Genomic DNA, 288,358 nt, shown 5'->3' on the forward strand with positions numbered 1-288,358 from the left:
ATTCTGTACACGACATCTCCTAAAAAAGCAAATTGAGAGAAATGAAAGACAGTAGCCATTGCAATTAAATTATGTCACAAAGAAATAGAAAAAACGTCTATGACGAAAGTAGGTTTCCTCCTGGAATCTTTTTTTTTCCAGAATGAGCAGTCACTGTCTTGATCAGATTTTTATCCCTTAGAACTACGGGCGTACAGATGTGAGCGTGGGCCTTGGTGCCATGGCCCCGAAAGCTTTCACGACCAAGACAACAAAATAGAGAGAGAGGGGAGGGGGAGAGAGAAGATGGAAAAGGCAAGGGAAAATTGTGAAATTTGATATAATTTTCGGAATAGAATTTTTTTTAATTAAAAGGTGTATTTTTTTCTCGCTATCTTCGCACGCATGCACGTTCGTAGCTTTTCATTTCTGTTTGTCCAGTACGCCATCCCGGACGCCATCTGGCCCCTAAAGAGGTTTTGGCTCATTACGCCCCTGCTGCGAACTGTCCTGGTCCTATACATTAACTCCTTCACATTTAGAGTTGAAGAGTGTCAGAATGAGTGGTTTGAGGTCTCAATCATGGTCTTCATTTCAGAAGGAGCTGTCCAAGGGCAATCATCTCCTTTGCAGGTTCCCCTTGGTGTTATTTGTTCACGGCTTCTTTCTAAACAATGCCGTGGAAAATAACCTTTTAACTCGCGACCTTTGCCTAATATTCACTGATTCCTCATCTTCCATTTTACAGCAATGGAAAGGCATCCTCTTCTGCATCACCCTAAGGAAACTTGACGTTACCGCTTCAAAGAGCAATGGTCAAAACACTAGAAGAGGGAGGAAGTTATGAAGTGCCTTCCCATCAAAACGTGAAATTCCCAAGTGGCGCCTGATAGAATTTCACCCGTTTTCTTTCCACAGAATGTCCAATACTTTGTTTTCGCCTCCACTCGATAAACCAACGTGCGTCAAAGAATGAAAATGGAAATCTTGCATTAAGTGAGAGAAAATAATGATTTTACTCTTTTTATGAAATTATGACATAAAATATTGTTCGTCGATGCAAAGGGCGGATCCACAATTTTCCAAAGGGGGGGGGATTTTTCGGCCACAAATTAAGGATATTTCGTACCCGAAAAAAATCGACAAGCAAAAAAAAAGAGAAAGGTCTCCAATTTCAAAAGATGGGGCACACCTCTGTTTTAATGTCATTTTTACATTACAACTTTTTATTTTGCTTCTCAAATGGGGGGGGGGGGCACGTGCCCTCCTCTGGATCCGCGCTTGGTCGATGCTCTTTACGTCAGTGTCCCTTCCATTTTCTCGTTTGATATACTTATCAAACACGAAATATGAAGGCAATTGGACGACACATTGCTCTCAATTCGATCAATTAGAATGTCAAGAGTGTGACATTTTGTGAAAAATGTTGCGTGATTATTATTTGCTTGTAATTTTTTAGACTCGTTTTACAAGATTGTTAAAGAACAAGTCCATCCCAACAAAGAAATATTGGAATAAAAAGAGAAAAATCCAACAAGCATAACACTGAAAATTTCATCAAAATCGGATGTAAAATAAAAAAGTTATGAAATTTTAAAGTTTCGCTTAATTTCACAAAATAGTTAAATGCACATCCTGGTCAGTATGCAAATGAGGAGATTGGTGATGTCATCCACTCGCTTTTTCTTTTGTATTTTATTATGTGAAACGTGAAATATACTAATTTTCTCCTCATTGTCAAGTGAAAACAGTGATTAATTCCTCCCTTGGTCAAATCTGTAAAAAATGAAATAATTCATAATTCAAACAATAAAAACAAAATAAATAGTGAGTGATGGACATCATCGACTGACTCATTTGCATGTCACTGAGATGTGCATATCACTTTTTTGTGAAAAAAGCGAAACTTTGAAATGCCTAACTTTCTTATTTTACATCCGATTTTAATGAAATTTTCAATGTTGTGGTAATTTGATCTTTCTCTATTTATTCAAATCAACATTTAGCTGGGGTGGACTTGGCCTTTAAAATCTGACTGTGGGTATATCAAAAACTACGGGACCGATGTATTTCTGACCTTTAGGCTCAAGGTACCTTACACCGCCTCCAAATATAAATTCGCTTCAAAATATAGAGCAGGATTATTTCAAACTTAATTCATTTGCATATTCCACGAATTACATCTCATACAAATTATTTACCAGCAAATGAATGATAGATTTATGGCATGAAAAACCGCATGACTAAAACATTAATAAAAACATTAGTGATTCAGAAAGACTTTGAAGTAGTTTAGGTGACATATGAAGGAACCCGGTAAAAAAAAAACGAAAAACGAAAAACAAGACTTGTTCTGTCATCAGATTTGCAATGTTGTAGCATTGAGTCCGCAGGTTCCTATTACTGAGTTTTCTATTACATTAATCTAATTGAATTAACACTAATTATTCAAACCTATGAAGGTCTACCATTCTCAACCAATAGAAACGCAATTGTATCAGACCGCCTTGAGAGGAAGGTGACATGCACCGAGACAATTAGGATAGGAGCACATTAAAGGTGGAGTTACTTGAGCACATATAAATCAGAAAACTCATGTATATATCTTTCCCTTGCAAGTCTGTATTCACATAAACAGGTCAACATCCTATCCTCCACGACGGACAACAAATCATCCATAACGGTGATGTGCTCTGAGAGGCAATTCGATGAATCAAATTTCATTTAGGATGTCTCCAGAATTATCCGTGCATCCACTTATCAACCAGGGCCATCAATCCTTCCTTATATGAATGTTATGGAAAGGAGCTGAGCTATAGGATCCCAATTTCTCCCAGTGGCTTCTCCCCCTTAACACCCGTGATTCTTTGATCTTTACCGATCTTCTCACTTCAAGACGAAAATCCAATAAGATCTTGTCCTCTATATATGTGTATTTAACATCCTGGGGTGAGTTTCGTAGTTTATATTAATGTTTATATCATCGCATTGTGAACTGACGAAGGGTGGATGATTTACTAGACCCAAGGATTGTATTCCCTCGGAGTAAAGGTTGATGATATCAGGCCTATATATACCTTTACGGTTGTTTAATGTATACAGCTGCATCAATATTTTCTTTCACGCGGTTATAGTAAGTAGCCTCTGTTCTGAGCTCAGGTTTAATTCAAATTGTGGTCTAAAGCTGGGGTTTAACTGTAAGGATAGCTAATTGAAACACAAATTTAAAAACAACACATTCCAATGGATTTTTAGATATTTTTTTGTGAACTGAAAGAGATATAAGTATTTCAAAATATATATTTCAAAAGTGTAGGGTGTTTTCTCAACAATGAAATTTCACCGTCTATTATTTATTTATTTATTCATTTATTTATTTATTTATTAATCTATTCATTCATTCATTCATTTATTCTCTTATTTATTTATCTATTCATTTATATATTTCATACTGCAGAGTTGGCCTGTTCAGTTTGAAAAAAAAGCTTTACAAAGGAGCCCTGCAGTTAATCAAACATCTTTCAACATGAAAATACATCATAATATCATAAACTACAAACAAAATAATATAACATCAAGCAAAAAACCCAAACATTTCGATATTTGATATCTACATTGCAAAGATAATCCATAGAAATCACTATATTCTAAGACATTAATCTTGCATGGTCGTGGTCAGAGTTCTTATCAAATCAATAATTATATCCATCACAACCCGTCAAAATAACCACATCAATCATTCAAAGTAATCTGTTGGTGCCACTATACGATTCGATTGTAATACTTGTTACAGCTCCCCGTGATTTTAACGCAAATTCATTATTGGCTTAAAAGTTGATAGCCTTTCTCAGCACACACCTTTCGATTCGGACAATGCGTTAAAACGATTATTTTCACGGTTCGTTCATGGAGGAAGTGATTATCCTGATCATAAGCGGTCATCTCTATCATTGATTTCATGGTAACATCTTTCAGCTATAGGGTGGATCATTCCAAGGTTGACCACGCCTCCTGGAGACCGACAGTCACGTTTTTTGTCACAGTAGCGAGTTTTCGATCCCCGAGGTGAGGAAGATTCAAGAACACAGTGAATATATTGAAAATGACAAAGAACAGCTGGGAGGTCATTATCGAAAACTGGTGAACCGGAACAGCTGTTTCGTCCTTAGTGTTCGAGCCGACGAAACATTGCAAATATGTCGTTTTTCCATGCACAGTCTAGGGACGAAACTGCCGTTTTGATTCACCAATTTTCGACAAAGACTTCTTGGTTTATTCATTGTCATGAATGGTACTTGGCAATTCATTTTATGTGTTCTTGAATCCGTCGGCCGTCGCGGTGCGTTTAGACTCCCTAGTCGCACCAACAAGATCCACTCCAGGTCGATCAAAATAATTTCGTTCTTTTCTAACGTCATACAACTGATCGATTTGGTTCAGTATAAAAGGGTGTTGCTCTATATAGATGGAGAGAATGGTATACGTTCAGGGGGCACTTGTAAAAAAAATGAAGAGAAACTGTACCCCAATAATTCATGATGATCTATTTTTTCTTCTTTTTAATGATGACTTAAAATCTGATCCGCCACTGATATCACAACTCCCAAAGGGGTTAATGATGCTAATTTTTGCTAGAAATTCATTCACATTTTAACTTTAATGTTTAATTGGAGATATAATTTAATCTACTCGTAGAGAGCATTTCCCCATGCCCTCGTGTGCACTTTCTCCTTGCTCATGGGAATAACATCTCAGCTACCGACATCGTCGTGAAACTCGTCGGCAGATGTTCGCAAAGACATTTCCGTCCTCAACAGAATGGCGTTGAAAGTTATCTGAGGCAGTCGTATTTCCATGGTCACAAAGTAATCTTAAAAGATATGATGTCGTCATTACGTAACCTTTGTACTTTCAAAGACGCCACGTCGTCTAGACTACCGATAGTCTTGTTGAAAGAAGCTAAAAAAAGCACTGCGTACTAAATTCTTACAAGTTGTTAAATTTGTTTCGGATAATTTTTGGGTATGACGGGCATGTCGTTTGGTGTGGGGGAATAATAACCCAAGTTATTTTTTTATTGATACAGATTTAAAAACTCAGTCCTATGGTAATATTTAGCAAAATTTAAGCTGTCTGTTTGTTGAAACACCAAAAATGAATTAATATAAAGTAACTGCCAAATACTCTGATGTTTACGATAATGATAACATTAAAATTTTAATCTTAAATATCAGAATAAGTCTCTTTGATATTGATCAGGTAAAATATCATCTGGAAGTGTAAAGTTTCTTGCCCGTTAAGATTGAAAGTACTTGGGATAATGGGATCGATAATGAGCTATTAAAGTTTTACTCTTTGACAGGATCAATGCAAAATTTCTCTCCAATTTGTTTTGAGTTTACCATTCTGTCCCATTAGTTTGAACTGCCGGCATTATTATCAGTTCATTATTTGCGTGCAGAGCAATAACGAATGTCTTCATCTTCGACTTCTCTCATCCTCTCTGACACATTTTCTCAATCAGATTCCCTTTCCTCAATTTTTATTCTTCCCGCCTCGCTCTTTTTCTGACGTCATCAACAGTACTGTTTGGTCTGACCCTGGTTCATCACGCTTCCAAGCCGAGCCGGCGCGGATCTGGGTGAGCATTTCGTGAAGACTATACCTCCAAGCCAGGGGTGAAATAATACGATAAAAAGATGAAGAAGAGCACGGAAGATACAAGGTCAAAATCCACTTATGCGAGGATCCGCCCAAACATAAGTGATCGATATGAGCATGGGCAATCGATGTCGAAATGTGCTAGTATCGCGGGGCCGAGGATGGGGGCATTTCTTTGACATAAATCAATATCACGTCTGCTCTAGCGTTACATTATGACTGTGTGTGACGATGTCTGCTTGAATGTATACTATGCACCTTGGCCCGTATTCTGAAGCCGGGTTTAACTTAAACTCAGGTTTAAGTATGGAAAGCCATATGGTAATAGTGTAAAACAAAATATGGAGTTGTATGTTTCTTATGTTAACTGTGCTCTTTCTTGATTCATCTGAATGTGAATACAATCATATATTTATCATATATATATTTGAGAGCCAAATGAGCTGAAGTATGATATCTCTACTGTTAGTGATTTATACAACAATTGGCTATCCATACTTAAACCACAACTTTAAACCTGATTTTAAGTTAAACCTGCTATCAGAATACGGGCCCTTGGGTTTAAAGTTCGGTGATGGTTGTTGTAGGTCTAAACATATTCGTGATTAATAATTAATGAAGTTTTCGGCGATTTTCAACATGATGCATTTAAAAAGACAACTCTGAAACATAATACTGTCGACTGAAAATATCGCTCTTCTCCTCATAGTTGTACATAAAAAACAAAGTGCACTTTAAATTCAGTTTGAAACTCATGTAAATATTTCGATGAAGTTCACTGTGTAAATTACATTGGAGTATATCTAGCATTCCGATCGATGCGTACAAAATTGTAATGACCGTTACCCCCCCCCCCCCCCGATTCCTCCATCCCCAATTGCCCCATTGATGCTTTGAAATTTGAAGGGGAAACAATGGGAATCCACTGCCCCAGCCCCCTAATTCTAGACGTTGGTGCCCTTAATAGAGATCGGATGATGCAGACTGACCGCGTTTGAACTTGGGATTCGAATATTCTAAATCATTTCCATCACGCACTTGAAATCTAAAGTAGATGTAGATGTATTATTCTCCATTATCAATTTGTCATCAAAGTGGAAAGTTACAATCAGATTGGCGTGTAAGTGGTGATTACTTATATAGATCCTTTTAATAACCTATATATGTATGCATATTGGTTTGAGGAAGTGGTGGATGATGGGTAATCTTGGGTCATCAGTTAAGAGTATCGGTTTTCTATTTTCGGAGTAATACTTCAGATGAGGTGTTGGCTGGAATATTGATCTATGTATATTTTATACGAAGATTTATGAGATATTGTTAATGTATTGATTTTGTTCACTCATTCACAGCAAAAACTGTGGTGTTGACCGATGTAAATAGAGGACCACATCAGTTATTTTACAACGGTGTTAAATTGGTGGTGTTAGTTTTACACCTATAGGTGTTATTACAACACCTATGGTTGTTACATTTACGCTCTTTGGTGTAATGCTCAATATCTAGTGTGTTATTTTAAAACCTCAGGTATGGTCATCTATTAACACCGATTGGTGTCAGTTTTAACACCACAGTTTTTACAATGTAGGGTCAAGAGTATACCGTCCAAATTCACAATATGACAGTCCACCCCCCCATAATCGTACGTGGTTAAAAGATCACTCAATCTTCTCTTGTAGAAAAATTAAATTGCTGCCATTGTTACATGTTACGAGTGGTGTTTAGTTACCTTGTTTTTAGACTTAGTGTTTTCCTCGTTTTTCAAATAATAGTCCAAGGAGAAGATGTTTTGTTCCTTTGCTTTCAAATTCAATCTTCTGTTCTAGATCTGAACTCATGTCCCTCTTTCCCGAATTGCTGATGACGTCGGCAAGCACACACGCCCTTTATGGAAGAGTGCACGCATAATAGGGGAGATCCCAAGACTCCTCGATTAGATTAGCCAGCCAATCTTCGGGTTTTGGGACGGATTGGAACAAGACCTAGTTGAAAGAAGAGACAGGTAAGCTTACAGAGTAATGCTATCCTGTCAATAAATTAGAATGGAGTAAATGAGATTAAACAGTGAATGAAAGTGCGTCATGTTATTCAACCTGTGTGCTTATATACCGCCCTCATATTTACGTTGCCCAAAGCCACCAAACAAGTGTTTTGTCTCAACTTTTTTTCCATTATCCTCTTTGATTTGATATAACTAACTTAAATATCGGATAATTTTGTTGACAGAGATATTGATGATGAGAATGATGACGATAACGAGTTTGTTGTTTGATTTTATTATTATCATTTTTTTAGTAAAATGCATATAAGATTCGTATAGTACACTTATCCACCTTGCCAGGTTCTCAAAGTTCTCAAATATTACCCCAGCTAAGCTAGTCCACCGACTCCAGAGTGTACGGCTTTTTGAGGAAGTACTTCCTGTCGTTACCCATTTACCTCACCTGGGTTGAGTGCAGCATGTGGGTAAATTTCTTGGTGAATGAAAACATGACATGGCTTGGAATCGAACCCACGTCGTACGTATGACTCTCAAAATCAAGGTACTTCTGACAGGTGTAGAACTGTGGAATATTATGGTTGAGGAAATCGTTACATTTATCCCACTGACCTGTCGATTGTAATTTGTCTGAGTTGATTTTGCTTAAGTCATCGTTTTACGTCACTGTTGAATCCGAATAAGATGCATTACTACTATCTTTGACATTCGACTTTCTCATCCATTCCTCACCTTTTTTTTATATCATACAAGAATATCATTACCAACAAGACATGAAAACATATCTCAACAAAACCTTCTTCAGCTTGGCAAATTCGTCAGTCCATCCGTTTGCACTGTCTTGGTCTTCTATCATGTCTATAATAGAAGATTTAATCATCACCTAACACCATCATGGCTTAACCCACTTGGCCTACTATCACTTTGGTCTAATTCCCGGTTGGTCCAACCATCACTTGGACTAACACTCTCTTGGTCTAAGTGCTATTTAGGCCTAGTCTAATACCCATATAGGCTCGTATTCTGAACTCGGGTTTAAATTAAACCCTGGTTTAATGTTGCGGTTTAACTATATGGAGAGCCAATTGGGGCACAAATCCCTAACGATACACATCCAATTTATTAAACCATATGACACCCAAATTGTTCATAATTGTCTGGGAAGGATGAATCGAGTATTTTGAAGTATTTTTTTTCTTTATTATGAAAGCAAAATATTAATCATAAGAAATATACAATAGAAACATATTTTATGAATTTGTGGCTCCCATAACTTTAGCACAGAGATAGACCATGGTCTAAATCAAACCTGACTTCAGAATACGGCCCATATGGCCTAATTTCTACTTCGTCTATGTATCATGTTTATATTTTGACACCGACGAATAAAAACTTGGTTTATATGCAGTTCTTCTGTTAATGACTAAGAGCATGCCAAGTAGTGTTAAACCAAAGTGGATTTATATAGACAAAATTCATTGCCTAATTGGAAATGAATTAGACAAAATGGTAATTGGGTTATACATGGCAATAAGACCAAAATAATCATGACTAGTACAGGCGACATCGTTGTAGATGAACTGTATGATAAGACTATGCGGGGTGCGAACGAACACATTTGAAAATAGACAAAGCGGGTGAAAACCAAATGGCAATGTGTCTCGTGGCTTAAACGGAATTTACTTAAATCTATCTCAGGGAGGAGCTTCTTCTTACGAAAAAAAATATTCAGAGTTTATTCACCCTCTCAGAAACATGACGTACAAGGAAATGTGTCCTAATCCGTCCCTTGAGCCTGAATTATCAAACCATTTTCTTAAACCATCTTTCTGATTTTCTTACTTACATAATTATTCTATGTCTCTGACCTTCACGGGAGATAGTTTAAGATCAGTTTTCTTGTGCGAGATAGATTAAGGGGACTTATGACTATGTCGTCACAGTTTAATTTTGGAGTAAGAACAGAAAGTGTAGGTGTCACCGTCGTTCTATCTCTAATCCAAGGGGAGGGGGCATAGAAAAGCGCGATCGATTTTTTAAAATTTTGTAACAGATAGATAAGGTAGATGGATAGATACCGTCATATATAGATAGTGTCTGCCCCCCCCCCCCGCCAGACCAAATTTCAGGAAATCACCGAGGTGCCTACGAATAAAATGATAGCATTTTTTTAAAGATAAATCTTGACACTCCACCGTTATACAGTATATTAGAGTCACTCAGAAGAATGCATTGATTCTATGGCAAACTACGAACCGAATGATAGAACAAAAACTGTTCAAACAATAACACAGATAATTACAAAATAAATACAGTAATACAGATAAAGTATGTCATTGATATTGTGTTGTGGAATTTTTGAATGGAATATGATATGGAAAGTGAATACCGTGTGTCTGGGAAATGACTAGTGGGTGTGCCATTGTAGTATTCAACTAGTATCATAATAAAAACGGAAATATTCAAAAGTTTAACGGAAAAATTAAACAATTTGGCAAACGGTATTTTTAAATGACGAAAACATAAAAAATACAAAATATATGAAATGTATATGATTTTTGCCTGTGATCAACTAACTATACTTAAATCTATACAGTAGGCTACTGATATACTTTACTAAGCTATGACAAGAAATGGCTAGGGGCAAATTGACTTGAGAATAACTGCCCCATTATTTTCTTCCGCGAAACTGTTGACGACAGCACGGATTCACCTTTATCTCAAATGATCTGTTGCGCGTCATTAAAAGGGGGAAACCTGAATTAATGGGGAAAATGACTTCAAAAAAGATCGAGTTAAAGTCACGAATCTGATCATCATCCAAAACTCTTCGGTTACAAATTCTTACGGGTACAAATCCAAATCACCCGACTAACAGTCACACACGAATACCAGATCACACCCCTGGAGAAGCTAGCAAAACAGTGAAGAGGGAAATAAAACAAAAGTTGTGACGAAGAAGGAAAATGACTGTCAAAAAGCAGCAGAAAAATAATAGTTGCAAATGAGTCTTCAATTACGAGTGTACTTAATACATGGGTTCCTTTTTCTGCTCGAAAATCCCATTCACATCTAGTTCAAATGCATCTTACCAACCCTCCCGTTAAAAAAAAATTCCCAACGAAAATGCGAAACAAAAGAGGGCACAACGATACAAACAAATGGTCAAATATCACTATCAGGGGGTTCAAAAGTTTAGAAATGATAATAAAGGCACCAATGAAGTATAAGGACCGGGTATTGGGCCGCGGAAAAGGTCTCGATACCAGTAAAAGGGGGATTGTGAATAAAAGATGAAGATAGAAATTAATATGATAAGTCGCCACCGTGCATGAGGTATCGTTTTAAAGTGCTTTTAGTAGTTTTCTTGAATGTTGGCAGAGTGCTTCTAGATTACTGTTAAAAGGTGTGGAGCGTTCGAAATGGGGTTCTCCGTGATCTTCTACGGTTGGTAATACTGCATTATAAGATTTGTACAAGGGTTCCAATTTCAGTGTTTCTTGGAAGAGGAGATTGGAAATGGAGAAAGAGAGAAGGGAGGATAGAAAAGGAAACAGTGAGAGACGAGGTTTCTATCATGGTGAAAACGGGATGAAACCGTAGGAGAGGATGGGAGAAAGAGAGTGTAAAACAGAGGGAAGGAGAGAAGGTGAATAACAAAAGGAGAGAAAGAATTTCATTTCTTCGTTCATTTGTTTATTCATGCATCCATCCATTTATGAGTTCATGTATTCATTGACTTGAGCTCAGTTTGGGGGACTCGGTAACAACACGATTGCCAACAGTTTATTCTTACCCCTCTGCCTTGCCCCCCCCCCCTCTCGACCCCCATTAGCATTAAGGTGGTTGTTCCTTGAGGAAAAGGACGACCTGCCTGGAAGGAAAGGATGGCCAACTCTCCCGTGATCATTTCCAGCATCCATCCTAAACGACGCCTTGCTCCTCAAGTCTGCATATCAAATTTGCATTAGCTAAATTTCTTGTTGTTGCTAATGGGGTTTACCTGATGAAAACATCGTTCATTACGTCACGAATCATATTTACAATAATCCACAGTAAAGAGTGTGCCGCCCGTCCACAGGGACTTGAACACGAGTATCAAATTGATTAGGCTACTTAACCCGTTAATGCGTTCCTGTGGATATGCAACGTGAAGGCCCGAGAAAGGCCGAGGAAGCACGTGGAAAGATTGGGCGAATCGAAGGGCGGATAGTAAAAGAAAATAAGGAGTTTTTGATTCCGAATAGGTCAAGAAAATAATAAAATCACGAAAAAGCATGCAGCTCGACTAGAGCTCTTAAAATTAGATTTTAAAAAATGCTCTCAGTTCGGGAGAATCGTGAAATCACAATTTTATCATCTTTCCAAACCTTCGCCCTTTAGTCCAAACTGACGTCAAATAATTATTTTGCATCCGTTTTTTTTTTTCAATAACTCGCTCTTCCTTTTTTTACCGACTGTCTTTCGTATTTTTTTTTTCATCCTACTCCGCACCTATCTTCTCTTATAACTGTTTCTTTGTTTTCATTGCCATTTTTGCTTTAGTACTTTTCGGTTCATTTTTGTTTGTTTCTTTCTCTCTCACCTCCATCTTTTTCATATCGTTTATTCCATTCTTTCCTATCAACCTCCGTTCGTTTATTTTGCTTTCATTCGCTTGTCGAACCTTGTTATCATTGAATCCAGCTCGTTTGATATAATTTTTTTATTGATTTTGATCTTTAAATCTATTCAAGGGATTTTCGAACCAGCTTTTCACTGAAAAGAGAATCAGTAATGGATGCATCAATAAATTCTGTATATGATAAATTTACATATACATTCTCAGCATCATAACCCCGATCATCGAGATAAACAAAAGATACTAGCTGAATCAATTTTCTAAAATGAGATTAGAGTTTGAATGGCATGGCAATCATCAACCTATTCTCCATCAACTATGGTCAGACACAACATGGACACGTAATACTACATAGATTATAAATCAATTACGTGCACAGTGAGAGTATTTAATGTGTACATGAAAAAAAATTTGATATTTTCTTTCATGTCTCAAATAAGGGTTTATTTGACCTTTCAAGTTTGATTCACATTCCAAACATAGGACACATGAAGAATGACACATAACCATCTCTTTAAGCCCTAGTTTATAAATATTTGTAAATAATTTAACAAAGAAATTGAGACACTGCACTGAAAGCCTCATTTAATGGGTGACTTCAAGTGTGGTGTTGAAATCTAGTGTTGGTGTTATCACAACACCAATACCCATACTACTACACTGTACTTAAAATGATGCTGGTGTTGGGATTGACCTCGGAAAATATGACGTATATCCGGCAGTTTGTGTTGTGCACTGGTGTTGAATGTGGTCTGCTGAACAGAGCATCACACCTGGGGAGCGTTTCATGAAAGGACTTGTGGGACATTTTATCCAACAAGTCCCATTTTATCCGACAGTTACTATAGTAACAGTGCCTCTCAGCCAATCAGAATCAAGAAAAGATGTCAGATCTGACAACTTGTCAGACAAAAATGTTGATGAAACGCCCCCCTGGTGTTGGAAAAATTTGATTTTCATCCAATAAGGAGCACACATGTTTGGGTTGCACTTGATTTTCAAAGTTATATCTGCACCTTTCATCTGATCAATTAATAACCAGAATGAAATAATTAGCTGCAACACTATGGTTATGAATACAAAATGTTAGACCATGACCAACTTAATTCAGTGTGATGGCAAAGCTTAAACAAAATTGAAGTTGTTCAGCCCGCAAGCCTTTGGTGAAACTTTTTTTTCAGAGAATATGTTAGAACTCAAGATCAGAATAACTCAGTATCCCCAGTGACCAGGAAAAATACTGGTAAGTACATGAAATAAAGAAGAAAATTATAGGAAAAGAAAAAAAAACATACACAGGTAAATCAGTAAGCACTAAAATGATTGAATATTTTGATATTTTGGGCTTTCCCTTCTGTATTTAAACTTTGTTAGTAAGAGGCCCTGGTAAAAAAAATACCATTCACCCTTGGCTGATCAATCAGTGAAGAATTACTTGAATAATAGCATCTTGCCCATAATTTGAACAGAAATACTTTCATCCAAACCCACTTTAACTTTACACGATGTGAGAGTTAAATTCTGTACCTCCATAGATCTACGCTCTGAAGAAAACATTAACACTAATAAAGTAGTCAGTAGATTTGAAATTCAAAAAATGGAAGATAAACTTGAAAGCAACCAATATCAGATTGATAAAAAGGCAAGAAAAATACTATCATTATTATTTTAAACAGCTTGACTAAGGAGCTTGCTTTGATAAACCTCTTTATTTTCCGGATTTAGTGATATTAACTGATTGCTAGCTTCAGCCAATTCTGCTATGGAAACTCTACCCCTCTGCCGGATGAACTTAGCGACTGCTTCAAGTTCCTCTTCAGAGATGTAAATAAACTTTCCCCTGTCATCGATGACTCCTGTAAGACGACCCTCAGCTTGGAGCTCCTGCACTCTGTTGATTGCCTCCTGTGTATGAGAGAAGAAATGGAAGACATGGTCAGCATATGAAAACAAAAATCAATAACAAATTCTGTCTTTTTATAAACTGCACCAATAATTTCATGTGATAACAATTTTAAGTTCTAATAACACATTGGAACACTATCTCGAGACCCTGTCATTGCATTCTTGCTTGTCTGCACACAATGCACGCACTTTCTCCACACTCTGGGGAGATATACTGAAAGAATTTTGAAACTCAATTCTTACCATTTATCACAGGCTATTTGACATAGATATCATTTCATCTGAAAACTTGATATGCTTTGAAAATAAGCCTTATCCCGTAATGCTAAATTTCAAAGCAATAGGCCAACTATCAACTCATCAATGCTTCTCCATAAGAAAAAGACTGCCACTATTCATAGTGAACAAAGGTGGAGAATACATTCCCCATAAAACAATCTTGAAACAAAAATATGCGACAAAATGTCTTACTAGAGCATGGATAACAAACTATACCAATTTGGAGAGGGAGGTGAGAATGCATTGGACGCCTGTGGTCATCTCAAAAAGTCATCTAATTCACAAAATACCAACAATCGCTGCATCCAATAATCATCTGAGGGGGTGCATTTCACCAAGTATGTCACCAGTGATTTTCATTTCATCTCAGCCAATCAGACGCAAGGATAACACTTAGAAGAAGAAGTGTCAATAGAGGTGGAACATAAATTTATGATGGTTTAGGATGGTAAGATGAGAAAGTGAGATATTGAATGTAATGAACTTTTGAGCACAAGAAGACGAAAACACTCGACAAAAACACAAAATAAAACCAACATCTTCTGCTGCAACACGCATTATTCACATGCACTTAAAAATTAATCACGTATTCCTGACTCTATACAAGGAAAAGCCTGTTTAAAATATATTTCTGCTGTTTGTTTTAGACCAAAATCTCTCTTTCCTTTTTCTCTCCCCCAAACTCCCACTCCATCACACAGCACCATACTCCCAAACCACCTGTATTCCCTTTTGTCTTAAGTACATGCAACACATCTTTTAAGTTCATTCATTCAGAACTTATTCTTTAATACGTTTCTCCCACTAAATATCATCCCCTTAAACTTTCCATTTCATTTCTAATATCCCAGCCCCATCTGCCTTCCGGCCAGTTCTCTTTTATTTGTACTGGACGCCCGGCGATCTCTGAGTCCCCGACATCCATCCTTCATTTCCAAATCAAAATTTCATTACATTGTTATTATCATTTGATTTCTGGCCAAAGAAGTGATGAGGCGGAGGGCTTTTTTTCTCCCTGGCATCTTAGTAATAATCACAGAGATATCTCATAGATAAAGATTGGATGGTTTGGGGCAAGGGAGGAAAAGAATTTAATAACTCTCATAAGTAGGTATATATAGTATGTATGGTATCCTTGACTAACCTCAACATACTGGGCATATTAAAACAAGGCCTATATATCTAGTATTTATTTTGATGCTTATTAAAATAAGGTGTGCACTGGGCAATAAATAATCCAGAGGAAAATATTATAAAGAAAGTGAAAGGACTTAAAAGGCCAATGTTTTAAATCAAATTTTTTTGTGTACCTGGGTATTTCATTTCATTTACACTAATCCATAAGACCAATTTCAATTCTGTCAAGTAATGAATGTCCAACTGTGATTAAACAGAAAATATATCTTCATATAAAAAATACAAACCTCTAAATCCATCCTCGATACATCAACCCTAATTTTTTTTTGTAAATTCATTAATACATTTTAAATCAAGTTTATGCCAAAGGCCAGCCCACAGCCTTGCTCCAAATGAGTAGTTTGTTTTTAAGGAGACAAGAAATGCAATATTCTGAAGAATGATTGTCATTATTGAGAAGGGATCATGACATGTGACCTTTTCAATAACCTGTATTTGTGATCTGTATCCATATACACAACAGAGTGATTTCTGCACTGGTAGTCTTATACACTGTACATGCACACTGCAAACCTTTTTTTTTCTTTTACATTTTACTGCATTTCAATTTTCATGTTACATTTCATTCTAATAAATGTACTGAGCTCAAAACCTAACCTAGATATTCTGTACGTTCAACACACATTCCTTTGATAAATGAATGTGTTTCATAAAATGAAAACAAATAAAAACAAACACACACACTGGGCCTGTATGGGAAGCAGTCATGGCCATACACAGCAGGGGGGGGGGGGCAGGTGCCTCAATAATTTTCAAAATTTCCATATTTTTTCCTAAAAATGTTCATAAAATTCACAGAAAGTGTGCACAAATTCCTTCAATTTTACTTTAGAAAATAAAATGCCAAAGTGACCAAATGTGACCAAATGTGACCAAATGACAAGCTTGGTTGCTTTGCTCCCTTACATTTTTAAAATTTAATGTGCTTCTTGCCCCCCCCCCCCCCTGAAATAAAACTCTGTGTATGGCCATGATGGAAGTAGCACTTAAAAACAAATTGATAGAACTGGCAATGATCATTGAATAAAAGATTTAAAAAAAAACACCAAGCAAAGGTAGGACAGACAGGATTAAAAATCTGAATGGTTCAAGCTTTCTAAAACATATTATTTGGCATTTTCGGAGTTGCATGTTCATGTACATGTACAAAGTAAAATAAAAAAATACCCTACTTGCAGTCATTTGAATTATAAAATTACCTTTTTCAAAATCATTGTTACATTTACAGCTAAACATTCATCTAATGCAAAAATTGCTAATCATTCAAATAACTCAGAGTAACACTAAAAACATTGTCCAAGAAGCTGATATGGAGAAGATCCTTTATATAGGAAGAACCCCCAATCAGTGGAGTTCATAAAAGTGCACAAGCCTTGATGAAAGTGATCCATGGCCATCGTGACTAGGGTTTCTTTTAATCACGAAAAATCAGGTCACATCATAATACTAGAGATTTCTCCACACAACGGAAGGCATCCATGCAGGTATTGCTTACTAGCAATAATTGGTTTGGCTAAAATATATACTGAATATAATTTCCTGTCCTTTCCTTCCTGATGCTACCTCCAATTAATTTTGGTAATTGCATCGAAGACTATTTTTGTTGTAAATAGAATTGAGTTTGCAGATTAAACCTAGATATACCAAACAAAGGTCCCCATTTACAATGTAACAATAAAATCCCTTCCTAATTGTTGCCTTTATAACACAAAAACAAGTCATTTCAAAGGCTCCATGAATGATTCACCTGTTAATTATCTTTATAATAACCACTCAAGTTTTTTAATAATAATATCAATGATGATTTCTTTTTGAGTGCACACACCGTCCAAAAGATACTTATAGCGCTAGCCCAGCAATAGTTCCTTTGGATTTATGTATATATGAAAAACATACAAATATAAAACAAAGAGATCTGAAGTACTGCAAATACAGAAGGGTTTGTAATTTACAACTAGCACATCAATGATGTGGAGCTCATCCGGCATCTCGCAAAAAAAAAATAACACAATTTTAATTTCAGCCCAGTTGACACTGTAGTGAATTATATTGGTGACATAACTTGAGGATATAGAAATGAAATTGATGAAGAAATGACATAGAAGCATTTTTTGTGATGTATGAATACATTTCATATGAATTAAGTATTACCGGTAATAATAGTCAAAGTTTCTTAACTCTGTGTAAAACCTAGGTGAACTTAATGTAGCTCTCAGATGGAACAAAAACAACCAAAGTCAATCCACAAATAAATAAACAACTTTTGTGAGTTCTCAAAAATATATGAATAAATTAGCATATTTAATGAGTATAAATATTATATGTTGAAATTTTGTATCACCACCTTGAGCTTTTATATAAAGCAAACAAAATCGAAATTGATCAACAAATGAAGAAGAAGAAACATTTCTTTGTAATTCTGAGTAGAAGTGTGGTGAACCTCATAAAGTTCTACAAAATGGAAGAAGAAAAAGCATTTTATGTGAACTTTTAAAAATATGAATAAATTTATTCCCATAAATTAGCATAAAAATTGTTCTAGTCAAAATGTCAAAATTGTGTGAAGAAGATTGGTGAACCTCATGAAGCTCTACGAGATGGAAGAAAAAATCAAAATCGGTCAACATATACAGAAGAAGAAGCATTTTATGTGAATTTTTAAAAATATGCATAAATTAATTTCGCATAAATTAGCATAAAAATTTTTCTAATCAAAATTTCAAAATTCTGTATAGAAGATTGGTGAACCTCATGAAGCTGTTACAGATGGGAGAAAAAAAATCAAAATCGGTCACCAAATAAAGAAGAAGCATTTTATGTGAACTTTTCAAAATGTGCATAAATTAGCATTAAAATTGTTCTAAATTGTTCTAATCAAAATTTCAAAATTCTGTGTAGAAGATTGGTGAACCTCATGAAGCTCTACCAGATGGAAGCAAAAAATTCAAAATCGGTCAACAAATAAAGAAGAAGAAGCATTTTTTGTGAATTTTGAAAAATGCGCATAAATTAGCATATTTAATGTATTTCAAAATTCTGTGCACAAGTTTTGAATCCCCCGCCTAGTGCTAACAAACAGAATTGAAATCAGACTTGAAATGGCGAAGTAGTAGCATTTTGAAATTGTGGACGGACGACAGACAACAGACGACGGACGCCACGCCACGGCACAAGCTCATCTTGCCTTTGGGCCGAATGGGCTAAAAACAGAACAACTTCCCTTGAAAATGGCTCCTACAGGCCAGTAACAGCTCCCCTCCCCGACAGCTATCCTACAGATGACAGAATATAAATGTATGTATGTCCACAAATATAAAATTATGCAATCACTGGAAAAGTAGGTCAGTTCACTCAGTTGTTTCATGGGGTCAGAATATATAGGTCTGCAAGCTTATACTTAATTTTTATGATTCAATCAAATATATTTGATGTAATTTGGGCCAAGTCCTGCTAATTGAATTTAGAAATCAGCTATGAAGTCTACAACTCAGACAGGTCTGGGAGGGTGGAAATGTATGGTAAATTGCCAATGCATCCACTGCCAACGCGTCCACTCACCACATGGTCTACCTTCCTTTAGTCTAATGTTATTCCATCAATCAACACTTCATCTAACAACCATTTGGTCCAATCAACACTTTGTCTAATTACCAGTTCGTCTATGACCATTTCATCTCATAACCAGTTGGTCTAATATTTGTTTTATTTTCATTTATTTTGCCCAATAAGCACTTAGACCAAATGGTATATGGACTAAATGGCTATTGGACCAACTGGTTATTAGACAAATGGTGAGTGAACGAAATGGCAATTAGACCATGTGGGTAGTGGACGAACTGGCGGTAGACCAAATGATAGTAGACGAGTTGGCAATTGGACGAATTGGCATTGGACTGAATGAAATCCAAATGTACATGTATCATCAGAAATATTTCATATCATGATCATATTTTTGTCTGTTGAAATGCCAGGTTAAAACCTTAAACCTTAACTTATTTTAGTTGCACCAAAGTACTGTTGCAAGAGAAAATTGTCTATGGTACCTGAGAAGAAATGATTGTGGCTATTCACAGCCAATCTAAAACAGGTTATCTTTGTGAGAAGTTTTACATTCATTGCTATGTTCACATATTGTAATCATTTGATCATGCAATGCAGGTTTTGTTTATAAATCATGAATATACATCATGTATGCGGAACCAGCCAATTTGATGAATCTACTCTGTAAAAATAGATACTATACTATACTATACTATATTGAAATATAAATGCAGACTGAAAATGAATATGGATAATAAAAAAATAACTATAAGACCTGGGCCCCATAACACAAACCTTAGCAACGATCAGAGTACATTTTTCTACAACTGATTGCATTGACTACAATGTACAATCAATCGTTGAAATCAACTATACGATCAATGCTAACCTTTGTGTTAAGGGACCCTGGAGTCAATTGACCTTAACAATATCCAAAATACACTAGTATTATGAGAAATCTAAGCTGAAAACAATCACACTGATGATTGCAAAAACAGGTAAACACATAGAGGTGTACTGCTTCGAAAAAAAAGTCCTACCTCTTCACTTGTGACCAGGAATATATGACTAAAAACAGATCACACAGCCATGCACACATTCGACTAATCCAATTCTTGTGAAACCAACAAAGTACAAAACTTAAGCATTTTAGAGGGCCTCTCCATTTTCACACAAAAAATAATCACATTGTTTTCCTCATTAATGTCATTCCCAAACCATCATACTTCTTCACTTATCAATTCCATACACTGGCATTGGTACAGACTGGAGAATTGGAAGCCATGGTTTCCCAAAATTTTTACAACCAAGAGATGAAGGGAGAAAAAGACAGAAAAGGACCTGAAAATTGTGAAATATTGCATCAATATCATATTCTGAAAATAATGTTAAAATTTATTCTAAATATATGAAAATTTGCTCATTCTCTTCACTTTCTCACAGCTTTTCAGAAATTTTGCCTGAACACTTACATTACACGATAACAATTGTATTGATGATCGTATAATGTCCTCATTATAATGTGCTTTTTGTATTCACTTGACTGTATTTATTTTGTTGTATTTTGTTGGAAAATAAAAGAAAAGTGATGAAATGAAAGTTTGTATGAAAGCTAAATCCTCATGTAAGGTACATAATGGTAGCAAACTTATATTATTTTTACTAATGTAAACATGACATGACCCACAAGAATAGAGTGAGCAATGATATCATAATCTTAGGCTTTAGTCACTACTCAGAGTAGCGACCGACCAATAAGTAGCCTGTTCAGGCGCCGTTGGAATTAAGGAATCGCCCAACAATTTTTATAGAAGTCAAGGAGGATGTAAAGACGCATTCGGTGGACGAGCAGTGGCCCTGTCGGTTACTCATTACTCAAATCTGAATCAAATCTGTTTGGCGTCTGAGCAGTGATTGGCTGACAGCCCACCGATTCTCGGTCTCCCAAGGGCCACCTACCTATTTTTAAGTAATCACCCAGCCGATCTTGAAGTCACTGCGAGATCATCAACCGATCTCTGAGAGGCCAGTTGCCTGCGACCGGCTGGTAACCGCTCGACAACCTTTGATCACACAAGTTTTATCATTTTACCTAAATTGTGTGACAGTGACAGCTTGATTACCTCAGTGCCCGGACGGCGACTACCCGGGCACCTAGCGTGCTTAGGGCGGTGAGTGAAAAGTGAGCACTGCCAGAATCTTAACTCTGCACTAAATCTTGAGAGACGACCGAGGGATGCCCAAAAAAAACCCAATGGCACCCTGACGGCTGTCGCTCGGTGCCAGGCAAAAATTGGCTAAAAACTCGCCGTCCAGTCGCTGAGAAGGCTAACTCTGGGGGTTGTGACCGTAGCCTAATGATTCTAAAAGCATCATATGTGAACAAAACCCTAACACATGACATCAATTGTGAACATGAACTACATGTGTAATCAGCCAATTTTACTCAAAGCTGTCTAGATGAACAATAAAATGTTCAGTGAAATGCTGTAGTACATGAATGTCTCCCAATGTGAACATGACCAGCATGCAGCAGCCGGCTAGCCCACGCACAAGATCAATCAGCCCTTCTCCAAGTGGCCTCAGGCCAGAGGATTGGAATGGCTGAAGATCTCTTTCCAACCTACTCTAACAGGGTTAATCTCTATAGGGAATGATCAAATTCAATTGTTCTGCACCAGGATTTGTTTGCATAAATCATTGAGGGAAAAGGGGTTGGTCTTTAGGGGATATGTCTAAAAGGTCTAATTGGCTGAGCCTGGATATTTCTTTCTCTCTTCCGCTGCTGGAATCGATTGCTGACATGATGATGAAATCTTTAAATGCAGGGACAGTCGACTGAGTAAAATGATGAAATGAATGACCCAACCCACCTCCCCCAAAAGGGGTGAATTTGGGCTTTAGATGGTGCCATCTATCTAGAAATAATCTATTCCAATATGCACTATTATCATCGCTATACTCTCCCAGCACTCATTACATTCAAAGCATCAATCCTGCCAGTTACCCATGCACATCACCTGGGTTGAGTGCAGCACATTGAGGATCAGTTTATGTTGAAGGAAAACACACCATGGCTCTTTGTTTCAAAGACAAGATTTTAGAACCCCCAACCAAGATGCATCCAACCGTCTTTTAATAAAAGATATATTGTACATGTACATGTATATGTATGTACTCTTGTACATTTCATTACAAAGAATATGGGGGGAAAATGAGGATTCATTGTAAATTACAATCTAACAATGGCAATTCAAGGGAATCTATGGCCATCTGAGGCCTTGGATCCACTATGGATAGTATTTTTTTGATACCCTATTGACTGGCCTTGCCTTAATCATTTTTTTCAGATTATATTTTTTTTTTTATTCAGAATATTTTTCTAAAAATTCTCTAAAAGTAACATATTTTGGGCGTATTTTAAAGGAAAAAACCTAACAAGTGGAATACCTCTGGCCGTCTCACCTGCATCACGCGATTCAACATAACAGTAGTGCTGACTTTGAAAACTACTAAACTCGCACAAGATGTTCAGTGATACTTGGTTACACTTATTTCCACGTTTTATGAACTAGACCAATACACTTTACAGAGATAGGATGGTAATTCAACAAATACCCCCAATGTGGCAAAAGTTCATTGACCTCACATGACCTTTGACCTTGATCATGTGATCTGAAACTTGGACAGGATATTCAGTGATACTTGATTACTCTTATGTCCAAGTTTCAAAAGTCAGATCAATAAACTTGCGAAGTTATGATTATAATTCAACAGATACCCCAAATTGGCCAAAGTTCATTGACCCTAAATGACCTTTGACCTTGGTCATGTGACGTGAAACTCATGCAGGATGTTTGGTGATACTTGATTAACCTTATGTCCAAGTTTAATGAACTAGGTCCATATATTTTCTAAGTTATGATGTCATTTCAAAAACTTAACCTCAGGTTAAGATTTGATGTTGACGCCGCCGATGTCGATGTCGCCGCAGCCGTCGGAAAAGCGGCGCCTATAGTCTCACTCTGCTATGCAGGTGAGACAAAAATTTAATCAACACAATATGAGCTATATACAAATCTAATATATATATATATTTTTATAGTATTTTCTATTCAAGATGTAAAACAAAATAAAAAATATATTCTATTGTCTTCAAAATTGTATGCTGTATATGCAGGCATCACACCCAAAATTATTGAAAGTCAGGAAGAGTAGTTAAAATTGTATTTTTATAACTTTTTGTGGGGTAAAAATTCATATTTTATTGGACATGACAAAAATACTCTCAAAAATATATTTCAAATATACAATATTCGGCGTTCAAAAAACGCACAAAAAATATATTTTGACGAATATGGTTTGAAGGCATTTTTATAGTATTTTTTACCACAATACCCTAAAAACATATTTTCAGGGTGATTTGGGGGGTATTTTAAAAATATTTTTGCAATATTTTTGTTCATGCATGGTGATGACCCTTTCATTGGCCTTGGAGGTTTGATGTGCCCTTTTTCTATGTTTCCCATTTGGCTGTAATATTAAATGCACCCTATGGAAAAGTGACCTTGATCTAAAATTATTGAAATTCAGGGTCTGCAATCCAAAGATAAATACCAGTTGTGGTAACAATCTAAAAATTAGTTCGAACAGAATCGAATGAAATTACCACTGAAGTGTTTATATGTATAAATTAAAAAATAAAAGCGAAATTTATTCGGCACAAAATGCGTAATTGCTGAGAAATGAGCAATATGAGCACAAAATTCCATCCAAAGTTGAGTATTTTTCGAAGCAATATTAATACACTGTCACACATGCTTTTCTGTGTTAGTGATAATTAGAATGACTGATTTTGAGCTAAGATTTCATGATTTTACAAAAATAAGTTTACATTAATCTACCAGATCTAGATGTATGATAATAATATTTTGACAATTACATGTAATCTTGACTTAAAAGACTTTCTCATGAAATAACTGCTGGAACCACTGTCTTTAACCTTTAATCCATACTGGAAAACATAAAACTAAGATTGTAATTGACCTAATATACTTATCTCTTGACAACACAAATTTAGATCAATTACAATCCTAGACTGACACGAGTCTAGATTGCAACTCTTTCTTAGATGGCATCCAGGAATATTTGGAATGTATTGCAGCAATTAGTAGAACAGATCTAACCATTTTTATTGGTATGTATTGAAGATTCCTAGATTTATCTCAGCTCATGTTAACATATTGAATACTGATGATCACACTGGCTTTGTAAGGGACCACTCTGTTTCAGTAGGCAATGGGTTAAAGATAAATTCCAGTTTTGGTAACGATCTCAAAATGACTTTTTACAGAATCTAATATAATGACCACCCAAGTGTCTGTTTGTATGAATAAAATATATGTGCCAAAGGATTCTGGAAGAAATTGTGTAATTGCTGAGAAATAAGCAAAATAAGCACAGATTCGGTCGCTTCCGTCGGGTCTTTATTCCAGCGATCAGCGTTCTCGCCAGTGTATAACACGCATGGTGCAAACACCATGCGTGCGGAAATGGAGACCAAGTGGAACCATGCGTAAAATTTCAGCGACATGCGTGGCGACATGCGTGGAAAAATTAAATGGAAATATTCAGAAAAAATAATACACTCCATGAACTCATCTTAGTGATATCAACTTCATTTATCGGGTTGCGCCGAAGTCCCACCAACTTAAGACCACTTACAGGCCTACTACGGCTAGGAAAGTGGCAAGGCGCCCAGCTAGCTCGCGGCTGCTATTGCGGGCATATGACGGCACGGTACGGTCGTTCCGTTGCCTATTCCCCCGTCTGCCCCGCACATCACACCGGCTATGCTCTATGACCTACCGGTAGCTGCGCTTACTGAACTTGGAATAAATGCATTGAATGTACATATACAAGGAACATGTACTTGTACTGTGTTTGTCATTTATCCCGCCCTCTATACACACAATGAACGAATAGCAAAGGAGTTGTACTGTGTTTGTCATTTTATCCCGCCCTCTCTGCACACAATGAACGAATAGCAAAGGAGTTTGAGAACTGTGCGTGACCGCTATGGTGCATGGATGTTAGGCCTGGGACGATTGTCATTTTTACCATTCAATTATTTCCTGAAAAAATAATCGAATGATTCGATTGTTCGTCGGGAATCAGGTCTTTTAAGTCACAATAGTTGACCTACTTTATGGTGAAATCTCCATCAAAGTCACATGTTTAGAATAAATGAAAGTAGGTATTATACATGCATCCCTCCAAGTGCCACACCCCTGCATATGAATGAATCAGCCCAGATTGAACAGCCAGTGCAAAGTCCAAAGATGTAAACAACTCATTCATGAACTATTCTTTGAGACTGACCCCAGGTGGAGCATTTCTTGAACAATTTCATCCCTTGCCCACACCATGTCCCCGCCCCCACTTGTGGCACTGTCCACGATTCTACACATGTATTTCAAAAAAATATTTTGAAAAATATTTAATTTGAAATACCTTATAAAATTATGATTTTTTATCATTTGAACCTACATGTATAACTGGGTCTATTTTTGAAGACTAGTCGAGAAAGTACCGGTGAAGACGGGCGCATGTTGGAATGTAGTTTTCATTGTGTGAGGGGGATAGAAAAAAGGTTGCATTATTGTTTTGAAACAAAGGAATTCTCCGGCTCCCACCCTTATCTTTCTCTCTCTCCCTCACACACACACACAGATGGGGGAGGGGTCAATTTATTTCTGAAGTCATGACCTCTCCTGATAAGGGAACCACTGCCTTCTTCTTTGTTTCCCCAAAAGTTTCATTGGCTATCCGAAGGTCCAATCAGCTCAAGTGAGCTTGGTTGTGTGTTTTCTTATTGTTTTGTGCACGCAGACAATGAACTCATTTTGTGTATCGAGGGCAAGGTTGGGTGGGATTAAAAAAAATTCGGAGCGCTTTCATGTTGGTGTGTAACTGTGAATGTAATACAATCATTGATTATTTTTGAAAAATTCTCTCGGTACCATAATTTTTAAACCTGTATGAAGTGCCATCATTGTTTTCTTGTCATTTTGTTATTATTACTTGGGTATTCGAGTTCTCCCAATGTCATAATCGGGATCTGCCGAACATTCGATTTGTGTAAATTTTGCTAATCGATTGGTGATTGGCGGCATGCCAATCGAATCATTTGATCAATCGATGTTTACTCCCAGGCCTAACATTTATGTGCATTTGTGTGGGCTTAAAAATACGCCACAATGGGGCTTCCTTGGCGTCTCTATTTCATGAAAAGGCCGTCGCTTCCGCGCTCCGCGCGGGAGGGGTGAACCCCCCTCCCGCACCCACCCCCCGGGAGTGGCAGCACAAGTCCCCGACATGGGTGAATTTTTTTCTGGCGAGAACGCTGGCAGCGATAATAATACACTGTCCCACGTGTGCCTATCTGTGTTGGTGATCTTCAGTGTGAACATTTTCAGCGTACATTTCAAGATTTCACAAAGTTCAGTTTATGTAACTGTACCAGATCTAGATTCTCGATGATATACTGACAATTAAGCCTGGTTTTACAGACTTTCTCATGAAATCAGTGTTTACTGCAACTACTGGCATTTCACTGTTTCCTATCATTTCCATGATAACTTTTTTATATTGTACAAAACCTGTGATTCAGCTATTGACCTGGGATTGACTTTTCATGCTATATCATAAGATAAAAGGATTGCATTCTATGAAAGAAATCATGGGGGGAGTTCTACAAAATCTGAATAAGTCATGGTTAAGTAATAACATGATTTTAAAACATGTGTTCTCATTGATGAATCAAGAGTAGAGCAAGTCCCACAAGCATTTCCTTACAAATAGTGTAATGTGATATGCATCATACACCACCTGGAATTTAAAAGGATGCTCCGGGCTGGAGAAATTTAAATCTCAATAAATAGAGTAAACTTCACAGAGCAAATTGCTGAAAATTGGATAAAAATTGGATAACAAATAACAAAGTTATTGAATTTCAAAGATTTGCATTATTCAAGTGAAACAGTTCTAAGCATGTTTTTGTGAGTATTCATTAGGTGGGCTGATGATGTCATATCCTCACTTGTTCTTTTGTATCCTATTATATGAAATTATGTTTATTAAAAAATTTTCCTACCAAGAATTAAAACAAATGGATTGACAACTGATTAAGTGCATTAGTTATTTCTTGCTGCACCTTATTTCATAATGGAGACACATCATTTAAACATTTATGAAAAAAATGAAACAATTATGATTTCATAAAGTAACATATGAAAAAAGGAAAGTGGGGACATGATATCATCAGCCCACCTAATGAATATTCACGAAGACATGCCTAGAACTGTTTTACCGGAATAATGCAAATCTTTAAATTTTATTAACTTTGTTATTTGTTATCCAATTTTGATGACATTTACAGCATTTTGCTCTGTGAATTTTACTCTATTTATTCAGATATGTTGTCAGCTCGAAGCATCACTTAAAGTGGGACGTTATCATACACACCCCACCCCCCCCCCTCCAGGACTCAAGATGATGGTATTCAAGGTGGCTCCAGTAATACTGCTGTCATGGTTTATGGTTTCATGAAGAAACTTGAATTTTCACTGTCACAAGAGGGCGCACTATCCATTTACAGAAAATGTAAAGTTGATTTTTGGTTTTGTAGACCTAAATCAATTCAATTCAATTCAATTCAATTCAAAAATGGTCTTTATTGATAATCAAACATGTTAACAATCATACATGAAAAAACAGCAAAAGCTGGAAAGATCATGCTTACAAGTTGGTTTTGGCACATTATTAAGTACATAGTAAAATGCATTAAAAACGGTTATACATTTAAAAGTAAATACATTTTAAATAGGGCATAAAAGAAAATGAACATGATGAACGAGTGAATGTAATATGATAATGGCAGACTTGAAGGAGAGGAGACTGACACTTATTTAAATGACAAAAATAATTTTATAATAGGGTGAGGACCATTTGCATTGCCTTTCTTAGCCTACACACTCATCTTTTGTTGAGTATGTCTACCAAAAAAGGCAATGGACTGTTTTTAAATCTTGTTGTTCTTATTGGAAACTGTTGATAGTTGTTTGTACGACGAAGAGATATGTTTGTATGTTTTTTTCGAGGTAGCCATGTCTTACACAATGGATGAGTTGAAAGAGATTTTGCAAATTTTTTACTTAGTGTCAGTCTTCTCTCCTCAAGTGTTGGTAAATTACATACCTGACATGCATTTGAGTATGTAATGTAATTATGTCCTAAGATAATTTTACATACTCTCCGTTGTATTCTTTCAATAGTATTATTTTGTTTTGCTGTAAGACTGCTGTGGAAAACTGGAGCACAATATTCTAAAATTGGTCGTATATAACCCATATATATTGTCACTAAATCCTTCAAAGGTAAATTGAACTTTTTCAGTTTCCTTAACATATATAATTTTCTATTGCACCTCTTAACCAAGTCATCGACATGTAAATTCCATTTCAAATCAGATTGTATAATAACTCCAAGAATTTTGATACTTTCTACATTATATAAGGCAGAGTTATTAATGGCAAGAACCTCAGGAGTGATGGGGTTTTTCATAAAAGTAATATGTAAAGTAAAACACTTTGAGGGATTGAGTGACATATTATTTGATTGTGACCAGGATTGCACTGAATTGAGTACTGACTGTAATTGCGAATTGTCGGTTGATTTACGACATTGTACTAAAGACAAATCATCAACATATTTAAAATAATGTATAGGAATATTTTCACATAAATCATTTACCATAATTAAAAAAAGGATCGGGCCAAGTCGTGTCCCTTGGGGCACACCGGCATGATTAACTTTGATATCAGAAAAGATTCCATGATATAACGTACATTGCTTACGATGTTCCAAAAAACTTACAATCCAATTTATGATCCATGGTTTTATGTGCATATTAATCATTTTTTTGATTAGAATATTGTGATCCAGGCGATCAAACGCCTTTTTAAAATCTGTACATACAACAGTGGACACAGATTTTTTGTTTTCTGCATTGTCATAGAGATGATGTAATAGACCAACAAGATAATGTGATGTAGACAATCCTGGTCTGTTACCGAACTGATGCATATCAATTTGTTTCTCAATGTCTTTCAATAACCATTGAGCCATAAAAGATTCTGCGAGCTTAGCAAAATGTGAAGTTAAAGATATAGGACGTAAATTATTGATGCACGGTGGATGAGATTTTGGAATGGGAGTTACTTGACCGAATTTCCACTGTGAAGGTACTATTCCTTGTCTAAAAGATATATTGAGTATCCTAGTAACCGGTACACTCAATTCACATGCAAATTCTCTAATAACACGAATGGGGAGATCATCTCTGATTGATGATTTATGTAATTGCAATTTACGCAGTTTGCAATAGACTTGCCAACAACTGATCTCAGGACTTTCAAACTGAGAAGGTAAAAAAGCTGGTAGTGATCCTCTATTTAGAGGAGAAAGATCAGAAGCGATTGACACAAAAAAATTGTTGATTGCGTTAGCTGCTTGTTTACAATATAGATCATCTTCAATGTCAACATTAGGAATCGTGATTGGAATATTGTCTTGATTACCATTCGTAAGTATTTTAATATGTCTATACCAGGCTGAAGGATTATTTAATTTTTCTTTTTTATACGAGTATTGTAATAATTAGTTTTTGCAACGGAGATAGCTTGAGCAATTTTATTTCTTAAATGTCTCCAAAGAGTGTCATTTTGTTTTTTGAAAGCCTTTTGTCAGTCACGTATAAGTGATTTGATAAAAGGTGTTATCCAAGGTTTATCAGTCTGACTAATTTTTACTTCTTGCGAAGGTAAGTATAAATCAAGTTTATTTTTTATGCTATCGATCAACCTGGTATACATTATTGATAAATCAGACGTATTTAAAAAGACTTCTTCCCATGTTTGTGATGTCAACCATTGTCCAAACAACCTCAAACCACTGTCCGTTAAAGGACGTACAATTCTAATTTTCTTATCAATAATTCTTTTAGAAATATTAGAAGGAAACCAAATAACACAGTTATGGTCGCTTCTGCTGACTGGCGGGAGAATAAAAACATTATCATAAAATTCAGAAAAGTTTGTAAAAATCTTATCAAGTATATTGTGCCCTCTTGTTGGTTTATTTACAACTTGTTTAAACATGTCATCATTTAGTATTTCTTGTAAATTCAAATCATTAAAATCACCAAGTACAGTTATCCCTGCATCAGGGTATTTCACAAGTAAAGAGTCAATTGTCGAGATAACATGATCTGCATAATCAGCTTCATTAGTGCTTCTTGGAGGAAAATAGAGTACACATAAAATGATACTTGAAATTTTCCTGGGTAAATGAGAGGGTCTTAACATAACCCATATTGCTTCAATATTCTCTGGTACTTTAATGTCAGTTAAAAGACGAGGATGAAATTCATGCTTGGCAAGCAGAGCTACCCCACCTCCTTGTCGATTTTTACGTGGTCTAGAAAAAGTTGCGAAACCATCTAAATGTAACAACTCAAGAGGTGAAACTTCATTTTCCCAAGTTTCTGTCAATGCTACTATATCAACACAATTTTCTTTCACGATGATTTCAAGCTCATCCAATTTGTTGTTGATCGATCTTGGATTTGTCAATAAAAATTTAGGTAAAAAATATCTACTGGTTTCACTTCTATGCAATTTAATTTGACGAAGATTAGGTGAATTAATATGAACTCCTTTTTTTCGCCGATATTTAATTCTCGAACGGATAATAACTGGTATTGTGCATTGATCATCATTACAAGCAATTTCAGGTGTTGTTATTGAAAGATGAACTGGTTGCCGCCCTATTGCGATCAGGTTTTTTCTCTTTCCTGCTCGTTTTCCACGATGGTGAAGAGGTTCCCGTTGAATACCAAGATCTTTGATGATTTTCCATGTTGTATGTGGTAGATGTAGTGATTGTTTATTTGTGTTCTGTAAGCCATATAATTCGGATGAAGAATAATGATGATTTTGATGATTGTTCCTAGTGACATTTGCTGGGCCGGGGTTAGGCTTTATATCACCGCATATTAAGAGTTCAATTTGAAATGATGAGTTGCTGTTACTGTAGTACTGAATACGTGTAGATAAGTATTTATGGTGAAACAGTTTAGATGTTGGAACCCAATTTGGTTTGTAACTTTGTAGAGAGCAAACAGGTTGGTAACAGTGTTGATTTCTGCACACACATAGTAAAGTACAAACAAATGAAATGATCACCACCGGCTTCATGCTGCATAAAACACAATAGCACTGGTCTATTCATGTTGAGACCAGTCTATGCAGTTCAAGGCTGAGTGGATATGCTGTAAGGTGCTATGCTGGGTAAGAATGTGCAATGAGTGTATGAAGATGGCTGTCTTACCAAACCAATGTAGAGTGCAATAATAAATTATCCTTTGTACAGCAATTAAAACGTTGTTTACATCCACAAATGGCTCAAAAAGAAGCTATATTCCTCTAAGTATCCAATAGATTGAGTCATTCCAGAGGATGAGTAGTATTTGAGATTAAAAGAAACACAATATTGGGAGCAATAATCAGCTGCCTGCCAGGCGCTTTCAACCTATCCACCAAAAGGTGTTAAGGTGGTACTTTAAACAATTCATAAAAAAATAAGTCATGTGTACCAGATAACTTGGCCAAAAAAGTGGCCCACTAAAAGAATTGTCTGGATAATTCAAGAGCAGATAAAGAAGGTAGGATTGTATTGTAGTTCACATACCTGAGTTCTGATGTTGAATTGAGCTCCTAGATCTTCTAACAAAACCACCTTCATGTCTTTGATGTAGTTTATAAACTCAGACAGCAAAGACTGGGACTGTTTAGAAAATAACAGACCCATTACATTTATTTAGAGAAGAATTTCAAACAATAATCACAAGCGGTTAAATGCATCATTATAGTTTGCACCCTTATATCTTTGGTGAACTCATTCGGCAAAAACTGGGACTGTTTTGAACAAATAACCAACAGATTTTTTTTCCAGAGAAGATCGTCACAGAGCGATCAGAAAGTGGCTAAATGCATTATTACAATGTGACTACGTGTGCATGGAATAAATGACACAGCCCCTTAAAAAAAACACCAGAAATTGCATAATACAACCACTGTCTGATATACTCATATGATTATCTAACTCTCCATGGTCGCAACATGGCTGTAGCTACGGTGAAGAATGAAGATGCCTATTCTTGAGACTGCAAGTTATTAGCTGGCTGGACTGATGTAACTTTAATACAGTTATCATATAAATTTTTCCACAATTCTTGGGTTGGTGAATTCTAATCAACCTTCCAAGAAAGTTGAAGCTACCTGTAATGAAATGTGACATTCAGGCAGCAATGCCAGGGGCAGGGGGATGAGGACTTTTTAAGTAGAGAAAAAAAAGGGGAGAGAAGAGAAAAAGAGGGGAAAAAGAGATAAAATAAGGGGGAAGAGTATTAAAAAAGGTCCAGGAAGAAATAAATATTGTTCAATTCTCGCTAATGACAATAACTAGAAATTCTCGGATGTAGCTCACACACTTCCCCGTGTGACCTAGTAACTTCTGGTAGCAAGAAGGTAAGAATAGTATACAGCAAAAGGGATAACACAAGTAGCAAGTTTTACGATGATACCTCCTCAAAGTGTAAGAAGAGTTTGGAAACATGGTGTGGATGCTAGCTACGGTACGACTAGACCGGCGGTTGTTGGGTTACACATTACTGCACAAGAAGTAGAATTTCTAGTTCGGTGCAACAAAGTGAATGGCAAATTTACACCCAGTGCTACATCCAGGAACTTATGGTTATTGTCAAGATATCGCTAGAATTGACCTTGGGATTGTCTTGTCTGTCCCTGTATCAAAATGTGATGGCTCCACCTGTGCTATTGAATCCCTGAAGGTAAAGAAATACTTACTTCATTTTCCGATAGGACTTGGGTCTGGCCTTCTTCCTCTACTACAAAACTTTCTTTGAGTTTTAAATATTCTTCATGCTCTCTCCTCTCCTGTTCCTCTTTCTTTAGTCTCTCTTCTTCTTCCTATAAATGCACACACAAAAAATGAAAGCACAACATTTAAATGGCAATACAAAGGATAAATGTAAAAAGACAACATTTGTAAATGAAGGCCACACCCAGGCTCTTCCCTGTTAAAAAAAAATAAACTACTCCAAAGAAATGTGTCAAAACCTAAAAAAGACAGACAGAAACACCACGTAGCTTTTCATGAAAATTAACATTAGAGAATTACTTGAGAAAGATTGGAATGCAGCTTAGGTTTATTTTAAGAAGTAAGTACTTGTTGAATTATTAGAATGTTAGAATGTCCTTTCTGTAAATTGATAGAAAATTATTTTCACACTTTGACAGCAAAAAAATATATATAACATAGTAAAGTCTTTTATGATTCATTTCCTCGCTGAAATAAAAAGTACATTTAAATGGAAAAATCAGAGTAACAAAGACTAGTCTTAAATCCATACCCGCTTTTCTTCTTCTTCTTTCTCCTTCTCTGCTGCTTTCCTCCTTTGCTCTTCCCGTGCTTCTCTGCGTTCCTTTTCTTCTTCTCGTTCTTGTAGCATCAACTGAAATAAAACATTTTAGAACATTATCATTTATAATTCTTTTTCTAGCTGTAGAGACCATTTTTTACTAGAGAATAGCATTGGTGTGCTGGTCACCATCTCTTGAATACATTTATTTCACCAAAGTACACTATTTAAAAAAAATTGACTGTCATGTATCACTTGAAGACCAATCACTCACATGCAAACAATGCAAAAGTGTTTAAACAATTCAGTTACCAAAACCTACCCTTAAAACATGAAATAACTAGCACATGATAGGAATGATTACATGAACATTTTGAACATTGCCAAAGAGAAAACAAAAGAAAAGTGTTGTTTTCTTTATCAATAGCATCATAAATATAAGCTACAAGGATGTTGGGTATAGACAATACTACAAGTCTACAAATAAAAGAAATAAGAAGTATCTTACTTCTCTCTCCCTCTGTCTTTCAGCTTTCATCTCAAGTTTTTTGGCTTTCTTGGCACCTATCCTCTTCCCTGAAGAATCTCTCAATTCTCCATCATCATCCTCATCATCTCTCATCCATTCCTCTGAAAACAAAGAAAGACACAAAAAACATCAAAATATGAACCTTTTCTTAAATATTGCAGGGCCTGAGGAAGCAGGGGGGGGGGGGCTGGGGGCTTCAGCCGCCCCACTTTATCCCAAAACCGTATACAAAGACGTAAAAATTACTATATGATTGTGATTTTTTTATTTTTTGCATGGTCAGCTCCCCCCCCTTTGAAAACCGTTCCGCGGCCCCTGTATTGTATCTGTACATGTAATTTGCTACTTTCAATAAATCAGTAACTTTGTTGGAAGGCTTTATAAAAAAATTTGAAAGCACTTGATATTATAATTTGTCTAAAATGTTAGTATGTATTACGATAAACCTTTTCTGCATGATTTCCTTTCAAGACAAATGTTGTAAAAGTATGTCCACTATCTTCAAAAGACATTGCTATAACGGTCAAGCAGCGTGAAAATGATGAATAGTATATCCATACAAATGTTAAAACAACAATTGTATTTGTGTGGACGTTTCGGCTAAAATACAATAACCAATTGTATGATCCATATATCATCAGATGTTGAATTAAAGATAAAACAAATTTTAAAAACCAAGATATTTACTCATCATCAATAAAAATAATAAAGCATACCATCTCTTTATTCAAAGGACAAATAATAAGAGAGTTTTGCCATAAGAGATGACAGATATAGGTCAATGACTATAAAAATATCTGGATAAGTGCAAAACACCCTTACCAATGTTTTCATCACTTTCCTCTTCTTCCCTTCTTGCTTGCTGCATCCGATCTCTAATGTTTCCTCTTCTTCTCCCCGCCCTGACAGGGGGTCCATCTCCATGAGGGACAGGTACTGGGCGTGGCCGCCTAGCTTCACCCCCATCTGAAAGAATTCAAACAGAAGAATCATCTATTCACAATAACAATGGATTAATCATAGTGCTGTGCATTTTTTCATCATTATTCTAATCATGCAATATTGAACAGTCGATATGGTTTTATGATTATGTTGGGGTATCGTAAACACGAAATAACCAAAATATGTGATCAAATCAAATTAATTTGGAAATATTCCCAATTATCTATTTTCAACACAAATCACTTCCCATTTTTCCCATGAAAATGTTGGCATCACAGGAGCAGACCATGCAGATGCTCTGGAACAGAAATTTATTTTGAAACTGGGGATCTCGACAGCGGCACATACGCATCATATATTTATATAAAATCTAGACAAAACCCAGTCGCCCAGGGCGCCCTGATTACACATGCAGGCTCGCACTAAAACACTACCATCGGTGAATTGGGAAGATATTAAAATGTCAGAAATTGTTAAATAAATCCCCAGAAATAATGGTTATTCCTGGCCTATATTTAGACCTAGTTCTCAAGGTATCCTGTAGCCTGGGGCGTTTTGGGGAGTGAAAGTTATATACTGTACGTATGGAGTCACTCCCCACTAACGCCTGGATTCACTGTACATGCCTTTTTTTAAAGTATTTTTTTAATCCAAGTTGGCAGTTTGACTGCCAACTTGGATTAAAAAAATACTTGCATCTGCCGATAGATATCAGGAATCACAAAATATTTTTTTTATCGATAAATATATAAATTATTTTATGATATTTATCAACCGAAACAAATATTTTACAAATCGTGATTTTTAGTGACAAATGCAAGTATTTTTTAAATCTAAGTTGCAGCTCTGCAAAACACGCGTGTGTATCTAGGTATCATAACAAAAGAAATCAAAATGGCCGAATAAACAGACGGGGTAAGTGAACGCTCTTGCTCTTAACTTCTTTCAATTTTACGACTATTTATTTAATGAAAAGTAAGAAAAATGTAATTAAATGGGGGTAAACATAAAACTTGCCCATGTACATAACTTTGGGCAAAAAACTGAAACTAAAATTGGTGATTTAGGTCTAGGTTCACCATGGGTAATCCTGGCATCTACACCCAGGCATAGGTAGCCGAGCCAGGCGTTAGGGGAGTAAGCCTACGTAAAGTAGATGATTTTTACTCCCCAGACGCCTCCAGGCTTGTATCCTGTGCGTGAGGTTTACCGTGATAAGAGAACCGGCCTTTGACGATTGACATCGCATCGCTTGATGACTGAGCATCACGATATGAATGAGCATAATACTAGTATTGGAAAGTGCCATGGAACATCCAGTTAAAAAGAAAAAATAAAATTAGTTAGCATTAATAGCAAACACGAATTTATTACCAACATTAAAAAAGCAAACAAAAACTTCTCTAAAGAATTTACAATTCATGACATGATATATGAAGAAAAAAATCACACCAATTCTTTCTTATCAACAATCAAGAATATTTCACCCGTCCGGCGCGCGTCCGGAATTAATTTGTCACGCACAAAGTAAAAAATGGAGCAGGAGCTAGGGCCCCCGAGTATAGGGGTATGCGACAAGTGCGATGCAAAGAAAACAGCCGTTGGAAAATATAAAATAATTTTAATCATAATTTTCATATTTGAAATATCAAGTGCTAATTTTTCCTGATTGTATTTCCTCTAGTTGTATTTTTAAACCAAATCAAAGCACTGCATGAACTGAAGGTGTCCGGCAATAGGATACACTGCTATTACCGGTATATTATGATAGCAGCGTGTGCGATTTATTCTGCACACAGACCAACGCAAGATGTCACAAAGCATTGTCGTATTACATTCAAATAGCACATGAGCGAAATAACCGCAAAGGGTATCGCAAGTGCAACATCTCTCGAACCTCGGAGATAGTGACGTAAAATCGCGTCGAATAAAAGGCAAATAAACATACCTGATTTTACTTTCTTTATAAAAAGTAGAAATGTAGCAGCGATGATAGCAACAGCAGCGCAAATTAATGCTAAAAGAACGTTGCCTTCTACCAAAGACATCTTTCGAAATGTTTTCCCTGTCCAGATGGTGAACGAACGTTTGATTTTGTGTTCGGTACCGTACCATACAATGATGTACATTACCACGCGCGGAGTTGCGCAATCGTGTAAAGGGAAAAAAGGGGGGCGGGGGTCCGGCAAGATTAGACACAATACCATTAAAAAAAAAAAAACAGGGGCCATATTTGAAAACCGCCCGGGTTCTGCGGAAGGAAGGAGGGGTAACGTAAACCAAAGAAGGACTCTTATCTACTAAGTTACTGAACGAAGTCGTTATAATTATGACTCTGTATTCAGCTCCATATCACTCTCCACATGGACTGCTACCCACCCGTGTCCGACAACTCAGAAATGCACTCTAAATGGCGTAAATTTGCAACCATAAATGCAGGGCCTAAATGGCGTAACCCATGAGGAAATCCTGCACCTTAAGTGGCGTGAACAATTTGATAACCTAAGTGGCGTAAACATCGAAATCGATTAATTTGATACCATATTGATGTTAAACTGATGTTACAACAGATAAAGAGTGCATTTTTTGAAGTTATTGAAAGTAAAAGGCCAACATGATCCCCTCTTAGCCACTTTGAATGGCCATCTTTTTGCCTAAATTAATGAATGCAAATAAAAAATGAACTGGAAAATGTTGCTTGCCTTGACTGACTAATGCATCAACTACCATTCGTTTTACCAATTTTATCAAAACTTGAAAAAATACATTTTTCCATATAATGTGTTAAAAAATACATACATTAATGAAACCTGTATCTTCTTTTTTTATTGATAATAAAAACAAATCAATATATGAATCAAACAGAAATGAAAAAAAACAGCATTACCAACATAATTCATTTCCCCTATATATACAGGTACTCTTCTAGTAAACTTGTATCTCGCTAGGACTGTACGGGGGTGACTCTCATAAGTGCTGCGCTGGCCGGCGTGTGCGAGGATTATTTTGTATCCCTACACGCCCAGACGCCCTTCATGATGTTTATGGCTTAGGTCTGCTCCCGGGTCTCCTCAAATTTGCAACACTAAATGGCGTATATCTACTCAAATGGCGTGAAGAGAGAGAGAGAGAGAAAAGGCTTCCCTAATAGGCGATATACCAATGAATGCCAAAGACGTCGACGACGCCTGAGTGCCTGAAACGGGACCCTTTTCTACGCTTTTTCTGGACGCGGGTGCGTAGCAGGCCATGTGTAGAGTGACCCCCGGCAAATTCCTTCTGATTAGGTTGACCGGATCATATCCTGGTAGGTCAGCGTCAAACTTGAACTTAACTGGTTCACATCTCCAACATAGGCGGCGGAAGCGGGGGGGGGGGGGGGACGGGGGTGTCCCCCCTGGATTTTAGGTGTGGGGACGATCCCCCTAATTTTTTGATGGTAACCTTTTTTTTTTGCTTGTCAATTTTTTTTCCTGAGTCCCCCCTATAATTTGTGGTTGATAACCTTTTCTTTGTTTTTTTTTTGCTTGTCAAAAAATTGTGTGGTGCCCCCTAAAATTATTGGCTTCCGCCGCCAACGATCTCCAATACTTGTCGAGTCCATTCTCGAAGCTGTAAACACTGGGTGCCTTGACTAGTTCATTACTGAGACTATTCCAAGGTTTTCTCATTCTTATGTAAGAAAAAATTCTTACGTTTCCCAGTGACTGATCTTGGGATAAACAATTTTTTATCATGACCTTTGGTAGGCCCATGCACCTGACCCAGATTTGGCGCTACCTCCTGGTCATAATATATGTAATAACTCGTAAGTTTCAATTTTACATGTATCCCCTCGCGCACGACGGTACGTCAATGTCGGGAGTTGTGGCCCTTATTCAGCAGTGCATGGGTATTTTTTTTACCACCACAAGGGTAATTATGCGTCCAACCAATTTGGGGCAGTATTTTACCCTATCTGCCAATGCGGGAAGCATACTGTCCAGTAAGGTTAGACATGAGCAGCAATTACTTTAGAATGGGCAAAACCGATTTTCATCACACTGGATGAATAAAAAAAAGCCCAAAAGAAATGCCTATGTTGGTTGGGCACATAATTACCTTAATGGAGCACCTTTACCCAATATTTCTTAGAGTGTGCATGAATATGTTTCTTCAAGTAAGGACTCCATACGGCATGTGCATACTCTAAATGTGGCCTGATCAAGGCTTTATATAGGAGTAAAAAGTTCTCCTTGTGTAGATAAACAAATGTTCTAATTCTTATCAAAATCTATTGGCTTTATTGATCTTTGCCTGAAAATGTTGGTTAAAAAACTAAGCTTTGTGTCAATGATCACACCTAAATCTTTATTGTTTTCAACTTGTAATAGATTATGTGTGACATTACAATGTGACATTGTGTAGCCATTGAATTCACTTTTCCTGTTTCCGATTGTAAGTACAAATCATTTATCCGGATGGAGCATTAACAGCCACTCGTCCGACCAAGAAACAAGACGATTTCATAGTCTGCTTGTAATAACTCGACATCGTTGTCATTCTCTACATGTCATGTTTATATATCTTCGTATCATGGCTGCAAATAAATAAATATTACTTGACGAGATCTGATCGGGCAGATCATTGATGTACATGACAAAAATCAGAGGTCCGACGACACTCCCTTGCGGGATTCCGCTAGTAACATCAGCCCAGTCAGAGAAGGCACCATTAACACGGTGCTTCATACCGACCAGAAATGATTTGACCCACTCACACGTGGGCTTGGATATGCTAAAAGCCTATACCAATTATCATTATAGGTAATTTTTTAAAGGTTGAATATAGAAAAGTATCTTATTAACTTTACTCTGCCAAGTATAGCAAATTTGCTCTATATACTGTATAGGAGTCAATGGCAGGATTCAGTGGATACGGGTAAGACGATTGGAATAGTATAGGATTGGGATGTAGGATATTAGGATAGGATGATAAAGATCAGAGTGTAGAGTTGTAAGTGGACTTCACCTTGAAACCAATCAATATTTTTTAATGATTGCCATATGTTGGATAAACGTTTGAACAACGTTGTAACAACGTTGTAACAATGTTGGAGCATTGTTGCTGGACAACGTTGGAGCATTGTTGCTGGACAACGTTGCACCAATGTTGTAAACATAGTTGGACCGACGATGTGCACTTCCATCGATGCTGTATCGTTGCCCACCAAAGTTGCAGCAACTCTGTAATTGATGACTCAGCCAATGTTGGACCAACGTTGCTGGACGACGTCTTTTTCTCTCGTTTCCTCCATTATGCCAACTGGTATATGAATTTGCCGACTGCCATGAATGTTAGGGGGTGTTACACCCCCATAACTCCTCCCTCTCTAGCTATGGCCCTGTCTCGAGGCATTGTGTTACGTACACGTGAAGGTCATCAACATAAGTTGTCATTTTGCGATGCAATGCATTATTCAATCAATATCAAAAGTTCCCACTCAAGTAATTTTCGTATTAACAATTTTCAAAGTTAAACAAATAGGCGTGGACATCGTCTTATAATCGCGGGAGCGCTTCATCAACATTTTTGTCCGACAAGTTGTCGGATCTGACAACTTTTATGGATTTTGATTGGCTGAGAGTCACTGTTACTATGGTAACTGTCGGATAAAATAGGACATGTTGGATAAAGCGTCTGACAAGTACTTTCATGAAACGTTTCTTAGTTTATACGTATATTGAAATGATGCAATATAAATTTTCCCGCACATTTCGTGGTGAAATCTGCAAGAGCGAGCCTTTATCAGAAGTATTTCTGTTGGCCGGATAATATTGTTGCAGGACAAAGTAGTAGTAGTAGTAGTAGCAGTAGTAGTAGCAGTAGAAGTAATGGTGGATGAGGAGGAGGAGAAGTAGGAGGAGGGGGGAAAGAAGACGAAGAAGAAGAAGAGGAAGAAGAGGAAGAAGAAGAAGGAAGAGGAGGAGGGGAGGAGGAGATAGTGGAAGAGAGGGGAAGAGAGGACAAGAAGATGATGAAAAGGAATTAATTACACACGATGCATACTCAGCATCGGGTTTTTACTGAAAATTTTCACTAAAAGGGGTCAAGAAATTTCTTGATTTCACTTTGATATGCACAAACAACCCTACAAGCTTGGTCGCTTCTCTTCATCGCCTAATTTTGAGTTACTACAATAAGTATTACGTGCCCCCCCCCCGAAAAAAATTCTGATCCCTCATTTGTGTAAGCAGGGGCGAATCCATGACTTTCCAAAGGGGAGCACATTTTCCCGAGGAAAAATTTGACAAGCAAAAAATAAAGACATTTCGATCACAAAAATATAATTCACAAGCAAAAAAAGTCTTCACTTTTAAAAGGGGGATCACATTTATATTTTAACGGTATCTTTACATTACAAAAGTAGATTGTGCCTGTCAAAGGGGGAGGGGCACGGGACGGCTTTGCCCCCGCCCCCCCCCCCGATTCTGCCAATGTTGTGTTATAAGTCTGTGACTAAGAGGAGGGAAATGGAAAGGGAAAGAGAAAACAAGTATTGTTATTTTCAACGTCGACCACAAAAGGTTCCACGCAAATAAATAAGAGCTATGCCGTCTCACAATTTATTTCATTTCCACTCGTTGAATAAACATGTGTTTGCATCATTGCCCAGTTCACTTCTCTTCTTCCCTCAAATATGCAGCATTGACAGCATTGAAGGCCTGCTAAATTTGTCATTCCGGAAAAAATCTAACCAACAAGTATACAATAGAGATACACCTTTGCCATATTTCCTCTCACCTTGACTTTCGAAAAAAAAAGAGACAACACACTTTTTTCCCGACAAACAGGATTTCGTTGAACAGTTATCGGCATAAAATGATATAACACCACTACTCCCACAAAGAAGTAGAGTGCTTGAATTCCGGTTTACAACATTTATTGTAGTAGGGAGTCCTGTCGTCATGATTTATTGAATAAAAACTGCACGATAACTCGTTTTCGCTTCATTGTATTGTCCCATTGCCATCTTGGTTCGTTGAGGGATAAGGAGACATCTTCTGACTGACCATATCATGGCATCTCTATCGAAATCGAAGTCCATTTCGAAGAAGCAATCTACACCCGTAGCCACTGCCAGCGCCGAGCTCGACTACGATAGCTGGGATGACAGCTGGGGTGATGATGACGGTGAAATAAGCGACTGGGACGATGATGATGACTGGGATCTTAATGACGACATCAAGATCTCCACGCCCAGTAGGGCAAAATCGCTCAAGAAACAGAAGCAGAAGAAATCTATAGCCCAGGTAACATTATTCAGAAATTAATATACTGTAGATATTATAAGGCATGAGGGTTCATTATAATCTGTTAATATCCACGTTATTTTATGAGAAGACACTAGAAATGTTGCCTGTTCGTATATGAAGTTCGTGTATAGGGGTCGCATTTGGTGGTACGGCACGAGGTGACATATCCCCTTTTCGATGCATTTCCCCCTTCTCTCTTTCTATATCCTGTCCCCCTTTTTCTATACCACATAAACAAACAAAAAATAACGTGTCTCTACCGCCCCCCCCCCCCCCGTAGCACCACCCCAGTTTTATACAAAATCACTTTTATTTGTGAAATAGCGATGAAAGAGAACTTTTTGTATCGTGTACGGTGTACCTAAAATGTGTACAGAGATATACTTTCTTGAGTTTTCCTCATATCTTTAAAGGAGTGTGAAACCTGGAACAAGATAGCTTGTGTGAAAACAGAAAAATCAAAGAAACAGATCAACAAAAGTTTGAGAAAAATCGGACAAATAATGAGAAAGTTATGAGTATTTGAATATTGCGATCACTATTGCTATGGAGATAGCAAATTGGCAATGCGACAAAGATGTGTGATGTCACTTGTGAACAACTCTCCCCATTACTTTAGTATATATTTCACTTGAATTGCCTCTTTTATCACATCTATCCATTGATCATGTGTTCTTTCTACACGAGGGCATGTAATACATATTTTTTAAGAATACATCATGGATAAAGAGTTTGTATCATCATAAGAAAAAGCAAAAAGAGACATTTTGAGGGTATTTTATAGTCCACCAAAGGGAAAGTTGTTCATCAGTGACATCACACATCCCTGTCGCATTGCCAATGGAGGATCTCCATAGCATTAGTGATTGCAATATTCAAATGCTCATAACTTTCTCATTATTTGTCCGATTTTTCTCAAACTTTCTTTATTCTTATTCTTTGATTTTACTGTTTCTACACACACAATCCTATTTGTTCCAAAGGTTTCATTCCCCTTTAATGAGTAAATTGGCCTACTGAGAAATAGACGGTAGACCTAGGCTACATGACGTGTGTACAAGGAAGAATTGGCAGACCCCTGGGGCAGACCCCGTAATCTCTGTACGCGTGAACAAATTAACACAGAAACACACCTACAAAAAAAAGAAAAAAAAGAGAAGAAGAAGTAGACTGCTTACATTATTGAGTATGAAGATATAGTATAGTCTGCAGGCACAGACATTGGTTTTCTCAATGTTCATCATGCATATAATGCTCAGGAAGACGAGATCCACGTAGTCTGCTATACAGACTCTGAATGGCTCGTGAGGTGGGATCTGCTAGGCTGAAAGGGCGAGCGCCTCAGTAGACCTAGTCTGCTATGCAGACTCCTTGAATCAGCTGTGGTACCCAGTGCAGATGTGGGTCTACATTTGTAGACTAAGATCTGCGTGTCATGTGTCTAAATTTGGCACACGGTATGATTTGATCAAATTTGAGTCTGTAATTGCAGACTAGATACTGTATATGGCGAGTTTCTATCTATGTGGAAACTGAGACAGAAACTCACATTTGATTCGCATATCTAAATAGAAACAGGCTAATTAAAGGCTATCATGACCAATTCATTCTAACCATGACAATACAAACAATGGTAGGATCTGGGACCTGTATCAAATTAATGGAAAATAACTTGTGATAGCATCCCTTAGCATTGTTTCTAATCATGATAAATCAAATACTAGTAGTATATAAAGCCAACACGTTTGGGCATATCATTATAAACAGCGATGTGCAACCATTATCACCATTACCGTTGTAAATCGTTACTATTCAATAATGGTGAACCATGGAGTAACTAGAGGCGGCATATATCATGTATATAGGCCTATATAGGTAGGTTTTGTAAATTTTGAGTGGGTGTTTCCGCATTCGTTGAAACCTACCTAACCGAAGTCCTACCAACCAAAACACGAAAAAGTAAGTAACTGCTTTCCACGGCGAAGAGACGAGCGGGCAAGCACAAAAGAAAGGAATTTGACGTCACTTGTTTGAGTTATATACTATTGTTGGGAAAATCACCCATTCGAAAATTATGAATTTAGAATGAAAATTCCTCTTGTATTGTCTTTAAACATTAAGTTTACCAGATTATGGCTCAGTTGATTGAGAAAATTGGCAGGGTTATATATTCATGAATCTTTAAAAGTTTGCATGCCATAGCAAACATTCTATCAAAACCACGTGTATATAGCTCCAGTGGAAGGGGAGGAGGGGGGGGGGGGGGTATAGAGAGGGTGGGTAGGATGCGAGACATAAATGGTGACGTTATTTTGTTCCAATTTGAAATGCAGGAGTAATAGCTCGGACCATTCTTTCCATATTCTTATTTTTCTTTTTTTTCTTCTTTTTTCTTTCCTTGGTATTATTTTGTTTTATCACAGGGGCGATTGCTCCTGCCCTATGTAACATCGCCCCTGCGCTCAAAGGTGTCGTTTAGTGAAAATGATGAATGAATTGAACCCCAACGCTAAAACTCGATGCCTGGAACAATGTTTTTTTTTCTATTTACAGTATATACTATAAACATTTTTGTGTCATCATATGGAAGAAAAGTGTTTTTTTTATTCAAATGGCTTCAATTTGATAATGGTTATGAAAATGATTCAACATTTCACTGGAGATTGAACTTTTTGTTATAAGGATGTTTTTATTGTATTCTCTCAAATCAAAATACACATTCCATAAACAAGTTTTACAAATTATTTGAAATACGATTATAAACTATACAATAAATCCATATCTCATATAATTATACAAATTATACATCAAACTTCAAGATACTGGAAATTAACACTGATGCGTTTTAACAATTACAAAATGAAATATTAACAAGATGAATCAAATGACAAGAGAAAAAAAATGATAAAAAGGTGATGTTCTACCTCCTAACCCTCCCCCTCCCGTCCCCAGGTAAAGAGCACCCCCCCCCCCCCCTTTATATGGAACACTCTAAAACTTTGAATGTTAAATCAACATTGGAAAGGTTGGAGGAGTGAAAACCTTTTCCAAATGTTACATCCAACCTTGTATAAAGCTGAATCCAACATTTTAACTGTTGGGTAGAACCATTTAAAGTGGTAAATGCAACATTTAGAAAATGTCACTCTTCCAACCTTTCAAATGTCAAGTTAACATTTCTTGTTTTTAGAGTGAAGGGACTCCAATTCCCCGATTTTTTGTTTTTTCTTCCAAGAAAAAAAAAGAAACATGTATTTTTGTTTAATTGTTTTGGTTTTTTGTGATTTTGTCTCTCGTTGTATGCACTTAAAACTTAAAACCCTAAAGCGATTTTATGATATATCGATGAATCAATGTTACGGTTTAATACAAATCCTTCATCATTTACGGTATTCCATCCATCAATACAGTTTCTTATCAATAATTTCTATTTCTTTAACACAAGTCTTCCGAATATAATAATCTTTTATACTAAACAATTACTACTACTGCTACTACTGCTACTACTGCTGCTACTACTACTACTACTACTACTACTACTACTACTACTACTACTACTACTATACTGCTACTACTGCTACTACCAATATTACTATTACTACTGCTACTACTACTACTACTACTACTACTACTGCTACTACTGCTGCTACTACTACTACTGCTGCTGCTACTACTGCTACTACTGCTACTACTACTACTACTACTACTACTACTACTGCTACTACTACTACTACTACTACTACTACTACTACTACTGCTACTACTAATACTACTACTAATACTTCTACTATACTCAGGGACCTGGGAGCTGGTTTGGGAAAAAAATAAACGCTACAAAATTAAGGTGATTTTCGACGAATTTCTACATTTGAGCATTTTGCAATCATGACGGATGTTGCATTGCATTTACCATGCAGGTCGCCAGGACAGGTCAACTGGCAGAGCTACAGCAACTGTTGAAGGACATGGACCCAGATGACCAGGTCAACGCCGTGTTGGAACACGATGCAAAAAACTACAGTGCACTCCATTACGCCTCCCACACCGACAACCTCGAGATGGTGAAGGTGTTGGTACAACTTGGGGCAGGTAATGATCTCGGGTATTTCGAAGATTCCGTGGAAATGGTAGTGCTTGTGGGAAGGGGGGGGGGGTGGTAATGATGTTGACGACGATGATGATGATTATGCTGGTGCTGGTAGTGACAATGGTGAGGGCGGTATTAATGATGATGATGATGATGACGTATGTGGTGGTGATGGTGGTGGTGGTGATGATGATTGTCATGGTAGTGATAATGATGGAGGTCATGGTGATAGCAGTTTCAGTGAGCAGTCGTATCTACAAGTTGTAGTATAAGAATATTCATATTGAATATAATGCATTTATACATGTTATTTTTATAAGCCATTCATGCAATACTCTCCCCCCCCCCCCCCCCTCTCTCTCTCTGCTGTCTCTCCCGTTTCTATATCTCCTTATTTCACCATGTTCACATTTTTAATCGTTTCACCGCCATAATCTACGGTAATATCGGTAATCTGGTGATCCTCATTATGTCTAGACGTCGATGATGTCGGCGAAGCTGAACGTCGTCCCCTTCATTTAGCTGCTGCTGCAAAGAAAGACCAGGCGAAGGTAAGAGAACTCGTTCGGAAATTCACAACGCCTCGATTCTGCGTACTATATAATTCATAGATACATTGCAGTTTGACAACTTGTCATTTACAAACATGTTCATGAATCACATTATACGTTTTATGCCGAATAGGTAGACCTCTCAAAAATATTATGTACAATGTGTACAGAGATCATCTTCATCATAATTCATTTCAGCCAGCAAGCATTTCCCTCTAATTAAAGTTTATTGAATCTCGAGCCATAATCACCCCTCATTTCATTTTTTCCCCTTGAATATCCTCCTGTAAAAATATGAAAGTACAATAAGAATCCATTGTTTATGTTGTCTTTTATATCATCTTTGATATCAGGTCGAAGTTGCAAAGAGGATGTCAAAAATCACACAGGCCGAGGAAGGCGTTATCAAATTCTTGCTATCGAAAAATGCAGACGTGAATGCCGAAGATAGCAGAGGGCGCACTCCGCTTCATATCGCCACGTTACAAGGCAACACAGAAGCTGTACATCAGCTTCTGTCCAATAGTGACATTGAACTCAATGTAAATATACAAATTCTATCTTGCTTTATCATTTTTAATAAAACACAGATAAACCATTGGGTATCAGAATATTTCGATTACAAAGTCAAAGTAATCAGTGGAGCTTTAGAAATTAAAAATGAAAAATAAAATGTAGATAATTTTTTAAATACAAATTTGTCATTTGATAAGGGAAAAATAATTAAGAAAAAAGAAAAAAATTGATTAGTAAAGATGAAAATATCATCGCCAAATTGAAAGCGATGTCAATTGATTGCTGCAAAATATGTTTAATTTTTTTTTTCTTTAATAAGGATTTTAAAAGGTATTTTGTGGAATGAGCGACAACTACATAGCCATCATATTCATTAGATCTACATTCAATCACAAATTAACTTTGAAATCGTGTACTGTAATAATTTGGAGTTGCAATACTGTTTATTGTTGTTTGTAACCAATTCCTTCATTTGCTTATATAAATAATATTTTCAACATTTGTTCATATACTCTTGGTAAGATAATTGAGTTTTGTTTTGCGTCCCAGGAGATGGAGTTTAAATGCGAGTTTATTCTTGAGACGACGCGCCCCAAATTCGTTAAACATACGTCTACCATGAATGCGATAGATAGTATTGAAGAAAAACAATTATAAACTGGAATGCATGAAAAGGGGAGGAGAACATTTCTGTAACAAAACCTTAACCTACCCTTTCTCTTTTCGTTTCTAGATTGCAGATAATCGCAGTGCGACTCCACTCTTGTTGGCTTGCCTCCACGGGAGGAGCGACATTGCCAGTCTTCTGATCAACAAGGGGGCCGACTTCACGGTGTATGATGATAATGGTAATACCCCGCTCCACATCTCCTTCAAAGAAGAAAACAAAAGAATAGCTAAGAGAATCATCGAAAAGGCAAAGGAAACTGGTAAATTAAAAGACGTAAGTCAAGTTGCAATTTCACTTATTGTACATAGTAACATATATCACTTTTTGTATATATACATTTCCCAGTATTATGAAATATTTTGAATTTAGATATCTTGAGTATTATTTTGGCAAACTCTTTCCAAAGGGTACAGATGCACCTTCACATCCTGGTGTGTTAGGGTATCCTGGTATAGTATTTTCGTTTTGGTCACAAGTCCACAATGTTCATCTTTTTTTTTCTCCCATCACATTGTACAGCCGTCAAAGAGATTATAATAAATGGAAATTCATTGAGATCCGATGAATAAATAAAATGTATAAATGTATTAATCCATATACCATTGTTTAAAAAAGAAAAAAGTAATAGAAATCCCCAAATGCATATTGCCCAATTTATTGATCGTATATCTGAGCCCACTGAGTGGCGCCAGATCGAAAGTGCTCTATCCCTTGGATTGTGGAACGCATTCTGGGGAGCAGTAACCCCTATATTGTTGGCATTTGTATTTCTTCTATTGACATTATAGAGCTCATATCCCAAAGCTTCGGGGGCTCTTCCTCCTCGACCCCCACCATGGCCCTTGGACCCCCCCCCCAATGTTTTTCTTCTTTGCGTAATGGATAGTGGAGCATTATAGATTCTCAGAAATGTGGAGCTTCAAAAACAGTAATTGAGAACGGCTGTTTTAAAGTCTTTACTAACTGAGCAGCAACTCCCGTCCTTTAACGTCTTTATACTAATTGAGCTATAGCAACTCCCTTCTTTTAACGTGATACCAACTGAGCCAACACACCGGTTCAATGAAAATACGCAGTTACTCAGATATTCGGATAGTACCTATTTTTAGAATGAAATATCCTTAATTTCTGCTTAGTTTCGTATCAGGTAGTTTAGCTCAGTATGAAAGCATTTAATCAACATTTTTCGATGGGATTTGTCGAAATCTGACAACCTTTTCCTTTGTTTTGATTGGTTGAGAAACACAGGTGTCGGACTGTTACCATAGTAACTGTCAGATGCCAACTCATATGAACTGATCGCCAAATATCAAATTATTTAGATGAAAACAGATGAAATCAGTTAGAAATGTTTCACGATTTGAATAACAGAGTTATGAATGTTCTGATTTTGTGACGTCATCAGTTGCCATCTATCTAAATTCCTTGACTTTACGGCTCTTTAGTTCTTTAATAGATTTTCGCTTTGCCAAATTAATATCTTCTCAAATATCTTCATTTATTAAAACACTCCCATTGAATATGGCGCTAGGTTTAAATGAACTTTCTTCCATTTTTAAAGTCACCTTTCATCCTCAAACATTTAATTTTTGTTTGAAATTATACATCAAGAATTGGTTTTATAATCCTAACACGGATCGTATTTTCTTTCTTTAGATATTAAGCGAGTTGAACAGTGATTGTGTTGCACCGATTCATCTAGCGGTCAGAGGTGGTCACAAAGAATTGGTTCAGTTTTCCCTTGAACACGGTAAGACAGAAATACAAGATATGAATGTCAACATAATGCCACAAATATTAAAAGGCACACTCACTGGTCTGGGATCTGGGAAAGAGGTTCTTCTCCGAAGATAACTTTTAATAAAATTGATGAAATTAAAGATCAATCCACTCTATGAAAGGAAATGAATAAATAAATGAAGTGACATAAGTGAAAAGTATTATATAGATGAATGAATAAATAAGGATAGATATACTAACCAGAAAAGGGACAATTAATGATTGCATTAGCACAATGATACACACCGTTTCATTTGAATTGCTTCTCTTGGATTGCATTATTCATGATCAGTGTTAAAGGCCGATAAGACAGATGGTAAAGACGAAAAAGACAACGACAGCGACGATGATGACGAGGAAGATGTGATCAACTACGGAGGTGGGGAGAATGACGACACGCCCCTTCACGAGGCTTGCTTTGCGGGACATTTGGACATGGCAAAGATGCTACTGGAAAAGGGCGCCAAAGTCAACCTCACGAATTGGAACAGCGAAACGCCTCTTCATCACGCCTGCATGGAAAACCACCAGCTAGTGGCGGAGTACCTAGTAGAAAAGTGAGATGTGATTTCATTTTAAAATTTCAAATTAATTCATGCATTTCTTTTCATCATTCCTCTCTAGAGTTAGAGAAGGCGAGGAGTGAAATCGAAAAAAAAGACACTGCCAACGAATAGAATAATGAATCGAATAATCATAAGACATGTGACAAACTTATGAATACATTGATGAAAGTACATAGGAATAGTGGTATGAAATGAATATTAACAGTTTTCTCCAATGGGGGGGGGGGGCAGAAAAATATTTTCATACATGTTTTTTCCACATCGGCCCATTATTAGCTGATATTTGTTGTTTTTGAGGGGGTAGTTCTAACTAAAGAGTAAGGCTAACGGGTTTATTAACCATCTAAATAGGATGTATTTCATAAGGCCAAATATTAAGATGATGTGAGCGCGAAGCACGTACTTAAATTTTGGGGGGTATTTAAACCTGAAAATTGAATATTTTTAGCAGTTTCTGTAAGCATTGGCAGGACGAATATTTAATTAAACAAATGATGCGAGCATGAAGCGCGAGCTGAAAATTCTTAATATTCCGACCAAAAAAATAGAAATTCTTTTGGTAATCATGAACAGGATGGATATTTTACTGAACATCTAATGCGAGCACGAAGCGGGAGCATAAAATTTGTGATACTCCGACCCAAAACTGGACATTCTAAGCACTTTGTAACCATGATTAGGATGGGTATCTATTTAAACAATTGATGAGAACTGAAAAAAGTCTGATATTCTAACCTAAAATTTGGACATTCCAAGCGCTTTTGGGTAATTATGAATATTTTGGGTATCTGACTACACATTTGATGCGATTTCAAAGCTCAAGCTAAAATTATTGATATTTTGATATAAAATTTAGTAATTCTAAAGCACTATTCATAATCATGAACAAGATGTATCTAGCTACCTTTATCGATATATTTGATATACTGACCTAAAATGTGGATTTTCTAAGGGCTGTTTGATGGAATTTATTAAGAGGATAGGCCTTATACCTATCCCACTAATCATATAATGCGAGCGCGTAGCGCAAGCTGAAATTTTGTTACAAATTGTTTTGTAACCGTGAACAGGATTCGCACATATTGACTTTAAGTCGGGATAATTTAAGCCCCATGTTCTTGAGAAGATTATTATCTCCTTAAACCAGCAATTTTTATCTTATATAATGACCTAAAAGTTTGCATATTTTCAATTTTTTCACCTTCCTTTATTTCAATCACTTTTATCGATATCCCTCTTCCCCCTCTATTTTCTCCTTCTCCCTCTGTTTTCCTCCCCCCCCCCCCCCCTTTGGGCCGCCAATAGGGGGGGGGGGACTTCGGGCCTCCCCTCAGATCAGCCTGTGATATCCATACAAAAATTGGCCGCCTTTTCTTGTTTTATTTTCTGCATGAATCGCACGTGTTGAATTCTTCTTTTTTTCGGCAATTCCATCATTGTGGTGGCTGTAATGTCTATCATCAGCTAGACATCAATATATATATATATATATTTAAATGATATTTGAACACGGTATACAGTGGTGCTGATTTGAACTCCAAGGATGACGAAGATCTAACACCGCTTCAGGTTGCAGCCAACCATAGCAGTTTCGACACCATCATTGGTGTTCTTGATCGTAATCGCAATCTGAACACGACTGCTGCGAGTGATGATCAGGACGCTGCATCGGAGCTACTCAAATGGGCTGCTGCTGAAAACAAAGCAAACACATTACAGGTGAGCATACCGGGTTGGTGTTTCATAAAGCCGCTTGTAAAGTTACGCACAACTTTACGAACGACTGGAACATGTTCTTACGTCCTATAGAATGATATAGGGGTGTATCATCTAGCACAAGAAGGGGTCACCAGTCATGCGTAAAGTCATTCGTATCTTACGAGAAGCTTTATGAAACACCAAACAGGGGCGGTGCCTGGATATTTTGATAAGAGGAGAGGAGGAGGGGGCAATGTGACCTAAATGTGACGTAACATTTTTTTTCTCAATTGATTGGGTTACATTGCCCAGAGAACTACTTTGTATGATATTTTTCCTTTTCCACCAATCGTTAATTTTTCCCAATTTTGTTCCTGCTCCTTTTTTACTACTTAAATTTTCATTTCAATGTCATCATCTTTATTTCACAAGCCCATCAAAATACGCTGATAAAAACAACATGAACACGAAATCAAATGTCAATGACAATGTACATAATGATGTAGCAGCTCGACGTGAGCTCGTCACAGAATATAATAAATAGAGATATATAACAAAATGAACTAAATATCACAGTGGAACAAAATACAATCTTGTTTAAAACCCAAGGCTTGTGAGGCACTCCTAAAAAGACGTAAATAGCCATGCATAGTGTTGTGTAGTATAAATAAAGTATTTTTATCATTGTTCTCTTTTTTTTATTCAGCTTCTTTTGCACCACGGGTCTAAGATCCACGGTGTCAATGATGACGAGATTGCTGAACTAATTTTTGACGCCGCCAAAAAGGGACACACAGAGTAAGTGACATTTTCTGTTTGATTTTTTTTTCTAAAGAACACACGTTTGTACCAATGTAATGTCTAGATGATTTCCATTGATTTCATACACTCTAAAAACAAGAAATGTTAACCTAACATTTTGAAAGGTTGGAGGAGTGAAAACATTTTCTAAATGTTGCATTTACCACTTTAAATGGTTCTACCCAACACTTAAAATGTTGGATTCAGATTTATACAAGGTTGGATGTAACATTTGGAAAAGGTTGTCACTCCTCCATTCTCTCAAATGTTGATTTAACATTTCGAATTTTTAAAGAAGATGAATGTCGTGCTTATGAGCATAAGTGCAGTGCTGCATGAGTTCGAATCCCATTTCTCTCTTTCTTGGCAGGCGAATAAGGTCATTAATGAAAACGAATATTGTCATTATTATCATCATTATGCTTTCATTGATGAAGATTTATTAGTAGGTTGTATAGGCTAAGTTGTCGCACTCATACATGTCTAAGATAACCAAACGAGTTAAGGGTATTTAACTATTATGAAAATAATATATATATATGTATATATATACATATATATATATTATTTTCATAATAGTTAATATATAATAGTTATTGCGTTTTTAACATATCTTTTAAACAAAGAGAAAAGCAGTTTGTTTGAACTAAATATTTCCCTTGTTTGCAGCTGCATAAGTTTACAGACAGCAGGGTTTGTACTATTTTATGTTGTTTTGGGGGAGTCTACGATACAATCAATATCCTTGTCTTTTCATTTTTTCAGGACGGTGGCAACATTGATTCGATGGAAGAGGAACGATGTTGTTAGCAAGTGTGATGAGATTGGTAATTCTCCGCTCCACTACGCCTCCGAGGCTGGTCATGATATCACAGTCCAAGAGCTCATAAAGGCTAAGGCTGACGTCAACGATTGGTGAGAGCAACCAAGCTAGAATTTATATTGCCAAAAAAAATATAAAGATAAAATAATTCATTTTCGAATCTAATTTGAAGTGTTTTCTTTGTCATAAATTGAAAAGGGATGAAACTTTAAATGCACAATTTGATGTGGTTATTGTTGATGTTCAATTTAAAACGTATTTATCAAAGTGGACCACGCATTGCAACCCAAGACCTGAATTACATGGATTTTACAGTTGCAATAATTGGAATATGAATTTCATATTTTTTTCTTTATTTTTTCCCTTTTTATTAATTGTTATTATGAAGCAACTATGATGACGCACAGGAGCGTACTCCGTTACACCTTGCTGCGGCTAATGGGTGGATACGGACAGCCAAACAACTATTGAGGGCCAAGGCACGGGTCAATGAAAAAGATATGTATGAGGTAGGCTCCTCCCCCCCCCCCCCCCGAGTAGGATTTTGTATCTTCTTGGTAATCAACCAAGCACTGAAGTAAAGTACTGAAAAGTCTGTATAGGCCTATAAGTGGTTCTTGGTAAGTCGAATAATTGCAAAAGTCGGAGAAATCTTATACAACGATTTAGAGCGCGTGCATATTTATAGAAAAATAATCTGTGGTCCAAAGAGATTAGATGTGGATAGATTAATATGATTGTGCGTATTTGAGAAAATATCAATATCACCATTGTTCAACAATTGGTCAGGAATATCTGTAATAATATTTATAACAAGATCTCTCGGAAACGTAAGACATTACTTTTCTTGACCCAAGATAATTCTGATTCCATCACCCCTTAGTAATTATTAGAGGTTTTGAATAACATAGAGGAATAGAGGAATTTGAATAACATGGCTATACCGACATAGCAGCAACAGAGGATTGCATAATGGGGTCCTATATGTACTGTGTAGCGTGAGCTTACTGGCAGATATTGTGTCCGGATGTATTCTGTTCGTATCTCATTATTCAAAGATTAAATTCGTCCTGTTTCATCTTTATTCTAGATTACACCACTACATCTAGCATGTAAGAACGGTCATATCGATATGGTAAAGCTCCTTGTTTATGAGGCTGAAGCTGACATTGTACTACGTGATAAGCAGGGCCTCAACTGCCTTGACTATGCGATCGACAATGGACATAAGTAAGAACAAGGAATAATACGATTTTTATTGTTTGATAAATTCTTGAAATCGAGAGTTCATACCGTTTCTGTCTTTCCATGCACTGGGTGTTCCAGAATAAAAACAGAACAAAACGGAGAAATGTCAATGGTTCATCACAAATTATATAATTGATAATTGCAATTTTTTTCTTCTTTCATCTTGTTCAACTCACATGAAACATACATTTTATGCATGACCATGAAAATCATTTGGCGGACGGTATCTGGAATCTAAATAAAAAAAATACATATCTCAAAAGTCATCCCTGTTCGTTGATATCTCAATAAAAAAAAATAACCAAGGTATACCAAAACCTTCCATTTCTTTGAAATGATGCTTGAATCTCCAGCATAACTTAATTCAACTTTCGCTTTAATTTTACAGGCAAGCTGTCAAAACTAAATCAACCCTCAGTCTTTACAATTGGCTGTGCATAAGATGCATATTTTGTTGACTATGCTTGCTACAGGGAATCTGACTCTGCACAGTGGCTGCCAGGCCCACGATCAATTGGGAAAAATGACTTTTAGGAGCATTTCTATTTCAGATTTATATTTCGAACAATAAAATAAGGATTTTTCATATCCTGTTTACTGAAATCATGGAAATTTATATAAACCCGAATTCAGAATTTGGTTTCTCGTCTATTTATACCCTCCGTTTTAAACTATTATTGATTCTACTTCTTGTTAGGAACATCGCTAATTTGATATTAAGTCATGATAAATGGCGGGAAGTAATGTCTGTGTCTAGCCTTGATGATGATACGTACGAGAGGACCACACCAATGAGAAAACTCATCAAAAATATGCCTGGTAAGTCAACACTGACGTATGTTTTCATCTCTTGAGAAATGGGGATACTGGTAACACATGCGGATATAATGAAGAATGTGATCTGATGAGGGCATGGAACCTTGGACCTTGAGGTTGAAAAATATTCTCCCCAAAATCGCTGAAGGTGTCCTGGTTGGTTAAACAAATTTTCATCTTTTACCATCAAAATTTGTTTTATTTGAGTTCTTATAATTTTCTAATATTTACGGTGTCCTGAGGCCCGTTTAACAAAACTTGTTACAATAACAAATTTGAAATAACAGGGTACAAGCTATAGCCATATCCTCCTATTTGATTGGCTGATGGCAAATTTGTTATAAAATTATGAGTAAAACAAGTCTTTAAGATAGGGAACCCAGGTGGGGGATTCTAAACGCTGTCCGTATAACATGTATTACTATTTAAGGAGTGTTTCTTCAATATTTGTCTGACATCTTTCTTTGGTTTGCAAGGAACAGATGTCTTCTTTTTACGGTGGTAATTGTTGGATGAAAATATATTTTCAGATAAAAAACATCCCAAAAGTCGTTTAACTAGTCCTTGAAACGCCCCTCGTGCCATCTCCTGCGATACCCTAATTAGGTTAACGAATCAGCAAAAAGTATCTCCGTTTTTTTAAAAAGGACTTCAACATCCGTATGACCACTAGGCCTTAGTTATACTACGTTTATGGGTAAGTCTGCCAACCGTGTAAGTCAAACTTACTTTAATTCCGTAGTTGTCTTTCCAATCCAAGTCGCATCGATGATTTATTTATTTTTGAGGGGGGAAGGGGGGGGTCAAAGAAAATTCCAGTGCTTTAAGTAAGCTCTCTATTTCTCTGCCATTTGACGGCTAAACAAAGTCGTGTTTGATCTTTCTTTCTCCAGATGTTGCCGAACGAGTCATGGATAAGTGTGTGAAGGTATCCCCCGATGCAGGACCAACAGACAGTACCTTCTGGGTTGAGTTTGACTATGAGTTTCTTGAGGATTCCTTCTCCCACTGGGATAGGCCCAGAGATTCTGATGGTAGGTAGTGTGTGGTAATCTTCCGTTTAAAGTTCTAAAAAGAACCGTTGGTCTAATTTTCATAGATGTAACCCCAAAGTCCCTTTTCAGAACTTGTACATGGTAAAACCAAATACCTCTTTACCTTCATCAACTCTCCTCAACTATTCAACAACAAACAAGCAAAAATGAAAAAAAAATTAAGTTTTAAAAAACTAAGACCTGTGACGTAATCAATATCCTTGTGTAAATAGAAAGGAGGAGAATTTTTTGAAACAAATATTGATTTTCAGTTTTATAAGCTACTGAAATCCATCCGACTGACTGGCTTAGAACAAATTAGGCAGTGATTGGATAAGAAGAAATTAGTAGGTTGAAATCACTGACTGTTAACTTCACGGAGTACTTCCTTGATAGCGATATTGCTGTCCTTAGGGAGTCGTTTCCTAACGATTTGTAGTCTGGTTGATAGTAGATTCAATTTAACTTTTCGCATTCATTGATGAAGATGAGAATGATGATAACGACGACGACGACGATGATGATGAAGAGCAGGAGGATGAAAATTTAAAAGATGACGATGATGACAACGATGGCGAAGATGATATGAATGAAACTTCATTCAGCAACAAATTAAACGGAAAACCTGCGTCGGAGACTGACATACATGTAACGGTGAAAGAAAATACTGACAAATCTAAGTCTAAGAAGATCCATGATCCTCCACCGGCACCATCCGGTGACCAGTACGATGATCTTGGACATTTGATGAAGAGCGCGAGACCGTATACAACCAGTTCAAAAGACATAGCTGCTAACCATCCTCTTAACATCATGGTAAGTGTAATCACTTCACCTGTTCGTTCTAGAATATCAACCATCACCCCTGAAATTATAAAGCAGATTTTAATCCCCTAACTTACCCATTTTGGCGATTTTTCCGCCCAGTTTCGAAATCTGCACATAGAATTCTACATTGGGGAAATGCATCTATATTTCTTGAAATTGTCTTTAGCTTGTATATATTATGTTGTTCCCTCATCCAAGGAAGGCTAAAGATAATAGTTTCCCTCAGTTTCTTACTCATTTGAGGTCCATGGAGCCATGCAAGTATCCAGGTGTTTTACAAAGTTTTTCGTAAGTTACGAATGTCTTTGCGAACGACTGGTGATCTGTTAGTGGGCGTTTAGTGAACATCACTGACTTCACCAGTCATTCGTAAAGCTGCCTGTCTTGTAACTTGTGAACAGCTTTAACATGTTTAAGAAACACCCAAATGTAAATCATACCCAAACAAATCTCTTTTTGCGATCAGCATCATTAAACACCAAACAATGCATATCTGCGTTTTTCAGGTGACTTCTGAGCGTGCAGATCTCTTGGGCCATCCCCTGGTGTCCAGTCTCCTCAGTCATAAGTGGAGTCGCGTCGGACAGTATTTTTTCTTGGCCTCTCTTGCTTTCTACCTCCTCTTTGTTGCTATGCTCACTGGTTACGTCATTGTAGTCCCACCTAGCTACTACGTGCGATTCGCAAATCAGAGTGCAGGGGTGTCTTGGTTCGTCAATGGTGAACAACGTTGGATTGGAGGCTTCCACGAAGCAACGCTTTTCTTCTTTGGTCGAATCGGCGACTGGATCATACTAATCTTGTCATTGATCAACTTGCTTCGAGAGGTAAAGCTTCGAATTTACTAAAAAATGAAAATGTTGGATTCGAATTTCCCGTCCAATGCGAGGATATCAGTCTTTCTAGCTAGAGTCCAGCTCATAGAAGTGTAATTACTCAAAACTACAAAAGCCCTTGATCGCATTGGGATTTCCTTGTACCGACCATTGTATGATATGAATGCCATTAATGAAGTTAATTGAGATTTCAAGAACAGGAACGAACATGGTTTGTAATGCCATAAAACAAACCCACAAACTCTTTATCGCTTTGAACATAATTCTATATAGTATTTTCAATTTATAGGTATTCCAGTTAGCTGTGCAGAGAAGATCTTACTTCAGCTTTGGAAACCTAATCGAGTGGTCTCTTTACATCCTTGCCATTCTCCTCGTCCTGCCCCTAAGTGATGTCCAGTACTTCATGGGGGTTAGCATACGATTGGTAAGATCTTAGTGATGTCCAGTACTTCATGGGGGTTAGCATACGATTGGTGAGATCTTAGTGGTATCCAGTACTTCATGGGGGTTAGAATACGATTGGTAAGATCTTAGTGGTGTCCAGCACTTCATGGGGTTAGCATACGATTGGTAAGATCTTAGTGGTATCCAGTACTTCATGGGGGTTAGAATACGATTGGTAAGATCTTAGTGGTGTCCAGTACTTCATGGGGTTAGCATACGATTGGTAAGATCTTAGTGGTGTTCAGTACTTCATGGGGTTAGCATACGATTGGTAAGATCTTAGTGATGTCCAGTACTTCATGGGGGTTAGCATACGATTGGTGAGATCTTAGTGATATCCAGTACTTCATGGGGGTTAGAATACGATTGGTAAGATCTTAGTGGTGTCCAGTACTTCATGGGGTTAGCATACGATTGGTAAGATCTTAGTGGTGTCCAGTACTTCATGGGGTTAGCATACAATTGGTAAGATCTTAGTGATGTCCAGTACTTCATGGGGTTAGCATACGATTGGTAAGATCTTAGTGGTGTCCAGTACTTCATGGGGTTAGCATACGATTGGTAAGATCTTAGTGATGTCCAGTACTTCATGGTGTCAGCATACGATTGGTAAGATCTTAGTGATGTCCAATACTTCATGGGGTTAGCATACGATTGGTAAGATCTTAGTGGTGTCCAGTACTTCATGGGGCTAGCATACGATTGGTAAGATCTCAGTGGTGTCCAGTACTTCATGGGGTTAGCATACGATTGGTAAGATCTTCGTGGTGTCCAGTAATTCATGGGGGTTAGCATACGATTGGTAAGATCTTAGTGGTATCCAGTACTTCATGAGAGTTAGCATACGATTGGTAAGATCTTAGTGGTGTCCAGTACTTGGAGGTTATACGAATGGTAAGATCTTTTACATTTTCTTAGTGGTGTACATTATGTTCCTCGTGAGGGTTGGCAAACGATTGGTAAGATCTGTTGCAGTTCCCCCATTGGTGTCGAGTACTTCATAAGGGTTAACATACTACTGGTAAGAAATTGTCCAGTTTCTTAGTGGTGTTTAGTAGCATGAGATCTTGTGAAGTTTCTTGGTGTCCAATATTCCATGTGGGTTAGCATACGATTTGTAAGATCTTGTACAGTTTCTTAGTAGATCTTAGTTTCTTAGTGGCATTTAGTACCTCATCATATGAGTAGCATACGATTTGTAAAATTATGTCCAGTTTCTTATTAGTATCCATAGGCCCACTTCATAGGGGTTCGCATACGATCTGTAAGTTCTTGCACAGCCATTTCTAAGCGGGTTCAGTATATGGGGGTAACATGAAACCGTTTAAGGTTATTAACTTCGTAATATTTCCTGATAGGATTGGCAGTGGCAGTGCGGTGCTGTGGCGGTCTTTCTCGCATGGATCAACCTTATTCTCTTCATCCGTCGTTTCTCGGGACTAGGCATATACGTCATCATGTTCATAGGTAAATTCTGTAGAAATAAAATTTGCTTTTCGAAGATATTACCACCCCCTCCCCAAAAAAGTTTCCATATCTTATGATATTTCAATAACCCAAGCCTTAGGCCTTAAATTTGAAGTTTTGGGGACAGAGTTTACAAAAGCACCAAACTTTCCCTATGTCACTATTTGGTCAATAGCTTCATTTTTTCCCTCAGAACATGGTTGTGAAAATTGCATCTTCATGCAAAAATATGCTAATTTATGCAAATTAGCAGTATTTTATGCATGAAGCCATATGCCATTAGGAATCAATTAATTTTTTTTTTAAAAGATACCAAACTTTAGGAAAATCTCTATCAGGTCAATAGCTTTAATTTTTCCCACAGGACATGGTGTTGAAAATTGCATCTTCATGCAAAAATATGCTAATTTATGTAAATTAGCAGTAATTTATGTATGAAGCCATATGCCAATGGGAATTAATAAAAGTTAATAAAAAGATACCAAACTTTAGGAAAGTCTCTATCAAAGTCGGATCAATTCTGCCCAAAATGGCCTGGATTCGGTACTTATTCATCTCGGATTCGGGGAGCTCCCTGAATCGCTTCGGAAGGATCCGGGACTATTCTGTTCTCCCTCCCCAACGGAAACATTCGTGGAGAGATTCTGCTTGTCTTGAAAATTTTAAAACCAGCCGAATATCCTCCAAAATACTCCAGAATGTGGCCACATTTGGGATGTATTTGGATGGAATTCGGTTGAATTAATTTTGGGGAGGCATTTGGACAATTATCTTGGGAAGTCGATAGCTCTGATTCGGAACCTATTCCAGACAGATTCGACTCTGATTCGGCCTAAAATTGATTGGGAGAATTTGGTCTTGGTGTTACCTTAGTTTTAGAGATAGAGATTAATTCATAAGCCAATAAAGAAAAATCACTGAAATTATTCAAGTCACTTTCAATCAAGGGACGACAGAAAAAGAAGGAGGATCAGGTCTCTTTGCTCAAATCTTATGTGTCCCTGTTCTAAAAAAAATGTACATAGTTGTCAGAGGGGCAGACATGGACAGCTTTTTCTGCCATGAGAACCATCCATATACCCTCCTCTTTCTGACAGGGGAAAACTCTACTTGGGAAAAAAATCTAACCTCTTGAATTGCTTTGAAAAGAAAGATGAAGTACTGTTTACCTTTTCCATATGATTTCGGGTTTCTTTTAATTGTGAAAGGGGTAGCACAGGATTTATAATTTGCATAAATTTGCATTTTAAACATGATGCTCTCCTCTGGTCGCATGGAAAGTCACCATAATGAATGAATTGTGTAACAGTGTCTCATATGCATAGTTTTGTGCTTGTCCCTCGGTTTAAAACCTCAAAATAGGATAGTTGATGAGTTTTACACATATTTGCATAAATTCTGCATAAATTTGCATTAACATTGAAAATTGATTCTTATTCAGGAGCTGTACAGAAATCAATCCAGATTTGATGCCCCGTCAAAATAAATCCCAAATACCCCCACCCCCCGAAAAAAAGAAAAGAAATAGGCTTCTATAGAAAAGTTGAGGTCTGTACTATACATATACATTAATTCACGGTGAATAGTGTGATGTTGCATAATTTTGCATAAATTAGCCCTATGAAAAAGGATTCCAGTTATTGATATCGAGGCATCCTATCAAGAATTAATGCTTTTGGTACCAGTGACACATGTGGAAAAAAAATTTTGATTTTGACAATTCTATATGTCGATATATGGTAATACATGTGTTTTTACATGTGATTTGCATATAATTTGCATAAATTAACCTTTAAAATTGATTCATACTCACCAATTTTATAAAAATCGACCTGCAGTTAAATGCTTAGCAAAAGAAAACCCAAATACACACAAATTGGGCATTTGAAAATTATTTTTAGTGAGATATGGTGAATTATGAGTTTTTTGCATAAAATTTGCATAAATTAGCATTTTAAAATAGGGTGCCCTTCACCGATTTCAGGGCACCCTATCTAGAATTAATGCTTTTGATACCAGGGACCCACATGCAAAAAATGGCACTTTTGTAAATCCTGTCCCCAAAATTTTGCTAAGGCCCCTGACTGGATTGGATCGTTTCTTGAATGCTAATACACACTTTTAGCAAAATAAGTTTTAAGACATTCCTCTGATCAATTTAGGTTTTTCACTCTATCCTTAGGCATCGTTTATTGGTACCAGCCAAAAACTTCGATGTTCGCTGAATACATTTGGAATGAACACAGCAAGGGCCATGGATGGGGTTGTAGTTTGTAGCAGTACAAGTCACTTACATTAGGAGAGACACTGAAAAAACTTTGAAATATTGCATGTGTGATGTTGAATAAATAGCCAAGCTTAGTCACAAATTAACCCGATGTGCATGTCTTCCTTCCAGATATTCTTCGGACATTCATGAAGTTCGTCCTTATACTCATCCTCTTTGTGGTCGCCTTTGCTTTGGCTTTCTACACCCTCCTTATGAATCAGGTAAACCTTCATTTCTTATTCATGGCCATACACTACATATTTCCTCAAATAACTCTACGTCAGAAGCATTGAAAGCATATCGATGCTCTAAATAATGAGCAAACCAATTTTTTTTTCTATTCATCATATCATTATAAATATTGACACTATTCGAGAATCGTCCTTTATTTTTCTTGTGCGCCTCAAAAATAGAATATTCATAGATAGATGGCGCCATATAAATGCCTACTATTATTACTACTATATTAATGATGGCCTACATCGTGGGCAGGAAGGAAGTTTACCATGTTTAGTGGAGTGTTTTGATACTTCTGTTATCGAACTACTGTAATTTCTTTTATCTCAAGAATATAGATCATAAACAATAATAGAAATAAAAAGACGAGTACGGGTGAAACTTAACAACATTGGTGGAGAACTCTTTGCCACACAACGGAATAATTACGACATGAATAGTTTGTTAAATTACAAAGTATTTATTACCATGTGACTCGTGGACGAAACATGGCTTTCAAACCAATTTGCAGAGATGAAATAAGAATTCTTTTTCACCTTTGTGCCTGATCTCATTATATCTTCTCATCTAGCAACCCTTTCACAGCGTCCAGTACTCCTTCGCGAAGACCTTTGTGATGATGATCGGAGAGCTGGACTTTGGAAATATCTTCCACAGTCAGAACTACCTCGGTACAGAGAACACCTTGGCTGATGGTGAAGAGGACTTCTTTCTCAATTCTGTCTTCTATGAAGGCATCACTTATACCATCTTTGCTCTGTTCCTCATCATCATGTCAATCCTGATCATGAATCTCTTGGTAAGTCTCAAGTTCCTCCAGAAAATATTGTGGAGGTGAACAACAATAACTAAGGGAATGGGAAGGGGTCAAGCTAAAACTTGTGGTAAAAATGCAGAAACTCATTAATAATAATAATAATAATATACAAATGTTTCATAAGCGCTGTATACTATTACCCCGGCTTTAGCACGGCTACCCTGATCGGGCGCAAGGAATTTCTTCCTACCGGGTACCCATTTACTACACGGGTCGAGAGTGGCAAATGTAGATAAACGCCTTGCCAAAGGATGCTAGTGCTGCGGTGGGATTTGAACCCCGGTCCTTGTGGTTCACAGTCCGGAGACTTATCCACTGAGCCACAACATTACAGAGTGTATCAATCAATGACGATGATTATTGGATGAATACATAACGTTTGTAATACATCCCGCCGGGAGTCATCACGTGGCTTCCAAAAAGGTTAAAATATGACAGAGAGATGGAACCAAAAGAAGAAATAGTTGCAGAAATATAAATTTGAATATGCTAGAGATTGTATTATGTATATAATGTCAATATATGAAGTTTGTAAGAGAACAGCGAAATAGATTAATTCCTGAGCTATAACCATGGAGATACGCATCTCCATGCGGGTGAAACCATCGAGAAGTAAAACTTCACCCATGTAGACATTTTTAATACCAATAACAACTATTGAACATTATTTCTGAGTTAAGCGGTTGATTTCTGTTTAACATATCATGGACTTCTATAGGTTGGTTTGGCTGTTGATGATATACATGCTATTCAGAACAAGGCAAAGCTGCATCGTCTGGCAATGCAAGTGAGTAGTGTATTTTTTAAGTTTATTTCTAGATTTCCCTTTTACAGCATGTTCTTCCACTTTTGTGATTCCATCTTACCCACTGTGTAAGCTGTCTTTAAAGAGCAAAATACAAGTTGTAGATGAGGCTAGTCAAATTAGTTGTCACGGTTGGAGTTTTGAATGACTTGTGTCGTAAAGAACTCCAATGTACGGATTAAAGTGTTTTCATTGTGGTTCGCATTACGATGGATAAGGTGTGAGAGTTAAATACTTTTGTTATTAATGGATAATGGATAAGTGATTTCTCCTCGTGGACTGCTTAAAAGGGGTACTCCAGACTAAGAGTTATATGATTTGAACAGACAATCAGACAAGGTATATCATAATTATGATATGTAAGGTGAAACAGTTCTATGCACGATGCATGAATATTAGTCAATTAGCAAGCTGATCATGATGTCATATCTCTATTTATTAATTTGTATTTTATTATATGACAAAATATCTATTCAAATTTTGTCTTCCAAGAATGATAACCCCCCCCCAAAAAAAAATGATTGACTACTGACTTGATGTATATGATAATCATTGCTGCAATTTGTATTATTAAAGGGAGGCACATCATACAGTCATGTATGAAAATATGAAATGATTCTGATTTCATGTAATGACGTGGGAAGCGGGGACATGACATCATCAGCCCACGGCCATTGCATATTCATGACGGTGTGCATTTGTTTTCAGAAAATATTTCTAAAATCTAAAATACAATAACTTCGGCATTTATTGGCATTTTTAAATGAAATTTTCAGCATTTTACTCGATGAATTTTACTTTATTTTAGATGTAAGCAACCCTTTTACGGTTACACTTCGTAATTCCGAAGGTTTGTAATTTCGAAACACGTAAATTGCCTATACCCCGATGTTCGTTTATCCGAAAACGTAAAAGGGTTCGTTAATCCGAACATTTGTGGCGTTATTCCAAAGCTTCGTTATTCCGAAGGTTCGAAGACGGAATAAGGTTCGATGTTCCGAAGGTTCGTTAATTAAAAAACGAAATAAGGTTCGTTGCTCCGAAGGTTCGTTTGTCGAAAACGAAATAAGGTTCGCTAATTATTTCGTTTTCGGACTAACGAACCTCAGGAATTACGAATCTCACTTCGTTTTCGGACTAACGAACCTTCGGAATTACGAACCTCATTTCGTTTCGGACTAACGAACCTTCGGAATTACGAACCTTCGGAAATACGAACCTTCGGAATATCCGAACCTTCGGAATAATGAAGCTTCGGAATTACGAATGTATGCGCCCTTTCACACATCCTAGATTTGATCATGATGAAAGTCATTCTCTATCCTCTTTCATTGCTGCAACGTTTGTTCCAAGGCAGACATTATAGAAATATGAAGTAATTATGCTCATTGATATCATTTTATTTTATTCATTTAAGTATAATTATTTCAAATTCAGAATACTCATCTAATGCATGTTAGATTTAGTCATGATTAATACTTTTACTCTTTTATGGACGGTGTTCTTTGAATTCTTGCCTTAACCGAACACTTTACTCAATATCAGGTGGAGCTAGTGATGGAGGTACAGCGAGCCTTACCGATCTTTATTTGGCGGTCGGCTGTCATCAAGTTTAAACGGTTCCACCTCAATCGGTCGTGTTGCAGTGGACTGCAGAAGTGGTACCGAACAATGACTGGGGATCAAAACCTTCTACGACAGGCCATTGAGGTGTGCAACAAGACAACCACACAGGTACAGATTCCATCATACACTGTAAAACCTGTGGTGTTAAAACTGACACCAATTGGTGTTAACAGAGGACCACACCTGAGGTGTTAAAATAACACCCTATAGAGATTGAACACAACATCAAAGAGTGTAAATGTAACAACCATAGGTGTTGTAATAACACCTATAGGTGTAAAACTAACATCAATTTAACACCGGTGTAAAGTAACTGGTGTGGTCCTGTATTAACACCACAGTTTTTGCTGTTTATAAAGGTCTAACCACTGCTACTCTGCCGATGCTAATATAAGTAATTGTTGCAGATTTCTTTGCACTTTTCTCCAATCTAGTATTTTCCTGATCGAACCTTCCGATTTTTTAATGTTAAATACCGGTATAGGAAAATACAAATATTGATTGAAATATAGGTGAATGAACATGACATAAATTGCATAAATTAAGGATAAATAAATGAGGTGATTTGTGAAATCGATGGATGGTCAAAACCGGAATCTTTGTTAATAAACAGGGCGAGTTCATGCACGAAGAAGTGAACACTGATCTACTCTTCGCCAACCTGAAGTATCGTCTGAAACTCATCAATACCAAGGTAGAGATGGTCAGCGAGAAGGTCAAAGAAGATAGTTCTAAGATGACGCAGATTGGTGGTGAGATGTCTCAAATCCACGTGGAGCAGAAACAAATAAATGAACGCTTTGATCTCCTCGAGAAGAAAATAGATGCTCTCTTAAATCACAATAAAGTGAAATTGGACGATGAGTCAAAGAAATAGTCGAGGTTGGGTACTTTCTTCTTCAGCCAGGGGCCACGGAACGGTTTTGTAAATGGGGCGGGGGCTGACCATGCAAAAAATTATAATCAGATGGTCATTTTAACGTTTTTTGTACACGGGTGTGGGAAAAAAGTGCGGGGGGCTGAAGCCCCCCCCCCCCTCCCTCGATCCCGCGGCCCCAGTCAGTTAGGGGATATATAGTTCCCGAATTTTGTATCCACTTTACGATCTGATCACTATCAGCATGGACGTACTGTTGTTGTTTTTGTTTAGTTTCCTTGTTGGGTATGTTTTTAAGGGTGTTTAAAACTTTATTTTACGGTTATTTGGGTTAAATCATTGGAAGAAATTCTAGCGTTAAAATTTCCATTGAGTGTTATTTCAGTGTCTGGCTAATATGACCTTGTACACGCTAAATTTATTATAAATGTATATATCAATTTTCAAATCATGACCAATGGGATTAATGATGTAACAGGTCATATTTTACACATGGGAAAAACAGAGAGCATTGTTTATTCTAAAAGCAGTTCTAAAAAGCCACTTGAATTTAAGGGGTAGCTAAATAATTGGGTACTTCAGAGGAAAAGGGCAAGGTATTTAGGCATTGAGCTGACCAGTAAAATATCTTTTTCATATTTTGTAGAATCCGTTGTGAAATGAGCGATATATATGTGGATCTCAAGCAAGACGTATTCTCTGTTTTGCTATGTGATCGAATGATTTTGCGAATCTTTCTTTATTTAATAGTACAAACGAAATCTGATCAATATCTGAACTGAACAACATAATAATGGTCAACTGTTCCAGTAATGAATACGCAGAGTCTTTAAGTCAACCAAAGATCAAAATAATAACAACACGTACATTATACCGAACAAATCAATCCTTTAAATCTGACTTTAATCTTGTAACTGATATAATTACAATACAAGAAACAGCCGCTTGAATTCAAAGTATAAAGATTATAGGGCGTATTGTAATCATGTATTTTACATTACCACAAGGAATTCTCCTCATATTGACGTAAAGAACTTGCTAATTTTAAGATGAAATTAAAATGATATTCGTCACTGAAGATGAAGGGGAGGGAAGTAAATAGTTTGTAATAAACTTACAAACCACCTGCTTTTTTCAGCCTACTGATTTATATTGTAAATAATATGAATGATATATTTTTGTACTTCTCCCTTTTTATTTTTCCATAATCAATTTTCTTCTTCTTAGGCTATTACTGTTAAGTGTCCACTTCTCTTCTCCAGCTCTTCCTAATTCAATTTATTTCCTCTTCGTTTTCCTTTTATTCTACAGTACAACATCTCATTGTCCTAGTAATGATTAGTAATATCATTTATCAAATAATAAATAAAATGATAAATAAATACGATTTCAACTCGTTGAATATTTAACGTTACATGTATACGTACATTAAAGTGATCCAGCTAGAATGTAAGCCTGATATATATATATATATATATATATATATATATATATATATAAATATATATATATATATGTGTGTGTGTGTGTGTGCGTGTGTGTGTGTGTGTGTGTGAAGCTATACATGTACAACAGCTTTGGCAACTTTTTTATTTTTCCAAAGGGTAGATAGCTCTGGGGAACCAGTGCTTTAAGCTACGCCTTCCATTGTTCTCTTCATCCATTTCTTTACACAATTTATATATACACAACAAAAAAAGTAAGTCCCCCCTAAATCAAACTGCTGTAACTTTTGAACCAATAATTTTGAGATATGATATTTCATGGGTAGTTTTATACACTCATTAAGCAACTCCAGGGGAAAAATGAGATTGATCAGTTGAGTCATGCATGAGTAATTAAAGATTGAATTAAAAATGACCATTTTTGAAAGTCACAAGAGTCGTTTTTCAGATTGTGCAAATACAAAGTTGGGCAAAAATTGTTTTTAGGTGAATTTTATAGTGTTATGCTGTTTTACTATCCATCATTTAACCATTTCAGACCAAATTTTGATATCGTATGTTCATGGTTGAGTGAGCACGATGTATTGCAGGGGCCGCGGAAGCGGGGAGGGGGGGGGGGGGGCTGGGGGCTTCAGCCCCCCCCCCCACTTTTTTCCATAAGCAAGTACAAAAATGTAATACGATTGTGATTTTTGACATGGTCAGCCCCCCCCCCCCCCACTTTGAAAACTGCTCTGCGGTCCCTGTATTGTGACGTGTCATCATAGGGTTTTGGGGGTATTATCTTTTACAGCTTGTTAGATCATGTTAAAATTTGAAAATGTTGATGGCTCCCCCGATTATAGGCCCCTCCCCCATTTAAAATTCTGGATCCACCACTGATCTGTCCATACATTCAACTGATCCTGAGAAATTGTTAGGAAAATAATACATTTATGCAGTATAAAGAGTATTCATTCCTAAATTTTCGAATGTGCTCGCTCAACCATGAAATGGCTAAAGTTCTGAAAGTGTTTGGTGATAGAAATGATGGATGATAAAAACAACAGCAATTAAAGACACCTTTCAAACCAAATTTGCCCCCAATATTCACTTTATTACCCTTTAAAATGAGTCTGTGTCATTGAAAATACCAATTTTCCCACTTTGATGCGTGCTCACTCATCCATAAACAAGCAAATCGATTTCATTTTTGCACAGAATTCTGCCCATAGGTTGATAAACATTACTGCCAAACGACATTGCTAAAGACAGTCTTGAAAAAAGTTCCACCATATTGAATAAGGGGTTTACGTATGCTTAAACATATGCACCCATAATGTACACAAGTCTATGAGAGAGGAAGTCAAAATTTTAACAAATATGAAATGAGGGTTTGTTTCATGGACGGTTTTTGTTACTTCTGCCAACAGTTATTTAATGAAACTTCGCACATGGCTTCAGAGTAACACTATCCAAAATGTGCACACACCAAAATAACCATTCGATTCGGTAGAGAGTGGGGCCAAGGCCTTGAACTTTCTTCTCATTTGCATAATTTTCGAATATTGTGTGCTCACTGATGCATTAAACATCGGGATTTTCATGAAAATCAAATCAAATGAACTGTGCAAGGAGTTGTGTGACAGATATCCATAGTTACAAATTGCAGTTTTTTCCAATAACGTAAAAAAGAGCTAATCACATTCCACATGTTCATTCAAGCGTAAATGTTTAAGTTGACACCTTTGAATCATTGAAGCATGTTAATTGGTCATGAACATAACAAAAAAGTTGAGAAAAGATCATTTTCAGTTAGAAAAATGAAGCAATACTTGCCTACGATATTTGAAAATCGCATTTTTTGTTTCCAATAAATGTTCATTGAACCGTGAAACGGTGAATATTGTTGGAGATAGTCTTCCCCAAAATAACTGTCATCATATTCTAGCATTTTTTATTGAAAAAAATGTGTAAAAATCCAATTATAGCAAATTTGGACTTGAGTTTATTCAACCGTGAAATTTAGCTTAAAAAGTTGTATCGTCTTTTAGAAAGTACCCTTTTCAAGCCTTCTGACTAGTTTTCATGATGAGAATGTGGAATTAGTTCCAATACAATGGAATCAAAGTCGTGATATTTTGCTTGTGACTTTTGAAAAGTGACATTTTTGCCTTCTGACTGTGCTCACTGAAGCATGACGTAAGATACATCCACAACATTTACTCATATGGTAGCTTATAAAATTACCTACACGCTCATGTAAAAATATATCAAAAATTCACATTGGTTCGGAAATTATTGATGTTTGTTTAGGGGGGACTTACTTTTTTTGTTGTGTATATATATATATATATATATATACATGTATATATACATACATATATATGTACAATAAAGAAAGAATAAAAACTAAAAATAAATAAATGCTAAAAATAACAACAGTGCTTTGTATCCTCGGATAAAAAGCGCTTTATAAATCCAGATATTATTATCATTATTGACATAGCAAACAAATAAGAATTTAGGTTTTAAAGATTGCATATAAAGGGAACTACATTTAATCATAAAAAACCGGCAATATTCATCAATGTCAGCTTACTCTTTGCATTATAGATCTAGTCTTTACAAACAGTACCTAGCTTTGTTATAGAAATAAAGCTAACATATATATTTTTAAAACATCAAGTTTTTTCACGCCCAAGAAAGGTGGAAGAAAGAAAAGGTCAAAATATTATATACATATTTTGTATTATCATGCCAGAATGTATTACAGCATTTCACTATTGTATTTAAAAGGAGGAAGGGGGGGTCAAAACTTTGCTCGAATGTATTTTTCAAAATAGACTTTGCCCATTATGCCATACCCGGCCCCCTAACATACGGGTCATTACGCCACTGACCACCCCCCCCCCCCTTTGAAAACACTCACATGCAGAGAACAATGAGTGATTTCAAATTCATTGTTGACCTTTTGGTGTTGTGCAATCTTAAATATGTAGGGCAAAGTACATGTATACTCTCCACACAATTGTCTAAAATTGATCCAATTCTGGGTAGTTTTAAACCAATAATGTGTGTTTTGGGTGAAAACTACACAGTATTGGTTGAAAACTACCCAGAGTTAAAATTTTCAACCAATTGTTGTGTGGACAGTATGTTGCCCAATATTGTTTGAGTGTGATGGGTATTTTTTTTTTTACACCAGTATAACACCAAACATAATAAAATGGAGATGGTTTTGCACAGTCACTCACTAGTTGTTGATGTGTCAATAATGTGATCTGGATCAATTTTATAAACTCAGAATAGGTTTGGAGCTAGGGGAAGCAATCCACATTGTGCTACCAACACCTATGCCAACACCGGACTTTAAATCACCCAATTGTTGTGTCAGTCATTTCCCCCCATCCTAAATAAAAAAACAGGAAGAGGGAGATGGTTGGGTAGGTAGAGAGGGAGAGAGAAAAAGAAATGAGAATCTTGAGTTGCATAATTGTAATTCACATGAAATAGTAAAGGAAAATTTAATGAATTGATATTATTTTGTATACAAGAAAATTATACTAGTATCCGTATATACAAACAAAGAATAAAGTGACAATAGAAGGGAACTAATTGGCTAAGAGATGATTTGAGTCATAGGAGTATTATCAAATGGGCAAAACACCAACATTTCCTCAAGTCTGAAGAAATTTGTAGTCTTAGGCATTTTCATTTTTTTTTAGAAACGGACATAGGAGTAAAATCGAAAGAATGACCAGAACGCTCGAGCGACACTAGAACGAAAAAAAACGACGAGCTGTGATTGGCTGACAGATAACTAGACGTTACTCACCATTGTTATATTCACGGCAAACTAATTTTTTATTACCATTATCAGTATAATACTTTCATTATTACCATTATTATTATTAATGTTACTATTATCGTTATTATCATTATTACTGTTATGAATATTATTGTTATCATTGTTACCCGATTTTATCATCGTTTTAATCATTACTGTCAATATCAGCGTCTTAAAAAGTACAAAATTTCTTATTATTAGCATACTCCTCCTGTTAGGTGTTGAGTTAATTACAATCTCTAACACTGTAGATGATGGTATTCAAGTGAACTTAGACCTTACACGGTCGCCATAAAAACCAATGTAAAACATACTCGTTGTAGTGCTGGGGATTCCCCGAATTTTTCTATTGTACACGAAACCTACGTAGTGTAGACATAGTTGTCAACACTGGGGAAATCGAGATATATTTCATACAGGATATTCTCTTTCAGGCTAAATCTATACGAACTTGTATAACGATAGTTTACCGATCAAAAAAAGCTATATATTCAGTCCAGGAAGGAGGAGTGACAAAATATGATGCCATCTCGAGACAGACGTTACGACACTTTCGTAAACATGAACCAGGTAACATTTGTTACAACCGATAATGTCGCACCAACGCATAATGTCGCAGCAACGCATAATGTCGCAATCTGCGACATTATGCCAAGAGCGTCCGACGCATAATGTCGCAGTCAACGCATAATGTCGTAGTTTTTCTAACGCATAATGTCACATGTCGCAACGCATAATGTCGCAGCAAATCGTCAACTCATAATGTCACATGTCGCAACGCATAATGTCGCAGCAAATCGTCAACTCATTATGTCACATGTCGCAACGCATAATGTCACAGCGGTATTTTCTTCAGGACTCGATAGGATGTAAAACATGCTTTGACTTAGTATTTTGAGACACGAAAAAGAGAATGTAATTATTTTGAAATCAGGATCACTCTTTGTATGGATATTTGTCGCTTTATTGCCATTTCGTCTACTGCCTTTTCCCCCACTATCGCATGGTCTGATATCATTTCGTCTACCATTAGTTAGTCAACTATCAACATAGTCCAATAACCATTTCGTCTAATTACCATCTCGTCTAATAGCCAGTTGGTCTAATAGCCGTTGTGTTTATTCATTCATTTATTTATTTCCATTTCTGGTAAAAAAAACATTCAAATACAATCAAATATTTACAAAAAGAAAACATATGAATATCAATACCAAGAATATGGGGGAGCCAGCAGAGGCCATTGGCCTTTCAAAGGCTGGGCTCCAAAGCCATATTGAAATATACATAATATAGAGAGAGAAAGGGGGGTACATTTATGTCTGAATTGTGATGGGTAAATTATATATTACTTAAGATTCCTTCATGAGATGCATTTTATACTTTCGTTTAAATGAGGCAATAGATGGGGACATTTTTATATTATCAGGTATTGCATTCCAAGTAATTACTCCAGAATATTTTACAGATTTACGTGAAGTTTGATATTTCAACAGAGGAATATACATGTTATTAGCATGTCTTGTATTAAGTGTATGGACGTCCTTTGTCATTTTAAACATATCATAAAAAATATGGGGAAGCAAGTTTTTATTATACATGTACATAAATGATCCAACTTGCAGTTCATGTATTTGAAATATAGTTAGCATATTAAATTTTCTAAAAAGAGGTCCAGATGGAGTTCTCGGATGAGAGTTTGTAATTGCACGTAGTGCTCTTTTTTGTAGAACATACAATTTATTTAGAAGAATTTTAGCACAATGCCCCCACGTTACAATACAGTAAGACAGATGGGGAAGGATAATAGCATTATATATATTAATCAATATTTTCAAAGGAACAAAGTGTCTTATTTTGTATAATATACCAATTGCATACGAGATCTTTCGCAGGATGATATTAATATGTGGAGTCCAAGTAAGATTTTCATCAATTGTCACTCCAAGAAATGTGGTGTTTGGTACCTGTTGTATATTAAAATTATTGATTGTAACATCGCAGATTTGTTCAAAGAGTTTTTTATTTTTTGGTTTGAATATCATATAATTAGTTTTTTGAGAATTAACCAGTAATTTATTAGCCAAAAACCACATCTCCAATTTTGGTAGTTCCAAAGTAATTATATTAGATATTTCATGGGCATTTTTACCAGATACAAAAAGGTTTGTGTCATCTGCGAATATGATTGGACGAAAGTTTGGGGTTACATATTGCATATCATTAACATATAATAAAAAAAATAACGGGCCTAAAATGGATATTATCATTTAGTCTAATTGTATTTTTTTCAGTTGGTCCAATATCCATTTTATCCAATATCATTACGTCTATTACCTTTTGGTCTAATAGCCAATTGGTCTAATAACCACTTGGTGTACTCTCATTTTCGTCCATGTTCCATTTGGTCTAACTTCAGTTGGTTCGCTATCACTTTGTCTAAATCCATTTCGGCTAACACTCATTTGGTATCGTTGCCACGGGTCCAATCACCAATCATTGGTTCTAGGACAATTACCCCACGGACAATCACCCTTCCGGACAACTAATCCCTGACAATTTTACCCACCCGAGGACAATTACCCCCTGGACAATTACCCCCTGAGGACAATTACCCCCGAGGACAATTACCCCCTGAGGACAATTACACCCCGGACAATTACACCCTGGACAATTACCCCCCTAGACAATTACCCCCGGACAACTACCCCTGTAAAACTACCCCCGAGGACGATTACCCCCTGAGGACAATTACCCCCGACGACAACTACCCCCTAGGGCAATTTCCCCCCTGACAATTACCCCGACGACAACTACCCCCTGAACAACTACCTCCCGATGACAATTACCCCCGGACAATTACCCCTTAGGAAAATTAACCCCCCCCCCCCCGAGGACAATTACCCCCGGATAATTACCCCAGAGGACAATTACCAACGGGAACAACTACCCTGCCCCGGGGACATTAACCCCCTAGACAAAGGGAGTGCACAGAGTTAGGGCCTAAATAGTAAAATTACAAGGCGTTGTTGTGTATATTATCTTTGCATATTTTTTTTTGCTTACTGTATTAAAACCAAATCCACATCTTAATCTGGAATGTGCACCAATTATTTCATAATTCTTAGCTTCTTGTTAGATGAATTGTTTTAAAATATCGTTGCCACGGGTCCAATCACCAATCATTGGTTCTAGGACAATTACCCCACGGACAATCACCCTTCCGGACAACTAATCCCTGACAATTTTACCCACCCGAGGTCAATTACCCCCTGGACAATTACCCCCTGAGGACAATTACCCCGAGGACAATTACCCCCTGAGGACAATTACACCCCGGACAATTACACCCTGGACAATTACCCCCCTAGACAATTACCCCCGGACAACTACCCCCTGTAAAACTACCCCCGAGGACGATTACCCCCTGAGGACAATTACCCCCGACGACAACTACCCCTAGGGCAATTTCCCCCCTGACAATTACCCCTGGACAATTACCCCCTGAACAACTACCTCCCGATGACAATTACCCCCGGACAATTACCCCTTAGGAAAATTAACCCCCCCCCGAGGACAATTACCCCGGATAATTACCCCAGAGGACAATTACCAACGGGAACAACTACCCTGCCCCGGGGACATTAACCCCCTAGACAAAGGGAGTGCACAGAGTTAGGGCCTAAATAGTAAAATTACAAGGCGTTGTTGTGTATATTATCTTTGCATATTTTTTTTTGCTTACTGTATTAAAACTAAAGCCACATCTTAATCTGGAATGTGCACCAATTGTTTCATAATTCTTAGCTTCTTGTTAGATGAATTGTTTTAAAATAACAGGTTTATAGGTTCTTCTTGTCAATAGTAGTGTTGATGGTTGCGTTACCGACTTTCAATATTTCTACCTGTGAAGGTGTCTTTTTAATGTTTTATCTATTTTCCTGATTTTTTCCTGAAATTAAACCCCAAATGAATCAAGAAAAATCAGATCAGTTGGAATCAGAGAAATTAGGCATTTGTGATTATTATGTCTAATCGTGTCTTTTCATGAATGTTCAATTGTTCTATGAAAACTTAGTATGTGGGCCAGTTTACACATTTTCTGATGTACATATGCGTAGCTATATAGCGCAAGCCCCCACCCCCATTTTTCATGATGCAGAAGGCATTGCTAAACAAAAAAAAGGCGGAAAAGGAAGAAAAAATGAAAAAGAAGAAAATGAGAGAGAGGGAGAGAGAAAAAAGGAGAAAGAGCGATATAAGAGAGAAAGTTATTAACATAAGATAAAGTAGAAAATATATTGAAAACCTGTGCCACCGACCCAGACCATTATAATGGTTCACGCCCGGGGGGGGGGGGGCACTCAGTATATAATAATGTGCCGCGGAGGGGACCCCCATTTTTACACTCAAATTTCCGTTCCAAGGCATAGCATCTTTGTCTTATTGAGAAAAAGAACAAAGAAAGCCGCTCCAAGGCAAAACATTTTCTTCTTATCGAGAAAAAAGAAGAAAGAAATCCGCTCCAAAGCTTGTCATATTTTTCGTTACGCCGTTCCGGTCGCATTGATCTGCTACAATGAGCTGCAATTTTGGTGAAATGCGGCCGCAGAGCGCTGTCCGACCATCACCTCTGCGCGAGCGCACCCGGCGGACGTGCCGCCGGGCTAGCTACATCATGCACGCATGTCCGTTCCACAGGGATGCATCAGCACTGACACGCTAGCGATCCGTTCCAAGGACCCCGTTTTTTGTCTCGCCCGCGGCACACCCCTACCACTTTTTTGGTCGAGTGCCCCCTTCCTGGGGGTCACGCTTTATTTTATGCCAGAGAGAAGGTGGGGGGGGGGGGATTTTCCGGGGTAATTGTTTGGCGGTAACTGTCTGGGGAATCATTGTCCTCGGGGGCATTTGCGGGGGGGGGGTAATTGTCTGTGAAATAATTGTCCAGGGGGTGATTGTCCGGGGGTAATTGTCCTCGGGGGTAATTGTCCTCAGGGGTAATTGTCCGGGGGGGTAATTCTCCTCGGAGGCTAAATGTCAAGAGGTGGTTGTCCGGAAGGTGATTTTCTGGGGGAGGGGGGTAATTGTCCTAGAACCGGTGATAGGACCTAATGGTGATTGGACCCATATGGCAACCACACCAAATGATTGTTAGCCGAAATGGGTTTAGACAAAGTGATAGCGAACCAACTGAAGTTAGACCAAATGGAACATGGACGAAAATGAGAGTACACCAAGTGGTTATTAGACCAATTGGCTATTAGACCAAAAGGTAATAGACGTAATGATATTGGACAAAATGGATGTTGGACCAACTGAAAAAAATACAATTAGACTAAATGATAATAAACACAACGGCTATTAGACCAACTGGCTATTAGACGAGATGGTAATTAGACGAAATGGTTATTGGACTATGTTGATAGTTGACTAACTAATGGTAGACGAAATGATATCAGACCATGCGATAGTGGGGAAAAGGCAGTAGACGAAATGGCAATAAAGCGACAAATATCCATACAAAGAGTAATCCTGATTTCAAAATAATTTCATTCTCTTTTCGTGTCTCAAAATACTAAGTCAAAGCATGTTTTATATCCTATCTGTAGCTCGAGTCCTGAAGAAAATACCGCTGTGACATTATGCGTTGCGACATGTGACATTATGCGTTGACGATTTGCTGCGACATTATGCGTTAGAAAAACTACGACATTATGCGTTGACTGCGACATCATGCGTCGGACGCTCTTGGCATAATGTCGCAGATTGCGACATTATGCGTTGCTGCGACATTATGCGTTGGTGCGACATTATCGGTTGTAACAACATTTATATTTTAATGTTATGTTCAAGGGTAATATATAGTACACAGCAGTTAGCCTTGCATGGCAAAAACTTATCATAATCGTATTACCTCAAACACAAATGTCTAACAGTCCAATTTACTCCCATTTAGGCGTACATCAAATTTTGCTGCGATTTCTGTAATGTTCCTAGTTCATTTTGCATAGGCCTACTGTTCATCATAGGATGGAAACCAAGGGCTTGTGAAAAATTAAATGGTTAAAAATCTATTCTAGATTTTTTCTCAGTTATGAAAAGTTAAAAGCAGTTATTAATGAATTGTCTTGTTCATCAGCACTGGAAAATAAATTTCTCTTTTAAAAAATATTTCCCTCTTTGTCTCACCTGCATAGCAGAGTGAAACTACAGTGCGTATAAAAAAACGGGACAGATTTGAAAAGTCTATAAAATTTTAGTTTCAAATTATTATTTCTATATTTTGGTGTTAATAGGTGCTCTAAGGTCTGGTCTTTCAAATGCTATTAAAAAAAATTAGTTTCGTTTATGCTTGAGCGAACACGGGACGTTTTTGTTGGGGGTTCAAAAAGAGGCTTGCGCCAGAATTGCAGAATATGAGTAATATGATGATCGGACTTCTTGCTTATTAGCAGACTTCCTCTTAACCTGTTCATTATCTTTGCCATAATTTTCAAATCATGGGGTCAAAATTCATTTTCAGATCTATTTATTTGCTTGAATTATTCTGTTATTTCTTTTTAATATGCTCTCTGTTAGCTTTGAATATTCCTTCTTCAAGCTAAAATTATTTTTTTTCAACCGAATTATGGGAGAGCATGGATTTTTTTATTCAAATCCTTTCATTATGTGCTACAAAGATTATGGTGCCTTTTGAACAAAGCCACACAGATGGGTGGGCGCTCGAGTTGACCCCCCCCCCCCCCCCCTTAAAAACATCATGACCAAAAAAAAATTGGACAGGAAATAAAAGGACAGATAGAAAGTAAAATATGATATTATTTTCTGAATATTATGTCAAAATCTATCACAAAATTTGATATTGCAATTAAAAAAGTGGGAATATTTGCGTGCTCACTTCGCTCGCTCACAACTTTTTAATACATTTTACCCGATCTGCCATATCTAGCTCCTTCAAAATTGACTCAATACACCATTGTCATTGAAAGACATGAATCCCTTCCTGTGTTTCCTGTCAAGCAATTAAACTTGGTCAAGGAATTAATGACCCATTGGAAAATAGATTCATGTCTTTTAAAGGTACATAACATTATTTGTTTCACATAATAAAACGATTTTAATAATCACAGGTTTTCCCAATTAATCATTCAAATCTTCTTGCTTGGGTTGACAAAAAAATCTTCTTTTCTCAGTTACTTATGAAGGAAAATTAAAAGGTAAGAGAAGATTTAATGAAAAAACGAAATAATTCAATTAAATAAATAACTTTGTAAATTAAATTTGAGAGCTTAATTCGAAAATTGTGGCACAGATCATGAAAAGGTCAAGAGGAAGTCTCCTGATTAGTAAGAAGTCTGATCATTGTATTACACATATTCTGCAATTCTGGCGCAAGCCTCTTTTTGAACCCCCAATAAAATGTCCCGTGTTCGCTCAACCATGAATAAAATTTCTTTTTTTTTTAAATTGCATTTCAAAGATAAGACCGTAGAGCATATATTAACACCAAAATATAGACATCATTATTTGAAACAAAAATTTTATAGACTTTTCAAATCTGTCCCGTTTTTTATGATACGCACTGTATAGGTGCCGCTCTTCCGACTGCGGCGGCGTCAACATCAAATCTTAACCTAAGGTTAAGTTTTTGAAATGACATCATAACTTAGAAAGTATATGGACCTAGTTCATGAAACTTGGCCATAAGGTTAATAAAGTATTACTAAACATCCTATTAGAGTTTCATGTCACATGACCAAGGTCAAAGGTCATTTAGGGTCAATGAACTTAGACCATGTTGGGGGAATCAACATCAAAATCTTAACCTGAGGTTAAGTTTTTGAAATGTCATCATAACTTAGAAAATATATAGATCTAGTTCATTAAACTTGGACATAAGGTTAATCAAGTATAACCAAACATCCTGCATGAGTTTCACGTCACATGACCAAGGTCAAAGGTCATTTAGGGTCAATGAACTTTGGCCGATTTGGGGGTATATGTTCAATTACAATCAAAATTTTAAAAGTTTTTGGATCTGAGTCATGAAACTTGGACATAATAGTAATCAAGTATCACTGAACATCCTGTGCAAGTTTCAGGTCACATGATCAAGGTCAAAGGTCATTTAGGGTCAATGAACTTCATTATTTCTATCTACCATTTCTTCAACTACAGGAGGGGATAAACAAGGAATAATAACAACAATAATATTTGATAATGATAATAATATCTAGTAATTGTAATAATAGAAGTGATAATAGTAATAATAATAAAACAGACCCAAATCAAGGTTGTCTTGGGCATAGGGCACAATGGAAAACTACGGGAGGGGATGCGCAGTGCGATTGATTTAATTAACGATTCGATTTGTGTCATAATTTGCTTCTGGTTCAAATGTTGGAGAAAGGAAGTGATGTGAATTAATGGACTAGTCAAATGATTTCTCTATCATTATTGTAATTGATGTATATTACCTACTATGAGAATTAGTTAGGCCTGTATTCTTAAGCTCGAGTAAGTAAGAATGCCCTTCTGTAAAATTGTACTTGATTTGTATTACTTTATATTACTTTGCATTATGTTTTGAATGAAAATGAAATAAAAGAAGATATGTAATGTTAGATCCCCTGACCTGTCTTTATATTTAGACGACCAGAAGGCCCCGTGTTTCGGTGTGTACGTCTGCCCAAATATTCAGCATCCAAGCCTTCATCGATGCATTGCTTCTGAAATATACCGATATCGTAAGCGATGTTCGCTACTTCGAGCTACCCTACAACGACATTGATCATTTTAGTTTTCGAAACAAGGGGATCGACGTCATGATTTTGTGTCATTCTATCAACAACAGAAGGTTCGCCATCACAAATGTTACTGATGCACTCTATGATGAATTCCTACCAAATGCCGTCAGAGCACTCGGTTAGTGTATACAACGAAATATACAACAGATTATATATATATATATATATATATATATATATATATATATATATATATATATATATATATATATATTGAATAATCCTTGTATAAACCCATTCCCTCTATCCAAGGCCCCAAAACATTTTTTTTACTATGGGTGCTGATGTAAATTTGTAAAGCTACAAAAAAAGCTCTGACTAGAAAAAAAATCGTCATTTTGGTTACATTTTTCAACTTTTTCACACCTTCCAAAGTTCAAAGGGGCCGTGCTGCCTATGGAGAATGATACACGCAGCACCCCCGCTTCTCCAAGTCCATGCCCGTAGCAACCCTGAAAAGAAATTATGAATCTAACGAATATTTCTTTTTTACATTTATCAACAGGCAAAACAAAGATCTGCGTTTTAGTCCACGATTTCAGAGCAGACAACCTGGACACGGTGGAGAAGTACCGCAAGCAGATGGATGCTTTCCTTTCCAAGCAGCCAACGACCTTCAAATGCGCTAAACTCGTCATTGTGGGAGGGAAACTAGATGAGAAGGTGGAGCTTGGTAATAGTCAGTGGGAGGAGCTACGTGCATTCCTCATGGATGCTAGCCAATCACCAGAGCATATCCCAGGCATTAACTTGGATGACCGAGTGAATAGTGTCTGTCAGATTATTCAGAGGTCACCAAAATACCAAGTTTACCTTGTTATCGGTGTCTTGATTATTGGCTTGATGATAGTGTTACCCACGGTGTTGGTCGATTAAAAATAGGAAAATATGAGGCATAAGGTAATTTTTTCCAATCTTGGTGGAAAGTAAACAAATGTGAAAAATGGGATCACATTTGAAGGGAATCTTTTCCGGTAAACTAGTAATAGCTTGGTTATCACTTGTGTTTAAGATTGTTAATAAAAAAATGTTAACAATCAAATTTACAATCCTATATCTGTTCTGCTATTTCTTTACAGATTTTGGAAATATTTGTATATAAACGCACTTTCAAGTTTCTAAATAAATGTACTATTATGGGTAGCTATCAGTGTGGCTTTCGAACCAAGAATTTTTTATGGCCCTTATTAATATTGTAAACAAGATTATAGACGCATTTTTAAACCCAATTATTTTATTGTGGATGTTTTATAGATATTTGGAGCGTGGAGCGTTCTTGCCCTGTGGATGAGTCTTCTGACTTTGTAACAGAGGGTTGTGGGTTCGAATCCCAGCCATGGCGTAATTTCCTTCTTTAAGGAATTCATCCACGCTGTGCTGCACTCATCACAGCGCGCTGCAGCAGTGGTATTCTGAAAATTATCTTAACTTTTTTGTAACTCAGCAAGATATCAACTCGCTAAAATTATCTTAAATCGGTATTCTAACATTTGTCTTATCTCTGTAAGGACGTCCCCTATTTAATCTCTGACATGCCTAATATTTCATCATCAACCAATCATTAAACTTTTGTATGTTTCGGTCAACCATGAAAAAGGAGAATAAAAATATTAGGCGCATTGTTGACATGCGGCGTAATTTTCTTTGCGCCACCGACACTTATGCTTGTACGCTACTCATGACTGTGTTAAGTATACACGTGGCTTTTCTCTGATAAGATTCATCATCTCGAATGCCAATTTTCAATTGCTGGAAAGTCTACCAATCCGTCGTTATAACGTCTTTGGAATGTCTCCTTTTGTAAAACATGATGTTCTTGGATGCAGCAAGAAATTATTAAGCCCCCTTTAACTTCTGAAGGTTTCCCACTTCCCCCCTATCTTGTAAATTGTCTTGTATTTTGCAAGGAAGTTAACAGAACGCAAAGATAAGAGAATAAGAATTTTCAGTATACCTATTATCTCGACTGTTATCTTTCGTACAGAGGTATATTCTCCGTTTTTAACTTAACGCATCATTGTAACTCTACGTCACAAGCGCTTAATTAGTGAAAGTTACAAGAAAATTTACAAGAAAGGAAGCAATAAAAGATACAAGAGTTTTCAGAATACGGATTTTATTGTAACCATAAAGATACAAGAATATTTCTCTTAAGACAATTTTCAGAATACGGCCCCTGGTGAGATGAATGGATACCTGGCGGGAATTTATTCCTTGAAGTGCCACCGCACTGTAACATGGCTGCGGGGCTTAAGTCAGGGTAATAATATCCAAGTCCTTTGGATGCGCATAGTACTACCTCATTACACTCTAAAAAATGAAGTGCTAATTCAGCTCTTAAAGAGCGTGTATAGTGACTGCACTTCGGAGTGCTGATTTTTCTCGTTCAAATTTGAACTAGACAAATCAGCACTCCGAAGTGCAGTCACTATACACGCTCTTTAAGAGCTGAAGTAGCACTTCATTTTTTTAGAGTGTATTATTATTATTATTATTTCAAACGCTTTTGATAATGATATCGTGTTAGCCAAATGCACTACAGGATTTGATTACTAGCACATAGTTGGTATATAATAAATATAATATCTGCTTTCCAGAACCTCAGAAAATAGTGTCTGGAGTGACACAAGGGTCCTTTATAGGGCCTCTATTACTTATATTGTGCATAAATAATACTGTAAATGTGTCAAATATACCTTCATTCATACTATATGCTGATGATACAAATATACTGTCAAATGATAAAGATCTAGCTTCTCTGTAAGAACAGGTCGGCTAGCTAAGCATATGGTTCCAGGCAAAAAGGCGATCTGTTAAATAAGTGTTAGACTTATGTCTAAATTCATCACTTTCAGTAATAGTAACAAGTTATATAACAGATTCTGTAAAATTCAAACTGATTAGTGAGGAGATTCCCCGGGTTAAAAGAACATTATTTCTTGGTGTAACTCTTGATTCAAAATAAACATGGAAATCACACATACTGAACAATATATTTATAGAGAAGAAAATCCAGATAATTGTATTTTTACCAACTCATAAGTTACGAATGTTGTATTTTTCTAATTGTTAGTTTGGGGAAGTGCGTTCTGTCTAATCAAAAGAATTGGTCACAAAACAAAATAAAATTGCAAGAATCATAGCTGGAGCAAACGCTACAACATGTATATCAAAAGTCAGTACAACAACAATATCGGACTTTAAGGTTTTACGGATGCAGAGAGGGTGTTAACGGAAAAGAATCTTGCCATCCGTTTGAAACGTTATCCGTCCAGTGTGATTTAATTGTTCGCCCATGCATTGTCTGGAGCGGATGAAACCGGGTGATGAAAACGGATGGAGCCACACCGATTGTGCTTGTCCGCTGTATCCGTTATGAATACTTATGTGTCCGTCGGTCAGTGGGATCAGACCTTAAGCTGCTCACTTTAAAATACCTACCAGCGATTCACCGATTTTGCTAAGATGTTTGACACAAATCAAGATTTACAGACCCTTTTACAGATAAAATACACGCTCTTCTTCATTCGTACTTTTGCCAAGAAAAGAGCTGTGCATTTATGAATATAATATTCGTTTTATAGGTCCGGAAAGTAGAACAGAGTATCTGATGACATCAGAAATGTATAATCTATAAATAATTTAAACAAATGAAAAATTTCCGTTCCCGATACTGAGGTGTTTGCTTTGTTTCAGTGTGGGATTTTTTTATTTACGATTTATTAACTGTTTCATGTGACATAGTTGCCTTGTTTTTGTCGTCGTTGTTTTTCACTGTTTTCCTTTTTTTTGTCTTCTTTGTATATGGAGCTCTCGCTACAAGATGTGCTGTCGGAGTCTTCACATCCTATATATTGTATATTTGTAAATATATTAATGTTAGTAATACTTAGGCTTTAATCTTATAATGAATTGAAATGATTCAGTAAATAATCATCTTTGTCCATTCTTCATTTCTAAAGAAAGTAGTACCCCATAGATTTCTAATAATTGAATTCGAGTAGATGATGAGGTATACCATGTTCCCTTTTAAAGTACATGATACAAAAGTTGAAATTTTGCTTTAAGTATTCTTAAAAACCCGGTGATGTCTTTAATCATATTTATACCGGAAAATGATGGCGAAACAATATAATTGTATCTGTTAAAAATGTGAAAATGTCTTAAATTGGTTTGCACTGAAATTTGCTATGATTCAAGTTATTATGACATATTTTTTTCTGCATGACATCTGTATAGTAAAAATGTGACCTTGTGTTATTTTTGTGCTTCTATAAGACAAACAATAAAGAAATTTGACTGTGAATATATATTTAGGTGTAACATGTGTAACTGTTTCACGATAGGCACTCGTGTTATTATAGCCATAAACGAAGGTAGAGATTGACATATACACTATTTCTTAGGTAAATCACACGAAATTTATATAATCATGTTTTATATGAATTTATTATGCTAATTTATTCACACAGTCACATTGTTTGCTTCTGTTCACTAAATAAAGCTCCTACAAAGCTAATTTTTTGTGAAAATATTCCTTGTGACATGTTTAACAACTATAATTGAAAAAAAATCTGGTAGAAAAAAATCGATTTATCATGTAACTTATTCTTAATGAAAAATCTTATGTATTTTTTTTTTCATTTCTAGTGCTTTTCGAAAAAAAAAATCATCGGGGACATTATTTCAATCATAAATACCATAAAATCAAAGGACTGTTGTCAATAAAAGTCCATAATGTTGCCCACTTTCAAGCCCGCTTATGACAAATTTAGGGTTCAAAAGTTGCGCGAGACTTAAAGGTACAAAGACAGCGAGCGGCGCGGTCCAAAAAATTCACGAAAAATTTCGAGGCAGGGGGGGGGGGCCTCAAAATGAAACCACGTTCACTCTCAAAACAAATCAGTCAAAATGACTAGTTAATCGGGTCAACTGGGTGCAACTGTTATTCTATTCATATTTGGCTATTTTCTAGTCGTATTTTACTAGAAAACCGTTATTTGTGAATAGAATATACTTCAGAAATGTGACTACACATAATCAGTTGCACCCATCAGCTGCATGACTACTAATCATCTAGTCAATATGACTGATGCTCTTTAAGAGTGTGTAAGTTAGGATTAGAGGAAATGACTGCTTCATTAAAAGGAAATATCAATCAACTTGTATGAAAAATCTTGTAACGAGATCTCATCGCTCACGCCAGTCAAATATTCTCCAAACTTCCCTGATTAGACAAAGGAAATTCACTGATTGCCCTTCTAGGATAGATGAACATAAGATTTTAGTATTATTGATAAAAAAAAACCGGCAGAGAATAGATTAGGAATGTTTACGCTGCTGAATAGATATGACGGATTTTTATTTTTTTTTTTTTGGGGGGAGGGGGCTATGACGTACGGTTGATTCAAGACAACAGAAGATGTATCGAAAATGCCCATCAAATGACAATGAACAGCCAGTAGATCTTTTTAAATAATTATGGTGAAAATGAACAGCAGCTTCTTCCTACGAAAAATTGCTAAATAATCGCTTTTCCAGAGTCCAGAACGAAACTGCTGTTTTTAGTAACCGATTTTCGAGGAAGACTGGTTGGTTGTTCATCATCACGAAGGTCATTTGTCAATATTCTTGAATCGATCGTGCGTTGTGGATGCGAAAACCCTTGATATTTTTCAGCAACTGTAAACATTCTAAAAAGGTTTTTCTTGTGACTGAATGACTGGCATGTTCATTTGATGTAACTTGAGATAATCATCGTCAATCGTACCTTAAATAATATGATGAAATAACATGATTTTTACACAAAAATGAGAAATGAATATGAAATAGATTATGAAAAGAACAATCTATTACATGATTTTTTTAATTCAATCTGCTGATTTAATTCCAATCTTTTAGTTTAGTCAATTTTGAATACCCTTGATGTATTAAATATGTATTAAGTAATTCTTGATGAAAAATGTATATTTTTGATGGCATCTGATGAGCGTATAGTTTTGCACATCTTTTGAAAATAAAGAAAAATCCATCATTTTGTTACACACAATGAAAATGTAACCCTTTATTATACCAACTTTGGCTACAAATATATATATATATATCTTTATTAATATTGCGCATCGACTTTACCTTCAAAAAAGTAAGGCAAAAGTCCAATATTCAAAGTTTTGGGTAAATCAATTTACATGATAGAAAGGATATAAAGAAGCTCAAGTGTGCTTTGCTCGATTAAGCTCTCTTAAAAAGGATGGCGATTCGAATTTGAGAACAGTTTTTCTCGGGCATATCTATAGGAGTTCATTTCAATCGAGTGTAAATGGACTGTGTATTATTCTTCGATGATCTTTAACCTAGAATTCTACTCTGCTTTTATTAATTTGCTTCTCCTTCCCTGTGAGAGAACATAGACGCATGCAGGGATATTCGGTTTACATACTTGGCGTGAAGAGACTTTCGTCTGAGAGAGGGAAAACAAAAACATTAAAAGATCAGCCTCTAACCAGGGGCGACGATCCTGGGGGAAGGGGGCACAGTGCCCCACTTTTTGAAGGAATGAAAACTGTGCCGTTGTAACGCAAAAAATTCCCTCATAAGAACGTGTACTGTGCCCATTTTACCTGAGGAGGACCCGTTTTAAGTGTTACCAAGTGCCCTTTCTCATATTAGTGCCGATTTTAACAAAAAGCAATTCCTCACGAACGTATTCTGTGCCCATTTTACCTGAGGAGGACCCGTTTTAAGTGTTACTAAGTGCCCTTTCTCTCATCAGTGCACCTTTTAACCCAGAATAAGCGCCCCCCATGTTCTGGGCATCCCTGGACCTCACAGCCTTTGCAAAAAAAAAATGTTGACAGGAAGGCCAGCGTTTGCAATACTTTGGCAAATTCGTAAGAAGGGACAGCATCATTGGTTATGAAACAAGAAAACAACATTCTCGTTTTTGGATGTTACTACTTATGAAAGAAAACGCTTGTTTGACTTAAATTCAGATTTATTTCCAACAGCTTGTAAGAATAATCACACTTGCCTTTAGTCTCATTAATCATGTGAGTGGGGTAGATACTTTTTTTTCTTTTTTTTCGGAAGAAAAGGTGCTTCTTTTTCGGATTTTCTGCATTTGCGCACCCCCACTTTGATCTTCGCTCCACCACCCTTGTCTATATAGCTGATTGTACTAACCTTCGTGAAAAGTAGTTATCTTTACTACCGTTACTACTACTATCATCATCATCATCATCTTCAACATAATTATCATGTCTGAATTAACATGTTTTATTCTTGGATAAAAAGCTATAATTATTGCAAGGAATTTTGTCTTGATAATATTTCATACTTTGTTTTGGCAAAATGGGTGGTTCAAAGAAAATTAAAATCCGATTGCAGACAAATTTCTGTGGTAAAACATTCTTGCCACTCCATACCAAAATGTGAGTTCGCCTTTGTTATTTTATGGTCAATAGTATACTACATCTTTTCATTCAATCGTGTATAACTATTCTTCGCGGAAGTGGTCTACGGTAATACACCGTATCACTACAACCATACAAACATTTAAACACCATGAGCGCCTTTTTAAAATGTTGTCTGCTAGGTTGACAGATCTGAAAACTTCTTTTATGTTGATTGTTCAAGAAACGCAAGTGTCTGTTTATACCGGTTCCATGACATTCGCTCCGGCGACAATTTCTCCGTTGCAAATTCCACACATTAATGCAATTACCAACGCTAACCCTGTATTTAACACTACATCCTATACTAACCTAAAACCCTAAATCTAACATAAAAACTTAGGGGCGGTGGAGCGAGGTTCAACATAAAAGTAGTAACATATAAAAATGAGAATATATATTTTTTTTACCAATGATGCTATTTCTTTATGGGAATTGCCAAAGTATTGTCCTACTCTCGGCATTTTTTTTGGCAATAGTAAGGTCTCTTATGTGAAATTGATCGATTTAAAATGTGTTTTCCAGAATCATATACATAATAGGAACACTTGTTCCAAAGGAAAAGGAAAGCCATCAGAACATTAACAGACGGAACATTTTTAGAAAAGTGGCATTTAATAAGGTAATAAGTAAATAAGGGCATATTAAAGTAAATTTCATTGTAAAAAAAGTAGCCAAATGGACAAATCATAATTTGAAAGGGATTATGCGATTAAAGGATGCACTTGCATAAGGAAGCAGAACGATAAAGAAACCGGGTACTCATCGGGCACGAAAAAGAGCGGTTTTTAAGGACAACTTATCTGATATGAAGAACAGGCACCTATCAGAGGGCAAAGGGGCACTCGTTAACACAAAACGGGTCCTTTTCAGTTGAAAGGGGCATAGAACACGTTCGTGAGGTGGGCATTTTGGTAAAAATTGGCACTTGGTAGCATGTAAAACGGGTCGTCCTCAGGTGAAAGGGGCACAGTACACATTCTTGAGGGGGCATTTTTCTTGCGTATAAAGGGCACTTTACAGTGTTTCAAAAAGTGGGGCTACTGTGCCCGCACCCTCAGGATCACCACCCCTGGCCTAGCATGTTCCAAAGGGCTCACATAATCAATTTAGAATAGATTTAGAAAAAAGAATAATCTCAAATTTATTGTACTGTAATATTCCATTCCCATTCATTCGTGAACTCATGAAATATAAAGATGTAAGAAGATAATGAAGAGTTGATTTTTTAGTCAATAGATTATCTCATTCGTGTTTCATGACACATAACACACAATGATTTATTACATTTCAGCTCTCATACACTTGTGATGAAAATTAAATGTTTTCTAATTATAACCATCATTTGTTTAATTATACATTATAACACAAAATAATCATTCAAAGGGAATACATCGAAATATATATATATTCATTTATTTAATAAATATTATCAAGTATTTAGAAATTATTCACTGGTATATTATAATGAATTTATGTTTTCAATTAGTTATTAAATTACAGAAAGCCATGATGACTATGATTTGAAATGATAATAATTACACAGCACAAAAATTTTTATCAAGTATGTCACAAAGTACTTTTAGGGCAAAAATATTACAGAATAAGAGAGAAAGAGAGAGGGTGATGAAATGTGTGTTGCAGAATCAACTTGCTGCAGTTGAATTTATGTAACACACTTTCAAGTAAAAAAGAGAAAGCCTTAGCACACTGTGAACTAACTTACTCTATAGTGTGACCCACAAAAACTGTTTTCAGAGATGAGATAGATTTCACAATTATTTAATATGTTTTTAGTATGAATTTGATACTTATGGCAAACGTGGAATCTCATCTTTAATTTGAGACCAACAGCTTATCAAATCATTCACGCATGGCAGGTTACAGACAATAAATATTAAGGCCTATCAGAAACAATTTGCGCAGAAACTCAAGTGTTAATCTTAATCCACATTCAGGATGCCAACATGATGTTCATTCGACCCAACCCAACATTCGAAAATATTTTAATTTGATATTTTTCACTTATATTTTAACACACGATACACGCGTGACCCCTCATTCCAGGAATCAGCGAGAAAAACTTAACAAAGAATGCAAAATAAATGCTAATTAGTCAATTGTCAAATAAACACGGCTGTCGTGTCAAGAATCAATCTTGTCAAATTCTTCTGCGCAAACTGATTTTGACATTGAAATTTTAAAACTCGTCTCGCTCGTTAATGCGAGAACTGTTCGTCGCATATTAGGTATCACATGTAGAGGAATAATTGAATTATACGAAGATGTAAATGACATATCATAATTAATTTGCCTTTGAAGAAAGAATATGTGGGAAACCCTATTTCCTTTTTTTTTCTGGGACACACTGTATACTACTGTAAATACACGACTCTATAAACTATATATTAAATGTCATTGTTAAGATATCGAATACCGAACAAATAATATCATGTATCATTAGATCATAAAATTGAAACTCGGTGGAATAGCATATGGTATAAAAATTGGCCCTTTATAGTGATAGGAATTTAAGAAGGTTTATTGTGTGTGAGGTAGGTTTCAGTTTTTATCATTGCTCATTTCTAACAAACTTATATTCCATACAATAGACATATGTCAATCAATTTAGCAATTAAAGTAAAGCAATAAATGCAATATAAAAATTTAGATTACAAATTATAAATTTGAAAACAAAATAGGTTAAGGGCATGGGAAGGTATATGTGCACATCGGTTAAATATCATTTTCCGGCACATATTTTCCACTATTCGACTTGTAAGCAGTAATGTCAGAAGTATTGTCAACAATATTCTTTTTATTTCATTAGGGCCCAGAGAAGACAATATGCATGAAGGACAAATAAAGAACATGAAGATATTATTGTTCGTTATTCATTTTACCGAGAGAACTTCGGAGGGAAAAAAACAATTAAAGAAAAACAGAAAATCATGAATTTCAAAATGAGATAAATCACATGGTACTACAATAATGAACAGAAAAGCCTCCCACCATCAAGTCTTGATGCAAGTGTTGAAACTGAATGAAAATGTGTAAATTTGATTATCTCAAAAAACCATGGAGACCCAATGTAAAAATAAAATAAGAAGTACCTTTGTTCGGTACTTGTTTTAACATGAAGCACTTGCATCGTTTTATTCTCGATATTCATATACTATGAATATCAATATTTGATATTTTCGAGCATATTTGGTTGGATTACATGAATAACCGATCCTACGATGAAGTTACTGCCGGTGACCAGAACCTGAAGATGGTCAGCTTCTTGCATGAATCCTTCCCCATATGGCAATTCAGCCGTCTCCTTACCATCTTTTTCAAGACGAGAACCTAAAATCCATTGAAGAGCTGCTGTAGCAGAAGATGTTATTTTGAAGATTGGTGATTGACCGGAGACTGAATTGCACATTTCAGCTTGAAGCTTCTTGAAGGTTGCTAGATGCTGCTGGCATTTCATCAACTGATCATCCAACGAGTCATTGGATTTGTAATCTGTGTAAGTTTTACAATAAATGAAACTCTTGGTGTTTTTTTTTTTAAAAAAAAACGCTTTATTGAAAGCAGATACGATGAAGGATTCTAAAGAAATATCTTTATAGTATTGTGATATTTTTGTTTAACTCTCCATCATGAAAAGCGAATGTCATATTGGCTGCGGGGGCTTCAGACCGCACCTTTTTTTCTAAACAATGTCCAAAAACGTAAAAATGACCATCTGATTGTGATTTTTTTGCTTGCTCAGCACCCTCAATTTCGGGTCAGCCCCCGCACTTACAAAACGAAACATATAGATCTGTCCATTCTTGTCGTGTTTACTTCTAATCCAAGTCAAGACGCATTGAAATAAAACAACTAAAATAGATCAACAGGTGATGACCTACCTCTTACTTCATTTTCTTGATATTCTACAGTCCTCATTACAGAGAAAACTACAGCATCAAATCCGTATTCCTGAATAATGAAATAGATGGAAAATGTGGTAAAATTAAATTGGCATTTTCCTAAAAAGAAATCATTTATTTTCTGTTGAATTTTAAGATTATAGCTAAAGAAATAGAAATTTACTAAAATTCATCAGGGTAAATGCAAAATGTTATGTGTTCTTCTTTGATTTCTTTATACGCAAGGCCCGATATATTTCGTTCAATCCTAAATTTTTTCACCCTATTTTAATTCAGTAAATACTTCGATATATTTTTCAAAATACATATTTTCAGTCACAACTCTTGCGCCGAATAAATGCATCAGTAAATTTTGAAGATATTTTCATTATACAGTAAGTAAAGTAAGGACAAACATCAAGTAGAATAATTCATATTTAAGGGCCCATAGACGCGCATCCGCCTCATGAATGAGAGGTGATGAATTCGATTCCTGACCGAGTCATAACAAACAAGAGATGGTATCCTCAGGCCATCATGCATGCTAGGAACTCTAGATTTAGAATATAGAGGGTCAATGATAACATGTTATGCAGAGCGATCAGATAGGGCGGTTTCACAACTTACCCTGGGTAAATGACGTTATTATTGTCACTATTTGAATATGTGCAGATTTCGACAAACGTAATTAACATGATTAAAATGAATGAAAGTAACGTACCACAAGTGGTGGCATGATGTTGTAGGCATTTCTATCTCCTCCTAGATTAAAGATAAGTATTTTCTTGACAACTCCTTGGATCGTCTTTGCCTCATTTGATGCTTCTTCGTCAAACCAATTCTTACAGAATGCGACACTATCCTTGGTATGGGCATTGTCAATATAGTAAGTCACTCCAGGTTTTCGGATTGTTTGGTTACGTCCCGGCCACTTAGCTAACGCGAATCCTGAATAAAACATACAAATCATAAATCACCATAATCAGTAAATAATTTATTCTCAAGAGTATCAGTAACTGATTTATTAATAATGAGAAATAAAACGGTACAATTCATTTTTTTACGCATTAAAAGTGTTTTTCAGCAAAACCCTCCGCACCCAAATCCCCGCCAATTATCATCTTGCATACTCTACACTATAATTCTATCTTTATTTCAATCTCAATTCACGGCAGAAAAATGGAGCCATTAATTTAGTATCATTTCAAAACTATTCAACATGCTCAGTGCCAACAATTTCAAGTAATGAACAAAAATTAAGTTCATTAAATCGGATAACGAATACTCGTTACTATGTTATACAAATTTGAATCAATGAATCATGAATGAAGTAATAATCACCTTGTAGGAATTCGTCTGGGATTACAAACGGCGTCGCACTGGGAACATTGCATTCATTGATATTATCACCGTTGATCGCACAGTCATCAATAGTTGATTTTATTACTGCAAATAAAGATATATTAGTGAAAAATTTTCTTCAAAATATATCAGTAGGCCTGATTGTATATATTTTAAATAATAATCTTCATCCTAACGATAAACATACTTTGTACACAAGGCTATACACAAGGTTAGAATTTAGCCAACACCAAGAATTTCGATATTTCTGACCTTGTGGCAAGGTCTGAGACTTCAATATTTCCGACCCCGAGGCCAAAGCCAAGGACTTCAATATTTCCGACCCCGTGGCCAAGGTCAAGGCTAAGGACTTCAATATTTCTGACACCGAGGCCAAGCCCAAGTCTAAGGACTTCAATATTTCCGACCCCGTGGCCAAGGCCAAGGCCAAGGACTTCAATATTTCCGACCCCGAGGCCAAAACCAAGTCTAAGGACTTCAATATTTCCGACCCCGTGGCCAAGGCCAAGTCCAAGGCCAAGGCTAAAGACCTCAATATTTCTGACGCCGAGGACAAGGCTAAGGACTTCAATATTTCTGACACCGAGGACAAGGCCAAGGCTAAGGACTTCAATATTTCTAACACCGAGGATAAGGCCAAGGACTTCAATATTTCCGACCCCGAGGCTAAGGTCAATTTCTAACATGACAACAGTAGGCCTACAGTTTTTTTTATTAATGTTTAAGGGGAATTTTTGAATTAATGAACATAAATAGTCGTGGATTCATTACTTTTAAAATGGGGTGCATTTCGTTCCAAAAAATTTACAAGCGAAAGAAAAAAGTTTCCTGAAAAAAAATTACACCCCTAAACAAAAGTTATCACTCCCAACTGAAGGCATGTTGGGCTTATCTCCATTCTCTCTTTTCCTCTTTATTTTCGGAATCATTGTAATATTCCTTCGAATTTGTTGGAGGAAATAACGTCCGCTGGTCTGATGTAAGCAATGCGTTACCATTAGGTTCTTTATAGATAGAGAGCATCTAAAATGGGATTTTTGATTTGGAATATTGTTGCCGTCTTTGACAAATAATAGAAATTAATCATATTGATTATTCAATAAAACTGTTAGATATCAAGAGTATCTTTAATTGGACGGAATGTCTGCTTTTTATAAACGCATTCTTTAATACCTTGGAACTGAACTCTCTCTGGATGTTTCTCCTCGAGCCATGTTTTAGTTAGCTGAACAGCCAAAGCAGCATTACATCGTTGGTGTTTTCCAGCGAGGCCTAACTGGACACTGTCGCCATTAAATTCATAAGCACTCAGTGGAGGGCATAGTTGTAACGTCGTCTGAATAGAAGGGAATGATAATTTACTGTTTTTGATCAAGGGTATTGATATGCAACACACCTAAATTGATTGATTTAAGTCATTAACATGTAAAAGATATCATGGAAGACATATCAGATTCTAGTGTTTGACAATAAATGACGTTCGGTATTATCTTAGAACAGTAGTGGAATACTAATTAAAGTGCAAAGTAAAGAAATTGGCATAATGTACCGTGTCCCCATGATAAACAAATCCTTCTCATATAGATCATACAAATTTTACCGAAGATTCATTCACATTTAAGTGTATACATTTTAAAAGCCCAATCAGATCACCAATGTTACAAGACCAATTTTCACACAAATTACAAAATTATTTTATCTGAATTGAGAATATTTTATTCTTAACTAATTCAGCAGTCTATCAAAGAGATCGTACTTGGATTCGCTATATTCAAATAAAATAAATTCATTGTATTTGATACTTAAGAAAAGATTAATGAATTGGATGGCGCTCAAAGACAATAAAGATTTATTTCAAATCATGTTTAAAATGTTATACCACGTTTGGTCTTGATAACCAATATTGTCTTAATCTTCAAGTATTTTTACTTTATTTATGGTGTCCATTGTATCAAATAACTTTGTTTTTCACGTATATTGTTTTTCAAAGCTCAATTCGATGTTTACGTTTGTTAAATACAGGCCTTTGATAATTCTACTATATGTGACTTACATTTCGTTCATTTGCTCTATTAATAAGTACTTCCATTGCTTCCTCCCTCTGAGGAACTGTAAAGGCAGGTCGACCATCCTGAAGAAAAAATTCTTGTAAGAATATGAAGTCTAAAAAAATTATCTCTATTCCTTCTCACTTTCCCTTTCTCTCCCTGTCTCACCGTAGGTTATCAATGTATTTCTCCTAATTTGTTCACTTATATATGTCATTTGCGTTAGAGGACATTTTCACCCCCAAAAAAAGTTAATCAAAAAAATAATAATGAAAAGATAAATATCTAACAAGCATAACACTGAAAATTTAATCAAAATTAGATGTAAAATAAGAAAGTTATGACATTTTAAACTTCGCTTAATTCCACAAAACAGTTCTGCTTATATCCTGGTCGGTACTGAGGAGACTGATGACGTCATCCACTCCCTATTTCTTTTGTATTTGATTATATGAAATATGAATATTGTAATTTTCTTCTCATTGTCAATTGAAACAATGATTAATTCCTCCCTGCAAATTGTGGAATTAGCATTTTTTATATTTTAGGGTACAGTCAAGTTGGTTCTTATTGTCAAACCTGTAAAAAGAATGAAATATTGTATAGTTCAAACAGTAAAAAAAAAGAAAAAAAAATCGTGAGGGACATCATCGATTGTCTCATTTGCATGTCACTGAGTTGTGCATATCACTGTAAAAATAAAAACATCTTTCTTATTTTACATCCGATATATGAAATTGTCAGCGTTATGCTGGTTTGACTTTATTTTTCAGGGGTAGACTTGACCTAAAAAAAACCAACATAACATTATAATATCAAGCACTATCATCACGACCCCTTTCAATATCATTATTCGAAGAAACTAATAATTTAAGTAAATAAAAATGTAAATTTACCTTAAATATACCCGCTTTATGCCAGGCAATTTCAGCCAGTGTGTTGCCGAGAAGAGAGGCATGTTCAATGGCAAGGGAAGAAACTCCAGTAACAATCGGAGACCTGCAGAGGAAATGTGTTAAAGTTAAGAGGAAGAAATATATATATATGTATATATATATATATATATATATATATATATATATATATATAAAACAACGAGTAGTGCAGGTACTCATCATTTAGTGTATATAAACTTGGAAGACAGAAATAACGACGAGTGAGACGTAGCTCTCAGGTTTCCTTTTTTTTATTACAAGCTTTTGGCCATCATCGGCCTTCGTCAGGCCTACAAGAAAGGAAATCAGGAGTGAACATGGTATGTACACACACACACATATATATATATATATAAATAATGTATAGTACTACAGAATTACGCTTAGGAGTTTTAGGTTCGATTATGATTAACATTTATAATTATTTACTTATTTAACGTAATTTTATTGCGATCTCTCATCATATATATATATATATATATATATATATATATATATATATATATATATATATAAACTCCTCAAAAAAGTTTGGAAATCTGACTTTAATAGCTAATCCCTCCTCGGTTTTTATTAAATATCAATGTGTAATTAATATTAATGAACAATTAATTAGAACATTTAATTTTCTTTAAAATGATACCCTACATGATATGATTCACATGGAGGTGCAGTATCTTAAAATGTGGGTCAAGGTCAAAATTCAAAAGTTGCAAAATGACACAATATTGAAAGCCGCTGTTCCTTTTCCGTGGTGATTAAAGGCATGGTCACACCGCCCGTATGGCAAGCCGTATTGATATATATTGTGATTTTGTGATATCACGAATTCGAATTACTGATATCACTAATTCGAATTACTGATATCACTAATTCGATTTAGTGATATCACTAATTCGATTTAGTGATATCACCAAATCGAATTAGTGATATCACTAATTCCCATATGTTTTTCACACAAATCCCTTTTTTGATATCAAGAAATAGAATTTGTGATATCACTAAATCGAATTAGTGATATCACTAAATCGAATTAGTGATATCACAAATTCGAATTTGTGATATCACTAAATGAATTTGTGATATCAAAAATTCGAATTAGTGATATCACTAATTCGAATTAGTGATATCACTAATTTGATTTAGTGATATCACTAATTCGAATTAGTGATATCACAAAATGACAAAAGAAATTTAGCACTCATGTTGTGAAAGATATCGCTTTGATTTCGAGCTTTACCTCAGTGCTAGAATTCACGTGGTATTTTGAGCTTTACTTTAGTGCTAGAATTCACGTGGTATTTTGAGCTTTACTTTAGTGCTAGAATTCACGTGGTATTTTGAGCTTTACTTTAGTGCTAGAATTCACGTGGTATTTTGAGCTTTACTTTAGTGCTCAAATTCAGCTCTGTTTCTATCGCTAGTTTAGCGTTTTAATTCACTTGGTATTTATTACATTGATGCAAAAAATAACCTGTGATCTAAACCTTTACATTAGTGCAATAATTCAGTTCTGATTTTTTTTTTGCACTTTATTCGTTTAAATCGATTGGCAACATATCAAGAATGAAATTAAGGATATGTTGCCAATTTCTATGTAATCATTCAGTATTCTCTTTTGACGTATGATATTTGTTTTTGATTACAAAAAATGAACAACTTATACTTTATTTGCATTTTTATGGTTGAAATTTAGTTTTGAGTGGCACATTAGACAAAAAAAAATGAACGCTAATTGTGCAAAAATTGGCAACATATCAGTAATTCATTTCGTGATATGTTGCCAATTTGTTGCTTTTAAATATTATTATTATTTTTTCGACATCGCGTCTACTACACACTCTCGCTAAACTACACTCACGTTGCCACAATCTTCATGTGCCAATCCATCATTAATTATCTCTTCATGTTTTATGGACAATTCCAAATTTGAGTAATATGGCGGCTAATGTCAATGATGATGTGGTACCAGACAGCGTACTCTCAAGAATGAGTAGAACTCTGCGAGAAGTGGAAACACTGATTTTGAACGATGAACGTGTATTGGCGAAGGTAAAGTTGGACGCAGTGAAAGTAAACCTCGAAAGAGTAGCCGCTGGTCTCGCTGTCGAAATGCATGGTTATCTCAAAGAATGTGTTAACAAATTGTTGCAAACTGCATGTATTCTCTCCCCAAAATCAAATTGGCAACATCATCAAAAACTCAGCTGAATTTCTTAAATTCAAATGAGCTGATATAATGCAATTAATTCTGAATTTATGGCACCAATATATCATGCTAAAATTAAAGTGTATGTGATTGTCGGCCAAAAGAAAGTAAAGTAAAAAAATTACCAAGTGAATTCGAGCGCTAAATTAAGGCACAATTACAAAATGAATTTGAGCACAATACTAATGCTCGAAAACAAAAGTGAAATTCTGCGTAAAATCAATGTTTAAATGTTTGTACATTTTGTGATATCACAAATTCGATTTTGTGATATCACTAATTCGAATTAGTGATATCACTAAGTCGAATTAATGATATCACAAAATCGTATTAGTGATATCACTAAATGAATTTGTGATATCAAAAATTGGAATTAGTGATATCACATATTCGATTTAGTGATATCACTAATTCGATTTAGTGATATCACTAATTCGATTTAGTGATATCACTAATTCGATTTAGTGATATCACAAATTCATTTTGTGATATCACAAATTCGAATTAGTGATATCACTAATTTCTATTCATTTACTACACAAACCCCTTTTTTGATATCACAAAATAGAATTCGTGATATCACAAATTCAATTCCTGATATCACTAATTCGAATTTTTGATATCACAAATTCATTTAGTGATATCACAAATTCGAATTTGTGATATCACTAATTCGATTGAGTGATATCACTAATTCAATTTAGTGATATCACGAATTCTATTTCTTGATATAAAAAAAGGGATTTGTGTGAAAAACATATGGGAATTAGTGATATCACTAATTCGATTTGGTGATATCACTAAATCGAATTAGTGATATCACTAAATCGAATTAGTGATATCAGTAATTCAAATTCGTGATATCACAAAATCACAATATATATCAATACGGCTTGCCATACGCCCGAGCGTTGTTGGAGCGGAGAGAAAAAAATCATCACCGCTCGCTACCGTTCACCATTTTCGATTTCGATTGTTGTTTTTTTTTCCGATTTTTTCCCCAATTTTGTGAGCGAAATTCGACCCTCTCTCCCTACCGCTCCACGACCGCTCCAACAACGCTCGGGCGGTGTGACCAGGCCTTTAGTGAGTTTCTCCGCGGTTTCTTTTGACTTTGATCGATAATTCCTCAGAAGTGTGTAGTAAATATCAGTGTGTAATTAATATTAATGAATAGAGCATTTAATTCTTTTTAATTTCACATGGAGGTGCAGTGTCTTGAAATATGTTGCAAGGTCAAAATTCAAAAGTTGCAAAATGGGACAATATTGAAAGTCACTGTTCTTTTTTCAGTGGTGATGTTTCATTTCATTTCAAATAAACATTTATTTTCCTCGATTTTACAAAATTTCTTCATTTTTGTTAAAAAGAATTCACATGAAATCAATTTTCATAAAGGATATAAATATATACAACTTATGTGTACAGAGGAAGGCGTAGGTCCTAAGAAGCACATGCTTGTGGCGGGATACGCTTGTGGACATATAAATATATACAATACACAAAATACTATAAAAAGATAAGAAGGGCTAGGAAAAGAGAGGAGAAGAGAAGCAGGGATGAAAACGGGAATAAAACGAGAGAGGGAGACGTGAGCAGGAAGTTTACCGAGCAAATAGAGCGTACAACAATGTATGATGGAGAGAGGGAGAGATAAAAAAATAATGCCGCAACAGTTGCACATTACTCATGTTAACTTAAGATCAAAATGAATATAAGGTATAAGGATATAACTTCCACCCATTTCCTTTTATGAATACAAGCTCAAGAAAACATTCTATTGTAAACGGATACATCACATGAATATACAGTGGCCCGGTGGTTTAAGGCGCATGGCTATACATGGAAAAGTCCGAGGTTTGATCCCCGGTTACGACACCTATGCTCTTTTATCCTGCAGTCAAATAAAATGAAATGCTTGACGCATTATTTGTAGCTAGGTGTGTACTCGTTAATATACATAGGCCTATATATTATATATAAATATATATATATATATATATATATATATATGTATGCTCTCTATACCGTAATGGTAAATTTTCACTATATAGAGGAAAACAAACACCCAAATAAAACGAATTGTGGTCGGAATGGTCATATTCCTTTAAATATTTGATTTATTGATATCTTATTAAGATTGAATGACATTGGTACCTACCAAAGAGAATTAGTTGAGTCGTATTCACCTCCAAGTCCAACTTCCACAACAGCTACATCAACCTGTATGGATGAGCAATTATTATCAAAACTCTCATGCTTTATTTTTATCTCTGAAATCTCTGGTATCTCACATATAATAATTTTGAATAGAAAATTTGAACAGAAATTACAAAAATCTAAAATAAATTTGAAAAGGAAATTCATTTATCATTCAAACCGGGTTCGCTTGAATTTTTTAAAGGAGCATTGTCAATATTGCAGTGAATTGTTATAATGATTATTCTATTACAATTATAATGGCGGTGATGAATGATAAACAAATAAATGTTTAAAATATATGATTAGGTGATGTCGTAAGCAGTAAGAGAGAGAGAGAGAGAGAAAGGGGGGGAGAGAAAGGAGGAAAAAGTGATTAAGGTGATGTGCTATAGGCACCTGAATTCCCAAATGAAAAGACCGGGGTTCAATTTCTGTACTAAAAATCGAGTATATCATTTCATCTTTATTGTTATTTCATTATAAATCACGCTGATGAAGTCCTTTTAGGCAACTTATTTGCGCATGTTATATAAAATAAAATAAAAATTGAGGTTTTGCAGGTGTGTGTTTGTGTGACCTCATGAAGGTGTAAACTTTGACAGTTTTGAAATGTATATTGGGGAAAAAAGAAAGACGGTATGCGTGCTAGAATAGATGTAAGAGTGTTTGAAAGAAAACTTCGTAATGATGTGCAGATAATGTATAAATTGGACAGCGAACTTACCTTTTCCTTGACGAGTGTGTAATATGCAACGATGGTGAATATCGAAAATGTTCCTGGCATATCTACGAACGATTTACCATACTTTCCCTTGTTCTTCTTTAGCAATTCTAAGCATTCTAATCCGTATTTTCCAAACTTGCCCCTGGAAACTGGTGCCCCATTGATTCGTACTCGCTCGCGTACTTCTAACAGAGGGGGAGAACTAAAATAAAATAAAATAAAAGGAGAAATTATTTTATGGATTTACTTTAAAGTTCTAAGCTTACAAACAGGAGAAAAATAAAATTTTACTTCCTGGAACTCATTAGCAGATTAGTTTCTATCAATTTTTGCAAAAAAAATGTATAAAAACCCCACTGAATGCGTATTTAATATTTTTGGATATGGTAAGACCTCTACTTGGCATTGACTTAATTGCATGCAACTTAAGCGATGAAGTCACAACGATACGTAAAAACAATATTCATATTCATTCGTCTGCTGAACTGCAAATGAAGTTTTAAATTCAGAATGATCTCCAATAGCAAACTCCTTTATGTGTACTGCGACGATCAAGTTTAAGTCCAAAGCACAAATCAGAACGAAAGGATCTGAGTTTTTCGGTTTTCAATGCCCCGTTTGCATTTAAAAGCCTTGGTCACACCCACCGAGCGTGTTTTTAGTCCTACGCGGCCGCAACATTTTTCCGGAAAAAGGTAAGGAGAGAACGGCAAGAGTAGGGCATGTAGTAGTCGATTTGACAGTCTCATAGGCTCAATACACCAACCTAGAAATGTTCTTTCCGATGAAGTTTTTTACTTGATTCGTGATCCTATGGGGTCTTAGAACAAATTCAGCTTGGTTGCCCAAAGTTGCCGTTTGGGCAATTTTGCTAATTTGCATAAATCCAAAATGGCCGCCAGATGCCATCTTGAAAACCTAACTTTTGAACCCCTGTCCACAAAATGATGAGTAATAACTCGTTTTAGGGGTTTAGAGATGTGTAGAACCGATTTCTGTAATCATTTTTCCAATGTAAGGTCATCTTCAGGTCAAATCCAAGATGGCCGCCAGATGCCATCTTGGAAAATTGACTTTTGTTCCCCTTGCCCCAGAATGACGAGTAATACCTCTGTTTAGGGATTTTGGGGTGTGCAGAATCTCTTTCTGCTTTCTAATTTGCAATATAATGTTATCTTCAGGTCAAATCCAAGATGGCCGCCATATGACGCCATCTTGAAATATCAACTTTTGAACCCTTTGCCCCAGAATCATGAATAATGAGTCTATTCGTGAGTCATTTGGTATGTTGATTCAATTCATTCTGTAATTTTGCAAAAAGGACAATCTTCAGATCAAATCCAAGATGGCCGCCAACCGCCATCTTGAAAAATTACTTTCCGATGCTTATACGTGTTAGAACTAATGTAGAGGGATTTCAGTAAGAATACTCATTTCTTTTATTAATTCTCAAGTTTTTGTCCAAGAATCATGAATAATCCCTCTTTTCGTGAGTTATTTGGTATGTTGATTCCATTTCTGTTAATAATTTTGCAATATAGGATCATCTCCAGGTCAAAATAATCAAACATGACCACTGAACGCCATATTAAGAAAACAAAACTTACTTACTTCCGAGACTATTGAACCTTGAAGAAGTGCTCTCCCTAATAAGGTTGTTGTTATGTATTGGAGCTCATGTAAGGGGATTTCAGTGAGAATGATTCGATTCTTTTAATCACTCCATTTTTAGTTCGAGGTCAAGTCATGTCTAAGATGGTCATATGGTTGATAGATTTCGTCATTAACCGCTTACTTTAAAATGAAACCATTCAAGGTTTGGGCTATGATTTCGGGAGTTTTGATCCTTTTTTATTCATGTTCAACCATACTTTCCAGTGAAATTACTTTAAAGTATTATTTGAATTAAAACGTGATTTCTCCATAATTTTTTTTTCAAAAAAATTACTTTGATTATTAACTTCCTTTATAATTATTATTGGACTTTTCCTCCTGACAAGAGCCATTGACTTGGTCAGCAGGAGTGCACTATTTAGCCTCCTGCAGAAGATAGGCTCCCCCAAGACTGTTCCATGGTCAGGATTGTTCTCATTCGTGAAATGTTGTACAAAGACGATGTCGCCCCTGCCTCTCAAAAAGTGGGAGTACAAGACCTAGTCATACATAACAGCTGCCTGTCCTGTGTATGTAAGGGGTTTGGATCATCCATCAGCCTTTGAGACAGTCAGAAATCCTGATAGACTCAAGACACCGACTGCCCTCCAGATATGTATATCAACAGCACACACTCGTCTGGTTGTGGTGAACTCCTCACCTACCTTGGACCGACTATATGTCTCTTGCCCCCTTTCACAGGACAAGCATATAAGCATTAGGATTGTAAAATCTGTCACAGTCATGGCCAAGCTCCTGCACGGAAGTAAGTCCTGGAAAACGTACGCCGACCAAGAAAAGTGGCTAAACGCTTTCCATGACAGCTGCCTCGGACGTATCATGCACGTTAAATGGCAGGACAAAGTGAAAAATACATAGGCCCTTCAGCGTACGTGCTGGCATCAAAAACTTATTCTCGCTCCTTAGTCAAAGGCACCTCAGGTGGTTGGGGCATGTTTGCCGCATGAATCCTTGGCGAATCCCTTCTTGGATTCGCCAAGGTAAGGTGAGCTGTGTGATTGGTCTCACCCCATCGATAGATCACACCTCCGTTATAAAGACACCTGCAAACGTGACATAAAACTTGCCGGCATAGACACTAACACTTATGAAGGTGTAGATGATAGTCGCCATTCTATGGAGAGCTACTATGTACAGGGGTCAAGACGTTAGAAAATATTCGGAATGCTAAATTGGCAGACCAAAGGCCTAGGAGGAAGGCTAGGACAGCATTTCTATATAAACGTGTCTCAGCGCCATCCTCCTTCATCTGCAAAAAATTACTCTAGAGACTGCCACTCTAGAGTGGAGCTCTATAGTCACCCTCGAAAATGCAAGGCCTAGCGCTTCACCATCGTCTTTTAAGGCAAACTGATAATTGGACACATTGATTTAGAAAAAAATATATAAAACACTTTCAAATTCAAATAAGACCCTAAAAGCCTCTTCAGTACAAAGTTATGGATTGACCTTCAAAAAAATACACTCGAAATTGATCATAGCCCAAACCTAAAGAGGATTCATTCTAAGTTGAGCAATTAATGTTGAAATCTGACATCTAAGGTGTAACTTCACCTTGACATTGAACTTGAGAATTAATAAAAGAAATGAGTATTCTTACTGAAATAAGTCTCGGACAGTAATTTTTCAAGATGGCGGTTGGCGGCCATCTTGTATTTGATCTGAAGATTATCCTTTGTGCAAAATAACTGCATGAATTGAAACAACATACCAAATGAATAATTAATAGAGTTATTATTCATGATTCTGGGGAAAAGGGTTCAACATTTGATATTTCAAGATGGCGTCATATGGCGGCCATCTTGGATTTGACCTGAAGATCACATTATATTGCAAAATAGAAAGCAGAAATGAATTCTGCACACCCCCAAACCACTAAATAGAGGTATTACTCGTCATTCTGGGGCAAGGGGAACAAAAGTCAATTTTCCAAGATGGCATCTGGCGGCCATCTTGGATTTGACCTGAAGATGACCTTACATTGGAAAAAATGATTACAGAAATCGGTTCTACACATCTCTAAACCCCTAAAGCGAGTCATTACTTATCATTTTGTGGACAGGGGTTCAAAAGTTAGGTTTTCAAGATGGCATCTGGCGGCCATTTTGGATTTATGCAAATTAGCAAAATTGCCCAAACGGATACTTTGGGCAACCAAGCTGAATTTGTTCTAGGACCCCATAGGAACATGAATCAAGAAAAAAACTTCCTCGGAAAGAACATTTCTAGGTTCGGAAAATGTCAAATCGACTATAGGGAGGGGATACGTCAACGCACGTTTGCTCATAATATCAAATTGATCTGAATAGGTAGAGTACAATTTATAACAATGTGTCAATTTTCAACGAAATATGACGTATAACAAGAAAATTTTGAAGTTAAGTATCGTTTTATGAATCACTGATATAAATAGTATGGGCGGTATTTAAATTCTCGTCTCAAACATGTCGACTTGCCAAATTTCACCATCTCATCATCTCGTCTTCTTGTCCTTAACAAGCTAACTCGCTGATTTCCAACAATTCGTCTTTTCGTCTCCTTAAATCGTAATCTAGTTGACACCAACATGTAAGCTTCCGTACCTGTGTAGGCGCTAGGCAAATTCTTTTGAGGTGATTCTATTGTACTATTATTGTACCTTTTATTATTTTCATGTTTTTTGGAAGATCGCAGCGGAGTACTATGAATTCATAGTGAGATACCTAAAAGAGTTATAAATCAAACGTTAATATGATATGTCAAAAATATGCATGATGATCAGCCTATAAAATCCCTCTCAAGAAAAGTCTTACTTCCTTGCCATCCATATAGGCCTCCTCAAATTTTCTTTCCATGGACGGGGTATAAAAAATGAAATCGAGTTTATAAAGATTGTCGAATTGCAGTCAATACTAAAAAAAAAATACAAAAGGGTTCCACTTATTTTGAAACTTACCTTATGAGACCTGTTTTGTAACCATAATTCCTCAGAATCCTTTCTGCCATAGCGCATGTTGAACCTTTTCCCTTGGTGCCGGCTACATGGATGCACGACAAAGAGTCCAAATCTTGTCTCTAAGAAAAATATGAAGGTAAGACTTTTTCCAAGAAAAAATGAGGAGACGAAGCAAGACACATGCAATATGAGGTATTTATACAATTATAGTTACAGGGGCGTATGCTTCAGAATACTTTCCAAGAATACTAGAAATCTAAAAATCTTGACAATTAGCTCTATGGGAGGAGAATAATGTAGATTTATCTCAAATTTGATACTAAATAAGAAGCTTCCGCAATTCGAAAGCTAATACTTACTATAGATACTGCACAAAAGTATAACGACTTTGTCCAATCAACTATCGATTTATACCACAAAGGTCTTGTAGAGGACAACCTGATAGTCTGTGTCTTGTGATTCCACATTGGCAAAATCGGAATCGTTATAAATCAATAAGAAACTATCACATGTACTTATACACGTTATATGTTGTAAACGGATGTTAGGAATATGATATTATTGTGAATTTTTATTTGCTGGATATGTTGTGATTGTATTCTGTATTACTATGTTATATGTAATACGATGTAAAGAAAATCGTGTTATCATTTGCAAGGTTGATGAGAATTAACTAGATACATCTATAAATGTTTGGGGTTTGAACAAATCACTAGAAATTTGTTATATTTATATCTAAGTCTATCAAGAGACACTGACTGCCCGTCTGAGTCAGCTCCTGTCTCAGAGACAGGAGCTGACTCAGACGGGCAGTCATCGTCAGGACACTCAAGCAAGAGATCAAGAATCAAAGAAAATGAATATATCGCTAAGCACCACGGTTAATTTGTTTGTTTCTTAGAGAAAAGTGTTTAAAGAGTCTCCGATATTTTCAATTTTCATTTGGGTTCCCTTATGTTTCAATTGAACAATACTGACCTTGAAGACCTCTCCTTCCCTCTTTTGAGTCTATAATTGGAACCCATAGAACCCATGTGTAGAAAGCAGTTTGTAATACTATTTGTTTTATTCATTTACATTCAATTGTGTGTAGGTCAGTTTATAGGACGGTCAGAAGGATTGGCATCAGGGAAACTTTGCCATGAATTACATAATTTTGTTTTCGTTTTCTTTTGATACTTTTCTCTTGACTACTGGTCGCTCTTCCGTCCGTCTGTCATGTAAACACATTACATTGTATTTATATTTACAACTGCAGATGCCCTTGCGACAGACTCGTCTATGTTGTTCATGGCATACGTCAAAACAAGAATTTTTCCCCCTCTGATCATTTTAAACTTGAATGGCAATAGTAGATGGGTCTTCTTTTTTATCTCTTTTTTGTATTGTCTAGTAACCGGTGTGTCCCATTTCTTTGTTCAACTTTTGTTTTGTCTTTGTTTGTGCAGTTCTTTCTCCGAGCTTTGCTCTACTATATTCTATTCCCAGTTGTCTATGACTGATTGCGTATTTATTTGTTAAGGGCATATTCACAACAAGCTCTTTCTTTAATTTAGGTCCATCCACTTTAAATGTAACGCTCAAGATTGTATTTCTTTTATATTTACTTTTGTAATCATTAATACTATATTAGATTCAATTAAGCTTTGTATTCTGATTGACTTCTGGAAAATAAATGAAATGAAAAAAAGCATAAATAAATGTACTCTGTTCGTAATCTGTAATCCTTGTCAGAATAGTTTACTATATACATGTATACAAGTTTTCTGAAACCTAATAATTTATGTGACTTGGTAATTTGTTCACAACTTTACAACAGTCTGGTTGTCATATTGAGTGTTCCAAACTTCAAATAGGCATAATTTCATGATTCCACGCACACTAATACAGATTGATAATATTACAAAACATTGGACAAATCTTACCGTAACTCCAACTCTTTCCAAGAAGATTCTGTTATCATTAACGATGTATCTTTTGAAATCCTTGTTATTTGGGCAATACTTCTGCATGTCATATTTTATCTCCCCGTGCTTTTCAACAAATAACTGAAGGATAAAATGAAAAAGACAAATAAAACCAAGGAATGAATGGACATATCTCTAATTCAATCCATGTATTATTCACAAATCACCTGCGTTATAGAATTTCTAAATTATAGCTGTTCGTGAACATGAAAGCATTGACCTTAATCACAAGCATCAAAACGAGGCGTATAATTCTTCAATATTCCATAATGTTTAAGCATTTTATTAATACCCATCCCCACATCAACCTTTGGTCATAAAAACTAACAATCATATCTTAACGTAAATAGATTTAGGTATTGTGGTACATAATAATATAAATGATTACAAAACGTCAGTCGTAAAACAAATTGAATGAATATAATCGCTTTCTTTCGGAATGAATAAATCTCTTTCCCATCTCTATTTTTTTTCTCTGCCCACTTGACACTCTCTATTCCCGCCTTTTATTCCATTCCTTTATCTTTCTACCACCTTTCTATCCTTGCTTCGGTCTTAATTAAATATCAAATCTATTTTTAACATGTTTCCGATATTTCTTTGCCATTGATACGTTACTCAATAACTCTCTCAATTTTTTCCAAATTCTGGAAAATGCTATATTCTCAGGATTATCATCAGTAGTCCCGAGATATCACCTTGATTATTTCAATATTTCCATAATATCCTTTTAAACCGCACATACTACATTCAATTACATCTTAACAATCAGTTGACAAAAATCTGTAAATAACAAAATACCAGTAACAAGGCAAAGACAAACATCTTAATATAACGAATAGCACAATAGACATACAATTATGAATCCAAGTGCGTGTGAGGGTGATGATCATTTATAAATAAAGCTAAAAAAAGATATTTATTATAATTATAATGAAGTATATGTCATAATTTAACAAATAATCATTATCAATAAATAATGGAAAACTAAAAAATTATTTGCAATTAATGTACAACTGCGGAAAATTATTCATTAATAAAAAATGAGCTGTCATCATTAATGAATGATTATCATCTATCAATAACAGAAAACTGGGCAAACTTACTTATAAAGGATCCAAAATGCAATATGATTATTTGTAAATATTAGATTATATGAGTTTATTATATTTGTGAAAAATCGAATAGCTATCATTTATAAATAATGGAACATGGAATTGTAATTTTAGATCATAATGAAAGTATATACATTTTATATTATATAGTAACATTTTTTCATGACAAATAACATGTCAATATGTATATAATTGTTATTATTTGTTAGATAATGAGTAAATAACAATTTTGTCTATATAATTTTGGTACAAACCGAGCTCATATCTTGACAAGTTTTGACGAGAAATCTAGCCGATCAAAATATCATGTTGCCAGTAAGTGGAACAACCTTCATAATAACACGCGACTCAAGAACCAACCAGCGTCTTTTAACTACTCCTTGAATAGATTATAAAATGTAGTCCAAGTTACGGATAGAATGACATCCCTTCTCACGCAGTAATATAGATGTTCTACAACTTATGAATGAAAGCTATAGGACCCCGCTATAAGACCCTGTCTTTAAAATCTTCTTAAATCCCTTTGAAAAATATGAAGAGGTTTCTTGAAAAAAAATAGTAAACGTGAATTTATAGCAGAAACGCCCCCATGCACTCTAAAAATGTTCTAAATGTTGCATTTACCACTTTAAATGGTTCTATCCAACACTTAAAATGTTGGATTCAGCTTTATACAAGGTTGGATGTAACATTTAGAAAAGGTTTTCACTCCTCCAACCTTTGAAATGTTGATTTAACATTCGAATTTTTAGAATGGGGGTTCCTTATGTCGAATACGGAAAGGGAAACTGAGAAGGCTTCCACGGAGACGCTTCGATGGAAATCATCTGTAAACGTGACTTGTAAACTGTAAAGACAGTAGTGCCTTCTTCGATGCTTATAAAATAAAAGAATCGTTTACCTTTATACAGTGCGTATAAAAAAAGTTTAAACTTTGAAAAAGCCCTGGAAATTAAAAAAATATACAACATGTGGGTAATGTTTTCACAAATATTCTTGGGTTTGGGTCCCATCTATCCAATGAAAGTAAAAGTTTTGAAAGAACGTTGCACTTGAGCGAGCACTGTCCATTTTTGTAAAGCTCGCAGAAATCTTTTTGCGCGGAAATGCTCGTTTTCACGCTGTGTCGAGGGGAAAGGGCGAAATAGAACTTATCCTACGAAACATGTCGCATACATTTCCCTTGCACTTTTAGTCAGTTGAAATAAAACGGATACATTCATGCATTTTGGAACAATTTTGCCACCAAAATTAAAAAATTAAACACTTATTAAGCACAACCTTATACCCTTTTTGTGCCAGCTGGATCTGAGGACACAACTGAATCTGATCAAAAGTTTATATCAGACATCTCCATCATTTTTTCACTAAGTTTTTATCATTTAATGTGGGTTTACATTTCATTTTTCATTTAATACTTGCTTCTCCAGACTTTTCCCAAGCTTGAAAGTGATAAACAAAATTAACATCAAGCCTAAGCCGTTTCATGTGGATTACAGCTCATTGTAAAGCAAATACCATCACGATGGCCTTCGTGTGTGGGGTGGGGGCGCAATCATAGGCGGCGGAAGCGGGGGGACGGGTCCCCCCCTAAATTTTAGGTGGGGGGGATGGTCCCCCCTAAATTTTTGTTTGATAACCTTTTTTTTTTTTTTTTTTTGCTTGTCAAATTTTTTTCCTGCGTCCCCCCCTAAATTCACGTGTACCCCCCTGAAACGTGTGTTGTCCCCCCCTAAAATTTAGGTTGATGACCTTTTTTTTTTTTTTTTTTTGCTTGTCAAAATTTTTTTTACATGTGTCCATCCCAAAATTTCAGGTGGACACCCCCTAATTTTTTTGGCTTCCGCCGCCAATGGGCGCAATGCACTCTTTCATGGTGTTTTGGGCAATGAAACAAGTTAAAAAAGTAAAATATATCTTCGAATCAATTTTATTAGCCAAATTTAACCGTGTTTGTCATGATTAAAGTCTACTTTTATTTGCATAACTATTTCAAAGTTCTGCGCAAATCATTTTTCACTAACTTATCAAAAGTAAGTGGTGCTCACTCAAGCGGAAATATTTTTCGACAGTTATATCGTCATTTGCTTAAATGGATCTGTACCAATGTTAAAATGTGGAAAAACCTTCAGAATATTACAAATGAATAATTTTACAGGATTTTTTATAGGTGTAAACTTTTTTTGATACGCACTGCATATGCGACTTTCTCCAAAATTGGCGTTCCAAACATATGATATTTTCGAATACAGGGTCGCAATAAGGAATGGATTGGGCAGGGGCGGATCCAGCCTCGCCAGTAAGGGGGGGGGGGTCCAGCCACATTTTCCCCGATCCGCAGCTCGAAGTAGATTTTGAATTCTTTGAAGGGGTAGCCCTAAAAGTCACTTCTAGCGTTAAGCTTTATAATTATGAATGAACATAAATATAAAATAATCTCATTATTCAAATAGCCTTATTTGACTTTGCTACATGTACCTTGTTGGGGAACTCTTCGATATGTTTTAAGGTGGTGGAATTTGATTCTATGTATCCTGCTGAGCAATCTTTCATCTAACTTTTCGAAGAGGTTTCATAAAAATAAAACTTGCTTTATTATGTAGAAAAGTCGCTTTACTCCTTATATACCATCTCAATAATGTACATTTCTATTGCTACGCACATCACTTGCTGTACACCAACAATACGATGCCAGGGCATGTAGTTGGTTTCACTGTTGTGGCTGCAAGGATGAGGTTGCTATTGGTCTCATATTTATGGAAGCTTAAAAGTGCCACCGAGATGTTGAGATAATTATCTCGGGAAGTCGACATCTTGATAGCAAAAGATAAGATGACGAGATCCTGGATCTCATCATGTCGACATCTTTTAGAAGAGATGATGAGATGACAAGATCCCGGATCTCATCATGTCAACATCTTTTCGAAGAGATGTTGAGATGGCAAGATCCCGGATCTCATCATGTTGACATCTTTTAGAAGAGATGATGAGATGACAAGATCCTGGATCTCATCATGTTGACATCTTTTGGAAGAGATGATGAGATGACAAGATCCTGGATCTCATCATGTTGACATCTTTTGGTAGAGATGATGAGATGACAAGATCCCGGATCTCATCATGTTGACATCTTGTAGAAGAGATGATGAGATGACAAGATCCTGGATCTCATCATGTTGACATCTTTTGGAAGAGATGATGAGATGACAAGATCCTGGATCTCATCATGTTGACATCTTGTAGAAGAGATGATGAGATGATGAGATGATCTTGTCATCTCAACATCTCTTCTAAAGATGTTGACATGATGAGATCCAGGATCTTGTCATCTCAACATCTCTTCTAAAGATGTTGACATGATGAGATCCAGGATCTTGTCATCTCATCATCTCTTCTACAAGATGTCAACATGATGAGATCCAGGATCTTGTCATCTCATCATCTCTACCAAAAGATGTCAACATGATGAGATCCAGGATCTTGTCATCTCATCATCTCTTCCAAAAGATGTCAACATGATGAGATCCAGGATCTTGTCATCTCATCATCTCTTCTAAAAGATGTCAACATGATGAGATCCGGGATCTTGTCATCTCAACATCTCTTCGAAAAGATGTTGACATGATGAGATCCGGGATCTTGTCATCTCATCATCTCTTCTAAAAGATGTCGACATGATGAGATCCAGGATCTCGTCATCTTATCTTTTGCTATCAAGATGTCGACTTCCCGAGATAATTATCTCAACATCTCGGTGGCACTTTTAAGCTTCCATACATATTAGCGCAATAGCGAGTAATATCTGACGCATTTGCCCCTACGTTAACAAATTAAGACATAAATACTGCCATGAAGCATATCAATATTTTCGTAAATATATCCTCTTTCGTGTATAAAGTGGACATTATGTATTATTTACTAATGTACGCATTAAAACAAATAGATAGCAATGCACTTCTTACTATTTAACGCAAAACATGTAAACTTTTGGCAAATTTTTTCCCAAATATATCACTAGGCCTGTCCAATAAACGAGTGTAATCAATTTCTGCTCTCAAATACACAGTGACAAGCACATTTGTTTAGAATATACCAACCTTTGGTAAAAATATGACGACATTATACCCTAAAATGGCCGCTAAAATAATATTGCCAATTTTAAATCCAACGAGACACGATTTGGCAAATAGAACATCATTAAGACTCATTAACTACACACTTCAGCTAATACAGAAAAGTAATTGGTTTAAGTAAAAATTGTTCTACGAAAACTCTATTTCCTGATAGACTAGAGAGCATTGGCTGCAAATGAGACTTTAAACAAAAACAAAAAAATAAGGAATGATAAATCCCAATCATAATATTATAGGGAAGAATAAACTCTAATATGATAGTGTTCATGTATACATGCATCTCGATAACATGCTTTTTATGATTGTTATCTGAAGCTTTAAAACTGATTAATCTTTCGATTTACCAAAACGTATTAATGTACGTAGGCTTTAGCTTTCTACATGTATTTCTAATACCATGACAGGAGGCTGAATAATGCTCAATCTGGCCGGTATGGGAAGCTAGGAAGTGGCACACGGTGCCGTGAAATGGGAGTAGACAGGTATCCTGGGCAGGGGCCGCGGAAACGGGGGGGGGGGGGAGTCTGCTGGGCAAACCTTCACTCGAAATAAGGGTCTGAATGTGCAGCCTACTCATGCCTTGTGTACTGGAACAGCAAGTTTTGTATGTGCTAGTCTTTGCGTGGAGGCACACTTGTTGATCAAAGTTCCAATGAGGGTCCGTGCCTGCAGACTAGGGGGGAGGCTGGTAAAAATGACCATCTGATTTTGATTTTATTTGTATGGTCAGCCCCTTCCCCCAATTTGATGGTTACTTCATAATGGGACAAATAATACTAAAAACATTGTGCGCAAGAAATTAAACCGGAATCTTATTCTTCATCTTCTTTGCGCAGTACGTCACAATTTTAATCATCGTTACTGTACTGCTGCAGTCTACATGATCTACGTTATTATGGACAATATTTGCTATCAGCGCGATAGCTTAGTCGGTATGGGTTTGGGACTCCGAGGACCCGGATTCGATTCCCACTTGGTGCGCTAGTGCCCTCATTACCAGGTCCTTGTCAGGTCTCTGGTTGCTTGCTGACAAGAATTCATGCATGCTTTCTTAGCAATCAGGTAAAACAATCACTACCAAATTAATTTTGCTTAGCGCAATTCCTGTTTCCTTTACTTTCTTTACTTCTGTGATTGTTTTCACTGAAGAATTGTGATGCATTTTACTTTACATTGATTTCAATATGGTAACAGATAAGAGGATAATAGGGCCATGCTGAAACTAAATCACTTTTTAAAACATAATATTAAGTGTTCCTTAAAGGACAAGTCTACCCCAACAAAAAGTTGATCTGAATAACAATAGAAAAATCCAGCAAGCATAGCAATTACAATTTCATCAAAATCGGACGTAAATTAAGAAAATTATGACATTTAAAAGTTTTCCTTAATTTCACAAAACAGTTATGTGCACATCCTGGTGGATATGCAAATAAGGAGACTGATGACGTCATCCATTCACTATTTGTTTTGTATTTTATTGTATGAAATATCGAATATTCTATTTTTCTCCTCATTGTCAAGTGAAACAACGATTTATTACTCCCTGAACATTTGGAATGAGCATTATTTACTTATATGATTCAGTCAAGTTGTCCTTAAATGGTCAAATCTATAAAAAATGAAATATTGTATAATCCAAACAATAAAAAACAAAGAAATAGTGAGTGAGGGATATCATTGAGTCTCTCATTGGAGTTGCGCATATCACTGTTTTGTGAAAAATAAGCAAAACTATAAAATGCCATAACTAATTAACGAAAACTAAACGTCTTCCTCAAAATAAATGTAGGCCTTTCATCTCACCTTATAAATTTCCTCCTCAGATAGATTGTCAATCAATTGCTCTAGTCCCGGCTGTATGGAATCCATGTCTATTTGAAAGCAAGTTGGAGTCTGAAGCAAATCTCCTCTCAATGCAATATATTATATTTATGTTCTTGCATGAACACAAACTGATTTTGATGCAACAAAATCAGCAGAATTTATATACTGTTAAGCGACACAGTGCTTTTTACTTTCTTGTCAATCAAATCGTGTAGAAGTGCGCATGCGTAGATGTTAAAATAACGCCCATCTACACACCCAAAGTCTAGTGATGGGCTTGATTAGTTTGTCCACGAGGTGGTCTAATGCACCATTTCATCGTGCAATACCTGTGATGAAGATCACTTCATCTGCTGTTCAAATTCTTTGAGAGTGGAACCCGAGTAATAGGTGAGTGTGTGTTTTTTTTCCAACATTTTCATTGCTTGTAATTTTTTATTCATTTTTATTTTATCCCCAAAGAATGAACCACACATCTCATCTGATCCATCAGGTCTTGCAATTTATAATAGAATCAGTACTGAATAGAATGGCCCCGGAACGGCCCGCTGTATTGATAGGCCTAACATTAATCAACCGGCTTTGTATTATTTGATGCTGCTTCAAGTATACATTCTTAAAACCATTTTTGTGTGTTAAGAAATATAATTCAGACATACTGGAAGGGACCCATAAATTCGCAATGTTATATTAACATGGGAACATAACTGATATTAAGTATGTTTGGGGCATGAAATTGTATTCAATAACCAATAATATTCAAATTGCATACGATTGATATTATAAATAACCAGTAATATGCAGGTTTGGAATTGAATGATAATTATCATGAATATGATCTATGAATCATGAAAAGGTTATTCCATATCCTCACATTACGTTTTAAACAATATGCAATCTGGCAATTCAGATCTCTTGCGTCTTGTTTTCACAATGCACATTGTGATTATTTTGATATTTTTATCATGTTATATTACATGTAGGTCATCATGTTTCTTTAACAGTTAGGGACATGTAAAACATATTCTTCAATGATAATAAATCACTTTGAGGCAGTGGGGATCAAGAGCAGATTGCCCCCCTATCGTGCTTATGAGAATATAACAATGATTTTATTGGAATATGTTTGGCATACACAAGGGAAGATGTACTTTTTCTTGTCAATATTTTTTCTGAACCACTGAATGCCCCTGGAATATTCTTCATCCGCTCCAGCATTGAAACTAGTGAATTTCTTCGATCTGTAAAGCAAATGCTCTTCCGGCAGTAACATTTATTCATGTGCCAGTGTTGTAACAAGGTTATTTCTAGGCTGAAATCATTGTTAAAATGAATAATTTGGAGAATATTTATTAACATTAATAATGATTTTAATGATAATGAAAATAACAATAATAATAATTTAAAGGGTTTTTGAATGGAATGCGCTCCATAATAAAAGGCGATAGTTCAATGACCCCCATTTGCTCATAATTCAAGAGAATGTGTCATCTTTAAAATCATCATTTAAAGAATTTTACGGAAGTGGATTAAAATAAAATCATTAGCTGTTGGGAGAGGTGGGGTGTATTCCTATAATGTCAGGGAATTGGGGAATCTTTCTATCATAGGCCTATACGTTCGTATTTTCCATTTCATGTCTACTTTCGTAATCAGTCATTTTCATCAAAACAAGTTTAGTAATAAGATCCCCATTATATTCATTTAATCCATATTTATAAAGATTAAAAATGTTGATTCCCACATCTGTGCATAACCTGAAAAATAGTTTATATTTTAATTTTCACAAGTTTTATATAAAAATGTGAAAGTGCTTCGGCCACGTGTGTGTGTTTGAATGTTCGGCCGTGTGTTTGGATGCAGCATGAAATGTTACGAGGAAAAAGACGAAGCAAGTAGGTTCACTCTACATTTTTTTAATTACCAAGTTTTTTTTACCTGTTAATGCTTCTTCTTCAGGAGACACAAAGATCGGAATTAAAATAATTGCAATTAACGAAAGTAACGAAATTATGTATTAAAACACAATCAAAACGGATATGCAACCAAAAATAAAAACAACAAACAAATGAACAAAGCATTGATACATAAGTACAAACTCAAATAAACTTAAATGAAAATGGGGTATAACGGAAAGTGAACATCATAACAATATTTGCAAGTTACATTGATTGTGGCAGGATTAGGGGTATGTAGATGTAGAGGTGTCTTGTGTGGTCAGTGAATGAATACGGTGTGGGTTTAGTTTTGGGAAGTGGTAAACATGGTAAAGGCATTGGCGGCGGAAGCCCAAAATTTAAGGAGGGGACAACCAAAAAAATTTTGACAAGCAAAAAAAAAGAAAAAGGCTCTCAACCTAAACATTTTAGGGGGGACGTAGGAAAATAAATTGACAAGCAAAAAAAAAAGGTCATCAACAACAAATTTAGGGGGCGTCCCCCTCCTCAAATTTAGGGGGGACACGTCCCCCCCCCCCGCTTCCGCCGCCTATGGGTAAAGGTATTGAACTCTATAATGTCTGTAGGTATAGGCTGTGGGGTGTAGAGATAGCAGGAGTGGGTTGTTGTTTGTTGCGGAGGGTCTTTTTAACTAAAATTTTGTGTTATTGAGGGGTATCGTTTCCAGATCAATGAGATATGATTATTTACGTCCGGGACCGACCTTTAATATCATTATCCGAAAGATGTGACCAGGGCTCGAACCTCAGCATCAAAGTGTAACTTCCCCACATAGCTTGGATTACGCCACAACGCCCTGTTTGAATTCTTCGGTCTCCCCTTCATTACTATCCATGCTTTATGATTAAAATCGATTGCAAAGGTTAATGCTTTACTATTGAAGCAACAAATTGAGAAACAAATCTTATCTTACTCCCAAAGTAAGATCACATTGTCTTGCTAATATTTATAGTTATTGTTAAGTATATATTTTGAACACGGTATGTGCCATTTTAAGAATAGCATTAAGTAACCTGACAGTTGTACGTATTTAGGCAATATTGCAATCATGACTCGCTAAAAAAAACATTCTGAATAGAAAATTATAACAATGATTTATAACTCCACAGGAGCGGTGCCTCTATATATGCATGTCTGTTTATAAAGGAAGTTTTTACTTGCAACTTGAAAATTCAGTTCAGTTCATTTTATTTATTTTCTCAGCGTATGAAATTAATGACAAGAAATGAAAGGAATGACAAATAATATCTGAAAAAATTGGAAACTATCGATAAGTTAATAAAAACCTGTGAGTAGTAGTTCCCAGTACATTAAATAAAATTAGATATATAACATTGAATGAAAAAGCACACACAGCATCAATAAACACCAGCAAACATACAGGATGCATGGTAAATGTACGACAAGGAGGAAGAAAACGAATCATTTTGCCTATTCATTTTTATATGGTATATTCTGTTTATCAAATTCGATTTGAATGACGTATTTCATTTCATCGGTTAGATTATGAAAACATGGTGATGTTCAAAGGTCTTTGACCCAAACCTTCCAAACTCTTCCGTCTCGTTCTACCTAACCTCCAGACCTTAATTTCTTTTTTTCTTTCATGTTTTCTAATCATCCTAATATTCTCTCTTATTTCTACCCCCTTTCTTCTATATTGGGGACACGTGAAAAATCACTGCATGGAGCCGGTGTACAGCTGCATGCCTGTATATAAAATGTATGGGTATTATTTTTTTTTTTACTTCATTCTTATTTCGAATGTATAGAAAGTAATTGATTACAATGACCATCTGACCCCACCTGATACCTGCTTCTTAAACTCTTATAGTTACATAACATTTCAACCACAGTCGTAGCATGAGAAGGTATTATGAATCAAAATCGTTGAAGGGTGTGTGAACGGCAAAAACCCGCATTAATTATCTGGCTTCTCAGTTATATGTTATATAAGTTAATATTTTACAAATTAATACACAATATCCCACCACTAAAACAGGTACTTTTAGTTTATCATTTATAAAATGATTTGAACGGTGATAACGAAGTTATAAATTTAAAAGGAATGCCAAGTATTAGACTGTGTTATTCAGTGATTTAAAAATCTTTTTACCATGTCACTTTGCTCATAGGTCAAGTATAGTAAAAAGTGCATTTCAAAAATATAACTTATGTAGAAAATTTGAAATTTATATACTCAGAAATAAAGCAGTATTCCTTATAAATACATCATGCATTTTATGTTGCATTTTTTTTTGTTTGATTTAGTATATTGTGTAAATGAGATGTAGGATTTTCCAATGCCTTATTATCTTTCCTACCATGGTGTGGTACATCGAAGTAGACTTACGATAGGCTTTAGCTGTTTATTTTCAAATTTTCTGGTTGACATGGGGCAGAGGTATTTTTAATATTCACTCGACCATAATGTAATTTTCCGGTAAAAATTGGTAGATGATATATTTGAATACGCTAAGTGTCGTTACGTGATTTCGCTCATCGTGATTAAACATGTAAATCTGTTATTTTATCTCAATAATCTGGCTTGGGAACCAATCTTCAATTAAAAGAAGCCAAACAGATTTTAAGTAGATTTGTATGAAAGAAAAAAAGGGGGGTAATAATTACGAGGGTAGTTACGGGTACCTCCAGCTAAACTTTATTTACACAATAGTATACCTTTTGAAAGAACTTTATATTTTCATCAATGTATAACAAGATTGCTGTGAAAAATGTGCTATTTTAGTACTTTGGAAAATATCTAAAAGTTAATAGATGTGTCCAGCCGAATGTAAAATAACAATTTGAAAACGGCAATGAGGAAAAAATTGATATATTCAATTATGCAATATACCAACAGTAATTATCAATATCATTCTTAATATCGTTGTAATAGATTTTTTTCGTATTGATTTATCGATGTTGATTATACTGCTATCTTTAGTAACATTTTCACATCCTTATCCTTCCCTGTTAGTATCATAATGGTGTTATCCTTTGTTCTCTACCAACATTATTATCAGCACCATGCAAGCATGGGAATTGTTTATATTTTCTCATATTATAATCTACTTTTCTACCCAAACTGTATATATTATATTGCAGTAACATAAAGCATATGTTACTTCATCAGCTATCGTAATTTTATTGTAAAATAAATTACAAAAGTTTGTATGTTCGTCTAAATTTATTCGAAACTAGTTTATGTTTGATACGAAATCAAGGGCGGATCCGGGATTTTCATTTTTGTATAGGAATTTGACAAGCGATAAAAAAGGTTTTCACTAACAAATCGAAATTGTACAAGCAAAAGAAAAGGTCATCACTTGAGCATGCATGATATATTACACTCAAATATATATTTCTTGTGCCTTTCAAGGGGGGGGGGGTACGGACCGGATGTTCCCTACCTGGATCCGATATTACCGTGATTAAAGAAACCATCTGTTAGATTGAATAAGCAAAAAATCGTTTGAGAGGCTTCTCATATGACGTGAAAATTGCAGGTATAATTAATCTGATATAGTTGAGAGTCCAATTATTAAGTGGAATCGGATGCAATTTCACATCTGACAAGTGTGATGTAAAGAACTCTGGTTTAATCAAAATTTAATTACATTTCATTTCAAGAATGAAGTGATAAAACTTGTAAAAAAATATATTTTATGTGTTCAAAATTCACATGGACATTGTATTCTTAAAATTTAGAAGTTAAAAGGTGTTTATAACACCATTTTCCCTTTTCTCTGTATTATCATAATTATCATCATCTTTATTATGAGAGCATATCGTATTCTGCTCTTTGTTCATTATCATATCACTCTACTGTTATCATATTATCATCGTTATTATTAAAATTTATATTACCATCGTAATTCTGATCATAATTTGACTATTATCATACTCAATACAACTGCCCATATCTAATTCAAATATGAGAACTTTATAGAATTCCTATCAAGAATGAAAGGTTTCTTGTAAAATGTCAAGTAATTTTTTAAATTCTATATCTAGTGTCCCTACTGTAAAATATCTATTCATATACATATCAATATCTTATTTTTTGTGGTTGATAACATTAATAATAATCATAATTGTTATCATCACCATTATTTCTATTACTATAAGTATAATCATCATCATCGTCATCATCATCACCACCACCACCACCATCACCATCGTCAATAGTATGGTTAGTTGTGATTTATTCAAACGCAAATGTTTCCTCATAAAAATAAAATACGATAAACATACAAGTATGTTTAAATAGGAGGAGAGGCCCATTAAGCTTGTTTAAACTAAGGGTAAGGTTGGAGTTTTATATTACTCCTGCACCTGGGCTTATTATTCATTCAAGAGCTTGTAATAATCTCGGTTGTGTTGATTGGTGCTAGTATGGTAAATTTCGTAATGATTCCTACATGTATTTGATTCTTAAGGTTATTTCTTGAATACTAATAAATGGGTCAAGGATGGGGCGTGGTTTATGTCCAACGAATGAGCATGATAAAGGCTGTCTTATCAAAAAGTGATAAAATGAAATAGTAACAAGAAAAGACAGGATCTGTGTCTGTGATCCCCCAACAATATAATAATAATGATAATAATAATAATATTATTATTATTAAAAATAGTAACAATTATAGTGATGATAATAATGATAATGATAATACAATAACAATTATCATAATCATAGTAATCATAATAATTTATCTATTCCAATTTTTAAGAATTAAAAGTATGTGTAATTTATTGGATACAGAAATTGTGTGATTTTACATGAAAATGTATTTTTATCAGATGCCGAAATTAGACCATGGTTACTCCTCATTTCATAAATAGGGCATGTATAGCAATACAACGAGATTATCACCATGGCAATAACGTATTATAACCTGATGTCTACCACTATAGATCACGTGTTCATCATGTTCATCTGTTGAGAAGTTTTTCACATTTACATCGATATCTTATAATGATCTTTCATTGTGATCTTTCATTTTTTGTTAAATTTCTGAAATGTTCTCTAAAGCGAATTAAGTATTTCTGCAACGAAAACGAAACACATTTATTTGAATCTCAGAGAATTAGATAAATCCATTTCAAATAAATTAACGTTTATTCAAATAAGATCTCTCAATACAAAAAAGAATACTAGTACATGACAGATAGTACAATAATCTGATAATAAGAATAATAATTATAGCTGGAAATATACTGGTTGTTTTGTAAATAGGTAAGATGTTAAGGGTACAATCAGAGTTATACGACCGATGTGAACAAGAGGATATTTGCAAGCAGGATTGGGATTTTTAATCTGGCTTTGATTTCAGCAGTTAATTTAGACCAACTTACATAATAAACGAAATTAATCCCATTGACCATGTTGACATTAAACAAAATCTGTACGTACCAGCAGAAATCAATGAGAACCGTTCTACAAGTGACTTGGGAAAATCTGATGCCCAGGGCGGGGCCCAGGGTAACACTCCGAGGTTTAGTTCGCTGGCCTTTCCTTGCGTTTAACTTGTCTAGAAAAGCCTTATTTCGCATTCATAGGTGGATTCGGGGGGCCGAGTGGCCAGCCCCCCCCCCCCCTATTGGCAGAGCAAAAAAAGAAAACAAAAAGGGGGGGAAAGAATTTTTTTCAAAAAGAAGGGAAAAGAGAGGAGAAAAAAGAATGGAAACATAAGAAGAGGAAAACGAGTGAAGATAAGGGGAAGACTTGGAAAATGATTTTGAAAATTTTTCATGTCACTATATTTAAAATTTTCGCTCGCGCTTCACGCTTGCATTATCTTTTAGGTGATTTCCATATTTTCCTCAATATGGAGCTTAAAATATCAAATTTTGATGTCAATATACAAAACATATGTCAGCTAGGAAATCGAGCTTTCATTATTTTGTTTAATATACAAATTGATTTTTAAAAAGTGCTCTGTAAACTGAATATTAACAATTTTGCTCACGCAAAAGTTGATTTGTCAAGGACCTATTATTTCCCTTATTCCATAAAGACCTCAGATATCCCTATTTAGGTCAGATTGTCAAAACGTATCAGCTAGGGCTGCAAGCTCGCATTTTGATTGGAGAGTTATGTATATCTTGATATTAATTCTTTAACAAACTATTTAAAATCCCTATTTTATGACACTTTATTAAAAATTTCGGCTTGCGATTTGCGCTCGCATTGACTGTTAAAAATATACTAACTCATGCATCTTATTAATAATTACAAAAGTACTTTAAATGTCCAGTTTTCCTACAAATTGCTTGAAATACAGAGCTTAAATTGGACCCCTTTTCAGATCGGAATATCACATATTTTAAGCTCGCGCTTCGAGCATGCTTTATTGATTTTCATGATAAAAAGGTATTTAGAACCGTCAACTTTCTAGGTAGAATTCAGATACGTAACTTTCAGACCACAAAATAAAATAAATTCTGCTCGCGCTTTGCTTTCGCATTATTAATGAAGGAAGATTTCCATTTCCTCATCATTTTCATTATTTATAAAACATGAATAGAGTGTCCAAATTTTAGGTGTATGAAAATTTCATTTTTTTCTGCTCGCGCTTTACACTCACACCAATTGTATAGTTATATACAGTGCCGTAACTACGATGGGGGCATGGGGGGCACGTGCCCCCCCCCCATCGGCTGACCAAAAAAAAGGGGGAAGGAGAAAAAGAGGGAGAAAGGAAGAGAAACATAGTGGGAAAGAAGACATTATTGTTCATTATAATGTTATACTACATGTATATCATAATTATGTTATGTTATATCACATAAGAAACTTTTTTTTGTTATGAAACATGATTTGCTCAGGGCCTATGTCTTCATTGTTTCTGATGCTCGCATTGTCTGTTTACCGAGATATACTGTATAATCCTGTTATACTAAAACCTCCCGTTTTCAAGTCAATATACGCCAAACTGCCAAATATATTTCCTCGCACTTCGAGTGATTATTGTTTTATATACAATAGTATAGTGCTTCTTTTTCATGACTACTTAAAGTGATTCCCCAATTTTAAGGTCTTGATATAAATCATTTCCTGTCCGTGCTTACGTTCGCAGTAGTGGATTGGTAAAGTATGTCTGCTCTCCGTGAATTCCTAGAATCAGTCCTTAAAATGCCCTTTTTCTGATCTGAATATAAAAAATGTTCAGCTTGCGCTTCGCGCTCGCATCATTTTGTTAGTGACCTACGTATGGTCTTCGTGAATTCCTCAAACAAGTCTTAAATGCCCCTCTTCAGGTCTGAATTTCCAAATTTTCTGCTCGGGCTTCGAGCTCGCAAGATTTGATTAGTGAGATCATGATTGCAAGTGCTTTTTGTGTATGTTTAGATGCAATTCTTAAAAAATCAGCGAGCTCTTATCTGCACTCGCATTAGATGACAATGGTGGGATGTGCATACTCTTAATGGAGTCCTTAAAATCTTCCTGTTTGGAGGTCAAAATAAAAAAAAATCAGCTCGCGCTTCGCACTCGCATTATTCAGCGAGACAGTTACGTATCATGATTACAAAAGTTTGATTATAATGTCCCTTTTTAGGTCTGAATATCAAAATTTTAAGCTTGCGCTTCGCACTCGCATTTTTTGACCAGTGAGATACATATCCGTTTAGTGCACTGTATTTAAAATGTCTCTGTTAGGTCAGTATATCTGGCAACTTCGCGCGCTCACTAAGTGACTCAATTTTTTTGCTGGTGCCCCCCCCCCCCAATGCCGTGACCCACGGTACGCCACTGGTTATATACTCATCCTTTTTACGATTTCAAAAAGTGCTGAAAATTTCCATTCTTCAGGTAGAAATGTTAAAATTTTCAGCTCGCGATTCGCGCTAGCATTATTTGATAGTTGAAATACGTAACATCTTCATTGCTAACAAGCAACCGTTAACAGACCCTTTTTTGATCAGATCAAAACGTATATTTAGTAATAAAAGAATTTCTGCTCGCATTGTCAATGTAGGAAGATTTTTCAATCACTTATTCTTTTCATGATTTACAAACATGAATCAAATGTGCATTAGGTTTTAGGTGTAAATCTATTTTTTCCCGCTCGCGCTTTGCGCTCGATCAATTATTCATCCTTTTCGCTATTAAATAAGTGCTTGAATTTCCATTCTTCAGGTAAAAATGTTAACATTTTAAAGTCGCGCTTCGCGCTCGCATTATTTGATTGTTTAAATATATAACGTATTTATGGCTAACTGCACGTAGCCGTTAACAAATCCATTTTTTATCAGATCAAAACCCATATAAAAAATTTCTGCTTGCGCTTTGCGCTCGCAAATTGGATACACATCTCGTTTAAGATCACAAACTTTGCCCCAGAAGGTTTAAATTTTAATAAAAATACATCTAAAAAAGTTAGCGCTTCGCGCTCGCACTATTTAAATAAGGCTTGTGAGATTTATGTTGATTCATAAGAATAAAGCTTAGAAGTGACTATTAGGACTACCCCGTCAAAGAAACAAACAAAAATCAACTTCGAGCGGCCGATCCGGGAAAATGTGGTTGAAAAAACCCTCTCCCCCTATTGGCGAAGGCTGGATCCGCCCCTGGCATTAGTTCACATTCTACAAATTTTGCTGCCTAGCTTTCGTTGTTAAGTTCTGTGATTTAAGTTAAGCAATCTTACCAATTAATTTCTATTTCATGATTTCTCAATATAATTATTTGATCCATGCTGCTCAGTGGCGTACTGTGGGTCGCGGCATGGGGGCACCAGCAAAAATTATGAGTCACATATTGAGCGCGCGCAGTTGCCAGGTATACTGACCTAATAGAGATAGTTCAAGGGCAGTGCTATTAAACGGATATGTATCTCACTGATCAAATAATACGAGCACGAAGCGCGAGCTGAAAAATTTTGATATTCAGACCTAAAAAGGGACATTATAAGCACATTTTTGTAATCATGATACGTACCTGTCTCGCAAAACAAATAATACGCCCAAAACATGGACATTTTAAGGACTATATTTTAGATATCCATTAAAGGACAAGTCCACCCAACATAAAGTATATTTGTATAAAAAAAACAAGCACAACACTGAAAATTTCGTCGAAATCGGACGTAAAATAAGAAAATTATATTTTAAAGTTTTGCTTAATATCACAAAACAAATATATGCACATCCTGGTCGGTATGCAAATGAGGAGACTGATGATGTCATTCACTAACTATTATTTTTGTATGTTATTGTATGAAATATGAAATATTTGAATTTTCTCCTCATTGTCTTGTGAAACAACGATTAATTACCCCCTTAACATATGGAATGAGCATTGTTTACTACTATATGATTCAATTTCATTCCTCCTTGGCATGTGGGATTCCATTGTCTTAACTTTTTGTGGTTCAAATAATGATGGTCATAATTGTCAAATCCGTAAAAAATGAAATATTGTATAATTCAAACAATAAAAAACAAAAGAAATAGTGAGTGACATCATCGACTCTCTCTTTTGCATATCACTGAGTTGAGCATAGATCTGTTTTGTGAAAAATGTCGTAACTTTCTTACTTTACGTCCGATTTTGATGTAGTTTTTCAGCATTATTCAAATCAACTCTTTTCTGGGGTGGGCTTGACCTTTAGGGTATACATCTCTCACCATAATCATCTAACGCGAGTGCCAAGCGCTTGCTAATTTTGTTAGAATTAATTTTAAATACATGAAGCACTTGTGGTCATTGTAATCATGATTATCTCACTAATCAAATATTGCAAGCGCGAAGTGCGAGCTGAAAACTTAGGAAATTCAGACCTGAAGATCATTTTGAGGCTTGTTTGTAGGAATTCACTACAAGATCACACGTATTTCACTAACCAAATGATGCTAGCGCGAAGCGCGAGCTGAAAATTTGTGATATTCAGATCAGAACATGGGACATTTTTAAGGACTGATTTTAGGAATTCATGAAGAGCAGACATATCTCACCAACCCACTAATGTGAACGTAACACGGACAGGAAATATTTTATGTAAAGACCTTAAAATGGGGCAATCACTTTAAGTAGTCATGAAAAAGAAGAAATATGTTTGGTGTGTATTGACTTGAAAACGGGAGGTTTTAGTACAACAGGATTATATATCTCGTTGAACAGACAATGCGAGCACCAGGAACAATGACGATAGGTCCTGGATAAATTATGTTTCGTAAAGTTATTAAAAATGTTTCTTAAGTAATATAATTATAATATGATATAACATTATAATGAACAATAAATTCTTCTTTACCACTACGTTTCTCTTCCTTTATCCTTCTTTTTCTTCTTTTCTCCGTTTTTTTTGCCAGCTGGGGGGGGGGGGGTACGTGACCCCCCCAATGCCCCCCCCCCCTGTAGTTACGCCACTGATGCTGCTCATATAAAACACGGTTTGGAGTATGAGCCAAAAAATAGCAAGTTGTGCTTTTCATCACATGTTTTAGCGAGCTTTCGCTGTGCACGAATCCTATACCATGCAGCAAATGGATTGTTATATACTAGCTTGGCGTTGATACAGCGGAAAGCTACGGAAGTTACCCCAACAGAAGCAGATTGAAAATGAGTCAAATCACAATGAAGTCTTTGTCGAGGGTCGGTGAATCGTAACAGCAGTTTCGTCCGACGTTTCAAAGCTGACAAATTATCGCAAATATGTCGTCTGTCCAGAGTCACCGACGAAAACTGCTACTTCGATTCACCGAGCCTCGACAAAGACTTCATCGTCACGAATGCATTTGACAATATATTTTCTACGTTCCAGGAAGCGTCTGCGTAGCTATTGCGAAAACCCCTTATCAGGGGTTAAATAAGCATGATGAGCACGCATCATATTGCGCTAAATAAAAAAAATAAAAACATGACTATACTTTGATGAATCCGACAATTTTGGCCAAGAATCTAAACTTTTCTTTTCGCCTTCGATTGAACTTTTTTTTCTAATTTGAACCCTGTTTTGACTCCAGGGCCCTGTTTCATAAAGGCATATTTATAACAAATGCACAAATGTAACTATGTATCAGCTAATCAGATTGAAGGGTACCTTTTAATTGTTATTATGACAAGTTTTATGAAACTAGTCCCATATCTTGTACATGCGGAATCGCCATTTGGAAATATAAGCGAAGATGAAATCAAGAGCATCTGTTGAAGGAATCTACTAAAACAGAAGAAAAGGAACCGGATAACATGTAATAAAATATGAGGAAATGGTTTTTACCCTTCCTCCGCCTTTTTCACTAGTTAAAAAAAAGTCACAGGGATCGGTCGTCCCATGCCTCTATAGTGTCATAGACACTGGCGTAAATCCGTGTTGATGGGTGGGGGGTGACTGAAATATTTTTTGCAATCATGTTATTAGATATGCAAGGAATTATTTTGTCCACAGTGGCGTACCGTGGGTCACGGCATTGTTGGGACACCAGCAGAATGTTTGAATCACTGAGTGAGCGCGCGAAGCGTGCTCAGTTGCTATTTATACTGACCTAATAGAGACATTTTAAGGACAATGTCATTAAACGTATATGTATCTCACTGATCAAATAATGCGAGCGCGAAGCGCGAGCTGAATTTTTTTATATTCACACCTAAAAAGGGACATTATAATGAACTTTGTGTAATCATGATAGGTTCCTGTCTTGCTAAACAATGCCAGCGCAAAGCGCGAGCTGAAATTTCGTATAATTTGACCCCAAACAGCGAGATTTTAAGGTATATATTTTAGGAATCCATGAAGAGTATGCATATATCTCACCACAGTCATCTAATGCGAGTGCCAAGCGCTTGCTGATTTTATCAGATTTACATCTGAACACATGAAACACTTTTTGTGGTCATTGCAATCATGATTATCATACGCATCTCGCTAATCAAATATTGCGAGCGCGAAGCGCGAGCTGAAAATTTAGATAATTCAGACCTGAAGTGGGACATTCTAAGGTTTCTTTGTAGGAATTAACTAGGACCATACGTATTTCATTAACTAAATGATGCAACCGCGAAGCGCGAGCTGCAAATTTTTGATATTCAGATCAGAAGAAGGGACATTTTAAGGACTGATTTTAGGAATTCATGAAGAGCAGACATATATCACCAATCCACTAATGCGAACGTAATCACGGACAGAAAATGTTTCATATAAACGAAGACCTTAACATGATGCAATCACTTTTTGAGTCATGTAAAAGAAGCGTATGTCACTACATAAAACAATGATAACTCAAGTGCTAGGAAATATATTTGGTTTATATTGACTTGAAAATGGGATGTTTTAGTACAACAGGATTATATATCTCGTTAAACAGACAATGCGAGAACCAGGAACATTGAAGACGTAGGCCCTGGGCAAATTATGTTTCATAAAGTTATGATAAAAAAATCTTATGTAATATAACATACATAATTATAATGTAATATAACATAATATTTTCGTCTTTCCCACTACGTTTCTCTTCCTTTCTCCCACTTTTCTCCTTTCCCCTGGCTTGCCAGCCGATGGGGGGGTTATGTGCCCCCATGCCCCCCCCCCCGTAGTTACGCTACTGTATGTCCATATGGCAAATACCCCTCAAATATTATTATATTTTTTACCCATTGATGGTTTAATGGTTTTATTAGAGATTACATTCATAATTTTTTGACATTCCATCTTAATCCCTTCCCAAAGACCCTAACATTGATGAATTGGAAGAACAGGGTTTCTCTTCAACTTTATAATAAGGACATAAGTATTTCGTTAGGAAATGGTGAACTGGCTCTTTATTTGCATTTCATGATTCAATAATATTGTTTTATTTATTAAGCGGTATTTTAGGAAGAATTTTCACCAATAAAACAGTTATAGTTTTTTTTTTCATTTCTTTCGTAAAAAGTGGGGGGATGTTTGTACAGGCCACCCCCCTCCTCGAAAAGTGTGGGGGGTATATCCCCCCATCCCCCCGGGATTTAAGCCAGTGGTCATAGAATATACCAGTAACATATTCACACCTGTAACCTAATAATAATGCATAATTGATAACCTTCGAAATTGGTTGTTACACTTTATATTTTCAAGTTTATGAATTAAATTCTGCAACAGCTGCCAGATCAAAGTTGAATGGCAAATGTTATATATGCAAATGCATATCGATTTCGGCTTTGTTTATTTTTTTAATTCCGTAAAAATTACTTCTTTGATGCTTTCCTGAACCAAAATTGAAACCTGCAAATCATACAGTAATTGTTGTGCCGGTCGATTTCATTTCTTAATCATATTCAACGTACATCCGCAGATGATCATAATTTCCATGTAGTTCAAAGTCATTCATTTGGGCTATTCTAAATTGGCGAAATTGTATTACCTAAAGTGTTATTCAATCAATTGAATTGATAGATGTTTAAAGAGGATTTTCCCTGTGTGAGGCATTGCAGATCAGTCGTTTAATGAAATAAATTGAGGGCTGAGCTTGTAGATTATTCATAAAAAAATGCAACCGAGCGAAACAAGATAATCACGCAGATTGGCTTGTAAAAATAGGCTTATTTCGAAAGGGTGGGTGCTGTCGCGTTAGGGTGCGTCAACGCGAACGCGAAGATTCGTCCAAAGCCCCCCCCCCCCCGGTTTGGCCGAAAGGGTGCGTTGGGAGCGCCATGTCGCGTCGCGTTCACTGGAACGCGCCCTTTCGTCCAAAGCCCCCCCCCCCACCCCCGGTTTGGACGAAAGGGTGTGTTTAATAATAATGAATAAATAAATACAAATATTTATAAGAAAGTTGAACAAACAAAAAAGACGAGTGATATGTGAAATTTGCATAGGAACATAAATCATCATATGGCACAAACATTCTTTTTAGGGTAAAAAAAAAAAACAATGACGGCATGCTGCATGAGGATTTTTCGGTGGAAATGTTTTATGGTGTAATATTGATACATGTAAAAATTATGACTGATTTCAAGGTTCTTTCAAATAAAAAAAAGTAACTTACCTTCAATTTTATACTTTGCAGGTGTGTATTTATTACAAAGGAAAACATTCGTATAACTGGAGATATTTGGTGTCCCCCAAATTATAAAAGTTACGGCAGATGTGTCCTGGAAGGTCAAGGCCAAAATTGATGTTGGGTCAGCATTCACAACGTTTAACTCTTCAGACCCTACCTTACTATATTTTACACTTGAGACCCTGCCTCAGTATATTTTGTGAGATGTATCTGTTGTGTATGTGTGCGTGTTGTGTGTATAATAATAATAATAATAATAATATGTGCGTGTTGTTTGTATAATAATGATAATACTTATAATAATAAAAATAATAACAATAATAATAATAATACTTATAATAATGATAATAATTATAATTTTCACCCCAAAGAGTGAATTTATGGACATGAATTTGGAGTGAAAAATTGGCGCCAAGTGGCTTATTGCAAGGGTGGGTATCTGATTTTATTCTCATTATTATTCTTAGCTTTCTTTTCCTCAAATTGTCAATGCTTTATATGATTGAAAATCCGCTATTTTACGTGCAAATTGGCAATGTTTGACAAAATACCTTATATTCAGCTTTTTTATATTTGTATTTATTCATTATTATTAAACACACCCTTTCGTCCAAACCGGGGGGGGGGGGGGCTTTGGACGAAAGGGCGCGTTCCAGTGAACGCGACGCGACGTGGCGCTCCCAACGCACCCTTTCGGCAAATCGGGGGGGGGGGGGGCTTTGGACGAATCTTCGCGTTCGCGTTGACGCACCCTAACGCGACAGCACCCACCCTTTCGACATAAGCCGTAAAAATATTGGTAACAAACTTGAGAAATTCAATAAAATTTATGATCTTGAAAAAAATACATAGCATAATAATTAAAATACGTCAGTATGCCATTACAGAGAGTAACCTCCATCTTTAGGTGTAATATAAATTCAATAAAAACAACTTGTATATTTCTCTTCAATCAATTTCATTCTTTCCACATTTACCCCATTGATATGTGTAAAAATATAGGGGAGAATGCGGTAAATAAAGGCCACCCCTTTTCCAATTATATATTTTTAATGTAAAGCAGAAGAAACATAACTACGTGTCTATTACAAGATCTAGAGTAGACCGACATTATCCATTAGAAATGCTAGAACTAATTAGCCTAATTTGCATATTAATGAGCCATAAATATATTTGTCGGGTTGCCTTATTTGCCCCAGCGTCATGGGGAGGATGAGATCATCTGATTAAGACCTATTTCATGTTACTACATGTATTCAAACTAAAAACAGTTCAGTTGCTTCGATATAATCACTAAAATTTACTAGTAACAATCATATCATTAACATTTAGGTTTTTTTACCAAAATACCTCCATTTTAAGACTGATTAATTAATCCTGTCCAATATAATGGGAAACAATTCAAGGATCGTGTTTTTACTGTCACTCTTATACAATTGTGTATCTACGTGTTTTATTGGAAGTGGACACATATACATAATATATAATCAACTGTGGTGAAGCATACATAGCACTTTTAAGTTTTAACATTATGTAACAATCGAGTTTAATCATATTCGAGTTGCCTAACACAGGCATCCAGTAAAAAAAGAGGGAAAGTATAGTGGAATTTACTCCAGTTTTGGCACGCACAACACTACCTTACACAAGTAAACTAACCAAGATAAAATTAATTCACATTACTGGTAGGTAGAGTACTCGCCTACCTAAAGTGACAATTGATTTTTGGGCTGCTGGTGGGTTTGTGCTCTTCCTGGCCATCTGCACTGGGATGTGAGACGTTCTCTCTGCTCAAAATCTGTGCAAAGGAACTGTCTCAAATACTACATAAATAGTAATCCATTTGATCCTATTATTCTTGAGCAGGCGGCCTTGTTTACCCCAATCTCCGCTATATAGTATATTTTTATGCCTTATGTCACTGTCAAAAGTTACAATTTTTTAGACCCTCATTGTTCATGTTGGTGCGTTGGATTTCTTTTAGCTTTTAGTCTTTTACAGATGTCTTTTTAGGTCAGCAGGATGATAATGAAATTTTAGGCCTTCATTACACACTGAGTAATGCAATGGAAATGACACAAAAAATGACGTAAATTCTGATTCATCCATAAGTAAAACGAAAATAGATCTTGTCATGTTGACTTACGATCCGGAAGAGAGAACTTGTCTTGCGCATCTCTTCGGCCCCTTCTGATTGGCGAAGTTTACACCAATCGGCACTGGCCTTTTCCCGCCTTCAACTCAGACCAACTAAAGAAGTGTCCTGGATTGGACGTGAAAAGTTCTGTCCTACTTTGATGACAGGATTTTTTTTGTTATATTCATGACATCATTATCTCTGAAAATTCGATCTTTAACAAAATGTAATTGGTGCAAAGTAAGGGATTGTGAAAATAAGAGGAAAATAATCCAAAGGATCGAAGCTACTGAGCAGGAAACAGACTTTGCATTAAAACTTAAAAACACTATATTTCTATGCATTTTCACTGAAAATTAGGTTTAAACATTAATCATGTTTTGTGCGGTATTTTTCCCATCCCCTCCAAATGGCAACCGGGATACTTGGCTGCTCTGCCTCCGGTACATAACTTAATTTATGATTTTATTTCAATCGTTTTTCTTTCATGCAGGAATAGAAGACAATGGCAGCAGTAACAGACAAAGTTCTTTCCTGGTTGTGCCGAGGGGGAAACTCGTCGACGACGAACTTTTCAATAATTCTTCATCCTCAGGAACATATAGGACACCTAATACATGTTCAACGGACATTGTTCTCTTCAGCATTAACTTGGTATTCTGTATATTAACTTCACTAGTTTTCTTTTTCGTACGACTATGTAACATCTCACGTACGACTGATCATGACTACATCATCCGTTACCCAGGGCATGTGATCCGTTGGTTGCTTTACATACTCTATATCCTCATCTGTCTGACGATGCTCGGAGAAGGTATATTAACCTCTAATCAACATCACTTTGGAGCTCCACCGATTATGTACATCTCACCATTAGCTGCACTCCTGGCCTCTATCTTTGTAATGTTATATTATTATTACATGGAGTATTGGGATCTACCTGGAATGTGGCCTTTACAGTTGTTGTATTGGGTTTCCCTCCTCATCGTGGAGTGCTTCAGAGCTTTTGATTTTTATCGCGACGACATTACATCACGTGACATGATCTGGGTGGTCAATAAGTCAATGATAGCTGTGGATGGAACGATGTGTTTAATCGAGATATATCTCCTGATCAAGAAGGTAATGACCAAACATAGCTGTACATGTATGTAAGACCTACAAATAAAGGGGTGGGGGTAAACTTGACTGTATGAAAATGGCAGTACTTGACAGTGGTTGTCACATACTGCCTTTTATCGCTTCTGTCTGCCTCCGTTTATTTTTTTTATTTTGTCAGTTTTATAGCCACAATTTGTTATTCTTCCTAGGAACAGTAGACAGAAAGCATCGTCAGTTAAAGTTTAAATATGGCTGTAAACTAAAAAGAATGCAAAAGTCAAATAGAAATATCTCGAAACATAGATCTGTAATGGGAAATGGCCAGTGCTACATTAAATGATACTCCTTTTCAGTAGCGTACCATGGGTCAAGGCATGGGGGGACCATTAAAAAAGTTATTGAGCCATTTAGTGGGTGCTCAATGTATACTGAATAGAGACATTTTAAAGACTGTACCATTTATCGTATATATCTATATCACTGATCAAATAACGAAAGCGCGAAGCGCGAGCTGAATTTTTTTGATATTCAAATCTTAAAAAAAAAGAAAATAAGCAAATTTTTGTAATGATACATACCTCTCTCACTTAACAAACAATGCGAGAGCAAAGCGCGAGCAGAAATTGTTTGTATTATATGTATTGCCCCAAACAGTGACATTTTATGGACCTTTTTTAAGAATTCATGAAAAGCATACAAATCTTACCATAGTCATTTTAATGCGAGCGCCAAGTGCTCATTGATTCTTTGTTAGAATTCCACCTAAACACAAAAAGCACTTTTTGTAGTCATTGTAATCATGAACATGATACGTATCTCACTAATCAAATATTGCGCCCGCGAAGTGCAAGCTGAACATGTTTGAAATTCAGACCCGAAGAGGGACATTCTAAGAATTGCCTGTTGAAATTCATTAAAACCATACGTATATCATTAACCAAATAATGTGAGCGCGAAGTGCGAGCTGAAAATGTGTAATAACAGAAAAGGGGACATTTTAGGACTGTTTTTAGGAATTCATGAAGAGCAGATAATTTCACCAATCCACTAAATGCAAACGATCACCAATGCTATGGAGATAGCGAATTGGCAATGCGACAAAGATGTGTGATGTCACTTGTGAACAACTCTCCCCATTATTTTAGTATATATTTCAATAGAATTGCCTCTTTTATCACATCTATCCATAGATCATGTGTTCTGTCTATATGAGGGCATGTAATACATATTTTTTAAGAATACATCATGGATAAAGAGTTTGTATCATCATAACAAAAAGAAAAAAGAGACATTTTGAAGGTATTTTATAGTCCACCAAAGGGAAAGTTGTTCATTAGTGACATCACACATCCTTGTCGCATTGCCAATGTGAGGATCTCCATAGAATTAGTGATTGCAATATTCAAATGCTCATAACTTTCTCACTATTTGTCCGATTTTTCTCAAACTTTCTTTATTCTTATTCTTTGATTTTTCTGTTTCTACACAAGCCTATTTGTTCCAAAGGTTTCATTCCCCTTTAAAGTCTTGCGGAAATACTGAGGAATAACGTCCGGACGGATGCTAAGTGCACTTTTGCGTGAAAATATAATTTTTAGCGTAAAATCTGAAAGAATGTCGTATATCATGCATTTGGATATTTTGACGGAATATGTTAAACTGTCATGTTTGACTGCCTTTGATCATTCTTATACGGAGTTTCAAATCATAAGTCTAATAAATATACATTTCAAATTGGAATATTACACAAACATAATGGCCCTATGAAACATAAAATCATCATTTTAATACTCAAAATAAAAGTTTGTGAAAACTATCAATAATTCGAATTTATTTTACAACTTAAATTCTTCGATTTAAATGCATTTATATGCATCAATCGTCCTAATGTCACAAATGAATTTCCAAGTAAGATGGAAGATATATCATGGTACGTTATCCGAAAGGGGACATGTATAATTTATCGGGTGAGCATTTTGAAGGTAAAATTGAATATACTGTGCATTATAAACACAATTACATGTATAAGTACATACTTAAAGGACAATTCTACCCCAACAAAGAGTTGATTTGAATAAAAAGAGAAAAATCCAACAAGCATAACATTGAAAATTTAATCAAAATCGAATAAAAATAAGAAAGTTATGACATTTTAAAGTTTCGCTTTAATTTCACAAAACAGTTATAATAGCACATCCTGATCGGTATGCAAATGAGGAGACTGATGACATCATCCACTCACTATTTCTTTTTTATTTTATCATAAAGAAATATGAAATAATCTATTTTTTACATTGTCAAGTGAAACAGCGATTAATTCCTCCCTGAACACGTGGAATTAGCCGCAACTGCCCCTGCCCCCCCTGGCCCTGAAATCGATTTCTTGACTGGGGGTGTTGATGTAAATATGACAAGCAGAGGTTACAGTATATATATATATATATATATATATATATATTGTTACGAATTTAAAGGTTTATTTAATTATCAGTATTGTTGGGAACGGCAAAGACTGTAGAATAATTTTTAATCCATATGTATAGTTGTATAGCGAAATTCAGTAATCGCTTGTAATCGATTATGTAGGGCCCTCTTCCTTTGTATAATATATATATATATATATATATACATACATATATATATATATATATATACAGTGCGTATCAAAAAAAGTTTACACGTAGAAAAAGTCATGTAAAATTATACATTAGTAGTTTCCTGAAGACTTTGCCACATTTTAACATTGGTACAGGTCCATTTAAGCAAATGACGATGTAACTGTCGAAAAATATTTCCGCTTGAGTGAGCACCACTTACTTTTGAAAAGTTAGTGAAAAATGATTTGCGCAGAACTTTGAAATAGTTATACGAATAAAAGTAGACCTTAATCATGAAGAACACATGGAATTTAGCTAGTAAAATTGACTTGAAGATATCTTTTACCTGTTTAAACTTGTTTCCTTGCCAAAAACACTTCGAAGAGTGTATTGAGCCCCACCCCACTCCCCCACACACCGAGGCCATCGTGACGATATTTGCTTTACACTGAGCTGTGATTTACATGAAATGGCTTAGGCTTGATTTTCGTTTTGTTTATCATTGTCAAGCTTGTGAAAAATGTGGAGAAACAAGTATTAAATGAAAAATGAAATGTAAATCCACTTTAAATGATAAAAAACTTAGTGAAAAAATTCTGGAGATGTCTGATATAAAGTTTTGTTCAGATTCAGTTATGTCCACAGATCCAGCTGGCACACAAAGGGTAAAGGTTGTGCTTACTAAGTGTTGAAATTTCAATTTTGGTGGTAAAATTGTTACAAAATGCTTGAATGTATCCGTTTTAGTACAATAAGACTAAAAGTGGAAGGGAAATGAATGAGAAATGTATCGCAGTGTAAGTTCGATTTCACCCTTTCTCCTCGACACAGCATGAAAACGAGCATTTCAGCGCAAACAGATTTCTGCGAGCTTTACAAAAATGGACAGTGCTTACTCAAGTGTAACATTTTGTCAAAACTGTTACTTTCATTGGATAGATGAGACCCAAACCCAAGTTTGTATGTGAAAAAATTGCCCACGTATTGTATATTTTTTATTTCCCAGGGCTTTTTCAAAGTGTAAACTTTTTTTTTGATACGCACTGTATATATATATATATATATATATATATATATATATATATATATATATATATATATATATATACATATATATATATATATTATTCGATGCTTATTGTTATTTTAATGGTTTGACAAATAAATTCAATCAATTTTAATCACAATTACATGTACGTCTTTTTTGTCTTTTTATTTTTTTCTAACTTAATGAAGATTTTCGAGTTAACTAATTTCTTATTCATTATTTTTCAAGATCATGTGCATTTGCCGAAAGCTGTAATCCGATTATGTAAGATTGTGTATAAAGTAGTCAAAGAAAATAAATTTTCAATTTCTTAGCCACTTTTTCAAAAGGGTGTGTCCCACCCCCATTCTGAAAAAAAATCACAACTAATTGTCACAAATTATGAATGAATATTGATTTATGTTCATTATAAGCAACATAGAGAACTAAATATTTTTTTTGAATGTTTACTAAAAGCTTATTAGCAAAAGCAGCAAAAAATGCATATTATAGTACTGAAAGTCAAGATTCCATAGCCACCGAAAATACTCGATTAAATGAATGAAATATCATTTAATATTACAGAACATTAAGATTAACATTATAATTGATTTAATCTCTTCATGAGGAATTATACGTAATGTAATGTTCAAATAAACTCTAATATCCCCCTTAAATTATGCGCGTGTCTCATCTTAAATCATGCACGTGTCTCATTTTCTAATAAAACATTTAAAATTCAATGCCAGCACTGAAACTGATTCCTAAAACAATATTTTTTTCTCTAATATATACACTCGCAAGACCATTGTACGTCGATATTACCTTCGCATGCATACTCCATACGGCTCTGGACCAGCTGGCTACTTCAAAATCTGAGCTACAAAGTCCAAGTTTTTACCTGTGCATGTGGTATGTTATAAAGATGAAGCCCAGAAAACTTGCACCCAAAAATCATTTTGATAATAATATTTAAAACAATAGTAATATGAACATTTGTAATGCGCCGATATCCATACAAAAAGATGTGCATTAAATACTTTGTAAAAGTGAAAACTCAAGAGAATAGAAACACCATCGTAGTTTTGTAATCATGTACATGTCTTACAATATTATAGACTTTCCAGCAGATTAATTAAATCTTGAAAAGCGTCTGTGCGAATTAATATACATACTTTTCTTCCCAGGTGATTTTTTTTTAAATAATCCTACATGAACAAATCCAAATACAACGCATATCAAAGATAGCAGATTTTTTTTAAACAAGAACTTTGTTACTATAACCACTGTCCTTGAATTTCACTGAATCTCCGAGGGGTAAGTTATTTTCTTTTCTGACTCTCTCTTTGTTGATACGAATCAAGTTGAACCTCGTCATCACGTGGTACATCATTGTCAGATCCACAGCAGGAGCTAGAAGTAAAGAAATTAATCAATGACTTTATACTACTTTCATTAACTTTTTAGATAGCAAACATATACACTACTTACGAAATAAATACAGTTAGATCTACAAAACAAAGCCCCACAATTACCCAAGTTGCAAAAGAGATTTAAAATATTACCAAAGGCAGGTAAAAGGTGGTATTGAGTAAGATACATTTTAAGTACAAAGTAGAAGAATTAATATCAATAAACTCTTTAAAACAGCGACCAGTTTTTTTTTTTTTTTTTCATTCAAATGACAATACTCTTCATCATGTTCATAATAATTACCACCAACATATAAATCAGGCCAGGGGTAAATTATTTTTGTTGATAAAAAGATTTTATTTAAAAGAAACTGTATTGTACATAATAATAACTACTTTCCGGACGTTTTGTGATGAATGATTTTATGATAATGATGATAATGATAATAAATAATGATGTTTATTTAAATAAAATAATGATGAAATCAGCAATAATAATATCATGATAGCTTTCTATATAGTGCTTTGAAAAGATGAAATGAATGAAACAGAACAAATCAAAAGAAATAAACAAAATTACGTTTAAACAAAAGTCTTTATAATTACCATTTGTTTTTGATGAGGATTACGAGACAAATGACCCAACAGATGAGATTTAATATGCAGGTAACGATGAAAATGATGAGGATATTGGTCCAACACGTGCAGGTGGAGCAATCATCTATAAGGGATATCAAGAGTATACCCTTTCAATATAAATCTGGTGGGTGTTCCATATAGCTGTTCGTAAAGTTACGAACGACTATACGCATGCCTGGAACATGTTCTTAGGTCATAACTCAATTACATAGAGATATCACGTAGCATAAGAAAGGATCACCAGTCGTGCATGAAGTCATTCGTATCTTAGAACAGCTTTATGAAACACCCACCAGGCCTCGCTGCTCAACTAGGAATTGGCCGGGCGCGCCCAAACATACCTCCTTTAAAAGATGAATACCAAACAATTCAAATGCATGATTTGAGGTAAAAGTCCAAGATTTTAAATGGGTCTGCTGTTTCACCGCTCTCATTGTTTTTTCCCTCAGTAACCATGGTAACAGGCGTCAGTATAACCCAGTCTTTTCAAGTTGAGGGGTAGTAATTGTAAACGATTCGATGAACGGCTGGGCATAGTTGAATTCATGCATACACCAAAATTATGGATACGTGAAAACTGTATATAGGCCTAATATCTAGAAGTTTTCAGTGATACTAAATTGATCTTAATTGGTGTTCAATGATTGGATTTATGCTACCACTTGTTGCTATATTTTTCTTTTTACTGTATAAGCACCTGGTTGATGTAAGTTTTTTTTATCATTTTGTAAAATTTAAAAGAGCGAGAAAAAAAAGATGCATCATTGAAGAAGAACGGTTTCATTAGAAAGCCGATTCATCCCGAATTACTTGCCTTTAAATCAATCATTACAATAATTACAATAATCCATATTGAGTTATTCTTACCTGTCGCAGTCTCCATTCTAATTTACTGAGTCGAATCAATAGAATCTTTACATGGGATACAAACGACTCGAGATGAACTGGAATCCTAAATTACAAAAGTAATGAATATGTTTGACCATCTTATGAATCATTGGATTATGAATAAGACACACATAAAAGTAGGAATAGCCCTTGTGATGAGACTGTACTAGGCTGGATCCTGAGTTCTCGGAGTGTTAACAAGTCGTGGATCCAGAGTTGAATGATTTACTTTTCCTTGAAACATTTTCTACCAAGCAAAGAAAATAAAATTCTCACACTAACTCTTGTTTAATGTTAAAGCACTATTTGGCTAAACGTAAATGTAGGGGATATAGAACTCGACGCCACCAATATACCCCTATATCCGTCCAAACTTGTGATATACTCTCTCTCTCTCTTAATTCGTCACTTATTTTATCGAATTAAGACGTATTGGTAACAGCATAAATTAAATGATTGTAATGGAGATCAAAATATCAATTTATAATCTAAAGTAATATTTTGAAAATGATGTATTCTAAGCATAGTCGATAAATTCATTAAATCTTACCCAAGCCTTTCAGTGCAGTTGATATGGTGGTGCAAGTTCATGAACAAGGAAGTATACTAATAATGCTCCCACATACAGACCGTAAAGGGAGTTTAATATGCGTGCATGTTTATGCAAACAAGGAGAGTAATGCCACAACGAACAACCGCTTCACTCAATAACAGAATCGCCGAGAAAATCGTATATCCATGTTGACTCGTGCGTGCGAAAAAGAATAGAAGAAACAGGTGACATTTTCAATACTCAATATGACAGTGAATGCAATAATATAATATATTGAAAGGAGGTTCAACAGTGTGTCGAAACCTTTGGTGGCAATCACTGTATGGGGAAAGGTAGTCCTAAAGGGGATGGGGATGTATGTTCCTTTCCAGTAATGTACGATTTCGCCAAGCAGCCAGTTTGAAAGCTAGAGTTACGAGTAACCCCCGGCAACCCCCCCCCAAAAAAAAAAAATCATGTAATCATTAGGTCTGACCGGATATGATATGTTGTTTATTTTCATACCTTAATATACTGGTATGTGTGATTAGATTTCAGTGCATTATGGTGAGGCCGTTGTTCCAAGCTTTCATTCGGTAAAAAAAAGGTTCTGTAAGAAAGGATGATCAGAGCGCCAAACTTAATGTGAAACAATAACAGTTTGGCTGCCCCTCCCCCATCTGGAACACGATTTGCGGCTGCAGGTCAAACATGAAATTGGCGCCCCTAATGTCGAATATGAATTTGGCACCCCAGAACAAACATCGAATTGGCGCCCACCAGGTACAACATCCATTCGGCGCCCTCGAACTGGGCGTTGTGGCGTGCGCCTCAGTAATCCAAGCTGTGGGAAAGTTACAAATTGATGCAGAAGTTCGAGCCCTGGTCACGTCTTTCGGATGGTGACGTTAAAGGTCGGTCCCAGACGTAAATAATCATATCTGATTGATACACGTCAGACAAAATTCAAATACACACACACACACCCCCTATATCGAACATCAATTTGGCGCCCCTTTCCCCGTCTTTATTTCCCTTCTCTCCCCCTTCCCCCTTTCTCTTCTTCTTTCCCTCCTTTTTTTACCCCTTTTCTTCCTCTTTTTGGCGCCCCCTTTTTGCCTAAGGGGGGGGAGGGGGCCCAAGGGCCAATTCCAGAATACGCGCATGATACAAGGGCAGTGTTACTATATCTAGTATGCCATCGAAATTATTAGATTATTAGAAGGTTGCAGGGGTTGCCACTATAAGCTGAGCTTGACTGCGTACATTAGCAGAGTGTCATCACTAAAAAGTGTAAGATCATCTATAATTTCCATACAATCAGGGTCTAATTTCATTAATGCTGTGCGATTCTCTCTTGAAGCAATGCGATTTAATCCCGCTAAACTTTTTTTGGCAACGAATATCAAAAATAAGGATATCTGAGGCCACATGAAACATCACAATAATAATTGTTGAATACTAATAATTCTCAATATTCTTTGATGGATTTTTTGTCAAATCTTTACTGTTATGTGGTTATTTTTGTTTCTTTCAAAACCAGTTGACGCCAAGATTCATTATAGAATTAAGTTTTCAAACCCATTAAACCGTTCTATCGTGCATAAAGTTGCGTGATAAAATAAAAATATTGTCAACGCCGTCTATGTTACCGTATACTGTACGGGTACACGATAAATCAGGCTTTGACGTCGGTTGCCCAATATTTTTCTGACCTCTTTTATCCCACGAGGAAATTGATTCGTGATATAATAACATTTCTAAAGTGTTACTGTACATGTGAAGAGGTTAGTTGCAAAAGAGGTTAGGTCCACTTTGGACCATTCCGAGAAAAAACATGTTTTTTATTCTCACTTATTGCAATATTCTTATGAGAAACTAAATTGTCATGATGTGCTACCCTTTCATGTGAACATAAATTTGAGTATAAAAGAAATCTACCTTTCTTCAATTTTTCTATATATATATTTTTTACTTATCACTGTGGACCTAACCCCTTTTGCAGACAAACTGAAATGAATCCAATCTATTTTTATTAAAAAAGTGACTCTTCTTTGCCGCTTTCATTCACGTTTTCATTTGAATTTCACATTTTCTTTGGTATCATCAGAGCAAGTAAAAATTTTGAGGCTTAGAGACAGAAAACAATAAAATTTATGAAAATGGACCTATTCCCCTTTTGACAAATGAGTTCTTCAAAAGAGTTTGGTTCAAAATGGGTTAGGTCCTCTCCAAGAAAATCATTTTTCTTTTTAATTCTCCCATATTGTAATATTCTTATGCGAAACTGAGTTTTCATGATACCCTACCATGAGAACATAAAATTGGATATAAAAGAAATCAACCTGTCTTCATATTTTTAAAGATATTCTTTTCGGAAAAAAAAAATCTGTGTGGACCTAACCCCATTTTAAACCAAACTGAAATGGACCTAACCCCTTTTGAAAAAAGTGAATTTCTTTGCCATTTTAGTTCACTTTAAAACTTTTCTTTGGTATCATCTTATCGAGCTACTTAAAATCTATACATTGAGACATAAAAATAAATTTGATGAAAAATGGACCTTACCCCTTTTGCAAGTGAGCTCTTCATGTATATTGTAAATAATCAAGTACCTGAAATTACTAACGTCGTTATATTATTTTGCTTGTTTGTAGTTGTGATTTCAAATTTGTCTTGAGAAATTTTATGTCAAAAGAGTAATCACTAAACTTTCGAGTATTTTCCATTAATTTATTACCAGTTATTTTTAAGTGGATGTTAAGCCTAGCTTAGCCGGGTAATAATAATAGCAGGGCCCGCTGGAAGAACAGTTTTCGGAACTGAAGTGGCTACTGTAGGAAAATAAACCGCTATTATTATATTATCATTCGCATTTACATAAATTACGTGTGACATTTATTCATTCTATACAAAATAGTATACCGGCTCGATCGAGATGAATTATATTGATCAGGGACTATTTGTTATTTGTTAAATGTGATATTGGATAGTTAATAAACCGAAATTCTAGATCTGGCTATTACCAGCAAGTTCAGCATTCTCCATAAATATTCTTGTGATTGACTGTTCTCAGGAGTATGGCACCTTTTTAGTCAAACAAATAATTTATAAAAGTAACACAAAGGTTCATCTGCGTCAGATCACAAATTGTATTGCATATACAGATAGTCATATATCCTGGATAACATTCATTGACAGATGAGCTAAATCTCCATGTTTCTGGACAACATGGAAAGGTTTTTAAAGAGAAAAAGAGTTCTTTTCATCATTTTCCTTTTTGTTTTTGTTCGCACGGCAACAGGTGGTAAGCTTTATTCCCCATTTATGTATTATTTTTACTTGGATTGAGTGGTAGGCTGTAAGAGTAATTAAAAGACACTAGCAGTGCGTGGCCCTGGGAGTTAGGGGTGCTGGGGTGAACCCCCCCTCAAGGTTTGACTGGGGGTGCTGCGTATGTTAAAATTCTATTTTATACTAAGTTTAAACCTTTGGTTTAAACCTACGTTTAGTTATTAGAGTACCACTAATATATGTTGGAGCTCGGTTCAGCGGCCTTTTTACGCTCTCAATACCAACACCGAACATCGTACTTGAAATCACCAATTGTTTGGTTACTTGAAGGCCTTAAATTGTGTTTTGATCATTGTAAGTATTTACTAAGCTTAATTAAAGGACAAGTCCACCCCAACAAAAACTTGATTTGAATAAAAAGAAAAAAATTCAACAAGCATAACACTGAAAATTTCATCAAAATCGGATGTAAAATAAGAAAGTTATGGCATTTTAAAGTTTCGCTTATTTTCAACAAAATAGTTATATGAACGAGCCAGTTACATACATCCAAATGAGAGAGTTGATGACATCACTCACTCATTATTTCTTTTGTAATTTATTATATGAGATATGAAATATTTTATTTTCTCGTCATTGTCATGTGAAATGAAGATACATTCCTCACTGAACACATGGAATTCCATTATTTTAACATTTTGTGGTTCAGGCAAGGAGGTCCTTATCGTCAAATTCGTAAAAATTGAAATATTGCATAATTCAAAAAATAAAAAAAAACAAGAGAAATAGTGAGTGAGTGACATCATCAACTCTCTCATTTGGATGTAACTGGCTCGTTCATATAACTATTTTGTTGAAAATAAGCGAAACTTTGAAATGTCACAACTTTCTTATTTTACATCCGATTTTGATGAAATTTTCTGTATTGTGCTTGTCTGATTTTTCGCTATTGATTCAAATCAAAATTTTTCTTAGGTGGACTTGACCTTTGAGAATCAAATCCCATCCTTTTAAAAGATCTTGATAGTGATGAAACACGATATGGAGAAGTTCATAGCCAAAGCAAATCGTAAAGAAAACAATTTCGAAAAAAAGTGGTTTCAGTTCCACAAATTTTCAACTTGTTTGATATGTGCGATTCATAGATATATTGTATGAACTGATGTTTCGTGAAATATTTGTGTATATGATTAAAAATGTTTTGTGAAAAAATGTGTTTTTGTACTGTCAATAAAGGAACCATATGGGAGGGTAACAAAAAAAAACAATGGTTTCCACATCAAAATCTTAAATTTATCCAATCTTATTTATTGATATTCCCGAAGTAACTTTCCAGGCAAAGATTTTTTTTGGGTCTTGCCTACAGAGCAGAGGAAGCGGCATTGTAAACATCAAATTCTAAAGTTTTTGAACTGTCAATCATGATTTCAGAAGCTTATAAGAGCCTATAGCGTGTACCAATAAAAAATTCCTCTGACATAAACCTCAATTAATCTGAAAAACATGTACCATTCGAAACTAATACCTCGGTCACATTTTCTCTACGGCGGTCGTACGGCGAGTCAAAAACAGTCGTTTTTAACATTTTTGTAGCAGCTACATATAGGAGGTTTGAATTGAAATTAATAAAACGACTGTTTTCGACTGCACTTTCATTGATTTCGGCGCGCTGTTTTGAATATACAGCTTATATTGTGTAACAATATTACGTTTCAGTCCATTCTAAGTTTTCAATGGTTCAAATTGTTCCTAGAAATCAACTATTTGTGGGCAGACAATATATACACCTAATTAATCTGACCAAAGATACCTTTATGATCCGTGATCTGACCATAGATATTCATGGTCTGACTTTAGATGCATCCATGGTTTGACCATAGATACCTCCGTGATCTGACCATAGATACCTCCATGGTCTGACTTTAGATGCATGCAGGGTCTGACCATAGATACACCCATAGTCTGACCATACTACATTTCATGGTCAGATCATTCATGGCCAGACCGTTGATACCTCCATTGCCTGGCCATAGATACATCCATGGTCTGACATACTACATCCATGATCTGTCCACAGATACATACCTTTATGATTTGACCATTACAGGCCCTACTCTCTAGCTTGGTCTGACGGCATATGTTTGCTTCTCGAGATTTTAGCAGAAGCTCAGGGTTGTTTGTTGTTGTTTTTATCGTCCAAATTATCTTCCACTGCTAATCATTCCGAAATGAGCATGACCTGTATATACTTTGTTTTTCGTAATGCCTTTTCACAGATGAATCGGGAACTGTTGTCCTTCTGGGAAAAGGGCGTGCTAATGAGGGCGCTGTTCTAGTTAGAGATTCTGTGAAAGACGAGTTAAAGTTCTTGCCATCAGAGGGATGGACATTCAAGAATTCGAAAGTTGCTTGTCGACAGCTTGGATTTATGCATGGGTTCATAAGACCTTTCAATATGTCAGTCCACTTGGATGACAGAAATTTGCCACCAGTAAGAAGACATCTCTATGATTGCGAAGGAAGTGAATCAACCCTTGAACACTGTGCAAGAAGAAATTTTAACAGCAACTACACACCTTCTGTCGCCGGGGTGTTGTGTTCAGGTAAGACGCTATATTTTTTTCTCAAAAAAGCGAAATTAGATTCCTTTTTTTCAAGTGCCTATATTACGAACAAAAACCCCTCAAAAAAAGTTCTGGAACTCAAGTTTGAGTGCTAATAAATTTCTTAGTGTGCCATCATCATATGGAAAAGTGGTATCATTGGAAAGTATGATTATTCCTCTTTACGATCATGTGTCATTTGTAATGCTAGTGTTATCATGAAATACACAGACATGATCAATATGCAGCAATGTAAAAAATGAAATGTTGCAAAATTCGTTGCCATGTCATGTTTGAGTTCTGCAACACAAACTGCAAGTTTAAGTGCTAATAAACTTCTTAATGTGCCATCATCATGCGTAAGTGATATCATTACAAAGCATGATTATTCTTCTTTACAATCATGTGTCATTTGTAATGCTAGTGTTATCATGAAATACACAGACATGATAATACGCAGCAATGTTAGAAATGAAATGTTGCAAAATGCGTCGTTTCCAATAGCGAATTTCCAATTGTTTCGAGGATGGACCGAGTGCATTCACTGTCACCTGCATGGTGGAAATTCTATAGAAATGGAGACTCTTGTTAGAAATCAATGCATTTTGCAACATTTCACTTGTGACTTTTCTCAATGTTCAGGGTGACTGCATATTCCATGATTACATAATCACAGCAAATGGCATGTCATTGTAAAGAGGAATAATTCAGCTTTCCAATGATACCAGTTTCATCTTTTATACTTCATTAACCAAAAAGATATCATCCCCCAAAACTGAGTTGCAAAACTTTTTTTGAGGGGTTTAGATCCTTTGAAATGCATTCCTTGCATAAGTTGCATGCATGGATGCCAACTCATGTGAGTTGAATGAGTGTCCAGTAGGAAAAAATTCCATGAATGCTTCAGCACCTTTATATCGCAGCACAGCTAGAGCCAGGGTAATAATAGCAGCGCGTTGCATCCTTAGGTATAAATGCAGCTGTTATTATTATTACTACTATTGTTGTTGTTGTTTTTATTATTATTATCATCATTATCATTATTATTATGCATGGTTATTAATTGCTGTATATGTTTACAGCAAAGGCATGACAATGGCACTGTTCGGGTTGGAGATACCTATTTTATGCTCATTGTTCTAAAAATTCGGTTCTTATCTTTTGTGGTTATGAACGGAAATGGAAAAATATGATAACCGAGACACAAATAGCCGCCCAGCGCAGGGTTTTCGATAATATCTCGGCTTCTAAGTAACCAAGAATCATGATTTTGTCACGTAAACCACAATTCTTTAAGTCAAGGAATCCATTGGTATAAAAAAATAATAAACTTTATACAAGGGAGAAAATAATTTTTATGATATTTCTTGTCCTTTTTCTATAATACGTATTTCCAGACTCGAACTGACATTCAAGGCCAAATTAAGTGTTGGAAATACATTGGTCTTGGTCCCGTAACACAAACGTTGGCGATTAATCGCTAAATAAAACGGCCTATCAAGATCGTCGTTGCATGCGTATTTTGCTCATAGACTGACGAGGAACCAATCAGAATTGTTCTTTTAAACTAGCGATTGATCGCTAACCTTCGTGTTACGGGGCCCTGAACATTACTTTCAGTAAAGGAAGTATCAAAGCCGTGTTTCATACATGCTTTTGCTGATCATTTATCATGTGTTTCAGGTCACATGATTAGGTCATAAGTCAATGAGGATCGATGAACTTTGGCCATGTTAACCGGGGTATCAACTTGAAATCTTAACCAATTAAAGTTATTTAATTTAATTAAGTTAATTAAAGTTATGTGTTTGAATACTGACCATAGTCTATAGATTATTTGGGTAATAAATTATTAATGATCATCTTCATGAGATTCAGGTCACAATAAGCTCGCTCATTTTTATGCGTTCGGAATCAAGCAAAAGCCCCCCCCCAAAAAAAAAAAAGCTAAGAAAAAATGCTAATTTTTATTCATCTGACCCATTGTCACGAACTGGCACGATAAAATCGTGTCAATACGGGAACCCTCATTAATGCAAGGGTAATTTGTAAAAGTGGCGTTTATCAATTTTTGTAGACGATGGAGGTACATTATTGCAGTTCCCCATCTTGAACGGAGACAACAAAATACTTCGGATCGCCAAGAATGTTGATAATCCTCAGTGGTTAATTCTATGCACCCAACGAGATTCTCATCTGGCTCATCTAGCTTGTCAGCAAACAGGGAGGCTATTTGCTCTTCGTGATGGACTCGACCAACCACCTGGAAACATTCTGTTAGCGGTGGAGAATGAACCCTGTAACGATCCAGTGATACAGGCTTGTAACGTCACAACACACCTCGTTGAACATGCTAATTGTTCCGATTATGGAGTAATACCTGTTTTGTGCAGTGATAAGATGGGTAAGAAGTAAACAATCTTCCTCTATTTAATCTCAATAATAGCGTAATTATCTGGGAAAACTGTTATAAAACCAAACGCAACCATTTATCATACCCCTGCGAACGAAGGGGGTTATATAGGAATCAGTCGGTCCGTTGCAAATCTTGCCCTTCGAACTACTTCCTCAATTTTGTCAACAAAAGCTCATGAACTTTGGAACATGCAATAGTCACGGGGGTAAAGATCAATGTGGAAGACATATTCTTCGCATGTGTTTGATATTGTGTCGTCATGGTATCGGCGGTATATTACGGCAAAAATTAGGTAAAAATAATTATGATTACCCAGACAGTTCCCCCAAACAATTACCCCCGGAAAATCACCCCCACCTTCTCTCCGGCATCGATGTTATAATCAAGCGTGACCCCCCCCCCCGGGGGGGGGGGGGCACTCGACCGAAAAAGTGGTAGGGGTGTGCCGCGGGCTAGACAAAAAACGGGGTCCTTGGAACGGATCGCCAGCGTGTGAGTGCTTATGCATCCCTATCGAACGGGCATGCATGCATGATGCAGCTAGCCCGGCGAGTGCGCTCGCGCAGAGGCGATGGTCGGACAGCGCTCTGCGGCCGCATTTCACCAAAATTGCAGCTCATTGTAGCAGATCAATGCGACCAGAACGGCTTACGAAAAATATGCCAAGCTTTGGAGCGGATTTCTTCTATTTTTCTCGATATTAGAAGAAAATGCTTTTCTTTGGAGCGGCTTTCTTTGTTCTTTTTCTCAATAAGACAAAGATGCTATGCCTTGGGACGGCGTGAACCATTGTAAGTCTTGGTCGGTGGCACAGGTTTTCAATACATTTTCTACTTTATCTTATGTTAATAACTTTCTCTCTTATATTACTGTTTCTCTTTTTTTTCTTTTCCTCTCTCTCATTTTCTTATTTTTAATTATTTCTTCATTTCTCGCCCTTTTTTCTTCCTTTCTTTCCTTTATGTAGGTGGTTATTGTCCCCTGGGTAATTGTCATCGGGGGGGGGGGGGTAGTTGTCCAGGGTGTAATTGTCCTAGGGGATAGTTGTGCAGGGGTAGTTGTCCGGGGGTTAATTGTCCTCAGGGGGTAATCTTGTCCTCGGGGGTAGTTGTACAGGGGTAAATGTCCGGGGGTAATTGTCGGGGGTAGTTGTCCGGGGGGTAATTGTCCAGGGGGTAATTGTCTGGGGGGAAATTGTTCTCGAGGATAATTTTCCGAGGGGGCAATTTTCCGGGGGTAATTGTCCGGGGATAATTGTCCTCAGGGGTAATTGTCCTCAGGGGGTAATTGTATAGGGGGTAATTGTCTGGGGGGTAAAATTGTCAGGGGGTAAAATTGTCAGGGGATAGTTGCCCGGAAGGGCGATTGCCCGGGGGGGGGGTAATTGTCCTAGAACCGGTGATTGGACCTATTGGTGATTGGACCCATGGCAACGATATCAAATGATTTTTAGCCGAAATGGATTAGACAAAGTGATAGCGAACCAACTGAAGTTAGACCTAAAGGAACATGGACGAAAATCACAGTACACCAAGTAGACCGATTGGCTATTAGATAAAAAAGTTATTGACGTAATGATATTGGACTAAGTGGATATTGGACAAATTGAAAAAATACAATTCGACTAAATGATAATATAAAAAACGGCTATTAGACCAACTGACTATTAGACGAGATGGTTATTGGACTATGTTCATAGTTGGCTAATCGTAGACGAACCCGTAGACGAAATGATATCAGACCATGCGATAGTGGGGAAAAATTTAGTAGACGAAATGGCAATAAACCGATAAATATCCATACAAAGAGTAATCCTGATTTCCAAATAATTTCATTCTCTAACTCGTGTCTCAAAATACTAAGTAAAAGCATATTTTATATCTTATCTGTAGCTCGAGTCCTGAAGAAAATACCGCTGTGACATTATACGTTGCGACATTTGACATTATGCGTCGGACGCTCTTGGCATAATGTCGCAATCTGTGACATTATGCGTTGGTTCGACATTCCGTTTTAACAAAACCCCACCCCTCCCGTTAAAATGCATAGATGTATAATTCGAAGGAAAAATATCTCATTAAACTATTTAGCCATTTCACATGTAATTAACATGGGCATTAGAAAACAAAAACACTTATCGACACATTGGATAAGAGGTGAAACACTTAAAAAATTAAGAAAGCGTATTCCCCACGACATAACACGTCTAATTAGACTGATTGAAAGCTTGATTTTTTTTATTTACTTACTTCCGTCAACCATGGTACAGCTTGAAATTCCGAATATTCATGCTGGTCTTTCTCTGTGAGAGTTCATTCAATATGTTATATGAAGCTTCCATTAGTTTATCATAGAATATTTGGACATTTTCTTCTTGGAGTGATTTGATGTATATCCCTTGGTTGCAAAGTTTTACTGAATTTTTGCCAGTCAATCTTTTTAATGACAATTGTTGAGGTTGATGGGATCTATCCATTTAAGTTAGTATTGGAAAATGGTCACTTCCAAATTTGTTTGATCGCACGTTCCAATCAAGGGCTAGAGATGGTGTTACTACAGACAATTCCAAACAAGTTAGTAGTTTCGCCGGTTATTGGATTTAAACGGGTTCTCATGTCATTATTAGTGTATGAGTGTGTTAGCAAAGTGCTATCTTCCAAAGAAAGCAAGTGCGACCGAATTTCTGGAACTTTTTTGCCAGTTTCTTCCCAAGATTTAAATTCAATAAAACGCATGGCAGTAGGCCCACGTGACCCTATTGGGTTAGCACCAAAATCACATTCTCCTATGTCGGTTTTTTTTTTAGATATCAACAACCATTTTAGACTCCATTTTTTGGAAGCCATTATGGATTTTTGAACATACAGGAACACTGACTAACCTTGGAACTTGTCCCAATGTATTACTTGAACCTTTTAACTCTAATGTAAGACAAAATGTAAGAAATCACAATCCCAGGCAGATATTAACCAAAAAACTATGTTAGTTTATAGATAATTATTGCCATAAAATATTGGATTTTTGGACAGTGGACCGCTGACTGTCCTCCAACTTGTTGCAATGTATTACTTGATCCTTTTAACCATACGTTTAACTCCAATATCATATTCCTGAGGCGGATATTTAACAAACTATGTTTATTTTTAATATTATTAACGACGGCCATTGTAGACCCCGGTTTGGAAGCCATCTTGGATCTTTGGACGTACCAGACCAATGACTTTCCTTGTAGCTTGTCCAAATATACCAATTTAAGTGTTGGGTAGAACCATTTAAATGGTAAATGCAACATTTAGAAAATGTTGTCACTCCTCCAACCTTGTTTTTAGAGTGCACTAACAAATGAAACTAAATACACTATAAAAGATAATAGATAAATGTGTGCATTTTAAGGCTATGATATCCTTATTGGACGCCGTCTTAAGATTTCAAAGTACCCTGGAGTGCTAATGTTCACTCTTACCTTTATCAGTCGACCTTACCCCCATAAACCATGGAATAGTTGGTTATCTTCATTTTCAGTGAATAGCGGCCATCTTGGACGCTATCTTTGATTTATATTTATTTATTATTTGTATCGCAGATGAAGATAAGTAATAGGCACCTAGATAATCGGCGCCTCATATATGACAGATTTTATCATTGTTTGATATTATACTTTCTTTTATTTGATAATGCAGGTTATCGTCTCTTCGGCCATCTCGTCAACGTATGTGAAGAAGACCTTTGTCAGAGTTTTCCGCACAATTCAAGTAACGGAAGACGTTCTTGTTATTGTGACTCTCTTTGTGAATTTTACGGGGACTGTTGTTTTGATTATGTGACAGAATGTATCTATGGCTTTAATTCATCAACAGTTTTGTATGAACAAGGATATTCGAAGGAGATGTGGTGTACTTCCAATGATATTCGACCTGACATACGGTCTTTAGGGCATGAAGGGATTGAGGGACCTCAATTACAATGCATAGAGATCTTTATGATTTCAGACTGGAGTATCAAGTTAATTGAAATTCATCATTATTTGCTTGTTGCGAAGTGTCATAGGGACTGGTCAGGCGATAATAACATATTAAACAACTGTGAAAAAGAGTGGATACCTGGAATACCCGAACGAGCATTGATACCACATTATTATGTGGTTGTACATGACATTATGTGCTAATTTATCATCATTTTCACGAACTATCCTTCTTTCAGAGGTCATGAACCAATTTTGAGAAACTTGTGTTTAATTTCTAGCTTTTAGAATTTACTTTTTTATTTTGAATACCAACACAAGTGATCGATCATGAAAAATAAAAGACTCTGAAATTTAACGAGATATTCAACAATTTGCATCTCATTAGAAATTAACAAATTAAATTTTTTCTTTGATTCTGGATTGACTCAGACCTCTGAGACACTTCGTGATGCCGATGACCAATTATATCAATATATATAAATGTATATTTTTTCGATAGGATCGAAACCTTTATTTTGTATCCTTATTATTACAGTGCCACTGATATTTCGTGTTTAAAAGGTTCCTTCATATACAAATCATGGCTGAGACACTCAGAAATAAGAGTGTTCATTACATTTCGATTATGAATATTCATCAGATTCCGGTTGTAGGATTTGAATTCTCCAATCATCAACTCCATCATCATTGTCATCATTTTCATCATCATCATCATCATCATTATCACCATCATCATCATAATCACCAACAGCAAATTCTATTTCACATTCATTCATTTTTAGTTTTTTTAAACTTCATCCTCTCTTCATCTCATCATCGTCTTGCTGTCACGACACAGAAAATTTACACACAAATCACAATTTTTTCATGTCATACCAATAATCTTAAGTTTTTGGTAATATTAAATATTCCTCCTGAGTAATGACATGGACATTTTTTCTATTTTCAATACAAACAATATATCATCTGATAATAACTATTACTCAACTGAAGATTTTACTTCTAGATTTAGAGACATGGAACATAAATTCAGTTTGCTTCATATTAATGCTCGAAGTTTGAACAAAAATTTTGAGTCATTGGAATCATTACTTTTCACTTTAAACAATTTCAAATTTTCCATTATTGGTGTCACGGAAACATGGCTTCACAATACTTCACCTAACATATTCAGTTTGCAAAACTATAATCTCATTAGGCGTGACCGGGAAGAACAAAGAGGAGGAGGTGTAGCATTTTACATCAGTGAACATTTACAATTCAAAGTAAGGAAAGAAATATCATTAAAACAGAGTGAAACTTTATTCATAGAAATCACGAAGCCAAAAAGCAAAAATATAATTATTGGATTGATTTATAGACCCCCTCATGATAAAGTAAATTTATTTTGTGAAGACCTTGAAACATGCCTTCATACTATTAGAAAAGAGGAGAAACAAATATATTTAATGGGAGATTTTAACATCAACCTGTTATCCCAAAATAATGAACACGATTATTCCTACACACAATGCATTCATTTGGCTATTATCCCCATATAAATAAACCGACCAGAATTGATAACCATTCATCAACACTTATCGACAACATTTTTCAAATATATTAAACAGAGATATTACCAGCGGATTGTTAATATCTGATATATCGGATCATTTGCCGGTTTTTTCATTTTGCGATAATGATATTCCAAAAGAAAATATACTCAAATCGACAATGTATAGAAATGAATCTCAAAATAACATTGAATCGTTTAAAAGGGATCTTGCAATTGAAGAATGGTTGGATGTATTTCATGAGTCTAATCCAAACATTGCTTACACAAATTTTAACAATAAATTGCAGACATTTTACGAGAAAAATTTTCCCCTGATATCACAGGTCAAAAGAAAGAAGGCAAAAATGCCATGGATTTCTAAAGCAATTTTAAGATCCATACGTACCCGAAATAAACTTTACAAGGCATTTTTAAAGAACCCTTCTATTCAAAACAAAAATAAATACAAAACTTTTAGAAATAGACTAACCAATACAATTCGAGCTTCTCGCAAATTATATTATTCCGAGAAGCTTTACAAAGTCAAATCAAACATGAAAGCAACATGGGAGATTATTAATGATTTGATTGGCAAGAAACCCAAAACATTACCCAAAGATAATTTCACAGCTCATAATCTTGCAATAAATTCAGAAGATGCAGCTGATACCTTTAATTCTTTTTTTGTTAACTTAGGACCCTCCTTGGCAAACAAACTTGACAGAACTGATGAAAATTTTGGAAAATTTCTTCGCACACCCATTAACTCTTCTTTATTCTTTAACCCAACAAATGTTCAGGAATTAATTGAAATAACAAAAAATCTAAAATCAAGCAAATCACAGGGAATTGATAGAATTAGTACTTCCCTTCTTAAGCAGATCATACACTATATTGCCTCTCCTTTGTGTCATATTTTCAATCTCTCAATTAGCACTGGAATATGTCCTGATTCCCTAAAAATTGCAAAGGTAAATCCTGTTTTTAAAAAAGACAATCCGCATGAAATAACAAATTACAGGCCTATTTCTATTCTTCCCAGCATTTCCAAAATATTAGAGAAGATTATCTACAATAGACTTTATAAGTTTCTAGATACTTTTCATTTTCTAAATTCTAACCAATATGGATTCAGGAAAGGACATTCGACTGATCAGGCGTTAATACAAATATATGATAAAATTACAAATGCAATGGCAAATAAAGAACATATAATAGGCGTATTCATGGACTTAAGCAAAGCCTTTGACACCCTTGACCACCAGATATTACTTAAAAAACTTGAAAATTATGGAATTCGCGGAATTACACTATCTTGGTTTGTTATTTGTCCAATAGAAAACAATATGTAATTCACAATAATATTTCTTCTGATTTTCAGTTAATACAATGCGGAGTTCCACAAGGATCAATCCTAGGCCCCTTGCTCTTTTTAATATATATTAATGATTTGACTTCTGTAACACCTTTATTATCATATGTATTATTTGCAGATGACACCAACATTTTTTGTTCACATAATAGCTTAGAAACTTTAGTAGATATAATTAACCGTGAGTTACCAAAACTATCTTTGTGGTTTAAGTGTAATAAGCTTTCACTCAATATAGACAAAACAAACTTTATATATTTCAAGCATACACACTTACATGGTAACGAATTTCCTTATAATATAAACATAAACAATATTCCTCTCAAAAGGAAAAGAGAAACAAAGTTTTTAGGTGTCACAATAGCTGAAAATTTAAATTGGAATGAACATGTACGTTGTATAACTACTAGTATTTCTAGAAACGTTGGTATACTTTACAAAATGAAGAATATAATTCCACATACAACTCTTGTCATACTATACAATTCATTAATATTGCCTTATATATCGTATTGCAACATAGTTTGGGCAACATGTGCAAAAACTAAAATTAATACAATATACTTATTACAGAAAAAAGCAATTCGAATCTGTACTGATTCCCAATATTTATCACACACAAATCCATTATTCCATAAAATAAAGACTCTAACAGTATTTGACATAAATACTCTTCAAAGCTTACTACTTATGTTTAAGTACGTAAATAACATGCTCCCACCTTCATTCCACAATTTTTATACTCTGAATACATCTGTTCATTCATACCCTACCCGTAACTCTTCAAATTTCCATTTAATTAACCCCAAATTGCTTATTGCGCAGAGATCCATAAGACACCATGGTCCAGATTTATGGAACTCTCTACCAGAGCCTGTTAAACAATGTTCGTCTCTTCACTCATTTAAGGCAAACGTTAAATCGATGTTATTATCAGAATACTTGAAGTAAAATTTCTGTGTCGTATCCTTTTTATCGTGAATTTATTCCTCCTTCGTTTTAGTTATTACCAATATCTTCATCTTGACCATCATCATCTCCATGGCCTTCATCATCATCATCATCATCATCAACATCATCATCATATCACCATCACCCTCAGCTATTTGAAAGAATATGCCCATTCTGCTTTATCAATGTTAAAAATGTATTAATTCAATTAGTATAAGTTTGGGATTGTCATTTTTTTCAAGCAATCTGCTTATGATGACAATCCTTCTCCTGCAAATTGTGAACATCATATAGTTAATCATTTTTGTCTGGAATTATCTTTTTAGTAATCTTTATTTACAATTTATGCCAAAAATGCTAACATATTATGTTTATTATGTTATGAAAAATGTATTATACAAATGTTATGGATGCAGAAGAAAACAATAAATCAAATCAAATTATACAAGATGTAATGTTCATTTCAAGAACATATTCTGTGCTCAGTGCAATAATCTCTGCCTTGGAGAGAGTGATGGGATACTTTTATCATGGTCAAGGAGAGAAATTCGGTTAAACAATGGGGATTTACGGTATGCTGTCTACCCCCCTTCGAACTCCTATTCACTACAGCGATGTGTGAAAACGATTTCAAGTTGCCCACTGAATTACCCAGATGAAGACTTGGTATTAGCGTGCGCCGCGTACCTGTCTCCAGTAGAGAATGGATCTGTGATGTACCGAAATGAAAACTGTTTAAAATGCAATAACCATGGATATCCCGTCTTATCAGGTAAATGCAACTATACAAAGAAATTCAAACGCTTGAAATTAGACATAAAATTGCCTCCGGGTCCAGAAAAGTCTATATATCAGCCATTTGACAGCTTAATTTCTTCAATTTCAATTCAATTTCAATTTCAATTTATTTACCATCTTTAAAAATAAGTGTACATAAAAATATGACATAAAATACAGATACATATTGTTTAAAAATGGAGGGATACCCTTAAGAAGCACATTGCTTGTAAGCAGGGTTCCAACATAAAAAAATTACGTAAACATAATACAGATTATACATCATAACATAATACAAATTATACATTAAAAATACATATGTAACAATAAAACAGACATACATATGCATACACATAAATTAGAGAGAGAAACAGAAAGAGAGGGGAGACAGTGAAGGTGGAAGAGGTAGAAAGGAAAGAGTCAAGATAGGTACCATTCACAATTAAAGAAAAGAGCAAGAGAATTTAACATCATATAGATAACACATTGTAACTCAGCGTGAATTCTTTTTAGTAAGGTACATTTGTTTTAAAGAGAGTTTGAATTTGGAAAGTGTTGAACTTTGTTGAGTAGTGTGGTCAAGGCTATTCCACAATTTGATATATTGCACACGGAATGAATTTAAGACCATGGAAGAGGAAACCTTGGGTTGATAAAATAATTTACATTGACGAGTGTTATAATCATATACTGTTGAGTTAAGAGTAAACATATTATCAAATATCTTTGGCAAAAATCCAAATTTGTATTTATACATGAAAATAAGGGAATCCATAGTAATGAGATCAGATAAAGGTAAAATATTCATTTTAATGAACAATGGCATACTTGGACAATTATATGGAGATGATGAAATAAGTCTTATTGATTTTTTCTGGAGTATTGATAATTTAGTTAGATGACTTTTAAAAGTATGACCCCAAACTGAGTTGCAATATGTTAAGTGAGGCAAGATTAGGCTATAATACAAAGTAATAAGTATGTTTTTAGGCAATATGAATTTTAGTTTTGAAATGATTCCTATAGACCTCGAAACTTTATTACACACATTATTAATATGTGGTTTCCAAGAGAGGTATTCATTAACTGTAATACCTAAAAATTGAATATTATCAACACATGATATATCATGACCACCAATAGTAAGATTTGAGAGGTCACTTGGAACCCTCCTGTTCCTTGTTCTGAAAATAATAAATTTAGTTTTATCAAAATTCAAAGAAAGTTTATTACAACAGAACCAATCATACAATTTGTTAACTTCTTTATTAGTAATAGATATTAAATCATAAATATTCTTGTGAAAATTTATAACACAAGTGTCATCGGCAAATAATGAATAATGGAATAATTTTGAAGAATTTGTAATATCATTTATGTATACGAGGAACAGGAGGGGCCCGAGGATAGAGCCTTGCGGAATTCCATATTTAATAAGTTTACGCTGTGATTGGACACCATTGACCATGACAAACTGATATCTGTTATGCAAATAATGTTTAAACCAATCTAACGCTAACCCTCTGACACCATAAGCATTCAGTTTACGTAAGAGTATGTCATGGTCAATGGTGTCAAAGGCTTTTGACAGATCCATGAATAAACCCAGACAGTAATTGCCATCATCAATTTTTTGTGATATGAAATTTGCAATGTTTAAAACACCCATGGAAGTTGAAAAATTTTCACGAAATCCAAATTGCTCTGGTATGAGGATATCATTTGCTTGAAGGTGAGAATATAATCTTTTGTGAATAATTTTTTCTAAAATTTTCGAAAAAAATGGTAATAATGATATGGGTCTATAATTATCCACCATTTGACGATTATCTTTTTTTTTCTTCAGTAACTTACAAGGATATCATGGGGAACGTCTCTCGGATTCGGAGTGTGTTCCCGATCACAAATTGAACAAAATTCTAGACAGAGAGGGTGTCCCTCTATGTTTACACGGACAACACGTTTCGGACTTGAAATGCGTTAACAATGATCGAGTCAAACTGACTGAATATCAGGAAATGTTTAACGAATACATGGTCAACTGTTCGACGTTCTATGGCATTCTGTCTTTTCAATGGCCATCCACAATTCTTTGGCATCGTCACCCGAAAAGTTGCTTCTACGAGCGTGATGGATCAATACCCTTCGTTTACAGAATGAATTTACAGGACGCGTTTTTACAGGACTGGGGGTATACCTACCAAAGCGAGTCGGGTTTCTTAACGTCAATCAAAGCGTGGTCAAAATGGGAAATGTCTTCTTCATTTGGAATACTCGGCTCCATGAACAATATCAAGGAAATCCTTGGAAAGGAATTCTCATTTTTCTTGTCGAATTGCGAACTGATGTCAGCCTCAATAGGACAGGAATGTAGCCTTAATAACGTTTCTTTCAATGAGCACTGTCATGGTACAACCATTACGGGTGTAGGCGGTGCCAGTTTATCAACTTGGGGTAATGAGACCTTTATTATCTTACCCAATAATTCTGCTTTGTACTCGATCATTTCACTCACATACTCATCATCGCGTTTTTCTGATGGAGAGAGATCTTGGTCTGACTCCATGACCGCTTGTGGGCAACAAGAAAATTGGGGGTTTACTCCACTTTGTAACACAATATTAGTACCATATTTATCATATGAACTTTTGAATAAGAATGGAATGATTTGGGTAAGATATAGGGGATTTACCCTCGAACCGAATCAATATTCACTGGCAGAAAATAACAGCATCAGAATTTGTGAAATACCCGAAGATTTTATATTTACAGAAGCTCAGATAATGGTTAGAAGAGTCTTTTTCACATTGAATTTCACTGCGATGCTCTTAACATTTGTGACTTATTCAATATTTAGCACTCTTCGGACTCTTCCTGGCCTTTGTATCATGACAGTCGCAATGACATTTATGGTAGTATATGCTCCTATCAATGACGTTGTAATGGAGCATTACTGGTTTTGTAAAATAGCCGCAATTCTGTCTCACTATTTCCTGCTCTCTGCTTTTGTGTGGATGAACATTCTAGCTTGGAATCTTGTTCGTACTTTCGCGCTTTCATCGCGTTTGAAAAGACATCAGAAGGATATTAGGAAGCAGTACGTGCGTCTAGCTCTGTTTGGTTTTGGACTACCTGCCCTTGTTGTTGTTGTATTTATATGTTTTATTGGGTCCACACTGACCAAAAATAAACAAAAATAACAAATCAAACATAATTAAAATATTTACAAGTGATCATAACATCATTAGAAAAAAACAAAACATATATAATAATAAAAAGAATAAATAAGAAAAAAATACATAATAAAGAAAAAAAGAGCGGAAAGATTTATGCAATGGCACAGACATGATAACTTATACAACTTTGATGGCAAGTATTTGTATGCATATATACAGGGTAAACATGATACATATAATGATACATGTAAAGATGACAAAAATTATAATTCAAACTTCCATTTCTTAAAATGAGCCGTGAGTTTATGTCTTTTTTTGGCCACACAATATTCAATTTCCCTTTGCTTTTTAACAAATGATCTGAAGGCTCCAAAGTTTGGATCAACTTTGCTGAATTTACAAATGAAAATGAAGTACTTCAACAATAAAAATAAGTAGGAAATGAACTTGTCATCCGGATCACCAAACATTTTACTGAAATTAGATAAAGTAAAATTGGAATCAAACTTCTGTATTAAAATACACTGTAGTCAATAAATCTTGCCACAGGGGTAAAACCTTTTCACAAACACAAAATATATGAACCGATGTTTCAGGGAATTTGTTGCAAAATTCACACAAAGGGGAATCTTTCCTTTTAATCTTGAAAAGAAAATCATTAAAAGCAATGCATTTGTGAAAAACTTTGAAATAAAAGGAACGAATTTTAGTGTCTATCGAACATTTGAAGTTATTGCAATGTATTTTCTCCCATGAAATATTGTCAGGAATGGGTAAGATACTGCTCCAATATTCATAACGTGCGTCAGGGCTAGATTTGCCACTCAAGATATTATAGGCGTAGCTGGGTAATTTTTTAATACCTATCAATTTGAGAATTAACATATGATGAACATCATCATTGTCATGGACGTCAGCTTTTTGAAGATTGGGAATAAGCCAGTCTTTAGGGATATTTTGGATTAGAAAATTAATTTTTCTTCTGTCAGAACGAGGTATATTAAAATCCAAGATAAGTTCTTCAAACAATTTATGGCCAGGGAGGGGTGGATTAAGCAAATCTGATATGGTGTGAACATTGTTATCATACCATGTACCATAATAAAAATATTGTTTGGATTTAGAACGAATCAATCTGTTAAACCATAATGACTGACATTCCCCTAAGTCAGAGAAACTACAATCAAAGATATCAAAAGTGGCTTGTTCTCGATATATATACCAGGTGCGTAAAGAATCAGCAAGTTGTGTACATCCCAGAGATCTTAAAACACATTCAGGGGCATATGCTTTCCAAAGAATATTTGAATCTTGATGAAAAGATTCCAAAAAGGACAACTCAATATATTTCCATGTCGAAGTATATCTGTCATCAAGAAGATATTGCACCCAATACATCCTTTGAGCAAGGGCAAATGCATAAGGGTCTACCATTCGAAGGCCACATTGGCTATAATCATTGCACATCAGTTTTCTTTTAACCCTGTCCTTGCCTCCTTTCCAAATAAATCTAAAAAACATTTTATTCAAGTCCTTATAAAATTTAGAAGGAACTTTGATACCAAGAACAGAAAAAAGGTATAAAAGTTGAGGCAAAATAAGAGACTTGATAACACAAATTCTACCAATCAGAGAAAGATTCCTCATTTGCCAGCAGTTAATAGTCTGTTCCATTCTTTTCAACTTTACCTTATAATTGAGATCAAACAGTGAACCAAAATTAAGTGAAAAATGAATTCCCAAAGATTTAAATGTATTTGTCTTCCACGTTATTCCCCGGTTAGCAAGGGGAAATTCTTGGCAACCCCGCTTAGAACCAATCCAGATGGCTTCTGTTTTAGATAAATTAATTCTACATCCAGAATGCACTCCAAATATATGTAAAGTATCAAAAAGGTGATTAAAAGAATTATTAGAACCGTCCAAAAAAACAACAGAATCATCTGCAAAAAGAGAAATCTTTACTTCATGCCCGTTAACAGGAATTCCTTTGATTTGATCATTTTGGCGAATAGAAAGAGCCATTATCTCGATTACAAGAAGAAATAAATATGGTGAAATCGGGCATCCTTGAAAAATACCTCTTTGCATAGAAATACGGTCTGTTAAAAATCCATTATTTAAAACATAAGTATGCCGCGAAGAATACAGAGTCTTGATCCAATTTATAAAATTATTCCCAAAATTAAAATGTTGTAATGTTTGAATTAAAAACCTGTGGGACACACTGTCAAATGCCTTTTCAATATCCAAGAGTACAATTGAACCAGGAATATCTTTAAAATCACAGTATTCAATAATATCTAAAATCAGGCGAACATTACCACTTATATTTCTTCCCTTCAAAAATCCAGATTGGTCAGAATGGATAAGAGAATAAATACAACGTTTTAATCTATTAGCTAGACATTTTGCTAAAATCTTATAATCAACACTTAAGAGGGTAATGGGCCTATAATTCTTGATAAATAGAGGGTCTCTATCATTTTTCGGAAGGAGACTAATAACACCATTTCTTTGGGACATGGACATCACTCCATTAAGCAAAGAAAAATTAAAAGAATCTAAAAGCATATCACAGATATCAGGCCAAAAAGTCACGTAAAATTCAGCAGGAAGACCGTCAAGTCCGGGAGTTTTATTTGCTTTCATTGACTTGATTACATCAAATAGTTCTTGCTTCGTTAAGGGATTGTCTAAAAGCGATCTATCATCCTCAGACAACTTTTTAATTTCTATTTTCCCAAAAATATCTTCGTTAAAATTTTCACCTGAGGTTCCAATAGCAGGGTCATGATTGGCATAGAGTTTACTATAAAAGTTTTGAATTTCCTTTAATATTTCATGTGGATCAGTAATAAGGTTGCCTGAAGAATCCTGAAGTTTGCTTATATTTTTTTTCTGCCAAGATCTGTTTTCTAAATTACAAAAATACTTAGAATTCTTCTCCCCTTCCTCTAACCACCTAGCTCTAGATCTTATAATGAGGCCTTTTGTTTCATAATCAAAAATTTTGTTCAAATTATTTTCTGCCTCTTCAAGCTGTGAGAAAATAGAGTTATCAGTGCCAGAGGATTGGTGGGATAACAGTAATTTTAATTTTTCTATATCTGCCAGTAACTTGACTTTTTCCTTATTTCTTTCTTTCTTCTTTCTTGCTGAATACTCGATGCAAAATCCTGTTAAAAAACATTTGAGTGAATCCCACAATACATTTGGGTTAAGTCCAGAGTTTTCATGTACTTCCTTAAATTCTTTAATTTTGTCCTTAATCAAGTCAATAAAATCATTATTGTGATCAAGAAAATGGCAATTCAATTTCCAATAACCCCTACCTCTAAGTGGTTGATTATCTTTAAATTGCAAAAGAACAATAGAATGATCAGACTGTACCCCGGGTAAAATTTTGGACTTCACACAATTATTTAAAAAGTTACTTGAAACAAAAATATAATCCAATCTAGATAAAACTCTTGGAGATTTTTGATGCCTTGTATACTGCCTTAAATTAGGGTGAAAATTTCTCCATATATCATGTAAATCATATTCTTCCATAATAATTGACAGCATTTCGCTATTTTTCTTATTAAAATGTTCCCGCTTAGATCCTTGGTAATCAAGGGGGCTGATTACAGCGTTAAAATCTCCACCCACAATTAAAATAGGACTATATAATTTGTCAACTTCTGCAAAAACTTGCAGCAAAAAATCAGGGTCATCTTTGTTAGGGGCATATATATTGACTATTGTAACATTCAATTCATTTAACACTGCCTTCAAGATCAAAAATCTACCTTGTGGGTCTTTAAAAATAGAAATCACATTAACACTAACCGAGTTCCTAATAAAGATACCTACACCCCTACTGTTAGAAGAATAATTCGCAAACCATGCTAAATCACCCCATTGAGATTTCCAGAGATTCTCATCTCTGTTGTCTGCATGCGTTTCCTGTAACAAAAATATGTCGCTCTCAATACTTCTCATATAATGAAATATTTTTTTCCTCTTGTAGAAATCCTGTAAACCGCGACAATTGAAGGAGTGTAATTTTAAAACCATATTCTCAAATATAAAAATAAGTCACACTTGAACATCCTGTATATAAAAATGTATGAAACTATAATACCGCCATTCTCATTAATGGACAGCAAAGTCAGGAAAAACCCTAAGTGCATACATGTACCTATGACATCACAAGGATACCTATTATAAACCTGAGTAGAAAAATGTAGATATGAAAAATAAATTCCGCTATAATAAATGTAACAACACAATAAATATGTAAAAAAACATAACAAGTGAATTAAAATCACAAAAAGAAAAAGAAACGCAAGCGTGCAGGATGGAGAGCGGGGCTTCAAATCAAACACAGCCCCGCTCGCACGCGCAGCATAATCTGCACACAAAAAAGTATTACTCATGTTTTCGGAGTAGGTCGACGTCTCTAAAAAGTAAACAACCTGCACGGACTTTCCAAACACATTGACCAGAGTGTGCACAATCATATGACAAGAAATAGAAACATGATATATAGAGATTATAAACATAGTTGTCATGCGCACCATGAATTTGAGCCAAGATAGCTAAAACATTATACATGTAGAACACATCTTTAAAGTAGAGCATCGAGCAGTGAAATAGAAAAAGTATTAATCTAGAATGACATAAATCAAGTCACATTGGCAAACATTATTGATATTGGTTTAGAAAAGATAGATACAAGTAAAAATCTACAATGCCAGCCTGGGGAGGGGGGGAGGAAGTCAGAGAAAGTTACAATTAAGAAAATTTAGACATCCAAAAAGAAAATTAGATCAAAGCCAAATAAGGCCTACAGAGCATATTTTGACGGAAACAATTTTCAAGTTAAAAACAAACGAACAAAAAAAACAAAAACAAAAAAACAAAACAAAAAAAGTTGCACTTCTCAATTAAACACCTAAAAAACATATGAAGCTACACTGAGTGGAAGTGTGATTTTTAGATATCATAACTACTTTAGTACTTGACAAAGTTTAAGAAGCTAAACAAAGTTCATTTTTTAGGCTTTGATTCTCGGACCACAATCTTCGCTGGAAACACAAAAAAGGCATTCTTTCCTTGTTCCCGTAGTAGTTTTAACTCTGGCAGTTTTTCTTTCCTTAGCAGCTGAACTCTCCGAGAAAAATCATCAGACACGAAGAATCTCTTTTCCTTCTCTTTCTTGAAGCATTCCACTAGGGCCTTTTTACTTTTTTCCTTTTCCACATAAGAAGAGAAGCCGACATGAATTGGTCTTGGACGTTGGTTTTTTCCCGTGGATGTTGCAGACTTGGCATCATTCTGTGGTCCAGTTCTGTGAGCTCTCTGAATAGTAGCTAAGACATTGGATGACTTCAGAAAATTTGATACAAACTTACTGCAATCAGATCCCTCTTGCCCTTCAGGAACATTGTAGATAACCAGGTTGTTGCGCCTACTTCTGTTCTCTAAGTCATCAATCTTGGATTCCGCCAAGGCAAGCTTCTTATTAACTTCAGTAACCTCCTCCTTCAGTGTATCCATCTCGAATTTCAAGGCTGCCTGTTCTTGTCGAAACAAATCAACAATACGATCGAGTCGTGCCTGCTGCCGCTTTTCGAATTCTGCAAACCAAGGAGGGGGAGTATTCTCCACAGCAGCGCCAGAGCTAGCGGCAGCGCTCTTGTTGGCATCGTGTAAATCCCCCAAAATCTCATAGCGATTCTCACTACTCAAAGAAGGTCTTTTCTTTACAGGTGACTCACCTGGATCCCTTTGGCTTTGGTGTTTAAGGTGACTCATGATGTTTAACAGAATATATCTAATAAGTTAAAGGTCCGTGAAAGTGTAAAAAGAATAAACTAAGGCTGAATAAAAACAGACGTCCACCGTGCGAGACTACCTCAGCTTGCCGCCATGTTCCGAATGACCTGCCCTTGTTGTGCCATGTGTCATCATTGATCTCTGCGAGTGTACCAGTCTTCCGATATGGTACGGTGCTGGTTTGTCAACATGTTGGATCCACGATACCTGGGGAAGATTGGTAGTGATGGATATGCCAATGCTCATTAGTTTGGTGTTTAACTGCATATTTTTTGTGATGACGGGCATGGGAATCAGGAAAAGCAGAATAGAAACTAAATTCGCAACTTCTCGGACCAAGGCGACACTGGCAGAGAAGTTAATCTCATTGCTAACATACATTAAGGTAAGTTTACGTAATTCGTGATTAAGTATGCATTGATATTATTGTTTTCAAGTTTAAATATTGCCTTCACATCCCCATATCATGAAATCATGGTGTGACAGCATTTCAGCGACTGATCGTTTTGGTAAAAAAAAAAACACGATCAGTCCCTGAGTACGACCGATGCAAGCTTGATGTGAAAGCACATCGTACTCAGCGACTGATCGAAATGCAATGGCCCACCATACAGGGACCTGGGAAGCGGGGGTGCTGGGGGTGCTGAAGCACCCCCAGAAATTTTCCTGGGGGTGCTGCGTGTATTATTTTCCATAGGCAGCACCCCCACGAAATCAGGTTCCCCCTGTATATTTTTTAATATGTTATAATGTACATAATTATCACATCCAAAAATCGCAAATCATTTACATAGTCTTTCACATATTCCAATAACATCGCTCCTATCATGCCTATAACGCGACTCAATCAAGCTCGGCACCCCGATACAGTTTACACCAAAGGTTTACACACTACTCGATAGCAGGGAGAGTCACATGGGTGTGGCTGACTTGAAACTTCCCGGTTTTATGTCGAATTCAGTGTTTGCGCGCCCGAACGCCCGTGTTTTGTATAAGCAATTACAAGTCAGACAATAGAAATCAAATTTCACAGTCTTTTTCACCCTGGTCCCATGGTACTGGGAAGCGGCGTTGCAGGGGGGGGGGGGGAGGAGGGCTGGGGTGAAGTACCCCCCAAATTTGGGGGTGCTGCATGTCATTTTCCATAGGTAGCACCTCCTGGAAACCTAGTGGTAGGTATATGACAAATGATTAATGTAATGAAAATGAACAACGTTTTGTAGACCCCCCCTTCAGAATTTTCCGACACAGTACTTAAAATTGTGTTTAGATTCACCCTTTTCAGAATCGGAATATCAAATATTTTCTGCTCGCGCTTCGCGCTTGCGTTATTGATTTAGAATGCCCAGATACTAGGTCTATCTCTAAACACGCGCACGCATGTTTATTCATATACGCAGCTTTTGGGGGTACTCCAGGCTGAAAAATATTTATATGAAATACATTTTATCAAAATGAATAAATTTTATGCAAATCTGATAACAAATAGTTCATTTTTTTTATTCTAAATTTCAGCAACATTTTATGAAAATGGTGATATGCATGTCATCATGAATATTTAAAAGGTGGGTTGACATGGGCGGAAATCTGTCCCCAAATGAAAGGGGGCCAGGGCCCGGAGAATTTGACAAGCAAAAAAAACACAAAAGGTTATCACCCTAAATGTTAGGTCATTTTAACCCTAACAAAATTTGACAAGCCCCCCCCCCCCAAAAAAAAAAAGGTTTTCACCCGAAATGTAAGGTCATTTAGTCAAAAATACAGGTATTGTTTCGATTGTGAAGTGATGTATTTTTCTCCATAATGAAAGACCCAAAATAGGAAGGGGACATTTGATATTGTGTCCCCCTGTGCCCTCTGGGATTTCAAACCAGGTTTGAAGATGTCACATTCCCACTATCCTGTTTCTTGTGTTATTACATAGAATCAACATTATTTCATTTTTTTTCAAACCAGTCTGAATGATATGTCTCCCTTATAATGAAGTTGCAGGAAAGAATATCTAATTGACTAAATCAGTTGTCAAATCAACTGTTTTTTGGTTCTTGAAGGGAAAATATTGAATAAACCTAATTCTATATAATGAAATACAGGACAAGTGGGGATATGACATCATCAGTTTGCTCATTGGATATTAATGAAGACATGCTTAAAACTGTTTCATCAGAATAATGCTAATCTTTAAAATACAATAACTTTGATTTCCTTGTCGGATTTTGATAAAATCTTTATTCTTATCAATTCATCAATTGTATATAGTTATATACCTATTCTGTTCATGATTAGAAAAGTGTTTAAGATGTCCTGTTTTTAGTTTTGAAATCTCATTTTATTTCCGCTCGCGCTTCGCGCTTGCATCAATTGTATAGTTATATACCTATCCTCTTCATGATTAGAAAAGTGCTTAGAATGTCTTGTTTTTTATCTGAAATCTCAATTTTGTTTCCGCTCGCGCTCGCATAAATTTTATAGTTACTTACCTATCCTCTTCATGATTAGAAAAGTGCTTAGAATTTTTTGGTCTAAAATCTCAATTTTGTTTCCATCAATTGTATAGTTATATTCCTATCCTCTTAATGATTAGGAAAGTGCTTAGAATGTCTCTTTTTTGGTCTGAAATCTCAATTTTGTTTCTGCTCGCGCTTCGCACCAATTGTATAGTTCTATACCTATCCTGTTCATGATTAGAAACGTGCTTAAGATGTCCCTTTTATAGGTCTGAAATCTCATTTTTATTTCTGCTCGCGCTTCGCGCTCGCATCAGTTGTATAGTCATATACCTATCCTCTTCATAATTAGAAAAGTGCTTAGAATGTCTCGGGGTTTTTTGGTCTGAAATCTCAATTTGTTCCCGCTTGTGCTTCGCAATCGCATCAAATGTATAGTTATATATCTATCCTGATCATGATTACAAAAAGTGTTTAAAATGTCCATTATTTAGGTCGGAATGTCAAAATTTTCAGCTCGCGCTTCGCGCTCGCATTATTTCATTGTTGATGGGTAACTGCAAACAGTCCTTGTAACACGTCCCTTTCGATCAGGCCAGAGCGTATATGAAAAATATCTGCTCGCGCTGATCACGTTCGCAGTTATTATTTGTTACAAACGCATCTTGTTCAGGACCACAAACATTTCTCAAAATGTTCAATTTTCAGGACAAAACACCTAATTTCCCCCCCCTCCAAAAAAGCTCGCGCTTCGCGCTCGAGTTCTCTTATTATATATCTATGTTATTTTATAAGAAGAAAGATAAGAAATAACTGTTGTTGTCATATACATATGATATATATAGTATTCAACCTAGTCAATCTATATATATATATATATGTGTGTGTGTGTGTGTGTGTAATTATGGAAAACTCAATGGTGCCCCCCCCCCCCCACCGTTGAGGAGAGATTTCAGCACCCCCACTGAAAAAATCGTTCCCAGGTCCCTGCCACCATACCTGCCCACGCGTTCTCTCCGCTTCCGGCTAGGTCAGCTTTGCAGCAACCGATCGCTCTAGGCCTCACACAATTTTGAAGGCGGTGTGAAAGCACGTCCGATCGGTCGCTGGGTACGCCGTCTATGCGACCATACCCACCGATCGTATACATTGATGTGAAAGCAGTAAAAGACACTTCCTCTGATGAGAATAAATTACTTTGTAGCTAAGACTGGTTTCATAGTTGTAGATGAGTATGGAGGCGTAATAGCTCAGTCAGTAGAGCGGGGGTTTCGGATTCAGGTGACCCGGGTTCGATTCCCAAGTGGTGCGCTATTGCCCTTTGGTAAGGCATTTATCCTCCAGGTCCCTCGGAGAGGACCTTAAGCCGTTGGTCCCCTGGTTGCTTGCTCACAGGCATTCGTGTCAGGTAGTGTTAGCAGTCAGGTAAAAAAAAACCTCGGTATAGACCTCGGTATAACATAAATTCAATAAGCATCACCTCTGATGTATAGGGACTTGTAACTTTAAGTAAAGAGAAAACTAGAAAACTGGGCGAGAAAACCAGGTAAGAACTAGGGGCGTCGCTCGGATTTTTCCAGTGGAGTGGGGGTGGAGGCCCTGATTACCGACGTCCGGAGACCATGGGCCTGTTGCATGACCGTTCTACGTTAGAACGAGATATCGCTCAATTGTTTCACAAAAGCTAAAACTTAAAAAGAAGTGTTGCCATCCTTTGGAAAATGCTATGCATTCGCTGTGTACTCTTTGCATACGCGTTTCATACGTATTTTCTCCTTTGAGGACGGATGAAGTTTCCGCCATGTACGATGTAATATGTTTACACTAAAAAACACTATCCATTTTACAAATCCAAAACTAATAATAACACACAAATCAATTAGACATTACACTGCATATAGTTAATCACAGTGCACCTTATTCTAAAGAAAAATTCACTGTTAGTATTATACCTAACATCTTTCTGTGTATCCTACCAACCGATAGTTCACCCCCCCCCTGCCGCACCTGCTCTCTTTATTGCACTGTATATCTGGTTTTCTCTCCCCTTTCCTTTCGAGGCCTCCATCAAGTTGAAGCTCAAAGCTTAAAATGGAAGTTTCTCACAATTCAAAATGTATTTTATATATATATATATACTTGTAAATTATTGTCAAAATGTTGGCCATTGTTCTATCTTTACTTGCCAAAACGTTTCATTTCATCAACCTTGTAATTTGGACAACTATATTAATTCTATTCTTTCTAATGAACAGATATCTTCAGTGATGGGTTTAACATGGATCACGAGGTTCATTGTATACTTTACTGGTGACAGAGTTATGTGGTATGTATTCATCATATTCACGTTTCTTCAGGGGGCCTTCATCTTCGTTTTCTTCGGGCTTAGCGCACAGAGCAGGAAGTTGTGGCGCGAAAAGTTATCCTGCCTAAGACGTGCACGGAAAAGACAAAGTACCGCCATTTCGTCCTCTGTGCAAAAAAAGAACACAGCATTATCTAAGGTTTGAAGTAGCGTATAGGGGATTGTGTGCTTAATAATGTACATGAAGGTATTTAGTTTTTGTTTTTGTTCATGACTTTCTTTGTCATTAGTCGTGTACCTCCAGGGATGGGGGAGTACTTGGCGAGAAGAGAAATTGTTGTAATGAAATATTTTTTTCTTCAGTTACTCTAGAGATGAGTACGAAAGGGGGTGACTTTTGTTTGATTTGTTATATAGTAGGCCTAGCATATACGTATTTACCGTATTTATCTTTATCCACTGACACTAACAATCAATAGATGCATAATAAAGTGTACGTATTGGACTTCCATAGTATTCAGGGGCGGATCCAGGGTGTTTCGAAGGGGGGGGGGCACATTTTCCCGAGAAAAATGACAAGCCCCCCCCCTCAAAGGGTTTTAACCAATAATGGTATTTTGTCCACGAAAAAAAATTGACAAGAAAAAAAGAAGTCTTCACTTTCGAAATGGGGGCACACTTCTGTTTTAATGGCATTTTTATATTACAAATTGTATTTGTGCCTCTCAAGGGGGGGGTTCACAGCCGCCCCCTGGATCCACCAGTGAGAGTATTGTCATTCAGATTTTATGACTTTGTTTACTAAGCATAGCTTCGATGGATTCAATTAAGTATATCGATTACATTTTAAATATAAGTTCCGTTCATTGTTTGATACTTGTTTGAAGGCTACATGAATACCCCCCGTCTCTATTCCCCAAAATATGATTTTTTTTGAGGGGGGACATTAATTCTCATTTTTTTCTGTACAACTCTTACCAATGTTTTATATACGATAATTCAATTTGCGAAATAGTTTGCAAAATGAATATGAACTTCCATTTTAGATGACTGGAGTGAATGAGATACCCACTTATTTCTAGAACTTGACAAGTGCATTTCTGTCTGATGAGTTTGTATAAAATTAAGATCGGTTAGATGGTATACTTTTCCCTGTACATAATGTAATTGCATTATATATTAGATTGAAATTATATGTGAAAAAAAAAACTTGTTATGTATCTGAATTTCATTGTCTACAATTAATATATTAAACAAAAAGAAATCAAGAATATAATCATTCAGATGTTTCAAGACTTGAGTAATTTTATCAACGAATCCATGAGTATTATACAAAACTGTTTCTTGTAGAGTTGAAGTATATTTGTTTCTTCTGAAAAGGTTAAATTATATATATATACATATATATATATATATATATATACATATATATATATATTAAATGATATATATATATATATATATATATATATATATTTACCCCTAATTTCACTGAATTCAAATACCTTTTGAAGAAACATCTTGCTGATTTACTTTATACAACTCACGTTGTGCAATTTCCATTCTAAAATTCTATTTCGTCGTCATTGTTTTAGTGTTGTAATATTTGTACATTTTTTTTGTATATATTTATTCATATCCCTGTATCTTCATTTAATCACTTATATTTGCTCCTTTGTATGTAATGTACATGATGCATTGCTTGGTAGTATCTCTCCCAATAATTACTCTGATTAATCATAATCATAATTTCATGTCGTCTGGATTCTAATCAAGAGGGATCTACATTACACAGATTTTTTCCACTTATTGTATTTATCATTTTTCTTGTAACATCTGTCTTACATTGATTTTATAAACATGTAAATATTGTTTTTGGGAATATGGGGAATTAATAAATCAAATCTAATAAAAATCTTGTAGCTTCTCTCAAGCACACAATTATTAGGCCTGTTTGTGTCTGTCCAAGAATTGTTTAAAAGAGTGTAAAAGATGAAACAATTATTGCAGATTGGTATGCAACCACTTTGGCTACTACCCACTTTGGTCCCATTTCAGATGGTCTAATCACAGTTTCTGTGACCAGTTCATTGAATAACCTATTTTGTATAATTATCAGTCTATTTACCATCATGTTTAATTCCGATTTAAGCTACACCAATATCATCGATTACCACTTGGTCTCACACTACTTTACTATTTACAAACCTTCTTCTCCTCTTCCATCTCCCTCTTCTTCTCCCCTTCTTCTTTTCCTCTTCTTTTTTATTCTTCTTCCCCCTCCTCCTGTTCTTCTTCTTCTCCTCCTCTTCTTCTCTTTTATTCTTCTTCTTCTCTTTCCTCCCCTTCTCCTTTTTTTTCTTTTTCTCCTCCCTCATATTCCTCCTCATTCATTCATGTATTCTTCCTCTCCTCTCAATATTCTCCTATTCCCATTCCGCAAAGAACATAATGAATAAAACAAAATAAACATTTTTTTATTTGCTGTGCATTTCTATGTTTGAATTTCCAAGGTACAATATTGTATGATTTCTTAGAGATTTACCAAATATCATATGAGTTGCATTCTTATACCATTTAATACATCATCCAAAGGGTGTTTTGCAGTGTATTTCTTAAAAGGGACAAACGTGAAATTAAGTGGGTATACACTTGTAAGGTTATAACATATATAAACACTACAACATACAAGCAATGAATTTTCATGCAGGGTACACAATTTTACAAAGAATTAGAAGCAAATGAAAATAAATATTTGAAATTACATATCAGACATACTGTCAATCACGTAAGGCTTTAAGTTAGGTGATACCATCAAAATAAATTCAATTAAATAAATTTCATATTATGAATTCCGTTGGCAGTATTGATATTTTGCCCCCCTTTTTTTTAATTACTGCACCACGGTACTTCACACATCATTATCTCTCAAATTATTAATCAGAAACTTTTATTATATGCTATCCAGCTCATATGAAATAGAGTGTTCCATACCATCAATCAAATTATTTAATACAACCAAATATAATCTATAACTGTAACAAACAAGTATGACATTTTCATTTAACTTTATTTTTCACAAATAATGATTGGATTTTTTCCCTTTTTTATTTTACCTCCCAAAGAATGTTCTTACAGATATTGCAACTGAACTACCTGTTTGTTCATCAATAAATAAAGAAAAGATTTAGCACAAACTTAATGCACTCATTGAACATTCTATTCAACATCGATTTCATTTTTCCATCAGCAAAATTCAATGTGTATTATAAACCATTCCATACATATTTCAACCCTATTATTATCTCAGATTTTAAACTCCAAAATTAGGGCAAGAAAACTTACATTGACTATAAAAACAATAGATTAATAAAAATCTTTGTAAAACAATGTTCTAGTCAATACTCTTCAAAAATACAACAAAAGGCAACTTAATTGATTTATTTGCGCCACATCTCCCAGGAGGAATTCCACTCAGTAGCTCTGACAGCGGCTTATTTTGTCTAAGTTGAAATGACATCGTTAATAGATGCTGAATTGTACAGTTTCTTAAGGTAGGTGCCTAATGGTCTCTGTATGCAACATATTCAAAGCCAAGCATTAAATAAAATTCTATTTCAGTTTATACACAATATATATCTGCTTTACAATAGATGGAAATCAGTAGTATACAAAGAAACATAAAACAAAGAAAACAAATACACAAAATAAAATAAATGTTCTGGGTAACAATTTCTATGCTTTATACATATATGACAGAGCCAAAGCAACATAAATGTCCTCTTCTTTAGTTCTTATCAGAATAAAGTAATGATGTCTATAACAAGAGAAAAATAAATGTTCTACATATGCAACTCTGCAAAATTCATCATATTTTTAAAATTCCAGCAAATTTACCCTTGGTATATTATCCTATAAACTTAAAGCAAATGAATTATATTGTAGGTTGGTCTAATATTGCTCCGCTCAGCCCTTAAAAAAGATAATTTAAAAAAATCAATATCACAACTGAATCAGTTTTGAAATACAGGTAACTACATTCACAACAAAATTAATGTATTTGTTTTCTATATCAAAAATTTACCATACTATGTGAACTGTCTACCTAGTGCCAGTGAGAACTTTGAATTAGTCGTTGTTACTTTCAATCCATTGAGCTTTGAATAATTCATGATTTGAACAAACATTAAACCAGAACCTACAAATCAATAAAGTAATTTAAAATATCTCAAGCAAAATGCCCTGAAATAGGGTAAAAATGCAACGACTGCATTCAAAAGCAATTGCTAATATATCTGATTACATATCTTTTTTTATTTGATTTTACTTCTGGTATGACCACTAGGCGATTAAATCTGGCTTAGTGAGCATTTATTTTAAAACATAATGGATTACTGAAATGGGCCATTTGTAAGGACATACTCCCCAAATAATGAACCTAAACTTCTACAAATGAAGTGAGATTTATGTTTTTCATGCAAGGTCAGATTATTTGATATCACCCCCCCCCCCAGCATCCAAAGGTTTAGATACACTGTATAAAGCTGCTAAAACTTAATATTCATATCATTTGCAAGACAGAAATGGAGTGTCAAGTAGCAGCAGTATCTACATGGAACTAATACAATAACAAAATTTTCAGCACTGTATAACATGCCACATGTATTTTTTTTTACAAAAATTGTAATTGTGTATTTCTCACATCCAAGAACTTCATATCATTTTTTTCTAATTGTTCTTACACAGGATTTATTTCAGTGACCAACCAATTTTTTAATATTACAGTTATCAATACTACAAAACCTTTAAAGAAACTTTATAATGAAATGAAATTACACACAGCAAAGATAATGGAGTTCTATAGCGAGATTTTTGTAATTACAGAGATAAGCCGGCCTGAAACTTGCACGATTTTGTGTCATGCATTGGCACGACTCAAATCATGCCAGTGCGCAAACTTGTCTGGAACTGGCGTGAAGTGTGCGTAAACACGTCGTGACACTTCGTGACACGTCGTGACTACGTGCCATGTCGAAACGAGAATTTTGAAATGTTCAAAGTTTAGCGACTAGGTGAACTCGTCGTGCCAGTTTGTGTCACTGTGGTCACTGACGGGCACGCATTCGTGAACTATTCATGAACTCGTCGTGAACTATGCGTGAACAAGTCGTAAAGAGTGTGGGAGCCTCCCAGTTCGTGCCCCAAAATGGCACGACTTGCCACGACAAAATCGTGGCCAAAAGTCGTGCAAGTGTCAGCCTGGCTATAGCCATTTGCAATCATAACATGATTTTATGATGTGAATTCATAGTGTGAATTTTGATCCTTGACCCTCTCACTAATACAACCCCCCCCCCTCCCCCAAAAAAATATTCATGACTTTATATATAGTATTTCTGATGGTGTACAGCTGTGGTATGGCTAACTTAACTATATTCTGCATATGCTCACTGTTTCATGCTGACATTCATTCATTCATCTTGTGAATAAAAAGCAACAAAACGTTTCTCATCAAATTCCTATACAAAATGAATGAAATATGCAATACATTTTTTTTAAATAAGTGGTAACTTTTTGCCTAGAAGGAAAATCACAAAAGAAATCAGGTCCGAAATATGTTTTTTTTAAATCATTCACTCAACTAAGGCAGTGACACATGGTTAGACTCTTTCCAAGACTTTGAGCAATTAATGACAATGATTCATTGAAATATTCATACAAATATCCTGCTTAGTGGAAAAGCAGGCTATTGTGATTTGAATTATCTATCAATATCATATCTTTCTATATACAATATATATATTTTTATTGAATTTTTCTTTTGTATCATCATTAGAACATATGCCTTTATGGTATCACATGATCAAACTATCTAAATTGTGTCAAATCACACTAGTTCAAACTTCTACTTCAGTGAAAGTTGCAGCGAGCACATATATTCCATAAAAATGGTTATTGTATGCATCATTTGAGTGAAAAGTAAAAAAAAATGCTAACACAGGATTTAATGCTTAAGAACCATTCATGATGGTTTGTTTATTCATATATTTTTTTAAAGTTAACATATGTATGTTATTTGCCAACCAATATTTTTTACTAATAAAAAATGTGTAAACATACAGTGTATTTATACACAACGCATCATAATATTACTTACGTTGCTTCAAGAGTATTTTCTTTCATAATTTTTTTTAAGCTTTCCTTAAGTATTTTTGTGTACTTCATTTCCTCATCTCATTAATGCCATAATGCATGCACAACAAAAAAATCCCATTAAAATGGGAACATAAACAATAAATAATTTACATCAGTTTCCAAACAGTGAATATGATGTTGCACCTTGCCCAGTCCAATAAAAAGCAATTTTCATTTCTTCGACAAAGATTCTTTTGCCCCTCTCATAAGATCGGGATTGTTTTTTTTTTTTTTAATCTTCTCTTGGTTCTATTCAGCCACATGAATATGTTCTTTCCATCCTAATCATGTTATCTAAGATGGTGGGTGTCCGGGATATTGTTCTCCTCAGTTTTGAAGTACTCTAACATCAAGTCTGCTGAATATCTGAAATAAGAAATTAAAAGAAAGAGTAATTTGTCAACATCTTCAGTTCACATTGATATGGCACATTTGTATGTTGGCCTATGTACTTGAAATACGATCAGCATCATTCACAAAATCATCTTCATAATTTTTCATCATCATCATCAAAATCACAATCATCGTCATCATCACTGCCACCACAATCACTACCACAACACCATCATTATCGTCATTATCATTATCATCATCATCACTATCATCATCACCACCACCATCACTATCATCAATGATCACCATCACCCATAGACAAGTAGGGAGATGGAGCAAGCGATCCCCTACAAGGGAAAACTTGCAGCATAACTTCCTATACATACTTTTTCAGCAACATGTCATTTCAACATCTGAACAACAAAAAACTGCTAATGTGTCTTCTAAAAGTTAGAGCCTAATACCTGGACGATCAGAAGAGCAAGGCATTCTTCTTGAATACTGTCTGTTTCCACAGAGGCAAGGCATGGAAGTCTTCAAAAGTCATCCCAAAGGCTCGGAAGAAATCTTCATTTGACAAATGGTACTGAGAGAGACAATAGTCAAGATGTTAGTATGAGTGTCATGTAAAGTAATCTTTTCTCTAAAACTGAAAGTAAATTTCCTTTAATGTTCTGATTTTATACTTTATTTACTGCGGTGACATGTTTTTTAAAATTTGGCAAAGCAGTATGAAATAGCAAAATCAGTTTTCAAAAGTGTACCTTGGCACAACTGCAGATGCGACAATCAATTGTTGGGTGAATACAAGTTAAACACTCAGCACAGCAAGGTTTTGTTTTATTAGTTTTTTATTGTCTTATTTTTGGTCCCCTTCCCTCCCCCCCCAAAAAAAAGGGGGGGGGGGTTGCTGTGAGATTATATGAATTGCATGATACATTGGAGAGAGTATGTTTGTAAGAGTAACTAACACAAGGTTCATTTGGAACAATGCATTATTTTAAAACAAAATGATTTTTTTCCTAGTTATTCATACTCTAACGCTGGAACCACATTTCATCACAATACTCTGGTTAAAATTAGGCCACATGTATTCTCTCAACCAATCACACGATTTTCCGTGTTATAATAATTTATTTTTACCTCTAAATGTTTTCTGTCCACATCCTTCGGTAGTCTGTAGTTGGTGGTTAGAAGTACCTCGAGGGGATAGAGCTACAATTAAGAAATAGACAAATCTCATTTAGCATTCTTGCAACAGAATACCATTACTAACAACATATTTCAGACTTCATTACATAACTTGTTGAATGAAAATTTGAAAGTAATAAGAAAATCATGCCGTCCTGAAAACTTGATTTACTATCGTAGGTCAGAGAAATTTGGTGTGAAGATGCATGTCTATAGACTAATTTTAAAATGGAGGTTCCATAAAATTATCAATATATGTCTGATCATCCCCACTTTTCTTACATCACTTCATGGACTGCTACATCAAGACATTATAGCTTATTTTTGTAGTTTGTATTATCTGCAAAGGAGACACGAACCATTCATTGAGGTCTAATGTTAGTCTGCAAGCGCAGACTCATATTTGACACTTTAACCAACAACAGGTCTAAAGTAAAGACTAGATGCCAAAGAATCTGTTTGTGTCAAATAAGACCCTGGTAGAGCCAGCCACAGTACACAGTGAATCTAGTCTCACTACTTCAGACTCTACATTATGCACTATATGCAAATTGCAAAAACTAGGGTCTGTGCCTGCAGACTAGTCCAATATAATGTATATGGGGTAGGACATTTGAATTTTATGGAATTGCCAAAAAGTCTGTAAAGGTTTTGGTCGCCCTTTATTGTCGGTTCTATTTTAAATTGTTTCCCTCTAGCATTCTCATCATTCACACGAGTTTCCTTCCATATAAATCGTATGTCAAAAAGCTTCAGTATGTCCGTTATTAAAGCTTATTTCATTTAAAAAAATTTATAGACACATCGTATTCTTTTAAGATATTATTGAGAAATTGAACAAGAAATTTTGAAAAAAAGATCTGTCCACAGTTATACAGACATATTCATATGTGTTAAATAAAGCATATCTGAACATTTATGAATAAATACCATACTCTGTGGATCCCTTTTTGAACAAGTTAACAGTAATGTTCCTGGCTTAATTAAGAAAATTCTATTTCCCAAGTCACAAATATTGACAAAATTTGTCTCCTCCTCAAATAATACATCAGTTACAGGCATCATTATAAGGACTGTGTTGCTGTACTTAGTAAAACATATTCTTAATATATAATATATTATAGATTTCCTTGCAAGATGAGGCATTTTCTTCAAAGAACAAGTAATCTGCAAACCATTTTAAACCAAACCATTTAATGGGGAATAGGTTTAATGAAAAATTAAATTAAAATCCACTTTTAACTTTGTATTTGGTGCTGGGGTGGGGAACCGCATCACATAATTTGCTGAGGTATTTCATTTTAATATACAACATGCAGCATGCTCATTCTCAATATTCAACATTCATACCTTTATAACATCAATTTGATTTTACTGATTATGCATATACAGCGCGTCCCAAAAAAAATGTCCCTCTGATATTCGGCTTAATAACTTCCAAAAATAGAAATTATTCTCAATGAAATGTATGGATATAGGAAGCCCATCTCATGTTCTAACTTCTATAAAAATTTCATTGGTCTTGCTTCAGTGGTTTGAATACACAGCCTATTATGTAACAGTGGTGCTTTTCAACCCATTCCAAGTTTATATGCATGCCACGTACGTGAATCCCTCCAACTCAGTGTAAAAAGTGGGCGGAGCTAAATCGGATTTTCGCGCCTAGCAACCCCGTTAGCAACGCATGTAAGCATCGTTCTGCTCACTCTCCATGTCTGCGATATTAAAATCCTAAAAACCTATAGAATCGTTAAAATTTAGTAAGGCTATGAATGTTTATCATTTACATTGACTATCGGTGTACAAACTCATACCGAATTTACCAGCAAGTGATGGTTATATTACGAATTATCAGTAATTTTAATGAGTGATACAAAGTGCCAAAATTTATGAGAATATAGTGTAAATTTTGTATAGCATTTCAAAATCCTTAATTTAAATATTTTCATAATTTTTCATTGCTTTAAAAAACATCTTATCACATTTAGTATAATTTTCCCGAACTGATAACGTTGATAGATTACTGTTTCTCGGCTTTATGAGGAAATGGCAGGCCTTCAAAATCGGGTTAATTTTTGTTATATTTCTAAAAGAAAATGGTTAGATTCGAACTACTATACCAACTGTTTGCCAGAAGGAGGGTTATCATCTCATAATGTTGTGTAAATGATACATTACAATATATTTTAGGAGTGAAGTAATCCATATTAGATAACATTTTATAGGATGAGTTTCGTAATGAAGAGAAAAATCAAGTTCATTCTTAGCACGCGAGCCGCAGAACGATAATTTTTAGCGCGCGCAGACATGGCTGATCCCCTGGTGTGTCGCGCGGGATTATCTAGTCCCATACTGGTGTCGGGTGGTATATTCCACGTACCTTGTCCACTTGCAGTGACCACTGTAGAGTTATATAGTGCTTCATTTTGATACTCAATCTGTGAAATACCGATATCGAAAAATGCTCGGAATATACCTGACACATAATTATTAATGATTTCATTTTCGAGAATTATTATTTCTTTCCTGCATGAATTACAAAACGTCAATCTTATAGGTCAAGAATCATGATAGAAATTGTCAAGATTTGGAAAATATAATGTTAAGTTTGCCCAATGTCATCAGTATCTCACTGTATGTTAAACAGAAAATATAGAACAACTGTATTTTTTTGTAAATTCCACGGCCGCCTCACGAACTTAAAGAGATGGTATATACAGAAGAAGAGGAAGGGCCGGGAGCCGGGTTCAGGTGTCTCAAGCGGATCGGGAGAAAGGGGGGGGTCCTTTTCCCACTCTCTTTCAAATAACCTTATTTTCTAATATTAATTCCTGTTGTTTATCGTGGAATTTTACCTTTTATCATAATTATAATTCTATACAATATGAGGATCCTACTATAAGTTTCAAGCTGTCCTGTTCAAGATTACTGATTTTTTTCTGCGGGTCCCATTAGCCCCTTTTTCATCAATCATCTTCTCGGTGTCTCTGCTACCAAGATTGACTAGGGAGTGGAGGGAAGGGGGGGGGGCGGGCATAAGTTATCATCACTCACTTTCGCCCCAGACAAGTGCCTGTTTGATATATTTTATTGCAAGAGCTTCTCTTTTCCTCCTATCTCCCTGTTCTCTCTTTTTTTTGTGTTTGTGACATTTTATATCTCAAAGATCAGCTCTCCCAACCTAAATTTCAACCGTCTCATATTATTCCTTCCCTTCTGTTATGGTAAAGCTCTCCTCCAATAAAACTAACCTATTAATATTTGCCCCTCTTATTTCTACCGGCCTGCACTCTCATTTTGGTCCTTTTCAGTATCCCTCATCGACCCCTCCCCATTGCAACTCACCATGATTTTAAGTCATTATCACGAGAGCATGGATAGGAATATTGCAGATCTATAAAATTGCTATTACTTTGATTTTAAAATAATTTGAGTACCCCCCCCGGCGGCCATGCACGTCGGTTTCATATATGTCGCATGATGGTATAGGTGGCCGTGGAATTTACAAAATATACACTTGTTCTATATTTTCTGTTTAACATATACCGTGAGATACTGATGACATTGGGCAAACTTAACAAGATATTTCCCAAACCTTGATAATGTTGTAATTTTATACAGTCAATGTTACACGTTCTTGACACTAGGCAGTTTGACTTTTTTGTAATTCAGGAAAGAAATAATAATTACCGAAAATGAAATAATTTATGTGTCAGGTATATTCCAAGCATTTTTAGATATCGGTAAACTATTAATTTCACAGATTGAGTATCAAAATTAAACACTAAAACTGCACAGTGGTCATCGCAAGGGGAAAAGGTACGTGGAATATACAACCCGACGCGGTATCGGACTGGATAATCCGAACGGACAGTCAAGGCGATCAGCCCTGTCTGCACACGCTAAAATTTATTATTCTGCGGCTCGCGTGCTAAGAATGAACCTATTTTTTCTCTTCATTACGAAACTCATACTGAAAAATGTTATCCAACATGGATTGCTACACTCGTAAGTTTTATTGTTATGTATCATTTACACAACATTATGAGATGATAACCCTTCTTCGGGAGAACAATGGTATAGTAGCTCGAATCTAACGATTTTCTTTTAGAAATATAACAAAAATTAACCTGATTTCGAAAGCCCGACATTCCATTTTTAGCGATGGAGAAAATAGCCTACCAACGTTATCAGTTCGGGAAAATTATAGTTAAAGTAATAAGATGTTTTTTAAAACAATGAAAAATTGTGAAGATATTGAAAATAACGATTTTGAAATGCTATATGAAATTTACGCTATATTTTCATAAATTTTGGCATATTGTATCACTCATCAAAATTACTGGTAATTCGAAATCTTATCCACACTTGCTTGTAAATCTGATATAGGTTGATACACTGATAGTCAATGTAAATGATAAGTATTCATAGCCTTACTAAATTTTAAGGATTCCATTAGTTTTTAGGATTTTAATATCGCATACATTTTGGAGAGTGAGCAAGACGGTGCTCACATGCGTCGCTAACAAGATTGCTTGGCGACCTACCGCGAGAGGGCTTTTATAATGGCGGGCTCCACTGAGTTGATACATAGCCTATAGGTGGTTCACGTACGTGATGCATGCAACACTGCTTTGTGTTCTGCACTTTCTTGCATATCAACCCCCTTTGGCCATTCTGACCAAGGAGATATCACCTCTATCTCCTTGTTCTGACTAAGGAATTCCCTGATCTGACAAGGGAAATATCCATGATCTAACCAGGCTCATCAAATCACAACCTTGAGTATGTTCAGAAAGGCAAAAACAGTATTGACATTTCACTTCATGTTTGATAAACGGGGGATGCACAATGATTGAGACAACGGGTCATGTCTGTTTCATGCATAATTCCAATACTGCATTTTTGTTTTCATTACTCTTTTTTAGTTAATTAGCTACTGAGGTCAAGTTCAATAATTCAGCGTAACTTTTTAAAAGAAAAAAGTCAAAATTTTCTTTGGTATAGTTCCTTTTTGCAAAGGGTGATAAACTTGTTGATTCCCCTTTTTTTAGCTTATTTTACTCATCCATCATTCACATTTTCTTTCAAGTTGGTGCACTGATTCCCCTTATCAATCATCAAACACACTTAATTTTTTATGTTTCTTGTCCTTCTGAACATGCTCAAGTTATGATTTGACGAGCCTAGATATGATTAGGGAATTATCCCTGCTCAGATCCTGGATGTAAGAATGGGGGTTAACGTGCCATAGACAATGAAGAAATGCATCAATGCTGCAAACTTGGAATGAGCTAAAATGCACCACTGTTACGTAACAGAGTGTGTATTCAAAACCGCTGAAGCGCGACCAATGAAATTTTCATAAAAGTTAGAACATGAAATGAGCTTTCTACTCATGAACATTTATTTGGGAGTCTTACCACATTTTAGAATTAATTCAGTCCTATGTCAGAGGGACATTCTTTTTGGGACGCGCTGTATATTACACATACCGGTAACCATCTACTGACATATTATAATTATAGGGCAGCTGATGATGAGGGATAAAATAAACCTATAGTTCAAGGAGTCGTGAGTCATACTCAGTCACTAAAAAATTCTACAACTTGAGATTGCATAAATATGATGTGTGTAGCCAAGCAGGGGGGGGGGGGGGCTAGCGGAAAAAAGGGGAATGGAAAGGATATTTGTATCTACAAATGGGAAATATGATATATATAATATCATATAATTGCATATATATATGCTCTCCTGATATATATAAGAAAGTGAATTAATGTACAAACACAGGACCACCATATTGTAATGTATAACATAAGTGAGAGAGAGAGAAAAAAAATAAACCCTTCAGAAAACAAAATGATATCAATTATGATATGATGGTAATGATATGGAAAATACAGTGCAGGGATTCGGCAACATATATATACTTTTGCTTTTAGTGATTTATAAAAGTAATTGCAAAATTGGTTTAATTCTATTCAAGGAAGAATAATGGGCATTTCCTTGGCGGTTCATTCCAGATGATTTTGATACAAAATCAGAATGTGTGACACGAAAATAATAGAAAATATTTGGACAGTATGTCAATACAATGTAATCAAAGCTATTTGTTGCAAACAACACTTTCCCCTTTTACATATTTTTTGTTTTCAACTTCAATTTACAATACAAATTATAATTTGTAGTGACCAATTTTCCAGAGTAAGAAAAAATAAAGAATAGTACACATTTATTACTTGATAAAGAGTAATGATTAATTTTGCTACAATTGTAGAAACACACCCTTTGGATTTGCATAATATTGATTTTTATCATATAGATCTTTAATAAACATGTATTAATGATTACACACAATTCTATGAAATTCTAAAGGAAAGATATGCTATTGCCACTCAATCATTTAAATTGATTTGGTTTCATTTTTTCTTTATTTTTATTTTCTTTGTGTTTTTTAAATAACTAAAATCTACATGACCAAGATTAGTAATAGGCTTAATAATTCATAAGTATTACTATACACACATTTGAAAGATGTATATATGGCTGCCATTGCTATTCTGGGTATTGAGTATTGGGGCTCTGGACTGTTTGGAAGTTGATGAGGGGTTGGAATAGTTGGGGTGGGGTTGAGGGTGGGGTTATGGAATGGAATAATTCAAACCAGAAACATAGAGCTAATACCTTGGCGAGTCAAAAACAGTCGTTTCATTCATTTTTATTCAAACCACCTATATGTAGCTGGTACAAAAGTAATGTTTAAACGGCTGTTTTCGACTCGCCATACGGCCACCGTAGAACAAATGTGACCAAGGTATTATTCATGTATGAAAACATCAATCATCATTCAATTAGAAAACATGTACAATCTTTACCTCTCGTCCCATTTTTGACTAGTTTATTGAGAGCAAGAGAAAGAGGAACGACTAGGATTATCAGTATTGTCTACAAGAATGACCAATTCAATGACCACTTAATTGTACCTAAACTTCTTTCCATTATCATGTATAATGTGAGTAACTGATTTTAACAAAGGATATCACATGTGCATTCCTCATGCCACAATTTTTACCCTCAGTACTTTAGTAACACCAAAAATGTGGTTTAAAAGCTTTTGCAAAGGTTTAACATATTGATATAAATTGTACAAGCCATTGTTGTAAGTGCATTGGGTAAGATTTTGACATATAAAGCTCACAGAGACAAGCAATTAAAGATGTCAACTATAATTTGAAGAGATTGATATACTGAATATTATGCTCCTGCTTTTGAAACAGTGTTGTGATCACTTATCCATGCCTTTTGGTAGTATCTGACAAATTTTATGGTTATGTATTTGAAGTTTGCTAAATATTTTGCAAAAAATCTAAGGCTCAAAGGGTACAAGTCAAATGCAACTGCAGCTTTGAAAACAATATCTTGTAATGCTCATTATTATCTATGGATACAAATTAAAAAGAAAAAGGTAGAATGAAGTCATGAATCTTCTTTCTTTCATATTTTTTTTCAATTTTACTTAATCGGTGATGAGCATGCATTTCCCTCTTGAAAAATAAATTCCAAATTACATACTTGAAAAGAACATTCTTTTATAACACTGATCTATTTGTCTTTTTATTTGGGAAAAACATATGCTGTTTGTTTGGAACATTTATTAAAAGCTTATGCATACTTTATTTCGAAAATAGCCAGTACATTGCATCACTAACATATTTTTTGCATGTGCTCTTGTAGCTATATACATGTTTGACTATTGTATAATAGCATATACAGATTTAATATAAACATGCCACTAATTCAAATCATGGGCTTTCAAATAGGGCCCTGCCAATGCAATTTCCAATATCAGGAAACTAACTAAACAACTCCATCAATTAAAATATAAACAACCATTACTTGAAAGGATATCATTATCTCTCATTTACGGTAAAGATCCTTATGATCTATACTAACTTTAAAATAACCACATAGTACTCAGGTACATGTATGCCTGCGAATTGAAAGTGCAACATAACACAGTAAAGTATGCAAGGCTTGATGCAAGTAGAAGGAATACTTCATGAAAACTGTAACGATATAATACGAGAGACAATTAATGAGGTGGCTTCATGATACAATGTGTACCAGTATTCTTTTGTTGGCATATGTTTGCTCCTTATAAGGCAAGAACATACTTGCTGCAAATGCTGCGTTTGGGTGATCATTTTCGCAGCACGTGCCCACAAAAGAAGACATGGTGCACCCTGAAGTCACTACATTGATTCATTCTTCATAATGAACACCTTCAGGAGTTACACGACGATAGGATATATAATATGAATTATCCAAAATGCAATGTTAGTGAACATACCACAGGCATATTACTAATGGACGATCCCTTCTCCATGGTGGACGTAGACACGTTCTTCTGGAAGTTAGTGGTTAGTTTGGTTGCCATGGTTACAACATCATCATCATACAATGAAAGGTAAGTATGGGGGCAAGATAAAAGATCATGCAAGGGTGTGTTAGTAAGGGTTATATTATATGCTGATGAACTCCAATAAGAATATTTTTTCCATGTTTATTTTTAGCAAACTGCAATGGTACAACACACTCATAAAGGAGTCAAATTCAATTTTATTTCAAATTTATAATTGTTGTGGTTTGGAACCTAAAAGTTGGATTTTGAGTTTAAGTATTACATACTCAAGTTTTGGAACAATCTTTTAATCTTCCCTTATCACATTTTACTCATTAACATGAACATCAAAAATAGTTTTTGTTACACTGCACAGGTGGAAAGCCATGTAATTGCCATAAAAGGCAGATTCATCCAATTTTTTTCATGCTTGTCTGGACTTCATTTGTATATGTAAAAGGGAGTATTTCCTTCAATAGAAGACAAACTTCCTTTCCATTTCATACCATTACGTTTTGCTAATAATTTATTTAACAAAATATTCAAAGAGAAGTCAATACAAATGTTTCTGTGAGCAAATCTATTTATTTGCAAACTGTTTCAATGCCCAGACGAAAAGACTTTAGAGTAAATGCAAGTTCAGAGCAATGTTCAAATAGTGTAACATTGCAGCTCTTAGAGCTCTAGTAATTAATCAAAATTAGAGGTCTTTGCAAGAGCTACAACAGAAAATGCATGCATTTTGCATATTTCCATACAACCAAACAAAGTCTGTGATTCCCATATCAAGTTTGTTTTCTGCCAATAAATGCTTTCTGCATATATTCTGATAATTACATTGTTTATATTGTCAATTGATACCAATAAATGTATTTTAGGATCTCGATTTACTGCATGCAGAACTTTTGCCAATTAACTCCTGAAATTAAACACAATTTGATTCTCCTCCAATCAGAATCCCTAATTTTGCATTTGGATTTGATTTTGCTTGCATTTAAAGCATCTGATTTTGCAATGGGCTCCTGATATCTTATTCTTAACAAAAGCCCCACAACTAAAAAAATATAATTGTGTAAGAGCTGATTCAATACAGATTAAAGTAATTGAACACTTGATGACCTTTGACCTTTTCTACCAAATTCACATGCCAAATGCACTATTACCATCCAGCGTCCATCTTGCACATGATCCTTGGGGGTGTCAATACGCCCCTAAAACTTACTTGCACTTTGACCCTACGACCTACAGGCCTACCCTTTGGGGTGGACTTATATTTAGGAGCAGCGATCCTTACAGCCTTAGCTGATCTAGGTACCTTAGGCTCCATTGAAGGCATAGATTGACCGGTGGTGATCCTCAACGTCCGAAGCTGACGGTCATTCATGTTGGCCAGTCTGGGAGAAAGCTCTCCGCTGCTTGCATAGCCGTTGGATATGTAGCCTTCAGAATTGCCTGTGACACACGATGAAAAGAGAGAGTGAGGGATTGGCATTGGTTCTAAGGTTCTGCACTGGAGCCTTCACATTGGAACAGGTCTTAAAGACAGAATTTATTCCTTACATTAAAAGGGCAAACTGAATCAGATAATAAAGAGAGTCTTACCATCGCTATACCACGACCCACTCCTAGCGTTCATTGGAAGAGAATTTGCTTTCCTGTAAGCTTCGTTCTGTAAAGGTTAATGAAATGATAGAACAAATTAAGCTTAAAACTTTATGTTCAGTATCCATACTTTGTTTCACCAAAATTATCATTGACTAGTCAAGTACATTCATTATCATTTATAACACATCTCCATCCCTCAGGTCTCGAATTGGATTGCAAATTTTTGAAGAAATAAATCTTATCAATATTACTGCACATAATCAATCACGAGAAGTTTTGTCCAGATCCAAGGTCTCTATGAAATAAAAAAAAAAATCAAGGGGAAGACTTTTGCATGTGATAGTGTTATAATAGCTCCCATTCTCATGAACAGAAAACATTTTGTTAAATACAAGATTTTGCATTCAAGCAGTTATCTCAAATAACCATAACGATGATGGTGATGACAATCCTAGGTATTTATATAGTGCCATCTTGGTGCAATCAATTTTGAGGGCCCAATCATTAAGGGCAGAAATCTCTCCTAAAAGGTAGAGGGAACCAGGGGCTAGAAAATCTGACAAGCACAAAAAAAGAGAAAAAAGAAAGGTATCATCCCAAGTGTAAGGTTATTTCGACTAAAAGACATGTTTTATTTCGATTTCGAATGATGTATTTCTTACCATCATAAAAGACCAAAAATAGTAGGGAGACATTTGATATTGTGTCCCCCCTACTATTTTGGGAAGGGGGACGCATCTCCCCTGTCCCCCTGGGATTTCCGCCCATGCCAATTATTACCATCCGGCTTCAGCTTAAGCTGGCCAATTCCAGAATATTCAGGGAAGGGTACCATTTCACCCCACCTGGGTTAAGTAAAAAAACGACTTTATGAAATAAAACCGGACTTGCTTTTTCATAGAATTAATGGAAACAATTAGAAAAAAAAGAAAAAAAAAACAATTAGAAAAAAGACAGTACGATAATCATCATCTTACCAGGCTTTCATATCTTAGATTTGGTGGAAGTGTTGAGCTTCTGGGCGGTGTCATCATCATATTTTCTAATCATTCAAAACAAAAAATAAGAATACTCTCAAAGTAAGCTTTGGAGTGATATTTCAAATGTTTCCTTCACGGTCACTATTAACCTTATACATACTGATTTTTTTTAACTTCCATTGGATTTCCACTGAGACAATCGGGTACAAGTAGGCAATGGCTTAAATGGAGTTGATTACTGGGTTTGATGAGCATTTTGACTATCGGACAATGTTAGCAAAGTCTTGATACAGTAGTTGATATTTTTCCAAGCTTATATGAGAATGGGGAAAAGGACAAATGAAGCCTCAGATCCACACTTGCCCCTTTCAAACCCAAATCGTATCTCAGAAGTACAAAGAATGGATCTGGATTCCGCTTGTCAGAGGGCTGTGTCTTTTGCTTTTTCATTCTTCTATGAAGAGACAGTCCCATCATGCAGAATAATGAAATGAAATCAATGTATCATCAATCATCTCAAGCTGGAAATAAAAACCACATGCAATAAACAGTGCATGTTAGTATGTACCTAATATTTATAACAATTTATAAGATACAAGTATCATTAAGTTTTTGTAAAAAGAATACTTTAAAAACAGGTTTGCTTATAATCTAAATTATTATTGTGCAGCTTATTACTTAAAGGTAGCTAAAATAAAAATAAAAAGTATTGTTTAAATCAATATGTCTCATACCTCAAAATCATCAAATCATGTCAGGAATACATATAGATTTAAATCAACTAATGTCCTAAAATAAATGACAACCGACACTAAAAAGACATAATAAAAAAAAAACAGAAAGTACTTATAAATATATCTACAGACTTTTGAAGGGAAATTACAATCTACTATGTATAGTCACATAACGTTTGGAAGAATCCTACTGCAAAGTGAAAAATATAATATTTCTACGTTGTTGTTATGATGTCTATAAATACATATACATGTTGATTTCTAGATGAATCTAAGCAGTAGAAGGAAACGTGATGAAAAGTTTTGAAGTCTTTGGCAGACAATACAGAGCTAGTAAGTATAAGAATTTTCTAAGCACAAGATCACTGTTTATGATCAGATTTAAACATAGAACTAGAGATTAAAGAGTGATTGAATTAAACAGTAATGAACTCAAAACTACATGGCAGTGAGGAGATGAATTGGGAACTTAGAGTACAAAACTACTTCTATGATGTAGCTTATACCTATATAATAGAAAAAAAATGCATTTTAAGAACAAAATCAACTAAGTAATAGACAGATTTGTGAGAACACTAAAAAGAATTATTGATGTTCAATCAACAAAGGTACATGGGAGATAGATACAATTAAATCTATTGATAGTTGCATAATAAAGAAAGTTGATTTACAATAAAGTGTGACAGTCAGTGGATGTTCTGTTCTGATATGTACCCATTAACAGTCACACGACTCCACCCCGCCGTTCCGTACAGAGCACTCGTTGGATGGCAAAACTACTGTTATATAAACTGTTTAAACTATTAGGCAACAAAGCCTAAGACTTGGCTCCCAGATGAAATATGTCATCAGTCACTGTCTACTGTTTAAAAAATGCCTTCCATACAATACTAAATTAATTCATATCTGTGTAATATGGACCTCCAGGTTGAAGAGGTCTGTATCAGTTTTAACCCAATGAATACCAATGTCACTGAACCTGTAAGCTTCTGGGAGGAACTACCTGCTTCCAGCTGAAAACATGTTAGTGCAGAAAATGGGGGCTGGGGGGCTTCAGACCCCCCCTTTTTTTCCAAAACCGTGTACAAAAACAAAAAATTGACCATATGATTGTGATTTTTTGCATGGTCAGCCCCCCCCCCACTTTTGGCTCAGCCCCCCACTTTGAAAACCGTTCCAAGGCCCCTGCATAATCAGTTCTCCAGGGCAAATATGGGGGGGAGGAGAAGTGCTTTGTAACACCAGTTTACATATACTGGTAACCATTTTAAGGATCAGAGATAATTTTATTGGAACAGTTCACACCATATTCTCTTTTTGTAGCTGTAAATTCAGTATACCTTTTTACTTGGTTAGTACAACAATTGTGATGCTTAAAAAGAAAACATACTTTAAATCATGCACATCATTAGTCATACAAATTATGAATCAGGCTTGCCTGAATTGGTCATTTCCTGCGTAAAAAAAAGAGTGTGCAAAATTGCACAAAATGACAAACTGGATTTTTTTTTTCAAAAAGTAGTTACTAAATGTGATGTTGAGCTAGGCTCTGATTACTATTCATAAACACACCACAAAGGTTGCAGTATATTGCATGAGTGTTTGTGCATCCTCAAAGATGATTAATACCATGGTCACATTTGGTCTACGGCGGCCGTACGGTGAGACGAAAACAGCCGTTTTATTCATTTTTACTAAAATCACCTATGTGTAGCTGGTAGAAACAAACGTTAAAACGGCTGATTTCAACTCGCCGTACGGCCGCCGTAGAACAAATGTGACCAAGGTATAAATATTGGTGAGAAATCAAACACCATGACACTTGCTGTGAGTTAAGTATCAAAAGCAAAATCCCTAAAATCATAGTTAAACATCCATTCTTTCCCTCCCCTATCCACATCCCATGTGGCTATCCATTTTGACGGACAACTGGAATAAAAAATGTCTATTATAGTAAAAAATTCTCTCTTTTCATTAATGATAAGAAATCTGCAAATCTGAGAGTAAGTCATGCATACATCCATAGGACTGTTTGGGGTCAGAGAAATTAATAAATAAACAAAGAAAAAACTTGTGTGTCCAGAATTCTAAGGGCATCAACCGATCACCTTTCACCCAAAGCTGATGCCCTTTAAACTCTTACACAAACAAATTGCACTGTGGTACAATCCTTTAAAACATTTTTAATTTGGGGCATTTTAAATCTTGAAATATAGCAAATAACATTAACTCTTTGGTATTGTTGTTTTTTCTCAAAATAAATTGTAATATTGCATTTGCAGAACCTGCAAAGCTTTTAACACTGATATTTTAAGATTGATCTTAAACCCATGTTCTTTTGGAATGTACCTCTATGCAAATATTGAGAGCAATAAGAGAAAGAAAAACAAAAATCATGCAAGTGAATTGCAGAATCATTCTTCATTCAATCTTGTCATGTGATATCTATGACCTTTGACCCTTCAACCCCATGTTTCATCATGCTGACCTATTGGATTTGCACAAGGTCAAAGTGAAGAAAAAAAGGGCATATTTTCCCCTTCACCAAGTAAGTGTCAATTAAGATGTGCCATTGTTTATGTGTAAAGTTTGGCATTGGGGTACATAGTGAATGTAAAACTTGAAACATAGTGTTTGTATGAGGTTTGTTTGTGATTTGAGTGGAATTTGTTTTGAGTCTAGATCTACTATGATGGGGGCAACTTTGGTGTCAAAAGAAAAAAAAAGAAATTTGTTCTCCATTGCAATATTTTCCTGGTAGGAAAAGCTAATAAAGAGAGCTCAAGGATTTCTTGAAGTCTGATGTTTCAAAGACCCACATGGTGAAAAGTTCAGAGAGGGGAATGGTTTCACCAGCACAGATAAAGCTCCTATATGATGAATGCATTTCACCTACACACGAATGGTATAACCTGCCAGTGCCATGATAAGCAATGGAATACAGGGTGCAACCATTTGAATACAGGGGGGTTGAAGAGTCAAAAAGTGGCATCTAACCCTCTTACCTCTCCATTTTCGATGTCTCAAAGCCACTGTGAATGGAATGACAATTCACATCCAAACATCAAGTCATATAAATCATAATTAATCTAACTCCTCACTACGTTTGCTTTTTTAAAAAAAACACTGCATTCACAAGAAGGCATAGAAAATATAATCCTTGATTTAAATCTCTGCTTTAAAGATGTGCTACAGGTATATTTTGTATAGCTTTAATGGCTTTCAACCTCTACCTCTGGTATTTCTAATAGTGAAATATGACTGTTGCACCAATGTCAGGAGCATAGTGTATCTTACATAATGTTTGTTCAGCAAACAATTCTCTAAATTTGGGTGTGATAAGCAGATACTGCCATCTTCTTTAGATCTGAACACATTATTTTTTCCCATTTTTGTATCGGTAAGTGTTCAGACATACGTAAAATATGCTGCAACATTGTTGTGATGCATAATCTAAGAAGATACAATTAATTTCTTCATGAAACACAATTACAGTTGATTAATTGTTGATAGTAACAGGCTGAATTTGATTAGCAATCTACTGAGCAAGTGATGGCTGGGGGGGTGTTTCACAAAGATTTAAGTATGACTTAAGTCGCACTTAAATGCCGACGCGTACAAGATATGCAACGCGTGATCTTATTGATAGATACGCATTAGTACGCGTCCTCTTGAGACGATCTGACCAATGCGGTCAAGCCTTTCACATCGTACGCAACCCGGCATTTAAGTCCGACTCTAAGTCATACTTAAATCTTTGTGAAACACCCCCCTGGTTATTTATTAACTTTTATTTTTCATTTCAGGCATGATTCCTACAGTCTAATTCTACACTATTGGTAAAGTTATTTGATAATTTCAATATTCATTTCGATTCCATTCATGGAAAATTTTAATGTGATAATGTGTAAGGACAGCTAAAATTTTCTACCTACACTAGCTAAGTCTGCTTGGATGAAATCCATAAACCACTTTCTCTTGTTCATGACTTGTCAATCTTTGATGAGTATTAAATCGTATCAAACAACGGCAGTTTCATATAAATGGGCAAAAATGGCCGAATTCATTCAGTGTGTGTCATTATGATTTGCAACTATGGAATCTTTGCCACGATGGTGATTACCGTGGTCACCTTGATGATGATTGGTTGCTAAGCTCTGTTACCATGGTTATTAGCATGAAATTATATTATAGGGAGTGAAAGATATACATGTAAAAAGATTTAACTGGAATTCACAACAATATTTTTACCTGCATCCATAGAAGATTCATGCCTTGGACTGATGGGAAGTTCTTTGTTAGCTGAAGGTGTTCTGGAGGCACTCCGAGGGTCAAGATTACTGATTTTTCTCTGTTTTAATTCGGCTTTTAAGATCTCCTTACCCAACGCTGAATCTACCTTTGAAACCTGTAATCGAGGGGGGAGGTAAAATATTTGAAGAAAAACACAATTTAAGAATAATCAATTACTTCATGAAATTGAGCAAGAAAGCTTGGGGCAGGATCATAAAGTGTTTGACTAGAGAAAAATCAATGACAACCATTATGAGCTCCAGAAATAATTGTATTTTATTGTAAAAGAGGACATAACATGCCTCATGAAACACTTCAATGTACTGTTGTATATTAAGTACTTGGAGATACTTGACAACAATACTTGTATTTCTAAGGCACTACATATACGGCAAAAAATAATCGTCCACTCCATGTTATTTATGACTTGCATTGTGTCTGAATGATTCGTTGAAATAAATAATCATGATAATGGTAGTAAAATGTACATAAAAATGATAATTTCATCATTATTTACTGTCCTCACCTCAGCATCAATCTGCTTTTCTTCCTCCTCATCACTGTTATGTAGATCACCCATTGACTTACTCCTGGAGTGAAACTGATACTTAGCAAATGCTGGTGGTCCAGGCCATATCTCACTCTCAATCTGCAGTAAAAAATAAAGATAAACCATTGTAATTGTTTTATTTTGATTAGTTCATTTGATTAGAATATTGCTGCCATCAAATATCTATCCACTGTTTCTACACAATGGATTCCATTTCATATTGGTCAATATTTGTCTCCTGTCCATTCTTGCATTTGAATTGGATAGGTTCAGGTGCGCATCTGAATATTTTTTAAGGGGGTGTGAATTTTCAAATAAACCTAACAAAGCAAAGAAGACAAAATTGTCATCACTCGTTTCTACGGGATACACCCGCAACTTCTGCCTCCCCCCTCCGAGAAAACAAAATTTGTTTATTCAATCATCTTTTGAATAAAACAACCTACAATATACATGTATCAAACTACTGGTATAACTAACCTTCGCTGGTTGGCTTGGACTGGGTTTCTTGGCAGACGGGAACTTGGATTGTCTGACCATTTCAGCTGATAAGGCTTCATCCTTCACTGGTTTGACCTTTGGTCTGAGGGCATCAAAAGCACTGTGGGGGCGTGGTCTTCTCCTGTAGCCACCTGATTGGTAAGTGAAGAGAGGGAGATGAACTGTTCAATTAGCATGTATTTAAAATACCAGCATAAGTAGGCCTAAAGGTAATAAATAATACATTTTTGTTATACAAGTTTATAATGTAGAACAGTTACATTGCATACATATCATCATCATCACCACCATCATCATCATCATCACACCATCATCATTATCACCATCATCATCATCCTTGTCATCATCATCATCATCGTCATCGGTTTTCATTTAAATCAATCATTTGTGCATTCATTTGTCTTCTTCACCATCATCAGCATTGTCATCATTATTCATTTAATGAATTGTATTGTTTGTGTATTCATCTCCTTCTTCTTCTCCATCATCATTACAGATTTATCTTAATTCATCAATTCACACAGACGAGTATACATGTAGGGGAAGGCGGGGTAAGTTGAGCATAGGGGCAAGTTGAGCCACCAGCCCCAGGCCAATAATGAATGAGTCAGACATTGTGGTGGTGTCATGCACTGATGACCCATAGCATAACCCCTAACCCCACCACATTGTTTTCAACTTTGAAACAAAAAGTAGTTTTTTAGAGGGAAAAACATGAATTTCAGCCAAAAAAGTAAAAAAGAGTGTGAAATAGATAAGTGATTTATAAACACACACGTCTTTAAATATAATAAAGACATGATAACAACATTATTAGTCCAGGTATGGATCTTCATTCTTGTCATAGTCTTTTATATGATGGATGCATAATAAATGTGTGGATACAAAATTATCGCACTAAGTTAGGACTGGGGTAAGTTGAGCCAAACAGCATGGGGCAAGTTGAGCCATGGTAATTCCTATGGTAATGTATCTTAAAAAACAAACAAACCATAAAAATCGATTGAAATGCTGGCTGAAAGGAGCAAATTTACATGACTGCTCTTTTCCTTTTAAAGGATGTTAGTATTTATAGAGAATTAGCAAGTGAAAAGTCTTGAAACAAAAAATTGACATGCTGGTTCTCCCCTCATACATTTTGTACATAGTTTTTGTGGCTCAACTTACCTCAGAAGGTCGCTCAAACTTACCCCATATATGGGGCAAGTTGAGCCATTTGACATCGTTTTTTTCAAAGGTCACGATGACTTTCAGTGTGGGGATAGAAAATTATATATAGGTGGAAAATATTTCAGAATTAAATTTCAAGGCAAGGTACTTATTTCGACAAGATTATTAATCATATCAATTCTAACATGCAAAAAGCAACAAGTGGAATGCCTCTGGCCGTCTCACCTGCATCACGCGGTTCAATATAGCAGCAGTGCTGACTTTGAATACTACTCTAACTCGCACAAGATGTTCAGTGATACACGGTTACTCTTATGTCCACTTTTTATGAACTAGACCAATAAACTTACAGAGATATGATGGTTATTCAACAAAAAACCCCAACATGGCCAAAGTTCATTGACCTTACATGACCTTTGACCTTGATCATGTGACCTGAAACTCAAACAGGATGTTCAGTGATACTTGATTACTCTTATGTACAAGTTTCATGAATCAGATCCATAAACTTTCAAAGTTATGATGGTAATTCAACAGATACACCCAATTCGGCCAAAGTTCATTGACCTTTGACCTTGGTCATGTGACCTGAAACTCAAACAGGATGTTCAGTGATACTTGATTACTCTAATGTCCAAGTTTAATGAACTAGACCAATAAACTTTCAAAGTTATGATGGTAATTCAACAGATACCCCCGATTCGGCCAAAGTTCATTGACCCTAAATGACCTTTGACCTTAATCATGAGACCTAAAACTTGCACAAAATTTTCAGTGATGCTTGATTACTATTATGTTCAAGTTTCATGAATCAGATCCATAAACTTTTAAAGTTATGATGGGAATTCAACAGATATTCCCAATTCGGCCAAAGTTCATTGACCCTAAATGACCTTTGACCTTGGTCATGTGACGTGAAACTCATGCAGGATGTTCAGTGATACTTGATTAACCTTATGTCCAAGTTTCATGAACTAGGTCCATATATTTTCTAAGTTATGATGACATTTCAAAAACTTAACCTCAGGTTAAGATTTCGATGTTGATTCCTCCAACATGGTCTAAGTTCATTGACCCTAAATGACCTTTGACCTTGGTCATGTGACATGAAACTCTAATAGGACGTTCAGTAATACTTGATTAACCTTATGGCCAAGTTTTATTAACTAGGTCCATATACTTTTTAAGTTATGACGTCATTTCAAAAACTTAACCTCAGGTTAAGATTTGATGTTGACGCCGCCGCCATCGGAAAAGCGGCGCCTATAGTCTCACTTTGCTTCGCAGGTGAGACAAAAACTGTCACAACTTACCCCGCCTTCCCCTATATTCATTACAACTGATAGAAAACTGAAATATTAGCAACCCATGAAGTAAATATTAATACAGTATGATCTGTCACAAGGACAGACATATATCTATGTCACTGTAAATATTACCCTTGCAATTGCTTCAAATAATTATCTCGGAGAAAAATATATCCATTAAAGATATTTGCAAAACTTTAAGGAAGCAAGTAACACATTCATTTAAGATTGTTAAAATTGACATTTTCAGGGGAAATTATATGCATTTATTTCATAAGATGTAAAACACCACTTTCATGCATATTAGTGGGTTCAGATATTGTTGCTACAAATATATAAATCATTTTAGATAACAGTAAATAATACATTATTAAGCTATGTTTTAATGTGTTACAAAAAGAAATAAATAAAAAATAGAACTCAAAATGATGATGCATGCTTTGGACCCGATATATATAAAGAATATCTTCATTATCTTGTTCATCAGAAACAGATCAATACGTATAATAAAGGTGAGGAAGTAAATTTCCATAATTAGTTAAAATATGATAAGAGCAAAAACATGTTATAATTGCTCAAATATCACAAGGTGGTTGGCTTTTTTAAAGTTTATTCCTCATGTGAAAATAAATTCAGAAGTTGATGATTATTGTTATTATCCAAATCATAATTACATTTCTACGACAGTAGATTTCATTATTACAATGATACAATACTGATAAAACAGTTGATATAAAATAATACTGAACATATTCATGAAGATGCATTTATTGAAATAAGAATCTGAACACAAATATCAAATTTGTTGCAAAAAATTAAAATATCATGGTTAATTGTTCTGGAAGACAAACAGAACTTAAGTGAATTGCAGATTGCACATCTATGGAACATCTAGAATGAGTAAAAAAAATGTTAGCCTGTAAAATTAATAACACATGCTTGGAAAGCATACATACAATGTTTATATCTATATTGGTGCAATGAGGGGAACTATCACATGCATTTTAAAACGCATGATTTCCAACTCAAGAAAATAATTCAACATAAAAAAAAATACAGCAAAAAGTGATATTACATGCAATGCATTACGTGATGCATCCTTCCGTGAAAAAGCGTAGCTTGGCAGGAATATTAAGATTGTAGATAACTCAAACGAAAATGTCTCATGGCTGATATCAATCATCATGTTCTGAACGTCTTAATTATTCTTAAGCTGACTTATAAACACTCAAAGAATTCGGTGTAATCCTATAGCCTTATGAATAATTGTTCAATGTGTTCTTGTTCAAATGAAGGCTATTCAAACCAAGGGCTGAACTTAATCTCAACATTTGTTGAAATCTGAAAAGGCACCTTTCCATAATTCTGTTCAGCATCATTCACTGTGGCATTCTTGCAACCCCCCCCCCCCCCCCCCGTGTGTCTACGCTGATATAGAAGGAGAAGAAGCTCATGGGGATTCCCTCCGAAAGCAAGATTGCTGCTGATGACGGGACTTACTTTTGCTCAGGTATCCAACAGCATACTCTACCAAAAGGCTACTGGACTGAATTGGATTGGATATTCTACCTCTATGGGATTTATGTGTATTACAGACTGGTGGTGCCTTTTTAGTGTTCAGATGAAAAGTAAATAAAAACATTTGGTGATGTGTATGGGTGAGAAAACATAAATTTATTAATAGATGTTGAGTAAATAAAAGGACTGTGTTTAAGACAATAACAGCAGTACTTGATCAAATTCTAATGTATCTCACAAAGCAGGTGCATTAACATCATGTTTGACATTATGACCAATCACAGGTATTCATGATCAGTGTTACTTGATGAAAATATATTTTGTTATCCATAGGCAAAGGAAAAGGTTTAATTTTCTTAAGTATCATGGAAAATTGTTATTTAAATGGATGTTGCCTCTAAGTCTAACTTCAATTTGCTCATGTGGGACTCAAAACTTTATAGAAGAATACATTTTCTTCCTGCAATTTTACATCTCCGAAAAATGCCCATTTAAAAAAATATATAAATCTAGATAACTATAAAGTCCCTTTTCCACCCATCCACCACCTCCATTTTTTTTACATACAGATGATCTTCTATTGGAGAAAATAAATCATAATTTCAGAAAAAGGGAATGATTCTGACAAAAATAAGAGAGTAACTAACAAAGCTGAATTAGTTCAAAAAGTCTTCTACAGTACCTATATTAGTGCAAAATACAAAAACAAAACTATAATGACTCTGTGATTAGTGTAATTATTTATCTTCTTCAGAAGAATTTCTGGTGATTATGCAGGCACTTGCAACAAACTGCTGATTTTTTTTCTGATCGACGATGCACAAGAAACACATAGCTAAAAGAGGCATGTCCTTACCCGGACGTGGAGGGGGAAGATCATATCGCGGAGGCGACATGTACGAAAATTCTTCACCTGTAGAGGGCGGTATACAACTAAGAGTCAACAACTGAACTGAATAGTGATCCTAATAGTTTGAGGTTGCAAAGTAAGGTGCAAAACTAAAAATGCTTTTTAAAAAAAACAACACAAATCAGGCATTCCATCTCAAAATTTATTTTTTCATGCTACAAAGAAATGTCCTACATGTAGTCAATCAAAGTGATCTTTTGCATTACATACCAGCTTTATTTTCCCCTAACAGAAACAACAGATTTAGAATATGAAGGTTAGCTTCACCACAGCTTGAAAAGAAATTGGTTTTAAACCATATACCTCCCCCCCCCCTAAGAAGTGACAAATCAATCAAAACCCTATGGGCATTGTTCTCGCTGTGGAAAGCAAATTTATTATACTTGAAAGCCTTTGACAATTTTTCAATTTCTCAATTGATATAGTTTTACAAAATTAAAAAAAAACATATATAATCATGTCTCCAAAATACTAATCACTTCTTCAATCATCATTATGAATAACAGATCAATGATATATTTTTAAGTAAGACGAGTGAATTTGGAATAAGTTCAGTGCAATATTATAAATGAACTGAAACTGAAACTGCTTTCCTGCACCTATATCATTAAACAGCATGCATACTCACATACATATATATTGGTGAGGATTATGGCTGGATTAGTAAAAGAAATATCAAATCAATAGTGACACAAGTGCACTAAATTTCATGCATTTCTATACACTAAAATTTAGAGTTATATTCCTTCATCTCTTTGTTTCTGATTGTTTCCCCCAGTGTTTTACTTTCCCTGGGATATTTGGTAAAAATTAATGATAGAAAACTTGGAAATGATTAAACAATATTACAAAAAATGGAGATTAGATTGTATCTACAGTGCATACAATTCAGCTTATTATTAAGTTTTAATATGCAAATTGATTCAATGAAGTGGAAAGTAACAAGCAATACTATAAAAGAAATGTGGGGAAAAACCTGTTATTTTCAAAATAAATGAAAGGGATATAAAATCAATTGAGACAGGCTGTGGTTAGTGCCCAACAGAATTATAGATCTAGCTTTGTAGAATTAGGTGGCTTCAGTCCACCTCGAAGTTCATCAGCTCCAGGAATTTTCTGATCGGGAAATTTGCCCTGATCTAACCCGATCAGAAAATAAGTAATTTTGGCAGTGGGAAATTAAATGACACATAATATCCCCAAAAGAAAATACCTGTTATCATAAATGGTGGGACTTGTTAAAATTACGAAAACTTTCGCAGGGATGTTTCCAAGGTCGAAGGTATTTTGGCCGTGTGAAAGTAAATTATGGGAACTTTTTTTAGCCCAATGTGTAATTGGGCGTGGGCGCCGTGGTTGGCTGCTGAGCTAGTGATTTTGAATCTTGCGCCTTACCTGCTTATCAGACCATACTGCGCATGCTCATAACTTCAAGAACTTTCGACGAAGGGTATGTTTCGGAGAGGTATGAATGCGGGAATAACTATCAGGTATTTTTGAGCCCGAAAAAATTCTTGTAATCTAACAGGAATTCTTGTGATCAAAGTGGTTTGAAACTGCCTATTGAGATTTATTTGAAATCTCAAATGATTTCAAAATCAATTACTTAGGGTTCCACTCTATATCCACAGTTTGGCTTGGCACTATACATGGCCGATCCAGATTAGTTTCAAATCTATATAAAAATGTAAGTGTAATGACTGTCATTCTCAGCAGAATATTGATTCTGATATGAAAAAAAGGTGGTAAATTCAAAATGAATATAATCATGTTAGAATATAAATACTAAACAGGTTTGACTAACACAGAGTGCAAACTGATATAAATTTGTTTTTTTCTACCCCCCCACAAAAAAAAATGATAGAGTCAGAAATAAGAAAATATACAGAAGTATTGAATTCTCAAAATTACAAAGGAAAGATATTTTCCATGCACCAGGAATAATTTTCATCGTTATATTTCTGACAAATCCAGTGCAGCAGGAATTGTACTGGGAAGATAATAAAATCAATTTTCTTTTTTTTAAAGAGCAAAAAAAGATGATTCAGCACCATGCATTCTAGCATACATGCATACATCCATCAGCCATGCAAACATTGTGACATACACAAGCACAATAAGTAAACAAAAGTATTTTGTATTACCATTGTTTACATATTCTGTGGAGATGCCATAAGAACAGAGCGGGTGCCACAACAATAGACATAAAAAAGAAAAGGAAAAATAGACAGCAAAAAAAAGAGGAGAAATGTAATTTACAAGGATATAACCAAGGTTACGATGCACGCTGTGACATTGATAGTAGGTAAATACACATCAAATCATTTGAAATCTTGGAAAAAATACAAATTTCATTGTCGAGATTTTTCCGTTGATCATATGTGATGTAAAAACAAACATCACTGAAGTTTCTTTTATAGAATAAGACCCTTAAGATCATTTGAGATAACATCGATAGGGTCGTCAATTTAATATTCTTTTAGACTCAAAATCCTTTTCATTTTGAACAAAAAAGAACCCCCAAAACAGATACACTAGTATCTGGATACGGAGAGAAGAAATGAAAGAGGGATAAATATTTTCTATTTATAAAATTGTTCTATCAGATGTATGGTTATATTCGTTACAAGATTCTATCTTTGATAATACCTTACATACTTCAATTCTTTAATTACACCAAGTTTTTTATTTTTTTCATATTTTGTTTTTAGGTTGAACAGTTTACCAAAAGTTTTCAATCCTCTCTAACTCAATACAGCCAATCAATTCCATCCTATAACTCATACTAAACTCTCCAAGTGTAATTCTGAATTATATGGCACTGCTATCATTTCCTGAACAGCACCACCTTGTGTCAAAACTCAAAAAGTGTAGCAGCACAAACGTACTTTGATCTTGCTGACAAAAATCAGACAAAGAACTCAATACCAGGACCAATGACATGAAGAGAGGATTTGTAGAAATAGTAATATTTGAATCATTTTGAATAACTTCTGCTTTTACAGTTCTTACATGTGGGGAAAATAAACTAAATATATACATATAGACCTGTATAAGTTGGGGGAGGGGGCTTTGCTCTACATATTTTATGGGAGATGGGGTCCTGGCAAAGGATTATATACACATTACAATCCAGAATGTTTACAAATGATACCTTAAACCACACATTTCAAAGAGGGGCACAAAGAGAAGGTACTTTCGTTTCACATAATAATCTCTTGCATATACATGTAATAAATAATTTTGACGTTTTGGGTAATTATCTATCATCCTGCCACTGTTTTGTTTTATTTTTGTTTGTTTTTTTGCTATCATCCATATTGCTTAATAGCAATACTGAGATGCAAAACAACAAAGAAGAAGAGTACATATATTCTTTCCTGGAAAAGAATATGTCTCATAAGTATTTGTGCATCATGCGAACAGTTATAATGAAAAAAGTGTGCATTATCTAACTGTGAATCGACTCTCATTCATATCTGGTGACAGAATACATAGCAGTATATTCATGCATTCATAAATGCTTAATCTTAACACCATGATTAAATAAAAATGAGAGTTATATTTACTCTTATTCATACAACAAGTATTTCTTCTCTCTTATTGATGAAAGCTAAGAAGAAACTAATTTTGCAAATACGGTAAGGTTCACCTGATTAAACAAAAGAAATATATTTGTTGGGGTCATTTTCAGGGAACGCACAATATGATCTTCTGAAGGGGTACCTGAATAAAACAATAATAGTTTACTGATATCTGGGGCCCATAACAGAAAGGTTAGCCATTAATCACTAATTTGAAAGACCAATTCTGATTGGTTCCTCGTCAGTCTACTGAGGAACACTTGCATGTAACGATGATCTTAATAGGCCATTTCATTTAGCGATTAATCGCTAACTTTGTGTTACGGAGTCCTGGTCTTACAACCTACACATACCAAAGAATAGTCCAGATAAAGAATAAAAAGCTAGCTCTAAGTTATTGGATGTTTGTACGTACCTGGTCTGTGGAAATGTGGACTGACCGGTGCCTCTGGACTGACCGCCACTGGCTTGGGATAGATGGTGTTGGAGAGGGAGAAGGGCGATAGATAGGTGTAGCTGTAGTCTGGACTCTGAGGACTAAGGCTGTTGGAGGACCGACGGGATGGAGAGGACAGGTGGGTAGGGGTGTGGAAGTGCCCCCTCGCTAGGACAGGGGAGGCTGGGGTGGACTGGAGGAGGTAGGTCAGAAGAGGAATTAACAAAATGGAAGTTGAACAAGTTTGAAAAGGAAGAGAGAGATGAAAGAGAGAGGTGAAAGCCAGGAAAGAGAGTGAGAAATGAAGATGAGAAAAAGATTAACATAGAGGGAGAGAGAGCTCAAAGGTGAAAGGGGGTAAGAGGAGAGAGGAAAGAAGAGGTGAAGGGGATGTATAGGATGAAAATAAAAAATGTAATAAAAGGTAAACATACAAAAAATGTATTATTCATTTTATGTCATGATGGTTAACTAAATTGTGAATACTCCTCCCTTTTTAATGACTGTGTTTTTTGCTAACATGTCTTTTTATGGAAAAAAATTGTATTTTCAATTCATTCCCATCATTTCATTTATCCTTATATAATATGTAAAACTAATGCTGTATTCTAAAGAGGGTTGGCACAAAATTAACAGCCCAACTCATAAAATAGACCAATTACAAAAATACAATAAAAATAATCAATAAAATCCCTTTCACTTCTTTGATTAATATTTTTATTTATAGAAAAAAGAATATTTACTTTTTATTTTATCAGATCTGTTCAATTTGTAAAAAGGAAAGGCTTAACATTTTAAGTTTCATGATCTAGATGGCAAAATGTTTACATATAATGAATTTTGCTTGTTTGATTGCTTTTAATTTGAAAGTAATTCCTAAAACTCACCTGTGATTTTCCTCTATTATAATCAAATAAAATAGCGTTCTCCTTAATTCTTGAGGGGAAGAAACCTAATGCCTTTTAGAAAAAAAAATAGGAGAAATATAGGGTTAAATTAACTCATTGCAGCATTAAACCCTCATTGAATGTAATCAGATAATAGTCAAATTAATATTTGTATCTGAAAGATTTATTCACTGTTTTCTTCACAGAAATACTTTTTCGTTGAAAACTGTTTAAATTAAATATCAATTTATTAACAAAATATAATCTTAAAAGAAACATGGATTCAATAACCAACAAGATTAATTGTTATCTATAAAATATCACCAACAGATAGAAATTCAGTTAAAAAATTAATATCACATGTCACATGATAAAAACCATGACACATTATTGCACATGAAAAAAAAAACTTTTACTTACCCTTCCTTTCGTGCAATCTGGATGCCAGATTTCTGTTCCTGTTTCAAGGAAAGAAAACAATAAATGGTAAAAACATCTAAAGCCTACAAAATTTCATAACGGGTGCCAAGTTCCTACGGGAGTTACCACAAACAGAAACAGAAATTCCACATTACAATCAACAATGTACTGTACATGTACAACAAGATGAGTAAAAGTATGTATTGGGAGATGGAAAAAACAAATCCTATTCCAACTCAATGCATACCCAGTTGTTGCTATGTTTACTTACCTTGTACAAACATATCTTCTCCTTCATTGAAGTGGTTTCCACATCTTCCACACTTAGCACAGGTCGGATGGTATTTATGATCTCCAGCCTGTTATAATGAAAACAATAATGAAAATCACAAAAGGATAAAAATAGTCATCTAGGAATAAATATATTGGATGTATTAATTCCCTATTGGAAAGTTATCTCCTTAAAAATCTAGTAGTCGTATCTTTCTTAGTATTATTTCATTCTTAAGCTCCTCCGTTATCACATTGGTACGGTTAATCTTCAAACATATCTTCATGTGTATTTATTAGATTTTTTTATCTTTATTTCTGTTTTCACTCTTTCATCCATACTTCTCTTTTTTCACTTTCCTCCTTACTCATTTTCATTTCTTTTCCTATTTTTCCTTTACTTCAGTCTTTTGTTAAAACATTCACCATTCTAGTTATCAAACTTTCATTTATTTTCTCAAAATTCTAAATTGAAACCAGACTCACCTCAAGGACCTTCCCTGTGATGAAGTTATCACATCTTGAACACTTGACTCCAAATAACTGGTGGAAATCTCGTTCACAATACGGCTGTCCATCCCTGTAACAAACAAAGGAGAAATAAAGACCCGGTATCATAAAATTTGAAATCAAATGCATGGTGATGATTATGGTGGTGATGATGATGATGATGATGATGATGATAATGATGATGCATGATGATGATGATGGTGATAATGATGATAATGATAATGATGCATTATGATGATGATGATGATGATGATAATGATGATGATAATGATGATGATGATAATGATTATGATGATGATGTTCATGATGCTGATGATGATGATGGTGTTGGTGACGATGATGGTGGTGTTGGTGATGATGATGGTGATAATGATGATGTTGATGATGAAGGTGACAATGATGATAATGACAATGTTTGATGATGATGTTAATAACACCCCACTTTGACACAGCACTTATCGCAATGGAACAGTGTCTCTCAGCCCTTTACCAATTTCAGAGTAGCTGGTAAAATGAGAGAAAGATTGAGAAAAAATAATAATCATTTAAGGGAGAGGGGTAAAAAGTGCACTCACCTCCCCATGTACTCTCCTGTTAAGACCTTTTTGCATTTGTGACACTTGAAACACCAGACGTGCCAGTGTTTATCCAGAGCAACTAAGGCTTGTCCTTGTGTGATGTCATCGTTGCACTGGGCACATCCTACAAGATGGAGGAAGAAGATAAGAAAAGGCAGAAATATATTGGTTAAAGTCACTGAATATCATTACACATCCCCTCAATTTCCCTTCTTTATTGCTTATTCCAGTATCAAATTATGTTTAACAATCCTTTCAAGGTCAAGTCCACCTCAGAGATATGTTGAATTAAATCAATAAAGGAAAATCAGAAAAGCAATGCTGAAAATTTCATCAAAATCAGAAGTAAAATGAGAAAGTTATGACACTTTAAAGTTTCGCTTATTTTTCACAACATAGTTATATGCACAATTTAGTTACATGCAAATGAGAGAGTCGATGGCGTCCCTCACTCACTATTTTTTTAATTGTTTGAATTATACAATAATTTAATATTTACAGTAAGGACCAATTTGACTGAACCATAAAATGTTAAACAATGGTAATTCCACACGTTCGGGGAGAAATAAAATTTTGTTTCACCAGACAATGAGGAGAAAATAAGAATTTATTCATACTTCATACAATAAAATACAAAATGAATAATGAGTGAGTGATGGCATCAGTTCCCTCATTTGCATACCAACCTTGATGTGCAGATAAATATTTTGTGAAATTAAGCAAAAATTAAAAATGTCATAACTTTCTAGCTTTACAACTGATGATGAAATTTTCAGTGTAACACTTCTTGGATTTTTCTCTTTTTATTGGGGTGGACTTGTGCTTTAAAAATATAAATAATTATACATTATTTTCATAATATGAATTTGTATAGAACACATCTGAAATATTGCAATATCTCTATATTAACATCTGATTTCATATGCAAATCCCCATAGAAAACTAATGTTCCTGTATACAAAAAGACAACTCTTGAGAATTTCCCATCGTGGTAAAATTTACAAAGCATATCATATTCATTGCACTCGATCCTCTACTCCATTCAGTGCTAATTTACAATCCAAACCTTAATTTACAAGCCATTTCTTTTGACATCAAATTCTCAATAAGTGAAATGAGATGGGGTTGAGTAATTTCTTACTTTCAATTTGAGTGCCATTTTCATCATTAGGTATATGTGACCACGTTGATGAGATAAAATACAATTTCATGAAGTCTAGGACGAAAATCTTTGTGCTCGGTTTTATCATCATCATACTTTTATTAACCAAGAAATAATGGGTAAAGGATCAAATATACACTATAATCTTCTGAGAAGTGAGGAAATTTCACTTTGGCTGTATAGGGAAATACTATTGCTTTTAAAATCTTGTTGGTAATTTTCAAATTTCAAAGTAAAAATCATTAATTATTAATTCATGAAGTGCCATGATGTCTATAAGCGAAATGTCGTAGTTTGGTAGGGGTTCATAATGGAATTTGTCTGACAAAATACTTCATGTGAAATTTACCCAATGGGTGATTTCAAGTCCGGTGTTGGTGTTGAAATTGGGATAGCTTCCATTAGCTCCAAGACTTATGCAGTGTTTGTAAAACCGATCCAGATCACATTATTGACATCTCAACAACTAGTGAGTGACTTTACTGGACCATACCTTCATTTTACGTTTGGTGTTATAATCGTGTAAAAATTGACCTAACAGCAACAACAGCAATGGTCATCACCCATTGTTCTCAGGCGAAAAGTTCACTGTATTAACTCAAACTATAGGAGGCATTTCATGAACCATTCTTTTCTATGATTCTTCTTGACAACATCCTCAAAAATGTTCAGCCAAGAGCAAATTTGCAAACAAAAAATAATGGCAACACATTTCATGAGACTGTACCCGCCTGAAAAGGATTCAGAATCGAAAGGGTTGCTTTTCCCATCTCTGATCACTTACGGTGACTAAGCCCCTGCAGACTGGCTAATTATTAATAATAGATGGGTTTACAAATATGTCAAACCTGATGTTACTTATTTACAGATAATATCAGACATAAAACTTGACCGATATGTGGTCTGTGAGAACTAATTATCTGACGAAACTAAATCTTCTTTGCTTGCTTTTTAAAGATTTTGAATCATAAACAGAATCCTCCCAGCCATGTAAATGTCTGATGATCTTTTGATTCATATAAACAAGAACTTAAAAATTAATCGACATGACGTCAGAGAAGGAGCTGAGCATAATAACAATATCTTGGAATGACGTTATACGAGCTCTGTTTTGATTTGACAATAAACATATCCTGCATCTCTTCTTTAATTGGTCTACAGAGAAAGTATTTCTGTTTTGTTCAAATAATAATGCCTGTTTGAATTGAAAACATAACTTTCTTGATTATAATCACTTGTTTAAGCCAGACTCACATGGAGCATTGTGGCCCAGTGGATTAGTCTTCAGACTTTGAAACAGAGGGTCGTGGGTTCGAATCCCAGCTTTGGCGTAATTTCCTTCAGCAAGAAACTGATCCACAATGTGCTGCACTCGACCCAGGTGAGGTAAATGGGAACCAGTAGGAAGTAATTCCTTAAAAAGCTGTGTGTGCTATGAACACCTAGCCTAGCTGGGTAATATAGGAGTGCCTTGAGCACCTAACAAGGTGGATATGTGCGCAATATAAATACCCTATATTATTATTATATGGAATATAATGAGTGTGAATATGAAGAGTGTACTCTTAAAATATCAAAGGTACGAGGGCCGACATTTCATGAACTATTTGATGAGACTAAAGTCCATGGATCCAATGTCACAAACCATTGTTCGTATCGACCACCAATTATCTGGCACATTAACTGTTTGTATGCAAACACTCCTGTTATAATTTTAATGATATTATGAATATCATATAACCTATGAGAGAGAGAAAAAACAGTGGATAACATTTCAGTATACTAATTTAATTCAGTATGATATATATACATAGTTTGCTGTATCATTTTGTGGTTTATTTTTTTATTTATTCTTCCACAGATTATAAAAGCATAACATAATTATGTTTTTAAAAAATGGAAAGGGGTGAACAGGTTTTCCTGTCGTTTAATTTTTTGCACTGCCACCATTTGATCTGAAGAGGATTTGGGGCCTTAACAAATCCTGCTTTATTTCTCACAATTATGTTTTCAAACACAGGCGAGCACGTTCTTTAAATTTCTTGGTAATGGCGGTTTGTGGATAGAGGAACATGCGTGTGTACTATCTACGGATGTAATACACATTAACGAGGCAAACTCGTCAATCAACCTGTCATGGCGTTATATCCCCTATCTTATCTCGGACTCCGTGTAAGGAGAGGGACAAACAGAGGGGTTTATGCACACCCATCTATCAACATAAGTGCCTTACAGAAGTAACAGCCTTAAATACTGGCCTCTATTCCATCAGAAAACTTGATAAGGTCTTGCCAAAATGAACTTGAAGTCAAGAATAAAAGATTTAAGTATCATATTTTCTCTTCTTGACACAATATTTGCCCTGTCAGTGTGTATAATTCCTCGGAGGCAACATACATGGGGGTGGAATACTTTTCATCCAGTTAATCTGTAGTAAATATAAAGCAATGTGATTTCCATAATGAGAACATGGAGATGAAATGGGAATCCAGTAGAAAGAGTTTTTTTTTTTAAGTAAGAGAATCGATGAAATGATTTCTACAGAAAGAATTTGATGCTGAAAGAGATGATGTAGAACATTAGGTGGTTTCAGACCGCCTCGAAGTTCGTCAGTTCCAGGTATTCTCTGATTGGGGAATTTACCCCGATCAAAAAATACCAGGTAGTTTGGTATGGTAATGTGAAAGCAAACTAGCGTTATTTCCCCGATATAAAATACCCGCTAAATAGTAGTGGCAAAATTACAAGAACTTCTGCGGGGATTTTCCAAGGTCGCAGGTATTTTGGTAATGTGGAAGCAATTTACAGGAACTTTAAGCCCAGCATGTCTTGGATGTAGGCGCCGTGGATGTCTGCTGGGCCAGTGATTTGGAATCCCGAAGGGTATGTTTCGGGGCGGTATGCATGCAGGAGTTATTAATGGGTATTTTCTAGCATAAAAAAGTTCTTGTAATTTAACAGGGATTCTTATGATCGATACTGATGGTGACCGATTTGACATTGAGAGCATTAGGTTATTTGCCATCATGTCATACTTTCATGTATGTTATGGAGTCTCTGTTCATTCTAAACTTCTGAATTTTTGAGGGTGTTTGATCTCCACACTTTACCTTAAAAATTGAATTTGATCAAAATGAACATTGAAAGAATCGATGCACAAGGAGTGCAAGTACAAGTTTGTGTTAATTTGTCATTCTAGCACTACAGTAATCACACATTCCATTGCCAGATGAGTCAATGAAACCTTGATCCACAGCAGTCAAAGAGGACCAAACTGGTCCAAGAACTTGTTAAAAGGACCAAGTCTACTCACTGATAGCTCCTGGGTAAGATGACGTTTCTCTAGCTTTCTCCGGGATGATTCCGTTGGCCTTGCTCTGGGTTTCCCTATTCCGTTTGTCGTTCGACAATCCTGGAACATTACAGGTGTCGCACATGACGTCCTTTCCATCGTACGTGACTTTCTCTCCTGGAGGTAGCGGAACCCTGGAGAAACACAGAAAAAAAGAAAGAATTGATACAATTAAAAATCCATTTGCAGGTTTCTTCCTCATAATTTCCAAGACCTTTTCATTTTGTGAAATAAACGGAAAAAGGAATGCATGCTGTTGACTGAAGGCACAGAGGTTTTTGCATGTAAGAACAATCTTTGGCATTTTCATCATCATTTCAAAGTTGGTGTTTATATTTTTGTTACTGCAAAAAAAGATGTACTGCATCCAAAATTAGGCCATATTAATTATAACAACAGATGTATTAGTCCCACTTAAATTGTTTGCATGGATATTTGCTTCCCTTTCATTACCATATCTCAAAATTAATAACTATGATCAATTTCACATAATCATATACAAAGGTTTTAGACATCACCATATATAATTCAACCATTATGTGTATTTGTGTCAATAAATAGGAACAAAATTAGCCCAGTTATTACAATTTAATCAAAGTTTTGAAACTCCACCCTCTTCATTCATGCACAACAAGCAAATAGACCACACAACCCAATGTGTTTTTGTTGGTAATATCATTTTTGCATGCAAATGGTTGAATAGAGTTCCAGTAAACCACCATAAAGAAAGCCTTGCCATTTGACGTATTCTAAATCAAAGAAAGGTGCGTACATTTGATGTCATATAACATAATCAAACATGTTTATTCATATTTGCTAATGTGCTGTGATGTTATTTGCATAATTTATATCTTTATGATATGATATGTTTAACTATATTATTATCCATTCAATTGATGAGAATGTGAGTCATGAAATTATTTTCATATATACGTGGTTTACTGAACAAAATTCATTTCCATTTAATTCAATTCTGTAAAAGAATATCAACATCTTCTTCATGAACAAAAAAACACTCTTCTTTTTGAATGGCAATAGAGGATTGTTGGGTTATTCAAGAATAATGCCACAAAATCACACACATTCATTAAATGTCAATATTTTCTCATACATTGTATCATTGGCATTCAACAGGTAATTGACAAGGTTGTTGGGAAATTCACACAATAAATATTTTGAAAACCTGATTCAGGTAATAAATCAAAGTCCAATTCATGGGGGTCCTACATCAGTACTAAATGCCCATAACCAACCATGCTGTTTTAAGTGCTCTAATATTACTGTGCTGAGATCGCCAATTTCACAGCTTGAAAGGAACCAGCTCTTTCCAACACCTGTGTATCTACACCTGGGTAGCGAGTGGCAAAATCATGATTTACAAAGAACTATTTAGGTGCTTCCTGCTGATAATTTTATATATTAATGCCACACAAAATTGACATGCATAGTTACTACTGAACATTTTTTCATAGTTTCAAATTGGGTTCATAGTTTGACTATTTCTAATTACACGATAATGGTTATAAATGTTTGATCCAATATCTTCAGAGCACAAGAAAGACATTGTGATATATAAATTCTAAATCAGCATCATCAAATACTTTTTCCCATCCACGTATGCACACTTATGATCAATTTGAATTAATTCATTAATCAACACAGTATCATGCATGTGTATACTTTGAAGACTCAAAGTGGTGTTATTTATGAACAAATACATTACCAATTCATTAATAGCTATAGTTGGTTAATTAGTACATACTCAATATATATTTTCCAACAAAAATACAAATTTTGTCAAACCTATGACAGAGGTATAACATTATTGAAGTTGTTAGATGGCCACTACTGGATAAGAGAAGTGGGAATTCTGCCATCAATACCATCTTCTCCTGAACATGCTGAAGGCATACATGTACATACACAAGAGGACACTGCTGCAGGAGAGGAATTGTTGAGAAGTTAGACTCCATCTTGTATTGTCCAAATCCTCATCCCATTTTCTTCAATTTACAGAGCAAACTTTGCCTCCCGAGATTCGGTCAAACAGGATCATACGGTAACACATCTTTTATCGTCCCCACAGGGACGGACCAGATTACGTGTGAAAGATTACGTGCGAGGGCGCCGTTAAGATAGAGTCGCCTCTTTTCCAACCTTTCTCAGGCATTGTACCCTCATTTACTTGAGTTAAGCATTTCTTGCTCGTTCACATAATATCACAAAAAATAGAATTGGTGTTACAGCAAGTAAACAAGAGGTTCATGTAGAGTATATTCTTGATGATACCCTAAAAATCTTTTTACTAAATTGAATTTCTAGACTAGAAGTGCTGAATATTTTATATTTCATTTTGAAAACTTTTACTTCCCCCCCCCAAAAAAAAAAGTAGCTAGGCTAAAGGAATTCACATCTTCAGAAGATACATAACCCCATCCCATTTTTCACTGAACTCACTCATCAAATTCATTGTACTGATATTGTCTCTTAATTTGTTATCTATTCTAAAAACTATATAACATTTCAAATCACGTGAAAATACTCTAAAGGATAAATCAGTGATGACAGAACATCCTAAAAACTTAATTTGTATCTAAAAATCTACAAAATCTGTCATTTTCAAATTATAATCCAATTAATTGCCCAGTTTTCTCAATCATATATTGCTGTACAGTATAAGTCGACATGGAATTCTCAATTTTTTTAATTTTTATCTGACCATTCAGGTAACCTGACGATCTGTATTACTCTGCTATCTACCAACACAAAGCAGTCCACATATACAAAGCCTCAAAGATTTTTTATGAAAATGAAATTAAAATGTAGTTGACAATGGATCAAGCAAATCAATCCTATGTAAATTAAATTACCAATATTTAAAAAGAATGAAATTCAAAATGAAGAAAGACAAAACTTTTGATAATCTTTATTCAAGACCAGTGGTTGAACTTGAGCTTGGAGCAAATATGTACAGCAAGACTGTCAGTGGAAAGGAGACAATATTTGCTTGACTCAATTAATGTAGGAGTGTCTATATTTGAAGACACATTGGTCCCAGACATAGAGATGCATAGTATGGCAAGATGGTGAGAATGATGGCTCATGAAAATCAATACTGAATAAGAGGTGATAAAAAGAGGCATTTTTTTCATGCTCAAGCACTCAAACAGTCCTTAAAAAAATGCTATGAATTATGGGGAACACCTATATTTTTAGAAGCTATTTTTGGCATACTTCCTCTGACATCCTTTATCATTTCTTTACCTCTTTGATACTTTTCGACCTATACATCGAGACATATGTAGTGGCTATCACAATAATACCTTGAAAATACCTTGCAGCCCTGCTAAAGCTGGGGTAATAATAAGCAGCACTTAAAAACATTGTTGCATATTATTATTAATATCATTGATATATATCCCGTGTGATATTATCATAATATGAGAAACTAGAAATAAACTGAAATACCCCTTAGGTTCTAATATTAATCAATTTGTAATGATTCCAAAATATCACAAATATTACATATGAAATTGTCCTTTGATTTCTGAAACATGAGTCCAAATTGAAACTTAATGTTCATCCCTATCCCGTGCCACAAAGACTCATTCATCCCAGTGTTCCAGTAAACCACCATTAAGAAAACCTTGCCCTTTGACGTATTCCAAATCAAAGAAAGGTGCATACATTTGATGTCATATACATTTTTTTAATGTGCTGCGATGTTATTCATGTTATTTGCATTTATATCTTTATGACATGACATGTTTAACTATATTCTTATCAATTCATTTTATGAGAATGTGAGTCATAAATATGTGGTTTACTGAACAAAATTAATTTCCATTTCATTCAATTCTTAAAAAAACACATTAACATCTTCTTCATAAACAAAAAACACTCTTCTTCTTTTTGTTTTTTTTTTCAAGAATAATGCCACAAAAAATCACGCACATTAATTAAATGTCAATATTTTTTCATACATGGTATGCAAACAAGCCAAACAGTTCATTGGCATTCAACAGGTTATTGACAAGGTTGTTGGGAAATTCACACAATAAATATTTTGAAAACCTGATTCAGGTAATAAATCAAAGTCCATATCATGGGGGTCCTACTTCAGTACTAAATGCCCATAACCATCCATACTGTTCTAAGTGCTCTAATATTACTGTGCTGAGATCGCCAATTTCACAGCTTTAAAGGAACCAGCTCTTTCCAACACCTGTGTATCTACACCTGGGTAGCGAGTGGCAAAATCATGATTTACAAAGAACGATTTAGGTGCTTCCTGCTGATAATTTTATATATTAATGCCACACAAAATTGACATGCATAGTTACTACTGAACATTTTTTCATAGTTTCAAATTGGGTTCATAGTTTGACTATTTCTAATTACACGATAATGGTTATAAATGTTTGATCCAATATCTTCAGAGCACAAGAAAGACATTGTGATATATAAATTCTAAATCATCATCATCAAATACTTTTTCCCATCCACGTATGCACACTCAATGATCAATTTGAATTAATTCATTAATCAACACAGTATCATGCTTGTGTATACTTTGAAGAGCCAAAGTGGTATTATATATGAACAAATACATTACAAATTTATCAATAGTTATAATTATAGTTAATTAGTACATGCTCAATGTATACTTTCCAACAAAAATACAAATTTTGTCAAACATATGATAGAGGTATAACATTATTGAAATTGTTAGATGGTCACTACTGGATAAGAGAAGTGGGAATTCTGCATCAATACGATCTTCTCCTGAACATGCTGAAGGCATACATGTACATACACAAGATGATACTGCTGCAGGAGAGGAATTGTGGAGAATCTAGACTCCATCCTGAATTGTCCAAATCCTCATTCCATTTTCTTCAATTTACAGAGCAAACTTTGCCTCCCGAGATTCGGTCAAACAGGATCATACGGTAACACATCTTTTATCGTCTCCACAGGGACGGACCAGATTACGTGTGAAAGATTATGTGCGAGGGCGACGTTAGGATAGAGTCGTCTCTTTTCCAACCTTTCTCAGGCATTGTACCCTCATCTACTTGAGTTAAGCATTTCTTGCTTATTCACATATTACAAACAAGGCAAAAGCGATTTTGTGTCTCGCCCATTTATGAAAATAACCAGAAACATTGTGCTTTGCGAGGGCACGCAACAGACTTGTATCTACACTTCATTGTGAAATGACTGGGATTAAATAACACTTGTCATAAAAGTCTTGCACCTAAACTTTAATGTTGACCTAAAAATGACCTTTCACCTTACCATGTGACCTCTGACTGCAGCATAACATGCAGGTCCCCTAAGTCCATCTACCATCCAAGTTTGGTTGAAAAGTGACTTACGGTTGCGGAGTTACGTGTCATTAGGTTTGTGACGGAAAGACGACATTTGGATTCCTAAGTCTCGCCTTCACCTCTGGTGGACGAGACAAAAATGGAATTGGTGTTACACCAAGTAACCAAAAGAGGTTCATGTAGAGTATATTCTTGATGATACCCTAAAAGTCTATCTAATGCATTGAAGTAGACTAGACATGCTGAATATTTACACATTGCCACTCAACATGTCAATATGATAAACTCAGCAGCATGATTAGAAAGCGATGATTAAAAACTTTTACCCCCTCAAAAAAAAAAAGTAGCTAGGCCAAAGGATTTCACATCTTCAGAAGATACATTCCCCACCAACCCCTTCCCACTGAACTCACTCCTCAAATGCATTGAACTGATATTGTCTCCTAATTTGTTATCTATTCTAAAAACTATAAAACGTTTCAAATCACATGAAAATACTCTAGTTTATGAAAAATAAATCAGTGACAACAGAACATCTCAAAACCTTAATTTGTATAAAAATCTACAAAATCTGTCATTTTCAAATTATAATACAATGAACTGCTCAGTTTTCTCAATTATATATTGATGTACAGTATAAGTAGACATGATATTCTTGAATTTTAAATTTTTTTTATCTGACCATTCAGGTAACCTGCGATCTGTATTAAACTGCTATCTACCAACACCAAGCAGTCCACATACAAAGCCTCAAAGATTTTTAAAAAGAATTAAATTAAAATGCAGTTAACAATGGGTCAAGCAACTCAATCCTATGAAAATCAAATTACCAATATTTAAAAAGAATAAAATTCAAAATGAAGAAAGACAAAACTTTTGATAATCTTTATTCAAGACCAGTGGTTGAACTTGAGCTTGGAGCAAATATGTACAGCAAGACTGTAAGTGGAAAGGAGACAATATTTGCTTGACTCAATTAATGTAGGAGTGTCTATATTTGAAGACACATTGGTCCCAGACATAGAGATGCATAGTATGGCAAGATGGTGAGAATGATGGCTCATGAAAATCAATACTGAATAAGAGGTGATAAAAAGAGGCATTTTTTTCATGCTCAAGCACTCAAACAGTCCTTAAAAAAATGCTATGAATTATGGGGAACACCTATATTTTTTAGAAGCTATTTTTGGCATACTTCCTCTGACATCCTTTATCATTTCTTTACCTCTTTGATACTTTTCGACCTATACATCGAGACATATGTAGTGGCTATCACAATAATACCTTGAAAATACCTTGCAGCCCTGCTAAAGCTGGGGTAATAATAAGCAGCACTTAAAAACATTGTTGCATATTATTATTAATATCATTGATATATATCCCGTGTGATATTATCATAATATGAGAAACTAGAAATAAACTGAAATACCCCTTAGGTTCTAATATTAATCAATTTGTAATGATTCCAAAATATCACAAATATTACATATGAAATTGTCCTTTGATTTCTGAAACATGAGTCCAAATTGAAACTTAATGTTCATCCCTATCCCGTGCCACAAAGACTCATTCATCCCAGTGTAAGAGTGAATCCTTTGTGATATTCACCGACTGCTGGTAATAATCTGCTATCTAAGATGGGCATAAATTAGTGAAAGATACCGGGGATGTGAATTGCCGACAAATGAAGAACAGGATCTGTCAATGAAAACTCTGGGGAAATTGAAATAATTCTGTTTTTAGAGTATAGACCATGGAGGATCAATTGAAACTGTGAGCAAGTAAGAGAGTAGTGTTCATCTTATGAATAGGGCAAAAGTAGCAAGAAATACATTTTTCTCATTAATAATGATGGAATTTAATCATTTTGTCTGTAATAATTCCAATTCACCTATGATCACACTCTATGCATTTATAGTCAATCATAATTGTTTGTAGCTATTGTCCATTTATGTTGGTTAAATTTTGCATTCATGGATTAAGCGAGTTAAGTGATGATGTACCTGTGTGTTTATCCTGATAATGTTAGAATTTCATGTGCTAACACAGAAAAAATCAAATTATGACTTCATTGCAGTCTGTTAAGACTAAAATGGTTGTAAATTTAAGAACCATGGGGCCAGCTAGAGAAAGTGTGAAGAAGGCATTTCTCTCAAAAGAAGACTAATGATTAATTTCTTTACTAACAAACAATAGAAATGGGGTTTCAAAGACTTTACAAACTCATAAATTTGAATGAACACTTTCAACACAGTAAAAAAATAATTAAACAACGCTGTTTACTATATGAACCTTACAGTAATTGTTTAAACAGTTTAAATAAGTGTTTAAATCTTAAGCAACAAAGTTTAATTTTCGATATCTAATCTTCAATGAAGTGAACATGATTGTTTAAACAGTTAAACAAATGCTGTAAGGTTCATATAGTAAACAGCGTTTTTACTGTGAATCTAGACTTTCTTGATCAATCAAACTGATCAGAAACAATTTGAAAGAATTTTAGACAAGTCATCCTTGTACATGATCTCTGAAAAATAATACCTTTCATGGGTATTAACTATCACAGCTTCACTTGATTAAATGTAAATGGTGAAACAAAAGGCCTTTCATATCTCTATGATTTGCTACTGCAATCATCAGTCATATACCAGTCTCGACAACATCATCCATGACCTTATCCCGATCCCACAAAAACCATTTTCCTAGATTTGAATGCGACATATGAATTTACAAATGACAAGTCCGAGAAAATTGACCAAATCCAAAAGACAAATTTGAAAAAGGGGAGCTCATCGGGAGGAGAGTTTGCGGTTGAACTAGATAATGGTAAAGAAAGGAAATGAGATAGATTGGATGCAAATAGATATCTAGGGGAGAATGTTGCTGCTGATGATTTTCCTACATATGCCTGTATCATCTTGAGGACAAGATGACAAGATTGTTTATCTTTTCAGAAGCAGCTGCCTATTATTTGACTTTTGACAATTGGTTTTACCATATTTGAGGGATTTTTAACTGGATAGTGGATCTGCACATTTTACAAAATTTAATTCATACGTTTAAATATTTTGTTAATAATACAAAAGTGACATGTTTGCATTAGATATTGGCAATTTTAGGCTATGCCTGTTGAGAATACAAAATATGATTTACTGCCAAAAATTGACTTATTAATCGGTCACCATCATTTAATTTTTAGATTTACCATTTAGTAATATTTATTCTTTCCCTTTACACAAGAGTATCTCAGTAAAGAGGTCAGTTTTTATGCTATTCAGTTTTTCCATGATGGATACAACAAAGAAAAACTTGTAAAATTATAAGAAAGGAGAAAATATTGGAGAAAGAAAAAATTGATAAATTATTAACACCGAACCTTTGCAATGAGATCATATTCAATAATCATATGAGACAAATTGTATCCCTAGATTCATGTACATGTAGTGAGACAAGTAAACAAAAATGATTACATTTCCATAAATTCTTTATCTCAGGCCCGTTGCCGAAAGATTCGTTTAAATCACTCTCAAGAAATCAAGCACAAAGTCCCCATACATGTCTTTTTGGGGGTTAAAAATCAAGTTGTATTTGATTTTTTTTAGTTGTGTTTGATTGCAACTCTTGCTGTAACGGCCCCTGCAGAGGTAGTCACGATGAAGTCCAAAACATATTATCTCTCATGTCAGAACCAGATATGGCAACTGGAAAACCATTAGTAGATCTCAATTTCAACCCTCAAGTAGATGTCAAGAACAGATGAAAGATGTATCTTTAAATCGGGATATCTCCTTCGGATATGAACTAATTTCTACTAAAAAATACTTTCCAACTGTGTACAATTCCCTTGCATGTATATGGACTTCTCTTCTTTCTATTGAATCCGACCCCTATTATCATACTTAGAAATATAAAATTACATTTAATCTACATTTGATTTAGGATTTTTTTTACTCCCCCTTCATTACATGTATCATCCACCTGCTTTATAACCACACCCTTGAAGTTTCATCATCCAACCTACACAGCAAAAACTGTGGTGTTAACCGGCGTACATAGAGTACCACACCAGTTATTTTACACCAGTGTTAAATTGGTGGTGTTAGTTTTACACCTATAGGTGTTATTACAACACTTTTGTTGTTACATTTACACTCGTTGGTGTTATGTTTAATCTCTAGGGTGTAATTCTAACACCTCAGGGTGTGGTCCTCTATTAACACCAATTGGTGTCAGTTTTAACACTGCAGTTTTTACAGTGTGTCAATCATACACCTTATATCTTCCCTCCTCTTCTCTCTACCCCCCCCCCTCCCCCTGCATATGCCATATGTTTTTAGTCTGCTGTGCTAACCCTTCACTCAAGGGTCTGAATGTGCAGCCTACTCATGCCTTGTGTACTGAAGGCCCTCTAAACAGCAAGTTTTATATGTGCTAGTCTTTGCATGGAGACACACTTGTTGATCAAAGTTTCAATCAGGGTCTGTGCCTGCAGACTATTTGTTAGCATGCCCTTCACAATCTACCACAAATACATTTGCACATTGCCTAAACTCCTTCGCTTCTGCCTGCACTTGTACCCCCCTTGCAGAAAATTTGTGATAAAGTGGGTTATTTATCAATACTTTATTTATGAACTTTTCCATCACTCCCCTTATTGTACTCCAAGTACCTATTATCTTACATAACCCGTTCTTTACCGCAACTCGTTCCTTATCCAATGTTATCCCTACTCGATCTCTTACCCTAACCCTATCCCTTACCCCCCCTCCCTCCTCATCTGTTTCTTCATTAAATAAGAGGAACCTGCTCACTGACAATCAATTATCAGGAAATGAAATGTCAGAGTTAGAAGCGCTGCATCAACTCTGAACATTGTCTTTAATGAGGAGGCATTAATTGACTGATGATCCGCCATGTGTCGACATTTCATGAGATTAAAAGCAGAAAAAAGAAGAGTGAAATCTGAGAATTTCGTTTCTAATAAAGATGGGAGCCCATGAGAGTAATTGAGTTGAGGACGGATGGAATGTCATCAGTGAGAAATGGATAGAGTTACCTCACTGATTGATAATCAAATTAAAATGAGAAGAGAATGTTTGGCATGATCTGCAAAGGGTTATTTTGGGCAAACTTTCGAGGACGCATCTGGAATCCATTCTTATTCATTTCCAATATCTTTCGATAAATATATGACGCAGCTACTAACATAGTGCTAAGCAAAAATTTTAATATAAAGTTTCTAAAAAGAAATCCGTGCCTCTTTGATTCATAACCTAAATAAAATGATAATCTACCATAACAGCACTGAAAAAAAATCGAAAAAGGGCGCATCAAATTTTACCTCGCTTTTCTGCTCAATGAAAATTAGGATGCGAAGCAAGCTGCAGATTGTGATTTCACCTCTGAAAAATTAAGCATTTACGGCACTCCCAGAACCATGTTTGCGATCGGCATTCTGAAACGACGTTTGAAAACGCTGATTCTGTCTCCGCAATGAAAGCATAAACACACACTTAATGCCATACCTGTTTGGATCCAGAAATCTGCTAATTCTATGCAGATAAAAGGAATCATGTTACCCAAACAACTTCATGATAGCGCTAAAGACTTTATACAATTAAGCAACGACGAGTTCCTGTATATTTAGATTTATTGAAAAACTGATGTCTACTACATGCAAACATAGACCGCAAGAACCTGGCGGTAAAGTGGATTTTGTTTCCTTTTTAATGAGAATTAATCATAAATACATAATTAAATTAGTAGGTACTTTTTTACAACAATTGGTTGAATAATAGGTATTCATGCTATGCATCAAACAGGCAGCTTATATTAACAGGAAATGAAAGGATTATCTACATGTAGGGGTATAAAGCAGCAAACTCATGAAATTCAGGTAAGACTTAAGTAACGAGAGTAATTATTTGTCACAAACTCACAAAACACTCAAAAGAAGAGAACAGAGGGACACAAGACAATACCATGATAATGGCAATGGTAATCGCAAGCATTCAGTTTCACTTCCAAAACAATTTCTACAAGCATTAAAATGAATGTGATAACATTAAATGAATATCTGAGTATGAGAGAGCAAAAAAGTACGGCATTAGGCAAAAACAGTGAAACAGAAAAAAAAGTCATGCTCCCGTTAGAAACAGAAGGTGAATATGAGTTTGTCTATATCTTTTGACTGTTGGTATGTTTGTTTATTTATTTGTTTGTTTGTTTACCCTGTAGCCTCGGTGATACGCTGGCACTGGAGACACAGACAGCAGTTGGTGACCGGGTCATAGGAGACATCCTCACCCCCAACGAAGGCGTGCCTGTGAGGTCATTAGGGGGTCATTGCAGGTCATTCGGTCAAAGGTTTTAAATGTGTTTGTTAGTTTCAATGAAGGAATATTTGCCAGATGATGAAATCGTAAATAAATGAAAAGAGGAAAACACTCAACAAACAAACACAGAAATGACAAGGTTTTTTTTTCAAAACACAACGTTGGACATAACAATAGGAAATGGAAATACAGCAAACAAGACAACAGATTCTCTCACAAAATTCATATTTTTCAAAACACAAACAGGCGTCAGACGAGGAAATTTCATAAGGATAATTCAAGCACGGGTAGGATCATAGGGGAATGATGAGGAGAAAATAAATGGGGATAAAAGAAAGTAAAACCATGAAAAAAGTTGTAAAATGAAACAAATAAAACATAAATCAAAACATAACCATAAATAACGGAAAGAATGGTAATTTGATTATTATACATGTATTTAATTAATGAAATATGAAATAAAAACAGCATGACAAAATCTGTGTGGGAAAAGGCTAGAGAATTAAACTCTAATGAGAATCATTGAGAGAAAGGCTCAAATTATAAACGGAAAAAATCATGCAAATCAAACTTATCATTTTTCAATGAAAACATAAATCCTGAAGAAAACATCACAAACTTTATTATTGCATGATAAAAAAGTAAACAAAAGGAAAAGATACTAATATTTCAAACATCAACAGTTTGAATGAGATGCAAAAGTAATATGGAAAGAAGAGATGAACACAGCAACACCAGAGTTATATATAACTTGAAGTGTAATCAATTATAAAAATCAATTATAAATGCTTTACAACTAATAAAGCATGTAGCAATGACACAACCTTTGCTTGCATTTTTATGCAACTACAATAATGAATTGTGCAAAGTTTGTTCACTTTTAATAAATGAATGTGTCTATAATAGATACTAAAACAAATTGTGGATTTGGGACTGATTGAAAGATATCCCATACTGCCTCAAAATATGTACAACATACCTCATGAACTTCAACGATATCAATATTTTTCGCGTGGTCATAAAATATAATCTCCTCTGCAATATTATCTTCACATAGGTTTATATCATAATCTCGGAAATTAAATAGGAGTTTATGACGATTCAAAGAATTACTCCCATCTACATGTATACAATCTAACTTTCCTCATTAACCAAAATCCATTATATTACTGAAAATATTACCACAGTCTCAAATGAAACAAAATTCTTATGGAATAGAAATACAAGTCTTATTACATAGAAAATTAATAACACTAAGCTGGTTTTCTTTCCATTTTGAAACACAAAGTCACACATTCCAGGAGAAATTTACCAACAAAGTATGACTCATTTGATATTGAAATTCAACAATTTTTTACAGCTTTTAAAAGAGGGGTTAATGGTCTCGGTGTATTATAAGTGACAATATTGTTTGCGCAATTGGAAAACTTCCTCCATTTAGATCCAGTTGTCAAAACTAATTCCGACTCAAAATACCTTCATTCATCCACTGGAAGAATATAATACAAAATATAATCAATCAAAATTTGAAAAGCCCACGTGTGAATACTTGACATATTTCTGCAAAATTTATTATTCTCCTAAAAAATATTTCTCAATGGCTTACAATAAATATTTGGGTCATTTATCAATCTGAATGAGACACCTCACCATGAAAAGATTTCTTTCGTTTTCTGGAAAAGGCTTTGAAATAGTTGATGCGTACTTTTATACAGATGTATTACCTACTGATCATATCTAAGCTAACTCTGCATCGCTCTGATAATTTGTAATAAAAAGCTTTGACTTAAGGGATTAGAATTTTGGCATCTATCGGCACATACTGCTTGATATGCCAGTTTTATAGTGTTTGAAACTCTTTCAAAGGAACCTACTGCCTTTGATACTAATATACTAAATGTTCATATACTATCCTATTAGTAAAACTGTTCACTATACAGTACATCCTTTACTTTAATCCGAATTTATTCCTAGTTGTAATATTCTAGTATCTCAGAAGGTTATTCTCCTAACATAATTTCCCAACAAACATCATCTTTAAAAACTCAAACGTTTTCATCTCATAAATACCAATGGTCATATTTCATCCAACAACTACATATTCCTTTCAGATATTTGGCTACTATGGCTCCCCAAGAGTAATGGCCTGGCGAAAACAAGATTTTTACGACAATCCTGCTATTTCTTTCACCAAAAAGAGCCCTAAATTCTCAAGAGTCGTCTCATTTTTCAACAGATCTTCCTCCATCCACAGCATAAGGCACAGCTGCTATTTGCATGTTGCTGATACAAGCTGACATGACCTATATAAGTGACATTTCTAAAATATTTGTGATTTTGAGAAAGTACAATCACACAAATTCTATTTTATTTTATTTTGTTGGCATGAGGACCCAAAACTGGATACATCTATTGATTATTTACACTCGTACTCATATTTTATGCTGAATGTCAAAATCTATATTAAAATAATCATGATCATATTGCATCTCTAGAGAGCAAACTGGGCAGTCCCAATCTGACATCAAAATGTTAATGGAATTTGGACAACAATGACAACACAGAACTTTCATTTAGGAGTCAATCACTAACATAAAAGTATGTTTTTTATTACCACAACAAATAAAGAACTGCTTCAACCAAGTCAGCAAACATTACATTGCTAAAATAACCCATTAACTCTTTGACTACTGTCTTCTATTCTTCCCATAAATTTTGTATGACTAACCCCCTTAAATATCGGCACATGGATTCTGTAGGGATTCTACTGTTCCTACAGTCATGTAAGCCTATTTGATGCACAATTCACATCACAAGAAAGGCTGAAACATCCAAAAAGCTCCTTTTGAGACCAACAACCAATAAAGCTGATGATAATCCCAAAGGAGGATTTTGACTATCAGCCTAAGGTACTACAATGTTCCTTCAGAAAAGTGGCATCCTTGCTGGCTTCCTGCATGCAGAATTTCAAAGTAGCTTTCCTGATCCCCTCACTCGTTATCAATGCAGAAATTGGAGGATCACACCATAAAAGATAATTTCTGAGCCAGATCCCCATTAGAAGCCAGCTAGGCTAAATGTGGTGCAGACTTTGATCAAGTCACCAAACGGACAACCATGTTGGTATGGCCACTTTGGTGAACCATATACAACACAGCCAGTATCTCTTGTATCTCCAGGCTTGAGGGTTTCCATTGACCTCAGAAGCCAATAGCAGCATACGAACCCATTGTTCTTGAGGAACAGAGACTATGGACAGAGAGCGTTTGTTACCACTTACCCGCATCTTGCACAGACGAAGCAATACTTGTGGTAGGTGTTGCCAAGGGCTGTCACCACCTCTCCTTCAAGATACTGTCCGCAAGCCTTGCACTTTGTGCCATAGTTGTCCTGGTAATCCGAGGCACAGTAGTACTTGCCATTCTTGATGAAAAACCCGCCTTGTCCTAGGCCTGCTGAACACACTGCAAGGGAAAGGAAAGTAGAAAGATGGCATAAATCACAAATGTAGACCTGAGCAATATACCTTGGATAAAGCACCTTTACTATTTAAATTGTGTTTTGAAAAATCGAATCATAATGAATCCCACAGATTGTTGAAAATAAAAGGATTTGTTTTTTTTACAACCATGTTTATACCAAAATTCTTATTTTCCTAGCATCTGTCATATTGTAATTACCTCATTGAAATTTTTGAAATGTGAGGGAGGGGCTTTAAATCAAATTTATCCAACAATCATAAAGTAATGAGCCATTAAAAAAAGAACCAGCTGGAAGATTATGAAATCAGCTGCAAGTATTTAAACAAACAGTCATAAAAATTCCAATGATTCTGTTAGCATTTCCAACTGCAATGTACGTTGTTGGTAGAATACTCAGGAAGCAGTAAGTTCATACGAGTAATTAGATTAAACCAGTGTTTGGTTATGGAAAATCTAAACCATTTGAGTTTGAACCCAAAGTCAAATACATAATGAAGGAAAGATTCCACCAGGGAAATATTAATATTTCCTGACAATATCCTAAAAGACATCCTTGAAACATATGATCTAAAAAAAAACTACTAGTACTAGTAGTACAAGTAACTAATTCAAGTAAAGCTTACTTTGCAATGAGCAAGGTCCAATATTAAAGAACAATTAAAAAACATCATATGGGGAAAAAATTGGTAGGTTTCTTATTCACTGATGAACATACAAGATAGGGGTCCGAAGAGCCTCTATTAAGAAGAAAAAGGAAGAATGATATCACATAAGAGCACTTCATCTGAATGAACTGTTAATTTCAAATTTCAATGAAGACTCAAAGAAAATTTTATAAAATTCAAAAATTCAACCATAACCTAAACATTTGAAACATTGCCAAATTGTATTCTGGCTTAGGGTTTATTGATTATTATGTCTTTTTCTGTTTCAGCTCACAAGTATTATTCCTTAAGGCTAAGTGACATGAAACTATCAACACTCCTTGAACCTCAAAACCAACTCGAACAGAGCTAAGTGTCATATTCCGTGCATTTTGAACCAAGGAATGAAATGAATCGCAACATTCCATCGTCATCTTGGCAAATTGGCAATGTCAGGCGGTTTCACTTTTGATAGCATAGTAACACGAGAGGGCCTCAATTTAATTTTTAAGGCTCAAGTTCAAATTCTAAAGTGCCCTACTTGTGAAGCTGTAATGGAAAATTAAGGAGACCCTTTTTTAGCTTGCGAGATTGGTATCAGATTTCAAAATGGATGCTGTGGATTCAAGTTGAATAAGTTCTCCAGTGAAAATGATTTTCTCCAGTCTCAGTTATAACATTGGACAAAATAATATGTTGTGATGTATAATACATAATCATCACTAGTCCCATTTGTGATTGATTTCCAACTGCTTGTGTATCATCATTTGCACTTTTCTGTGATTTTCAACGAGTATTTTCTCTACAGACTAAACTTTTATTGACTTAAAGTCTGCTGCTTTAAAGCTCCCCTGGTTACAGTAAATAGAAGAATATCCAAGCTGAATGCAAACACCTCTATGTCAGATTTACAAAGTATGCATGCATGGTACTGCATGATTTGACGAATATTGTACAATGCTTCAATCAGTATTTCATGGTATCAATTCACTTCATTCTAAACTTTGAAATATACTGATTTTCAAATACTGTCACTTCTCCCAAAATATGTTTTTCTTGAGAATATACAACAAATTTGGAAAAGTTCCTTTTGTGACAGTCACCCTAACCCTTAGAAGGTGGAAGTTGCAAATTGATTTCTTTCCAAAAATTCTAGTACTGTAAAAAAATGGATACAGTATTCAGTAATATCACATGGAAAAATCTACTGTTCATTCCGTTTCATAAAAAAGGAAGCATTGATCGTTTATATTATAATGGGCTGAAAACGGAATAACTGCTCGTGGGAAACAAGGAAATTATTGACAATGCACACACAGATAATTTGACATACATTCAGAACAGGATATTTCTTTTGAACTAAAGCATAAATGCTTATTAGTTTCAAATGGGCTGAAAAATAAATAGCTGCTCATGAGGAAACAAGTAAATTAATGATCATCCATGTAAATTATGATATGCAATATAGGCATACACATAATAAGTTTTTATACACTTAAAACAGGCTATAGAGAACAAATAATATAAACAATTTGAATTTCATTTCGAACCGAGTGACCGAAACACCTGGGCCAAACGGTTTTGATAGAAGCTGACACACACACATTGTGATATTGTAAGGATATTAGATTCTATTGAACTGTACACAATGCTCACCCTCCTCTTCATCATCCTCATCGTCATCATCATCATAATCATCGTCAGTATCATGACCACGATCATCTTCAATGACGCTATCACTACCACTTCCATAATCCACATAGAAAAATCCACCGGACTTGCAGACAACAGCCATGATTCTTATGTAGCTTCAAATATAGCCCAGGTCCAGGAATACTCCACTTTCCATAAGCATGCAACGCTATTCCAAGGTAATCACAGACTGCAAAGAATAACCTTTGCCAGCCCGTGATTGTTATAAAGCCTATTGAAAAACACAACGCCTTTCTCTTCGTTTAAACACGGTCTTTCACACTGTGAGAGGATGCTGATATCCTAACAAAAGGGCGCTCAAGCGTGGCTAGTAAAGAGGAACATGCATAGCCTAAAGCACTTTAGGGACTACCACAAAATCATCTAACGGTCCTACTTAATACTCCCACTTCACTTTGACTGGAAGACTGATACCAAGTAGCACCTTGCGATTTAATCCTAATTTGACAATATCATGCCAAGTTTGAACAAATGGTTTACAGTCATCATCTCCAATGGGGTTGAAGTGTTTCTGTTAATAGCTCTATGGTTTTATTTTGAGCCTGTTTGTAACAGTCTGCGATTATTATACAACTGTTGGTAGTCTTTGTCATTGGGTAAAGTCCATTGATTTGATCCACTTATCTCCCAAGAATGCAAACTATTTCTCCAATGTATTGATCTCAAAGATTAACTGAACACACTGCAATGTCTGATTTGTTTTGGACTATCGCTTTACATAACATGCGCAATAGCGTAATGCGCAACACTTTATAATTAAATATATCCTTATTCTAAACCACAAGACCTTTTAAGATTTTGTCCTCAAATGTTTTGTTTATGACAATATAAAACTCTTTTCTAACCAAAGGTACAATCTACATGAGTGCATTATTTTTTTTTTTGAATATTTTTATGAGGGTCCTACGTTTCATTTATTTGGGGTAGGGTCAAATGGTGGATCAACACAAGATACTCTATCTATCTATCTGAAAAGTTCATAAAGGATTTTTATTTCATCAATCTTACTTAAAACGTCTTTTATATCAAAATAAAAACTACTGTTTTTCATACTTTGTACACAAAATAGCATTTCCACCAGGTTAACAATAAAAGCCTAGTTGTTTCACTGAAATACTACCCAAAAGTATTTTTTTTTTACATTTTAGCAAAAAACACTTGTGCATGTAAAGAGCTACCAGTATATCATGACAGGGCTGATTCACAGACTAATCATCTTTACCTTCACACATATTAGGCGGTTTCAAACCGCCTCGATCACAAGAATCCCCGTTAAATTACGAGAACTTTTTAAGGCTAAAAAATACCCGTTAATTATTCCTGCATTCACACCGCCCCGAAACACATCCTTCGGGATAAGTTCCCGAAGTTACGAGCATGCGCAGTGTGGTCTGATAAGCAGGCAAGGCGGGAGATTAAAAATCACTAGCCCAGCAGCCACCCACGCCGCCGCGCCCAACGACACGCTGGGATAAAAGTTCCCGTAATTTGCTTTCACATCGCCAAAATACCTGCGACCTTGGAAAAATCCCCACGAAAGTTCTCGTAATTTCGCCAAGTACCTACTATTTAGCGGGTATTTTCTTTCGGGGAGATTACGCGTAGTTTGCTTTCACATTACCAAAATACCTGGTATTTTCTGATCGGGGTAAATTTCCCGATCAGAGAAGACCTGGAACTGGCGAACTTCGAGGCGGTCTGAAACCACCTATTGTGTCATTCATGTTATCTCAAACAAGCCAGAGTATGTTCCATTTTCAGAGATAACCAGAGAACCTTGAACTTGACAGAAGATATGAAGAAATTCTTCATTTACAATCTTTACTTTGCTATATGAAACATAAATATATTACAAACGCAACCTTTGGCCTGTGATGCATCCATCATACATGCAGATATCAGGGCTGCTTAACACAAAGATTAGCGATTGATTCCAGAACATTTTTTATGACTCATTCAATTTACAATATACAATAAAACATTAAAATCAATCATATATTCAGTCGCTGGGCTTTGTGATACAGGAACTAGACACACGCTTGCAATGCAATAAAAGTACAGGGGAATCACTGAAGATAGTAAAGAGAAAAGTTCCTTTGCACAAGCTAAAGGCCTGGTCACACCGCCCGAGCGTTGTTGGAGCGGAGAGAAAAATCATCACCGCTCGCTACCGTTCACCATTTTAGATTTCAATTGTTTTCTTTTTGTTTTCGATTTTTTCCCCAATTTTGTGAGCGAAATTCGACCCTCTCCCCCTACCGCTCCATGACCGCTCCAACAACGCTCGGGCGGTGTGACCAGGCCTTAAAGGTGTGCATGTTTAATGCTCATTTTCAAAATTAAACAGCAACATGAATCATGATTAAAAACTCAATTACAAAACACAGAACACAAACATGATCAGCGTTGTACTGTTCAGAGTCAAAAATTTAAAGCCGATTATATTTTGTTGATCCTCTTTGAATTTCCAGCTTTCATGAGCGCAGTTTTAGTGCACAGTTTGACCCATCACACGAAAGGTCAATGGCACCTACTTGTATTTGGAAACCGACAATGAACACACCCAAAATATAATAGGTCTACATTCAACTACATACTGGCACATTTTTAATGATTAGACTTTATAGACAAACCATACAAAGCTGAATTCAAGATTCAAAGTAGCCATAACGATTCCTTTCTGAACTTTTTAGGCAATATCAATATCCAGGGGGGGGGAGCTCAGTATATAATGCATAGTGGGTATGTGCCGCGGAGGGGACCCCCATTTTTACACCCAAATTTCCATTCCAATTAAGGCACAGCACTTTTGTCTTATTGAGAAAAAAACAAAGAAAACCGCTCCGAGGCATAGCATTTTGTTCTTATCGAGAAAAAAGAAGAAATAAATCCGCTCCAAAGCTTCGCATATTTTTCGTTAAGCCATTCCGGTCGCATTGATTTGCTGCAATTTTGGTGAAAAGCAGCCATCGAGCTCTGTCCAACCATCGACTTTGCACGAGCGCACCCGGCGGAGGCCGCGCTAGCTGCATCATGCACGCTTGCCCGTTCCATAGGGGTGCATACACACGTACTCACACGCTGGCGATCCGTTCTAAGGACCCCTGTTTTCACAAAAATTGTAGTTCAGAAGCCCGTTCCGAGGACCCTCCTGTTTACAATAAGCCTGCTCCAAGGCCCCTGTTTTTTGTCTCGCCCGCGGCACACCCCTTCCACTTTTTTGGTTGAGTGCCCCCCCCCATCCGGATCAACATTCCAAAAGCATGACTTCCAGAGAAAAAACAACATGCCCTTCTAGTTCTAGCAGTAGATATAAATGATTTTCTCCTACCAAATGCATAATGTGGAAGCAAGACAACTGACACTTATCAATCAAACTAGTGTGTAGTTTTGTATCATGAGTGTGTTATGTCTTTCCTAATCCGTCATGATCAATACCTTTTATGTTTATATATTTGATCATTCTCACAGCTTGCACTGTGGGAAAGTATGCACAGCAATGTAATCAGAAATATGTAAAGTAATCATGCATTACACCTGGCTTTATGTATCTAGGAAAGCAAGGAGTAGTCTGGACATATAAACTCTTTACAACTTTATCTTCCAAAAAAATGTCGCTTACTGAAGGCATGGAACATATCAAAGTGTAAAAAAAAACTTTGTTTTTGTATCGAAGTAAAAACAAATAAAAATAGTATCTGATATTCATAATGGATTACATACAAGAAAGTAGCAATTAGATTTAGTAGCATTTTAATATTTTCTTAAGGCGAAAAACAATCCCAGTTCCACTATAAATTCAAGATCTTGTCTGGCTTACTTTCACCTCAAGGTTCAAATGTAAACAAAAATAGAAATGTCTAGAAATGTTCAAACCCTTCCTGTTTCTCCTCTTAAATTATTATCTTGTAAATCTGAGAGCATATGACCCTTTACTAAAATTCATTTCATGTTGCTTGAAAAAGGGGTACACATTTTGAAAAGAAGTCTATAAACACAGACTAGCATATGGTCCAGCTGCCTTATTGATCCTCCTAGTTTACCAGAACAGACATTAGTTTTATATCTAGCTGTTTCCCTGACATTTGTTCCAGTGACAAAGATTGCTCTTGAACAAATTCTGCACATTAACACAAACTTTTAAACTTAAAATTCAAACCTTATGAACCTGTTACAACCTTGAGGATTTCGAATGTGTGTATGTCAAGATATAAACAAAAAAAATGGTGAAAATGCAGCTCTAAGATAAATATGCCTTCATGTACGTATATATTTGCAGCACACTGAAAGATACAGGTAAATATTACAGCTCATTGAGATCACACAAAAAAATGTACCGGTATTCGCATAAATTTGTCATGGTAAGCAAGTATATGGAATTCACACAAACTCATATGTAAAGCAACAAGCAAACACCCAGTACTATAAGATCAATAGTTGAGAGTTTACCACTTTTTCACATATATATTTTCATAAAATCTATGGGGGTTATAGTATAGGCCCTATGTGATCTACAATTCCAATTTGGTATGCTGTGGTGGTTGTCTGGTTGATACCGACTGGCAGTGGGAAACTACATTCTATGAGCCATATGAATTGATGGATGTCGCCCCTTGATAAAATTTGTCTCCATCTCGTTGCTCTGGGATCCAAAATCCCTGGATGGATGGATGTAGTAGTAGGGTGAGCACTATTAGCAAATACAAAGCCAAGTCAGATCACCTAGGGCTGAAAAATCTCAAAGAGTAGATAAAGATATGGATATTGATATGCCCCCATTATACGATGACGCTGCTGATGATTGAGACGATGATGACAACGACAACAATTACGATTACGTTGTTGTGATGATGATTATGCTGTTGTTGATGACCATGATGATGGCCATGATGATGATGATGATGATAATGATGATGATGATGATGATGATGATGATATTGGTGATGATGATGATGAGATGGGAACTGATACAAGAGGATGCGATTATCCTATTCATGGTGCTCTGAAATATCCTAGCAATTATTCTTTGGTAATAGTTTTAACACATGAGAAATATATGCCTATCTTCTGAGCGGTGATCTTGAAGTAATTTGCTTCAATATTACTAGTGAGAACATGGCCTAATGGAAACAAGTCTTACGCTTTTCTAAAAGAAAGAAGATACTTTTAGATCTTAACTCTCCAATGGATGTTTGCTTGCACCACTCTATTCATCAATGTAAGAATCTTGCAAGTGGGAGAAAATTCATGAGTGCAAATCTTCCTAAAGGTTGCAGATATCAGTTTATATACAGAGGAAATAGGAAACTTCATTCTCATCCTCTTATGTGATCAAAGTTATCAAAACTCTTTTCTTTTGGCCCACAATCAAAGTCAAGTGTATTGCCATCTCGCTTCAATTTTCTATTGACTGCACTCCTCCGTTTGGTTGTTGCAAGACATGATGTGGCATACAGCTTGAGATAAAACATAATGGTGAATCAGTCCTTCTAGCTCTGAAAGGGCTGCATACACATTGCTAGTTTCACACCATCCACAAATGAAGTGCGAAAATGCCATCCCTTAAGCTCATCCCAATGTCCCTATCACCATCATCATCACCCATCTTCTTTATTCTTTATCATCATAATGAGCATCTCAAGTCGCTAAGCGATTGGGTATACTGTGCAATGCATATCGCCATCAAATGACATAGCTACAGAATAATTATCTAAGTTTCCCTGAAGAATACATTAGCAACACATTATCTCGGAAGTCAGGATATTTGGTGGGACATCAAAGCAAGAAGTGGGGCATGGTGAGATGATACAATTTGTACAGCTAATGGATTGAAGGGAGTTTAAGATGGTCTTAAAATGCTTTCAGCCAATTATTACAAGATATATGGTAAGAAACTTGTTCCCATTACAAAGATGTGTTGAAGATGGATGAGCTCTTGATAGTTGAAAAGTTACTTTAGAAGGAAAATAATGAAAACTTTGCAAGATTCTCAAGCAATCTCACATGTTAAAAAACGATGATAATCCACTTGAGTTACAGATGAGAAATGCATATGTAAGGTACACGACTATACCATTCTAAACACCCATATCATCGAAGAGTGGCATAAATTCACTGATTTCTCAAGTCATGCAAAATGGAGCACCTATCAACTTAAAACTAAATGAATCATTCAAAAGATCTCCACCACCCACAGATCCAGGTTTGTTTTAAAGGGGATGCATATTTGTCAAAAAAATTTGACAATCGCTCCCGAATCAACACACATTTTATAAGGTATGGGGGGTGCACCATTTCTTTTTCTCCTTACTTTACAGGGTGAGCCCGCACCTATTTGCCCCCCCCCCTGGATCCGTGCCTGTCCATGATGGTATTGGGAAATCCTGTCTGTGCCTTCCCTGCTTGAAAAGGCTATTATCTAAGCACTTCAGGAAATGGGTGATCATCCAGTCTGATGGTGATAAGAGTCATTCCATATTCCATTAAAACCTCATGAACCTTATGAATATGAGGCGTCAATGAAGGACACCTTACATGCTACATGAACCCCAATGTTGAAGGTCTTCAGTAAAATCTGCATTACCGGTACTCAAGGGTAGGAATGATAATTTAGTCAGTTAATATGAGGTTGCTATGAGGAGGTGCAGTTGCCAAGATTGAAAGGAGATGCAAGGGTATGAGAAAACATCATCTAATGTCATCACACCAATGACATGAACCTTTTCAGAAATACAAAGATTTATCTCCCTAGCTGTTGAAGAAATGCGCAAATCAACACACAAATACGTATGAAACAAACCTCAATTACTGGATGTAAAAGATCCAGCCATCTTCAGTTCAAAGCAATGAAGTAAGGGTTGATCACGAGTCTTAAACTTGATTCCACCTTACTCTCTGGACAGATAAAGAGAGAAGTAGGTCAGGTATCGTCTCTCTTGAGAGTGATGTTGTCTTCTATGGTCACTCCTTGACCTTTGGCTATTCTAGTCATAAGAAAATAGTATATCCCTCCCCAAGTCAACCTCTCTCTCTCTCCCTCTCCCTCTCTAGTTGCTTTCAGACCAACTCAAAGTTCAAAGATACCAGTTACTCTCTGATCAGGGTAGATCAGGACAAATTTCCTGATCAGAGAATACCTGGTAAATTCCTGCACTTCCAGGGCAACCTACAGCAACCACACCCAGCATAGATGCTGGAATGGCAAAGTTCTTGTAATATGCTTTCACATTGTGAGAATACCAGAGACTTTGGAAAAATCCCAGCTACATTAACACTCATACTTTTGAAAAGAACCTAGTAATTACCCCATATTTTCTTTCAAGGATAACAGAAGAACTTTGCTTTAAGAAATTTTGCAAAAAAAGCTGGTATTCTCTGTGCAGGGTAGATTATTTCCTGACCAAACCAAACCAGGGCCCCATCTTGTACAAAGACGGCCTACACTGTCAACATGCATCATTCATGTTTGTTCAAAATATTTTCTAACTATGATGTATATTCATGCATTCAATGTTTTCTTGAAAATTCACTGTGCTTCTTTTTGTTTACAAGTTAGTCTGAAGGCACCTTCTCTCTCTCTTCCATCTCCCTTTCTTCACTCCTCACCTCCCCTTTTCCCCTAAGGAAATTATTTATTGATAGTTGAATGGACATATTCTATCAGCTGCATCAATATCAACATCTTGAATGACATCCCCCCCATTATTAGTGCATTTGTGCAAATGTTTGCAGCAAAATCACAAAATGGCAATGACACAACGCAAGATCATTGTTGCATTCTCACTGTATTAAAAAAGATTTACCAGTAAACAATCAGAAATGTTTTGAAAACTTTGCCATCAAATATTATCATGATTATGGCAACAGGTGGGGTGGTATTTCACGAAGATATAACTTTAAGTCGCACTTAAACCCGTACATGATATGCAACGCGCAATTTTATACAATTAATGCACATTTATGAGTGTGTTATGACGATGCAGCACACTCGAGGGTATTTACAATTATGCGAAAGCAAGAGGCGCTTGCAAGAAGTGCTTTTGCATAATATTGTGAATGCCCGAGAGTTGCTCACATCGTCACTAACATCACGAATCTTAAAATGTGCATTAATTGTTTTATAAAACGGGTCGGCAAAATGAATTTTTCATGGAAATCTTGTTCAAATCCCTCCAACTTGTGTACGATCGCACAGACGAAGAGATCACAAGACTGTCAATTATGACATCACAGGCGTATCTACTATGCGCGCCTAAGTAAGCACATCAAAATCCTAGCCAGCATCTTTTACTGAACGCGTATCAGTTTTTACGTGCTATTGGAACTAATGCTGCACAAAAATTGCATAGTGCTGCACAAAAAATGCACAGTGCTGCACGAAAAATGCACGACTGGAAGGTTGCGCATAATTAAAGCATGAACACGTGACTTGAATACGCACTCACCATTGGCTACATCCTTGAACCCGTTTTATAATATTGATTGATACGCAGTAGTATGCGTCTTCGTGTCATAATCTGACCAATGCTGTCATGCCTTTTGTACCGCATGCAAATAGGAATTAAAGTGCAACTCTTAGTCATACTTAAATCTTTGTGAAAAACCCCCATGTTATTTATTTCTCCAAGTGAATCGATTTGTTCACAAGTGCAAATATGTTCAACTGCATTGAAATTATATCGACCTGTTGACATATAATATTACTACATTCATGTAACGTTCTTTTACCTCCAGTGCAAGATCATTTGGAAAGTATAGAAATGAAATCTATATAAAAATATTTGAAAAAGAGTAAGTTTTTTTTATAAATACTCCCACAACGATACATTGAAAGCTATGTCAATATGATTTTTCAGTTTAACTGCATTACATTTGATCTAAATTAAGCTTGTCTTTTTACAAGGCAAATTCATTGATGTTGAAATTGCCGTTTGATGTAACAATATCAGAACATAATATGTTGTTCTCAGGGAAGCAAGAGTGTTTCCATTCTACAGCGACGAGCACTTCCTCCTCCAAGTTGTATTTTGAGAGTGACGCTAGGAACGACCCATCTTAAGAAGATGTGAAAGGGTTAAAAAAATACCATGGCAACTGTGTTCATGTCCTGAAGATGTTATTAGACTTACAAGGCATGAGTAATGGTAAGCAGATGGAGCAGTCAAAGTGCACTGCCACAGAATCATGTCTACCAAGCTTGTATATTTCCTCTTTTTTTCATGAAAGTAATCTGTAAAATATCCTCCAGCATAACAGCGGTTTAAGGAAAACAGTGTCCCGATCCTCTTCTAGTTCATGTCACTTAAATGGAAATTACAGGATGTTTATCGGAGAAGCCTCCTTTGAGGAAGCTTATACTCGATTCCATAATAGTGAACTGCATGCCATTTGGTCTATTCCAACTTGGTCTAATCACTCTTCAGTCTTGTCCAACATGTGCTAATTCCAGGTAGTCTGTCTAACTGTCTTAATGACAATTTTAATGTAAGTCCTGTAAGCATATCAATTTGTTGTGTACAAAAAACGCTCCTTATATAAGGCATAGAAATGAGACGTTTAACGCACAGTCACTAATACGCGCCGCTGTCTTCGCATCGTGCAGGCAGTGTACGTGTATAGTGGCGGGCTGCTACATTGTGGTGCAGGGGTGTTCAACTTACATATCGTGAGCGCACTCAGCTGCGTGTTTTCACTTCTTCTCCTTTCTCTCCTTTTCTTGTCATTTTTCCTCGCATTACTTGTTTTCATAAATTTCCCTCTCACTTTCCTTGTTTTCTCACTCCCTTCAGTTTTGTAACTCTTCTTGATCACTTGCATTAATTGGCACACCCCCCGGTCAAAAATGGTACGGTCCTATCCAACATACACTCAAGTCGTCGCTGTACGAATAAATGAAAACGTGCAAAATTCTTCACGCGCTGCGTTGCCTAGCTATGCGTGTGTACTGTGTACACACAATGCCATCGGCTGAACCCGCCAAACTATAGTGACCAATTATTGCAAAAGCTTTTGCAAATGTGAAAAGTGACAGAGGTTTTTTTTATCCAATCAAAATCATTCTTAGGTATTCGCAATCTACAGCATTTTCTGCAAAATGTCTTTTTTTGATAGGGTCTATTGTGACGTATATATTTTTTTACAACAATGTGAAGTCGCACCAAAAATTTCGTTTCCCGCACTTGCCCATTGGCTCATGTACAAATGGATTTCCAAAATCATCAAGAAAGGTTCCAAAAACCTCAAAAGTGACAGAACTTAATTTGACTAAAATTAAATGAAAATCATATCATGTTCAAGGTGAGAATCTGCTCTATTCTATTCTGTTTTGATAGATCACCTTGTTGACGCGTTTGGGAGATATCTTAGCAAATCCCTCAAAAACGGCGTATTTTCTATTATTCTCCATAGGGAAATAATTTAACACGCTACGCACTGCAAAAAAGGAGCGCAAACAAATTGATATGGATAGAGGCCACTCAACTATATTGTTGCAAACACACACAAGGGGCAAAAAAGGGGGGGGCAACATTTTCTAGAAAAGACGTTTAGGGCCTGAAAATCACTTTTTGAAAATGAAAAATGGATAGTTTATAAACCAAAAAGTAACGAAAACTGAGAAAAGGGTAGGTTTCTCAAGCAAACATAAGCTGAATCTAGGACTCTGATCAGGAAGGGGGGGTCTTGAACATTTAATGCTCTTATTAAACAATATAATTTGTAATTGTCATGCCTAAGAACTGTGAATAACAAATCAGCAGTGACACAACATATTCTCATGCAACCTATGCTCCTGTCTTAATATCTCAGAGTGTATAGGGTTAGAGTTATGACTGTAATAGAGTTTGGGGTTCAGAATAGAGTAAAGGTTAGGATTAGTGCTTATTTAGTTTCGGAGGTTGGGTTTTTATGTTTGGCTTAATGTGCAGATTTTCCATCTGGGCAATTATTGCATGATGATAAGTTATTCTGGAAAGCATAGTTAAGTAAGCTAAAAGAGGCATGAGGAATGGGTTGTATGAGAGTAATCATGTTTGTTTTTCTCTCTCATTTACCATTAATCATGCTAATTACATCTAATTCTCAAGTTGTGCATTAACGATTAAATTTCCATCACAAGCACTGCAAATGGGAGAAACAGATAAATCTTGTCCCAATATGTGAAACTCACTTTTAATAAGTAGGTTCCAAAAATGAATAAGCTCCGGAGCTTCAATTACTGACTTTAGGCAGGAATGACACAAAATCTGCAATAATCCCTTACAAGTATAAGGTAAAGTGTAAAAGCAAGTGAAATAAGCAGGCGGATACAAGACAGGGTTCCATTTTTAGCTTTTCATGACAGAGCACCCAATTTCTTTTTGGTTTCTTATATTGCAATTATGCCATAAATTCACAATTCCTGTCAATCCACTCTATGCAAATAGAGAGATCTAAAATCCAAGGCTTCGTTCCTTGGTGTTAATCTCCAAAATATAATTGGATTTATCTGGATGTGCAGATCAGATTTAAATTTGACAGGACATGCAATAATGCTTTTCTCAGATTGTGTTTGTCAGGTTATTAGTATTACGTGATATTGAGCTCAGTGGAACAATGAGAAGTTGTCACCTTTGATGCTCAGTAATACCTGCACATCACATGGCCACTTCTAATAAAGTGCTCTTTCATAAATTTGCAAACTTATATAAAACAATATTCTTCTTTAAATTCTATCAGATTATCACAGAATCTAAAATACATTATCATTTTTCAGCATTTATATCTCTTACTAAACGAAAAGTTCTCTTGTTAATACTACGCGGAGAATTACTTCAGATTCTCTCTGTTAATATTGATACATATGCAGTACATTTAAAAATTGATTTTGAAGTAGACATAAATGAAATAAAAATCAAATGAATCATCTTCTAGATGTTCATCTAAATGACAGCTCCCAACCAATACACCTTTTTCACATCTAAACATCAATTTCCATCCCTACCTTTCTCAATATGAAATTCCACAACTCTATTTCATTTTGTTAAATAAGTTGACTACTGCAAACAGTAATGGAGGAAGACAATGGAATACATTAAAAAATTATTTATGGTACAAGCAATATACTCTAGAATATCTTACACAATACTCAACAAAGCACCAGGGTAAGACATTCAACATTGGAACATGAATCTCTCATTCTCTAACTCCTCGATACCCATCTCAGTATTTGTTCAAACATCATCTGAGATCTGTCTCCACCGGTAAAGCGATGCGTTCCACCGTCTCTGATGACTTCCCATAACATGGTGGTGTTTTCACAGGGGATAGGCCAAAACAGACCATCTCGTACACAGCAAAATGATGAACATAGTCTAGAGCCAGCCGCAGGCGCTTAACTTGTAAAGTAAGAATTACCATGTCTGAGTTTAAAATTCAACTGAATATATTACAATTTCAATCATCCTGAATATATTTAATATATAATTTGACCATCTTTATTAAAGGATTATTGAAATTTATTGAATGGTTCTTTAAAAATGTGCACTTTACAACTATCTGACCAAATTATGTATTATTTATTTTTGAAGTGCTAGAAAAATATATATTTATTATGACCTCTATTATTAGAATTTTAAAGCTATTTCAGCTAATGAATACAGATTTTAATTCTTGGAATATTTAAGATGTATCAAATAAAATTTATTACATGTTTATTCTACAAACTATCTCAGTCGGGTGGAAAGGATAGTGTCAAGAAATTACCTTGCATGAGGATATAACAGCAATGCAGAAAAATAAATTCCTGTCCTTAAGTCCTATTCAACCATTCACTGAGAGAGATCATGAAAATACCATTATTTTCTTATGCTGGCTTCCATGTTGGATGCAACCAGAGGGTATCATGAAAACATGTCTGCACATCAGGACTAAGGCTGTTTCAAAATGTTCAACAACTCAATTGCATATTTCAAAAACATCAAATCTTCTGGAACAGGCAAATAAAGAAATGAAGTTACATCAATTTTCTAATGTTAAACTTCAAAATGGACAAGAATTTCTTTTGGCGGGGGGGGGGGGGGGGGGGGAACAACTATATGGATTACTGAATGGAATAAAAAACATGCAGATGTTTTTATTCAAGTAACAGAAAAAGTATTTGCAAAATAGAAAGTAGTTACACACAACACAGTTATCACTCACAATCTTCATCGTGTGAAAGCAGGTCTTCTTCTTCTCCCAATAGATGTAGAAACATGAGTGAATTCTATTTGATTGAGCCCGTAGACATGACTACACTTATCTTTGAAGTGGGTGTGTGATATTGCATATTGCTTCACAATCAGATTACAAAGTGGACAGTTAGCGGAATGAAAAGATTGAATGAGATTGGATCTTCCATCTCTATTTGATTTGATTTGATTGGTATACTTAGTTTGCAGACAGAAACTTTTTACACATTTTAACAGTCTGAACTGTAAGACCATTCATAGATATTTCAAATCTAGTCTGAAATATAAAACCACCTTTTCCGCTTTTTGAAAAAGTCATATCCACAGTAAATAATAAGATTGACATTTATGTTTTAGTGTCACGAAGTGTTGCAACAAATTTCAAATTCAACACAATTTGATAACAATATCACAGAAACAAATAGTGAAATTACTTTGCCATAATATGAGTCTGTTTTTGTCTTAGGGGCATATCTGTTGTAATAATGTCGGACACATTGACAAGACAGAATTAAAATATGAATATTCAATATATAACTCATTTAAATAATTTTTTATAACTATTTGAAAATGTTAATGTTGACTGGACCCAAAAGGCTTGATCTGCCTGCAAGGCCAGAAACAGAGAAGGCTAAACTATTCTAAATTCAAGATTTTGTAAAAATATGCATCTCTGTATGACTCTCTACTAGATTGAAGTCTGATAACATAGACTATCCTGTCCCAAAGAAAGGTTAGGGCAATCTCAGGCCAGTCCATCACATCAAGACACCAGCCAAGCTCCTGGGAAATATTGATAAGTGACTTTGCTTTATGATTTGATATTATGAATGGACATGGGTATGAAGAATGGATGAATGGCAATGTCATATTACCATTGTGAATTCAATAAAGCATACCGTCAATGACATATAGAAAGAACAAACCGTTCATAAAGGAAGGAGAATCCCTTCCATTCTAATACCCTTTTTAGACAGGCTAAAATTTCCTTAACCCCGTACTATTGGTGGGGCTAAATGGCAATTTAGCCCCACCTATAGTACGGGGTTAAGCTTAGCCCACTTTGGTTTTACACAGCGTTTTTGCAAAGTGGGCTAACCCCACCTATAGTACGGGATTATTTGGCCCTGCAAAAAAGCAGGGTTATCCCACCAATTGCGGTGCTAAGAGCAATAGTACGGGGTTAAGATCGCATGTGTAAAACGAAAGTGGGCTAAGCTTAACCCCGTACTATAGGTGGGGCTAAATGGCAATTTGGCCCTACCTATAGTACGGGGTTAAGGAAATTGTAGCGTGTGTAAAAAGTGTACGAGTGAAGCACTTGTACTATGAATGATCGACAAAAACCACTAGTCCGGGGTTAGCGAGTTTCGTGTGTAAAAAGCAAGCATTCCTTATCCGGGGTTAGCAATAACAATTTGGCATGTGTGAAAAGGGAAAAAAAATAGTACGGGGTTAAGGATAGTACGGGGTTAGCGATAGGCCAGGGTTAAGAAAATCCTGTGTAAAAAGGGCATAACAGTATCCACATAATCTTCCATTGCCATATTTTAGTTTAAAGGGGGGGGCATGTGATATTTATTCCCAGTGAGTGATTGAAAGACGTTAACAGGACATGAACATAATCACGTAGGTCCTACTGATCATTTTTCGGACACTAAGTGTGTAAAATTCATTGACTACTGAATTCTTTTTTTTACGGCCATAGAGTTGGCCAATGGATTACGAACTCATAAGGAGCTATTCCTTCATGAAAATGCAGAGATAATGATAATAGTAGGCTTTTGTGTAGCGCCATCTATCTAGAAATGCTCTAGAGAATATGGAGGGTTGCGTTTAAAATAAAGTCTGAACATGGAGACTAACCAGTCTCGGGAGAACACTAAACCCTGAGGGGAACCCCCTGCTGTACGGTTGTGTAGAGCCACGGGATCCATTGAGCAGAATACATCCACCACCACCCCCTTCCATTCAATTCCATTACAGCAATCCCTCTGGGAGTATGTGCCCTCTGGCTATACCCCCTGTTGAACACCTCTGCAACAAGCATCCTCAGACAATGACAACAAAAGACCCTAACAGCAGGGGTGTGTGATGGGTGATAATGGGAGAGCCTCTGCTCATTCATATCATTTTCAAGCTACCATCATCATACAGGGATATTATTGTTCGTGTCAATATAATATCCACTTACCAAAAATGTTGAATTTCAAGTTATATACACTGTCTGGCTATGACAGCCATTGGTTACAGTTGCGGTCACTCCACCACTTGTTTATAAATGAAACAAAAAAGTGGTTTTCAGGAACAATATACGGGTGATGATCTCATTAGGTAGAAGGGACTCCCTGCTGAAATGGATTGCAAGGAAAATGGACCTGTATACCAGATCAAATTTTACCCGTTACAACATACGACACATCGAGATGTATAATTGTTTGCAATGAGTATTCTTTTTAGCGATTTAAAATTGTCAATATTTAATGGAAACCCATATTACGAAGCCTCTCTATAGATGGCACCAATTGAAATTTTGTTTGGATGTGTCCTAATAATATATCTCCACCTCACTGAACAATAACAACAGCACATATAAGAAGTCTCAAACTGAAGAATTAGCCCTATCCATGCAATATCTAATTATCATGACCACTGACTAGGCATATAGCTAAGTATATGTGTATGGTGTATCGTTTCTCTTTTTCAGATCAAGAAGAATATTTAGAATGTAAATACTCCCTGTGTGAACAAGCTCATTTGCACCCTGGTGAGACCCCCTGCTGAAGAGGTCTGCAACTGCCCCAGAGAACAATAGCTACCAACACCAAGCACTCTGCAGGGGGCAGTGCACAGAATAGACCTATAGAAAGGAAGCTAATTCAATGGACAAACATTGCAACCTCATACACCACAAACCTCAACTAATAAAATACCTTTTGAAAGAGAAGAATTATCTGTTCCCTTTTTTCTTCATGCCTGTTATTACTTACTACTGCTGTTATTACCTTGATTTTTTTCTTAATCAATTGTTACCAATGATATGTAAATATTGTGACTGTTAAACCGATGAAACACATTAGAAAAAAGAGAGAGAATCATCTGTTCACAGCAAGAAGGGCTGTATTGCAAATCAAAACTACATGGAATAATGGCCTTCTTGCAGAACCCAGGGAAGTTTAGTGTGATTCCCTTGGTAATGCACTTTGGCACTGGCATTGGGCATGTTGCATTGCAAAACATATATGTCTTGTCTGTGTTGGATCTTTGGGTTGTAACCTGAAAGTGGACCCTCTAGAGGAAAATTTGTCCCCTCTAGCACCTGGGAGTGAACATTGAAAATAAGACCTTCTAACTTCTGACACCTTTCATGAAAGTTGTCAAAACTGACTAATTGTCATTGCTGACAATTTCAGTGAAATCCCAGGTTTTGATTGGCTGAGAGGCACTGCCTCTGACTGTTACTATGGTAACTGTCGGAGAAAGACACTTGTCAGTGCTGATAGCTTTCATGAAACAGCCCCCAGATCCCTACATAGTTGCTCTATATAGATATAAATTTTCAAGGAAAAATGGGACTCGGACCACATGCTCCCCCCCCCCACCCAGGCTTCTAAACAGATGTACCCTTATCCCTTACAATCCAATATCTTCCCCCTTTTTTGTAACAAACTAAAATTTGACTCCCTATTCCTTAGAAATCAACCCTCCTCCTTCATGAAACCCAAGGCCTTCTTGCACTCCATCATGATGTAATAAGTTCCTCTCTTACTCCCCCCATCATCCTAACACCATGCATTCCTAATCTGTCAAGATGATACCTAGATACCAACAGTGACAGACAAGGTTACGGGGTAAACAATCTTGATAAGCCTACTCCAACGCTCTCCCACGTCGTCATCGTCGTCCCAACATATTTCATTTTCACATTTACCATTTCTACGACTGGATCATGCTCAGGTAAGAGATAGAAATGATATTAACCGATTCCCCAGATGCTCTCCACAGTGGAAGGGTTTTCTGCACTTTTCAATCATTTTGGATGGTATAAATATGTAGGCCAAATTCTTATGTTAATTATGCAGGTGAATATGTGTATAGAAGAATCCTATTGCTAAACGTGCACTGCCAAACTGAATATCTTTAAAAAATATACTAAAAATATACAATTCATGATAAACTGTACACCTAAAATTTCATTACTTCTTCTACATCTACAGCTGATGACAGTACCTAAATATACTTGTACTTTATACATTTACTTATAATTCCAATGCCGTATATTTTTTCTAAATTATTCACTAGTGCCCACATTAATAATTCTATGATTAACAAATCTACTTGCACTTCAAATTAATACATCATTTCATTTTTTTTCTCACCTCTCACCATTACTACGTTTACATCTACCTCAGATCAAAATTTTCTAAAGTTCCTTATTATATAATTGTCGAGCTATGGAAAACACTTACTTCTGAAAACAAAACAAGTAATTCAAATTATTTAAAACCATCCACCTTCAGATCTATGCATGCCTGTAGAGCATAAAAGGTTCCATATTTACAACTGCTCTGTGAAATGTGTTTATACAATGCCATGTTTTATCATCCCATCACTCACTCATCCCTAATAAATGCCACAATTATACCATTCTAGCCTTGGCATTTTAACAATCAAAATGTCTTTTCTCCATTTCCGTTGCTTGGTCGTCCTCTACCAAATAATAAAAAATTGACGATTGTCACAGCTCTTCATCACGATTTCCATTATAAAAATATTTGGGAAAATTATATTGAAAATACAATTTATGTCTTTCAACCCAGTAAATTGGGGGAAAATGTGAAAAATAATTTTGACTATTCTTGCCACCAAAACTAGAATAAATGATTACAGTTTGAATTCTTTGAAAGCTCCAGGTAAGCATTTTTGAAACTTTACGAGGGGAAGGTTTTTTCCAGCACCTTGTGGGACCTCCTATAGTGAAACTCGGTCAGGTGCAAGCGCTAACTGATGAATTTACAAATTGGGATTGGTAAAAGTGATGATAGGTTGTGCTGGCTCCTGTACTTTCATTCTATTTAGCTTGATTGGTTAATTCCTAGTCAGCCTGAACAACCTTGAAGTGATACACGCGGAGGCCTGCTGGGCATAAACAATGCCGGGAATAATTGCTCCTGATAGGAAATACATCAATGTTTAATTTGTTCAACAAAGTGTGAGAAATCGTTGAGGCTTCAAAGTGTTTGATTGAGCCTTCTTTCGGGATTAATTTTGAGCACATATTTATTTCTTCTAAACACCTACAAGAAGATAGTTTCTTCAATTCAAAATATTTCAGCCAAGATGACCACATCTACAATGTTATTTTTTTGTTCTGTCATTTTTCATGGGAGACAACCACAAAGTACATCACAAGTAAGAGTTTTGCCAAACAATTTTGATAAATCTTTTAATTCACTTCTGCCTCAATTATGAATTTGATTTATTATATGGTATTTGGAACCCTGATTTGTAATAGACACATGCAGAAATTCATTTCATTCCTTCTCTGGTATTTGTGGTCTGAAATTGTTCATTTGAGATTGGGAGAAGAGGAGAATATAATTACTTTGATGGGACTATATTCTCCTGTATAATAAATAGGCCTGGTATTCAAACCCATTGCTCTGGCACTAATGAATGCCTTCACTTTATTCCACATCAAACTATTGTTGAGTAGAGCCAGTGGCTACACAGAAACTAGGTGTTTGGGGCATAAAGGCTCTAGTTCAGAAGTCGATGGGTTAATATATTCAACTACTCACAGCAGTCCATCCCAATATCTTTCATTTGTCTCATTAGAGACACAATCCAATGGCATTGCTATATCCTGAGAGAAAGGGTCTTCTCTGTTTCTTTCCAAATCGATATTACCCTCAAGATGGCGACCGGTTAAAAGTACAAAATTAATTGATAGGAGCAGCGAGATCACAATGTTAAATCGAAGGTGAATTGAAGAGGATGTTATCAACTAAGTGAAGACCTGAAATGAAGCTTCTCCTAAAACAATGGCTTACAAGTTATCTTTCAAATATTGAAAATACAAGATTTATATATCTAATTAATAATACAACACAATAACAGTGCTATTCTTTGAAATCGAGTCAGGATGGGAGCAAACTAATAAAAAATGTCTGCACTGCATACGTGCATACGGCAAAATGGTCGGCGAAATTAATAATCAAACTTCGAATTCGATGACTGCCCAGGACAAAAGCCCTAGCAAGTGACTAGACTATATTTTGAGCCCCTATGCCCCAAATCATTATATTTTTTAAATATTGGGAATAACAATTATACCTTTTCTTATGACCTTGACTTTTTTTTAATCATCTTGATCTTTTTAATATTTCTCTCTTTAGTGCATGCTCACTGAAATGTTTTTTTTTTCCATCCACGCATTACTGTTGATATATCCCTTTAACCGTCTGCCCAAGGGCATGGATCAGCTATAATCAATAGTAAGGATATATAGAGAAAGTCAATTAGATACAGTCTGATGATTCTCTTGCTAGCTATCACAAGATCTGATGGTAATTCCAGGGACATTACAAGCAACTTCGACTCATACCTGTATTCACAGGCTCTTGTTGTTATTGTTATACACTAGGTGGTTTCAAACCGTCTCGATCATAAGAATCCCCGTTAGATTACAAGAACATCTTTAGGCTAAAAAATACCCATCAATTATTCCTGCATTCACACCTCCTCGTAACATACACTGTACCCTTCGAAATAAATTCCTGAAGTTACAAGCATGCGCAGTATGGTCTGAGAAGCAAGCAAGGCGCGAGATTCAAAAATCACTAGCTCAGCAGCCACCCACGGCGCCCGCACCCAACTGCACACTGGGGTTAAAGTTCCTGTAAATTGCTTTCACATTGCCAAAATACCTACAACCTTGGAAAAGTCCCCGTGAAAGTTCTCGTAATTTTGACAAGTACCTACTATTTAATGGATATTTTCTTTTGGGGAGATTACGCGTAATTTGCTTTCACATTGCCAATATTACCTGGTATTTTCTGATCGGAACATACCTGGAATTGACGAACTTCGAGGCGGTCTGAAACCACCTACTGTCTAGTTCAAGAAATGCAGTCCTTGTTTGTCTGATCTTGACAGACAGGTGGTATTCATGTAAGGGTTTTTTTCCCACAAACTACAAATAATTCTTCCAAAGAAACTGAAAATTATTTTTGTAAACAGATGGTCCTTCAAGACCGGAATATGCTGCAATAGGGACACTGCATACTGGATAGAGTATGATTACACCAGTTGCATCAACAAAGACAGATCTAGAAGTAAGCCAAAAGGACTATCTTTCACATCAGATTCTCAGAAATCAATCTCATTTATTTCTAATTTGAACATTTCTCAGGAAAAAAAAACCCAGTCTCATTTAGGTCTGGGCGGCATATTTCAAAGTCGTATTTGCAATACCTCATTGAACGGATCAATTCCAATATCATCTCTGTCCGTCGACCTAGCCTTGAGGGCCAATGGAGCATTGAGACCTCAGGTACAAGAGAGTTGGAATGCCTCAGGAATCTAATCTTCAGCAGTCTTTAGATGACAGGTATAGGCTCTTCTTCATTACATCGACCTTTTTTTCAAGGAGGGAACTGAGAATATAAGAGCTTGCATGGCGACATAAAGCTTTAATGATATTCATGACCGTCAATGTGCAGACTTCCAACAGTCAAGGATCAAAACTGATTACTTCATTTTAATTGTTTTTCAAAGTGGAGGACAGTATTTTATGAGGAGAGTAATAAACTTAAATCAACATTTGACTACTGTATTAAAATTGAAGATACATGAAAAATGGTACGATGTAAACCAGTCTTCAAGATTCCCTTGCAATTCATTACAACAACATACAAACTAAAATTGGAAATTTATCACAACCACAAACCAGATGGTTGTATATCATATTTCAATCTAATTAAAAATCAGAAAGGGTCCATCATTCACATTATACCAGACTTATAATTCAGAGATGATCCCTCTGTTATAGCATTGTGAGCTCTGTTTTGTCTAGGCGGTGGGCGGTGCATGCAAAGAGGCATCATCTAGTTTATCAAAATAAAACCCATTTGACTGAAATAATTTTGTCTGTATCGGTCTCATTTCCTTCCTCAAAACAATATCGGCTCGTCGGTTTTAATCACTTATGAAAGCTCCCTGCCTGCGCACCTCTCCTGGGCTCCCCGAGGCGTGTTATTGAGTCGGCATGACGGAGCAATCACACGTATCAATAGGAAATGGGCGCACATTACCGCAGAGTGGCAGATATAAAGACTGCCCCCTCTGGGATACACCTGGGCATACTTTGGTAGGAGCTGAGGGAGTCACCGCAGACTGCCAAACAAGTGGAGAAAGGGGGCAAGAGAGGAAGGGGAGGAGGGGAGAGGGAAGTGGGAGATAGGGTGAGCAAGAAAGAGAGGGAGAGGGAGGAAGGGAAGGGGAAGAGATAAGGAATGAGGTACACAAAGAATATTAAGAAAGTAAAGGGTTAACAAACACAATTCATGATAAACAGAGAGATAGAGAGCAAGAGATAGTTAAGGACTCATGAATATCACAAAAAATATGAAGAAAGTATAGGGTTAAACACAATTAATGATAAACAGAGAGATAGAGAACAAGAGATAGTAGGGAGTCATGAATATCACAAAGACAATGAATGACACAAAAGGGACTAAAAGAAAATTCGGATATTGGCAAGTGATAATCTAGTAGAAGGGATGTAGGTCGGTGCTGAGGTCGGTCAAACATGAGATCTGGGTCTGTATTGTTTCATTAATGTCTGTGAGGGGCTTGAAATAACAATGACCTCATTTTCCTTTTCTCCCTTTCAATCAAATAGGTCACAGAGTGACACATTCATCAGACATTATAAGAGCGGAATCCTCATTTAAAACAAATATTTTTTTTAATTACAAACATAATTTCATCTAAAGGGCATTATCAAAGGGTGTCTAAATAATTTACTTCTGATAACTATTTTATCTTCACCTAACAAAGTAAGAAACTCCGTACAAATTATATGCAACAGTGAACATAATGTGGAAGTGAAAAATATGGCTCGACTCACTTTCCAATTACTGCAATAGAGTTCATTATGTTAGACCCAAATGCTCCTAAATAATCAACGACGAAATTTGTGGGTATGTACTGTAACCTAAGAGATAGTTCTTAGACCTTTAACCCTGATAATCACATGTACACCCATAACCATTATCTAATGCTTGGTCGTTGGTGATAATGTCAAGTGTCAAGTGAGGCAGGGAGAGTCTGCAAGAAAACACCTTAATGGTTTTCCTTGATGGAAGTTTTTTTTCTTTTTAGAAAGTGCCGCGTAATGGCTTTCAACACCGCTTTGTCGATTCCCTCCTCATCAGCACAAGGAGCTCGATTGCACTGTGAAGAGTGCCAATGTGAACTGTGGAAAATGTGACACCACTTTGTCCAAGAACAGACATGAAAGGTACAGGGGTTCGGTTCTAGGGATGGCAGGATATGCAGAAGTATTCTGGTAACCTTTGCGAAAGATCTTTTCAAACACCCGCCCATCCCCTCCTCACTCTCTCTTTCTCTCCCCCCCCACTCCTCTCCTTCCCTCTTTCCCCTCACTTCATCCCTTATTAAGTCTCTCTTTCCTTCTTTCTCTATCTGTATTTATCTCTAATTCATCCTCTCTCTTCCCCTCTCTCCCCATATCTCACCAACATTTTTTGCTTCAATACATTTAATCAAGAGGAACCTTGGAATAAACTTGATATCCTGCCCTTGTGTAACATGTTAACATCTACCTCAGATCACAGTTTGGAAACAAAAATGAACAAGATGGTGCTAAAAAAGGGCTTCTGACTGCATTTCCTTTTCAAAAAGGTATTTTAACCAGTTTTGTACATCATCTGGTAGAAAGCTCATTATACAGTGGCCTTCGTGCCTTCCTCAGTGTTTTGTTTGTGATGAAAAACACTTGGATAATCCCCAAGGGAAAGGTGCACCTCTGGCATTTGCTAAGGAGCCCAAATATTGGGATAAGTATTGAGACAGATTGTTGGGGGATACGCCCTCCTCTCGAACATCAGTTTTTTTAGGGGGCGGGTTAATTTAATGTTATCCCAAGAGCACTCCTGTATAATTATCACTTCAATCATCATCATACATTCTAGAACAGACAAAACAGATACTAATATTTTGCAACACCCCCCCCCCCCTCTCTCTCTCTGAACAGTGTAATAAAAATACAGCTTAGTGTCTATATTTTTCAGAAATACCAAAACAAATCATTGTCTTGGGAGTGTAACATGTAGTTAGCAGTGAATTACCCAAGGAAAATAAAAGGAAATGCAAAATGGTCGAGAAAATAAATCTAAATAAACCACAAATACTATCAGCTTCAGATCTCAGACATGACATTATTCAGATTATTCATTAAAGCATAGAAAAGCATAAAATTTCCAATTTTCTCTGGCATAAGCCCTCTAAAGTTCACATTCAACTAGAAAAGTCAATTCAAAGCTAAAATGTCGCCAAAAAGTTCAATAAAAGGAACAGAACTCTTTGATTATCATCACTTACCCTACTTGAAACACATGTCTATGAAAGCATGATTTAGCAGGATACCCTGGCAAGATCCTCTATCTCTTGATGAATAAAGTTTCATGAATATAGATTGATGAAGAAAGATTGACGAAGGGAGATTAAATGTCCCAGAAACACTCTGATCAAGAATACATTGATCACATGCAAACTTGGGAGGATGTCATGGAGCATCTTGTCCTGATTTTCACCGAGTAACTTGTTATGGGCCAATCACACGCAAGGATTTCAGTAGTTTACAACAGTAGTCAGTGAAAAATCAAGAGCGTTTTGTTTCATGAAATGCCCCCCTAGCAAACAGAAGCCCCAATTACATTTTCTTACAAAGCACATTTCACTGACAACCAATAATGAGAGAAAGAGAGGAAAATGAGGAGAAAAAACAATAAGGAACAAGAAATTTGAAACAGAAAATTAGTAGAGAAGATGAAGGGGTTAGATAGGATCAAGATGAAGAAATTTATAAGCATTTTCTATTCATACTGTAAGAAGTACATGAAGAGGAAGCGGTGTGCATTACTTTGGGTACCATTCACTTCTAGTTGGATTCACTAAATCTCATACTGAGTAAAGATGTAAATGAAAGATCTTATAAGTCTATGGTTTGAAGAGATATGATGACTTGATGATCAAAATATGTGAAAAAAAATATCAAGTAGAGATGGAAAACTGGAGGCATCACTGACTAATTTTTTTAAAGCCAGCACGAAAAGCAAGGAAGAGAGAGAAGTGGATGGGGCAAAAGTAAGGTGGCTTCAGACAGCTGGAGTGTGCAGGTCCATACAGAGAGGGATGGAGAAAAGAAAAGATGTTTGCATTGGACCCGCTGATGAATTGAATCACATAACTGTCACATGTACCAATGCAATAGCAAACATTAAACAGACATCTGCAAGAACCATGGTAAACATGGCGTCAGAGAGAAAGAGCCAAGATCAGACATACTAAAACAAGAAGTCTAGGGGTCTTATTCTCATGCACCTCTTTTGAGGGGTCTTTCCATTTCCGACTGTCTGTTTTAGAGTCCCCTACTGAATTGGCCGATCATTGGCAGAAAATGATGTCCCGAACCCCGCTTTGGTGATTAATCCCAATCCGGAAATGAACCAGATTGGAGATGAAGCAAGCAAAAATGGTACCACCATCGATTCCCGCATCAGTTTGGTTGCCATGGTTATCCACTCTCCACCAACCCAATGTCTCTTTTTATTTGTGATCATCCTCCCTCACTTCATCAACATCCCATTCTTGACATGAGTAAACACTCCCACAGACCACTTAACCCTTCCAATACCGCAGACTGTATGTTTAATAACAATTGATGCTGTTTAACATAAAATGATGGGAGTGAAGGGGTTAACGTGTCCACTGGCCAACATCTTGGAAGATCCCCTTTTTCATGGAATGCGGGGGTTTGTTTGATGATCAGAAGTTCTTGCTACAAGTCCTGATGTTTATTCCACTCCAATCTCGATAAACTGAATGAAAATGTTCTTAACTTAGAAGGAAATACTTGTTGGTTCCTTGATAAAATTCAAACATCATACACACCATTGGTTTACTCCCATCAAGCCAATGTCATAATCATTGCTCTGATATTCGATTATGTATTATGTTACCAAATGATATCAGTTGGAAATTTTTCCTAATTTTTCCTGGTATGTGCGAGACAACTATTTTCCCCAAACTTTATAAAATACAGACAAGCGTGTTTATTTATTCAAGTGACAAGATGCATTTCTGTAATAACGTTTTTTAAATTCATGAAAATAAATTTCAACCTCTATCATATTACAAATCCTCCTCAAGCAATCTCAGGTAATGAGTAAGAAATCATATGTTACTAGTATTATCATACCTTTTCATTGAAATTCATAAAAAACATTTGTACTCTGTATTTGCATGGATTGAAAATGCATTTATCATTCCAACAAACCAAAATGACTTTCGACAGGGAATACCTTATTGGTTTGGTTTTCCTATTTTGTAAATGCATTTTTCTTCTTGTTTCACCATGCAATTGAATGTGTGTTTTTTTCAGTTTAGTATTCCGAACATGAATACTAGCTGGGTGACTGCACTATAACATTGATGTTGCTTTCAGGTAAAAGCACACTCAGCTCAATTAAGCTTAATCTTGTCTGCGCCAGTATTATTTAAACGTGCCGAGCACCAGTTTCAAGGAGTTCATCGTTTAAATACCTCGCATACGTGTAAATTAGTGATGTCAAAGTTCCAGCAACCCTGCGTTTTTAATTAGGCAGCTTTTAAGGTTGGGTTATTAAGTTTAAAAAAATGATCTGATGCGATAATTAAGGTTCCGATACATTGCCATTCATTAAATGGTTTTACATTCTAACCGAGACGATATGGTAATGTGCAGATAATCAATATATAATATTAAGAAAAAAACACTATGACATGAGCCACATCAAAATTTTATTTTATTCAGAACGAAATTTTAAAAAAATATTGCATTATATCTGATGTAAAATGAAGATAAAAACCTTTTGATGAAGTAATTGTGTTTAAGAAAACAAAAACAAATAGAAAAAGAAAGGGAAACTTCGAACACAATTGTTTTAAGAAGTTCATTATGAGAGATATCTGTTGCTTTGCCTCATTTCAAGAAAAACAAAAGAAGGATCATTCATGACAAAGCCATTTTACAAGTGGGCATAATCTAAAGATCATATACAAACCAGCTCCTTTCTGGTAATAATAATTCTTCTTTAAAAAAAAATATATATATATAGTTTGTGGGAAAGCATTGACCCAAAGAAGTCAACCTCTTTCTAGAATAAGTTTGAGTATTCAGGTTGGAACGTCCAGGTGTGACTCCAAGATGACACCCAGTCACACCAAGAACTAATAAAAACAGGTGAAGGAGCAAATGGCATTACCCCCTTTATGAATAAAGTTCTCACATTGTGACCTCTGTTTGAGATGTGACTGAGGTATGACGTAAAAAAACAGGAGATTGGAAGATTGAAGATTGGGCTGCAGTTCGGGCATCTCATCATTGTGTTTTGTTTGTTTGGTCACGTGCTGCACATTTACAATAAAGAGAAAAGAGTATGTATACTGGGCAGCTTCAAGCAGGTGTTAGCAGTTCAGCCATTCCAGCAAGAAAGTCGTTAACACAAATGGTTGAACACTGAGCAAGCGACTTTCTGATTCTCAAGGAATTATCTGAGAAGCTCAGTCCTCCATTTCATGCCTGCCTCAGTTTGTTTTTGAAACTTAAAGCTAACTACATCAAGAAAGATTCTATTTTGTATGTATTTTAATTCTGAGAAACACATAAACATAAATTTTATGTTCAAAAGTGTCAGCACAATTTACTAAGCTTTTCTCTCATTTTAATCTATTTTCCTTCAGTTGTTGGCCTTGTATAAAACATAAGAGAATAAAAGAATTCAATAGTCAAAGGAATTACAAAAAAGTGTTTCTTTGGAATTCATAAGGTGCTATCCTAAACAGACTGACCTCCACTAATACCATTCTTGGTCTCATCAAAGTCTTGAACAAAATATTTCTTCCCGCATAGGATTCAAATAAAAAAAAATGATAAAAGGTACAAGAGCAACTGCAAAGCAAGAAGATATTCATTTATCTCAAGACAATATTTTTCAATAAGAAGCTTCACGAATAGAAAACAAAAGATCATTACTGAGATTGAGGCAATATTCAAAAAACAAATCAGATTTTTTTTTCTCCATTTCACAGAGTACTAGACAAAGCTTAAGTTTGAGACAAACAAATACATAATCCAGTCAATATTGAGAGCATGTAACATTGATACGACATGCATGTTGCAGTCATGACAAACAGCGGTCATCCTGCGGCGGCTTGTCAACAGACAATTTTCCCCAAGAGAAATAAATAAACTCCAAAACTCTACCCCCACTCCTACCCAACAAAATCCATCATTCTCCTCGTAAAATCAGCCCAATTTGGCAGGATTACCGGTGCTCGATGGCGTGCCTCTACACGAGATTTCAAATCTATTTGATTTGGGCTTTGGAGCGGGATTGTTGTACATCTCGACTTCAGAATAACCTAATTCAGCCAACACTAACAACAATGAACAAGCCCAGAGCCACGGTATATTACTTTAGATTTGATTCTGCACGGTTGTAAGTTAATGAAAACATTCTTGCCCTTTTTCAATCAACAGTCTGGCCTTTTCGGGGATGCGGGCTGCAATATTTGTGCAGAAATTTGATAATGAATGCAAACAAACCAATTCACTTTATACTGTCTTTCCCGGGCTTCCCTTGTTCTGGTAAGTTTAATCCATTAAACATCTCACTTTAATTGAGTTCAATCCATAATGATATTTGGATATTTTCCTTTTATGTTGAATTAGGTATCTCTAATTTTAATAAGCTTGGAATGATCAACAGAAGAAATCTAATCATTTCAATATTTTTCAGCTTATACAAATAAAACAATTGCTTACACAATTCCACAACATAAAATATCACTTCACAAGTGTTGGTTGTAATGGCATCACTCATGATTATACCACATTTCTTCATACCATTAACTGCATATAGAAGTTTCATTTATTTTTTAGTGTGTTTAGGCACATGACCAGAAGTCTATAAAGCATCTTTTAGCATGAATGCTGCCTGCCATAAGGGCATTCTTCACCTTTCAAAGGTGCTTTCCCAGTATTTCAAATTATTTTGTCTTTTTGATCAGTTGTGAGGATAAGCAAATGAAAAGCTTTTGCATGACACCTTTAAGTTTTAGAATAGAACACCGATTTGTGACAACATAATTATCTCATTCCTTTCTTAGAAATTTAAAGGTAATTCACCTCATCAAAACTGTACGTTGAAGAAAAACTCAATTTCTAGGAATTTCACAACAATTATGCTTTCTACCTATTATTTAAATAATTACCAACGTTTGGCTTCAAAGTGAATGCCTCTGAAATAAACAATTTCTTGTGCAAGTGTTACGTCAAATACAGTATAAAGGTCACATAAAATACTAAAGGGGACAATTTCTCATCAAACAGCCTCAGAAATCAATTAAAATTGCACTATATATATGTTTCATCTTTATTAATCAAAAGAAGTTATACATTCAACCCAGGTCCATGGCATAGGACTATAACAATATAATCATTATGCCATTGGCAGGGTGTAATACATAGACAATACATACATTACATACATACAATAATATAGAGCCTATTTTATAAAATAAGTAAATTCTTCTTAAACAGGGAGTACAAGTATATCCATGTTTATGAGTTCATTATCTTTGGCTAACACTTATAGTTGAGATCTACTATAGATGTCACAATAGCAGTAGCTGTGGATAACTAGCTAATGGTAGAAAAGGGTGCAACTCAGCTTCATTTTAGTACTTGCATAATGTGCACTTTATAACATGCAATTGCCACCCATAGGTGTACATCCTACCAATTCTAGAGACCGGTTACCACTTCTCACCTTCCCCCCCCCCCCATATCAAGCATTGACACCCCCCCCACCCCAACCCTTCCATCCCTCAAGCATTGCTTCCCATATAGGTGTTCATCCTACCAGATTCAGAGACCGGTTATCACTTCTCAACCACCCCCATCTCCAGTCTCCTTAGTCTAAGGCATAAATCAATTTTCAGAAATCTTTGGGGGGAATTTATTACCACTCTCTACACTTTAAGAAGCATCTCAGGAGAATGCGGAGAGGCAAGATAATGAAAGGAGATGGGGGTATAAAGGAGATTGAGGATGAAAACATGGCCTAGGATTTAAGTTCAAGAAGATGAACAGGGGAATAAGGGGACATATATAGGCCGAGCAGAATGAATGCATGGAGAAGGATAAAAAGGTTTATGGTACATACAGAAAGGGTATAAAGAACAGGGGAAATTGAGAGCAAGCCAGGGACAAGGAAAAGGGAATGGACGAAAACTTAAAATTTATAAAGTTCATAATACGTTGAAAGAATGATGAAAATGAAAAGAGGCTAGAAGAAATTTTGAAAAATTTGAGACCAATGATAGTTCAGATTATAAATAGATCTTTTTTTTTTTCTTATATATCAATCAAACATGTTTGGTTTATTTACTTCTCAAAGGGTCAAAAACAAAACTGACAAATAGGGCGATGAGACAGAATGTAAAGCTTAACCTATTCCTTGGATTGACAAAATAATAAGACATTATATACTCTGCACAATGAATAAACGTCACCAACAAAAAAATATTTGAAAATATAGTACTTACTGCAGCATTTGAAACATTTAATATGGAAGAAATCATCTTGAACTCGGAGTACCTCTCCCTTGCAAGCCTTGCTGCAACCACGGCATAAAACTCGCTTCTTCTTCTCATCTGAAAAATAAAAGATAGAAAAACATCTTTAATCAATTCAGTCAATTAAATCGTATAAAGACAGTGAATATATAGTATGATTGTTATTGAACAATTAACAATGTTTAATATTTATTCTTAATATTATTAAGCCATATTAAGAGTGTAATTTTAATCTGTTTCTGTTTTTGGTGACTCCCATGGGAACTCAGCAGGACATCATTTTACTTGTAAACGCCAAGCTGGTATATAACCAATTACCTAGAAAACATTTTATGTCTAGGTTAATCAGTCATAATGGCTGACCTTATAGACGACAGGCCTTTTTATCAAAGTGGAGACAATGCCAGAGTGGGGATTCGAACTCACAACCTTGCAATTGAGTCCAATGCTCTAACCTCTGGACCACGACCTGTACTTGGTATAACTTTGCTTTTGCTTTCTTAAAAGCTTCCATATATGTGTAATTTGAATTGAGCAAATCATGATTTCCGTAAATGATGCATTTACTTCAAAATCGATCTTTCATAAACAAGAATCTGTTCAGGATTTTTCCAATGCAAAATATCTGCATAAGTTATTCCTAACCCAATAAACACAATTGTTCTCATTCTGAGCATAATCTTGACACAATCACGAGAAGAAGAGTAAATTCAGATCTAAACTTGATCTCTACACGAGAGGATCACACATCGAGAAACACGGCCAGCCATGGGCGCCTCCGGGTATGCACATGTCAGAGGTTTGTATCAAGTTATGAAATCAAATCAACCAGAGACATCGCCATCCCCTTGGTCATCCAGTTAACCACTGAATGAATCATCATACAGATCAAATCCTCTACCTCACGCAATGTTGCTTTCTAAGCCTTCCTTCTGTTTTTTTTCTCTCTTTATTGTTTTCTTCAAATAATTGTTCAATTGCTTAGCCAAATCGTGCTTTTGTATCATAATTCTTACAGAGCTGATGACTAATGGTAGGAGAAACAGAGAGAATTACAGATCATTACTACTTTACTTCTTTTGAGAGTTGTTATAATAAACTGTTCACGTTCAGCAAGCTCTCGAGTTAAAAGACCTATTTAGTTTTAAACAGTCTTCTTAAGAGCTACATCTATTGGTAACAGAGTTTATATTAATCTTTGAACTTTGTTTCTGTTTTAGATTTTTATTGTCTTCATTTTTTCCTCATCATCCTCATTATCATCATCATTAATATCCTCCAGCCACCACTTGACCACCAAAATAATCAGTAGAAAGCAGGTTCATATGTATATCACATGAACTTGTACTCCTCCTGCCGTTTTCGTTATCAACATCCTCTTTACCGACTTCAACATACAGCCGAGAGTGCCTTGACAAGACCGTGACTGGGGAATGGTCTATCTACTATGGCATGCACTTGAAAGGGATTCTTCAGGGTAAGACAACAGTGTAAAATGTTGGAGTGGGTGTTCCACAGACTGAAGATGAAAGTATACAAGGAATAGTGTTTGAGTGAGAAAGGGGGGAGGGGTGAGAGATTCTATAGAACATGCTCATGTCACCGATCAATTCTCATTGAAATGCACAGACACAGAGAAGTACCTGTACTAATGTTCCAGAAGAAACTAACTACATGAATCAAAATGACATGGAATTTTGATGATATGATGGATAAATTTGTACACATTCATAATCATAAAGCATCTTAGAATTTTCGACTTCCCATTGATAGACAAGATATATTGCACATGTATGCATAAAGATCGTTACCAAACAACCTAAACATACTAGCTTTGCTTGACATATCTTGAGAAATGCTTAAAAACACTCTTCCTTTGACAAAAATGAGCTTTCTTACATGTCTGCCAAACCAAATATCTATTAATGCCAAGAACAAAGGTTCACATTATTGTTCATCTTCCTTGTACATTAAACTATAAACTACAATTTCTAGGAAGGTACGTATTAATAGATACACGCAAGTGTGAATTGTAGTGAACAAATTATTCTTGACAGCGAATTAATGATAATTTGGATGAGTCAAACAGAACAGATGGTTTCATTCATCATGAATTATTACCCCCCCCCCTCCCACTGATTAGCTTTCTGGGAAAGATTGAGAACACTTTTTAAAACCACAATTTGCATGAAATACCAAAAAAAAACAAATGGAAAGCAGCATAGATGGAATAACATAAATTCACATGAATCTGCGACAAATGTGACTAAATATCCTCCTTGATGAATTATTTTCAATGTTCAGCAATAATGTAAAAAAATAAATTAATCACCTGCTTGGAGAAATGAATTTGGTTGGATATAATGTTATGAAGACTCGTTACCATGAAATATTTTGAAGAGAAAGCATAAATGAGGTTTAAAAATAATATACCACAAAAATAATCACAATGATCTCTCATTATCATTATCACATAAACTGTCCTTCATGTTATTTCAATGTGATCATACAAAATACATTGACTGAACTATTTTTATCTATGTGTAGTTTGAAATTTGAATGAATATGCACTACAGGATGTTGGAACTCTCCAGAAATTGTTTGTTTACAATAGCGAGCAAAAACTCAGACCACATCCTCTAAACTAGCTGCCTTAATCTAAGATCCCTGGAAAACGACATGACTCTACAGGGTGATTTAGACGAATCCCCCATGCTACCCAGTAGCCAATTTGCAGCCTAATACAATTTATCTTTAAAATCCACATTCCATAGCTCTCCTGTTTGATAGCAAGACCCACGATAATCAATTCTAATACACGGGACGATGGGGGTAAGCGTGTGCCACAATGGACGATGTTGTTACGAGATACCTCTGATGCATGGCATGTCCGGAGGTCACATGACCAACTAACCAGTGGTAGTATTTGTTTCTGCGGCTCGTCAAATGAAGAAAATGAATGGCAAATGCATGTAGCGACAGCGGTAGGAATAAGGGTGGATTGATTTCTGTTGGGGGGATGCAGAGGAGTTTTTTCCGTTCAATGCTCCAATATTTTAAAGAAATAGACCTACACAAAATCTACGTATGCAGTATTGATATTTCAATTAAGATCTTTACAGGATTCGTTAGCATAAGGCCAATTTTGAATTAAACCAGTGAATGTGAATTCAATCAAGGGTATTAAAAGCTGAATGTGTAAGTCTACATGTACAGCCTCAGAATCTACTGAATTAAATTTTTCACACGACTAAAAGAGCATAAATGATGGATCTATCATCTTTAAAACCCTGTCTGTTTATTTTCTGGGTCCACTTTTAATTAATAATAACAAATGCACCATTTCTATAACAAATGTACTATCAGCCAATCAAATTAATGGATTTCAGTAGCTTTTAACTATTACTGCGAATTTGATAATATAACAAGTTTATGAAACAGGCCCCAAGACAGGTGGTTCCCAGGACCATCACTGTTAATGTTTTTCTTTACTTAGAAAGCATATGAAAATCAAAAATCTTGACAACATTGCATACCAGTTACAGAGTACAACAAGCAATATGAGACAATGTACGTGATGTCACCAGTACTTCTGTCTCCAAATAATCCATGTTTTATGGTGATTTGAGACACGTATTGACGGTTCATTTTACAAATCAAATAATATTACGAAACACAGAGATGACAATATATACATGTAGGCCTAAGTTTCACGGTACAATATTTTATTCTCCCCCCCCCCCTGTCTCTAGCTATCTTATGATTATCTCTTCATCTTCCCCCCCCCCTCCAACTCTCCCTCACTAACTCTCTCCATTCCTCCTCCACAGTATATTTACTCTCTCTCTCTTCTTAAACTCATGGGTCCATATTCTGAAATCGGGTTTAACTTAGACCATGGTCTAACTCTGTGCTAAAATTATTGGGAGCCAAAAGTTCAAAAATTCATTTTATATTGTATATTTCTTATGTTTCCTATTTTGTTTTCTTTTGCTTTCATAAAGAAGAAAAATTCTTCAAAATACTTCACCTATCATTCCCAGACAATTCGGGTGTCATTTGAGTTAATAATTTGAACGTGAGCTACTAGGGATTTGTGCCCCAATTGGCTCTCCATAGTTAAACAACAACTTTAATGAAGAGAATATTAATCAAGTCAATAACAGGACTCGATGTACACAGCGCAACACTAATTATCCTGTACAGTCCTCTCATAATAACGCATTATCCGGTCAAGCACATGGCTAATTGACCACTTTAACGGTCACTTAGCATTACCCTACATCATGCCAGGGATGACCATCACGATCTACAGGTCCCTTACTTAATTGACAAACATGTCCACGTAAAGTCTAATCAGTAGTTTTGACCGATGATAATCGATTTCACAAGGAAAATTGAGTACTCTCAAAGTAATTATTATCGCCCGATAATGAATTAGATTTTATGATAAATAAGCCTTACAATTACTGAATACGGCTGTGATTAGACAATGTAACCTTGTTTAAATCAATTACCCATTCTATCACCATTACAACAGCATACAATGAAGGTATTTTCATCTAACCTTCAGTAGACACATACCATAATTTGTACCCAATAATAAATAATGTATATATTTAAAAAAAAGAAATTGTTCCTGTGGCATGTGTAATTCTATCTATAAATTAAAGAAATTAGAAATAAAATATTACTACCTGTAATCTATTGATTGCATTCATGTAAAACAGAATATTGTTGCATAATTTGCATATGCATCAATAATTTAGCTTTAATTAAAAATCTAATGCATAACAATCTTCAATAAAAAGACAAGGAAACGGGCCAAAGTCATATGCTATATTTCTGCTTTACATACCTCAAAGCCACATGCATTATACTAGAGTATGTTTTGATAATTTATTACTATTCCCACAACGCGGATGTTCCTGAATTAGACACCTTCACGGAGGAATGAATGAAGAACGATTGGTCACCTCTCGGCTGACCGCTAGAGTAAATAGCAATCAGATGTCCAACAAACATTTGATGTTGATTCTGGACCACTAAGGACGTCATTCTGACATTTTCCTCCCCGTCACAACCACGATCTCTCTGATTAGTAATACCACTACGGGATTCAGGAAACGATGTACCCAAAACGAGCCATCAATGGCGGATGACAGCTTATCAAAACAAGAGAAAACTAGTAGCTTATCTTGTCAACCTGACTTTCTTTACCATACAAAGTTACAGAGAGATGGAATATTTAAAAAAAAACAATGTGCAATAGAACTATGTCTATTTAAGGATCAGTTATGGTGTATATTGTTTTTCATCAAATTGTCAAATACAATAAAGTAAATTGAGAGGGATTAATACTGTTTATTACAGAGAATGAGAATATATTATTATTAAATGTATTATAGTATATGATAACAACGGTAGAATTATACTGATTTGAGAGAATAATTACAGATTACAATGATGGTGACTATCTTGATTACGGCTGTAGTGACTGTGATAGTGTAAATGGAGTTCAGAATCAGAATTATTAGTACGTCATTAAATTATGTGCAATTTGTTTTTAATTGATTTGAAATGAGGAATTCCACATATTTTACAAAAATAAGTACAAAAATCAAAACTAAATGATGATTATTTCGGATTGCAGCTACATCATATCTAATGTAGATGTGGACTTATTGCATATGATTTCTTAAAATAGTCTAACTTGATTTTGTGCTGCACTCGATCAAGGTGAGGTGAATGGGTATCCAGTATGATTTATTCCTTGACACTTTAGCGCCGATATATATCGGCTCATCTACTGCCGGATAATATGATACCAAGTATCAAAGCGCAGTTGAGTATATGCGCAAAATAACTGCGCTGTGTAAATGGACATAGGACATATTATCATAATTATTGATTAAAATGAACCACAATAGATGTTGAAAGAGGAAAGCCAAAATTTGGAATTAGAATTAAAACCTGAATACTTATTTTTCAAACCTGAAAGGATTGAAATTCCATCTTATGGATTTAAGTCTAAATCAACAATTTAACCAGTTGGTGTCAAATCTGATTTGTATTTTCTCAAAAGCCCTGTTATAATTGGAAATGTGTTTGATAATTTGCACATTCCTTATTTATTTTAGCAGAAAAAACGATGCAATTTACTTTCTGCCGAATATCATAATATCCACGATCCTATGACACTAATGAATATACTTTTAATTAAAATAACACATTTCTGTTCATTATTAGCTAAAAATAATAACCTATGTTGATTGATGCCCTTTGCTCACACAGGAAACACTTTACGTCAGCCTTCATGACAGCAATTAAAAATATTGACTGATGTTTCGGTTGCCGCTAGCAACCACGATTCTCATCATCAGGGATATGTAATTAAATTCCTTTGACCTGACAGTAATACGAATAAGCCGTTCCTGATCACAGCTAAAGAAATTGCAAAATTCAATTTATGGTATTAATTGTTGCTTTGTTGTATCTTCTAGTTCACATTTTAATGCCATGCAGTAATTATCTAGAAGTCTGTTATACAGTATAATGAATAGGAGAATTGATAGACACACATTTTGAATGAATTGTAAAGACACATGAACCAAATGTATATCAATAAATGGTCAAAAATATACTATTTGGACATTTCATATGATGTTAATAGTCAACGGTTGGGAATTCATGAATAATCCTTTTCCCTATAATAAATATATTTAAACACATATATAACTTACAATTTTTGTTATATATTACAAACTTGCTTGGAAATTATTAACTTTAAAAAAATCTCGTCATTACTATCTGAAGCATGATATAATCTACAGCATTGCATTTACTAATGGAGATTGTCCCTAATTTCTCGTTCGAGAAAAACATTCACCCTATTTCTGCCCCAACGTCATAAACCGTATGTTTACGATCGTGCAAATAGCTTAATAGACGCACTCATCTAAAATGGAACAGTGGGAATTACCGCAGAGGATAATGTTAGCCAGGAATCCATTGGAACATGTCATTGCAACAAAAACATATCAATTTCCCTCTTTGCTAGATCAATAACTGTTGGCAGAAAAATGTTTACGCTTCGTTACTCACCGAAATGAAGAGATCAATAATGCAGGGGAAACGTGGTGCGCGTGTGACCTCTTTAAGTCAAGGACATCAGTAGAATAATAAGCAGGGGTTGAATTTTATTTTGTTTTGGGAAGGAAAGCCGTTCTAAAAGGCAGACTGAGTGAAGGGAAGTTTTAATGCTTTCAACCATGAAACACAATTAGATAATACAATTATACCACCGATATCCTTAAAATGCAGGCCTGTATCTATCTTGTACCAAAGCAACCAAATGTTAGTTTACTCTAGTCGCTAAGAATATGAAAGTGAATTTTTTTCAAGTTCCTAAACTTAAAGTACACAGAAATGTTGCCATTGGAATCATATGTTTTGATAAAGTAATCTTTGATCATTATAAGACAATGAAATAGAAATCTAAAGGATAGAAGAATATCAATACATCTTTAAATTAAGTGAGAAAATAAAAGGTTCAATATGACAACCGTTGCAAAATTAATCTAATTGCATAACTTGATATCCAAAATATATACAAAAAAAACATGATTTAATGTTATTTAATAGCGATAGTAATAGTTACTTTTTTCTTCACTCTTAAAACCTTTGGGTAAGGTTGAACCAGAAATCAATCTACATCACATCTGACTGAGAATTTTTAAGTCTTCACTTACCAAAACACAATATCAAACATAAACTTTCCTATGTCCAAATGGGACCAAAAACAATAACTAATCATAAATAAACAAGCAATAATTTTTCATTGCACAATACATTATAAAAAACAACTTATTTTCCAACCTTTTTACATACAATTTTTTTTAACTTTACAATGCTATGCATTTTCCCTGAAAACACCATTTGGTCCACGATAATCTTAATTGAAAAAGCAAAATCTCTGCTAGTCTGTGAATTTCACGACCCACCTGTGCATTCCACCTGTTTCACATAATATCCATTCCACACCAGCGCCCCTTGCCACACGTTCTTTGCACACGCTATCGCCGACATCACACCCACCGCTCGCGTTAATTCCACAGTAACCGTCCCGAAAACTGCTGGCTCTCACACCTCACACGCCGAGCCAAAAAGCGCAAACAGTCGCCGAGTGGGAGATAACAGCAAGGAAGAATGAGGGGGAGATGTGACTGGTGACTGTACGCATGGATGGTAACTATGATCTCTCTACGCATGGAGGATCGAGGTTTGCCGGTTGTGAGAGTATGAATGGATGTAGAGTGGGGGTAATTTAAGAGATGCGTGTGCTCTCTCTCGCCGGTTGCTAATGTATGCCTAAGTGGGCTTCGACGGCGTGGGTGGACGGATAATGAAAACCGGTTTATCTTCGTATGGATGAACACAAAATAGCCATCTTTCTAAATGCCTTCCTGGCTGCAAATTTTTTATCACTAGCAACTGGTCTCCACTTCCCCTGATTAATTGAGCATGGAGTTAATTCTGGATGTTCATGTGTTGTGATAATGTTTGTGTGAAGGATAGATCCATGTTATGTTATCATCTCATCCAATTTTGATAAGTCAATATTTTCTTGAGTTGGCCCCTTTCTTTAAATCTATACATTAGATTAATTGGTTTCAACCAAGAATGAAATGGAATTGCAGTATTTTTGTCGTCAATCAAATATAGCAGTTTACATGACCAATAATCCTCTTGATTAGAATATGCTTCACAATCTTAAACAAACATTTGAAATGGAATATTTACAACCAACTAACATTTATTATCAGCAAAATCAAATAACTAGAAATATTGCCAGCTTATAATGCTTGAACAAACCGTATCTGTTACATATAAGAATTTTAATCAAAATCTTCCTCTTTTTACATATTAGAATAAAGAGAATATATAAGTGACCAAAATAAAAATAAAATCACCTTATATCAGATTCAGTAATGTGTTAAAGTAAAACAACATAAAAACGAAATACGTACAACAAAGCACTTCTATCTAAGAAAATACTTATAAATCTATTGGTTAAATACTGGTGAAATATATAGGAGTTCACATCTTATGCTGATGTACGTACATAAACACACCCCACCTTCTCCATCCTCTTGATCTCGGTTTGCCGGTCTACCCCTCTCACTCTCTCTTTCTCCATCACTTTAGCCCCTCTCCCACACCTACACCAATCAGCAAACAAACCCACATATGACCACCACCACCACTACCTGTGAACCCATAGACCGTAGTGAAATCAGTGACTTGGGAAGTGATATGTCCACTAAGCAGTGAGGTGTGAGAATGGACACATCTCAATAAAAACTTATCCCAAGGGGAATAGAGATGATTCCACCTCGTTGAGTCCATCACAGCACCAAATATACCAGAGTCACAAAAATTCATTAGAACCCTACGCAAAATTTATCTTCTTGCCTACAGCACCGATTTCCCCATTGATGCAAACAATAGGCCGAAGCGAAAGGTGGAAGGTGGCTCAACTCCTCTTACATTTGCATTCTAGTAATTGAGAAGATTTATCCCACAGGTGGATTTTATAAGCCAGTCCATGTGACATGGTAGCTTATAAGAAGTTTCCTTACAATTACTGCAAAAAATATTATTACTATAGTATCATGGACCTACTCCATGTTAGTAATGCAAGTATGATATAAAGCATCCATTTCGTGGCATTCCTGACTTAGAAACTAATCAATATCTGACCATACATTTTTCTAATTTGGTGTGTCATGTGCAGAGCTACCAACCTGAACAAGAACATTTCAGTATTTTCAAGGCTGAAAATCAGTATTTTGGTGAGGAAATAAGTATTTTCACAGGAATGCCATAGGACAACACATAAATTGCAACTTAAGAAATCAGTACTCTGCATGAAACCATCAGTATTCTCTATTTTCAGTACTAAATACGGAAAATCAGTACTACTTGGCAGCTCTGCATGTGTAACTGTTTCAACCCACAAGTTTTTTTTTCTAAATAAGATAATAAAATCATTGGCAGAAATAGAGATAGCAAGCTATTACAACATTTACAAATTCATAATCTTCTTATTGTTTTTCTGATTTTTTGTTAATTTCATCTGTTTCTTTGTTTGATCTCCTCTTTTTATTCAATTGAAACTTTCTTTTGGGTATAATTTGGATCCACCCAGGCAAGATTAAATGTCATGTGTAACTGTTTCAGACACAACTTTTTTTTCCAAATAATTTAATAAAATCCTCTGCAGAAATAGAGATAACAAGCTATTATAACATTTACAAATTCATAATTCTCTTATTGCTTGTCTGATTTTTTTTCATTTGTTTCTCTGTTTGTTCTCCTCTTTTTATCACTTTCTTTTGGGTATAATTTGGATCCACCCAGGCATAATGTTTAGTACATTAACACATAGCAATATGGTTAGTTGGGATCATAACTGTACCAGTGTGAAAGGGACCACATAGGATGACTAACTCCAGAGGGACATTCATGCACCTGTAGTTGAACAATCAAAGTTCCTTTTGAGATGGGAGTAATTAGGCCAAGATGCACAGTCCTTCCCCATTCATTCCACTTAAAATCAATAAGATACAGGATCTGATGGAGCTTGTGCAAAGGAACGGAATAAAAGGCGTAGTTTCTTGGAGTCTGAGGGGTCGATGCTTTGCAATACACTGCATGGAGTTTCGGTTTCAAAATATGGAAAATGTGTAATGACATTTCATGACATTTTTAGTTTCTTTCATTCTTATTACGATTAAAGCATGAAAATGTGGTCAAATCGTAACATGCTACTGTGCACGAGTTGCAGCTATATGGGATTCAGAAGTATTCTTTGACACCGATTGGTGATACCAGCAAGTTAAAGTTAAACATTGATAATCCTCATTAATTTCCATAAACCTCCTTTTCCAAATTATATCCTTCGCTTTGCATAGCTTTTATTGATATTAACAGTGTCACCGTCATGGTTGCCATCGTCACTTTCTTCACATATATAAACACAAACATTCCCAGCATGGCGTTACCATCATACAGACTTATTCTAAAACCCTTTTGCTATTCTGAACTTTTGCTGAAATCTTTCCCCTCAGCATACAATGCAATTAATTTTTTTCATCACCATCATCATCACTGCCACCTCTACCATCAACACCACCACTACCGCAATTACCATCATCATCACCACCATCATCATCATCATCATCACCATCATCATCATCATCATCATCATCACCATCATCATCTCCACCATCACCACCACCATTATTACTTCTATCACCACTACGACAATTACAACTACCATCACCATCATCATCATCATACTCTGTCTCCTACTCCTCCTCATTCTCCTCCTCCTCATCATAACCACTACCACTACCATCATCATCACCATTATTATCCATATTGTTAGATATATTTGAAGTTCTACAATTATTTCACAATAATTCCTATCATCCCTTTTACTACCATCTCATCAATTCATGCATCTTTTCACCTCACCCTAATCTCTATCATCATAAGTGATAAGTGACAAGAAGCAACAATATTCATACCTTCACACTACCTTCTTAAACCTCATGAGATCACACCTTCCAATCAAAGAGCAAGGGTTTCAATTGTAACATTCTCTAAACATCGCCCCACATGAGGGTGCAAGACTATATCAACGATGAATGAAATCTTTAACAAATCAAACAAAACATCACACTTAGCAGCACTCAGTATGGGCAAAAACACTTTATCAATAAAAAAAAATCAAAGAAACATTTTACTCTGATGCATCTCCCTGAAAATTCATGCTCATTCAGTTTCCAACTCCTAACATTCACATCCATACAAAGTTCATTTTTTTCTTTGTAATGTAGGCCTCAATGCAAGATTTGGCTTTTAAAGTGTGCTGATTTTTTTTTTGTAATCTGGGTGATATTTTTGTATTCTATTTCATTTTTTATGATTTTTGCAGTAAATATAACAAATAGTAAAATAAAGCAAATTAACAAAATGAAACATGAAAGTTTACAATAATAAAAATATCAAACACATCACTTAGATCAAGCTTACTCCTGAACCTTATGAATATATTTCTGATGCACTGAAATGAAATAAATCTTTTTCATGAAATCATACCGCATCAGTCCAAACATATGTCAAGTCATGTTTTTTTTTTAAACACATGTAAAATTTATTTTTAGAAAACATTATTTGTCTAAACAAACTTAATTGTAATCCTGTAGGGGCAAACAAAATTTGAATAGAGAATAGCATCTTTCCCAATCCCACAAACAAATTTGTTACGAAAACAGGATAAACTTGACCTTTGTGATGTGAATTTTGATTAAAGATTACCAGACTAGCCTTGAGGCTTAAACTTGAAGCCAGTTTATTGAGATGTTCCTCATGTTTGTTTAATATTATATTCCAATTTTAAATGTCAACTGCTGGAGGCTATATGTGAGTCACAGTGCACATTGATTGGGGGAGATTAGATTTACCTGCATTTTCTGTAACATAACAACATTCATAGACATTTAGGATTCTGAAAATGTGGATGACAAGGTACTTAACATTCAGAATGATCAAAATTGGAATTTGTTATTACACCAGTGTGGGGCTCCATACGTAATGCATGCAAAAAGCACATTATACAAATACAGGAGTCAGGTGGTATTTTCACAAATGAAAAATACATGTTTAAGTGTCACCCCCCCCAAAAAAAAAAAAATAAATAAATAAAATACTGGTGGTTGCTATATGTAGACCTACATCAATAGAGTCGAGTGACAACTGTCCCCTTCCCCCAAAAAAATGCAATCGTTCTTGCGATATTTCTTAGTGCTCATCTCCCACAGTGCATGAGTCAATAGCAAATTACAGTTTGTACTTAGTGAAACATATTTTATTTGTCAAATAATTATTTTCAATTAATGAATAAAAATTAAAAGTTCTTAGAATCATACTTCAACTAAAGATAAATTTATTGTTTTTAATACCCAATGCACTATTCGCTGATATAGCGGTCGTACATTTGAGCAGCGAACCTATTGCTTTTTTTTTGGGGGGGTGAACTATCATATCACCCCCTCCCCCTTGAATAATGCATAGTCACTATCAAATAGTCTGCAGGTACAGACCCTGTTTGAAACTTTGATCAACAAGTGGGTCTTCACACAAGACTAGCGCATATATTCTGTACACAAGACATTGTAGGCTGCACATCCAGTCCACTTTACTCCAGTGAAGGGTTTGCAGGGCAGACTACATATAAATGCCCATGGCAATATCCTCTTCACATGTTGATCATCCATGCTGTTTCAGCTCCTCTCGCGATCATATTCTATTTGTCACATTCAATCAACAGAGGGCTCACTAACAAGTCGCTCACAGCTAACATTAACTGGCACACAATTCACAAAGGATACCACCACCGTGGTAGAAAATGGACTTGCACAGCTTTCTTCATCTTAGCCTATCTGTCATTTATCCTCAGGGCCTTGATGGAGTGGCAAGTGCATCTTTTATCAACTTAGAAGATTGTGAATCCACATCAATGGATGTGTATATATCAAGTCACCAGTGATTTTACAAACTGGCAACAAACCTTGCTGTTCTCCAAAACATGATTTTGAGATAATCGCATTCAAGGTTTGGATGTTTTTCAGATGCTAAGAACTTCACGATTTGAAAGAAACCAAATCAATTATTATACCAATTTAAAGCATGCATTCTATTCTTTCAATATTTGAAATGAAGCGTATGTATGCATTTCCGAAGCTGCTAATTTTCCCCCGAAACAGGGGGTTTGAGCCATTTTGTAAAATCACACGCACCATGCGCACTGTTTTTTTGCGGCACAAACCACAGTTTGAGCCAATTCATAAAATCATGCGCACTGATTTTTGGCGGCACAAACCACAGTTTGAGCCAGTTTGTAAAATCATTCATGCCATCCCCTTTTTTAAGAGGCACAAACCACATAAATGCCGCAAACGTGCAGCATCTAGGTTGGGTATTTGACCAGCGAGCGCCATTTCAGAATCTTTATAGTACACAGAGTATGGTTTGAGCCAGTTCATTAAAAAATTAAATATGCCCTCATTTTTCAAATAATACAAATTTTGATCTGAAATTTGGCAAATTAATAGAGTGAATCAAGGGCTTCCAGAATATACAAAAATATAAATTTAGAAATTTGACCGAAATTTAAGTTAGAGCCAATTCATAAAATCACCGAGAAAATCACACTCAAACTTGGGTAATTTCATTTCAGTTTTTTAATATTCTCTCTATAATATTGCATTATTCTGAAGAAAGTGCAAACAGGCTTCTAAAAGGAACTACCGGTCTTGATGGCAGTGCGAGGAGAAGTAGTCTCTTATAACTGCACAAACCTGCTTCAAAATGGATATTGACAGCCCTGCGCTGAATCAAATAATAATTTAACCTTTTCAATATTTACTCTGAAATAAAGCTACATCCATAATGCTGACAACAAAAATGTGATTCGAAAAGTGTCAATGACCTAAGCAGCCCAGTTTTCTTCCACTCATAGATAAATTTGAGAAATTCCAGTGCATGACAGAAATACAAAGCAACCACAAATTGGTAAAGATATTGTTATTTTGATCTTCAATTGTAAGAAGTGCTAGAGCGGAACATGGCCAATGGGGCAAGACCATAACAGTGTCAATAAGAGCATTGTTAACTGTCATGTGCAGCACATACATTGCGGTTTTTATGGTGAGAATTGCATTATCAATTTCTGTTAGAAAAAATGAGAATACAGTGTGTACATACATGTACAATATGGGAATTGAGCTTTAGTCAAGCTTATGGTAGACACGAAGAGTCACAATAAAATACATACAATTTTCATTTCGCACATCTTGTTAGTGATTTTACAAACCGGCTCAAACCTAATTTTTGGTCAAATTTTCGAAAAAAAATTTCAAACATTCTGAAAGCATGTGATTCACTCTACTAATTTGCCAAATTTCAGATTAAAATTCATGTTATTTAAAGAATAAGAGCATATTAAAATTTCTTACGAACCGGCTCAACCCACTCCTTTGATTTACAAACTAGCTCAAACCATTCTTTGTGTACTGCTAAGTCTCTGAAATGGCGCGCACAGGTCAACGACCCAACCTAAATGGTATGCGTGATTTAACAAAGTGACTCATACCCCATGCTTTTGGTAAAAATTAGCAGCTTCAGAAATGCACACTTGCGCTTCATTTCAAATATTGAAAGAATGAATACAAATTGCATACAAAATTTTGTATTTCATAAAAGAATAGAATGTATGCTTTAAATTAGTATAAATAATTGATCAGGTTTCTTTCAAAATGCAAAGTTATGATCAACTGAAAAACATCAAAACTCTGAACACGATTATCTAAATATCATCACTGACGATTTATAATATATACGTGTTCCGTCATTTTTTTATATTCAAGATAAGCTTCAATAAAATTAATCTCTTTAAAAGTCAAGAGCCAATAAAATTAACTAACCTTTCCTTAGACTTATCTCAACTGAAAGAAAAATTTGAATTATCTGAAATATTTTCCCCAGTTAACATGGTATATGAGATAAAGACAAGGCAAAAGCGATGTCTCGCCCACTTATAAAAATAACCAGAAATATCGTGATTTGCGAGGGCACGCAACAGAATTGTATTGAAACTTCATTGTGAAATGACTGGGATGGAATAAAACTTGTCATAAGAGTCTTGATGTTAACCTAAAAATGGCCTTTGACTTAACCATGTGACCCCCGACTGCAACATAACATGCAGGTCCGCCAAGTCCATCTACCATCCAAGTTTGGTTGAAAAGTGACTTAAGGTTGCGGAGTTAGGTGTCATAAGAGTCTTGCATGTAAACTTTAACGTTGACCTGAAAATGAACTTTGACCTTACCATGTGACCTCCGACTGCAGCATAACATGCAGGTCCTCCCAGTCCATCTACCATCCAAGTTTGGTTGTAAAGTGACTTATGGTGCGGAGTTAGGTGTCATAAGAGGAGTCTTGCATGCAAACTTTAACGTTGACCTGAAAATGACCTTTGACCTTACCATGTAACCTCCGACTGCAGCATTACATGCAGATCCTCCAAGTCCATCTACCATCCAAGTTTGGTTGTGAATTGACTCAAGGTTGTGGAGTTAGGTGTCATAAGAGACGGACGGACGACAGACGACATTTGGATCCCTAAGTCTCGCCTTCACCTCTGGTGGGCGAGACAAAAATCACTTACTTTGTATAATAAGCACATATTTTCATCCAAACTGTTTTCATTGACTACAGATTTTCTTGAACTTTTTTTAATGCTGGAGGATAGTGAACTCTTCGCCAATTTATGCTGTTATTCATATAATCCCAATTTTGACTATTTTGGGGTCGACAAGCAAGTGTTACACATACTATTTTTTCTACATTTTGAAAATTAATGTTACTTTTGCCCTACCTGCATATACTTTATTTTCTTATCAAGGGGTACAGTTGGCTCCTTATATTGCATTTTTTTACCACGTATACGAGTTCTTGCATGGAGTTAAGACCTGATGCAGAAGTTGATGTGTGTATTGTGTTGATGACATTTTTAGATTGGATACCAAAGTTGGTGGAGAGTTGAATTGGCAACCCGTGAAGTTAAGGACATTCCATCGTATCATATCCAGAGGCCCTACCGAGAGGTATAACCCCACACTGATCAAATCACAACACTGTCAGTTACCGAGTCAATAGATGGAGGCTGGTATACTGAACAAAACATTTAATGTAGAGGGTGTTATGTGCCTCCATCAGACAGAACTGAGAAATCTCTTCCCCCCCCCCCATTTAGAAAAAAAGTAAACAAATAAATTAAATTAAAATATAATATAATAATAATAAGGATGTTAATAATAATGAAAAATATAACTAAAATAAATAGAATTAAAATATGATATGATAATAACAATCATAATAATAATAAAATGAATGAATAAATACAATTTTTAAAACACCTCATCTGAAAAAGGCACAGTGTTTCATAATTTGCTTAATATTTACTATGATTTAGAAACAATTAAATAATTTGAAAATGGTGTTATTTATGTTAACTTCAATTCAATGAAAACAGGAATAACTCGAACCATTCAATTACTTTTATAAAAAAAAACAATATCGAATGTATCTGTTTCATCAATATACTCTATAGGCCTACTGTGCTTTGAAAACACATTTTGGAAACATTTTAGAGAATGTGATTGATATTTCAAAATATGCAATTTGAATCATTCAAGAGCCTTTACTCATCATATGGATTTCAACAAGTGCAAAGCAGTCTTCTGCATGAAGAACTGAATTCATAAATGAAATATACAATCATCATAAAGTAGTTTTTCACTCAAATTTACCGAAGGTGATATATACAAACAGGTGGAGTGTCAAGCATGAACGAGGGGGCGATCGAACAGAGTGGGTTTTCACTTGCCAAGTAACAACATTCAACAAAAACATATCAAAACGATCTAAAAACACAGGTTCATAGTAAAACAAAGTAATGGTAATGAAATTGTATTGCTTTGCTAAAGTATGCGAGTAACACCTAAGCAAGTTGCCACCTCTCTTATTTTCACATTGCCTCTAATCAAATGATTTTTCTATTTTCAGTATCAATTGGATCTCAGATATGGGCGTAACTGATACTATAAATATGTAGGGTTCGTGTACAAATCTTGCAGGAGAAGACTAGCGTATAGTTGTGTGTCAGTAGAAATGTGAGAAGGGAAAACATCATTTTTTTTTATCTTATACCCGAATGTGTCAGATTCATAAATATATATCACATTACACAAATAACTATTACAAGAAAATTCATCAAAATTGACTTTACACAAATAACAATTACAAGGAAATTCATCAAAATCAACTTTTCCACATGATGATCAAGAAACACCCGACATCAATGGCAACACAATAGGGTGTTTTCTTCAGAATGAAGAAAATCCAGTCCGTTTTTTTAGCTTGGAAAGTGAAATTTCTATTCGATCTTAGATAAATATGAATTCTTCTCTATTTATCTTTGTCTCATCATCCAATCACTGTTAAAAGGAAGGAAACACAGAAGAGACTCACAAATAAGTAGAAAATACAAAGAGAAACGCATTGACTGCTCCTTGTCAATTTTCTCTTCCCTCCCCCTACAATCCTAAGTATTGAAAAAGACCCGCTGTCACCCAATTTAACACCACCTCCACAAATTGGATTAGACGTTTTACAACGCCCCTAGTTCCCTAATGGGAAAACTTCCCTACAAACTGGGAGTGTTGATCCTTACTCTTCTACCTTCTGATTTCCATTTAGATTGGCCAGGTTTAATCTCTCAGTATATGTATTTAGCACAGTCCAAGACAGTTGCAAAGATGCAGCAAAATAGTCAAAATCTGTCATGTTTAGACACCGCACGGTCACTAATATAACGAACAATTTAAAAAAAAAATATGAAAATGACAATGTCAACATACACTGAAGAATTCCACCAAATATTTTTCATTTTTAAAATATATCTCTAATAAAATATATATATAATATAAAATTTGCAAAAGTGATTAAAGGAGAATCTGCATTAATAATGAAGACATGCACATAAATTGAATTCTGGTTTATTCATAACAGTCAATGATTAACAATTATATAATTTGTGATTTATGTTTTATTTTTCAATCCTTTTATTTCAATATGTGCAAATATGTTTTTTATCAACAAGATATTCATTGAAAGCTAAATGATTCCTTTTTATAGAGGTTTAATAATCCCCTATAATTAGCATTTCCCCCTCTCATTTTTTTTCTTCATTTTTCTTCCAACATGGCTTGTACATATAGTTTTAGTCCTGAAATAAATCTTTTCTTGCTAATATTTCATAGTTTTCACAGATTAAATAGTGATGCTATGAAGAATATTTTATAGATTTGGGGGACAGTTATTCTAACGAGTTTCCTTGGTTACCAATGTAATAAAAAGGGAAACAGAGGAGAGATAACAATCCCCCTACTATGTATGGTCAAGCCAATGAAGTCTGTTTTTCACCCCAATATTTCAATCATAATTTATGCATACCACCGAATACCAGCATTTTGACAAGAGAATTCCTGAATAATTGAAAAGTGTCATTTCAAATTCATAACAAACTTCTCTGCCTCACCAAACGGTGTTTGATTGTAATGATTGTTGTATAATTTCACAGTTGAATGGATCAAATATCAGCTAAGCGTTGGATACAAACGATGGAACGATACTATGGTTAAAAGGATAAATGTATAAATTATCATAATATTTGGTATACCAATGCAGAATTTATGTTCATTCAGCAAGATACACATTTGTATAAAAGAATAAACTACATAACATATTTTGCTGAGTGCTGGGTGTTTTTTTTCATCTACATTATTTTCTCAATTTATGTGCAACTGAAATAAATACTAGTACTAGAATTGAAAAGATATACACAAAATAAGTTTGTTGTATGTGATAGCATCATTCAGAAGCAAACACGCTCTAATCGTGAACATACAGTGCGTCCCAGAAAAAAGAAAACCGGGATTCCCATGTCTTTTTAATTCAAAAGCAAATGAATTATAATATTTCATTTACATCATCATATTATTCCTCTTTATTTTGATACACGATATGAGACAAACACTTTGTGCATTAATGAGCAAGGCGAGTTTGAAATTTTAATGTCAAAACAAGATTGCGCAGAAAAATTGGACAAGATTGATTTGTGATACCACGACCATGCATATTCGATGACTGGCTCATTAGCATTTCTTTTGTATTCTTTTTCAGCTTCTCTCACTGATTCAGATTCAGTTTCTGCACAAATTGTTTCTGATATGCCTCAATATTTATTGTTTGGAATCTGCCAAGCATAAACGATTTGCTAAGCTGTTGGTTTTAAATGAGAGATGAGATTCCACTCTTACCATGGCTATCAAATTCACTGTAAAAATCATATTCAATAATTGTAAATTCTATCTCTGAAAACAGGTTTCCTTTTTGTGGGACACACTGTATAGGCCTACCAAGTAAACATCCTTGGACAGAGGCATATTGAAGGATTGCACTATACTCTACAAAAAAGACCCCTATTGAAATAAATATATCTTGATTCCCCCCTTTCAGGAACTGTTATTAATATTTTTCTATTGTTTTTTTATCTTATACCACAATAAATGTTGCAATTTATGTTATACTTATATACTGATAGTCTGATCAATAAAAATATTAAAAGAAAAATAAATCCTTGGAAAATTCAAAATATCAATAAGGAAATGAAATGATATGCTGGCAACATGACAAGAAGATTAAGTTCAATAGAAATAGATAAAGAAATCTTAAAATAAGATAAACTCTTTTTTTCTTCTCACCCCTGCAATATAAACTCACCATATTCTCCCCCATCTAATCTATGGTTGCCATGATAAATGATGTCTGTATCCAACATTTTGATTATTTCCTTGACTTTGGATCAAACTCACAAATAAACAACCCTGAACTTCACGACAGCCAATCCAATAAGCGTAGTATTCACATTCGATAGAATCCACTTCCTCCTTGAAAGATGTAAGGTAATTGGAGGCATCCTTCAATCTATTCCGCCTTAGTCCCACATATTCCAATAGAATGATCTTTCATCAAATACCAAACACCTATAAGTAATGATAACAATCTCAGCAACACCACCAGCATCTCCCAACCAGGGATGAGATTGGGTTTGTGACAGAGCGTTTTCTGCGGAACCAATGGATTTGCCCACTTTCCAGGAGCCACTAGACCAAAACAATTTAGATCCGACCAATCAGAGTGTCCAGTCCGCAGCCCAAATGGTGCTATCATCTTGGAATTTTTGGAGACAGGAGGAGAAATGTATGGAATCAGATAGGGTTGGTTTGGAATGTAGCCCAAAGTAATCGGACACTTTTACCGCCTTTGTGCTGCTGTCAAGTCCGATTCTCCGAGGGGATAACAGCATGTTTACCAGATTCCGCAAACATATGGGATTTTCTGATTTTAGTTTTCAAGCCACAATAATATCTTCAAGAAAGAAGTTTGCCTGTCAAATAAATCAAACTTTGGAGAAAGTTCTTGTAGATTTATGATTTTAGTCACAGGGAAAGCAAGTTGAGAAACATTGAATATTAGGGAATGGTGACAATCTTGTGGATAGCCATCTTGTCTCTGCTGGGCCAAAGAGGTGAAGTGATACCTCCTTGGTTGGGCAAGCTTGATACCATTGCTACTGTGTTCTTCTGTGTAATGATTTTCATTATGAGCATAAATACTGCTGCTACATTGAATATAATGATGATATGATCATAGATTATTATTGTCTAAGCTTAGAAGAATCAATGTGGCCAAATAAAGAAATTCAATTACTAAAGTATACTTAAATTCTATCTATCTTATAAAATTCTTGCATCAATCAATCATTTAGTTTCTAGGCCCATATGAAATCAATTACAATACATTCAACAGAGTTTCCAAACCCATACAGAATATTGATGAGATGTGTTCTAATGTAAATTCATTGTTAACTTCTCGATTGAAAGACTGAGTGAAAAACTTTTGTTAATGTAGGATGGTTATTTTGTCATTTTGCTATTTTGTTTATTTCCTTTGACTTGTGTTTTCTTCAGGTGTTTTACATTTCTGTTCTGTCTAGACTTAGTTCATTTGCATTTCTTTTCAGCACTGCCCTTGCAGTCTGAACTTAGGTTATTTGAGTTTAATGATATTCAGTTGCCATTCATTCATTCTACTCTGAATGCCTTTCCCTGATTCTCTTTTGTCATCTTCATTCCTTCTCTATTCTCTCTTCAGGTGTTCCACTCATTCCATCCCTCACCTGACTCCTTAGTTTCTACTTCCATTATTACATAATCACCAGACATCTTTGTCATCTCATCTCTTTCCTTATTGGTTTATCTTATGAATTGGGTTCTTACATTTTAGTTCGATCCTTCCATTTTCTTTAGTTTGATTGGTTGTTATTTCTAATTTAAATATTTATGTAAATTATAGAATGATTTGATTTTAGCTGAGGCAAAGCAGCCCAGATATTAAACAGTGCACTACCAGACTTCTTCGGTTACAGTTCTATTTATTTGCGTCTTAGTTTCACTATTTCCCCTTCAGTTTGATAATTGAGTTTGCCGACTTAGAACTTTATTTTCTACCTCAAAATTTATAATTTCTCAACCTTACATTAACATGATTTGCCTCATAAGAAAATATTTGGTCAAGCCATTTGGTTATTCACACAGTAATTTCTTATCTGATTAATATTCCGTAATGGTTAGCATCTCTGAATACACGATTGATCAAGAATATTGGCTGCAGTGCAAAATGAATTGGCCATTATTGCATGAAGCTGCAAAAATAAACCCTAAAATCAACTTTAGTAAATGGATAAGCCCATTCTTCCTGTATCAAAGAATAAATAGTTTTAAACCACTTCTTCATGATCAACCATGCCAAAAATAAATATGTCCTTTGTATGTATAAATCTACCAGTTAATCCTTATTTCGAAAGCATTGAAATTGAATGATTGAATCATCACAGGACAGAAATTATACAAGCGTTTTACAGTTAACAGTTTGAATGAAAATTTAAATAATGAACATTCCCCTTTTTAGATGTAAATTAGAAATTAGTCATTTATTTTCAGAAGTTGTAACATTTTGAAAGTCAACATGCACAGCTGATGTAAGAAAAATTAATGCCTTCATATAATTTAAACTTACTTGTTTATTCTGATTCTAATTGCAGTTAATATGCTACAAAAAGTTACAATAAAATTGAAGATTAAAACCATTGCTCTGAAATAAAACCAACCAAGTATGGTGTGACGTGTGTTTTTCATAGGCCTATATACACTTTAACAAGTGGAATGCCTCTGGCCGTCTCCCTGCATCACGCGGTTCAATATAGCAGCAGTGCTAACTCGCACAAGATGTTCAGTGATACATGGTTACTCTTATGTCCACTTTTTATGAACTAGACCAATAAACTTACAGAGATATAATGGTTATTCAACAAAAAAAACCCAACATGGCCAAAGTTCATTGACCTTACATGACCTTTGACCTTGATCATGTGACCTGAAACTCGAACAGGATGTTCAGTGATACTTGATTACTCTTATGTACAAGTTTCATGAATCAGATCCATAAACTTTCAAAGCTATGATGGTAATTCAACAGATACACCCAATTCGGCCAAAGTTCATTGACCTTTGACCTTGGCCATGTGACCTGAAATGCGCACAGGATGTTCAGTGATACTTGATTACTCTAATGTCCAAGTTTAATGAACTAGACCAATAAACTTTCAAAGTTATGATGGTAATTCAACAGATACCCCCGATTCGGCCAAAGTTCATTGACCCTAAATGACCTTTGACCTTAATCATGAGACCTCAAACTTGCACAAAATTTTCAGTGATGCTTGATTACTATTATGTCCAAGTTTCATGAATCAGATCCATAAACTTTCAAAGTTATGAGGGGAAATCAACAGATATCCCCAATTTGGCCACAGTTCATTGACCCTAAATGACCTTTGACCTTAATCATGAGACCTGAAACTTGCACAAAATTTTCAGTGATGCTTGATTAATATTATGTCCAAGTTTCATGAATCAGATCCATAAACTTTCAAAGTTATGAAGGGAAATCAACAGATATCCCCAATTTGGCCAAAGTTCATTGACCCTAAATGACCTTTGACCTTGGTCATGTGACATGAAACTCTAATAGGATGTTCAGTAATACTTGATTAACCTTATGGCCAAGTTTTATTAACCAGGTCCATATACTTTCTAAGTTATGACGTCATTTCAAAACTTTAACCTCAGGTTAAGATTTGATGTTGACGCCGCCGCCGTCGGAAAAGCGGCGCCTATAGTCTCACTTTGCTTCGCAGGTGAGACAAAAACTGTGGAGTTAAAACTGACACCAGTGGTGTTAATAGAGGACCACACCCTGAGGTGTTAAAATTACACCCTAGAGATTTAACATAACACCAAATAGTGTAAAATGTAACAACCAAAAGTGTTGTAATAGTACCCATAGGTGTTAAACTAACACTGTCAATTTAACATTGATGTACAATAACTGGTGAGGTCCTCTATGTACACCGATTAACACCACAGTTTTCGATGTGTACCATATAGGCTTACGGGTAGTCCTACTAAAGTCAAAAAGATTCCAAGCCAGTAGCATTATGAAGAAATATTGCAAATACACCTACCCAAGAGTACAATAGTTGCACTTTGTATCCTCTGGCAATAGCCGCTATATTTTATAAATCCAGCTCTTATCCATTTTGATATTCATAATCATTATCCACAGGTCCTCTCTTACAACACTAACAAACAAGAAAACTTTGAAATAATGACCGAAAAATCCCTGAAATGTTCTGCATTGTAAAAAGAAAATATGAAGATGAATTAAACTTCCTCCATCATAATCAAAACAGAGAAGTCGTGATAAATCTATCATTGAGATCGTAACGAGTGAATCCTCAGTAGAATTGCTATTTATTACCCCCATTGAAGGATCGGACATCTTAGACCCAAGAGTGCTTCCTGATGTTATGAGCTTTATCAAATAAATGAAACAAGACACCTTGTCGCCAGATGCATCTTTATATATGCCATTTGGGGAAGAAAAAATATAAAGATATACTTTTTCAAGTGATATCCTTTAATTGTACATCATAAAATGTCCGTCTGTGATTTTCAAAAAGTTTATTAAGTATGGATTCACCAGGTATGGCCTCACCATTTCACTGGAAAATATTATAAACAAGTTTTTACCTCTTTTTTTAAATCCTGCCATTAAATACAGCTAGGAAATGATACAGAGAGGAGAATTTTTTATTTTTAAATTACTATGGAAGAAAACACTTTCCCAACAAGTAACACTGTGATATGGGTTTTGTTGTGTATCTCTCTGCGCCACCCAAAGAATGTCAAAAGAAAGACAAGATCTTCAACTTGAAATCTGTCCCGTATCCAAATGGTGCATCATCAAAAATGTTATTCTATTTTTTTTTCAGATCATTCTTTTTCACCGTTGATGTACCTGTATGCAATATTCTGAAAATGTTAAACTAATGATTTAATCACTACCAAGCGTTTTCGAACCCCTTTCAAATCTTTTATTGGCCTAATATACTCCTATAAACTGCAATAGCTTTTGAATCAAAGATATCTCTAATAATCAACTACCATTCAAGAGTGCCAAACATCAAAGACTTTATATATAGCCTATTCTATCTGCTCTAAAAAATGTATAGATTGACATTTCAATGTTTAAGCCTACATATTAAAAAAAACAACAGTCATTTTGCTATCATCAGATTTGATTTCAAGTGTCTTTGCAATCTTGTTATATCCCAAGTAAAATGTACATTGCTGTAATGGATTGCAGTGATTTTTTAAGACCCTTGCGACCATTTCCCATTAATGATTTTGAATGACAGCCAAACTCTTTGAGTTCATAAGAGGAAAATGCACATGGAAGAAAAGACAAAGATATATAAATCTAACAGAATATACCGAGTAGTCTCTCCACTATAGTTGAAATAGATAACTTACTTTTAATTTTCCTTCGGACACTGGCACTCTGGCCCCCTCTACAGGATTTAAACATTGTTAGGATTTGGTAGATCCGGGTATATATTCCTTATGATTATTTCCAAGGAGGAAAAGGCATGAAGCAAGATTTGGTCCAATTACTGACAGAAGTACAACAGTTATTGCAGGAAAGTGATTCCTATATATTCCTTCTGCCTTCAGTTGAATTGTCTTGTAACAGAATAGAATCCTTGACAAAAGAAGTTGACGTGTTTGCAAATTCACAAGAGAGCAAAATTGAAGTTCCTTCCACTATCTTCACGATCTACCATATCACTATACAGGAGATGCTTTAGATGCAACGGTAGAGTAATCCTCTCCAAGGGTTGGCAATTGGCTTACAACTTTGAAATGGTAACAAATCAATTCTGATCACTTAACATCTCTTCAAACTCTTCGAGTTCTGAAGAGGGAAGAGACAACAGTGGAAGTGACCCGTTGAGTAGTCAACATGCTAATGAAATGCCTGTATGTTCCTTATTGTCCCATATACAAACACACTTTTCAAACTGTCCCCTCTCTCCACGGCTCTTTTAAATTCAAGACTTCCTGGGACAGAGAGGCTGTACTGACTCAGACCCCCATCTAAAGTGAGCTTCCTGCCAAAAACAAGCAGACTACGTGGAATCCATAACATTGCATTCAAACACGTGCTGCGTGTTTGGATATTGCAGTTTGAATTACCCAATTATCTTGTTAGCGCAAAGATATGAGAAGAACGTAGAGGAAAGCTTTTATTGGTTTTATAAATCGGTACACCTGTATGTGCCAATCCTGAATTTCTAAAATATTATCAATTCTTTATACTTTTGCCTTCTGGTTTTATCCATTCAGTATTCATTTTTAATGACAGACAAGATGTTTCTTAACTGTTGAGAAATGAAAAAGATGCATTCATGAGTAAAAACAGGTAAAATGCGTCATTCACTTTCTTCGCTTTTCATTGCAAGTGCACATGTCTCTCTCTCTCTAATTCTCTCCCTCTCTTTCTCTAATGCTCCTCCATCCCTTTCTCCTTCAAGATTCAAGATTCAAGATTCAAATATTTATTGTCTGTAAAAACACAGAAATTCGGCCTCCGCTGGCATTAAAATTTACATGACAACACTTATTCAACATTACATACAAAATACATAAATAATCAGTACAAAAATGACATTATACAATTCCACCAATTTTCAGCATTCTCTAGCACGCCCACACCACTGCAGATGCGCATAACAGCAGATTTAGCGGATCCGCGCCACAGCACCAGTGCGGTGAGCCAGAGAATACTGAA

General features: G+C 35.5%; 7 protein-coding genes across 15 annotated transcripts; 4 read left to right on the plus strand and 3 right to left on the minus strand.

Moving 5' to 3' along the window:
* Positions 1-13,143: 13,143 nt before the first annotated feature.
* LOC121425052 (DDRGK domain-containing protein 1-like) lies at positions 13,144-37,344 on the minus strand. Its single transcript, XM_041621004.1, has 7 exons — positions 37,164-37,344; positions 35,096-35,239; positions 34,253-34,374; positions 33,736-33,837; positions 33,170-33,292; positions 31,992-32,087; positions 13,144-14,165 (listed from the first exon to the last, which is right to left on the minus strand). The coding sequence occupies exons 1-7, from the start codon at positions 37,342-37,344 to the stop codon at positions 13,929-13,931; spliced, it is 1,005 nt and encodes a 334-aa protein (XP_041476938.1). The 3' UTR covers positions 13,144-13,928.
* Positions 37,345-41,873: 4,529 nt separating this feature from the next.
* Positions 41,874-68,679, plus strand: LOC121425346 (transient receptor potential cation channel subfamily A member 1 homolog). The gene is made up of 23 exons (XM_041621374.1): positions 41,874-42,507; positions 46,428-46,599; positions 47,075-47,148; positions 47,502-47,690; positions 48,398-48,607; positions 49,991-50,084; positions 50,406-50,670; positions 52,200-52,398; positions 53,084-53,175; positions 53,944-54,093; positions 54,390-54,510; positions 55,092-55,231; positions 55,947-56,068; positions 56,959-57,099; positions 57,587-57,915; positions 58,434-58,754; positions 59,053-59,190; positions 60,569-60,677; positions 63,076-63,167; positions 63,755-63,982; positions 64,719-64,787; positions 66,351-66,539; positions 67,045-68,679. Exons 1-23 carry the CDS (start codon positions 42,274-42,276, stop codon positions 67,306-67,308), a joined length of 3,942 nt encoding a protein of 1,313 aa, XP_041477308.1. The 5' UTR covers positions 41,874-42,273; the 3' UTR covers positions 67,309-68,679.
* Positions 68,680-72,949: 4,270 nt separating this feature from the next.
* On the plus strand, positions 72,950-83,710 carry LOC121425701. Its single transcript, XM_041621870.1, has 3 exons — positions 72,950-73,152; positions 81,234-81,507; positions 81,895-83,710. The coding sequence occupies exons 1-3, from the start codon at positions 73,102-73,104 to the stop codon at positions 82,263-82,265; spliced, it is 696 nt and encodes a 231-aa protein (XP_041477804.1). The 5' UTR covers positions 72,950-73,101; the 3' UTR covers positions 82,266-83,710.
* A 6,757-nt stretch (positions 83,711-90,467) lies between these two features.
* Positions 90,468-116,017, minus strand: LOC121425259 (folylpolyglutamate synthase, mitochondrial-like). The gene is made up of 12 exons (XM_041621279.1): positions 115,853-116,017; positions 108,757-108,879; positions 106,832-106,950; positions 102,223-102,424; positions 101,458-101,519; positions 97,049-97,151; positions 96,158-96,235; positions 95,278-95,440; positions 94,084-94,188; positions 93,464-93,690; positions 92,743-92,812; positions 90,468-92,353 (listed from the first exon to the last, which is right to left on the minus strand). Exons 1-12 carry the CDS (start codon positions 115,916-115,918, stop codon positions 92,025-92,027), a joined length of 1,647 nt encoding a protein of 548 aa, XP_041477213.1. The 5' UTR covers positions 115,919-116,017; the 3' UTR covers positions 90,468-92,024.
* Positions 116,018-116,147: 130 nt separating this feature from the next.
* LOC121425337 lies at positions 116,148-154,625 on the plus strand. Its single transcript, XM_041621367.1, has 5 exons — positions 116,148-116,263; positions 134,445-135,073; positions 147,718-148,044; positions 150,122-150,448; positions 154,141-154,625. The coding sequence occupies exons 3-5, from the start codon at positions 147,870-147,872 to the stop codon at positions 154,623-154,625; spliced, it is 987 nt and encodes a 328-aa protein (XP_041477301.1). The 5' UTR covers positions 116,148-116,263; positions 134,445-135,073; positions 147,718-147,869.
* Positions 154,626-160,984: 6,359 nt separating this feature from the next.
* LOC121425459 (G-protein coupled receptor Mth2-like) lies at positions 160,985-173,478 on the plus strand. Its single transcript, XM_041621519.1, has 3 exons — positions 160,985-162,199; positions 168,174-168,445; positions 172,763-173,478. The coding sequence occupies exons 1-3, from the start codon at positions 161,077-161,079 to the stop codon at positions 173,015-173,017; spliced, it is 1,650 nt and encodes a 549-aa protein (XP_041477453.1). The 5' UTR covers positions 160,985-161,076; the 3' UTR covers positions 173,018-173,478.
* A 5,772-nt stretch (positions 173,479-179,250) lies between these two features.
* Positions 179,251-231,569, minus strand: LOC121425736 (actin-binding LIM protein 2-like). 9 transcript variants are annotated; one of them, XM_041621912.1, is made up of 24 exons: positions 231,153-231,569; positions 228,651-228,834; positions 225,266-225,358; positions 213,664-213,836; positions 209,186-209,312; positions 208,587-208,680; positions 208,102-208,189; positions 207,831-207,868; positions 207,411-207,482; positions 206,503-206,716; positions 204,648-204,662; positions 202,450-202,506; positions 197,578-197,729; positions 197,074-197,196; positions 196,506-196,662; positions 195,260-195,286; positions 191,518-191,582; positions 190,538-190,604; positions 190,251-190,387; positions 188,885-188,941; positions 187,410-187,427; positions 180,484-180,555; positions 179,805-179,926; positions 179,251-179,373 (listed from the first exon to the last, which is right to left on the minus strand). In XM_041621912.1, the coding sequence occupies exons 1-23, from the start codon at positions 231,289-231,291 to the stop codon at positions 179,813-179,815; spliced, it is 2,283 nt and encodes a 760-aa protein (XP_041477846.1). In that variant the 5' UTR covers positions 231,292-231,569; the 3' UTR covers positions 179,251-179,373; positions 179,805-179,812. The 9 variants fall into 9 exon arrangements, with proteins under 9 accessions (XP_041477846.1, XP_041477848.1, XP_041477844.1 ...); XM_041621914.1 differs by lacking the exon at positions 187,410-187,427 and having other exon boundaries at positions 231,153-231,568; XM_041621910.1 differs by lacking the exons at positions 187,410-187,427; positions 188,885-188,941 and having other exon boundaries at positions 190,158-190,387; positions 231,153-231,568.
* Positions 231,570-288,358: the final 56,789 nt, after the last annotated feature.

This window comes from Lytechinus variegatus, chromosome 12 (genome assembly GCF_018143015.1).
Source record: "Lytechinus variegatus isolate NC3 chromosome 12, Lvar_3.0, whole genome shotgun sequence".
Taxonomy (NCBI): Eukaryota; Metazoa; Echinodermata; class Echinoidea; order Temnopleuroida; family Toxopneustidae; genus Lytechinus; species Lytechinus variegatus.

Bases quoted from the DNA above. Each gene is read 5' to 3' on its own strand.
- LOC121425052 (XM_041621004.1), bottom strand. From the start codon at position 37,344: ATGTACATCATTGTATGGTACGGTACCGAACACAAAATCAAACGTTCG. The intron at 35,240-37,163 runs GTATGTTTATTT...GAATTCTTTCAG, and splicing joins TATAAAGAAAGTAAAATCAG to ATGGGGGTGAAGCTAGGCGG. The intron at 14,166-31,991 runs GTATGTGAACTA...TCTCATACACAG, and splicing joins AATTCAACATCAGAACTCAG to GAGGCAATCAACAGAGTGCA.
- LOC121425346 (XM_041621374.1), top strand. From the start codon at position 42,274: ATGGCATCTCTATCGAAATCGAAGTCCATTTCGAAGAAGCAATCTACA. The intron at 42,508-46,427 runs GTAACATTATTC...TTTACCATGCAG, and splicing joins AGAAGAAATCTATAGCCCAG to GTCGCCAGGACAGGTCAACT. The intron at 56,069-56,958 runs GTAAGTCAACAC...TTCTTTCTCCAG, and splicing joins ACTCATCAAAAATATGCCTG to ATGTTGCCGAACGAGTCATG.
- LOC121425701 (XM_041621870.1), top strand. From the start codon at position 73,102: ATGATGCCATCTCGAGACAGACGTTACGACACTTTCGTAAACATGAAC. The intron at 73,153-81,233 runs GTAACATTTGTT...CTTTATATTTAG, and splicing joins CTTTCGTAAACATGAACCAG to ACGACCAGAAGGCCCCGTGT. The intron at 81,508-81,894 runs GTTAGTGTATAC...ATTTATCAACAG, and splicing joins AAATGCCGTCAGAGCACTCG to GCAAAACAAAGATCTGCGTT.
- LOC121425259 (XM_041621279.1), bottom strand. From the start codon at position 115,918: ATGGATTCCATACAGCCGGGACTAGAGCAATTGATTGACAATCTATCT. The intron at 101,520-102,222 runs GTAAGTTCGCTG...TCATCCATACAG, and splicing joins ACACACTCGTCAAGGAAAAG to GTTGATGTAGCTGTTGTGGA. The intron at 93,691-94,083 runs GTGATTATTACT...TGTTTTATTCAG, and splicing joins CCCAGACGAATTCCTACAAG to GATTCGCGTTAGCTAAGTGG.
- LOC121425337 (XM_041621367.1), top strand. From the start codon at position 147,870: ATGCATGGGTTCATAAGACCTTTCAATATGTCAGTCCACTTGGATGAC. The intron at 148,045-150,121 runs GTAAGACGCTAT...CAATTTTTGTAG, and splicing joins CGCCGGGGTGTTGTGTTCAG to ACGATGGAGGTACATTATTG. The intron at 150,449-154,140 runs GTAAGAAGTAAA...TTGATAATGCAG, and splicing joins TTTGTGCAGTGATAAGATGG to GTTATCGTCTCTTCGGCCAT.
- LOC121425459 (XM_041621519.1), top strand. From the start codon at position 161,077: ATGTTTAACGAATACATGGTCAACTGTTCGACGTTCTATGGCATTCTG. The intron at 162,200-168,173 runs TTGTTGTTGTAT...AATGACCTGCCC, and splicing joins TTTTGGACTACCTGCCCTTG to TTGTTGTGCCATGTGTCATC. The intron at 168,446-172,762 runs GTAAGTTTACGT...TCTAATGAACAG, and splicing joins CATTGCTAACATACATTAAG to ATATCTTCAGTGATGGGTTT.
- LOC121425736 (XM_041621910.1), bottom strand. From the start codon at position 231,291: ATGGCTGTTGTCTGCAAGTCCGGTGGATTTTTCTATGTGGATTATGGA. The intron at 206,717-207,410 runs GTGAGTTTTAGG...TACCTCCTCCAG, and splicing joins ATAATAGAGGAAAATCACAG to TCCACCCCAGCCTCCCCTGT. The intron at 191,583-195,259 runs GTAAGAGGGTTA...TTGAATGATTAG, and splicing joins GAGACATCGAAAATGGAGAG to AAAATATGATGATGACACCG.